This window comes from Pinus tabuliformis, chromosome 1_1, assembly GCF_031772625.1.
Source record: "Pinus tabuliformis cultivar Carrire ecotype Pingquan chromosome 1_1, CPIR1, whole genome shotgun sequence".
Taxonomy (NCBI): Eukaryota; Viridiplantae; Streptophyta; class Pinopsida; order Pinales; family Pinaceae; genus Pinus; species Pinus tabuliformis.
Window position 1 is genome coordinate 530,110,869 of NC_142297.1, and position 288,358 is coordinate 530,399,226.

A 288,358-nucleotide genomic window follows, 5' to 3' on the forward strand; every position below is an offset into this window, starting at 1 on the left:
TTCTTGAGGCATAGGAGGCTTCATGGAGATTGAAAAGTGGAGCCATATGTCTTGAAGCAGGGGACGAGAATACCAAATTCTTCCAAGCATAAGCAAAGGGAAGGAAGATGGATAATACAATTTGGAATTTAAAGGGAATGGATGTAAGGGAGCTGTCAAATTTTGAGGGCCTATCCTCCTTAGCAAGAGACCATTTTCATAATTTGTTTTAGGAGCCTGCAAGCGCCAATATCATTGAAGTCATTAGGGTGGCACAACTTTTTCCCATATTTGTAGAAGACGAAGGTAATAGAGAATTGGTCGAGGAGGTCTCTGAAGAGGAGTTGAAGCCTATGTTGTCCAACTTTCAAAAAGATGAAAATCGAGGTCCTAATGCGTGGGGAGTAGAGTTTTTTAGGGGTTTTTGGATATTATTGGTAAATATTTGTTGGAAGTGGTAAATGAATCTAAAAGAGAAGGGAGAGTCTTTGTGACTTTTAATACCACCCTCATAGCCCTTATCCCCAAAGTTCATAATTTGTCCTCCTCTGAATACGTTCATCATATCTCTTTATGTAATTGTGTTTAAAAGGTCATGTCCAAGATCCTTGCAAGAAGACTTAAGCCAATCTTGTCAAAAAGCTATATCAAAAGAACAATTTGGGTTCCTGGAAGGTAGACAGATCCATAAGGCAATTGGGGTGGCACAAGAAGGCCTCGACAATGTTGAAATTGGGGCAAATATGGGAGGAATTTCCCCATGGGAACCCAAGGAGAAATCATCTTGCCACTAAGAGAATTAATATTGGTTAAAAGTGTTATAGGCATTCCTCCTTGGTATGACAACTTTATTAGGGAAAAGCATCATCAAAGAATTTGGTAAATATATATTTAAGACATTTTTTACTAATACGTTATGAGCAAAATAAGGTTTATCATCAAGCCCAATTTACAAATTAAAGGGTCACATTAACTCTCATGGCACCCCTTCTCCATCGAACTGTATAAAAAGGTAACCTTGGAGCTCATTCAAAGACACATGATCACACACATCACATTCTCTTCTAATCTTTGTGGTTTTCTTACCTCATTGTCTTACAGATTCTCTAGGATCACACGTATCTCTATGGTTCGCTATTATACTCTATGGCTCACTCTATATTTCTTAGGCTTGCATTTGTTCTATGGTTCACACTTATCTCCGTGGTTCCATTTCTATTTGGCTCGCTACTTCAGTGGCATACATTTGTATATTTCAATGGCTCGCATACTCTACTTTACGGCTCACTATACTCTATGGCTCACTTTGTATTTCTGAGGCTAGCTCTATATTAATGTAGCTCACTTTATATTCTTATGTCTTGCATACATAAATTTTTGGTGCGCATTGTATCTATGGCTCATATCTATTCACAGTGGCTCCCATTATATTTTTGGGGCACGAATTATTATTTCTATGGCTTGCTACAATTATTTGTGTGGCTCACATAATTTATGTGGCTCATAATGTATCTTTTGTGGCTCGTACCAATTCTCTAAGGTTCACCCTATCTTTGTGGGTCGTATCTATTTCTCTATGGCTTGTATTCATTTCTGTATGTCTCGTAATGCATCTCTGTGACTAGCATTTATGATGAGGATTGTTCCTACAATGAGATGCTAGAGCAATGTTATATGTGGAGTGATGACTTGACAATACTACTCGTATGCCATATATATATATATATATATATATATATATATATATAGATATATATCGCAGCTAGATAATGATACTTATGGAAATTCTCATGACATTAGGGATGTGATAATAATATATGGCAGAGTGACCTTCAATGATAATATTATGACTACAGTACTCTTGATGACAGTTATGACACTTGATGTTTGGCAATAACAGTGTATAGAAGTGACCTTTGATATCGTATGGAAGTAACTTTTAATATGATAGAGAGCTTAGTAGTAACCTTGTATAGCAGTGACCTTTCATATGAAAATGAACTTGGTAGTAACCTTGTATGGATGTGACCTTGTTGCATAACAATGATGAATGATATTGACAATGACCTTGATATGGCAGTGACACTCTGATGTATGGCTTGTCCCTATGACAGTGACTTGACAAAAGAAATATGTTACTTGGAGATCTACCTCCCTAGGCTTGTTTGTTTCCAAGTATGGCTTAGGAGGGCGTAATGTATTGGATGTTGAAAGATGTGTCTCATATTTAATGTAGTTTGTATCTGAGCTTAACATTTGATGAATATCTAAAAGGAAGAATCTGGTTCAGTCTTCCCCCTTGTGGGGTTTTGCCCTGGTCTTTGACCTAAATCTTGGTGTCTCTATTGTGTATGTTTTTCTTCTATTGTTCTTTATTGTTCCACTACATTTTTTATGTTATTTTTCTCCCTAAACAATTGTTAATGATGATATGATGTTATGGGGTGAATGTTATATGAAAATGTTGAAAAACTTTTAAATTACAATTATCTACAGCAGAGAACAATCTAGCGAGACGCCTGAGGTAGGGATTCGCCCTTTCCCCTTTATTATTTTTATTAGTTGTTGAATGTCTCAATCAGTTGATCGAGGATGCTAAACATAAAATGGTTTTCTAGGGGGTTATTATCTCAAATTCTCTTTCTATTACACATTTATTATTTGTAGATGACATTTTAATTTTTTGTAATAGCTCTATTTGAGATGTGGCCATCTTAGTTGAGATTATTTCCCTGATTGAGAAAGCTACTCGGATGGTTGTAAATTTACAAGTCTTCTATTCTTGCTCAAAATCTGGAACATTTTGAACTTCAAAACCTCAAGGTGATTTTCCCATATCAGATGTCAGAGATGGAAGAGGCATTAAAATACTCGGGCTTTCATTTGAATCCAAATCGCCACAAGGAGGAAGATTGGATGTGGTTAATTGCTAAAATTGAGAAAAGATTAAAAGGATGGTGTTTCAGATGGTTGTCTCGAACAAGGTGGTTGGTTCTGGTGAAATCAGTGCTTGAAGCTATTCCTGTGTTCTAGATGTCCGCGACTTCGATTCCTTAAGGAATTTTGGAATACATTAGATGAATATGCATCAAAGTTTTGTGGGTTGGATCATAGGATCATTTTTTCCTCCCCTGTGTAAAGTGCAACCGTTTTTCTCTACCTAAATTACTTAGTGGGTGTGGTCAACAAAACATTTTTATGTTCTCCAAGGCTTTGGAAGCAAAGTGTGGGTGGAGGCTCTTATCCACCAACAATCTATGGACTTGATTGTTTATCAAAAGTATATCCACCCCCATTCGCTAGAAGACTGAATCAGGCTGAGTGTAAAGCAATGCTCCAACATTTCAGTCATCTGGTGTGCAATGTTAAATTGTTTTATCTTATTGCTTCAGGGTTGGCTTGGAACGCTGGAAATGGGTTGAAAATGCAGCTGGGCCAGGATCCTTGGCCAGGTTATGGTCTAAGCCATCATTTTCCTCATGAACTTATTGAATCGCTTATAGACAAGAGTATCCCCCGACTTACACATATTAACAATCCAACCCATACTATTATTTGGCGTTAGGAGTGGCTTTGCATATTCCTCAGGAACATCGTGAAACTTGGCGAGGTTTCTTGGAGGCCCTAGTTACAATACTTATTAGAATTTCTTAGGCTGAGTATGAGTTAGTCTTGGTTCACTCTCTAGTGGGTATATGTACTTCAAAGGTGGGGTATCTTCATCTGAATGTGGCAGAAGGAGATGGAGAGGGGCAATGGTGGTGGGAAGGAATATAGAAAATAAAGAGTCCAACAAAGTCTCGTCTTTTTATGTCGTATATTTTAGCTAAAGAAGTCCTACCTGGGCTATATTGCAGAAAATAAATAAAATTGAGCATGAATAGTGCAGATTATGTAAATATAATGGTGAGTCCATTGAGCATCATTTTGTTAAATTCCCTTTTTTTCACCATATCTAGTTTTATGTGTTGCTTGGCCATTGCTCAAGACTTTGTTTGGCAAGGGTCATCGTTTGGGGAGTGATGGTGCTCATGTGTACAAAACAAGTCTACAAAACTCTATAGGGCTCCACCTCTTTTCATTTGTTGGAGTGTTTAGCTAGCGTTAAATAAATAAATTTTCCCAAATAAGTCTTCCATTCCAAACCGAGTGGCAGCAAAAGTGTTGGCTATTTTGTCACATTTCCCTCAGCCCATGGCTCCTCCTCGGTCCAAAAATGTTATTCCGAAAGAGCCTGATAAATCTCACCCATGGGACTACTCTAATGGGGTTCAACAAAGGGAGGATCACTTATGTGGAGGCATCTTCATTTTACATCTATCTAATCAACACTGCTACAAACTATGTATGGGGTTAGGGAAGGGAACAAACAATTTGGCCGAGTTGTTATCTTGTCGTACTTTGTTGTCTTTTGCTATGGAAAAAGGATGTGATAAACTCCAAGTGTTTGGCGACTCTTTATTGCTCATCAACGGAGTTAAAGAGATTCAACAATGTCACAGTATTCATCTTATTCATGTTCTGGAGGATTTACAAAGAGTCAAGTTTACTTATTCATATTTTTCATGCACTCATATTTACAGGGACAAAAACAAGGAAGCATATAAGCTTTCTATGGAAGGTCTTCATCTGGAATGACGCTTATGGCACATTGAAGAAGTTTTAAATGATCAACATTTCAACTTTTAAAACCGACCTTATATGGATGATCAATATTCTCAACTTTAGATAGTTGGTTTTCTGCAGATAGCTTTTCATCATTGTCATTGTTGTTAGACTATTCATGGCATTTTTTGGAGCCTTCTTAGGCTGTTATTTCTTGTATTTTTTGTTAGACACTAGGTATCATTTATCCATAATTTTATGGACAACGGTTAACGTTTTTGGTCACGTATTTATGTATTTTTGTTGGACAGATATGTTTATTTTGCCATTGTTTGGGTCTTCGTGATTCCTGTTTGAATACTTGTGTATATGCAAAACATAATTTTGTTTATCAATATAAATAAAATAATGGTTTTTTACTCTAATAAAAAAAAAAAATGAACATATTTCATGTTAACATTATAAATATAACACATTTCACCCATGTAAGTTGTAAAAAACATTTTGAAATATACATTGATTTGTTAGATTTTTATTTACTTCATAGACAGAGATAAAAGTGATTGGAAAAACAATACATATCAACATATACACATAGAATGTCAAACTTTTCATTGACATTCCTAGTTGAAATCTTTAGTGTTGCATGTCAGTCTCTCATGTGTTAGAAATTGAACACATTACTAAGTGTCTTAATCATGTGTTTAACATTGTCCTAAAATAGGACACATGTCAAATGCACGTCCATGTGCCCTAGCAATGCCTTAGACCTATGGAGCACATATGGGAATTTGCACACTTTCAAGAAGAGTCTAATCGAAAGTCTAGAGCAAAGACAATGGTGTATGTGTGTTTCCAACCTCCTTGTTATTTATAGAATAAAAATGTTTTGTTGAAAGGGAAAATAAAAGTGAGGGATGTATTTTTGATGATACTAAGGGAAAAATAAAAATGTCATATGCATTCCTAATGATATAGGTTAAGACAATAACATCGAGTTAGCATTTTCAAGGTGTGATCTTAAAGAATTAGTGCTAGAGCTAGTCACTTATGAAAGTGATTCTCCAAAGAAACATCTCCACACCAACAAAACTAAACCTTAAAATGGATATAGAGGAAAAGAACAAAAAAGAATATAAAGGAAGCAAAATGTCAATAGTGATAAAACACCAGTAATAATCCTAACATGAAACACCATTAATGAGTTATGAGATTTTTCTATTTACAATTCTATCTTATTTTCTAATTTTCATTAACATATCCACTTATAAAATCAACAATTCAATCTCTTTGAAAAACATTTTAACTTTAATATCATCATATATTTTATGATTTTAATATCATTTATATTTTATGATTTTAATTTCTAAACTTTTCATATAATTTCATAATAAAATATATTTTATGATTTTAATATTAAAGTTCTAATTTCTTATATATTTAATCATAATTAACTGGCCAAGCCCAATATGAAAAAGATGTTGTAATATTCTCTTGTTAAATATTTTTCACTCAATCAAATTACAGAAAATTAAAATTAAATTAAAAATAAAATAAATAATTATAATTATTAATTATTAATAAAATATTTTGAGTCCAAATTAATAAAAACGAAATAAAATATAAATATAAAGTTGATAATTATATTTATAATTAATAATTAAACTACCTCATCTTATGGGTAGTTTAATTGGTGATCAAAGTAATGCTAGTCTTGAGAAAACTAAGAAATCCAGAGTGAAAATAGATCTAGATAATAATAATAATGGAATAAGAATATATATATATATATATATATATATATATATATATATATATATATAAGTTTTAATAGATTTTCTGCTCCATTATTATTATTATTAGTTATATGCATATTATATATATATATATGATATTTTGGGAGTTCACAGATGTTGTGTTGAATACCATATTTACATATAATGGATTTAGGTAATTATTATTACAGTCTATCCAGATACCAAGTTGATGTATGAGACCTTGTTTGTGGGATAAGAGACCTACTTTGATCTAGCAATTTGACTGTTAAATCTATAAAAATATACATACTCCACTCTTCTGGGAAACATATGCTCTTAACTAATTAATAGAGTATTTTCTTTTTTATAAATGCTCTTAACTAATTAATAGAGTATTTTTTTTTTATATATATAAAAATGATATTCTGAAAATTTATATTAAATACCATATCCGCATATTTCCAGTTTCTCAATGTTGTGACTTATAGCTATAATCCTTTAAGGATGTATGTGTTTAACATTTAATTTGAGGTATTTATATGAAGGGATGACTTAAAAAAAGACACTCTACCAGGAAAAAACACCTAGTTCTGCTGAAACTGAAAATGATGGTTCACGAAAGGGTTACAAGTGAGATACACTTTAATGTTCGCTAGACCAGTTACGACACATAGTTGATTAGTTATAGCCCAGTGGCTCACTGCACGTGAGAAGGAAGCTGCATACATTATGTGAATGTTATATGCTATAAAATTCATATTGTTATATTGTTGTGATGGGAAGTTTCAGTGAGACTTTTCTGTGAAGATTCACAGACATTTCCAGTGGTTGGTGGCTGCATGTCATGCATTTGAAACCATTCATTGATATTGTATGATATGTTTATGTCTAAACATTATACGCAATTTAAGTTGTTTGTGTAAAGGTCAAGCCGTGGACCTTGTCGATCAGAGGCTACCCCCAGTTCTACCTAATCTCCATTTATCATGAAGGATGGTGCAGTTTTCTCCTTCTCCTGTCTGCCAGAGATAGCTAACAGGATTTAAAGTGAGTAAGCTGTCAAAGGCCAAGCTTGGCGCATTTAACTTAAATCGTGATTTTTTTTTATCGAAAGGAGATGATCCATCACATTTGGATTATAAGCCTTTCAACGAGTTGTCTTAACCTTATCCCAATCTCCTATTGACTATTACTTGTGCCGGTTTCCATTTTACTATGGTCTAAAAACAACCAGAAAGTTCATGCAACTGAAAGAAATCATTATGCTTCAGGATCAAATAACACCCTGTACATATACTGCGAATGAAGAAAATTCCAACCTGTCAATGCGAGCTAAGCGATTCCTGACTGCTGAACAAAGCTTTGCACTGACCGTAACAAACATCTGGCGCACATTTCTTCCGTCCTCTACTTTTTGTCGTATACAGTTTTCCTCATTGCTTATTTCCATATTTTGAAATTCACTCTGGTGTTCACAAGAGAGACCATGCAAAGAAAGTTTAGATAGCTGTTCTTTCTGAAGCAGTCTCATTGTCAGTACAGTTGTCTTCCCAGTTCCAGACCGTCCAATAATAAACGAACTCCGTGGAAACTGAACTATCTGTGATTCTTCGTCGTTAACCTCAAACTGAAGGCCAATCTCTGATCCATCCGTGGCTGTAAGCAATTGTTTGGAGATGCCAGAAGACAGAGAATAGAATTTCATCAGTAATAAACTTTCTTCAACTCTTGCATGTTCCAGAGGAAGTTCCTCCCTTTCAGAAGGGTTGCATTCGGAAGTCTCGAGCATTTTTGTATGCTTTAAAGATCTATACCACACGAAGTCACGATCATCTTCCCAGCTTAATGGAAGTGTGCGGTTATGTTCTCTGCAAAAAAAGAGCTTTGAGAGATCCACACTTCATATATTTTGAAACAGAAAAATATGTAATCCATTTTTACTCTTCCTTTTTCACCCATAAGACCCAGAAAAATACAACACTAGTCATTCTTCCACCTTGTCTGGAGTGCTATGTTGAAAACTTATATGCACAGGCATTGCTATTTAACATTTCATAAAATAAATCTTAGAATCAAGAAATTTAACAACTTTCTCCATCGCTATCTACTTTCCAAAGTGAATAAAATTATAGCAACAATAACTACTGCGATAGTTTCCTCAATTCATCTGGCAAGCCAATACTAGCCAGTCAAACAGTAAAAGTGGGTAAAGAAAAATATGTGTTTTATTAATACTCACTTTATCAAAATCAATACATGACAAAAGGCATCATACCCGTTAAAAAGCTTTTCTCTGCAACGTTCAATATACATGGGTGTGTATGTTAAGAAAATGTTCTCCAAACGTTTTCTGAAACGAGCAAGATTTTCCAGCCTCAAAACATTCCATATTTTCAATACTTGCACAATTTGTCTCCTCCTCTGCACATCAGTGGTCCATACTAAATATAGATCCGAGGTTGGATATACATTTACGAGGTCCGCATCAGCACGAACACTATGCTTCCTGGGTAGGCGCCAACCATTAGCCATTTGCGATATTGTGTTTATTATTCGCTGCCGCACCTGCAGAATCTTTATTTTTGTGAAAGATTCCTTAAACTCCTCACTGAATAAAACCTGATCGTGCAGAACAAACGTAAATCAGTTTTGAGGACATTTTAAAACATTGTCATTAACCAAGAAGACACACAATCACCAAAATTACTTTTCGAAGAAAGGAATAGCAACAGTGCAAATCTGTTATTGAAATTAAGCAAATGATATCTAAGTAATATGTCGATATGCATAAGTAGTTCACCGATATGCGCTGCTGCTGTATTTAGCATCGTTGGCTATCCCACCTCACATGGGGAATAAATTTGTCCAGATACCAGTACTGGTAAATGGAATATATGACGTTTCATTTTCCAGTTCTATTACATCTTCTATTATTTGACCATTAATATAGAATTACACAGTAATAATCTTTAAGCCTCGTTATTTACCTATTAGTTACCAATAAATGCCAATTCTTTCATATTTAGTTTTCTTGCTTTTCGGCCAAAAATGAATAGATGAATTTAGTGTAGTGTAAATGTTTTATGGTTTGATTTTTCTCAGTTATAATTTTTTATTAATTTTATCTAAAGCTATTTAAAAATTATCAGAATTGCAGATTTAAATTGTTAAGACTATACAATCTGAGTGCTTTATGGATTTTTTTTAAGATACTGAATCAATTTATATATTCAAAATTGCACTATAAAAAATTATAACTTTGCTGGGAATTATAAACTTAAAATTTACTGGAAGTTGTATTACGAGATTCCAAAAAAAACCTAAACTTTTTTGTCTTAAAACTTGTCACCCATATTTATCTAAAAATTCAGTCATCTTCCACTGTGGCAAAAGACTATGCCAACGAAGCAGAGCTGTTGATTGCTTCTTTGCCAATCCTTTAACAAATATCTTGGCTGCCTGAATTGGTTGACAGTTTAGAACATCGTGCCTATGTTGCTATTGATAGTAAACAAATAATTTGGATGACAAAATTTATGATAGATTAAAACATGTTCGGGATTTTTCTGGTAAAATCCCAAAAACAAAATACACTGAACAGAGAACAATGCTCTGTTTTTCACACACGATCTTAACACAAAAATTTATTTGCAGAGAACAAAGTTTTTACGCACCAACAGATTTCTATTCATTAATAACACTGGTATTACAAAAGGAGTCTTCAGAGGGATTTCACCAAAAGAAAATGCGTAGTGCTACTCTATTCATTCCTTTCCCATTACATTGTATATGCTACGCTGTTGTGTATTACATTTTGTGTTCAACAGCTAATATTTCATTCACATGTGCTGCTGCGCTTCCACTTTCTCTCACTCAACAGGCTACTACACAAAAACAACCAAAATATATATATATACAAAATCTGAATGATTTAATGAACAAAAATGGAGTCCCATGCTGTGAACTGCTCGAGGCTGTCCTTCTCGTCCTTGGCTGAGCTGCACTTTAACTGCGGTAGCTGAGAATTCAATGTGCAAGAGTTGGATCGCAACCTGCTTCCTTCTCGGCCATACTGTGTATTGAATGCAGTCGCCTACTGCTGTACTGCTCCATGCTTTAACCAGCTCCGCGCCATTGAACAATATCGCCCACCTCACTATTTTGAATATCAAAGGTCCACACATATATATCTTCTCTATCGGGTCCGCCTCATCGGGTCGCATTGCATATCTTAAGCCGGCCAATCCTCTGTTTCTCCATATATTTGAAAATATATAAAAACGCTGCAAAACACAAAAATTTGCCTTTGGCGGACTTCAAATGCTAAATGATTCTGTTTCGGAAATCCATCGGGTCCGGGACTCATCGCTATCGGCACCCGCCAAGGCTTCCTTTGTATTTCCTTATATTTCGTTATATAACGAAAATGCGCCAAAAACCATTGAAAACGGCCTTAGCGCGGACCTGAAAATTTATCAGAAATTATTTATAATGCTATCGGGTCCGTCCCATCGGGTCGGATGCATGTCATATGTAAAGACCCCGTCCCCTTGGCTATCCCGATAGCGAAATGCCGATGCGATATATTTTGACTTATGCCTGGATAACATTAAAAACACGGGAAAAAGACCATTGGCGGAACTGAAACAACATGAAATAAAATGTTGAATACCCGTCGGGTCCTGCCCCCTTTTTGAAAGCGCCGATGCGACACGCCGATGCGATATCGATGCGATATCGGCGATCGCTCATCGCAAAATATAAAAGCCCAGACCTCTTTGTAAGTCCTCCATTGCGACTCGCCAATGCGATATCGGTGATCGCTCATCAGCGATATCTTGTGCCCCGATCCTTGGTGAAGCGCACGGTTATTGTCTTAATGCTGCTGCACGGCTCAACTGTTGCGCAGTTGAAATTACATTTTCAACACTCCCCTGTAATTTCAAATGCTGGGCATTTAGTCATACCCAAACATTTCCTCAAAAATTCAAAGCTTTTCTGATCCAATGGTTTTGTCAGAATGTCTGCTACTTGTTCCTGAGTCCTACAGTGTTGTAAAGTGATTTCTCCATTGCTTACCAATTCTCTAATGTAATGAAACCTTGTGTCAATGTATTTCGTTCTCTTATGAAACACTGAATTTTTTGATAATGCTATAGCTGAGCTATTGTCACAAAAAATCATCGTTGCTTTTGCCTGCTCCTGGCCTAAGCTCCTTAACATCCTTCTCATCCAAATTGCTTGACAAGCTGCTGCTGTAGCTGCCACATATTCAACCTCTGTTGTAGACAACGCTACAATAGGCTGCTTCTTAGAAGCCCATGAAATGGCTCCTGAACCCATGTGAAAAACATAACCGGATGTGCTTTTCCGATCATCTCCACTTCCAGCCCAATCACTATCAGTGTATCCAACTAAAAATGAACATTCTTAAGTAGAATATAAAATTCCAAACTTTTTAGTACCTTTGACATACCTCAGAATTCTTTTTGCTGCCTACCAATGTGCTTCTTTTGGCTTCTCCATAAATCTGGAAATCAAACTAACAGCAAACATTATATCAGGCCTAGTTGCAGTTAAATACATAAGGCTGCCAACTATGCTCTTATACAAGCTAAGGTCAAAATCCTTGCTGCTGTCCTCTTTGCTGAGTTTTAATCCCATTACCGTGGGAGTGATTGCTGCCTTGCACTCTTGCATATTAAATCTGCCCAACACTTCATTTACATATTTTGCTTGTGAGATAAAAATCTCATTTTCATTTTGATCTACTTCTATTTCTAAGAAGTATCTCAGCAAACCCATGTCAGTCATTTCAAATTTTTCTTTCATCACTGATTTGAAATTTTCAATGAGGTAGTTATCATTACCTGTAAAAATTACATCATCAACATACAACACTACAATTAAAATTTTACCATCCTTTTCTTTGATGTAGACGGTGTGTTCTCCCTCACATTTGTCAAATTCATTTTCCAGTAGATAAGAATCTATCCTACTGTACCATGCTCTTGGCGCTTGCTTCAGCCCGTAAAGAGCTTTCTTCAATCTGCACACTTTGTGCTCTTGTCCTTTCTTCTCATAGCCTAGAGGCTGTTCAATGTAAACCTCCTCCTTTAACACTCTAATTAGGAAGGCTGACTTCACGTCCATTTGGTAAACTTTCCACTTGTTTTGTGCTGCTATGGACAGCACTGCTCTCACGGTTTCCATTCTTGCAACCGGTGCAAAAGTCTCCTCATAATCTCTCCCATACTGTTGCTTGTATCCTTTGACAACCAGTCTTGCCTTGTGTCTTTCTATTTTGCCTTCAGCATTACTCTTGGTCTTGTAGACCCATTTAACTCCAATGACTTCTTTACCTTTTGGTAGCTCAACCAAATCCCATGTCTTGTTTCTTTCTATGGCATTCATCTCCTCATCCATAGCTTCTATCCATTTCTTATCTTTAATTGCATCTTCGAAATGAATAGGGTCATCAACATGACAATACAAAGCAAACAAGGAATTCATTCCTTCATCATAAATATCACTTAAATTTCTGAATTTCTTACCTCTTTCATTTGGTGTGCAAGTGCTTGAAGACGCACTTGAAGTTCCTCCTTGTGGTGTGCTTGGAGGAGCACTTTCATTTCTCCTCAAGGGTGTCCCTTGTGTTGGCACTGCTGTTTGGGATGCGTTTCAGCCAACTCTTCATCATCTTCATCATGAAACAAACAATTTTTAACATTCATTGTTTTCTCTATGCTTCCATCCCAAGCTTCCTCCTCAATAAACTGAACATCTCTGCTCACAAAAAACTTCTTGGTGGATGGGATATACAACCTGTAAGCTTTGGATTCCTCACTGTATCCAATGAAGATACATTTCTCCCATTTGCTGTCCAACTTCCTCCTTAGCTGATCTGGAATGTGTGCATAAACCACACATCCAAAAACTTTCATGTGGGTAACTCCTTGCTTTCTCCCACTCCATGCTTCTTCCGGCACTTTGTTCATCACTGCTTTTTTAGGACACATTCAAAATATATACTGCACATTTTACAGCTTCAGCCCAATAATCATTTGGCAAATGCTTTGTCTTCAACATGCTCCTCGCCATATCCATGATGGTCCTATTCTTCCTTTCAGCGACTCCATTTTGCTGCGGGGTGTACCTAGCTCTAAATTGCTTATGAATTCCATTTTCTCTACAGAACCGTAGGAATTCCTTGGAGATATACTCACCTCCTCTATAATTTCTTAAAACTTTGATATGCAGCCCACTTTGATTTTCCACAAGTGCTTTGAAATTTCGAAATTTTTCAAACACTTCACTTTTGTTCTTTAGAAAATAAACCCAAGTCTTTCTAGTAAAATCATCAATGAATGTTAGAAAATATTCGCTGCCTGCTAACGATGGGGTTTGCATCGGTCCACATAAGTCTGAGTGGACAATCTCTAAGGGTGTTTTCGCCCTTATGCTTCTCCCTGATGGAAAACTTTCTCTATGTTGTTTTCCTAATATACAACCTTCACGAAGGCTGTCCGGTTTCTCTATCAATGGTAATCCTCTTACCATTCCTTTTCTACTCAACAAGTTAAGGCCTCCAAAGTTGAGATGTCCAAATCTCAAGTGCCACAACCAGTTTTCATCCTTTAGTACGCTTTGGAAAGCCTCTTGGGTAACTGCTGCAATTACTTCTTTGTTTCTCAAATCTGCCCTTATTCTGAGAGAGAACATCCTGTTCCTTATCATCTTTACTTCAGCAATACATCGTTTGCTGGGTGCTCTATCCATGATGGTGCAAACATCATTCTCAAAGAAAACATTGTAACCATTTTGAACAAGATGTCCAATACTTAAGAGGTTACACTTCATTCCAAGAAAATAATAGACATCTGCTATGGTTTTCCTTTCACCTTTCTTTGTAAATATTTTTACCTCTCCTTTTCCCATAACAGAAATTTTGCTATCAGTTCCAAGTGTGACTTGTGACTTCACACTTTGATCTAAAGTAGAAAACAAAGCTATGTTTCCTGTCATATGGTTACTGCAACCGGAATCTAGAAACCATATGTCTTCACTGTTTGTTTCAGCCATATTACAAGCTAAAAGTATATTATCTTGGCTGATATCTTCTCTAGTGATATTTGCATTGGATCTATTACTCATATCATGCTGCTTCTTCCTACATTCACTGGCATAGTGCCCATATTTTTTACAGTAATAACATTGGACATTGGATTTTTCATACCTTTGTCCTTGAGCATGATGTTGTCCTCTTTGTTGGCTGCTGCCTTAACCTTGGTTCTGATTTGGATTGCTGCCTCTTCCTTGAGCATTTGCTGGACTGTTCCTTCCACCTCTGTTTTGACTTCTGCCTCTTCCTCTCTTGTTTCCTCTGCCTTGACCTCTTCCTCTTCCAAAGGACATCTGGGTCTTGAAGGATTGCTCTAGAGATGAGTTTTCATTTCTACACAACCTCTGCTCATGTGTTATCAGTGATGCATGAAGTTCATCAACTGAAAAGTTTGAGAGATCCTTTGTTTCTTCTATGGTGGTGACAATCACATGGAACCTTGAAGGTAAGACTCTCAATATTTTCTCCACCATCCTCCTTTCTTCAAGAGTCTCTCCATGAGTCCTTATCTGTGTGACCAGACCAATCACATGTGTGAAGAATGAGTCAATATTGTCTGACTCCTTCATGCACTGATTCTCAAAATCTTTCCTCAGCAACTGTAGTTTTGCAGTCTTCACTTTCTCCATGCCTTGATAGGCAGTCTTGAGAGTTTTCCATGCTTCTTTGGATGTCTTGGCTGCTGCTATCCTTGGAAACACACTCTGGTCCAGTGCTTGATACAAAAATACAAGGGCTTTTGAATCCTTCTTCTTGTAGCTCTTCAACAGATCTTTCTCTGCCTGAGTTAGATTATTAAACTCATTTTCATCTGCTAGTTCTTTAAAACCATCTTCAACTATTTCCCATAAGTCTTGTGAGGCAAACAGGGCTCTCATGGTTATTGCCCAATAGTCATAGTTTTTCCCATTAAACTGTGGGAGCTGAATATTAAAAATACCCATGCTAGTGCTGGTACTGGCGCTGTCTATTCTTGCACTCTAAACTATGCTTCAAATACCTCACTGTGTATTTAAAATAACTCACTGTTTCTTCAGCAGCAACACAAAAAAATTTGAGAAATACCTGGATCCTTTCTTGACTGAGTCTTCACTCTGCTGGAGAAGCTGCTGCAACAAAAGGAACCTTCCTTCAGCTTCTTTGACACCTTCAAAGCGCTTGGACTTCCTCCGATACCACTGTTGGGGATTTTTCTGGTAAAATCCCAAAAACAAAATAGACTGAACAGAGAACAATGCTCTGTTTTTCATACAGGATCTTAACACAGCGGAAGGCTAAAAATTTATTTGCAGAGAACAGAGTTTTTACGCACCAACATATTTCTATTCATTAATAAAACTGGTATTACAAAAGGATCCTTCCTCTCACACAGAGCGATTTCACCAAAAGAAAATGCGCAGTGGTACTCTATTCATTCCTTTCCCATTACATTGTATATGCTACGTTGTTGCGTATTACATTTCGTGTTCAACAGCTAATATTTCATTCACATGCGTTGTCGCGCTTCCACGTTCTCTCACTCAACGGACTACTACACAAAAACAACCAAATATATATATATATATATATACAAAATCTGAATGATTTAATGAACAAGAATGGAGTCCCATGCTGTGAACTGCTCGAGGCTGTCTTTCTCATCCTTGGTTCAGCAGCACTTTAACTGCGGTAGCTGAGAATTCAATGTGCAAGAGTTGGATCGCAACCTGCTTCCTTCTCGGCCATACTGTGTATTGAATGCAGTCGCCTACTGCTGTACTGCTCCATGCTTTAACTAGCTCCGCGCCATTGAACAATATCGCCCACCTCACTATTTGAATATCAAAGGTTCACACATATATATCTTCTCTATCGAGTCCGCCTCATCGGGTCGCATTGCATATCTTAAGCCGGCCAATCCTCTGTTTCTCCATATATTTGAAAATATATAAAAACGCTGCAAAACACAACAATTTGCCTTTGGCGGACTTCAAATGCTAAATGATTCTGTTTCGGAAATCCATCGGGTCTGGGACTCATCGGGTCGGCACCCGCCAAGGTTTCCTTTGTATTTCCTTATATTTCGTTATATAATGAAAATGCGGCAAAAACCATTGAAAACGGCCTTAGCGCGGACCTGAAAATTTATCAGAAATTATTTATAATGCTATTGGGTCCGTCCCATCGGGTCGGATGCATGTCATATGTAAAAACCCCGTCCCCTTGGCTATCCCGATAGCGAAATGTCGATGCGATATATTTTGACTTATGCCTAGATAACATTATAAACACGAGAAAAAGACCGCTGGCGGAACTGAAACAACATGAAATAAAATGTTGAATACCCGTCGGGTCCTGCCCCCTTTTTTAGAGCGCCAATGTGACACGCCAATGTGATATCGGCAATCGCTCATCGCAAAATATAAAAGCCCAGACCTCTTTGTAAGTCCTCCATTGCGACTCGCTGATGCGGTATCGGCGATCGCTCATCGGCGATATCTTGTGCCCCGATCCTTGGTGAAGTGCACGGTTATTGTCTTAATGTTGCTAAACGGCTCAACTGTTGCGCGGTTGAAATTACATTTTCAACAGAACATTTAGCCCAGACCATGTCGCATCAAAGTTGTTGGGCAGAGACATTATGTTAGGAATGTTAGTTTGTTTGTTTGTTTTTTTTTTTTTTTTTTTTTTTTTTTTTATGGATATGGTAGCTTCCGGCCGATGTTTTAGTATGAGATTATGTCAAGATCTCCAAAATCATAATAAGTTTGGGAAATATTTTAATTAAATTAATTTATTATAATTAAAATATTTTCGAAGTTTAATTTAAGAAAGGTGGGAAATTAAAATTAATTAATTAAGGATATTCCAGATTGTTTTAGAGATTTCTATTAATGAAGCCTATTTGATATTAGTCATTGATGGAGATTAAATCATTGACATTGAGATTCCAATTAGATATTATAATAGCAAGTCGAAGGGCTTGGGGATAACATTAGTGTGAACATTGTAAGCAAGGCAGATTGAGCTACCCAATTCACAGTTTTCAGTAAGGGCCCAATTCGAACTAGGGAAGGAGAGAATTTCCAGAGAAATTATCAAGAGGTTTTCCAGTTTCCAGAGGAGGAAATGAGAGATCGAATTATCCAGCAGGGAGGCTGAATTTTGCAGTGTGAGTTGCCCAATTTGTCAATGTGAGTTGCCAAGAAAGGGATCAATTTAGTTGCTTGTGCCCGGATCAAGTCTCTAGAGGCCTAGGAAATTGTTTCTAATAAGATAGTGTGTATTTCCAGCTAGCTGTGCAAATTAGTTAGGAAGTGTTAGTTTGCTGGAAAAGGGGCATGAGAGTTGTTGTGAGAGAAAATATTTTCCCATTATATTTTCCAATTGAGAAAAATTGTCAGAGCTAAGCGAGGAAGGCCAACAATTGTAATTCTTTATATTTACTACATCTACTACACCGGTTTTCCCTCCAAGGTCTTTTTCAGGGACATTTAGTCCAAAATAACAGTGTCATAATTTTATTGTGTGTGCGCATCTATTTCTTACTTCCTATTTTATTTTTCGCAGTGTATTTTATTTGGTGAAAAATTGCAATGTGGTTTATTCGATATTTGTCGTTAATAATTCAATAAAAGACAAATCACTGTTAAGTTAGGAGAATAATCCTCAATCACTACAGTTCAGGAAGTTTCATAAGGAAACATACTCAAAATTGTATTACAAGTTTTTTTTTAGTTCTTATTACTATTTTGATTGTACTTAACGATAAAAGCCCCAATCCACATGGTGCAACTCGGGTGTCAATTCTTAGGATGGTCACCATTATCATCTAAGTAACTCATCCCCTTAAATTTTAGTAGATTTAAGGGGGGTGTCCCTTTTGGAAATTAGATCACGACTGGGGGGTGAATTAGTGGTGAAGATATATACAAGTTTAAAAAGACCTCTCCAAAATGCTAAACAATCAGTAACGCAACATAATACCATAGATCTAAATATATACGTTCAACATAAAATTAACGTATAAACACCATAAGAAATATTAATAAAAGCATATAGATGGAGACACAAGAATATTTGATGGAAACCCTCAAGAGGAAGAAAACCACCCTGTTGTTGTTGTGCTGCTTAGATTTTTCTTATATTTGTCAAACAAATCTTTACATATATCAGTCGGCCACAACTAGCTAAGAGACATGAACCCAACTACAGTTTGTTGGCCACTACCAGCTAAAAAGCCCCAACTTCCTATCAACTATTTGCTAAACACTGCTAGCAAGAAATTGTACTCTTATCTTGGCAAGCCACCACTTGCCAAAGGCCCCAACCTCTTCAACCTCTATGCAGACCTTGTTTCAAATTTTTTAGATTGGGTCCAATATGATCTGCTCAACATGCACACAACAACACCATCTCAAGTTTACAACTCTTTGACACTGTATTGATCAATGCTACGGATATACAAGAGGCATCATTATGCACTGTAGCTCACCTCCTCCAATACTAGCATAATAAATTTATATTTTTCCTCTCATAATAATGGACCAAATCAAAACATTAATTACCTTCCATACCACATAATGACCATATCAAATAAAATAAAATTAATTAACTATTAAGCTCTCACACCAAAAACCATGGGCAAAATCCTTAGTAATTTTATGCAATCAGCTCAAAAAATTGAAGAAAAGATAGATCAACAACTTCAAAATAAGCCTTTTCAAAGGAGCAACTTCATTTACATTACACAAATGAACAATTCTTGGATGATTCAAGTAAAAAAACCTCATTTCTATATATAAGAGTCCAAAGAATCTCAATATAATAAAAGTCGACATAACAATAATAATATAAGGGCACAAAAATAACAATAGTGGGCTTCTATTGGGCATAATAATAACAATGTAGGGACAATTGGGGCAACAATAACAATAAGGGGCTACGATGACAATAGTAATGGGGGAATCACTAGTATTATACGAACCTAACATGCCCCTCTCCTTCAAAAATGTCTTGTCCTTAACGCTTGAGTAGTTTTGGATGCTTTTGTATAAAATTCTCATCCTCCTATGTGGAATCTTCAGCTGGTAAGTTTTTCCACTTGATGAGACACTCTGAAATTGATCGATTTCATAGCTTCCAAGTTCTTGTTTCTATGACTGCTTCAAATTCTAATATGATTTTTCCTTCCTCGTCACATTCTAGCAATATTGTTTGAACTAGGGGCTTGTCACCTATAACCTTCTTTAAGCATGAAACATGGAAAACTGGGTGCATTCAAGAAGATGCAGGAAACTCCAATTTGTATGTCATTGTACCAATCTTTTGCAACACCTTGTATGAACCATAATACTTTGGTGATAATTTATTATCCTTCTTAGCTTGCTTGAGGGACATTTGTTTGTATGGTTGTAGTCATAGAAATACCCAGTCACCTACATCAAAACTTCATTAGTTGTGATGTTGATATGCCTGTTGTTTCATTCTATTCTGTGCCAAAGTAAGGTTATCCTTTAAGAGTTGGAGAACCTATTGTTGATTCTCGATGTGATCTTACACAGCTTGAACCTTAGAATTTTCTATTAAAGATGTTGTAATGGACGGTGGATGGCATCCATAAAGTGCCATAAATGGGGTCATTTTTGCTGCAGTATGGAAGTGTTATACTATCATTTAGCCATAGGCAACCACTTGACCCATTGTGTTTGTTTATCAGATACAAAGCAACGAAGATATCCTTCCAAACATTTGTCCACTATCTCAGTTTTCCCATCAGATTGAAAATGATAAGATGAACTATGAGCTAACTGAGTACCCAGACAAGAGAATAACTCTGTCCAAAAATTTCCGGTGAAAATGGGATCTCTTTCGCTTATAACAATCTTTGGGTTTTCAGGTAGCTTTTGAATTGTTTCCATAAATGCAATAACAACTGTATGGAATTTAAATGGATGAGATAATGCACAAAAGTGTGCATACTTGGCAAGTCTATCAACTACCACCATGATGACACTCTTTCTTTCGGACTTGGGTAAACGTATGATAAAATCCATTGAGACCTCCTCTCAACGTTAACTTGGAATGGATAAAGGTTGTAATAGACCCGAGGTCTTAATTGTCTCAACATTATTTTGTTGGAAAACCAAACATTCTGCCACAAACCTTTGAATATCAGATTTAAGGCCATTCCAAAAAAATTCCTTCTTAAACCTATGGTAAGTTTTTAAAAATTCGGAGTGCACTCCTAAGGGAGAGGTGCAATTCCAAAAGAATATTTTGTTTGAGTTGGGAATTCTTACAGAGGTATAGGCGATCTTTGTACCATAATGAATCATATTTCCAACTATATGTATCATATGTACTCTAATCTTGCTGCAACTTTTGATTGAGTGCCCACACTTCTTCATCATTCTTCCATTCATCTCTTGCTTGGTTTATCCAGTCTGGTTGGATGATAGAGATGACATAAAGCATTGCTATCACGTCCTCATCCTTTCTTGAGAGTGCATCTGTAACAACATTTTGCTTTCCTTTTTTGTAGATGATTTCAAAGTCATAACCCAACATCTTTGTGACCCATTTTTGTTGCTCTTCTGAAGATAATCTTTGTTTTAAAAAATATTTAAGACTATCATGATCTGTTTTTACCTTGAAGTGTCTTTCCATTAGGTAAGGTCGTCATTTCTTAAGTGCATGTAGTATTGCCAACATTTCCTTCTCATAAATAGATTTTTGTGAATACTTTCTTTTGATTGGACGACTTTCAAAAGCAGTGGGTCTTCCTTCTTGCATTAAAACAGTGCCAATTCCATTTCCTGAGACATCACATTCTACAATAAAGGTTTTTGTCAAGTATGGTGTAGCTAAGACCGATGATTGGCACATTGCCTCTTTAATATATTCAAAGGTATTTGTTGCTTTTGGAGTCCAAGAAAATACATATTTCTTCAGTAATGTTGTTAGAGGTGCTACTATTTTCCCATAATTCTTAACAAACTTGCGATAATACCCTGTCAACTCGAGAAATCCTCACAAATGCTTTATGGATGTGGGGATTTTCCATACCTTAATGCCTTTAATTTTGCTAGGGTCTACCTTAACACCTTCATGAGTTACAATATGACCCAAATATTCCACCTCTTGTACTCCAAAGAAACATTTGGAGGTTTTGCCTATAATTGTTTCTCCTCCTATAGCTTGAGCACCCTGTCAACATGTTGAACATGATCTTTCCAAGACTTGTTGTAGATTAGTATAACATCAAAAAATACTAACACAAATTTTCTAAGGGTTTGAAAATGGAATTCATCTAACCTTGAAATGTAGAAGGTGCATTGGTAAGGCCAAAAGGTATGACCAAAAATTCATAATGACCCTCATGATTTCTAAATGTCGTTTTCGAAATGTCTTCATTCTTCATTCTGATTTGATCATACCCTCAACAAAGATCCAACTTGATGAAGTAAATTGCTCCATGCAATTCATCCAATAATTCATCAATGACAGGAATGGAAAACTTATTTTTAATAGTGAGCTTGTTGAGCTCCTTATAATCTGGACACATGCGTGATGAGCCATCCTTCTTGTGCACCAATAGTACTGGAGCAAAGAAAGAACTTTGACTAGATTGAATTATACCAGCCTCTAGCATTTCTGTAACCATACGTTCAATTTCACTGTTTTGAGCATAGGTATATCTGTAAAGGCCTGATGTTTAGAAGAACACTTCTTGGAATCAAATGAATAGCATGATCATGATCACTAATAGGTGGGAGGCCTTTGGGAGTTTCAAATACCTTGGAATGATTGTCCAAGACTTTTTGGAGATCTAGAGAAATAGATGATTTTGACATAGAAACCTTTAGTGAACATAATTGTGCAATTACGTCATGTTGTTCTTTCTTTAGAAGCTTTGTCATGCCATTAGAGCTGATTATATTTCCCTATTTCCCTGCGATCCCTCTGAATTCAATTTCTTTTTTTCTAAAAATATTCAATAAAAAATCTTGAAAATTAAAAGCTATCATATCCAAATATTGTAGCCATTAGAATCTTAATACAACATCAGCACCACCCATTGGAATGGAAAGCATTGGACTATTCAACACATATTCGCCCATGGATAGTTTGATATTATGCCAATTTCCAGAGCAATTTATGGTTCTTCCATTTGCAACTATCACTTGACACTTTGGTGCTGGATATAAGCAGCAATTCAATTCATTGGCTATCTTACAATGAATAAAATTATGGCTACTACCCAAATCAATCAACACTATTACCTTTTTCTTCTTGATATATGTCATTCTATCTTAAGAGGTTGAAGAGTAGTAATTCCTGCCAATGCATTACAAGATATGTTTGGATTCATTTCTTCTTTCTCTAGGGTTGATTCCTAATGTATATCCTCTTCTTTTGACATTTCTTGTTCATTTTCTTCCTCCTCTTCACAATCTATGTAAAATAATTTATTCTTAGCACACTTGTGACCTTTAGTGTATTTGTTATCACAACTGCAACAAAGAACTTTTGCTCTTTTTTCTTCCAATTGTTGTGGTGTCAACCGTGTAGGTTATGGAAGGCTAGGGGCAACAACGCTTACATCTTTATAGTTGGCAGTGGTAGGCTTTCTTCTTGCCATAATTTTCCTTTCAATTTTTCTTGCTAACTTGAATGCCTTCTCCAATGAATCAGGTTCCCAAAGGCGAATCTCATGTTGGAAGTCCTAAATGTGCTCCACCCTTGAACCCTTTTGTTTGAGATTTATCAATTAGCTAAAGACGGTGTTTCTCTTTGTATCATCATAATTTGCTATCATTTCGTCCGTAAAAATTGACCAATTGAAAATTTGTTTACGAGAGAAAATCCATCGATACCATACAAACTGATTGGGTTTCAAATATAAAGTTTCAATGTGTACATTTTTGTTTGTTTTGCCCATTATGAAGATTGAAATATTGTTCCATCTGTAGTATCCATATTACGGGATCCTTGCCATCAAACTTCCTCATATCAAACTTTGGAACGTGGTGGGTCTTTATTTCAACGTTAAAAGTCTATGAAATTATGATTAACATTTCTTTTGTTCTCATCATGAGTTTTCTCTACTACCTTTTCACCATTAGGAAGCCTTTCTTATAGCAAATTTGTCAAACCTTTCACGTCTTTCTTCAAATCTTCAATGTTTTCATTCTTCGAATCATGATTAACTTTTTTTTGTTCTCATTATGAGTTTTCTCTACTACCCTATCGCTATTAGGAAGCCTTTTTTATAGAAACTTTGTCAAAAATTCCTTCCAACCTTCCATGTCTTTCTTCCAATCTTCAATGTTGTCTTTCATACCATTGATGCCAATTTTCAAACCATCCATCTTAGCTTCTGTTACTTTTTTGTGAGAGAGAAATTTGTTGCACTTGGCCTTGTAATTTTGATATATCATGTTGCATTTCTTCCTCGTCTTCATGTGTCATAGTAGAGCTTTTGGGTTGCTTACTAGGTGTTTCCATTTTCCTTCTTCTGGGCATTAACTAATGATGAATTTCCTCACTATTCCCTTTTACTCACTTCAAACTAATTTTTCAAACAAAACTTATGCAAATTTTTAAAAAGACTACACACCTTTTTTTTTTATTTGTAGGAGCTTGATATTGAATCTGATTTATCTCTGAAATTTCAGATCTCCAATGTTTTAAATTGCGAACTGTGGTAGCCCTCTGAGTCCTCTTTCCAACGCTACCAGTTTGATCAAAATTGGATTTTCCAAGAAAAAGTTATGCCCAATCTCCCAACATGACCTGATTATACACTTTTTCAGTAGAGCAAACTTGTACGAAGTGCCACGTGTCACTGTTTCAACCTTTAGACCTGAAAATGACGCACAAAAAACTACAATCCGTCATCTTTCTGTAACTTCTTATGAAATTTCAATTTGATACTCAGAGAGAAAGTTATGAAAATTTTCCCAAGGTCACCTATTTGGAATGTAATTCGGGATCCTGCAAAACCCTAACTTCTTTGGATCATATCTCCGAAAATATAGAGCGACAAGCTCTTCAATTCAGATCCAAAGGTCATCAAAATTTCGACTCAAATGGGTTTTTTTAGCTTCTGAAACGTCGTATAAAAAAAGTTATAGCGAAAATGCCACGATGACCTGTTTGCAACAGTAAAACCCTAGAATCCAAAGCTTTCATACCAAATGTTATGCAACCAACTCACAAAATAGAAGAAAATATAGACTAACGACTTCAAAATAAGCCTCTTCAAGAAAGAAACCTCATTTACATTACACAAATGAACAATTCTTGAATGATTCAAATGACAAAACCTCCTTTTTATATATAGGAGTCTAAGGGGTCACAATATAATCAAAGCCGACATAACAATAATAATATAAGGGCACAACAATAACAAGAATGGGCTTCTATGGGGCACAATAATAACAATGTGGAGACAACTGGGGCACAACAATAACAATAATGGGCTTCTATGGGGCTCAATAATAACAATGTGGAAACAACTGGAGCACAACAATAACAATAAGGGACTACAATGGCAATAGTAATGGGGGAATCACTAGTATTATAGGGACTTAACAAGTAATTTCTTATGGTTTTTCCTTTCTGCTCTCAACACTCGACATTGCATAGTCAAACACCTACAACCAATCAAACACATGCTACAAGATTGACATTAATGCCAACGAAACACTATTGGTGCCAGCACAATCAATGAAACACATGCTACAAGATTGACATCAATTCCAACCAAACATTATCGGTGCCAACAAGCTCCCCCTTTGGCGTTGATGTCAACTCACAACCACACCACACTCAAGTGGCTATGGCACTCTCCCCCTTTAACATCAATGGCAAAGGGCTATGGCTGAAAAGATGACATCAATTTTAATAGTGAGAACAATCATCCACTAATTACATATTTGATAAAGATGTGTAGTATACTCCCCTGGACACAATTTGGGTCTGTTCAATACACACTAAAGTAGCAAGATACATTGTCCTGTCAGTAGCAACAATAAACCTCTAATAAAAAGTTAACGACAACACATCCATCACGAGCAAAAGTAACATCATTGACTCTACTAGGCATAAACGACCATATAATATCAGTCCTAACATAAAACAAATCTTCCTGTCATTGAAAATAGTTTTCTAGCAATACAACTTTGACAAGATGGAATGGCACCAATAATCTGACCGGTACTCTCTCATCATCAACTCCATACGCAAGGAGTCCTTTGTTCTGAAAATAATTATGCTTTCTGGTACAAGATAACAACTCAAGACAATAAGTTGAATAAATATATGACAGTGCTTGGCTCATTCTCAGTAATGCAAAGTCATCCTCTCTCTGCTCAAGTATTTAAGCTTTGATAATAATATATGTACATGATAATAATGTTGCCACCCCTACCAGCACTTCAAGGCAATACAATAAGAGTACTTTCAAAAGTACATAACAAAAAGGCACTCTTCCACACACAGCACAGCCACATACATCGAACTCTTCTTACAAGCTCAGCCATATATGGTTTGAATACAAGAAGAAACTCACTACAACTCAGCATTATCATGACATAAAATCTAATTAGAGGGGTCCTTGGAGGGGTTCCTATAGAGAAACTACTAGGTCCAGCAACAACAATGGAGCAATAGCCCACTGTCACCTCAGCTAAAGCGCCCTCCTCTTCACAGACTTTCACCTATGGGAGGACTCCCGGTATCAGGGAAATCACTAAAAATGATGTATCAATGGTGTAGAGATAGTGATTTCAATAGCCTGTTTAAAGGAGAGGCTCTAATGATGGGGTTTACTTGCTCAAGAAGCAAGATGAAGGTCCATTCAAAAAGGGCTAGAGCAAGACCTATACCTAGGATTGAGAAGTATTTCTTGATATGAAGTGTCCTACACTTGAGAGCCCCGGAAGAATAGGGTTCTCTAAACAATCTTTGTGAAATTGGAGTGGCAAGGTTGCGGGACCATAAAGAAACCCTTGTGGACCCAAACATGGTCAAGGGTTTGGGGTGAACCTTCAAACAAAAGGTCTTGACCAAGTAAGGGAAAAGAAAAGGATCGAATAGAATAGGTTTGACTCGAATTTTCAATGCAATGACCCTTAATGAAGCCACTTACCAATGAAAACTAGGGAGAATGGTTCTCGAGCTAGGGCTTCGAGAAACCTGAGATTCCACCATCGGAATGGCTTCAAAATTGGGGGACCTTTCAAGAACACACCATCGCAGTTCTAGACCCCACTTCATCAATTTTGGATGGATGCAATTGATTTCATGTGATGCCCTAGGAGACACTAGGGTTAAGGCTTAGAAATGGATGAAGGGAGGTGAAAAGGATTTTTGTTTTGGTGATCAACTTTACTAATTTTGAATAGATGCAATTGATTTCGTGTGATGCCATAGGAGATGTTATCACTCAGATTTTCCCGGAAGTTATAAGGGGGGGAAAGGGGTCCAAGACAACCACAAACCAACTTTTAGATACAAAATCTAGCCCATTTGTATCCAGAGAGGGCTCTCTTTAAGTTTTAACTTTGTTTTATAAGGATTTAGGCTAGTTATTAAAGCTTGGGATTTTGTTTGAATTTGTTGGTGTAATTCAATAGTAGAGGGGTAGAACTGAATAGTTTAGTCCATTGGGCTAATGGAGTTAGGGAAAATGGCTCAACTAGATTTGGTTTCTCAATAAAGGATGGTTTCACAGGGCAAGATAGCTGAACAAGGAGCAAATAGAGACTTTAAAAAGATGGGATGGACATAAAAGAGTTGAAGAGAAATTAAGAATCCTTCAACATGCTATAAAATAAGAGAATTTGACTAATCACCAACAAAAAGCAATTAAGAATTCTTTACTAAATGATTAACATGAATAAACTAAGAAACATGAGCAATTAAGAATTCACTGTTTATGCTAGTCTAGAAGAAAACATTGAGAATAAAAACCACTGAAGACAGATTGCACTTAAGCACTTTCTGAATTATTTTTTTCGTTTTAATATTCAGATATGAAACATAATTGATATAAGAAACCGGAAAACATTAACACATGAGATATAAGATACTTATTTGTTTGATGTTCAACACATGAACCTTGTGAAAAGTCCTTTACATCAATCCTTCATCAAGCCAATGATGAAAAATTTATCCAACAACACTTATTATTCCAAAATAATCAGTTTTACAGCAATGTCTAAGAATCCACCCTCAATACTCTAAACGAGGGAGTATTTATACACAAACTTTACAATAAAAATATCTCATAACAAAGTGAAATATAAACTGAGATGACTAACTAGAAGTTACATGAAAATAGGGCCAGATAGTCTTGTAAATAACAGATAGAGGCAAGCAGATGGTTTGCTGTCTCTATTCTTGAGAATGTGCTGGAATTAGGCCCTATGATTTGGCCTCTTGCTGTCTTTGATGTAACTCTGTGCTGGCTGCTCTATTTTTATCTTTTTACCAATACACTTTACCTACATCTAATACTCTTTACTTGTTGATCTCTGTTTATCCTCTTTCACCCCCATTGACTATAGCAAATAACCAAAATTTACTTTTTACCAAAGAGAAATTACAAAATTTCTAATATTTCTTCCCACCATTTTGGCTGTGGTATTCTGGTCTTTCGAAGTTTTCTGAGGGTTTCATCTGTTTCGATGTACCTGAAAAAGGTAGGCTGAATAGGAAACGAGTGCTTTATCTCATGCTCAACATAGAACAAATTCTCTATACTGTCATAGAGAACTCTGCCTGTAGGGAATGCTTTTGATGTTGAAACACTTGTTGATGAACTTGCCTAGTTATCTGCATATTGATTCAATTTGTCCACATAATCTATATGCCTCATTAATTTGTCATTAATAACTAAAGGACTAGGTAACCCTTTACTCTGTAAAATACCAAATCTCTCCATAAAAGCATTAATTTCCTCCTGCATGTCATGGCACCTTCTTTCTAAATTTTGCATCAGAGTCCTTTTAGTTAATACTCTTTTGACTTCTAGAATGGTGTCTATTCTGTCTTCAATGCCTAGTTCTTGAAGCTGGTACTTATTCTTGTTATTCAAAAAATGTATGAGCCTGGTGGCTTCCTTAGGCATTTTTCCTAATTCTGCTCTTGTCTTCTGAATCTCTTCTCGGGCTGCCTTTACCAACTCTATATGCACAAAAATTATTTGGATTGATGGTCAAACATCATTTATTGACTGAATGATGTTGGCCCAAAGAATTTTCTTAATTTCTGCCAGAGGCTTGTCAAAAGTAAGATCTTTTTCTAATGATTTCACTTTTTTTTCTAATCTTTTAATCTCTCTTGATTATTCTGCAACATTTATCTTTGAGAGATCATACCTTTGCTCTAAGTTGGCATACTTCTCTTTTACCCTATTTAGCTCTGAAACTTGTAGTTTCATGTCCTCCATTGATTTTATTAGTTCCTCTATGCTCAAATTGGCAGCACTGCCTTGTGCTGTTCCTGCCATTCCTGTTGTTGTTGTACCCGCTTTTGTAGTTGGACCTGTGACTGCCTCAACTGTGGCTGCTGGAATATTTGGTGCCAGAGTTGTACCAAGAGTTGAAGGGACTGCAGTTGAGATTATTGGTATCACATTGGAAGGCTGAGAGGTCGACTCTCCCAGCTTGTCCTTCAATGATTTTTCTAATGTTTACTCAGTCTCATTCAATCGTTCATTAAGTTTTAAAAGTAAATCCATCAGCGCTTCTTCAGATTTTTGCTTCATGATCTCATCAATCTGTGGATGCCTTGAAGAAGGCAGCTTTAGTTGCTTCCTCAAGGCCGCAATATGTTCATCTTTCTTTTTGATTAATGCTTCTACACCCTTCACATCTTTGGGATCATGTCCCAATCCAATAATCATTTCTTCTAAAGATTTTATTTTGTTATCTTTGGCCTGTGAGGAGGCTTTCTCCAGCTGTAATTGGGCAGTTGTATTATTTAGAAAATTCTCTAATCTTTGGGCCATCATAACCTTACCAGCCAATGTAGAATAAATCATTTCTCCCGTTTGTTTGTGCAACTCAATCTAGTCCAAAGGATGAATGTCTGATACCATGACTTCAAAATTAGTTCTGAGATAGTCTACTACTGATTGAGGCTATCGTACTTTAGGTTTAAAGTAACTCATTATCATTTTGCCCTATTTGATGTCATAGGCTAACATCAGTCTGTTTTGATTGGTGGGAGCCATTTTCAAATATTGGTTGTAAACCTGTAACCTCAGTGGATCATTTATAGCTTTTATTTCTGTAAATGTTTTCTTGATATCTAAGGCATTTTTCCCTGATGGCCTGAAAGATGATATCTCCGCACTTCGTTGTCTTTCTAGCTCCTGTCTCTGTGAGCTAGTGGATGTTCCTCCCACTAGAAAAGTTTGCAGACTATCTACTCCTCCTCTCCTCTGACTATCAGTAGTCTCTTCAACAAATTCTTCTTCTGAAAGAGGATTTAGCTTTTTCCTTTTGGCACCAGGCTATTCTGAGGGTCCACTAGCAAGGGTAGCTACTTCCCTGTCTCTCTTTTTGTTTCTTTCCTCATTCAAAGGAGTCTACAAGATTTTGGGTTCTTCAACATTGTCTTGAATTGGAGAAGTGTGCATTTGGGTTTGTTCTTTGGAAGTTTCAGGCTGCTTAGACATTGCAGACTGTTCTGTGGCTTGAATGTTGGTCTCTAGTTCCTTGCCTTTTAATGTTCCTGTGGCTGGTGTGCTAGTTTCCTGTGAAGGTTGCTGAGATGTTCCAGCAGTAGATGCACCAATTCCTGATCTTTGTACCTGCCCAAAAGAATCTAAGTCAAGTGTTTTCTCAAGATCTCTCATAACATTCTCAATATTGACCTCTTCACTATCATTTTCTACTAAGGTCCCTTCCCTCCATTCATCCATATTTGCAAATTGTTCAATTTCTGGAATCCTATGGTGAATGTATGGTGACAATACGTTCTTCATTCTTCTATTACAGATAAAACTGTTAGGGTCATATGGTATCCATCCAAAACTTTTGTGTAGCTTAATATGATTTTCTAAAATTCTTTCTGCTTCTATCCAGGCCTCCTTAGTGTTGCAGACAAAAGGGCCTAGCTGATTCTTTATTCTAAGCTGAGCTTTCTTCTTGGCATTATAAAAATGGACTAGGTCTGCATTTATCATTTGCCTAAAATATTCCAATGCAAATAGTTTCATTGGGACATACTTTGGTAGCTTAAAAGAGTAGAGCTCACACCCATATATCCTGATTTCTGTATGGTTCTTGTATAGATACCAATCACCTATTCTGTACTGCTTGGAGAGCTGAAGGATCTTCTTCATATCACCACTGATCCTAGGAGGGGAAACTCCTGTCAATAAGGTGGTTGCTGGATGAACAAACTGATCAATGAACTCATTATAGGAGTAAGGGGACTCAAAGGATGCATGGAATATGGGACTCCAAAAAATGACAGACCTTGGATTGCCTTTGGTGTCAAGTTTCATGACAGGGAAAGGAAAGTTTTCTGACTGATAATACAACATGAGATGATATATGAAGGTGGTATACTTGAAAACTCCTTCATTGTCCAATCTCAAGAATTGGTCATGAATCTTGTTAGCAATATAGGAGGCATAATCATACTTAACAGCAGGGGGCTGTCCAGGAGTAAAAATTGACAACAACACTAGGGTTACCTCATCAACATATTCACTAGTGTTGAAACCCATAACTAAAGATATCATATCAACAATAATTCTTCCCACATCTGTAAAGAAGGTTTGCAGATAAGGAGGCGAGCCCTTGGGAAAATGTTTCTGTAACATGAAAGTCTGACGGATGTGGTTCAGTTCTGATTGAGACAATTGAGTGGATTTCTCAAGTAAATATCCCATAGAAATGGGAGTGAGAGCTTGACTGGAGTGGAATTGCAACATTTCGTTGATGGATTGAACAGTTATTGGGAAGAGGACTGTTTGGCTTGGGGACATAACTGCTCTGCGGTTGGGGTCATAATTGGCCTGGCATTGATGAATTATATCAGGGAAAACATGGACTGAGGGGAGGAAATACATGGGAAGGTTAGATTCCCACAGTCCTAAGATGTCAGAGCCATTCAGATAGTTGTCTCTACTTTGGCAAAAGACTTTAAGGTGGTTTTTATCAGTGGATAAGTCTTTTATCTGGAAGTCTTTATCCGCAAGAGGCAGATAGTCTAAATCTTTATGAGGAGCATTCATGGGTGCAACATTCAAAGCCACAGGGGTTTCCATTTCTAGTTCTTGTGGATTTAGAAAGGGAATTTCAGGTTTTCTCTAAGAAATGGGAAAAACAGCAGGTGTGGGAACTTATATGGTGAAACAGAGACTGAATTTGTACTGAATTTAGGTCCTTTTATGTGGAATTGCAGTGTAAAACGTGAACTTGCAGGGTTTCGGCGGAAACTGGATAAATACCTGTGTTCGGGGAGTGAACAGTGCAATAACAGGTGCTGGTAGTGCTAACAGGTTCCGGGCTGCGTCGGCTGCAAGTTTCTTAGCAAGGTGGCGGTTGGAAACCTCAGACAGTTGACTTCGACGTTCTTTGTATGGGAGCATAGGTTTGCAGTACAGAACAATGAAAATGACGTTCATTTGTTTTATTAACAAAGTCAAGGTTGGTGGGGGTTTTTGGTTTTTGGGCAGATGACATGCGCGGGGAATGAAATGATATTTTGTCGTATGCGGAAGGGCGATAAGCGGTTTCGTATCGCACCACTTTTGGGGATGGGTGGTAATTAGCCTCGGACCAGCGATTCCGCAAGGGATGCTTGACGCATGGCGGAGGCACTGTGCGAAAACCGCTTGGTGATCGCGCGTTAACGTGCAGTCACCAAGGGTAACGCGATATCGTTAATAACCGTCGGATGTGGAGAGTGCGATCGAACGCCTGATGGGAGGCACGTTGCGGTGGAGTTTAACAGCGACGGGCCCAACACAATTAAGAATTAATTAATCATATCGGGGTTGCTGTGAATGGACGGGGAGGTTATTAATTAACCGCGAGGGTTAATTAATCTCTTTTCATGCAGCAGAAGGATTAGGATGTTAACTAGTTACGGGTTAACTAGTTAATCCTAGTTAACATATGTTTATGATTATAATTAACCAAAGGGGCGGGTTATATAGATTTTTTGGGGATTTTTAATATATTTAAATAATACGGGAAAATGGTGAATATGTGCAGGATTTATATAATATAAGTTAGAAATTAGTATGAAAAATGTAATGAAAAAGCGCTAAGTAAAAACATTAGAATTGTGCATTTAACTTAGGCTTATATAGAAAAAGGGGGTTTTATGTGATATTGTGTATTTTTCCTAAGTAAAATAGGATTTTACTTAGGAAAAGACTTATGAAGTTGAATAAATGATTTATGGATGGTTTTAAGCACTTAGGCTTTTTTAAATTATTGGGCCGAGGGTCCAGTCCCTCCAGAAGTCAGAGAAATGCTCTGAGCCCCTCCAATTTAGCAAATACCTTAGCACTTAGGGGAAATTAGTGAATAATTAAGGAAAATGAGAAGGGGAGTTAATTATTCTGACTTTGCTTTGCTTGAAATGCTTTCAATGTACTGCATGCCTTGGCCTTGTGATGAAAGTGATAAATAAACACATTTAGAGACATCATTCATCACATATGATTCTGCAACATCAACTACCTACCCTACCTACTTTATCCTAGCATTTTTACTTCTTTATTTGGTACACTTAGACTGACAAACCCTTATCAAATCTTCATTTTCTTTTACATGGCAAAACCTATCTAAATCTGCACTTATTACATCCAAGGGCTCAGATTAAACTGTTGAGCTCCTTTTTATTTACTCTACCTATCTACTTATCTGCCAAGATTACACTGTTTGGTCAGATATTTATTCTCTATTTCTATAGCATAAAATTGAAAAATGAATTAGCCAAGTTTAAATAGTTTGACTATTCATGAATTGTGGCATAAGTGACAAGCTGCACACAATTGTTTATTACACAAAGTGAAAAAGTAGTGGCATTTAGACTTGCACACTTTCCTGGTCTTTTTTTTTTATTGGGGTTCATTTTCTTTCATTTTTTCGACCATTTTTATTCTTTTTACCCTTTGATTTTTCTTTTTAGGGTATACCCTCTTTGCATTTTTTAAATTTTTTTATTTTTTGAAAACATGGAAAACCTTTGCAACAAGGAAAGGTATGAACATATTACAGAGCTCATCAAGTCAATCATGACATATGACACCTATTAGTGTAGGGGCCTAACAGGAGACATTAGGTTTAGGGCTTAGAAATGGATGAAGGAAGGTGAAAAAGATATTTGTTTTGGTGATCACCTAGGATTAGAACACTGCCTAGCCTATTGGGACAATGGAGTAAATGAGATTTTGATGTTTAGAGTTTCTTTTACCCAATCAAGGAGTTTCCCAGCAACTTAGCATGGCCCTAAAGGCAACAACAACTATGACCTATCAAGGTAATTATGAAGATCATATTCCCCTAGGACATTCATTCACTACACCAAACATGAAACATATGAAAAACCGTCACAAAATCAAGATTCAATAACTTTGCATTTCTATTATGGCAACAACTCCAACTTCATGACCAAAAATTTTCGTACATTATACATGTGAAATAAATAAAGAGATAGATCATGAAAACGAACTTACGAGTTCTAAAACTTAAGAGATAGATCATGAAAAGGAACTTAAGAGATAAATCATGACCGATTTTTGCTACTCTTTTGAAGATAATCTTTGTTCTAAAAAGTATTTAAGACGATTATGATCTGTTTTTACTTTGAAGTGTCTTCCAACATTTCTTAAGTGCATGTAGTATTGCCAACATTTCCTTCTCATAAATAAATGTGTAAATACTTTCCTTTGATTGGACGACTTTCAAAAGCAATGGGTCTTTCTTCTGGCATTTAAACAATACCAATTTCATTTCTTGATGCATCACATTCCACAATAAATGTTTTTGTGAAGTCTGACGTAGCTAAGAACGGTGCTTGGCACATTGCCTCTTTAAGATTTCCAAAGGCTTTCGTTTCTCTTGAAGTCCAGGAAAATACATTTTTCTTCAATAATGTTGTTAGAGGTGCTGCTCTTCTCCCATAATTCTTAACAAATTGCGATAATACCTTGTCAACCCGAGAAATCCTCGCAGATGCTTTATGGATGTGGGGATTTTCCATTCCTTAATGGCATAAATTTTGCTAACCCACCTTCATGAGATACGATATGACCCAAATATTCCACCTCTTGTACTCCAAAGAAACATTCAGAGATTGTGCATATAATTGTTTCTCCTCTAATAGTTTGAGCACTCTATCAACATGTTGAACATGATCTTTCCAAGACTTGTTGTAGATTAGTAATCATCAAAAAATACTAACACAAATTTTCTAAGGAAGGGTTTGATAATGGAATTCATCAAACCTTAAAATGTAGAAGGTGCATTGGTAAGACCAAAAAGCATGACCAAAAATTCATAATGACCCTCATGAGTTCTAAATGTTGTTTTTGGAATGTCTTCATTCTTCATTCTAATTTGATGATATCCTGAATGAAGGTCCAACTTGGTGAAGTAAATTGCTCCATGCAATTCATCCAATAATTCATCAATGACAGGAATGGGAAATTTATCTTTAATAGTAAGCTTGTTGGGCGAACTTTTTCAGTAGAGCAAACTTGAGCTCCCTATAATAGTGACAACTTACTGAACTCCAACCATAAATTGAAGTTTAATAAACTTGGCCTCTGTGAGAGCCTTTTTAAAGATGTCTGCAACTTGATCATCTGTTGAACAATATTGCACTTCAAGAACATGGTCATGAATGAGCTTTCTGATGAAGTGCATGTGTAGTTCAATGTGTTTGTTGCGCTGATGTTGGACTGGATCTTTGCATAGTTGAATGGCACTTTTATTATCACATCAAAGTGTAGTCAGATGTCGCTGCTGAAAACCAAACTCTGACAGGATCTGACGAAGCCACAGGGCTTTCTTACTAGCTTCTATGGCACTACGATACTCTACTTCTGCTCAAAGAAAGAGAAATGTCACTTTTTTTCTTGCAAGCCCATGTAATAGGTCCAAAACCAAAAGTAAAAACATAACCTGCAGTAGACTTCCGATCATCAAGGTCTCCAGCCCAATCGGAATTAGTGAAACCAACCAATAGAGGAGATGCTTCTGCACTGTAATGAATCCCAAATTGAACTATACCTCGTACATAATGAAGTATTCTTTTAGCTGCTTTCCAATGACTTTCATGTGGGTTTTGCATAAAACGGGAAATAAGGCCAACAACGAAGAAAAGGTCAAGATGGGTATGGGTCAAATACAAAAATTTTCCTACAAGCTGATGGTATAAGGTAGCATCAATTGCAGGGGAAGTACAAGTGACTGAAAGTTTGGGTCCAAACTGAAAGGGAGAAGGGGTTGGCTTGCATTCTTCCATGTAAAAGTGGCGTAGAAGATCACCGTCATACTTGTATTGGGAAAGGGAAATACCTTCCTTGGATCGCAAGACTTGATTACCAAGGAAATAATGCAAGTGTCCTAAGTCTATCATTTCAAACTGCTTTTTAAGGTTGGAATTCACATGGTTTATACGGTTAGGATCACTACCAGTAAGGATAAGATCATCAACATAAAGAACAAGAATGATAAGAGACTTACCCACTTTCTTGGTCTAGACAGTATTGTTAGAATGACACCTAGAAAAGCCAGTATCTAAAAGAAAGCTATCCATTTTGTCATACCAAGCCCGAGGGACTTGCTTGAGAACCATAAAGGGATTTCTTAAGCCAAAATACAAGGCTGGACTCTGTTTGTATAAAGCCAAGAGTTTGTTCCATATAAATTTCTTCATGCAAGTCCCCATGCAAGAAGGCAAACCTGACATCCATTTGATGGACTTCCCATTTGAAAGAGGAAGCAAGGGAAAGAACAAGGCGAATAGAGTTCATTTTGGCAACAGGGGAGAAAGTTTCAGTATAGTCAATGCCTTCAACTTGTGAAAAACCCTTAGCAACAAGACGAACTTTACGTTTATCAACTTTTCCATCTACCCCAAACTTGGTTCTGTAAACCCATTTGCATTTAATAAGTTTTCGTCCCTTTGAAAGAGGAACAATATCCCATATATCATTTCCCAATAATGAACGATATTCTTCATTCATAGTTGCGTCCCAATCTGGATAGCTTGAAGCTTCTGCAAAGGTGTCAGGATCATAATTCTCTGAAGTTTGAGCCAGTTAAGAAGAGGCTCTATCGAACTAAGAACATGTATGTCGCTGATCTGTAGGATCACCTACAAGAGTACTTGCTGCATCTCGAGTAGCGCAGACCCATTTTGGAAGATGAGGAGCTGAAGGAGGATCCTGAGAAGGTTGGAGAGGATTGTCATCCTTGCTGTCATCATCTGAAAAAGAAATATTTTCAAAGTAGAAGGGATAGAGAAGGTGGCACATCCGCCGAACTAGGCTCGTAGGCCGATATATTTTCAGCAAACTTTACATATCTTCTAATGATAACATTTTTGGACTTAAATGGAATAAGTCTATATCCTTTGACATCTCCAGAATATCCAACAAAAATACATCTTTCACTCTTAGGTTCTAAAGCTTTATGTTTCTCATCTAGAATATGGGCCCATGCTTCACTTCCAAAAATACGAAAGTGACTTACATCTGGTTTAATTGAGCTCCATGCTTCTTCTGGAGTGATATTCTTTAAAACCTTAGTAGGAGTGCGATTTACTATGTAATTTGACAGTTAATTGCTTCTGCCCAAAAATTAAGACTAAGTCCTTTAGATTGAAGCATACAATTAGCCATTTCTTTAAGGTGCGATTCTTCCTTTCAGCGACACCATTTTGTTGTGGAGTATATGGAACAGTATGTTGCATTTGAATTCCATGCTCAGTGCAAAAGTTGATGAATTTGTTGTTAACATATTCTCCGCCATTATCAGATCTTAGCTTAAGAATTTGATGTCCAATTTTTTTCTCAAAAAAGGCCTTAAAGGCCAAGAACATGTTAAATGATTCACTCTTGAGTTTTAAGAAGTATACCCAAGTGCATCTGGAGAAATCATCAATGGAAGTTTAGAAATACATGTAGCCAGAGAATGAAACAACTAGAAATGGACCACATAAATCACTATGCACAAATTAAGGGCCTGAGGCATGCCAAGAGGCACATTTTTCAAAACTATCCCGATGATGTTTTTCGGGTACACATCTGGAACAAACACCATCTCTGCAAGATACCATAGGAAGACCTGTCACCATATTTTCTTTACATAGATTTCGAAGGGAGCAATAGTTTAAGTGACCAAATCACTCATGCCAAAGTTTGTTCACTTCATCATTTTGAGCAACAAATACCGAGGGAAGTGTTGATGACCCAAAGTTGTTAAACTTATACAACCTTGTAGAATCATCAGTAATGTCAGTAGCTAAACTCTGTCTAGGATCTCTGAGGTCCTTAATTACAACATCGTGAGGTGAAAATTCAACGATTTTACCTTCCCCTGAATGAGTTATCTGATATACGAATAGAAGGTTGTAGGATAAAGTTGGAACACATAATACATCATTAAATTGACCATTGTCAAGATGAATAGTTCCAGTCCCTACAAAACTAAGAGATCTATCATCACCAACATATATACTTTTTGGTGTTACAATTATTTAAAGAATAAAACATGGCTTTGTTTTTGGCCATGTGATTAGAAGCTCCAGAATCAATGAGCCACTTATGAGAATGAGAAGAAGAAGATACATTAAGTGCATAACCAAACCGCGATGCTTGACAACCACATGTAGAAAATGTTATTCCTGAAGATGAAGATGAATTTGAATAATGATTCAAATGGATGTTATGCTTCTTCATCGTTGCTTCCAAGGCTTCCGTCTTCTTAAAGCATTTGGATTCTAAGTGGTCATCTTGATTACAAAAGTTTCAATGTCTATCAATCTTCTTCCCTTTGTTTTTATTTGCCTTATCATTTTGTTGAATTGATTTTTCATTTTGATATTGAAATTGCTTAGGACCCTTGTTTGGTTTAGGACCATTCTTTTTAGGACACTGCTTCTTAGGATTCTTTGAATTTGGTTGTTGTTGGGCGGCTAATGCTTTCTTAGAAGAGTTTCCAAGATTAACAAGACTAAGATGTAAGAGTTTTTCTTGTTCTCTTATTAAAGAATCACAGAAGGCATCAAAAGAGGGGGACATGTAGTCTTGTCCTTGAGAAATAAAGGCTTTTCTAGTAGAATGGAAGGTGAAAACAAGCACAAAGTAGGCTAGTCCCAACTTAGTAAGAATGGAATAGATAAGGCTACCATATTCTTTCTTAACCTTAACACCGTCCAAGAAAAGTCTAAGGGTCTTGAACTTGGACAAAATATCTTCAATGGAAGAGAAATTATTAGGGTCCAACGTAAACAACTCATTTTCGAGTTGATGGGTTCTAATTTCATTTTTTATTCCAAAAACTTTAGTGAGCTATTTCATTGCTTCATTAGGGGTATCAAGTTCTGCGATATGGAATCTAAGGTTTGGATAAATAAACATGCCTATGAACCCACATGCTTGATCTTGCCTATTTTCCCATTTGGCTGTCTTATCTTCATCTTTAAGTTTAGTTTCTTGGCCTAAGGCTATTCTGTAAAGACCTTTACTTCTAAGTAAATCAACAATGTAAGAGCACCATTAGAAGTAGTTGGTGCTGTCAAGAATAACTTGGCATGGACTTTCCATTTTAACAGAAACTGAAGCTATAGATGTTGAAACTAAGTATTCCAATGGAAAGATCTCGAAAAATTAGGCTGATTAAAAAAAACGGCTCTGAAAACGGCTTCTGGATGAAGAAGTTAAGACTTTTTGAAGAAAAGTTGTTGAAAATGCCGACGAAGAGCTTGAATGTGCGGAAATGAATGATAATGTTATATTTTAAACCCCCCCCCCCTCCCCTTCCAAACTTAATCTAATTAGCTCACTTTAAAAACAAGATTTTATGTGACCCACTTTTATAAATAAGTGAAAGTCACTTTTACAATGGTACTTTATGAGCTACCCACTAAATTGTAACTTAAATAAAAGATAAAGAGACTTTAGAATTATCAGTGACTCACTTTTTATAATGGCTGAGAACACTTTTACATAAAGTAACTTTAAAACATAAGTTACTTGTGCCTTTTGAAAAAGTAACCCAACAAAAAGAAATACTTGAACTCAAGACATCTATTCTCATAAAGTAACTTTGGACCAAGTGAGCTAGTTTAAAAAGTTAGTAATTTTTGGAAAAGAGGAAGGGGTTTTTTTTTTAGGTCACTGAAGCTTTGGGGTGCATTCTTACTTGAAAAAGCTATTTTTCCCTACAAAACAAAAAACTACACAACCCAACACAGACATACAAAAAAACCAAACCTTATAGCTTGAAGTTAGCTTTCACTGAAAACTAAATATTTTCCTCAATGTTTCTGATTTCCCGATATCAGACTAGGGCGCGGCGACAAACAGCACACGCATGAGAAAAATTCTTATTTTCTGTTTCTAATTTGGCCAGATCGCACAGAGTCGCGGGGCAAAGAGCATACACAGAAATGAAAGGTATAGATAGGGTTTGGTCTCCCTATGCAAGGTCCAAGTCGTCTAGAGGGTCATATTGGCATTTGTAGGGTGAGCATTGAGAACCATAGGTCAACAACATAGTGGAGAGAATATTGTCATGTCATTGGATCCTTCAATTCCACTCATTGCTTGCTCTTATTCCATTTATTTTCTAATGATTTTGCACCTAGACCACCTTGCCTAGCCGACTACACTCTTGCACCACACACTTAGCAGTTGATCGAGGGCCTAGATGACGATGTGTCTCACCATGGGAGACAAAAGGAGGGCTTGCATCATTCTTCTAGCCCTTACAGATGGGATACATGCATGTTCGATCCATTTGGAGACCCATGAGGATGTTTTGCAAACCCACATTCACTTCAGGACACCACAGATCATTTGCTTGGATATCAAGGGGCCACCCCCTTTATCACTATGTTTGGAGCACATTCATTCATGTTGGCCCATATTGGACTCCACTAGGCCTATTCAATGGACCCTCGACCTCTTATATCTATCATTTCGCCCTCTTGAGAGGCTTATTTTTGCATTATGGAGCTATCTTGGTGGGCTTGTCACCAAGTAATGTTATTTTCACACATTCTTTTATTAGTTGTGGCATCAGTAGACCTAATTAGGAAATTCAAACCCCTTAGAGGAGGATATATATTGATGTGATGATCATTTTATTTTTTCATCGCTTGGATTTGGATCTTTTATCTCTTTGGAGAATTTCGATAGCTGTTGGAGGACGAATTAGAGATTCTTGAATGCATTTTAATGTTTGGCTTGATGCTATCCTATTTTTGAGCTTCTCTCTTGCAAATGTAATGGATGGATATACTTTTTGTGCCATGTAAGTTTCTCTTTATTCGAAATTTTATTATATATCTATGTATGTAACACTGCATCATGACACTGCTTATGCACTAAATTATGTGAAAGTCTTAAATCGCTTTGTAGTCTTGATATATTGCATACATTATTCATTGGGCAAGGAAAAGTGAATGTTCCTATGGGTTGTGTTTGAAAACCTAACCCTAAAACTCCATTCCTTGACAAGTCAAAGTATAAATCCTTGTTGTAGTTGGGTGACTACTTCAATAGGGCATGCAAAGCTACAATTAGGCTCCTCGATAGAAAGAAAACCTTAAATCAATCTCATTCTTGACTCCATTCTCCGTATAGGCTAAGCACTAGTTTGTTCCTTGTGATCATCTCAACGAAGATTCTTTTACACCTCTTCCCCTCTCCTTTCTAAGCCCTAACCCTAGTAGGCTCTTAGGGCATACGAATCTCATTGTAGCCATCCAAAGTTGATGAAACTTGACCTAGAGCTGCGTTGGTGTGTGCTTGGGAGGACCTCCAATTTTGAAACCACTACGACAGTCGAATCTTAAGTTTTGCTAAGCCTTAGCGCAAAGACCATTTCTTCCTAGGTTTCCTTTGGTTAGTTGCTTCATCAAGGATCATTGTATTAAAAATTCAAGTCAAATATTGTCTCTTTGATCCTTTTCTTCTCCCTCGCTTGGTCAAGGCCTTTTTTTGGAAGTTTCACCCCAAACCCTTGACCTCGTCTGGGTCCACTTGGGTTTCTTTGTGGTCCTACAACCTTGTCACTCCAATTTCACAAGGGTTACTTCAAAAAAACGTATTCTTCTAGGATTCTTGGGTCTAGGGTGCATTATATCAAGAATTGCTCCTCAAACACAAGTCTAGGTCTCCCTCTAGCCCTTCTTGGAGAGTCATTCATGCTGCTTCTTGAGTAAGTAAAACCCATCATTAGAGTCTCTCCTTCAAATAGGCTCATGAAATCACTACCTCTCCATCATTGATATACCCTTCGTAGTGATTTCCCTAATGCCAAGACTCCTCCCATCAGTGAAAGTCTGTAAAGAGCAGGGGGATTTAGCCGAAGTGACAGTGGGCTATCACTCCATTGTTGCCACTTGACCTAGTAGTTGTTTTATAGGAACCCATCCTAGGACCCCTGCTAGATTGAGCGATAACGGGTCCTAGACAAGGTTCAGGATCATATCGTCCCACATATTGTAGAGAAGAATACAACAAAGGACATGTGGGATGTTGTTGTGAAGTTGTACCAAGATCAATTTGAGAATCAAAAAATGATTCTCAAGGAGAAGTTGAGGACAACAGAGATGCGAAAGCACGTGTTATGTCCTACCTCACCAGAATTTAGGGAGTCTAAGATGAACTTGCATTGATAGGAGAGAAACCAGTAGATAGTGAATTGGTGTGGACAACTCTAAATGGGTTTATCAAGGAATACCGAACTTTCGTTCAGGGAATCACTAGACGAGATAAACTACCAGATTGGGAACGTCTATGGAGTGACTTCACACAGAAGGAGCTAAGGCTTAGTATCGTTTAAGGTGCTACTAGCAGCAGTAGCAATGGACTGAAGGTGGAGAAGGAAGAATAGAAGATATCCCTTGCGAGAAAGGGAAAGGTGAAGAAGGGTCCCAATCAATGACAAGACTCAAAGGGAGAGAAAAAGAAGGACCTGTCGAAGGTCAAGTGCTTCAGATTTGGTGAGTTTGGTCGCTATGTCACCAAGTGTCCAACGAGGAAGAAGGACAAGGAGGGACAACATATAGAAACTTCGGCAGAGATCGATGAAATGACCAGTAGATTGGAGGAATTCGCATTGATAGCAACAATACCTCTAGACATAAAACTTGCTGCTTTATATTACCAGTATGGACAGCGTCCATGGGTGAGCAGTAGGAATTCTAGATCATATCCAGTTGTTGTTCACAATGATCAATACCTTTGCTACAAGGGCCCAAAATAGTAAAGTAGCATGAGGATCGAGGTGTTAGCAAGGTGCAATCATATCTTGAGGGACAGTGCAAAGCTAGTTGCAATCACATACTTGAGAGGCAGTTGTAGAGCATATTGGGCACATTCAAAAGCTTAGTAGGCAATGCAGAGCTAGTTGCAATCAAAGACTCGGGGATAGTTGCAATGTTAAAATTGGCAACTAGGGCCAAACTCCATGTGGGTTATCTTATTTATGGCAGCTGATATTTTTATTGTATCCCTCTCATTGAGAGGTGTAGGATTGATCTAAAGATCATCCGATTCCGTCAAGTATTCATGGAGTTATGAATTTATTTTGATTATGAAATTATTATCAAGTCGGCTAGCAACTTAAGTAGGCTCAAAAGCCCAATAGACGTGTCTATTCATCACCTACGTTTTTAGTATAAATAGGTGAGGACTTTAAGTCATTTAATAGAATACATACTCTTCATGTGTGGTCTCCTCCTCTCCACGTTTTGGGTTTTGGTAAAGGAGAGACACAATGAAGATACGCTGGCCTAAAGGTTATGCCCTAGCCGCAGTAAGCCGCAGGCTTATGAGTCTGTTCATACGTTGTTCATGATGACCTCTTATATGCAGTTCTTGGAGACTCTATACACAGTCTTAAGACTCATCTATATGCAGCCATGGAATCATCTATACGCAGTTACGCAGCCATGAAATCATCTATACACAGTCACAAAGACTCATCTATATGCAGCCATGGAAACATCGAAAAGCAATCATGAACCAACGTAGTCTTGAACACTGATCCAACAACAAATACTCTACATGCTGTTATGAATACGCAAGTCATACACGGCAATGGAGACCCTATACACAGTCACTCTATACGCAAGTCATACGTAGCAATGGAGACCCTATACGAAGTCACTCTAAACGCAAGTCATACGCTGCAATGGGGACCCTATACACAGTCACTCTACACACAGTCATACGTAGTTCATGGAGAATCGTATGCACAGGTCGTAGAGACGCTTATATGCTGGTAATAACACATTGTTGTAGGTGACAATGTAGCCTATTCAAGCACTGTTTGGGCATGATAGGATTGTGTGCAAGGAAGCTGATGACAACATGTTTGTGTAGAAGACACTGGAACTATAGCCTAGTTTCTTTGCTAGGATACAAGCCATAGCAAGTAGCTAAGGTTGATATGTATATGAACTAAATAATGAAGCAACAAAAGGATATCAAGGGTAGCATGATGTATGAGATCATGAGCAGCATGATGTATGGGTAGCATTATGAGCAGCGTAATGTATGGGCAGTATTATGAGCAGCATGATGATATGAGCATGGGAAATATAATGATGCATGATGATATGAGCATGGGCAACATGATGATGAATGAGATCATGAGCATGGGCAGCTTGATGATGAATAAGACCATGGAAGATGTAGCATGATGAGCAGCATGAAGATGAAAGCAGCTCAGTCATCAGGGTTCAACACATGTGACAGTACAGCGTGATGTCACACAGTTATGTGCAGCGAATGGATGAGACGCAACACTATGATAGGTGAAGGAGTCACCTTAGATAATCAGTTGAAGCAATATGTCTTCAACTAATCTCAGTAGATATCAAAAGTCAAAGTGTTGACTTCTATTGTAAATATACTATCTCTCTCACTTTCTCTGCTAAACTTTGAAGAACATAAAAGAAGAATTGATCGAGGGTTTCCCCACATTGTGGGGTTTGTCCCTGGCTAGCGCCACATCCTGTGTCCTCGTCTTGGCTTGTATTTTGCGAATAATACTTAAGTTCTATCTGTAATTTACTTTAATGCTGATGTGATTACTAATTTAGAAAAGATATTGGAAAATTAAAATAAGCTGCTCTAGCATAGAACATACCTAAAATTAACATGCAATGACACAGTAGATTAGAGATTGATTCAACTACAGTTAGTTGCAGGTGAAATCAAGGTATGTGCACTAGTTGATGGACAATGTTTACTAGACTGCCTTATCATAGTGATTTCCAGTGACAAGGAGTCCAATTAGTTGTGATGTGAAGAAAGGAGGTACAACAAAAGTCATACATCAACATCGTGTGTCGAACTATAGGATTTTCATCAGTTGTATAGTGGAGAGTATAATGGAGAACACCTTATGTGCTAGAAGTGCTAGTTTTTGATGGATATGGTAGCATCAAAAAGGTGTTTTAGTCCCAGATGACTCTAAGAGGATAAGGAAAACTAGATCTCCAAAACCAAGAAAAGGTTTCACAAGATAAGCTTGGGAAACACCTTAATTAAATTAATTTGTCATAATTAAAATATTCCCTAGGTCTAACTCAGGAAAAGTGGTAAATTAAAGTTAATTAATTAAGGATGTTTGAGATTGCTCTAGAAACTTCTATTGATGAAGTCTAATTGCAGTTAATCATCAATGGATATTTAATCATGGTCATTCAGACTCCAAGGAGAGATTATAAAAGTAGTTTGAAGGGATCGAGGATAACAATCAGTGTCATCATTGTGAGCAGGGAAATTGAGCTACCCAATTCGCAGTTTTTAGTCATGGCACAGTTCCAGCTAAGGAAATACCATCGGAGAGAGGGAGTAACAAATATTTGGGAGAGGAGATCCGAAGCATATCTTCCTTAGCTTTCCAGTGTCTAAGAGGCAAGAAGTAGGAGGCCTAATTATTTGCAAAAGAGGTTGATTTGGTCAATGCGAGGTAGCCAATATAATAGTGTGAGTTGTCAGAAGAGGGTTTGTTCACTTGTTGGAGGTTGGATCAGTGTCTGGAAGGCAAAGCGAATTCATTCCAGAGGAAGAGGGAGGCTAGATGACCCAGTTAGAGGCAGATTTAAGGTTGTACAAATTGCTCAGAGGCAACAGTGCACATTTCAGGCAGCAGTGTTAGTTGCTAGTGTGGGGTGCAAGCAGGTTAGAGGAGGCTGAGTTGATTTGCAAAGGAGATCTAGGATATCCAGTATATTTTTCCAGTGTATTGTCAAGAGGATAGCCAGTTGGGCATCCAGTTGTAATAATTTTCTCAAATTGCTGCATAATAAAATAAACCCTCATTTGCAGCACAGGTTTTCCCTTCAAGGTTTTTCCGAGGATGCTTGGTCCAAAATAACAGTGTCATTATTTTGTGTGTGTGTGTGTGCATCTATTTCTCAGTTCCTACTTTATTTCCTTAGTGTATTTTATTTGGTGAAGAATTATAGTGTGGTTTATTCACTATTTGTCGTTAATAATTTTACAGAAGAAAAATAAAATGTAAAGTTAGGAGAATAATACTCGATTGCTTCAATTCAAGGAATTTTCACAATTGTTGGACCTTACCATCTCACTCATTTATTCCATTTTAGCAGGCCAATATTATTTTGTATTGTGCTGCAAACTATTGAGCATTTTGTATTATACCACGGTCTTTTATATACGTGTTCTTGTAGCACTACCACTGGTTTCTCTCTCTATATATGTTATTTTTAGCATTTTTTTTGGAGATGCACTTGTTCTCCCACATTGTAGCCATAATGATTATACACTTCTTCAATCCTATTGACCTACTTTTATGGGCCATCAATTGGACATTAATAAGTTTACTTCACTTACTTCACAACCCTTGTCATTCTTTTGCATTTTAACATTTGGATCATGCCTTTTGATTCCTTACAAATACATCAACCTCAGGTATATGCATTCCCTTCTTCTCATAGGACAAGGTCAACAGTGAAAGAACATGAGTTACTGACAACAACCAATCCAAATATGGAACATCAAAACAGGGAAAAGATCACAAATGTTATGGATAACATGGAACATTTCCATCATCAGAGCCTCCTATTTTTTCCGTTACTAGACAGTGAAGGAAAGGCCTAAAAGACCATCACACTCAGCTAGGGGGCAAGTGATCACCAGCAAGGTGAAACAAGGAAACAAGTATACAACCAACAACGGTCTATCATCCAATTTAACATGTAATCCATATTATAGAATGCTCCTTAAAACACTAAATGAAAGCACTTGAATACACTAATGGTTAATGAATCTCAGAATATAACCCAACATTATCAAATGAGAAAGGTAAATGAAGGAATGCACTGACTAGAGAGTGGATGAAAGACTTCATCAAACTACCTTAAAGTTCGATTGTCCTTATTTTCAAACTTATGGTGTTGTTTAATCATCAATCTTCCATCCCTTCTACAGGGATATTTTTCCATTAAGGCATCATGAAAGGCATGCCAAGTTTAACATTGTTAATGGGGATGTACTATACCATGATCTAGCATTATCTTCCAGGAAACCTTCATAACATCTTAATGTTCATTTGGGAGCCCATGAATTCCAAGGACAATGTAAAAATGTGTTAGGCAATATTTAGCGATGATGACATTGTTTCTTGAAAACTTAGATAACCACTTATCAAATTTATTAGGTATTCCATGAGGGTACTCTTGAATCCTAGACATATCCAACGCCTTGTAGGAATTTGTAACCCTTAGTTGAGTGATCATTAAAGTTATACTTGATGTATCAATGAAAAGGGTTATTATATTGTCCTGGATTTCAAGGCTATCTATTGAATCATGAGAATTTCATCGCATTCTCCTTCTATATACATTTATAGGATTAGTGTATCTATGACAAGGTCTTTGCTTGGAACTTCTTTTGTTGTATCCACCACTCAAGTTTTATTCTTGCTAAGTTGGAATATGAGTAAACGTATGTAAGGCTTGTTACCCCTCATGTCAACAAGGGTACACATGAAAATTTTGCAGCATATTATCCCTACCATTCTAAGCCAAACGTCACAAGTAAAAATCATTGTAACAAACATGTGGGGCTTTGTATTAGTAAATCCTAGAGCTATGTCTCATTATTTTTATCATGTTGTGTTGGTCACACCACCATCATTCCCTTGATGTTCATCTCGGGTTCTTCTCATCCTAGATAGGATTGGAGGGCCTTAAGTGGGATTTCTTGAGGACTCATGGGTTTTTGGAGCTTGCATTTGTAGAGGTGATCACTGGTGTATAGGCAAATCCAATCCTTGTCAAGGTGCACCTATGTCTTACAACATAGTTAGAGTCTATAGAGTCTATAGGTAGTGTTTCCACACAATATAGCAGGGGTCCTAGGAGGGTAACCTACGGGACAACCATGAGACCGATTGACAACAATGGGACAAAGACCCACTGTCACCATAATGAATGTCCCTTGCTCTTTACAGACTTTCACCAATGGGAGGGGCCCCTATACGAAGGAAATCACTCGAAATAATGGAATCAGTGATACGATATCAAGTGATTGTCAAGGCCCATTCAAGGAGAGACTAATTTAGGGCTCATTGCTTCAAAAGAAGCTAGATGTTCTCCAAGAAAGGCCTATGAAGGAGACCTAGACCTAGGGCTAGAGATTCTCAATAATGATGAGTATGCCTAACATTAAGATCTCCAATATGATATAGGACCTCTCTAGAAGCATAAAAAGATGGTTTTTCACTTGCATTAGAGGAAATTTCAACCTAAAAGTGACCATGAAATTTTCTTGTAATTCCCATGTCATAATATGTAAACCAATGTTACTTGGGAGTGGGAGCAAAAGCGAGGAGCGAGAGCGAAAACAGGAGTAGGAGCGACATTTTCAGAAGCTCCCGGTTTGGTAGCGAATCCCAGAGCGATTTTATATATATATATATATATATATATATATATATATATATTATATTTTTTAATTTTTGATACATATATGTCAACAAAAACATGTAGAATGATGAATTAGATATAAAAAACATAAAAAAAAACACAGATTGATCATTAAACCATATCAAATCAATCATCTAGAAGTTATAATCTTCATCAACCATGTCCACAAGTTAGTAAAATACATATTACAACTGCAACATATTGAGTCTCGTGAATCATGATTCATCAAATTCAATCTTAAAGTTTCAACTTCAAGCTTTCAAAATTGAAAACTCAATATATAACATTTATCATCATTGATCACCAAAGTTGTACTTGTAAGCTAAGTTTAACTATTACAAGAAGTAATATCTTAGATATTTCTAAGTCCTAACTTCTAACTGTTAACATGAAATGAAACATGAATAATGAAATGAAATGAAACAACTTTAGTCTTTCACGAAGCATCATATCAATAATTCACAATCATTACCAATGAGTTATAATTGCCAATTTCAAACTTCAAATTTTCATTGTCACAGTCATACATTGTTTACAAAAAATATCATTATGATATGAAAGAGTCAAGAGTCAAGAGTCAAGGACTCAAAACTCAACAGTTATGAAAACTAATAGAAACTAGAAAAGACAAGTAAACTGTAAATATACATGTGGCCCTTGCCACAAGAGTCTCCAGGAGTATAAGCAGGTCGTGGTGGTCTTCTAGGAGTCTCCCGCACAGACCGACGACCAAAACTCGAAGGCACATGCCCTCCACGTGAGGGTGTAGATGGAGGTGGCGACAGCAAAGGAACAAGACTCTGAACTCGAGCACTACTACTGGATGGTGGAGGTGGAGGTGGCATGGCTGCTGCAGCTACTTCATCTTCATCCCTTATAAGTTCCTCTTCCAGTTCTTCAAGATGTACAGTGCCATCCTCCAAATTGTCATCCTCTGGGTGATTGTCCCAAATTTTATATGTGGGATCCTCATAAGACCGATCACAGTAATGACTCAACATAGAAACTAGAAAAGACAAGTAAACTGTAAATATACATGTGGCCCTTGCCACGAGAGTCTCCAGGAGTATAAGCAGGTCGTGGTGTTCTTCTAGGAGTCTCCCGCACAGACCGACGACCAAAACTAGAAGGCACATGCCTTCCACGTGATGGTGTAGATGGAGGTGGCGACAGCAAAGGAACAAGACTCTGAACTCGAGCACTACTACTGGATGGTGGAGGTGGAGGTGGCATGGCTGCTGCAGCTACTTCATCTTCATCCCTTATAAGTTCCTCTTCCAGTTCTTCAAGATGCACAGTGCCATCCTCCAAATTGTCATCCTCTGGGTGATTGTCCCAAATTTTATATGTGGGATCCTCATAAGACAGATCACAGTAATGACTCAACAACCTCAAGTTGTAGTGCACATAAACCAAGCTTTCTGCTCAGTTTTCATTGAGTCTGTTTCTTTTCACATTATGTATGTAGCTGTAGGTGCTCCAACACCTCTTTGCAGAAGAAGTATTTACAACCTGTGAAACTTTTTTTGCCAATTTTGGCAAAAGCCCCTAGTCGCCATATGTTTCTCACCATGTGAGAGAATCAAATCTATCTCTATCTTCCATTGCATGGAAGTTACCAAACAAACTAGTGCCACTGAAGTATTTTCCTATTTCAAGGTGCACAACTGCACATTCCTCCCAGTCAAGTATCAACTTTTCTAATGCTTACAAATATCCACTAGTTACCTCTGCATCAAAATGGGGTTTGGTCCTAATCCCACCCCCTGGTGCAGGTTGGCCCAACCAAGATGTAGAGTAGTATTTTGGCGTAAGGATATACGCCAAGCAATGTAGTGGAAGATTAAGTCTATTCCATCGTTCACACACACAATCTTGAATCAGTTTGTACAAGTCGGGATCTCTGTTATGAACAATATCTTTTATTTGCCCCAACATGGTATCCATCTGCTCATACACCTCGCCAATCACTGGTTTGTCTGTCTCTGCAAACCGAATCATGTGATAAATGGGCTTGGTGAAATCCAATACTTGCCTCACACTTGTCCAAAATTGACTACAAGAGTAGCCTCATCCACCAGTTCAAAACCTCGCCTGTCAACTGCATTTGTAGCCCTTTCCTTTAATACCTGCCAATGTGGACTTGATACTATGCTAGCCAATGACTCTCTTACCTTCAAAAGGCGCCTGAAGATGAGGTAATAGCTACCAAATCTGGTCTTCACAATCTTCAACAACTCCAATCTCGAGTGACTGTGAAAAAGGCCATGGGTATTGCTATGATTTGTAATAAATTTTATCATTTGTTTGCCTTTCTTGTACAAATCACCAATCCATTTGTATTGTGCATTTTTGTTCTTGACAACATCATGCATCAGAAGGTTCAATATGTGAACCAAACATCCAGACCAAAATATGTTGGGGTATTTATCCTCAATAATTGCTCCCGCTACCTTACAATTAGCAGCATTATCAGTGATGACTTGGATGACATTGTATGGCCCAATACGGTCAATTGTTTCAAGTAATGCTTCTGCAATGTTGATGGCGGTCCTGAACTTGTCTGAGTAATCATGAGTAGTTAGAAAGATGGAACCACTAACAGACACAACAAGAACACTTATCAATGGCTTGCCTTTTACATTTGTCCATCCATCAGATACAATGGACACCCCATGGTCATTCTAAGAACTTGTCATTCTATTCAAAGAATGTGATATTTTTGCTTTTTCACGATCAAGTCCAACGGTTCTTGCCTTGTCATACCCAGGGCTCTTGTATCCTTTAGGGGCTTCATTTATGGCAGAAACCATTTCGTGCCAATAAGGTGAGCGAAGAACATTGAATGGTATCCCACATGCATAGAGAAACCTGTAAACCTTTGAATCCACATCATTCCTACACCCATCATCAAGGAAACCTGATATGGTTCTACACCTTAAAGCTGATGACCCTGTGCCTCCATATCCACTGCCTTGGGAGGGGATGCTGAAGGAGTTCTTTGTGCTTGTGATTGTGAGCTTGGTTCAAAGAAACCCCTTGATTTTTTTTATTTGTATTGGGCTTCCTCCTCTTCCCTTATGTATTTGGCTCTATCCGCTGCTGACACCACTGGACAAGTTTTGATTGCTATTTTTTTGTCTCCATCCCATGGCCTTTTCCCGCAGAGGTGTTTTCTGGCACGGGTGTATGAACCCGTGTAATCATTGTTTCAATGGGGGCAATGAAATTTAGTGGTTCCACCCCCTCTCCCTGCTTCAGGCCTGTTAACATATTTCCACAATGGGGTTTGGTGTTGTTTAGTTTTTTGAGAGTCATGTTCACCCTCCTCCAGCTCCTCCTCACCGGGGTTTTCATCAAATCCACTTTCTCCAACTTCTTCATCCCCCTCTCCATTTTGGCCCCTCTATTTCCTACTCTCCAGCACCATAATAACCATAAAAGGGACCAAGAAGAGGAAAATACCAAGAAATATAGCCAAATCCATGATGTTTGATATTTATAAGCTTTTGAATCTGCAAATTAATTTAAATTATTTAGATTAATTAATTTAATTTAGATTCATGATTTTTTTACTAAATAAAGTTATAAACTAAATAAAATTACTACCTAACTAAATTAAACTAACTAAACTAACTAAATTACTAAGTTACTTACCTCTTTGCAGGCTTGCTCCTTGCTCCTCGGCACTTGCTCCTCGCTTCTTCTCGCTCCTTTGCTCTTGCTCTCCAGCTTCTACTCAACTCATTCAAGTGATAATGAAATTTTTTTTGCCCCATTGTGGTTTTAAAACATAATTCTTTTTTTTTTTAAATTTGATTTTTTTGGCGTCTGCAATTTTTTTTTGGCATCCACGATTTTTTTTTTCCACCGGATTGCTCCCATCGTCAGTCGAATCGCTCCCGGAGCGAAAATTTAACACTCGGGAGTGATCGCTCCCGAGCTGTAATTTTCGCTCTGAGAGCAACGGGAGCGACGCTCCCGATATCACTCCCGATTTTGGCAAGGAGCGGAATTTTTTTTATCGGGAGTGCACTCCCGAGCCGCTCTCGCCCAGAGCGCGGATTGGGAGCGGGTTCGAAAGGGGGGAGCGCTCCCCCGCAACTTTGATGTAAGCCAATCAAAATCCTTTAGATTTAAAAAGGAGGTACATGTCCTAAATAATTTTAAATTATTTAATTTGGGTATTCGTGAAATATTTTATTAATAATTTGAGTATCAGTGATGTGTTTTGTTAATATCATTTACCTACCTTACCCATATGAATTAGAATATCAAAAAAGTTATTAATGCAAAGTAAATCATGATATTAGTGAAAAAATAAAAATTAAAAATGTGGCCCATTTGTCATTAATAACCATACCCCAAAAAACACCACAAATAATAGTTAAATATAAAATATATATAGACAATTAAATATAAAATATAAATATAGACAATTATAGTTAAATGGTTAAATATAGTTATAGTTAACTATAACAAAATTAAATAATTAAAAATAGTTAAATAGTTGAAAGAACACCAAAAAGATAGTTACATATAAAATATATAGTTAAATATAAAATAGTTATATATTTAAATATAAAAAAGTTAAATAGTTAAAATATGTATCAGGAAAAATCGTCGCATTCAGACAAAAGATATAAAATATATAGTTAAATATAGTTATATAGCTAAAAATAGTTAAATAGTTAAAAAACATATTCCAGAAAGGTCAAATTACCAAATTCTAGACAAAAAATATATTCCAGGCGAAATTGTGGCCTCAATAGACAACAATGTTAAAAAACCACAAAAAATAGTTATATATATATATATATATATATATATAGACAATTAAATTTAAATATAAAATTTATATATGCAATTATTTTAATGAAACTGCAATGCATTGAGGAATTTCCATAAAAGTAAAAAATTAGAAATATCATATTAAATTTTTTTATTAAATCTCGTACCAATAAATATTTTGGAACATAGAAAAAAGTACAGTAATATTAAAAAATTGTCTACATGGGATTTTTTTTATTAATTTCTTAATTTTTCCTTGGCAGGCCACTTTCAAGCTGAAATTCCCTCTAATGAAAGAGAATTTTCGCTTTACTAGAGAGACCTATCAAGAACACTATGTGATACATAGGTTTTATGAGTAATCGTGGGAGGAGTTCCTAAAATGTGCTCTCTAGTTAGGATAGGATGGGGAAAGGGTTAAGAATAATCAATTTCTTTGAATTCTATGCGCAAATGACCCTCAATAAGACCACCAATCAGAGACTTTCAAGATGCAACTAGGGCTTGAGTTTTCTTGAAAGCCAACTCTGGAAATTGCTCCAAACTTGGAGGATCACTGGGGAGACACCGACACAAATTCTTGTCCAATTACTTTTACAAGGCACCTCCTCTAACACAATTTGCAGGCAACCTAGTTGGTTGTCTAGGAGAGGGGTCAAAATTTTTTGGAGAGAGAAAAAGAAGGGTAAGGAGAAGGTGACCACCAATTTTACTTGGATCAATGCCTAATCCTTGAGCTATGGAGTCTATGATGATCCGAAATTTGGCCAAAAGCATCTTCAAGGAGGCTAAAAAGTAATGCCCTAGCAACCACTCTTTAACATTTACCCACCCAAGATCTGTGGACTTTCATGGAAGAAGAACAAATTTTAATCCATTAGGAACATTCATCTACTTTTTATGCAATGAGTAACATGTGAAATCAGAAATATAACCTTCTTTACAATTATTTTCAATAAATTAGGGCACAAAAGAACTAGCTAGTTATAATAATTCTGCACATTACACATTATTTCAAGAAAGATCTTCAACAAATAACACTTACAAGATAACAAGAGATATATCCAATCATAGATAAAGAGGCATCTCCACGAAAGAACAAACATTTCAACTCTCGAAGATATCGAAATGCATCAAAAGATCTCCAATAGACATCCAAGAAGAAGTATGAAGTTCGTACAAGAGAAAAAATCCAAGAAGTGATGATGATGCTCTCACAAATGAGAATCTCACCAATTTATATGATCCTCTAATAGTTTGAAAGAGCCTAAACTTCCCCTAACATTATTTTGATGTGCAAAATAACATGTCCTTGGTGACAAGCTCACCAAGTAGCTTATAAAGTGAAGAATAAGTCATCCAAAATGAGCCGAAATGATGAAATCATGGTGCAAAAGGGTCATTGGAGGACATCGTTGGGTCCTCAAGGTGCCATAAGGAGAGTGAGGGCTCCAGAATGATAGACAAGAGGGTGGCCCCTTGATCTCCAGGTAAAACACTTGATCTCCAGGTAAAACATCTTGTGGTGCTCGAAAGTGGCTTTGGGGCACAATTAGTTGTTATTTTTCCACGACACTAGAGAATCTAGGTTAGGGTTTTAGAATCTCTTACATTACCAATTCTAATGCCACAACAAACTACTTTGCACAATGGAATATAAACAACAGTAAATCAACACATGCACAAATAGACAATTTTTTCAACAACCCAACTTCGTTATATTAACAAAGTGTATAACAACTATCTAAGGCTCTCGTACTAGGGATCATGGCCCTCATACAATAACTGATACAAGAATACAAACCAGGACTCAATGTCAACTACTATGACAACCAATCTACCCTGGACAAAGTAAAATTCGTTGTCTAGTTAATATAGTATACATCACAACTCTTCTTGGTTGTACCCTAAATACATATGCTTGTCCTTTTGTTCCTAATCTGCAACTCTGCCTCTATCAACAGATCTTGCTCCTTTACGTCATTGAACAAGGCTCACCAATCTACCTTCTACCTAATCATTTGTCCATCATTGTCTTAACACATAGGGACTCTTGTTGAGTTGTTCACAACTCTATTTGTGAACAAGTCCAAGACGGCCAACTTTTGCTCCTCAACTCTTAGGGAATTCTTCCCTCTATTTCCTTCCTATGTTGCTCCAATGAGGCAATCTTAGAGCATGAATGGCTACCCTTTATCACTGCAAGATGTACTTCTCTTCAATAAACTTGGGTTGATATAAGTACTCCCTTGACCTTCTTCTTTAATCCTTCAAAGATCAGTCTCTAAGCTCTCCAAATCCCTATCTCTCCTAGCAAACCTACGCTCATTCAAGCTATGTACTTAGGGCTCCCAAGATCACCTACTTGTTGCCCTCCAATAGCGTCAAGATGACCTTCAACAACTGTCCAAATCTGGACCTTTTCTTCACTTAGCAACACATCAACAAAAAGAGACAAACATACCTTGTTTTATGCTCCTCTTGTCCTTAGCTCTTGTGCACTTTCACTGAGTTCTCTCAGACCTGGTTAGGGAACATGTCAACCCTCATACACTACTGCAAACCCTACATTTTACCCTCCAAAAAACCCTTGCTTGCTGCTTCTTCTTGTTTTTGCAGCCTAGGTTAGGCCTCCTCCCAAGCCTCTCAACATCCTCCGAAAGAATATCTGACATATTCAATTTACATAGTAGGTATGCGGCTTGAATCAGAGATGATCCTTGATATGTTGCACTTAGCATGATGCCAAATGAGGTATATGACTTGTATTATTTATATGTCACTTTTGGTGTGATTAGTGGCCCTTATGGGAATCTCCTTACTCTAGGTTGTCTTATCTCTTTTAATTGCAATTCCACACTTTTGACACAAAAAATATTTTCTCAACTTGTAGACCTCCTCTCTTGGTGCTTGAGGTTGCCCATTGCTCAAAGATAAAATGCACATCAAATATGCACCAAACTGCCAAAATTCACCTCCAAAATATTTGTCTTGCACTCAAAGAAACTCGCACTAAAAACCAATCTCAAGAAGATACAAAACTCGTCCTCCCTGACTTTGGCTAGGGATGCTTCAAATTTGTGTCTATTTCATAGATGATCCTTGATGTATTGCACTTAGGATGATGTCAAATGAGGTATACAACTTGTATTATTTAGATGTCACTTTTGGTGTGACAAGTGGCCCTTATGGGCATCTACTTACTCTAGGCCAACTTGTCACTTTTAATTGCAACTCCACACTTTGACACATAAAAAATATTTTCTCAAGTTGTAGACCTCCTCTCTTGGTGCTTGAAGCTTCCTCTTGCTCCTTTAAGGGTGTACCATCTCCAAGTGTCCAATGTCCAAAATCCTCTTTGGTTTCACACTCACAAGCTTGGGTGCAAAGCCCACATGTTGGTTTCTTAGCCCACAAAGCACTTTTTTGGTGCCAGTTCCTGCACAACCCTGAACCCTAGGGGTTGGAGTACCTCCTATTGTTGCTTAGATTGTACAAGAACTGCGACAACGACTCAGGTCGGGGGCTATCACTCTAATCCCTAACCTTTCCGTTCTAGTTGTCTCAAACAACATGCTATGGGGGGTTAATCCCTAAGAGATGTGAAAGGATGCAAGACCCGTTGGCAACCAACAAGTTCGTTAGACATGATTGAATAGCCTAGCCACTTCGTAGATTTAGCAATTTTTAAGGATTAGATTGAATTACGATGAGATCAATGCCTTATGGAGTCAATTACTTGCTTTGAATCAATTAGATACCAAGTAACTGAATGAACAACCGCTTCTTGATGAATGCTTAACTAAGCCACATGACACATCCCTTGGGGTCTCGTGTCCCGTATTTCATGCATCGAACACCAAACGTGCCATAAAACGTGTCGAAAACATTTTTTTTCGTGTCCTCCAATCGAGAAACGTGTTTTGGACATGGCAAAAATGTGCCCGGAAATTTTTGTCTCTTAAGACACGTGTCCCCCGAAAAGTGACATTTAAAACCGCAACCTGATTTATTTTTTGGTTTTTTTTGTCATTGTTCACCGCCAAAATCAAATTTGTTGTTCGTTGTGAGGAATTTTGTCAAGATGAATAATGAGATCGACCACGTTTTGGCTTACTTCTTTTCAAGTCCATGTCATACACTTACTTTCCAACCTCACTGAGTTATTCGTTGTCATGTCTTGGATCATTATTTCATAATAGAATTTGTTACCATTTTGTATTTACTTTATTATTTTTGAAAGTTATTTTAATATAAAGGTTCAATGTACATGATTTTGTCGATGTCATCATTTGTCTTCGTTTTACTTGTATTGTAGCATACAAATAAATTTTGCGTTCATATTTGAATACATATGCATAAGCATATGTCTAAATGCGCATATACATGTGTTGTAGATGTAAAGCACTCGGTTTTTCAGAAATTTAAAAGTGGGATAAATTAGTGGTTTCTCCATAATGACTCTATGGAATATCCATCTGGATTCCACAAGATTGATAATTGTTTAGAATATTGTATGTCTGTGATTTGTATATCCTCACGAGAATTGCATCTCTAATTTCAAATCGCTTCATCAGAAGAATCCTCTGGAATAGAAAGAGATCAATTTCTAAAAAATCACCATACATCATGTGATGAATCTACTTGTACCTAACAAATTCACCATTCTACTATCTATCCATTATGTTATTTAGTATTTATGTACTTCTATCTTCTCATTTTCATGAAATTGTTTTCACTCTCTTACCTGAAATAGAGAGATGCTAGTAAATTTCTAGATTTTGCTACTTGTAAAACTAGGACCACTATTTAGTGTCCCATTATTATTGTTTTCAGTAAAAACAAGCAAAATGGTATATAAAAAGAAAAACAGAAAAGAATCTCAACCAACATGATGTCATCAGAATGCAACAAGTTCAAGAGAGTAGATTATTGACAATTATTTATAAGGCAACAGTTCAAGAGACTAGATTATTGATAGTTGTCTACGGGAAGAATAAGCTACTAATTGTTAGAGCTTGTCAAACAGAAGATATGTTTTGTTCTCAATGAATTCATATATTCATACTAAATAGTAAATAGATATCTTGATTCATATATGTAGATGTTCTAATTTCTAAAAAAATATGCATTAGGCACTATATATATATATATATATATATATATATGTCGTGTCCTATTTCTGGGGTCGCTATGTCTCATGTCCAATACTCATATTCACGTGTCCTCCATGTCTCGTGTCATGTGACTTAGATGCTTAACTATCCTAGATGAGAGTATCCCTCAAGCTATAATAAGACCTTATTATGCAGCCCTAGAGAGTATGACAGACATCAATGAATCACGAAACAAGTTAAGAAATCTTTACCCAACTCTTGCAACGCATAGTTAATGATCTTGGCTATTTTTCAATAATTTTTAGGGTTTTTAAGTGAGAATTTTGTCACTATTATGAATGTTTTAGATAGTTGTACCAAATAGTGAGGAAAATGGCGGTTTATAGATCAAACCCTCAAGCCTTGTGGCCTTGGAGACTATTGGAGAATTTGCCCAATTTTTCTCCAATGAAAAGGTTGGCGGCAACCTCAAAATGAGTCCCAAAACTTCTGCAAATCACCAACCAATTAGCTCAAAAATCAGAGATGACCCAAATCAGAGGTAAATGGGCTCAAGAGGGAGCAATATAGGGCTTTGTTGTCGTTCAAATTGTATAGGCACAGTGACAACCGCTCGGGGCGGGGGTTTTCACTCTGATCCTTGCCCACTTTGTTCTAGCTATCTCCCAACAAAAAACTATGGGGGGTAGTCCTATGGAATGAGGTGAAGGAAAACAAGTTGGAAACCAACTTGTTTGGGAGACACAAATGAGACCAACTTGTTTGGGAGACACAAATGAGTGGCCTAGTTACTTGGTTAAATTTAGCAGGATTAATGATCACATTAGATTTTAAGTATGAGACTAGTGCCTTAATGGAGTCACAAGTCTTCCTTATGGTAATTTGAAACCAAGTGACCAGATGGACACTCATTGCTTGAATTATTAACTATCTTATATGATGTGCAAATCCTAGGACCTATGTGAGATGTAGTGATGTTGGTTTATTTTATTTATATGCCTAGTGTAAGTATGGCTTTCCATTAACTATTTTGAAGCTCAGCTCCAAGGTAGGTTGTGGAAAGGAGGCCAACAGGAAGTAGGCTAGGGCTTCACTAACAATACCTTATGTTGTGCTCCTATCACCTGATCCCTCGGCACTACAAAGACTGTGGCTCTAACGATTGCAAGGTCACCGTGTTAACCATAGAAGAGTTCTCAAGCCCATCAAGTTAGGTGAGGAGGATTGCCCTAGACATCTATTTTTTATCAACCTAACTTATGCTAGGATGTAAGTTTTAATGCAAGCTAGATCTAGGATGCTTATGCAAGAGATTATGAGTGAGATTATCTTGATTTAAGATTGTTTGTGTTACTTAAGTACTTTGTGTGAATTAGCTTATAGTGAGAGTACTTAACAATGATAAGATGACTGTCTTAAACAAGATAAAATGTTTTAGAGACATAAGTGAAAAATTTCAACAAATTCTCACAACATATAAAATATCATTTTTTCGACCATGTTCGATGCAACTTTAAGATAAACAAATCACCATTCAAGATAGAAAAACAAAAACTTAGATGCCAAGACTTAGAGTGATTACCAAATACAACGATGCTAATTAGATTCCAATCATCACAAGATCATATCTAGAGCTTAAATGTAGGAGTGCTTTAAGTGCCAAAATCCAAAAATTTAACAAACTTAGAGTAAACCACACAAGTGCTAGATCTCAATAGTCAAATCAGCGATAGTACTTCGGAAAGTTTCAGCACTTGTTAATGTTATGACAGAAGCATAAAAATCACTCTAAATTATAAAATTTGTCCAAAAGTTTCCAATGATTAGCAAAAGTAAATTTATGTGTCTATCTTACTTTATGATAATGTATTTAGTAATATTTTAGACATGTAATAAGTTATTACAACAGTAAATTGACCCATAAATCAACAATCTAGAGATGTCAGAACCAATGCCCAATATACCCAAAAAATAGTAAAATTTACGTAACATGAAAAAAAAATTATTTTTTTAGGGTTTAGAGGGTGCGATCATAAAACTTCAGATCTAATCTATTTACTACAACAATGAATAATTGACAGATGAGTAAGCTAATAAAGTTACAATCAATGTCAAAATTGCCTAGAAGTAGGAAGATTTGTTGGAAACTGAAAATTTCAAGCTTTAGCCCCTTATTAAGTGTATGCTTTAGAAATTTCAGATTTGAAAACTTCAGTTATGCAATAAATTCCAAAAAACATAAAAGTTAGACCTAGGCTAGATCCAGGATGCCCGGGACGCCAAAATTTATGAAAATTCAGATTTTGCAATTTTAAACAATTTTGACCATGTAGCATGTGATTTTAGGGTTTAATTATTATTGTTTTGACTATTGTAATAAATCAGAGATAAAACTAGGGTTTATAGGTCAAACCCTTGGCACAAAACCTTGATGATTACTTGCCCAAATTTTCCAAGATTTCTCCAATGTACTTGGCACCTGAAAACACAAGATTTGAGCCAAAATTGTTGTAAAATAAATTGTTAGCGATAAAATACCAATCTTTTGAAAAAATTCTTGTTTGCAATGAGATCTAGCCCTTGTAGGGCTTATGGCCTTCTTAATGCTTGTAAACTAGATCCAAACACTAGCCTTTTAGCCTGGATAAGGTCTAGGGCCTTCAGAAAATGGGTTTTTTCCCCGATTTGAAAATAAACAACTTTGCAAAAATAACTTGAAAACCCTAGACATCTAGGGTTTCTGACGTCTCCAATGTCAATTTATTCCTCAATCCTAAACAAATTTAGTATATAAACCAAAATAACCAATATAAAAAAATTTAATTTCAAAACCTCAAATATATAGAAAAATACTAAAAATCCTCAAAACCAAAGTTAGAAAAAATAATTTACAAGTTAGATCTAAAAAATTATTCACAAGGTCTACAAATATACAAGGGTTTTAAAAAAAAATATTAATTTTTGAAAAAAATATTTTTATGGAGTTTTTTACTTTGAAGGATGGTTAAAAATTTAGAAACCCTAATGTATACTATAGCCTTAGCGAAGATTTAATCCACCATATCAATATTTGGAATCCAATCTACAGTGATTATTGCCCAAGTTTGTGAACTTGGAGGCCAATGACTGAAATACCTGCAAGCACTATAAATTTATCTCAAAATAATTTGTTAGATCACATGGGAAATCAAACCACCTAATATTAACCCAAAACTATCAATAGTATTGTTTTATCTCCATCTAATGAAAAAACAAATCTTACCAACATTCAGCACAACATAAAGATGTTCATAGCCAACACATACCACAAATCAATAAGCAAGAAAACCTTGGATTGCACCAGAAAGTCTCTATTATGATTGGAAAAAAAGTTCCCACTGGGCCAATATTTACAAAGTTGCTTCAACAGAAATTTTCTATCCGGAGATCATAATGTAGAGACTCAAATGAATCTCTAATGTATAGATTTATCCTCAAAGTGGAAACATAATGGCTAGTTTCTTTGATCCTTGTCAAAATAATCTTGGTCATTGATAAAAACTTCAAGATCTTTTAATCTTGGCCTTTGATTTTATTTTTTGAGGAATTTCAAATTTATCATTTAATTCCATTTTTATAAGCTCAAAATTAATTATTTTGAGCTAGTTTCCTCGAAATTTTGACTTTGACTTAACCACTAAAATCCAAGGGTCAAAATTTTCTTGAAATATACAATAATCCCTTGGTGGAGGACCTTTAAAAATTGATTCCTTTAGGACCCACAAATTTTTTCACTTAAAGATTTATTTTTCCTAAAACAATTTAATTTTAAATCTAATTAATTAATTTTTTGGCTTAGGATTTAATTATATTTTGCCAGAAAAATTAATTAATTTACACATCAAGGGATTTAATTATTTTTCCACCCTCCAATACATAAAATTTTACATTTACAACCCTCAAAGGAGGAATACACATTTGACTTATACCCTCAAGACACAAAACCCATCTGCGTCACAATATGATCCAATAAACCAAAAGATTTGTAATAAAATAATTAAGCCAACTAGCTTAAATTATTCTCAAATCACTTTTACCTCTGACTCGACTAAAAACACTAGGACTCACCTAAGCTTTCGACAATAAATTTCATCCTAGCTTTGGGGTTTAGGTTAGAGGAGAAAAACTCTTCTAATTAGTTATGTTTAGAAACACAGGTAATCAGTGAGGTTAAGAAACCTCCTAAGATGAAATTCATCATCAAAATCATAGGCTTACCTAGGTTGTTACATATATTCAAGGCAATGTTGCACAAAGCGGGGACATTTTTTGGAAGCAGGGACACAAAAGCATCATTTCCCAAAAATTTAGGAAGCGAAGCGTCTCGGAAGCATCTACTATATATATAATCCTTTTTTATATTTTTTTTCATTTATATTTAAAAATACATCCAAAATATCAAAGTAGTTGTAGAAGATATGTAAGCATGCATATTTTGTACATAAATAAATATAGATATGGCATCCATTGTACGTTAATGTTTAATTATTCGAGCATCAACCATTTAGATGCATCAACCATATAGAATCTAGATTCTTTTCTGCTTGTCTAGCCTTTGACTCTACCTTGATTGTCTAGGGACATTAGTCAACATTGCCCAATTCTGATTAGATTACCTAATCCAAGCCTTAAAATATGGTAGAAAGAGCTTAATATGATTGATCAATTATTTTGACTTGATTGAAAGGTAGTTTTTGCTAAGGGCATGACAAACGAGTTCAACAATTAACATCACCAACATTAGGGTACATATAGGGCTTGGTGATCGTGATTAAATGCTAATCACATACCCTCATACATGATATAATCTAATGAAATGCCACAATCCCATTGATCTTGAATTCCTGAAAACTATTAAGTCTGTTGAATTTTGAATAGGATATCAAATTCTATTTTCTCCATATGAAGTCCAATGAGGCTCGAACCACTCTCAAACATCCTGGGTCATTTCATGGTAATGTTAAAAAGTAAAATGATGAAAATGAAAAATAAAGGACAATGTCACTTTTACTTTAAGAATTTAACATTACCATGAGGGAGCATCTAGGAAGCATTTAAGGAGCACCAAGGGAGCACCAAGGGAGTGTTCGAGAAGTCCCAACCCAATTAAGTCGAAGAAAAATAAAAATAAAAAATATTTAGAACCCTATGAAACCACCTATCTCCCTTCGGATCCATTTGGGATCCGTGCCCGATTCGCCGTGAATCCTGGGAGGATACGTCGTCAAATTCGCAGTTTGGAAATCCAGAACCACAGATCGCGCTGGCACGATTCCGAATTTCCAGGAAACGTCTTCTTCGGCCCGATCCGCAGTTCTGAATTTATAGGAACCGTCTTCGTCGTTCAAATCCATGGTTCCGAAATTCCGAATCGTGGATCCGACGACAGATCACCCACAGATCCGTACAAGACCCAGTTCCTAATCTGGATCCTTGGGGGCGGGGGGCGTTTCTCGCAACACTGATTCAAGGTCTTACTAGGATCATTTAGATTAGATAACTTGCAAAATAGGTTTACAATGACATATAAGCGGCTAACAAATGATCCGATTTTGTTGAAAAATTTTGGTACTTTTGCTTCCTTGGAACTTTGATAAATTCGGTGCAATAGGCTCAAAAGGGTAAACGCGAGAAGGAAAAAAAATCCTAAACAGGCTTGCGTTGAGGTGGAGAAGGCCTTTGGAGGCCTACCGCAAGCCCTAGAGACGTTGTGTCCTAGGGAAGGGGTCCCTTTGGGATAGCGACAAGAGGGAAGACAGCAACAGCAAATGGAGGGCAATCGAGGGGATAGGAGGCTTAACGGAGGGCTAGGAGGGTAGTGAAGGGGAGAAAGAGGGGGTCGAGAAGGGAAGGAGGCCACAACAGGCATGCAACAGGGTAAATGAGGGAGGCTGAGGGCCTCTAAGGGCTAGACGACTTCCCTATAAGGGAATCGCAAGCCTTTGGAGGCTACACCCAACCTTGGAGAGGCTGCAGCCAAGGAAATAAGGGGGACGCAGGGCTAGAAAGGCTCACACTAAAGGCTAACGCAGGGTTTTGTAACGGAACAAAGGAAAGGAATGGTTGTCGAGGAGCGATAAGGAAAGACAAATGGATAAGAAGGCAGGTTGAGGGTGGGAGAAGAGTATAGAGGGCTAGGAGAAGGCCCTAAGGCCAAGCCCGAAAGACCTAAAAATTCCTGCAACAGGGCTAAGGCATCCTAGGATGGATGATGTCAAGGAGTGAGAGGCCGAAGGGCATTAGTGGCCTTTTCAGGCTTACGGCCAGCCAAGAAAAGGCAAATAAGGGTAGCGGTTAAGCTAGAGGGAGTACGTTGAGCCCGGAGTCCCTAAAAAGTTTTTAAAACCCTTGCTAAATATTTGATTTTCCTCAGATATTAAATATTTCTCAATTTCACTGTTAAATTTTATCATGTTGGCCCTGCAAAAATTTCTAGAGACTAGATCTTATCCTCAAGGGCCTAGATCTAGCTCAAACCCTGGAAAATCTTCTTGAAGCTTACGTGCACAAATGAAAAATGAAAATACCCAAAACCCCAATATATATAAAAATTTGAAAATAAACCCTAAACCCTAGTAGTTGCAAAACGAGGGTTATAAAAAAATTATTCTACAAAATATATACAAATATACAATGCTTGTGAAAATAAAATATTTTGACAAATAATTTTTTAAATGATGACAATGGCTCAATGTATTTTGAAAAATGGGACATTAACCACAACCTTAGCAAAGTAAGAAAATCATATAAATTTCCCAGAGTCCAAACAAGGTCAGTTTGTGCCCACAGTCTGTGAACTTGGGGCCCAAGAGTCGGGGAACTTGCAAACTCTATATATTTTCTTCAAGAAAACTTGTTAGACATATGGCGAATCAGATCACCTAAGATAGACCCAAAATCTACCAATATAATGTTCTTATCATGATGTAATGAATAAACAAGCTTATAAAATTTTAAGCACAATATAGGAAAGCACATACCCAGCACATGCCACAGATCAATGAGACAAAGACACCATGAACTGTACCCCAAAGTCTTTTATTATAAAATTCAAATGTTCCTAGCAGAACAGTGGCTTCACAACAACTTTACAAAATTTTACATCGACCAAAGATGAGGAATAGAAGCAAAATGCCTTTTATTTATATAGAAAGCCCTCCAAGTGGAAAATCACAGCTAGTTGGCTCGATCCCTGCCAAAATCATGTCGATTATTGATAAATACTTGATCAAATTTTAATCTCCACAGTCAAAAATATTTATTTTTGAGGAATTTTCGAATTTCTCATAAAACCATGTTTTATTAGTCCAAAAAATAACTATTTTGAACTAATTTCTTCAAAAGTTCGGCTTTAACATAAATTTTTCCTAAAAATCCATTTTCCTTGGTGGGGGACCTCCAGAAATTGACTGTTTTTTGAACCATGAGTATTTTCCACTTGGATAAATTAATTTATCTAAAATTAATTTTGACTTTAAATTAATTAATTTTCTAGCTTAGGATTTAATTATATTTTGGCTAGAAAAATTAATTAATTGACACACAAGGGGATAAATTATTTTTTCCACCCTCAAATACTTTAGCCATGGTGTTAGATTGCGAAGGGCCATGCACTAAAATATTTTTACATAATATATTACAATAATTCAACCCTCAAAGGGGGAATACCCATTTGTTATAGACCCTCAAATAATTACCCAATTCTGCGACACAATATGATCTAGTAGGCCAAGTGCTCTGTAATAAAATATTTTATCTAAATAGCTTAAATTATTCCCTAACCACTTTTACCAAGACTCGATATAACACTCGGACTCACCTAAGACCTTGTCAATAAACTTCACCCTAGCTTTGGGGTTTAAGCTGGAGGGAAAAAAACTCTTCTGATTAGCCGTGTTCAGAAACACGGATAATCGGTGAGGTTAAAAAACCTCCTAGGATGAAATTCGTCGCCAAATTGATAAGCTACCTAGGTTGTTACATAACTACACGATCGTACTAGCATCATTTACATTACAATTTATAGAATTTGGGTTTACATTGACATGACAGATAAATGGATGATGATTCTAATCTTTGAAAAATTTTGTACAACTACTTCCTTGGACTTGTGACAAAATAGGTGCAACACCTCCCAAGCTACAAATCTCAACAATAGTGCTCTCATGGGTCTTCCAATGAAAAATAATCTTGTAGAAGGCTCCAATTCCAAATGAGGGCAAGGGAGATGGTGATCGCCTTCCCATGTCTCAAGGATGAGACAAACCTCCTCTGGGTCCTAGATCAACTTCCAAACCCTATATATATTACTAAGCTGGAGAGGGTCACTGCTGGTCCAAGTGAATCATCTCGCATATAATGTGGGGCAATGAACAAGTTCATCCCCCACTAAGGGTTGAGACATGCATGGATTCCTTAATGATGCAAGGGACGCTCATAGGGGCCCTAAGAACCAGGTTGATGGGCATAATGATAAGAGGTAGAGCTCATGTTTAGCTTTCTCCCACATGCTCAATTTTATTGTCTCCGTCATCTTTTGCATTTTGTGGAATTATTTCCTTTTGTATGTGGCCATGATATGCTTTTATCATTTTCTTTGAACTGCAACAACCTCCAAGGCATCGTTCCAGGTTCGACCCAGACATGTGGACAAGGGGAAGGGGGACTAGAGCCTTGTGGACTCAACGAGGGAAGATGATGAAATAGGATGTGTAATGTGCAGAGGGGAGTGAAAAATGTGGAATGAGAAAACGGAACCGCCCTACCAGAATCTAGGTTTCGCAAGTGGTGCCCATCATAAAATTAAGCCAATAGGGGAGATCCCATGAGACTAGGGTTGAGGATTAACCCCCCATTTGAGGTGAGAAAAAAAGACAGTCAAAACCCTTCATTCTTATAAGTTACCCAATAATCCATACACAAGTGTACCAAATAAAAACAAGCATAAGAACCCGATTGCACAATGAAAGACACGCCTTTAGGATTGGATGGGCCACCTTCAAACATACGCTCTCGACAGATGGGTGACGGGGAATACGAATGGCTTAAGGAGCGGAGAAGAACTGGCACACATCAGCTATAATGGTAGTTGTCGAGGTTGCTAGCTATCGGCTGAAGACAAATCTAGGAGAAAAAATTCTCCTATGGGATCACCCACTGGTGGTGGGTAACAAGTAGCCTTAGACTTGGTGCAATATCGTTGAAGTAGCTCTCATGCATGGCAGTGTCACACTGACAATTTTTCACAATTCTCAAGGTAGTTCATAGCTCCCAATGCAAAGTGATCTAGGAGGTCGAAAAGAAGACTTGGTCTCAGTTTGTTCAACTTGATGGGAGGAGACCATGCCACATATAAATGTTTTGAACAATGAAGGAATTTGCTACTTACAACCTAGTCAAAGTTGGTGAAATAGGTTTCTAGGTGGCAAAACAATGTGAGCATTGGGAAATTTGGTACATGCATTATGTCAAAAATGACCCAAGTGTCAAAATTTCCAAATTCCTTAGGACATCAGAGAACTAGCACACTAGATTGATTACATGGTAGAGGCATTGATGATGTGGCAACACTTGGCAAGATATGAAGATTTGGAGGTATAACAAGTTTAGATCAGGGCAAGCTTTAGCATACCTAGGTGTCAAAATGGCCTAAACATCTAAGGTGTTAGAGAAACAAAGCATAGGTGGCCAAGTCGAGTTTACTAAAAGAAACGTCTGATAAAACTAGACATTATGGAAGTCAACTAGTTGTTGGAGAAGTCTAACTAGTTGTTGGAGTTACCTTCGACCAGAAAGTTGAGGAAAGGATTGATAAAGTAGTCATTTTGAAGTCATAATAATCTCAGGACCAAGATGACTTCTCTCCTAATTAAGTCAAATTCATATTGACCAAGTCGAGCTACTGTTGAGAAATCATGTTTCTTGCATATTAGCGTACATTTCTCTTACATGATAATTTCTTATGAATATTTGTTGGCTTCTTGTTTCTTTTATTATGTTCTGTTTATCAAACAATTATCAAAACATATAAAACATGAAGATCAAAAGAGACAAAAAACACAAAAATTTAGGCTCCAAGCTAAGGCAAAACCCCACAAAGAGGAAAAACCCAAGAAACTGATCTTCTTATAGAATCATATCAAAGTGAGATATCTAAGAATTAAGACCAAGACAAGACTCCAACCTTCAATATGCCTATTCAAGCCCTCCCTTCAAGATATTCTTCCATCAACAAATCCATCATCAAGCATAGTGACAAGTCCAGCAACAAGTTCAACACTAGCAACAACCTTCAACATACCAACAAGAGACATGCGAGCTTCAAGAAACATCAGAATTCACCCTTTTCTTTTTCTCTCCTTAACTTTGCTCTTTTTCTTGTTCTACCACAGAGGAATAGAGATCAGATGCCACGAATTGGTCTTCAAATTACCTCAACTTGACTTTTATTGATACTTGCCCAAAGGTGATAGAATAGGTGTCTTTTCCTGGGCAGGTTTGATTGGCTTCTTGAGGTGAATTTGACCAAAATTACATCTTTTGAAGATTCTTTTTCTAGGATATGAATAAGTCTTTGACTTTGACCAATACAAATAATAATAAGCATGAAGAACATGTTTGAATAAAATAATAATTCGACTTGAGATGCTTGAAAAATAAATATATCTTAGCATGAAAAAGATCATGCTGGTAAAAATAATTAATTTATTAAATATGAAAATTTACATTATGAAGACCAACACTAGTTACATTTTCAACACTCCCTCTTAACTAGGAAGGTATTCATAATGGCACTATTGGATACTCTCAAATTGAAATATTCTCATAAGGGTTCAGATTGATAGGCATCATCATCATCATAACCATCATTGTCAAACATAGCAAGTCCTTGAATTACAAGCTCTATCTTTCCACTAGATCAAAGCACAATGTAGGGAGGCATAAATTTCAACACCACCGTCGCCTCTCTCTAGACACATACCCCATCCGGATGTTCACCCGATATGTCCTCATAGGACTATGCTTATCTTGGATTCCCAATCCTCAAAGAATATTTGTCCTCAGGACTACTCTTGTCTCGGATACTCAATTCTCAAAGAATATCGGTCCCAGATGCTTATCCAATCTTCCATTCTCCCTATCAATGCCTTCACTAGGCTTGCGACTGTTAGCCCTGGCGATAGTGCATGACACATGGAGAATACAGTGTCCACTCTAACTCTCAACGAGGGAGAAAATCTTCACTCCCTCTCAAATAGGGAGGAACAACAACAATCCTAAGCTTGTCTCAAAAAAATACTCATCAAAGCATCGGCTACATGTTCTTCCATGGATATCTTGTTGTAGTTCCCGGCTCCTATTTGCATCACACCATAATGAGCTTTGACCTTCTTTGGTCTTTGTTAACCTTCATGTAGCTTCAACATGTCATCAAGTGGTTCATTAGTCATCTTATGGAGCCAAACTTACAGATGATTGCACACGCATTCACATCTTCTTTCTTCATAACAAAGTTTTTCTTTCATGCTTTTCCAAGAAATTATATCAACTTCCAATCATCAGTGATATTTATATCATCATTAGTACTATCAATCCTAGATAGAACAAATCAACTACATGTACAACGATATTTTTAACTTCTTTCTAACGAGTATTGCCCTAGAACTGTCATCTTCTCTTGATCACAAGCTTCTTAGTGTTTTTCTTGCCAAACTTCAAGTAGCATTGTATCCATTCAAGATCTAATTTCTCCTTTTTGGCTGAGGTAAGTGAACTTATGCCATCTAATCGACTTCTTCCGCCTTAATCTTCATGCTTTGTCATGTTCTTCCAAATCTTCTAACTATTAGTCAATTTTAGATAATTCTTCTTTCGACCTACAAATTTTGTTAGAAGACTATGAAAGAACAAAAAAGACAAGGTACAAAGGCAGTAGCATTAGTAGTATTTAAGAAGATGTAGAACACTTATCTTTTGAGGAAGGTCAGTTCTCTCTTCATCTTGGACCTGTTCACACAATGCCATGATCATCAAGGATTAGATCTTTATAACAGAAATGATTAGATAGGGTTTTGTTCCTAGGGTTCCTTTTAGTCCAAACTATGCTAGGGTTTACAAACCCTAGATACCAAAATCTTCAAGGCCTGCCACTTTTAAAATTACAAAGTTCTACAAACGCACTAGAGAGTTAGTTACAAAACCATAGATCCTTCAAAGTCTTCAAGATTTGCAACCTTGGGAATTGCAATCTTAGTTGCTTAGAAATTGCAAATTCTACAAGCACGCAAATGGATTAGCTTCCAAACCCTAGTGACACTATTGACAAGCATTTTATTCATTTCATTTCTTGATCACAAGACCTAGACTTCATATGCAATTTGGTGTGCTAACATATCAATCTCTTATATGTCAATGTCTCTAATCTATACTTATACAAACCATTTTACTAAGATGATTATCACCAAATCCTAGTGAACTTAATTTAATCAACTTATAAAATGCACACAAGAATTATACATACCTTATCTCTTATTTGCAAATGTTCCGTCCTTTTCAATTTTCAAGTGCCAACATTCTTCCCCAAATGTGCCCCAACTCCTTCAACCTCAGAATTTTCGTTGAGCTGCATGGTTTGTCTTGGTTCCGTTCAAGTGGTTCCTTTCAATCAGGTTCGCTTTATTGATATGGTTAGTCCTTATACTACATATAGGAAGGAAGTTATGGGTAGTATGACTGGCTTAATACAATTGTGCCTCAACGATGTGCTCCAAATATTTCAGATTCTAGTTTCAATTCATTCCACCATAACATTGACAATGTGATATTTAAAATATAGTTCTGTACTCCATGAAGATGTGTATCGAGGTCAACTTCAACATCAATTGTGAATCTTACAATCTTGATGGTAGACTTCTATTCTCCAGATCAAACCTCAGGACTTTGCATAAATGGATTACAAAACGATGAACTTATACTCTCCCTTGTATCAAGTTCCTCCTAATTCACATTATTTTAGTAATCTTCGAGTGCTTCAAAAGAGTGTTGCCATCGAGAATAATGTAGACTATATTGTTGTGCAAAAGTTCGGATGTTATGTAGATTGATATCATTATGAATACTTATTCTTGTAGCTCGTATTTGTTTCTTAGTAACGTCCCTTCTGTGGCTTACTAATAGGCTTTCTTGTTCGGTTTCCTTTTTTCTGATATCGTTTATATTGTTTGTTCACTTCAGAAGTTCCACAGAGTACAACTTACATGATGAGCACTCATGACATAATTTTGTCCTTTACAGAAATTTCGTCCTTCATTCGTGTCATAGGGATGATCCTTAATATATGTCTTCAATGCAATCTCTATGTGTGAGAGACGTTGCACTCTGATTTTCTTCATACTGATCCTAAAGATGAATCCTGAAGGGATTTAGTTTTCATTATCATGTTCACTCGAATATTCCAGAGGTAAGTTTGACCTATCAAGATCGAATGTTGTAGGAAGACGTTACTGTAGTGAATGAGCTTGTTCATAGAGATGGTTAGCTACATCACAGAGGAATAGGTGCCAAGAGAAGAATTCGCATCACTTCCCTTCTTTATGTAAAGCAGTATGGTTGCTTCACATCTTATATCTTCATATACTCGCATATTGTCATGGAGTAGTGTCCCTCTGAACTTAGATTATATTAGTTGCTAGACAGTCTAGAATCTTCTTTAGGGCAAAAATGAACTAGTATAGAAGCCTCAAACTTACGTCATAGTTTCTTTTCCTCAAAGAATGTTGTCATTGTCATAAAATATTTGAATTTCTTACATAGGGTCCAGATACTTCTTCTTCACCCGTCTCAACCTATTAGGCTAATGCAGACCTCTTGATTATTATGTACCATAACCTTAGACCTTTGCGGATCTCTTGTTGATCACATTCAATTCGGATCACCAAGTGCTATCACAGCTTCGGATCTTTAAATCTATCTAGGGTTACCGCAGTATCTTCCCTTGTCATAATATTAGGGAGACTTTTGCATTGTTTCAGAGATCATATCTTCCAAAAAAATTATAGAAGCAGATCTTCGCACTTTGTTCATAGAGTGATGACCTTAAAATGATACATGTCTCAGGTGTTTCGAAGCATTTCGCTTTAGGATGCTTCAATAATAACTTTGATTTTCAATACAAATGGATCTCATAGGTTAATATAAGACTAATCATACCTTTTCTTGAGTTTGGATTCCAAACAGAGAGTATATGTTGGACTGATCTGTCAATATAAGTTTCGGACCTTCTTGGATGTTTCAGGCTTCGAATCTTAGACATGATAATGATCTTCTCTAAAGGGAGTGAAGACTGCTTCTTCGAATCTTAGACATGATAATGATCTTCTCTAAAGGGAGTGAAGACTGCTTCGAAAATATTCTCAAGCAAAATGCCAATAGAACGTAATTTTCTGGCTTTTTTCCTACCTTTAGCTCTGATTCCATGCTGAGAAATCGTGTTGCTTGCATATTTAGGTTGATTTCTCTTACACAATAATTGCTTGTGAATATTTGTTGGCTTCTTATTTATTTTATTATTTTTTTTCATCAAAAAATTATAAAATCATATAAAATATGAAGATCACAAGAGACAAAGAACACCAAAGATTAGACTCTAAGCCAGGGAAAAAGACCACAAGGAGGAAAACCCAAGAAACTCCTCTACTTATAGAATCAGATCAAAGTGAGATATCCAAGACTCAAGACCAAGACAAGACTCCAACCTTCAAGATGCCTAGTCAAGCCCTCGTTCCAGATATTCTTCCACCAACAAATCCATCATCAAGTGTAGTAACAGGTCCAGCAACAAGTTTAGCCCTAGCAACAACCTTCAACATACCAACAAGTGACATGCGAGCTTCAAGAAAGATCAGACTTCCCGCCTTTCTTTTTCTCTCCCTAACTTTGCATCTTTTCATGTACTACCACAAAAGAATAGAGATCAGATGCTACAAATTGGTCTCCAAATGTGCTCAACTTGACTTTTATGTATACTTGTCCAGAGGGGATCGAATAGGTGTCTCTTCTTGGGCGAGGCCAACTGGCTTCTTGAAGTGAATTTGACCCAAATTATGTCTTTTGAAAAATATTTTTCTAGGCTGTGAATAAGCTTTTGACTTTGACCAATACAAATAATAATGAGCATGAAAAACATGCTTGAACAAAATAATAACTTGACTTAAGCAATTTCAACTTCTACTACATGGACAAAGAGAGAGACCTTAGGTAACTAATTGTCACTACTCTGTCTTTGACCATTTCAGACCATTACCAAAGGGAATATTGGACCATCTTGAGCATTGTGAACTAATTCAACCCCTTAGTGGGCAAACTAATTCTTGTAATGTAATATTTTATGAAAAATATTAAGTCTCAAACATAAGGATGACTAGTAAAAAATATTTCCTAGAGTTGGAATCCAGCTAGTCATTAGCTAGCCATTATCTAGTCATTGAAAAGATTTTATAGAAGGTTAGCCTCCCCTCTAGCAAACCTTGTTCTTGTCTGATGAGATAAGTGCCTTCAACAAAGAGTTCATTTTGCGAATCACTATCCAATTTATTTTGTTCATTGTGTGGCATGGATTTTATTAGTTTTTCTTTCTTGATTTATTGTTTTGTCTAGAGAGAAAATGAAAAATGAAAAAGAGGTATAGGACATATATTTAACATGTGGATAAAAGCCTAGCATGAGCTCTACCACCCTCAATAGCCATCTCCTTATTCTTCAACATTTAGTGATCCATATAAATAAAGGAGCTTATTAATGTTCCAACTCCAATAAGCAATAACATACTACATCATTAAGGGTATTGGAAAATAAAAAAGCAAGCTGGTCATACAAGCCTTGCGAGAAAGAAAGGAAAATCATTAAAGTAAAAGGCACATAGGAGGCTTGGAAAAAGTAGGCTGAGGAAAGGGGTAACTCATGCCTCCACCATTTCTCCCTCTACTCATTATTACACTCAATATGTTGGACCTCCATTAGTTGGTACCATGGTTGTGGCATCATCATTGAAGGCTTTCCCACTCCATAACCATGTTACCATATGCACCTACAAATTGATGGATCTATCTAGGAAATGTCTCTCCCTTTAGGGGCTGCAATGAGACAGTTTATCCCTCAATAGGGTTAAAACATGCAAGGGTATTTGTGATGTGAATGAGCATCATGTGCTCAAGAACCACGTGATGGCTAATGAGGAGTGTAGAGATCATGCTAAGTTTTTGTCCACGTTCTAAATTGTGTCCCAACCATCTTTTGCATTTTGATTTTCTTCTTTTTGTTTTATTGTGGCCATGATATGTTTTTTTCATTCTTTTAGTTGCATTAACCTCCAACATCCAAGGCAATGTTTCCTACTCAATGAGTGTGGACATGAGGGTGCCAAATCCCAATGGACCAATGACAAGTTAGACCAGAAGAATGGAGATTATATATAGGGCTTGTAATGTGGCATGGAAAATGTCAAGTATGGTGTAGGGGATAATGAACATACTATCTCAATCTTGGTTTTCCAAGTAATGCCCCTCTTATAAACCTAAAACCTCAAGAGAAGGTCACATTCAATGTAAGAGAAAAGTTTTATCCTATAAGATTACTCATTAAAACACCTCCCATGTTTATAATGATTCTATGACCAACTATCTTTATGTATTCACAAATATCCTTCATTAAAATACCACCTAAAAGAATAACATCACCCAGATAAATTCACATCATGAATAGGCCAACCCCAAAATGGAATCACTTTGCCGCATGGAGGAGTCAACCTCTCAAAAACAAAGACAACAATACTCAACATGCCGCATTTACATTTTGTGTAGGAGGTAGAAATAATGTTTTATATGAGGTAGGTCATGGATAGTACCACATGCATTCTCTTGTAATGACCGGTGGAAAGAGGAAAGATTATTACTAATACAAGTTTATGTGTAAAAATAGAAAGTGCTAAGAAAGTGACCTGAATCGAATCGCTGATAAGAGTGATAAGCAGTGATCAAATTTGAAGGGCAGGTCTTAATTTCATTTAGAAGGGCACACATCTAGGTCACACTTCTATAATGAAAAGCATAAAAAAAAAAGCAATTCAATTGACAATAGTAAATTATTTTCAAATTTCTTTTTATTTTTTCACAAACAAAAAGATACCACTACGTCAAAGGCTGCATTAGTAAATGAATTACTCTTATTGATATATTGTGAAAATTTTATATAATATTTCTGAGTGAAAGGAGATGAATAAACTAATGGGCATATATCAAACTATGAATTGAACTAAATTCCATCTCATTATATTGTTACAATCTCAATTTATTGGAACAGATTGAAATCACCCCTATTCAGAGATTATGTGAGATGCATGATATAGTCATTGTAAATGGCCAGTTACCAGGACCAACTATTTTTTAAGCAACGGGGACCCACTATTCACTAGTTTGTCTCTGCTCTCATTTTTTGGACATCCCTTAATTGGAATATGGTGATTCAATCTTTGGTGAAGTTAATTTAATTCAAATTCACAATTCAAATTCACCGGGTAGATTTTTGGAGATTCAATTTCTTATAGTAATTGCACATTTCTGAAATATTTTATTTAATTCAAATTTACTATTTACCACTATTACAGATTCCTGGAATATCCACTTCAATTAAAATCTACCATCTATTAACTTATATGCATTACAGATTCATGGAATATGAGATTCAATTCAAATCTACCATCTCTTAAAATCACAGATATTTATAGTAAAAATGAATCTAGCCATTTGGGAAGTCCCTATTGCCTTTGATATGTGCAATCTTAGATTATGCATAAATAAGTCTTGCGTATAATTTCAATGAACAAAAATAATTTCAGCAAACAAGAATACTTTATGCTATATATCCCTTGAAATCGACTTCTTAACCTCTCAGTATTTTAAACTTGTGGAAAAGGGTAATTTGTTGGGATGTTAACCTACCTCTTTGACTATATGAAATAAATAATGTAAAGCTGAGAGTGATAGATGTTTCAATCATGGCAGGCATGGAATACACCAATTACATACAGGTTGGGCCGATGGACGCGAGTATATTACACAGTGCCCAATTCAACCGGGTGGAAGTTACACATACAGATTCATCAATGTTGATCAGGAAGGAACCTTGTGGTGGCACACTCATGTCTCATGGCTCCGAGCTAGGGTCCTTGGAGCAATCATGATCTATCTGAAGAAGGGCAGTTCATATCCTTTTCCTAAACCCAAAGACAAAGCTACAATCGTTTTAGGTGAGTGCAATAGGTTTATATAGTTCACAAAATCATTTTTGATGCACATAATTTTTTTTTATGGACATAGTATAAAGTATACCGGTCGGTTTGTGGGGATACTCCTCATTAGTCTCCCTTCTACATGCAGCAAAAGGAGACCTGTCTACATAGCAAGAAGAGGATCATTATATGGTGGGAAGAGGAGGCCTTAACCAGCCATAGACAGAGTCAAAGAGGAGTCTATATAAGTTTCCCTAGCCGCAGTCCTCAAGGTTGATGTAATCTACAATTAAGGGTGACACTTACACGCTATCAAAGGAGCCCTAACGAAGCCTACTAATCTATTGTTCGATGATGCCCTAATCCGTAGTTATGATGAAGCCCTATTCGCAACGAAGGAGAGTTGATCAGTAGTGAACCTATACACTGTAATAAGGACCCTAAATATGCAGTTTAGAAGGGCTTCTATTTGTTGTCATCTAGCCGCAGCAAAGTAGCCATCATACAGAATGAAACTGGAATAAGTTAAGGGATGGTTTGAGCCTCCCTCTTGCAACTACGTGAGGATGGTTCCTTCTTGTAAGGACGCCGAGTTAAAAGAAGCAGTGGATCAACCTGTTGGGATATCATTGGAAGATCAAGAGTAATGTTTATGCTGCTATAAGAAAACTATGTGTTAGGCTATAGGCCATAACACCACACTCAAATATTTCTTATGGGTATTTGAGGGTTCAGATCATTAGCTTAATCTAACAAGGTGTTGTGTATAATGCTGTTGAGATCTAAGGCTAAGTTTGATGACTATATGATGTTGCCTAGAGAAAATGGACTAATTGCTAGATGCGGGGTAATAAAAACCACTGGTATTTCACATCTCATGTTTGTGGATGACTTGTTATTTTCTAGAAAAATAAGTTAAGCAAACTACAAGCATTCTATAACATACTTTCCAGATTTGGGTGGCATATAGAATTACTATGAACAAAGATAAATATATTCTCTAATTACTAGTATCTTGCCTCCAAGTCACTATCACATTTACTAACACTGATACAAGTAACTCATTCAGAAATTGGGAATATGAAAACATACCAGGAATTGGGAATCCGCAAACAAATAAAATCCAGTACGTTAGGAAGGCTGTGGAATGTGCTCCTCTCGAAGCATAAATTGTGCTTAAACCTTGCTTGACAGGTGTTTGCTGAATCATGAATCTATGCTCCTCTCCAGCTTAAATCGTTGTCAAACCTTGCTTTGGGCAGCCTTTAGGCACAACCCAATAAAACTACATACCTAATACATGACCCATATTGACATCTAGTGGCTCTTAATTGAAACTACCAAGTGAAATGGTATCAAAGGTTAATTGTGAAATAATAATTAATAAGAACTTGGATCATATGCACAATTAGAAAAACAACTCAAAAAGAAACTGTTGTTTTTTAAATGAGAGCAACTTAGAAACTGCCAAATGTAATGGTATGAAAAGGTAATTTTGACATAATAAGTAATAAGAACTTGATCATATGCACAATTAGAAAAAACAACCCAAAAAGAAATTGTTGTTTTTGAAATGGGAGTTTCTCAAATGGAATTTAAGTTTTAACATGAAAGGAAATTCACAAATTCAACATTCTTAAAATTTTAATTTCAGGAAAACTAAAATTTAAAAAAATGTTGAAAATTTAACAGCCCTTCTTAAAAAATTTTAAGATATTATTCCAATTTTTTTTTAAATAACAAAAATCATATTTTAAATTTCTTTTGATGTGTAAAAATTTCTCCTTACTTCTCTGACGTGTGAGAGGCCCTTTGAAGGGCTCTGACGTGTTCAATTTTGAACGCTGGCTGATAAGTAGAAAAGTGTAAGGATAGAATCCCTAATAAGAGTGATAAGTAGAAAAGTGTAAGGTATTAATAACAAAGTAACCTAACAAGAAGAAAACAAGTACGCATTATAATACACGTGTTCTAGTCACGTACATTATTAGAAGATAATAAGTAGAATGGGTTAATGTGCAATTTTTGAGAACATAAAAATAAACTTTATTCCTCATCAGATTTTTAACCATCAACGATATAAAAGAATTTATGAAAGCCATAAAAATTTCCCATCAAATCTCACTTTGATTATATAGTTAATCAACATCCCATACACTCGTGATCTCAATAAATTACAATACACATGTTAACTACTTCCAAAGAAAATTTTACATAGGCGTAAATAAAAAATAAATGCAATTCGCAAGATCCTAGTGAAAGAAAAATAAAACAGAAATAGTGAAAGGAAAATAAAACAGAAATAATAATATGCAGCGTAATCATGTTAAGGAACTGACAAAAGTAATAAACTTTATCTACTTGGGAAGAGTGGTTGTGGCTTCTCAGGTACCTTCCAAACAGCATTGTTAAAGAGGACGGAATCCTTGTTTAGCAGATCTTCCAGTTGGTCCAATTCGGCTTTTGCCTTTCTTATCACTGTTACTATTCCTCGATCCATGCTAGAATCTAGAAAACACTTCCTTAACTTGGCATCTTTTACAATCTTCGTCCATACAGAGTTGCTTTGAAGTAGAGATGGCCCATGCCCAATGATCCAAAGACAAAATCTGATAACAAACAAAAAAGCAAACTGGTTAGATTCCAAAAGCAACGTGAAAGAATAACATGCATCATGATTCATGAATGATTACGAAACCTTCAACAATATTTCTAACAGAATCAAGACATAACATTCACAAGAGAGAACTGGAGATGGCATGATGCTGACCAGCAGATCGGGAAAAAAGAAAAAGGTACCTTGCACGTGTTAAAGCCACATTAGTGCGCCGATCATCAGAAAGGAAGCCAATTTTTTTTCCAGTACGGACAGTGGAAATAATTATAATATCTTTTTCTCCACCTTGAAACCCGTCAACTGATTGGACCTCTACATCAAGAATGTTCTTCCATTCATCTTTTATAGTACTTAACTTCCTGTCCAAGTAAAGAACTTGTCCCCTGTAAGGTGATACCACACCAACGCTAATTGAGTTGCCCCTACAAGAACAAACTAATCACCAATTGAAATTACAGTTAGTTTCAATGGTTAAAAAAAAATAGATGGAACAAATATCTTACACAGATTACGAATTTAAATTTATATTTTAAACGACTACTTGCAAACAAGTTTAAGAAAACAACACGTCTAATATGATTTAGAGAAATTATTTTTTTGAGCAAATAAATTGTAGAATAACATTAATATTAAAAGAACATAGGGCTATGGAATTTATGATGATAATTAACCGATTATGCACTAACAAATTACAATCACTTAATAGTATGGAAATCTAGGTATGTATGTACCGTGTATTTTCCCAGTTATGAAAGACACACAGAAAACTAGAAAACTAAACAAATTAAATATTTTAAGTAACCATGAATATGATGTTATTTTTTATACAACAAAATAAGTTTCTTTAATTAATTGTCAATTTGGTAGATATGCCAGAAAAAATTATATTGTTGCTTTCTTTTAAAAAATTTGATAATAACTAGCCTAAATTCATCTTATTTATCTAGAATGTACTAAGAGGGATCAGATCTTTCCAAATATAACTTTTCTCAAATTTTGCCATCTTAAAAAAGTTTGCACCTCAAGATTTGATCTCTCTTGGCACTTGATAGACCCAGAATTAAAATAGATTTAGACTAGGTTTTTATGTAGAGTAAAGACATAATTTGACCTTCAAAATGTTGTCGTTAGTTATTTTGGCTATCAAATAAAATTAAAGATTACAAAAAAAAATTATAAAAAATTGGATAACCATGATGGGGAAGGAAGACAACTGAAATGTGGAGAGGAGAACAATGGCCATTCTGATGGCTGTGAAGACAAAAAATCAACTTCAGTGTAGGGGAAGGATGTACAGGCCCCGGTGGTACTATAATGTGTATGGATTTGGTTGTTGGGCTGTGTAAGGATGGACTGGGTACTGGATTTGCGTCTGAAATTGCAAGTATAGGGCTATCTTTCAAGGTAGAAGGGTGTTTCTCTTTTTCTCCTTGTACAAGAGTAGATTTGACAAGCAAGGGTGGTTCAGATCTGGCAAGTATTATTGCTTCAGTGGTTATGAAAATGGTGAAATCAACACCAGTGTTTTCTTCAGCTGATGGTCAGGGTTTTCAATTTACCTGAAACTTTGGGGTTTAGGGTTTTAAAGTTTCACTCTAGAGTGAAACAATTTTTAAAAGGCATGACATGAAGTTATATGAAGGATAGTGACAATGTTGACCAGCCACGTGGTAAATGCAGTGAAAGTTCTTTGCAAAAATACACTGCATTGAACAACTCTATTGGCAATGGTTCAATAAAATGGTGGTGTAATCTTTGAATGCTAATATCCCTAGGATCTTGAACCCTAACACCTTAATAGCTCTAAAAGAGTAGCCTCCTCTTCCATCTCAAGGAAAAACAATCACCTGCGAGGATAAGCTAGGAGTGAATCTCAATGAAGATTTGGAGTAGCTGCTGATTATTGAGCTATGGGAGCCTTGCTTTGAAGTTCAGCTTGTCTCATCAACTAGTGCAGCCATTTTGGCCATCGATGGTACAAGAGAAGTGAAAGATTCCATTCATGATAATACCATGAAACTTAGAGTGGCCCTGGAAAGAGAGGGAGTTGAGGATCACCCAAGGTTACTTGGGAGCGGGGAGCGACATTTTCAAAAGCTCTAGGTTTCGAAGCGAATTGGTAGCAAATTTTTATATAATATATATTTTTATATATTTTCATGCATATATTTTAACAAAAGCATGTAGAATGATGGCATGTAGAATGATGAATTAGATATAAAAAGCATAAAAGCATGGATTGAACCATATAACATCAATCATCTAGAAATTATGATCTTCATCAACCATGTCCACAAGTTAGTAACATACAACATATCGAGTCTCATGATTCATCAATCTTAAACTTTCAAAATTTAATATATAAAATTTATCATCATTGATCACAAAAAGTTGTAACTTATACTTATAACCAGTGTTGAAAATATCGGTATCCGCAAAATATTGGCGAGGGTCCAAAAAACATCTTATCGGCAATATCGGTGAAAATATCGGCAAAATATCAACAAGCATAAAAAAAGCATAATATATTAATTCTTTTTCAGATTTCTAAACATATAAAGCAATAGCAACATGAACTAAACACATTGACACATAAATATGAAGAAAGCACTGATATATATGATGTCAAATAGAAATGATACATCAAACTTCAAAGGCGATACCAAATCCTGCTGATCCTTGATAATTGTCCAATGAAAGACTCAAACAAAATAACATCACATATCCTGTCGATCCTTGATAATTGTCCAATCAAGGACTCAAACAAAATAACATCACATATCCTACTGATCCCTGATAATTGTCCAATCAAGGACTCAAACAAAATAACATAACATATATAAGACTTTAAAAGTATTTCATCATCATGAGCTACAAATTTCTATGTAGCAAAAGTTGCAAAACAAATAAAACTAGCAGCTATCTTTTTGAGACCATTGGCCTCTCCCTAGCAGCTTTCTTTCTGTCTTGTTCAACGATTGCTTCAAAAGCTTTTTGTATAACCTCTGCACTAGAAACCATACAAGGCATTACATCTGTATCATGTGCAGAAAGTCTAGCCAGATGGTATTTCAATCATGTAACCCCTCCTGACATCTTGGTCCCACACAATTTTCATGATATATATGCCCAATTTGCCCCACCAACAGCCTCCCCATACTCCCAAAATGGGTCCAAGGCTTTTGGCATACTTGACATTTGTAGTAAACTAATTCAAACCTAGGGCACAAAAAAAAAAAAAAAAAAACAAAAAATTGGCATTAAACCCCCCAACACAAAAAATAATAAGTAATAACCACCTCATTTAAAAAAAATTATTACCTTATTTGCATTTTGCAATGTGAATAAAAAATGGCAATAAGAGGGTGCATGAGAAAGTTGAAAAAAAAAAATGAAGCTTGCTATCCAAATATGGAGAAAACCCTTGCATTGGCTCATGGGCATGAAAATCATAGCAAATGGAAAAAAAACAAAGAAACAAAATGTTGGTAGGCAAAGAGGCAAGCAAGCGTAACCCTAAATCTATGAAAAAATCATTAACATAGGGATTTTAAGAACATACCTGTTGATCGTTGTTTGATCCTCAAACCCTCCTTGACAACCACCACGAAACTCTTCCCCTTTCTTCTCCAACACTCAGAAACAAAAATGAAAAAAAAAATGGTTTTCCCTTTTTCTAGCTGCGGCAAAACACGCCAGGCGATATTTTACGTCGTCTAGCGATATTTTCGGGAGCCAAAAATATCGCGATATTTGCTCAGCGATATTTCGGCTCACTGAAAATATCGCGATATTTTTTATATTCGGCAATATATTGCCGATATTATCATCACTACTTATAACCATTATCATTACCAAGTAATGATACAACATATCGAGTCTCATGATTCATCAATCTTAAACTTTCAAGATTCAATATATAACATTTATCATCATTGATCACAAAAGTTGTAACTTATACTTGTAACCATTACCATTACGAAGTAACCAAACGATAACAACGAATATCTAACATGAAATGAAATGTTTCAACTTTCACGAAGCATCATATTCATAATTCATTAGCAATTAGTTATAAATGCCAACTTCAAACTTAAATTGTCATATATTGTTTACAAAAAATACCATAATAAATATGAAAGTGTCAATAGATATAAAAAGTACTAGAAACTAGAAAAGACAAGTAAATCTATTATCTATTGCTTGACCCTCTTGCCACAAGAAATTTTTAATTTCTTGTCGCGTGCTTTGTTGAGAGTCTCCTCCTACATAGTCAAACGACCTTGGTGCTTCTGATTAAATACAAGTTCCATGCCCTAATACTCTAGGTGCTCTTGATTATTGGGAGTCTCCCCTGCATAGAAGGTTTGGTGCTCTTGATTAAATACAAGTTCCATACCCTAGTACATGACAAAATCCAATGGAAACATTGCAATCCTCCCATTCCTAAAAAATATGATAAGTCTGCTCAAATTTGAGCGAGATCTAAAATTATAATTTTTGCATATGAAATCCAATGAGGTCGAAACAACTCTCAAACATCCTAAGTCATTTCATGGTAATGTTAAAATTTAAGTCAAAGGCTAAAAATGAAAGATAAAGGAGAACGTCACTTTTACTTTAATTCTTAAGCATTACCATGAATTGCATATCAACACTAGCGCCAAATATTGCACTCCTAAATTGGAAATGAGTGAAAACAAATTAGAGAACAGGTTCAAGGGGTGGAAGGGGGTACGGGGACGCACTCCCTCACAACCCTAGTTCCACCTCTTTCTTTAGATTCTATGATTCCTAAGCCATGATAGACTCAAATCACTTTAATTTTTTCCAGCAAATAATTAAAAATATTTTGAAGGACAATACATCTAGAAACTAGGGGGTGGTTTTGTTTTTCCTTTGTAAGATGTGTGATGAAACAAATTTCAATGGGAGGTGTTCACTATATTGGAAGGCTTAGAGGATTTACTTGAATTCCTATTGCGATTGGGATGAAAGCAATGCTATTGGGAGCAATGAGTGGGAGCAAGAGTGAAAAGCACAATTTCCAACAAATTCTGGAGGCAGAGTGTTTTAGGGGTATCTTTATATAATACATATTTTAATACTTATATGCTCAAAAGACATGTAGAATGTAAACTACAACAAACATGAAAACATAGATTTAAGTGATGATCATTAAAGTATCAACCATTTAGTAAACATATAACATCAATCATCTAGTAATTATAACATTACCATCAAATGATCAATCATCAACCTTCAACTTTTAGCATACAAAATTTCTTATCAACAAATTGTGATATATAACATAAACCACCAAATGAAATAGAGAATCACATTCATTACTAAAGCGCCGAAAGATTTAGTCCACAGTTCAAAGGTAGGTTCAAATTTCAAACTGAAACTATCAATAATGTTTACCAAATAAGTTATACTAGAAACAAACTAATAAGTATAAAGAAAAGGAGATACTGTATCTGCTGAATTTTCCTCTTGCCATGAGAAACATCTAGTTTCTTTTCTTGTGATCCATAAACAAGAAAAGTAGGAGTAGGTGGAAATGTTCATGGAACATGGCCCCCATGTAATGTTGGATGCTCTAAAGATAACGCAAAATTGTTGCATATGGAAACCCTACCAGTGGATGTGGGTGGCATGTCCACTCCATGAATATGACCACCCAAAAGTTTAGTTTCCAAGAACTCTAAAACCATGGCTCCATCCTCCAAATTAATATTCTTTCGACAGTTGTCCCAAGACATATCACAATATCAAGACAACAATCTTAAGTTGTAGTGCACATAAAATAAGCTTTATACTTGTTACTGACCCAATTAGCAAGGTTGTTGAGGTCCTGACAACCTACTAAATGGACAAACACAGAGCATAAACAGGTGAAATAAAGAGTTTCGACAATAGAATTTCGGGTTAGAAATTTTCACGTGGTATCAGAGCTGAGATTCGGCCACAAGAGAGAAGAATCGGCTATGGGTCAAGAGCATGATGCAGAGGCATAAACTCAAAGTTACTCACACAAATTTCTAGAAGAAAGCACAAGGGACATGGATCACAATTATTCTATGTTAGCTTCTAGATTGGAAGAAGAAATCGCTTGCTTAGCAAGCGATTTCTCCTCTGAGGTTTGGTATATAGATAGTGGAGCTTCCTGGCATATGACAGGAATTCAAGAATGTTTTTCAAATTATCAAGAAGAAAGGATGAATTTTCAGATCACCATGGGAAATAAGGCAAAGTGTACCCCCATAGGAAGAGGTATTGTAGTCTTTCAAACCGAAGCAGGAGAGCGGCTTCAAGCAACCAATGTGCTGCATGTGCCAGGATTGGAGGATGAACTTACTCTCTGTATCTCAACTTCAAAACAAGGGCCATTATGTTTTCTTCATTAAGGAGAAAGTATATGTCAAACACCCGAGTTGGAAAAGGAAGGCCCAGATTGGAATCAGAAGTAACAGGTTGTATAGATTACAGCTAGAATCTCCAATGGCACTGATAGGCAACAATGGAGATAATGATTTGAATGAACTATGCTCAGGAGGATGGTACACTTACACCATGGGGCTCTGAGAATTCTCAGGAAAACAGTATCAAGAGTTCCAGAACTAAGTACCGACCGAGATGATGTATGCAGAGGGTGCGCTCTAGGAAAGTATGCCAAAGCAGCATTGTCAAGAAGTAACAATAGAGTTAAGAGCGTTCTATGAGTGATAGACTCAGAGATTTGCGGACCGATGTCCACAAAATATCTTAGTGGTGTCAAATACTTCGTCACCTTCATTGATGACCATTCTAGAAAGACTTGGATCTACTTTTTGAAAACCAAGGATGAGGTTTTTGGTCAATTCAAAATGTTCAAGGCTCTAGTGGAGGATCTAACAGGAGAGTATGTTGACAAGGACTTCACCAATTTTTGCGTTAGGGAAGGCCGAAGGCATCAGAAGGGAGTGGACAACTCCCTACAATCCAAAGCAAAATGGAGTGGCAGAAAGGAAAAACAAGACTATTGTGGAAGCATCTACCGCAATGCTATATGATGAGGATATGCCTAAATTCTTGTGAGCAGAAGCATGTAACACGATAGTTTATGTCCAGAACAAGACTCCATACAGGGCATTGGGCAAAACCAATCCCAAAATGGTCTTCACCGGGAAGACATCTGAGGTCAATCATTTCAGGATATTTGTGAGTTTGGCATATTACCGTATACCCGAAGAAAAGAGAATGAAATTAGATCAAACTGCTGAGAAACGATATCTTGTGAGGTATAGCGAGAATGCTAAGGCATATAGAGTCTATCTTCCAGGGAGTAGGAAGGTAGTAGTTCGATGGGATGTAAAGTTCATGGAGGATAGAGCTTTCAGGAAATCCCGATTAATGCCTTGCGAGGAGCAGTCAAAAGACGATCCATTGGTCCAACCACTTCGACCAGCAATTCTCTTAAAGGCAAAGCTTCAGAGCAGGACGAATCTCAGGAAGAGGAAGAGTTGATAGATGTACCCACTACCTGTGGAAGAATGAGCTAGGAACTCCGACAGATTTTGTGGGATGCAGAGAACTTCATTGGTGCACCCAAGAATGATAAAAGGGAGCGAAGACAACAAGACAAATACAAGGCCCTAGTAGCTCAGGTTGGGGAACCTTCTAATTTTCAAGACGTTGTTCAACATCAGGCATGGGTAGATGCTATGGTGGAGGAATACAGATCTATAATGGTCAATAATGTATGGGAAGTGGTATCTAGGACTCGGGACAAGTCAATGGTAGGTTTGAGATGGATCTACAAAGTCAAATATGTTGCAGACGGCAGTGTGGAGAAATACAAAGCCAAGTTTGTGGCTAAGGCATATGCTCAGAAGGAAGGGATAGACTACGAAGAAACCTTTGCCCCAATAGCTAGGTATGCTTCTATTAGAACCGTGATATCCCCTGCACAAATGGGGCGGGAGATTCACTAGATGGATGTCAAGACAACATTCTTGAATGGGGTGATAGAAAAGGAAGTATACATTGAATAGCCAGAGGGTTTTGAGACACGTGAAAAGAAATCTCATGTATGCAGATTAAAGAAATCCTTGTATGGGCTTAAACAGACACCTAGAGCATGGCACTGTGGAATTGATGGCTACTTGCAGAAGATGGCGTTCGTCAAGAGTGACGCAGATCCTAATCTCTACTATCTTGTCATAGAGAATGAGCCTCTAATCCTAGTATTATATGTGCATGATCTTTTCCTGACAGGATCATCCAGGCTCATCAAAGACTGCGAAGCATCTAGCCACAGAATTCGACATGAAGGATCTAGGACAGATGCATTATTTCCTGGGGTTGGAAGTTTGGCAGCAGAAGGGTGAGATCTTCCTTGGACAAGGGAGATATGCAACAAAGATCTTGAAGAGGTTCAGGATGCAGAACTGTAGACCTATGGCTACTCCAATGATCACCAACTGGAAGAAGATTGATGCACCAGAAGACAAAGACGTTGATCCCACCTTGTACAGGCAACTTATAGGGTCCTTGATGTATCTGGTCAATACCAGGCCAGACATTTGTTACGTTGTCAACACCCTGAGTGAGTTCATGGTGGAACCCAAGAGGGCACACTGGGCAGCAACCAAACATGTTCTCAAGTATATAGAAGGAACAGTTGAGCATGGACTATTGTACACCCAAGGCAATGACATCAAGCTGAGTGGGTTCACTAACGCAGATTGGGATGGAAGTTCAGTAGATCGGAAAAGTACAATTGGGTACTGTTTTAACATTGGATCAGGAATGACCTCCTGGTGTAGTAGAAAACATAAATTCGTGGCTCTAAGCTCAGCTGAAGCAGAATATATGGAAGCTAGCACAACTTCGTGTGCAGCCATACAGCTTAGGAAATTGCTTGTGAATCTGTTGACACCTAATCATCAGGATTGGGTGAATAACTGAAATTGATGTAAATAAATAATAGAGAATATGAATAGTCACCAGGAGATGAAATGAACAGTCTCTCCCTTATGTATATAATAAACACCAACCTAAATGAAATCAACGAATTGTTTTTGAGGAGTTACTGCCTGGTCTGACATGGTATCAAAGCCAGTGCCATTTTTGGCTTCCCTCTGCTTTGTAACTCCCTATTCTGGCTATGTTCTACCTTGCATACAAAGCGCTGCTCCTCTACTCTTCTCTGACCGTTTTTTATTCATAATCACCTACATATAATACGCTTCTCTGCTCTATAATCTTCCTTGCATGCGCTGAGTTTTCTGTCAACCGTAATACTGACTAACAAATCCTCCAATGCCTCTGGCAACATCTAAATATTCCAGATGTTGGGAGTCATAGGATTGTAGACACATATCGTAGGATTGTATTTTCTCCGGCAACCATAGAAACAAAGGATCCGTCGTTGGAAGCCACCAGTCGCAGCATCCTCTGCTGCTCAAGGTGCGAGATGGCGTGTCGATCGCGGGTGGAAGCGAGGAGAACGTTCCGGCAACCGAAAAACCAAGAAGAAGAGAACTCGAAGAGTGGTTAGCGAAGGGTTGTCTTCGTTGTCCCTGGAGAGCGCCGAAGTGTAATAGTGGTAAGCCTGGATCTCATTTTGTTTTTAATTGATAGAATGGGTCAAGCATGGAGGTGACTATGCTAGTGATACGCTAGAATGATATGTTGGTGTGGCTGGAATGATATGTTGGTGTCGCTGCTGGTGTGTTACTGTTTTGAATGGGCTTGTATTACCTCTCTACTACGTTGACTATGGTCGTATCATTTATCCCATACTCCACACAATATACAATTAGTATTGTTTATCCCACCTTCACCATACTCCTGATATCGTTTAGCCCATACTCCGCACTGATATACATTTGGTATACACTGATATACATCTGTATCGTTTATACCATACTCTGCATTGATATAAATCTGGTACACATACTCCGCACTGATATACATCTGTATCGTTTACCCCATATCGTTTAAACTTCCACCGATTATAAATGTTGGTTATACGTTGAATCTCGCTGGATCATGCGCCGTATCACACACCTCCGCTCCCATTTTTTAATACCAGCTCCATTTATTACATTGAGATACCGCCCATATTAAGATATATACCATTTATTACATTGAGATACCACCCATTTATATATTGAGATATATCCCATTTATTACATTGAGATATCGCCCATATTGAGATATATCCTATTTATTACAATGAGATACAGCGCATATTGAGATATATCCCATTTATTACATTGAGATACCACCCATATATATATCACTTGATATCATTGTAGTGCCACTGCGTTTTTTAATATAATTGTGGTATAATCCAGCATACCACAATCCTCTACCATTGGTTCGTATAATATAACAACGCCATCTCCTCCCCTTGTCATAGTATTAAACATTTAGCACGCTTTGCCAGCAGAAGTTTTTTTTTGTTACAGTATGCATTCAATCATATCTATTGTGGGAATAGTTCTCACTGGCAAGGAGAACTATCCTGAATGGTTCCAAATGATAAAACACACCCTCATTTTCAATGAGTTGTGGAAAGGAGTGTGTATTAGAGATAGAGACAAAGAGCCAGAACAGCGTACCTCAGACAAAGAGCTCGCCATTTGGGAGAATAAGAACAACAAAGCCTATGCATTAATTGCAGCATCTATAACTGAAGAGGTGAGTCGCCATATTTCGCCATTTTCAACTACTTTCGAAGCCTTACAAAAGCTGAAAGAACTCTATGACTCGCATTCTGCACTTGAAGTTGTTCAACTCATGATTAAACTCTTCACTCTTGAGTTGCAAAATAATGATCATCTTGCTCTTGCAGCCGAAGTAACATCTATAATGCATGATGTCAAAGCCACTAACGTTGAATTGGATATTCCTCTTATCGCTTTTCTCAAGGCACTTTATCCTATTTACTCCAATTATCTTGAGTCATTGCAAACAAATGGAAATCTCAAAGATATTACCTTTGACTCTTGTGAAAAAATTTGTTGAAAAAGAGAGCTTTTAGAAGGAAGACAGCCCCTGAATCTTCTGAAGAGGTTGTGTGCCTTTCTCATAAAGAAAATAATTTTGCTCAAAATTCTTCCAGAGAAAGAGGTGGTCGGAGAGGAAGAGGAAGATATTTCAGAGGCAAGGGGGGCAGACACTCTCAAGGAGAAAAGTCAGATTTTCACTACATACGCTACAAAAGAAATGGATCACATGATGCCTCTACATGCAAGTTACCATGGGACAAAATTGAGCAGCAAAGAAACCAATAGAAATGAAAAATAATGACACAGACAAAGGTAAAGCACCTGAATCCGCTCATTATGTTGTGGCACAATGTAATATTGGAGTAAATGAAGATTTATTTAATGTTTCACTTGCTTCTTGGAAAAATGATTGGTTGCTTGATTCAGGAGCAACTTGCCACATGACTCATAGAAAAGATTTTTTTTGAAAATTTACTGACAATGTTGATGGAGCAGTATACTTTGCAGACTAATAAAAAATCCAGCCATCAGGGCTTGGCACAATCAAGCTTAAATTGCCTGGTCTTCCAGACTTCCTTCTGCATCATGTTCTATATCTCCCACAGCTGAAGAGAAACTTGTTGTCCTTGGTCCACATCCGCCAACAAAGTCACTCCATTCATATCTTTGATGGTAAGCTTGAGGTGAGAAAAGCATCTGACCACTCACTTGTCATGAGGGGAATAGAAGAAGAAAGGCTTCTCACGCTGTAAGGTACCTCTACTCGTGCACAACATTTCTCATACAATTCTCATTATGAAGAAGGTACACTTCCATCAAGTTTATTATGGCATTTTAGATTTGGACATTTGAACTATGACAGCCTCCGCTTGTTGAAGAAAAATGGTGTTGCTGGTTTGCCTACAATCCCTAGAAAATTTAAGCAATGTGATGCTTGCATTCGAGGAAAGCATAGAAAACAGTCTTTTCATGATTCGCATTCAAGAGCACATAGAAAACTTGAACTCATTCATTCAAATTTATGTGGTCCAATGCATGTTCCTTCTGCAAATGGAAATAAATATATGATGACATTTATTGATGACTACACCAGAATGTGTTGGGTTTATTTATTGAAGAAAAAATCTAATGCTTTTCAAACATTCAAGAACTTTCATAAAAAGATTGAAAATGATGCACAATCTCATATTGGATCTATTCGAACTGATAATGGAAAAGAATACACATCAAATGAATTTGAAAACTATCTTCACCAACATGGGATCAAACATCAAACAACTGTGCCTTATAATCCCCAACAGAATGGTGTAGCTGAAAGAATGAATAGGACAATCTTAAATATGGTACGCTCCATGCTCTTCTTCAAAAATGTAAAAATAATGTTTTGGGCTGATGTTGTTCTATGTGTTGCATATATAAAGAATAGATGTCCATCTAATGCTATTAGAAACAAGACTCCATATGAAATGTGGTATGGGCACGTTCCTTCGGTAAAGCATCTCAGGGTCTTTGGTTCCACCTGTTATGCCTTGATACCAAAGGTACATAGAAACAAACTTGGTGCAAGAAGTCGTAAGTGTATCTTCCGTGGGTATTCAAACACCTCCAAAGCATGTTGTCTCTATGATGAAGTCAATAAAAAGTTTGTTGCATCTAGCGATGTAATTTTTCTTGAATCATCCAAAACTGACAATGTTGTTGAGCGGCAAATTGATCGCTTGGATAGATTCGCAAATGCAAAATCATTTCAAGAATTTGATAATCAGATTCCACATCTTGAAGGGGGCATTCCTATACTAGATCAACATGTGGAATCTTCTTCTGAAGAACTCGCTCCCCCGCATGAAACTCCAACGACGGATGATGCTTTAAGTGATGTGATTGATAGAATTGGGAGACTCAATCTTGATTCAATCCCAACTCAAACAATGGAGCAGCCTAGACCATCTAAGAAAGGTCCTCCAAAGTGGCTGATAAAGACACTTGAAAGTGTTCATCCTGATGAGGTTGGAAAGACAGGAACTAGAAATTCAAACCGGAAAAATGGAGGTCATGTAGATGACTCTAATTCACCTGTTGATATGGATGTTTCTTATGATTGTGAATTGAATTTGTCTACAGATTTCGAACCAACTTTCTTTAAAGAAGCTTCTTCTCATGATAAATGGAAAAAGGTGATGCAAAAGGAGTATGATGCCCTGATAAAGAATGGCACTTGGAAGCTGGTTGATCCTCCATTAGGAACCAAACCAATTGGCTACAAGTGGGTCTACAAGAACAAGTATAAGGTTGATGGCTCATTTGACAAGCACAAAGCCAAGCTTGTGGCAAAAGGTTTTGCACAAAAGCAAGGGGTCGATTATGAGGAGACTTTCCCCCCACAGCAAAATGGACTACCGTCCGGACACTCTTTTCCCTAGTAGCTCAGAACAGTTGGAAAGTCCATCAAATGGATGTAAAAACTGTTTTATTGAATGGAGATCTAAAAGAGAATGTTTTTATGTCCCGGCCTGAAGGATTTGTTGTGAAAGGACATGAACATAAAGTATGCAAACTTGTGAAAATCCTTGTATGGCCTCAAACAAGCACCGCAAGCCTGGTATGAAAAACTCACTGAGCATCTTCTGAAACTCAATTTCAAACATTATGATCTTGATGATGCAACTTTATTTGTCAAGAAAGTTGGCAAAACAATTGTATATCTTGTGGTATATGTAGAGGATCTTTTGATGACAGGGAACAATGAAAGCTACATTGCATCCATAAAGAAGGAATTGGGGAAAAGTTTTGAAATGACTGATTTGGGCTATGTTCATTACTATCTTGGTATTGAAATAACTCAACATTCGAAGTCCATATTTCTTTCTCAAAAGAAGTACATTGGAGATCTGTTTAATAGGTTTGGCATGACAGAATGCAATCCTCTTACTACTCCAATGGAACAAAACTTAAAACTCACATCTATTGAAGGAAAAGAATTTGACGATGCAACAAAGTATAGACAGCTTGTAGGAAGTCTCAACTAACTAACTACTACCAGACCAAACATTTCGTTTGTTGTTGGAATCCTCTCCAGGTTTATGCAAAAGCCTTGTGAAGGACATTGGTCCACTGCAAAAAGTGTTCTAAGGTACTTGAAGGGAACTCAAGACCTTCAAATCAAGTATACACAAGTGGACTACTTCAACTTGATTGGATACTCTGATTCAGACTTCGATGGAGACAAAGAAACTGGGGTATCTACTTCAAGATATGCTATGAGTCTTGGATCATGAGCTGTCTCCTGGAGATCACGCAAACAATCAATTCCAGCAGATTCCGCAACAAAAGCAGAATACGTGGCAGCAGCTGAGGCAACAAAAGAAATTGTGTGGCTCAGGAAAATTCTTGAAAATTTGCAAGTAAAACAGGTACAATCAACTCCACTCATGATTGACAATACCTCTGCAATAAAGTTGGCCAAGAACCCAAAGTTCCATGATTGAACGAACCACATAAATACCAAATATCATCTGATTCGACATCATGTTGAGGCCAAAACAATCCATCTCCGCCGTTGTTCCGCAAACGAGCAAATTGCAGACATCTTCACCAAAGCGCTTGGAAGAGAAAAGCTTGAAAGATTCAGAACAATGCTTGGACTCATGAACATCCCTTCAGATTAAGGAGGGGAATGTTGACACCTAATGATCAAAATTGGGTGAATAACTGAAATTGATGTAAATAAATAATAGAGAATATGAATAGTCATCGGGAGATGAAATGAACAGTCTCTCCCTCGTGTATACAATAAACACCAACCTAAATGAAATCAACGAATTGTTTTTGAAGAGTTACTGCCTGGTCTAACAGAATCTAATCAAGAGAAGGATGGAAGTGACCAAAATTTTGTGTGATAATCAGAGTTGCATCAAGCTCTATGAAAATCCAGTATTTCATGATCAGTCGAAGCACATTGATATCAAGTGTCACTTTGTCAGAGACTATTTCCAAGGAGGGGAAGTACAGTTGAGGTACACTCCTACAGGAAAAAAGGTGACAGACATCCTCACCAAGGCTCTAGGAAGAACAATTTTTTTTTTAAATTTCAGGGAGAAGATGGGGATGGTGAATAATCCAATTTAGTAGCAGAAATGGATAGGTATCGGGAGTTTTATTGCAGCAGTTAGCAGTGGCAGTGCTATGTGCAGCACGTTGAGAGGGAGTTGAAGTACAGATATAACAGTGGCAGTAGCAGTGTCATAGGCAACATTACAGGAAGCAGCAGCGCAGTGGATGAGAGGCAACAGGCCTAGCATCAACACAGAGGACCGATGTGGAGGATCAGTGTGATGCTTCTATGGTGAAGCACTGCCAGAGCACATTCCTCACTAAAAAGGAGTGTTGATTTTGGGTAGCATCAGATGTGCTCTAGCCTTGAAATTTGGTGGACAGGCTAAGGCACACGAGATTTCCAAGACCCAGAAATCCTTTGGAGAAATTTCACTCGAATGAGTTATTAAAATAATCAATATTTTTAAAGGGTTCCTAAGTCTAAACATAGGAAAATTAAAATATTAATGGGTATTAATAAAGATAAGGGTGAGAAGCTTCTAAGAGACAAGGATCAAGTCTGTTTTAATCTTAACCGTTGATTAGAGAATTAATCTCGGTTGTTGATTCATCAGTAGGAAAAGTATAATAGAAGACTTGAGGATCATTTGGAGACACACCGGCAGATACTCAGTATCTAAAGGAAAATCGATTCTCAAAGAGAAGGAGATCGATTTTAGAGGGAGAGTTGCAGGGTGGAGGAAGAGGAGGGCATCAATAGTAGTCAGTGACTAAGGAGGAGTTAACGCATGGACATTAAGACACAGAGCAGAGGGAGGCACAGTCCAGGGGAGACGCAGCCCTCACGCAAGCTGACGCATAGGGACACACAGCCACGCTAAGCCACACAGAAGTGATGCGGATGTGGGAGAAGGGTCTCCAAGGTGTCAAAAAGTATCCAAAGGAAAGTCTTAGGTGTTTTCTCTTAGTTTCTCTATAAAATCATTCCTTGTAAAAGCAATTGTTGTTGAAGATTAATAAAACCCTCATATGTTGCACAGTTTTTCCCACATTGGGTTTTTCTGGGGACAATTGTCCAAAAACAACTGTGTTGATGTGATTGGTTCTTGTGTATGTATTTTCTCTATGTAATTATGTGATAACTGTAGTAGAATTTATTTTAATATTTCCTAAAGGGATTTCGTAAATAACTTATTGTGAAGAATAAGTAGGTGAAATAAATTAGTTGTTACAATAGAGTTTCGGGTTAGAAATTTTCATAGAAGGACAGTTGAAAACAATTGATTCTCCTTTTGATGAAAACTCAATCGTTGATGCTTATAATGAGGAAATCAATGAGGCTCTTACCTACCCACCTCATGATTATATATTCAAATCGCTTAAGCCTTTAGATTATGGGGAAGGAAAAATCGTCAAATATTGCAGTTCACCCTCCCCTTTGCCTTTCCCTCTTGTTCGTCATCTTGAGTCTTCCTCAAGCATGTCCCTCATCCCTTTTGCTACGACCTTGAGTGACCATGCCCCTTTCCCCCTTTCTAAATATGGAGCCAAGGAAGAACCCTTCATTAAATGTACCTTATCCCCTTTGACTCACTGGCAGGGTTTTGATCACTTCATGACCTCCCCTTTCTGATGTGACCATCACATTGAGCAACCCATTTGTTGCACCCCTTTCTCTCACCCTTCGTTCCCCTCTCATCACAACCGTGTGACATATTCAAAGCATGATATTACAAACATTGATTGTGATGAGGCCTTATTGAGAGTGATCTTTCATTCTGCCATTGTGTACTTAGAAAGAAAGTTCGGGACCTCTAGATAGACCTATTTTCTTTCTCTTAGGACTCCCCTTCACCTCGGATGAATATCATGTTTTCCCACCTCCCACCCGCTTCATCTACCATGTGACTATGCCCACATATGATTTGGCAGTTATTACATGAGTAATCATACTAGTAGGCACATGTATATTGATGTGATGATATGTTGGTTGCTGTCTTTTCTATCACACTTAGTATTAGCCTTGCTATATGCACATTAGGATAGGGTGCATTGCATGCTCATTTTCTCATTAGAACTAACATCATATATTATTTCTCATGGTAGATTAGATGCATCTAAATTAGAATTTACATATTTTTTTTTGTTGATTTTATGGCCTAACATTAAGCATGTGCGATCATGAGACGCCGTGAAAGCATGTTACCCCGTGTTCTTCATCTCTTATATGTGCAGTTAACAGCGCTATGGTAACATAAAGATTGCTGGATTTTTCATGACCTCCCGTTCAAGTAGCTTCATCTACTTCTTTGAGAGATCACATCCGAGTTAGAGCCAGATGTTACCCACCATGTTGTGGGTGATATCCCTAGGAGAATTTTTTTTTTCTCCAAGATGGTCCTCAGTCGGCAGCCATTAGCCCCTTGTAGCCACTAACTAGTTCATTGTGCCATTTCTCTACCACCTGAACCAGCCATGTGGTCCCTCACCCATCTGCCATGATCGTATGTTTGAAGGTGGGCCTATTGAACCTAAAGGTATGCCTTGTCATTTGGTAATTGAGTATTGTAGTTTGCTTATCATGGACACTTCTAGGCATGGATTAATGGGAGGATTCGGTGAAAAGAACGGGATAGGTTTGTTCTTTAGTCCCCTAGACCCCTTTTGGATATTAACCTTTGATTCTAGTCCCATGGGATCTATTTTACTCACCATTTGGCTTTAGGGATGGTATTTCATGGGAAATATTGATTTTGTTTGTCTGGCCCCACTCCCTCATCCACATATATCACCCCCTTTCCACTCATTATTACCCCATTCATCATTTCTCCCGCCTGGGTCCACATTCCTCCACTGGGACCACATAGGGATTGTTCTCCCCTTCCCCTTGCCCACACCTTGGGTCAGACCTGGAAAGATGCCTCGGAGGTTGATGGATCTAAAAATAAAAGTAAAAGCATAATTTGTCACAATCAACATGAAAATGTACCACAAAAGGCAAAAGATGGTTAGGACAAACACATTTAGCACGTGGGCAAAACCCAATACATGGGCTCTACCCCATCATCATGGTCATCACCCTAGTTCCTACACGTTCTATGAGCCTCCTTCATCATATAAGAACGTATGATATTCCCAACCCCTGGTGGGCAATAAACCGCCCTACCTTAAAAGGGGGTATCTACTGCTACATCTCACACATCATGCTCTTACCCCTTGAGCCCCAAGCAGTTAATTAAAGAAAAATCATGAAAAGGCAAAAGGCATATAAAGAAAGGTGGAAAAATCAAGGTCAGGGTACCTCATGTACCACGATTTCTCCCTCCTATACATTATATACCCAAGTATGGGCTTCCCTTTTATTAGATACCCTTGTACCCCATCATGTGGTCCAAGGCTGCCCCTTCTCATCTCCTACTTCATTCACCTCTCTATCACATACAAACACCTTTAAAGGATGTAACTTGAACCTATTGTCCCCTTTAGAAGTAGAAACCACCTAATAGGATTATTGTTTAACCCCATTTGGAGCTTGGATACATTAGCACATGCCAAAGCCCATTATCGAAGGGCAGGACATTATGAAGTCCCCACTTGTGGTACATGGTTGGTAAGCTCTTTTACTCTATTTCTCAAATGACTTGTTGTAATGGAAGGCTACAGGACACATTGGATATTATGCAGGATTGCAAATGGTCTCCATCTTGGGTTTGGTCTCGCTATACAGAGTCCTAACTTCCAGAGGGCTACATTGGCACATGTAGGGTGTGCGTTGAGAGCCATGGGCCTCCATAGCAGTAGACATCACTCCAAGGATCCCTCAGGATGTTCAGAATCCAAATATTGCTTGAGATTCACCTATTGGATGAGAAAGATGCACCTGGTTCACCTTTGCCCAACCAACCACACATAAATGTACCATGCACTTGGTAGCTGACCCAAGACTTGTAAGATGATGTAGCATCACCTAGACTATCATCAGAGCCCATACAAGTGATTCACAAGCATATTCGACTCATTTGGAGATCCATGAAGTTATTATTGTGTCCCCACACCCACTGGGAGCACCACAAGTCTATTGTTTGGAGAAAAAGGGGCCAACCCCTTGTCCATCACCTTTGAGGATCCTATTCTTCATTATGGCACCTATGGAGCTCATCCGGCCCCTTGGAGGTCCCTACGACATGTATTATTTATCATTTGACCTCTTAAGAGGCTTATTATTTCATTTGTGAGTTAGTTTGGTGGGCTTGTCACCAAAAGTTAGGTTATTACCACATTATTTTATTTTTGGGGCTTATGTAGGCCTAGACAACTAATTCAAACTCCTCATTATCATATAAATACAAGTGAGATGAGTTCATTTGCTCATCATCATTTTGGATTGGATATCTTTTCTCTCTTGGCAATTTCACACTTTTTCTTGGAGGATGAATTGGAGCTTTATGGATGAATTTTGATGTTTGGATTTGGTTTATCTTATCTCGAAGCTTCTCTATCGTCAAATTGTCGTAGTTGGATATGTTCTAATACGTGTAAGTACATGCTTTTAATGTTATTCTTGTTTACTTTTTCATATACATTAGATTGAGAATTTTGTTATTTTTAGGGCTAATTGTTTCATTCATTTACTGCTTAAATTGTGGAATTTTGTCTATATATAACATCTCTCAATGTATGGGCCACGTAATTTTGAATGAACTTTCCTAGAGATAATTCTATTAACAAATTCATCTTGATAAGCCATCACCTTTTGCAGTTCGAAGTATAAAAGTTGTAAGGTTGCTTCCCTTTGCCCTAAAAGGCTAGCGAGGTAGTCTTAAGTCCTCCTTGACTAAAAAAAGGTTCCTCATTCATATTTATCATAGGCACAATTCTCCCAAGACAAAGGCATTGATCTAACTATAGGTGGTCACTCAAAATTCAACTCCTCTTCACCTTTTTCTAGGTCTAGCCAGGTTGGGTCACGTAGGGCATCATTTTCTCGACAAAGTAGCCCTCCAAAAAGTTCGATCTCCTAGCCCCTCCTACGTTGATGTGTCCTCAAGGCCTCCTCCAATTTTGAAGCCATTCCGATAGTAAAGTTGTGAGAAAATCCCAGCCGTAGCTCCGAGATCAAACTTTCCCTAGTATCCCCAAGGCTAGTGCCTCATAGGATCAAATCAACACCTTTAAGTGAAAATTCTTACTTTGATCCTTCCCCCTCCTCTTCTGGGTTAAGAACATCATTGGTTGCTAAATCCTTGTCCGTTGACCTAGGCTGGGTCCACTTGGTCCCGTGTGGTCCCACTCCTTTAAAAAGACAATTCTTCAAGAACCATCTCAGATACCGATTTCAAAAAGGATTTTAGGGATTTGGAAACTCTTTCACAAGTCATATTCTATAAACCTAACCTTCGAATCCCCACATCATTCGCCTAGCAGAGATTGTACTTTGCTTAGAGAGCAAGCAAGCTCCATTCTTAATCCTCTCTTCTGGAAAAGGATTGTTTGGGTAAAACTTTATATCCATAGGGCTAAGTTTCCATTTGTTGCCCATGGTCTAGCATTTGACCCTTTAGGAATCCCCTTTATGTCCCCTGTTAGTTTGAGCAGTAACAAGTAGCATACATAGAAAAAAATTATCCTAAATGGTCGTCAGCCCATAGCTAGCAATCACCAGATAGCTCAATGTGCCACTATCTCTGCCACCTGAGCTAGCCATGTGGTTCATCACCCATTTGTTATGATTGTATATTTGAAGGTGGGCCTCCCCACCCCAAAGGTATGACTTTTCATTGGTTTAGTTAAGTAATTTTGTTTACTTGTCATGGACACTTTTGGGCATGGATTGGTGGAGGGATTTAGGGGAAAGAATGGGCTAGGTTTGAACTCTTGCCTCCTATACCCAATTTGGTAGTTAGCCTTGTATCCTTGTTTCATGGGATCTCCTTTACTGGCCATTAGCTTTACGGATGGCACTACATGAGAAATCCCAATTTTGGTTGTGTGGTCTCGCTTCTCGACACCATACACATCACTCCTTTCCCCTCATTTTAACCCCATTCATGGCTTTTCCCATCTCGGTCCACATAGGGTTATCCTCCCCTTTCTCTTGTCCACACTTCGGGTCGAGCCTGCAATGATGCCCAGAGGTTGATGCAGCTAAAAAGAAAATAATTTTGCCACTCACAACAAGAAATGTGCCACAAAATGAAAAAAAATGGTTGAGACATACAGTTTAACAAGTGGGCAAAAGCCAAACATGAGCTCTACCCTTTATTCATGGCCATCGCACTGGTTCCTATGGGCCTTAAATGAGGCCCCTTCACAAAAAGGAACCCATGACTATCCCAAACCCTAGTGGGAAATGATTTTCCCCACCCTTAAAGGGGGTATCTACTACTATACACAACACTTCATGCTCTCATCCCATGGAGCCCCGAGCAGTTATAAAGGAAAATCAATCAAATAAAAAAGGCATATGGAGAAGGGTGGAAAAACAAAGGTTGGGGCAACTCATGTACCACAATTTGCTCCCTCCTACACACATATACCCAAGTGTGGGATTCCCTCATCATAACTACCCTTGTGCCATGACATGTGGCTTGGAGCCTTCCACTGATCCCAGTCTATTCCATCACTATATCACATGCCACCTAGCCATTTATGGATGTACCATAGATATGTCACCCCCTTTAAATGTTGAAACGACCTAATAGGGCCCTTGTTTAACCCTCTCATTGAGCTTGGAGACACTTGTACATGTCAAAGACCACTATGGAAAGGCATGCCACCATGAAATGCCCAATTGATTCCATGATTTGTAAGCTATTTTGCTTGATTATTGTTAAATTTGGACAACTAGGTCCAAACTCCATGTTCTGATGCTCAGATTAAGAGGCTAATATTTTTGTTGGATTCCTCTTTCTGAGAGGTGTAAAATCCATATAAAAATAGTCTTAATCCGATGAGCAGAACTTATATTTTGAATTTATTATTCTTAATAAATTATATGTGCAAGGTCAGCCAGTTTTGTAATGTAGGCTCACATGCCCAACAGATGTGTCACACGCCCTCATTGATGGATATATATACAGGAAACGCTGGAGAGAATTTGATCATAACACAACTCACAACTTCCTCTCTCATCCTAAAAAGTACGAGCTACCTGGAGGACGAATTTCAGCCACACGTGGGAAGGACAAAGAGGATTTTTCTGCTGCTAGGGTTTCTGTTGCTAGGGTTTCGCAGAAGTTTGACCAGTGTTGACTTTGGTCAACACTTGGTCCAAACAAGCTGAAAACTTGTGGGAGGTTCGATTTTTGAAGGCCGTACTACTTGGCACAAAAATCGAGGTCAAAGGGTTGACTGTTTTGTTGTTGCATTGACTTTTAGCTTGCTGCCCCTGCAGGACAGCATTGACTTTTGTAGAACTGACTTGGGTTGACTCATCTACTAGTTGGAGGGTTGTTGTGACACATGCTGGGCTGGCTGACCAAAGGAGACTTTGCTGGTTGAAGCATCCTGTTGACCGCCGAAACGAAATCATACATTTTTCTTGTTTCTGATTTGTCTTCTGTAAGATCTGCTTATATGTTCTATCTGCATTTTGCTTATCTACTTGTATGATTGCCGTGAGAAAAGTGAAATTGCTCTTAGCATAGAACATCTACAAAACTTTACATGGTATCAGAGCTGAGGTGAAGACAAACTCTATCTATAGCAATCATCATTGGCTATAAATATAAGAACGTTGAATTCATTTGGATTATAATTGGCTTGGATCAATTATCTCTATTTTCTTTTTAACCCGAGGCTCTGAGGACGCCTTTTTCCAATCAATTTTCTTCTCTCTTACCTCTGTTCTGGCATAGCAAGAAGCAAACTTTTGAGGAAAAAAAAACGAGTCCCTGGATTGGAAACTAAAGGCATTAGAAGGAAGGTGATTTCTCCTGTGGAATACCCGAATTTCTGGACAGACGTATCTTCTGTGATTTGGAAATACAGCGTTTGTGGCAGATACTCGAGCTCTGAAGCTAGAAGGGACCCCGAACTGACCTAGGGTAATTTCTGGGCAATCCGCTCACGTCTGTGGAATAATTACTTTAACATAGCCCTGCAAATCGTTCTGGAGCATAGACGGGCTACACTGAAGCAGACGCATCAAGTAAGAGATAAATCGGGTACACATCTGGCCACGCAAGGGTCTAGGAATTCACTAGTGATTAATTCTGGGCCAATTCGGACCATTGAAATTGAGTAGAGACCAATTCAGAACTCCGGTGGTAGAATGAAAGCATTGACAAGTTCCTGTAGTGACCTCACTAGAAAAGCGAGATTTCCCGTAATTGAACTGAGTCTCGACAATGGACTGGCATGCGATCATCTGTAACGTTTTCAATAGTAGGCGATCCTAGCGCAAGGGTTTCGGGGACTAGCTGTTGACTGCGGATGAATTGCGGGCCCATACGACAAATCAAGCATAGTCAGATTCCTGTTTTAGCGACTGTGACAAGCACCGAGCACGTAGCGGAAGGCGACTCAATAATATTCTGTTAGCAGAATTGGCAATTGAACTATTTTGTGGGAACGTGGACGAGATCGAACCTTGAAACTGCAACACAGCCGCCTTACTAAGGTGATACGCATTCACGTTGAAGATTATATCGATCTTTCTCAACCGACAGTGAAGATAATAAATTCTTCGATGCCGTTGTGGAGCAGGTGATACGCATTCACGTTGAAGATTATATCGAGCCCTTGAAGGTTTACTTGCTCATGTACAGAGAGGCGTAGGTGATACGCAGTCATATATGTCCCCCACTGTTTGGAACGCAATCATAGAACCCGCAGTCAATGATGAATGCAGTCATGATATATATATCACGCACAGTCATACGCAGTCCACTCTGGGTACGCACAGGTCCAGACAAAGTACGCACAGTCATACATTGCAGTTGTGGTTATATACATTCGCTGGACAGTCATATACGCTAGGCTGTATACATGTGAACGCAGTCACATACATATATGGAATGCAATCATATGAACGCAGTCAAGGTATTGAAGACTATACGCAGTGAAGGTAATATGAATGCAGTCAAGGCACTCAGTAATGAAGACTGTACATATGATCATAGGGCAGCAATATATATACGCAGGCCCTAGATCTGGCAGTGTACAATATATACGTTGGGGTGATACAAGTGATACGCTCTATGCTCATATCTTCTAAACTATGCTCATATATACATGACTAGGTATATGCAGGTTATGGCCATAAATATCTATGCAGGCAGAAGGACGTATTATCATAAGGATGCAGCTATAGTTATTATGATGCATGGAGCATGGACAACATCATGGTAAATGTAATCATGAGAATGGTACAATTGTGATGAATGATGCAACGGGCAGCAGCATGATAAGATCATGAACATGGGCAGCATGATGATAATCACATCTATTGCAACATGACATCATATGCAGTGATGCAGCAAGTGGACTTCTGTTGTAGATCTAGACAAGTCAAAGTGTTGACTTCTGTTGTAATTTTTATCGTAATGCTGATGTGATTGCTAACCACAGTGAGACTTCTAAGGCATATAGAGTCTATGTACCTGGTCAAAGGGAAGTAGAGATAAGCCATGATGTCACTTTTGACGAAGATGCTTCCCTGAAGAAAGTAGTAGATCTTCCTAGATCTGAAGAAAACCATGAAGAAAGACCTGGAAATCTGGAAGAACCCCAGGATGAGACTATGCCTGATGTTGAAGGGTCAATGGACCCTATTGATCCTTCCCCTTCTCTAGGAAAGAGGCCATCATGGCTCAGGGACACCCTCGAAGATGCTGAGGGTCATGCTGCCCCAAAGGGAACATTCCGAGAAAGCAAGAAGCCGTGTAGATACCAAGGGTATCTAGCTGCCATGAGTACTATTATACAATCCGAACCTGGATCTTTTGAGGAAGCCATCAAGCATCAAGTCTGGAAGGATGCTATGCATGAAGAATATAAGGCTATTGTGAAGAATGATGTCTGGGATGTGGTCCCGAGACCGAAGGACAAATCTGTTGTCACCGCTAAATGGCTCTACAAGATTAAACATGGATCTGATGGGAGTGCTGAAAATTTTAAGGCAAGATTTGTTGCCCGTGGCTTCTCTCAAAAGGAAGGAATTGACTATGACGATATATTTGCACCTATGGCTCGATATACCACCATCCGATCCATCATAGCCCTTGCTGCTAAGCAAGGATGGAGTCTTCATCAGATGGATGTCAAGACCGCTTTTCTGCATGGTGCAATAAAGGAAGAGGTGTATTTAGAACAACCTCTGGGATTTGAAGTTCAAGATCGAGACACTTATGTCTGCAGGTTGAAGAAAGCCCTCTATGGGTTAAAGCAAGCACCCAGAGCTTGGTATGAGAGGATGGATAGTTACTTGATGAAGTTGGGCTTCACTCGAAGCAATGCTGATCCAAACCTTTACTTTAAGGTTGTGGAAGGAAAGCCTCTCATTCTAGTGCTGTATGTGGACGACCTCTTCCTGACAGGTGATGACCCTCTCATTCATCAATGTAAGAGGGAGCTTGCTGCTGAGTTCGAGATGAAAGACCTAGGACTGATGCACTATTTCCTAGGCCTGGAGGTCTGGCAGAGACCTGGAGAGATTTTCCTTTCTCAAGGAAAGTATATTGTGAAGCTTCTGGAAAGATTTGGGATGGTGGACTGTAAGTCCGTGTCGACACCAATGGAACTCAACTTTAAGAAGTTGAGTGGCAGCGCTGCAGGGCCTATCTTGGCAAATCCTACTGAGTATCGTCAACTCATAGGAGCTTTGATGTTCTTAGTGAACACCCGGACATATGTTTTGCAGTGAATACTTTGAATCAACAGATGGTTGAGCCTCATCATTTTCACTGGGTTGGTGCCAAGAATCTTTTGAGATATCTTCGGGGCACGATAAACCATGGGCTGAGATACACTGCCGGGAGTGTCATACTCCGGGGATATACTGATGCCGATTGGGCTGGCAGTGTGGTGGATCGTAAGAGCACATCTGGATGCTATCTCTATCTTGGTTCTGCTTCGATCTCATGGATGAGCAGGAAGCAGAAGTCGGTGGCTTTGAGCACCGCGGAGGCCGAATACATTGCTGCTAGTATGGCCTGTTGTGAAGCAGTTTGGTTGAGGAAGCTCTTTAGTGAGCTGTTCCAACATGTGCTAGATACCACTGTAATACTCTGTGATAATCAGAGTGGGATTCGTATGACTGAGAATCCTGTGTTCCACGACCGATCCAAGCATATTGATATCAGGTACCACTTTATCCGGGATATGGTACAGCGAGGCGCCGTAAGGCTCGATCATATAGGAACTGATGAGCAGGTCGCGGATATTCTCACTAAGCCCCTGGGGAAGGTCAAGTTCCTAACCTTCCGTGAGAGTCTTGGTGTCGTGGAAAGACCCTATGATGTGGGTCCTGTTGCACGATGAGCTCTGGGAGCTCTGGGGGGCTTTGGGGATAGCTTCTCGTAGCTATAAGCACTCATAATGCTTCTACCCCACCCTTGTGATTATTGAGCTGGTTCGCCACTCATTTAATCTGTGCCCCATATGCATCCTACCCATTGAGTTCAGGGCTCATGGGAAGTACCTCTCATTTGGCCAATGAGGTGTGTAAAAGCTAGAGACTATTAGCAAAGACTGATGGACGCATCAGAGTTTGCCGTACTCTCTATCTAGGATGGCATGGTCCAACCACTTGATCTGGGATCAAGATTTGTGAGGTCTGGGACCTCTGGACTGATTATGTCAGTCGGGGAATGATGTCTTTGTGACTGACCCACTTCTGTTCTGAAATAAAGAAGCCAGCAAAGCAAGTTTCGGCGGGGTGACTCACGATGTTAATTGCACTAATAGATGGAGTTCTCCCTAGTTGAGAGGGAGTGTTAAATTTGGACAACTAGGTCCAAACTCCATGTTCTGATGCTCAGATTAAGAGGCTAATATTTTTGTTGGATTCCTCTTTCTGAGAGGTGTAAAATCCATATAAAAATAGTCTTAATCCGATGAGCAGAACTTATATTTTGAATTTATTATTCTTAATAAATTATATGTGCAAGGTCAGCCAGTTTTGTAATGTAGGCTCACATGCCCAACAGATGTGTCACACACCCTCATTGATGGATATATATACAGGAAAAGTTGGAGAGAATTTGATCATAACACAACTCACAACTTCCTCTCTCATCCTAAAAAGTACGAGCTACTTGGAGGACGAATTTCAGCCACACGTGGGAAGGATGAAGAGGATTTTTCTGCTGCTAGGGTTTCGCAGAAGTTTGACCAGCGTTGACTTTGGTCAACACTTGGTCCAAACAAGCTGAAAACTTGTGGGAGGTTCGATTTTTGAAGGCCGTACTACCTGGCACAAAAATCGAGGTCAAAGGGTTGACCGTTTTGCTGCTGCATTGACTTTTAGCTTGCTGCCCCTGCAGGACAGCATTGACTTTTGTAGAACTGACTTGGGTTGACTCATCTACTAGTTGGAGGGTTGTTGTGACACATGCTGGGCTGGCTGACCAAAGGAGACTTTGCTGGTTGAAGCATCCTGTTGACCGCCGAAACGAAATCATACATTTTTCTTGTTTCTGATTTGTCTTCTGTAAGATCTGCTTATATGTTCTATCTGCATTTTGCTTATCTACTTGTATGATTGCTGTGAGAAAAGTGAAATTGCTCTTAGCATAGAACATCTACAAAACTTTACAATTATTCTAATGATTTGTTGTATTGGAGGGAAAGAGGATGCATTGAATCTTATGTAGGATTGTAGGTGGGTCTCCATTTAGGGTTTGGTCTCCCTATATGGGGTCCAAGCGTTCCATAGGGCCACATTGGCACTTGTAGGGTGAGCATTGAGAGCCATGGGCCTCCACCATAGCAAAGAGTACTTCATGGATCCCCAACACCTTGGAGTGATTGCTCGTGTTTCACCTTTTTGGATGAGGATGATCCACCTAGATCACCATTCCGAGTCGGCTTCACACTTGTACCACACACATGGAAGAGGTTCCAGGGTCCAGATGAGGATGTGTCTCACTGCAGGAGACAAGGGGAGGACTTATGTCATCATCCTAGCCCTTTCAGAGGGTTTACAGAAATTATTGATCCACTTGGGGACCCATGAGGATGTCATAGTGCCCCCACACCCACTTCGGGACACCACATATGACTTGCTTGGATATCAAGGGGACTGTTGTCGCTCAGATTGTATATGCACGGTGCGACAAGGACTCAGGTCAAGGGTTCTCACTCTGATCCCCGACCTCTCCATTCTAGTTGTCTCCCAACAGCAGACTGCAGGGAGTAGTCCCAATGGAATATGGAAATTTAATACTTATTGACAATCAACAAGTCTGGGAGACACGATTGAATGGCCTAGCCACTTGGTTGAATTTAGCAAGTTTTAAATATTTAATTAGATTTATATATGAGACTAGTGCCTTATGGAGCTACTTGCTTTAGATCAATTATGAACCAGTTGACCAGATGAGCAACCGTTGCTTAAATGCTTAGCTATCATATATGAAATGCAAGATCTAAAAACTAAGTGAAATGCAAGATCTTAGTTTGTTTTAGTTAAATGCCTAGCTAAGTTTATCCCTTGGTCTTTATCTATTTTGAGCCTAGTCTCTAAAATGAGTGGAAGAAAGAAGTCAAGGTGAAGCAAGTGAAGGCTTGGTTAACGATATCTCTACTTGAAATCTAACGTACCCGATGCCTCCGGCGCTGCAAAGACTGTGACTCTGACGACTGCAAGGTCACCATTTTAACCACTAGAGAGAGCTAGACTTCTCTTGCAAAGATGAAAGGGTGTTTCTATCTCTCTATCAACCAAGCTTATGCTTGGAGGTAAATTATTAATGCAAAACTAGCTCTAGGATGAAATGCAAGATGGGTGAGTGCTCTCGAGTTAAGATTGTTTGTGATCTTAAGTACTTAGTTGTGATTAATCTTATGACAAGGAGTACTTAATTAATCAATGAAAATACAATCTTATACACAAGACAAAGTGCTCAATGTCACAAGTGCCAACAAGATACAAGAGAACCGAGATACAATTGACCAAGTATTAAATAACCACAAGATATATGCTCTTAAAGAAACAATCACCAATATGTCAAAGATCCATAATAGATGTCAACCATAAAATAATAATGATAGTAATGACAAGAAGGAGATATGAGAGCACTTATCCACAATGTTATTTAAAACTATTATCTAATGACAATTACTCAAGAAAGAGACATTAAGATTATCAATGCTCTTTAGACAATTAGAATCCTTCCAAGTTATGTCAACAAGATGATGCCAATATTGTAATTAGATGCTTCAACAAGAGATACCAATATCCAATGAATTCTTAGATTTATCCACTTAAACAACCATTCAAGAAGATTATTGGATTGTGTTAAGTGCTTTAGAGAGTTAGTTTATTTGTGCAAATTTGGAACTTATTAAGGTCACACAAGCCAACATTATGTTAGTGTTCTTCTTATAAAAACAACTTGAATAATCACTAATCTCTTTAGCAACTTAGGTTTCAAATGTCATTAGAATGAGCGATAGAAAACATTTATTACAATAGCAAGCTAACAAACAGTAATTTTGATGCCAAATGTGTCAAACAGTTCCAATTACTTATTTCTTCCTCTTTATTTAAATGCAAACAACAAGGAAATGTTTATGTCACTATTAGGACCAGACCTTAGGATGCAGTCACAAAAGAGTATGACAGTCATCAATAAATCATGAAACAAGTCAAATAGATTGTTATCCAATTATTGTTGATGACTTGTCAATGTGTTAGACAACTTATAGATGATTTTAGGGCACTTAAATGAATCTGATACCACTATTAATGCAATGTTCAAATAGTTGTAAGTGAAACAGTGAGAAGAAGGGTTTTGAGAGGCAACCCAATTGTTGTTTTGACTAGCTTGATGACTAATAGCCTTGTCCAGAATTTCTCCAATGGAGAAACTACCTGCAACCACAAAAATATGACCAAAATCTCAGCAAACAACAAGTATTATCTTAGAAATTTCAATGACACCCAAATCAAAAATAAAAGGAGGGAAAATGAGACGAGAAGGCAAGGGTGAGGGCATCAAGGCCTATCAGGCTTGCGGCTAGGGAAATGAGGCCACTAGGGCCTGCCACAAGCCTTAAAAGCACTGCGGCTAAGGGAGAACAGTCCTTTAGGGACTACGGCCTAGAGAGATGGGGCTACCACAAAGGTAAGGAGAGGCCTAGGGCCTACGGAAAAGGGAGAAGAGGCAGCGGAGGAACGATAAGGGCTAGCGGATGAGGAAGGAGACCCTTAAGGATCTATGGCAGCGCTGAAATGGGAGGCTGGAATAAGGCTCCTAGGCTTCTGGCTTAAGGAAAAAGTCCCTAAAAGGGAAATCGAGAACCAAAAGAGGGTTGACGACAAGGAAGAAGGCCCTAAGGGCTCGCAACCTTAAGAATCAAGGCCAAAATGTCCCACAGCTAAGCATAATCGGACCCTAAGGTTTGACGGCAAGGCAAAAGAGGGCCACGACTAGACTGGAGAGAGGTTACACTAGGTCTAGGAGGCCCTAAAATTTTTACAAACCCCTACAAAAATTGATTGCTACTTCAAATATTCAAATTAGTCCAAATTACTGCAAAATTGTTGAATGTTAACCCTACAAAAATTTTCAAGACTAGATCTTATCCTCAAGAGCCTAGATCTAGCTCAAAACCCCAACAAATCTTCTTGAAGCTTATCTGCACAAATGAAAAATAAAATTTCCCAAAACCCTAATATATACAAAATTTAAAATAAAACTCCAAACCCCAATTAGCTGCAAAATAAGGGTTAGAAAAATATTTTACAAAATTATATACAAAATTTACAAATATACAAGGCTTGTAAAATGGAATTTTTTGAAAAATAATTTTTTAAATAATGACAATGGCTCAATGTATTTTGAAAGATAGAGTATTAACCACAGCCTTAGCGAAGTAGAAAATCATATAAATTTCCCGGAGCCCAAACAAAGTCAGCTTGTGTCTACAGCCTGTGAATTTGGATCCCAAGGGTTGGTGTATCTGCAAATCTCTATATATTTCTTCAAGCAAACTTGTTAGACATATGGTGAATCAGATCACCTAAGATAGACCGAAAATCTACCAATAGAATTCTCTTATCACCGATAAATGAAATAACAAGCTTATATAATAGTTAACACAATATATGAAAGCACATAGCAAGCATGTACCACAGATCAATGAGATAAAGGCACCATGAACAAAACCTCAAAGTCTTTTATTATAATATTCAAACATTCCCAGCAGAACAATGGCTCAACACTAATGTTAAAAAATTATATTTGTCTAGAACCAGAGTCATCATCATTGTGTCCTGAGAAGCAAAATGACTTATAATTTATAGATAAATCCTCCAAGTGGAAAATAACTATTAGTTCGCATGATCCCCTTGAAAATAATTTTGACCGTTCACAAATCTTTGTCGTCGAAAATATTTATTTTTAAGAAAATTTCGAATTTCTCATAAAACTCATTTTTTATTAATCAAAAAATTATTTTTTTGGATTAATTTCCTCAAATTTTTGACTTTGACTTAACCACCAGGGTACAAGCGTTTAATGTTTCTCAAAAATTCCATTTTTGTCTTGGTAGTGGACCTCTGAAAATTGACTTCTTCTTGACCCACAATTGTTTGGTCATTTTCCACTTCGAGAAATTAATTTCTCAGAATTTTTTTTAACTCTAAATGAATTAATTTTCTAGCGTATGATTTTATTTTATTTTGCTAAAAAAAATAATTAATTGACAAAAGGGGGGATTAATCATTTTTCCACCCTCAAATACTTTAGCCATGGTGTTTGATTGTGAGGAACCATGCACTAAAATATGTTTTACATAAGATATTACAAATTCAACCCTCAAATGGGGAATACTCATTCATATAGACCCTCAAAATAATTACCCAATTCTGCGACACTATATGATCTAGTAGACCAAGTGATTTGTAATAAAATAATTTAGCCAAATAGCTTAAATTATTCCCAAACCACTTTTACAAAGACTTGGTATAACACTAAGACTCACCAAAGACTTCTTCAATAAATTCCACACTAACGCCGAGGTTTAAGCTGGAGGAAAAGCTATGCCGATTATCCGTGTTAGAAACACACATAATGCGGTGAGGTTGAAAAACCTCCTAGCATTAAATTCGTCACCAAAATTATAGGCTTACTTAGGTTGTTACCTAATTAAACAATCGTACTAGCATCATTTACATTACAATTTGCAGAAATTGGGTTTCCAATGATATGACAGGTAGTTGGCTAATGATTTTTAACTTCGAAAAAATTTGTCCAACTGCTTCCTTGGAATTGTGACAAAATAAGTGCAGCAGTGCCAAACCCTTGTCCATTATGTTTGAGGTGCATTCTCTCACGATGGCACACTCTGGACTTCATTAGGCCTTCTCAATGGCTTTGTTATAAAATAAGAAAGGCAGAAAGATTTTCTTATTCTTGATAATTACTTTTGATGTTCTTGTTGTTACGATTATTTATATCTTCTTTCTTTTAGTTCATCAAGCAATTACCAAAGCAATTGCACATAAAACAATGGGCACCAGACGTAGTCAGTATGCCAAGGAAAAACCCCCCTCGAGGGGAAAATCTAGTCAAGAAAATTCTTCCTTTCAATAGTATTCTTTGAGACTCTTTACCCTAGACAAATACTCGACCTGCCCTCCACACCAAGTCAGTGTCCCAAATCTTCGACCTCTTTTCCAGCAACTTCGACTAGGTAGCAGCTTTTGGCATCAAGCATCTTTCGGCATTAGTGAAACTTGGAAGACTTCAATCTCCCAATCTAGGGCACAAAACAGAGAGAAAGAGGCACCAAAATTTCATTTTTCTTCTTCTCCTTAGACTCCACTCAACTCTGTTATAGACATTTTTGTGCCTTACAGCATGAAGCATGAAATGTCCATAATCTAAGGGATCCAAAGTCCCTAAACATGTTGTTCCTACCCCTAGAGGAACAAGGTCAGCAAACCACAGCAATTCAAATCAGTTCTCCACTGAAAAACACTCAAAAACAAGTCAATTCTGGATCATGTCAACTGCTCCACTGAGCATCTGCGCTGAATGTCAACTGCTCCATGGTCTACCTGCGCTGAATGTCAACTTCAACAAAGGCTACCTGCGCTGAGCGAGTTTTGACATGTGGAGGTCTCATTCCTCAATGTGTCAGTGCCCAGGAAGCTTCCAAAATGACACTTGGATCAAGGAATTCGCCTAGTGATGAGTAAGAGGTTCTAAAACTCCAAGTGGAAGCTAGGATCTCCAAGTGGACTCAAGAACTGAAGAAGAACTGGAGTTGAAGAGGACACTAGTCACACATCAGGCTGACTCATCTTCTCTTCAAAACTCTATATAAGGATCTCATCCCATGAGATCTGGAGGCTGGAATTTTGTGCAAAGAATTGCTGTTGGTTTACAGTTGGAACTATTGGGTGATTGCTTGAAGGAGGTGAAGAGGAGATTTCTTTCCGTCGGGAAGGTAATGCTGGATTGGGCCTTTTATGGTTGTATCACCACCTGAACCTTACTTTCTTCCATTAATAAAGCATTTGAGGTTCTTCTATACGCATGTGTTTCAATGATGTATTGTTGTACTTGTGTATTTGATTTATTCTAATCCTTGAATCAATTATGAATGTATGCTTCTTGTACTTTCCCTCTCTTCTTATTTTGCAGGATCTTGGTGTAGCTGGGCCCGTGAAAGAGCAAGGAGCTGGGAGCAAGCAGCAAGGAGAGAAGACTGGATCAACCATTAGCGGAAGACATCGGTTAGTGGATCTCTTTCTCCTCTCTCTTACATCTCATAAAGAAGTAATCTTAGATAGCTTTGCTTTGATTGTTGCTAAGGATCTATCACCCTTAGAGTGGGATAGGGTCATTCCGTATTGGATACTTTTCCCAAAAACAAACTGGCGACTCCACTGGGGATCGTATCTTGTTGGATGCTTGTGTTTCTTGCTATTCATTTCCTAAACAAGGGGAGTACCGAATCGAACTGCATTTGAATCTTTCAGATGCAAAGTAGAGGGCAGCTACTCTAGCTTAGTTTCTGGGCATGTTTATGATTTGAAGAGCTGATCCACAAGGACTCTGAATAGCTCTTAGTGATAGTCTTCATCTCCTTTAATCATCCTCTAGTGTGTACTTGATTGATAGCCTTTGATTTGGCCTAAAACAGTTGATTTTTGAGCAATCTGTGACCCGGAACCTGAGAGAAACGAAAGTTTTCTCTTCAGCGCAACTGCAGTGAAGGCAGTCTGCATTTCAACGCAGGTCCCGAAGGGGCTACCTGCGCTGAATGTCAAACTGACAGTGCAGAGGTTGCGCTGAACCAGTTTTGCCTTGTGCAACTGGGGTTCTCTGCTTTCTGTTGCCCAGTTTTCAGTATTGTTTTTGCAGCCTGTTATCAACCAGTGTACCTATCTGAAACTACCTTTCTTTGCCACTATTCCGCCTCGGTTGTATAAAGAAACTGTGATTGTTCTTTTTGTATTTCTTACTTCATTTACAGTTTCCCATAACGAAAGTGAACTAGTCTTGCTGTGGCCTCTTAGATCTAGACCTGTGATAAAGTGTCGTTTTGATCCTAAGAGTTAGTTTGTTTGCTGTTCATAGCTGATTGAGCTTTTGCTTTCGTCATATGGTTCGAATTTAAGTATTTCTAGTGTTGAAACAAGTAAATCTTAAGGTGTCTTTTGATTTTGGACAAAAGCTTGTTTGCTTTCACTTGAAATTGGATTCGAAATTATACAACAGCTTTCTTTTTGTAATACATCAACATTAAGAAAGAGGAAAAGAAATACCTGCATTGTGCATGTGCATTTTGACAGCTTGCATGTTGATTTAGGAAAAAGTGCATCAGTGTGTGCTCTATGATCTGTGTGAAAAGATGATGTCTTTCTTTTCCCTCAGTAGTTAAGATTTTCATAAGTTGAAAGAATTGAAAAAGCTTGCTTATCATTCTTAGACTGCATTTAGGAGTTGTACCATACATCACGTGGTGATCCATAAAGGCAAACTGCTAAACAAGATCAACCTAAAATGAATTGAATTTACATAAAAACGCTTTGAAACATAACGAAAACAAATAGAGGTCTAAGCTAGAGGCGTGTTCCGACGTCGTTAAACGTGATATCTTAGCGTCGAGTGGTTGGGTGATTCCTCCACGGTGAAGCGATAAGTATCAATACGGACTTGTGCTCCCACGTACCGTCGCGTATATATTGGGAGACCCCTATAGGAATAAAGCCTTTATCCATAGGAAACCGTGTCGGCCGCCCTACTGATCGCAATGCAGTGAACACAGCATTCACGAAGATCGACCACCCGTACCGTAAAACGTATTCTGTGGTTTTGCGAAAGGTTTGGCACACCCTCTGCCTAGAACTCCAGAGCAGTTTCTTTTGGCCTTTTTCAAACTCTATAACTGAAAAAGTCCATCCGAGCATTTGTCACTTCGGGCTTGTTAAAACATCGAAGGAGACTAGAGTCATCTTTAGCTTTTTCTCGACTCTTAAAAAGTGAAAAAGCAAGTTGTGTCTAAAGCGTCGTTATAAAAATTTATTTTAAACGGAACATAATCACCTCCTATTCCTGCGTTGATCTTTAGGTTGAGAACATGGAACACACCAATCAAGGAATCCCCCATGATGGGAATCCTAGTCCCTTCTCCTCTTGGGGAGAAGTTGGTGCGCCCCACATGGCCACATTGTCGCTTCCAGGGCTGACAATTGGCCTGCCAATTTGGCTATTCTCAACCAGTGTAGTTCAGAACACCACGGTTCCTGAACAGTCGAGTCAACAGTTAGATCAGTCTAGAGCTACCCTCCAGCCTTCTACTTCTTATAGATCTTCCTCCAATCCTTCCTCTTCGCAAGGTAGAGCCGGCAAAAGCCAAGCTCCCATGGAGAAGAAGGAGAAGAAGAAGAAAGAAAAGAAGAAGAAGGAGCCTAAGGCGACTGGGGGCAAGCAAAAGACATCTGACAAAAATCCACACACAGCACAGACCGGGCCTAAATCGCCATGTGTCATATGTAGAGGAGACCACTTCCACCGAGATTGTCCCTGTATTCCCCGGATACTAAGGGACTGGTCCCCTCGTTTGCACAGTTCGGAAGCATCAACCTCTGATAGCCATGTTGAATGCTTACCGTCAACCAGCGAAAGTGAAGGTTCTAGACAAAGAGGGGGAGCAAGATCCCCCTGCAGACTGTGTGAAGGCAATCATGCCATCCACCGTTGTCCCTTCTTAGACGAAGCGAAGAGAGTTTTGGAAGAGCGTCCGGTTTCACCGTTACGACTTCCTCCTGGATACAAAAAACTCGTGCCAAGTCCTTCGTTGGTTGAAAATACAGCTGGCCCGCTCAAGTGGTCAGCTGAAACGTCAGTCACTGAAAATGAATCTACTGAATCCAGACCAGACGAAAATCCAAAGGTTGAAACGGCAGTTGACCCGGTTCTCCCTTCAGAAGTTTCATCTTCAAATGACACCGTCACTGAAGATTCATCTTCAGCTGACACCCTCACTGAAGAGAATAAGGATGACACCATCTAGATTCTTTTCATCAACACCGACTCTGATGAGCATCAGGGCAATGCGCCCATTCCTTTATCGCAGGAAGGAACATCGTCAGGGTCATATCCGGCCGTGTATTCGGTCCCACCACCAAGCAACCTGGTTGTGTCCTTTGATTGGAACCAACTAGGCAGACCCCGGTTACCAGCCAGTATACCATTCAGAATTATAGTCCAAATATACAGAATGGTAATGGCTGGAACTATCATTGATGAAGGGGCATCTGTGAGTATCCTTTCCTCTATTGCTTGGAAAGCACTGGGTTCCCCGGCGCTTTTGCCTGAGATAAGAAATCTCTCGGGTTTCAATAAAGGAACCAGTCGACCATTAGTGATCCTCCCCAATGTGCCCATTACATTGAAAGGGAAGGTCGTTCAAATGAACGTGATGGTCGTCCAAGGACCCTTGGATTATAACCTACTCCTTGGACGAGACTATATATATTGCATGGGAGCAATAGTCTCCTCACTCTTTAGAGTAATGTGTTTTCCACACGAAGGAAGAATGGTCAAGCTCGTAGACCAACTTTCATTTCCGGGATCACGCATCGCAAATAGTCACATACCAACCCTGAATGGTCTATTCAATCAAGAAAGGTCTCCACCCCCGGTTCTTCTTCCTGATGAGTGCGAGTGATTCGGGAAAATAGGACTGGAACCCAGGGGGCATGCATCCTGGTCTGCTTTGGGCAGAGAAAACCCTGGGTATAAGGTAGAATTTCCGCGAGAGAATATGACTAGTCCGTACCCCGTCCAATCCTTCCTCTTCGCAAGGTTGAGCCGGCAAATGCCAAGCTCCCATGGAGAGGAAGGAGAAGAAGAAGGAAGTGGGGTTGTTCTGGAATAAGATTCTTTTGTCAAAGTTATGTGTTTAAGGCAGCGCCACTCACCTTTGTCTATTTTTGTAGACAATGCCGAAGAAATGTTTTGTTTGAAAGATTAACGAGACAATCTTCGGGTAACCTGAAAGAGGTATGCTTTTGGTAAAACAAATGTTTTGTCTTTGAGGAGTGTTCTTCTCTTGTCGCAAGTAGCTGTTCTCTTGCGACCTTGCAAAGATCCTTTAAAGTTAGACTAACGAGAAAAACCAAGTAGCTGCTCTCTTGTGATCTCGTATAGTCCCAGTAAAACTAGACTAGCAAGGAGACAAGTAGCTGTGAACACCCAAAGAAAAGCAGATGTGGAAACTGGAGGGGTAACCTTGAAATTGTACTTTATACCTGGGGGCATGCAAACCTTTTGGAATGCAAGCGAGGAGCGATTATTTATCTGCTTTTTGGATTAGTCGTAACCCAAACTTGCATAAAGAAAGGAGATGGAGCAAAGCGTAGAGAGATGAAGCTCCTTAAAAAATAGCGATCTCCAGGAGACATTTCTTATCTTATGACTGGTATAAACGAGCAGTTTTGGCAAAGTTCATGCTCGTTAAAAAATAAACGCAAAATCGAGCAGTTTTAGCAAGAGTTCATGCTCGTTAAAAAATAAATGCACCTGTGAGCAAGCTTTCCCCCAGAGTTCAAGCTCATCCAGAAAAAATGAACCGGTAAATAACCATTTGAGACCGTAAATCCATCAGCCATAAAAGCCTTGGTCGTGTTTGCACCGTCACCTCCACTTTTCATTTCGCCGATCATTCACCTCCACTTGATTGTTTACTTATTTTGAGGAACAGCTGCGAAGAGTGATTTCGCCTAGCCATCCTTGTGACACTGCCGTGATTGGGAAATTCCAAACTGTACCTGGAATCTGCTGTTATCCCTGTTTATCACTCGTTCCTCAAAATACAAGTCTTCTTTGAGCTCTTTTCATCTGACTCGTAAAATATGAAAAGTTTGCCGAGTTTTGGCCTTCCAGCTCGTTAAAAAGACCGGAAGAGCTATCCCTCCTCTAGATTTTAATCTTTTTGGACCTAAGGGATTATTGCACAAAAAGATCGAGCGCTTGTCTGGTTCGGCTCGATAAAACTATCGAACATTCATCCCTTCTGTATTGTTTTATACTTTTTCGGACTTAAGGGATTAGATGACGAAAAAGGACCTTTGGAGTTGACTTTACATACCTTTTTAGACTCTCTAAAAATGAAAAGGACCGAGTTGTCTTTGTCGCTAGACTCGTTAAATACATTAAATAGCGACAAACTTGTCTTTAGACGAGAACGAGTTTCCCTATCGCTAGGCTCGTTAAAACATAGCGATGGGCTTGCCCGAAGGGCAGGTTATAGAACAAGCATATGTTATCCTCCTCAAGCTTGACAAAAATAAAGAGGTACTGGTCAGAAATGACTGGGGAAAAATTGGGAGAATCTCAAAGCTGTAATGGTAGCAAGTCGCTCTTGAACATGACACTTTTGCCTCCGTACCACATCGGGTTGGGTTGTTTCATTCACCGGTCTCATCACCATGGTCTCGCCATACCATCCACATTTGGGGTAATGCTACCGATCCATCACATCAGTGTCGTTATATGTTCAAGAGATGTCGTTCAGAAAGAGTCAACCGTGTCCCATCCACTGCCATACATCATCTTTCATCCTTTCATGACCGCCACCCTGAATCATATTTCACAGATCGTTTTCACCTTCATCACAATCATTAGCTCCGTTCCGTGTCACTGATGTGGGATTCATTAAGGCCCTCCTTTGATGGATCGCTTCTTGTCGACATCAGCTCATTATCCAAGAAGTTGATCTAGGAACACCCCCCTCAGTACTTTGAAGCTTGCATGCCTCAATGGCAAGTTTCTCACTTCCGGCGACAGGTATACATCAATGACCTTCGACCGAAAGATTTTGCGTGGTGTTCGACGCCAAGTCCTCTATTCACACCACGTGAATTGTACTGCAGTACCTTGAGGGTCATCATCATTATCGGTGATTCCTCTCGCGCTTGTTAACATTATTGACTGGTAATCAAGCGATGTCTATCCATGTTCGACTCCAAGAAATTCTCACATGGATCGACTTGTACTTAGAGTGAAGATCGGATGAGTTTGAAGAACCCGGATCTAGTTTCATCCATCCGGGCTGCAATATATATTCAGGAAATAAAGACATTGACATGTGCAGCAGATGATCATCCTACTCAAAGGATGATAATTTTAGCAGAGAATTATCAGTCTACCATCAGATGATTGTCTGTTCTATGTACAGAAAATGTGTTTATAAAGCTGAGCATGGGAAATGCCCGCCTCAGCTAGATCATGAAAGCAGTATGAAAAATAATGTGTTGTATTGTATCTTATTACAGGTCACCTCCCGGCGATTGAATGAACTTCGGATCCTCCTGATAAAGCATTTCACCCGATAAACGACCTCATACTTTAGGGGACAACTGTTATAGACGTTTTTGTGCCTTACAGCATGAAGCATGAAATGTCCATAATCTAAGGGATCCAAAGTCCCTAAACATGTTGTTCCTACCCCTAGAGGAACAAGGTCAGCAAACCACAGCAATTCAAATCAGTTCTCCACTGAAAAACACTCAAAAACAAGTCAATTCTGGATCATGTCAACTGCTCCACTGAGCATCTGCGCTGAATGTCAACTGCTCCATGGTCTACTTGCGTTGAATGTCAACCTCAACAAAGGCTACCTGCGCTGAGCGAGTTTTGACATGTGGAGATCTCATTCCTCAATGTGTCAGTGCCCAGGAAGCTTCCAAAATGACACTTGGATCAAGGAATTCGCCTAGTGATGAGTAAGAGGTTCTAAAACTCCAAGTGGAAGCTAGGATCTCCAAGTGGACTCAAGAACTGAAGAAGAACTGGAGTTGAAGAGGACACTAGTCACACATCAGGCTGACTCATCTTCTCTTCAAAACTCTATATAAGGATCTCATCCCATGAGATCTGGAGGCTGGAATTTTGTGCAAAGAATTGCTGTTGGTTTACAGTTGGAACTATTGGGTGATTGCTTGAAGGAGGTGAAGAGGAGATTTCTTTCCGTCGGGAAGGTGATGCTGGATTGGGCCTCTTATGGTTGTATCACCACCTAAACCTTACTTTCTTCCATTAATAAAGCATTTGAGGTTCTTCTATATGCATGTGTTTCAATGATGTATTGTTGTACTTGTGTATTTGATTTATTCTAATCCTTGAATCAATTATGAATGTATGCTTCTTGTAGTTTCCCTCTCTTCTTATTTTGCAGGATCTTGGTGTAGCTGGGCCCGTGAAAGAGCAAGGAGCTGGGAGCAAGCAGCAAGGAGAGAAGACTGGATCAACCATTAGCGGAAGACATCGGTTAGTGGATCTCTTTCTCCTCTCTCTTACATCTCATAAAGAAGTAATCTTAGATAGCTTTGCTTTGATTGTTGCTAAAGATCTATCACCCTTAGAGTGGGATAGGGTCATTCCGTATTGGATACTTTTCCCAACAACAAACTCGCACTTCATTTGACTTCCTGGCTCTGTACTTTGCACTTCCCAGCTTCCTTAGAGATATCGAACCTGCTTGAGATGAAGTGCTCCAAATGAATTCGACTTGATTCTATTTATAGGCTTCAAGGTTGGTCGAATTGACGTCCTTAGGCCGACTTGATGTGGAGGATACATAAATTACAATTGACTCAATACTTAACCTTTTTACATTATTCAAAAGCCCAAGAAGTGTCTCTTTAAAAATACAATGACTTTATTAACTCAAAATAAATCCTAGAAGTCCTCAATGGGGACTTTGACCTAAAACATGGTGATCCAAGCATGCAACTCATGCTTTAATAAGTTACAATAATAATAATAATAATAATTCTTTTCTTTATTCTTTTGACAAGAACATTACAAGATGACTCAAATACATTAAATGAAAACTGAACCTAGTTACATTTTCCAACACTCCCTCTTAACTGGGGAGGTATTCATCATATACAGGTACAAGGAAGATCTCAACTATATGAACCATGAAAAACTTTAGGCACAATAATGCCATGGACTAGCTTCCTAACCAAGGCAATCTATCCATTGTTCTCTCAACAATTTAGGCACCGCAATGCCACAAACTAGATTCTTGACCAGGGAAATCTATCCGGGTGGGAGTAAGATGGACTCGAGCTTTCAACCTCTATAGGTACCATTAATATTACTTGCTAATCCCCAACCCAAAGATCCAGGTGTGTATCCAAAACCAGAGCTCTATAAACGACACCACCTTTTCCAACTTCGGGACATAGACATCAACACAAAGTGTCGGCCAGATGTCCTCCCAAAGAATGCTTCACTCACAAAGCCTCAACACTCTGTTGTGCTCTACAACAACCCCCCATTTCATTTTATTTTTCCATAACATTAACCTATGAAATGGGTCCCTTGAAAATTAAATTGGTATCAATGCTCTTATGGTCCAAAAGAAATTCATCAATTGAATAATTCCATTTTATAAAGCTTTTTGGATAAACCCATTTGAAAAATCAAGTGAGGCTTTGTCATTGCGATAAAGCAATCGCAAGATCGCATATCGCAATGACATATGAATCACAACTTACCGCCCCTAAGCTTTCCCCCGATGCGCATTCGGCGCATTCGGCGAATCGGCGATACTCCGTGCTCAGGTTATAATGCCCTATGCCAAAAGTCCCGATGCGATGCGCATACGGCGCATTCGGCGAATCGGCGATATGCGACAAACAGTGGTAATGTTTTCAAAAACTTGTCCCGATGCAATGCGCAATCGCAATCGGATATCGGCGATCATCTCACCCAACTCTTATTGCGCCCAAAAGCTTTTCGCCGATGCAATATCGCATTCGGCGATCGGCGGTAACCAATGCACGTCATTTAAACACAATAATCATATCCCCGATGCGATCCAATAAAGCGCAGTATTCAAGATAAGGCCGTTAAAGCGATGGGATGGCACGAGTCATTTGTATTTAAAGCTTGATCATTCACGCAATCCTTCATCTATGCCCAACCGCCAAAACGTCCATTGCATGCTTGAGTGACTCGTTCACCCAAATAACGATATAATGGGCATTTATGGAATGACGGATTGAAAACGGCTAATTAATGAGACCATGTCCTAAAATCTTTTACAGATTGCATCCGCGCCCATTTTAAAAGCTAAAGCCATTTCTTACGCCTCTATTCATATGTGCTGTATCGCTTAAGAGTTTTTATCATTTTCTCTGTGTATTACGCTCAGTTGCCTCTTTGCGCAGAATTCATTCAAAGAAGCTAAGCCTGAGAAGATGGGAAAGAAGTCCAAGAAGACTGCGGGTGCTTCCGCAACACCAGTTGCAGGACAAGCAGCTGCAAACAAGAAAAAGGGTCTAATATCCGATACTACATGCACGGGGCTCACCAGAGTTACTTGGCAAGGAACTTACGACCTAATTGAAGCTGAGCAACCACAAAAAACAGTGACAGAGGCTACCGTGGATTTAACCCGAAAGTCTGATTGTACTCTCAAAGATTTGGCCGATTCGTTCCTTCACAGAATCGCAGCCAGGGAACAAATCCTCCCCTATACAGACGTTGTGCGGTGGGCAATTGAAGCAATCCCCATCATGGACAGAACTTTCAATACCAGAGATGGTAGGATTTTCGGGTCATTCAAGCCAGATGACCTAAGGCAAATGTATCATTTGCCTGAACCAGAGCAAATATATAATAAGGCGTTCGTGGAGAAGTTCGCGAGTGAGAATGAGATTGAATCTGAACCTATGAAGGAGTGGAGGCAAAATCCAAACAAGCACAAGCACGAATCCTCCGGTAAGTACTCGGTCGATTCTTTGGCTTCTCCTTATTGTTATGCGGGAATAATGATGTGTAGGCTGTGGGGTTTGCATGATTCTACTGTTTTTACCATTGAAATGGTTCCCCTAATGGAGGCGGCAGTAAACGGTTTAATTATGGATTGGGCAACAATTCTGTCCGATAAATTAGCAGTAGCGGTTCGGGATTTTAGATCTCAGACTGTTGTTTCAGAGAGGAAAATGCCCCCATTCTACTATAGCGCATACATTCTAGATACCCTTTGTTTTAATTCTGAGTTTCCTATTCTCGGGTGGAGGTGGACTGTACAGGACCCTTCACCCATTCATATATATCACCAAAAGTTGTGGAAATATTCCTATAAACACCACCTGTATCAAATCTGTAATGGATTCATGGTGCCCATTTACTATTCCATTTTTGATAAACCCATCCCAAGAATTTCCTACCAGGCTTCCTTTGATTTACCAGCAGTAGCAAGTTGGTTTGGGGAAGAAAATTTCACCTATATCAGAGTTTACGGCAGTGAAGCCGACCCACATGTTCTCCCTCTATATGTCCCAGATAAGCTGCTAGCTAGGGAGATTGCATATCAAATCATGGCTAAGAGTACTACACAGACTCTTAAGCAAGAAAAGAAGAAAGGATGGCCACCTTTTCCCTTCAGATGTGGTGTCTATACTCTCAATGACCTCAAACATGCTAAAAAGGAAGCCATGAAGCTTCAGTCTTTAACTCTGGCCACAATTCCGAATAGACCATTTGATCCATATAAAAATGCTTACACTGCATTGGAACAGGCAAAATTAACCAGGTTTGAGCATAAGGAAGATTTGTTTGATGACATGTTCGTTGCCGCCGAAACAATTGGTCATGCCAAAGAACTCGCTAGGATGCGATATGATGATGAAGGATTAACTGAGTTCAATAAACTCAGAGAACAGAGGTTGCAAACTCTGCCTCTGGATTTATTGGCAACAACCCCAGCGACATCATCAAGCGGGCCTGTTCGGGAGCAGTTAAAGGAACAGGAGGAAAGACAAAAGAAGGAAAAGGAGGAAAGATTAAAGAAGCAACAGGCAGAGAGACAGAAGAAGGAACAGGCAGAGAGGCTAAAGAAAGAACAAGCCGAAAAACAGCAGAAAGCCCAAATGGAGCAAGAAGAGAAAAAGAAGAAAGAGATAGAGGAACGACAGAAGAGGGAACAAGAGGAGAAACGAAAAAAAGAACTAGCAGATAGGCAGAAAAAGGAATATGAAGAAAAACAAAGGAAAGAAAGAGAGGAGCAGCAGAGAAAAGAGCAGGAAAAAGAACAGAGTGAGTCCCATGCCGAAAAGGAGAAACAAACCACCTCCGATCCCGAATTGCTTCAACAGTGGAAGCAATTTGACTTTATTATCAGTGGAGGGGGAGGTTCAAAGGAAGCAGACACCTCTAAAACAACTGATACACAAGATGTTTCCTCTCCTCAGGTTCTAAGTGGAACCAGCGGCCCACCAATTTCAAGGGAAGTTGAAGTCATTCCAAAAGACCCCTCCGACCAGATTATCCTACAGATAGAAGACATTCCACCATTGGATGTTTTCTACAGCCCAAGACACAGAGCAGTTGTGAAGCGATCAAGGAAGAGACGAAAGATTGATCAACCTTCTATCTTCCCTGAACAAACTGTCACGGGTAATGTGGTATGGAAGGAGGAGTTAGATCCCACCGATGACTTAACAAAGCTATCACAGTATGCAGGCGCCTATTCGGCGGCGACAATTGACAAAGCATCGGAGGTAAGCCTTCTATTAAAGAATAAAGACCAAGAAATCTTTGCGCTACAGGCGGAATTGGCTGATACAAAACAAAGGGCAGCGCAAGCGGAAGAACAGTTGCTAGCGCAACAGGAAGAGAACAATCAACTGACCCAGCAGTTGCAAGAGGAGAGGCAAAGGATCGATCTGAATGCGATCCAAAAGCAAAAGGAATTGTCGGAGGCATTGGAAAATTTGAGAGCAGCAAATGAACAGATGATTAAGACTAAAGATGAGCAAATTGCTCAAATATCATTGCAGCTAGAAAAGATGAAGGGTGCATCGCAGGTAACAGAGTTCAAATCAGAGGCAGTATTGATAAACAATGCATTGATATCACAGGTTAGACTCTTATGTCAACAGATCGCTCAAGCTGAGCCGCTCTGTGAGTTAACTACAGCAATAAATAAGCAGGTGGACAATGCCAGGACTGAACTAAATCAAGCAGACGAGGCCATTACAGCATATCTTGACTGGCAAGATACTGATGTGGGAAAAGCGGCAAACTTGCCCAGGATTATGGAAACACATAAAGATATACTTTTCACAGAATGGCACACTCAAGTGATGAAAGCAGAAAGGGCAGCTGCAAGATGTAAATCAACCGCCAGCAATCTAGTGGATCTAGTCAATAACACTCTTTACCTAGCCAATTTAATTTCTCAATGTACACCGGGAAAAATGACGCCTACAAATACATTGGAGCAAACGTGCTACCCGGAATTGGAGGAAAGAGGAAGATTAATCGTTGGAGTTAAAAGCTTAACCGCAGAAGCATATTGGTTCTTCCTGATCAAGCCACATACGCAGAGATCTGTCTTAAAGTGCCTCACAGATGCAATCGGGTGTATAATTCCCGACATTCAAGATGCCACCTATGCTGCACAGCTCAGTTCGCGCCTCAACAAACCCCCTGAAGTGGAGCCAATGCTTGCCATAAATGAGCTCAGATTCAAAGGAAAACAATCGGCTTAATGAGTCACCCTCCCGCTTGCCAGATCGCCAGCCAAAACAGGATCAAGAGTTATTGATACCAGCTTAGTAGGATTTCTGTTTAATAGATATTTAATTTAGATTAGTATTTATAGACCCTTTCATTGTTTTGGAAAGGGTCGTAAAATTTTGTAATAGACTTAAAGACTGAAGTTTGCACTATTGTGCTTCAGCCTATATTCTTTTATGAAACTCGGCCAATGGTTCTTAATTTTACAAGAAAGCTTCTTTATATGATTGCGCACTATTGTCTGTTGTTGGGGATGTTTTCTGAGTTGAATGAAGAACTGCGACATAGCGATTGATATATAGGAGTGTGAAGCAGCTTATATGGTACTTCTATCTGCATCTGTATTCATTCCTTTTATGTATGAATTGTTATGCAATTTTCCTTGCTATCATTGAATATATGTATGCGTTGTAACAGCAATTTCCATCTCACTCCACTATTGGATGTTTTGCGATTTGCCTTTTCTTTTAATCATGCATGTAACGATGATATAAATGATGAAGTGTAGTATTTCGCTGTTATCGCTTTGTGTAACTATTTATGCACAGCAGTCTTGAATGATTTAATATCTATGTTTTAGAGATGGAGTCATCTATATGCCTGTCTAAAAACACAGATCATCAAACGCTACACTTTAGAGATCAATAGGTCCCCGGGGTAGATTATAGTTATTATATTCTTGCCGATAGTTTTAGTTATTCACTTATCATTAGCATATCCTATAAGTCATTCATCCATCCCGTTCACCTATAGTTTTTTGGGAAATTGGTCCCATTATCCCCAGTCGGAGCCACTATTCCAAACGGAAAAGGAGCTGTATTAAGGTCCAGACCGGGTGGTTTCCCCAATGTTGTTGCAGCGATTTTCGAGGCATCAACATTTTTGGCGCTAGAAGGAGGGCCTTGACTGTGAATGGCAAGCAAACCCAAACCGGCAAGTCATTCTAAGAGTAATTCTCCCTCCAAATCTCCTCGTGCTTCTCAATTGCATGCTGGCTCTCCAGCACATAATCAAGAAGAAGAGGAATCAATTACCACTGCTCAAACCCATCAAACCCCAGAACAATTAAGTCTTGAATCTCCTGAAGTTCAGTCTCTCATCCATCAACTTCAGAGCTTCTCGATTTCACCCCAGAAATCTGAGGTATCACAAAGCAGTGTGACTTCGCAGTTCGATTTATCCCATCCACTTACCAGACTTCAAAGCAAAAAGCTTGGTATTGAACCCATCAAATTTCCTTTACCCAAAAGGAAAAAGGCAAAGAAAAACACTGAAGGATCTGATAGTGGAGAACTTTCTTCCACATCCTCCATTTCATCTCCCCATCTGCAAAGTCAACCATCCACTCCTCCATTACATATTGTTTTTCATCAGGGATCAGAAGCCTCAACATCCCAACCTGCTCACCCCTCAACTTTATTGCCTCCTCAAACATCTGGAATCCCAACAGTAGTATCATCTCCTGTTGTTATTATAATGACAGATCCATGGACCAGGCCTGGTGCAGTCAATATGCCTGCACCATTGCATCCTTTACCAGATGCTCCTGAAAAATGGCTGCCCAAGTTTAATCCAGATAATGGGACCCAAGCTGAGGAACATATCAATAATTTCATGTTAGCAGTCAACTTGAAAGGAGTATCAGAAGAAGATGTTGTTGTTAGACTCTTCCCTTATACATTGCAAGGATCAGCAGGATCCTGGTATTTTTCTCTACCCTCTGGTTCCATTACCAGTTGGAACACATGCCAAGAGCAGTTTCTTACCAAATATGGAGATGATAGGTCTTTGGCTACTTTAATAAATGACCTCTCCAATCTGAGAATAGAGCATAGGGAACCAATAAAGGAATTTAATGCCAGATTCAATAAACTCCTGAACAAAATCCCTACAGCTTCCAAACCAAGCGAACAGATTCGAAGCGAATGGTATATCACCGCTCTACCTGCCAATATAGCCATTTTTGTAGATAGAGCTGGGAAACCTACCTTAGCCAAAAACATGAAAGAAGCACTTGCTGTGGAAAAACGCATAAATGCTCTAGAGAAGAAAGCTGCTCTAGAAGACAGAAAAGCCAAAAAAGTCTCTTTCAAAGAGGATTCTAAGAAGAAAACCCCAAAAGACCCCTATGACATGGAGGGTTTGCAAAAAGTCCTGAAGACTTTGTCTAATGAAATGGTTGACATAAAGAAACAGGTGGCCGAAACTTCAAACAAAAGACCATTTAGGACTTATAGGAAAACTGAATCAAAGCCACCCAATGTCATATCTAACGCAGATTCAGAGCAAGAAGAGGAGGAAGAAGAGACAACCACTCCCTCAGATGATGAAGAATAAGTAGCTGAATGCCATGGAATGTGGGATTTTATACTCCCCAATTCTGATACCGATAATGAAGAAGAAGCCTTCCCAGTTACTACTAGAAGTAAAAGTACTTCTGAACCGGTCCAGGCAACTTCAAAGAAAAGGAGTGCAGGTGCTACCACAACCAAAGAAAAGGTGCCTCCAAAGAAATCACCTGTGGTAGTCCCTCAAAACCAGCCTTCAAATTCTAATTCTCCTTCAACATCTAAAACCTTAGTGGTGTCCGATTCAATGGAATATAACATTGTTGATGACATGAAGAAAACTAAAGCAAACATAACCATGTTTGAACTTAGCAAATTAAAACATCAACAAAAGTTACTTCTCAAAGAATTGAATGTTGTTCCTTCTACACCTCTTCCTAGTGCTAAAGCTGCTAATGATTCAGGCCAACCCCCTCCAGGTATGGTTGAAGCTACTGATTCAGTTCTGATAGGGGACAGATCAAATTCCCATACTCCTCCCTTCCTTTTGACCTATGAGATATATAACAGAAACCTACACAACTGTTTAATTGACTCTGGGGCATCATCTAACATAATGCCAGCTTCAGTTTGTTCTAAACTGAACATTGAACCCCAGAAGTCTGCCATCCATATTGTACAGTTGGACAGAACCAAAGTACAGGTTGTAGGAGAGATCAACTCCGTAACCATCAGATTGTCAGCAGATCCTAGGGTAGTGCAAAGGATTGACATTCTAATAGCTGATATACCAGAATTTTACGGTTTGATTTTGAGTAGGGATTGGTCCGAAAAATTACATGGGTATATTTCTACTGATTGGTCACACATGTGGCTTCCTTATAAGGGTAAGCCAAATCAAATAAGGATCGATCGAGAAAAACATATGACCCACACAGTCACCGAATTTGAACAAGAAAACCAACCTGTGGCATTCAACAATAATATTTTGGGAAACTATTCAGCTGAGTCATTCTTTGGCAACTTTGTTGCCCAACCTTCCCCTTTTTCAATCAATCATTTTTCATCTCAGATTGAGAATTTTTCACAAACTGATAAGTCTAGATGTTTTAATGATGATGAGAAAACTGTAAATATGATTGTTAATATTCCTTCGTTTTGGTCCTTGTATTTTGATGGCTCAAAGTCTACTGAAGGCTCAGGAGCAGGATGTGTCTTGGTTAGTCCACATGGAGAAAAGACAATGCTGTCTTGTAGATTAGAGTTTGAATGTACCAACAATACAGCTGAATATGAAGCTTTGATCCAGGGGTTATATAAAGCAATTGACCTCAAAGTGCAATATCTTAAAGTATTCGGCGATTCTGAGATTATTGTCAAACAGGTTAGGAATGCAATTCATTGCCTTTCAAATCACCTTAAGCATTACCAATCGCTGGTACAAGACCTTACTTCACACTTTTTGGCATTCAACATTTCCTCCATTCCTCGGTCCCAAAATTCAGCAGCAGATTTACTAGCCAATGTAGCTTCCAAACTTTTACCTTCTGAAGACTACAACCCTGATAGATTTTCTGTAGAATTAATTTTTAGGCCTTCAATTCCTGATAATGTTACTAGTTGGAGAGTATTCAATCATGACGATGATATTTTGCAATTCTTAACTTCAGAAAAGTCTTATGACAATCAAATCATTGAAGAAGATGAGCATGACTCCCAAATAAAAGAAACACCCCAAGAAAATGCGATTCCTAAACCTGTGGTAAAGCTAGAAGATCTTTATGATATTAAAGACAGATTTAAACCTGTAACCAATGCAAAGATCCAAAGCTCTACCTTAAGGTTCGAATTGATTAAATTGGGAACTAAACAATCTCCTCAAAATGTGAACTTAGGATTAGGACTTTCTTTAGAAGAAAAAGAAGCATTCATTAAACTGTTAAGAAAAAATAAACAACTGTTTGCTTGGAAATATGATGATTTGAAGAATTATGATACATCTATTATCCAACATACCATTCCAATGCTTCCCGATCAAAAACCAATTCAACAGAAGTTAAGAAAGATACACCCAAACTTAGAAACCCAGATTAAGTCGGAACTTAACAAGCTTCTGAAAGCCAAGATTATCTTTCCAGTCCGACATTCAAACTGGGTCTCTAACATGGTACCAGTCAGGAAGAAAAATGGCGATATTCGCATTTGCATTGATTTCCGAAATTTGAATAAAGCAAGCTTAAAAGACAATTTCCCATTGCCTACTATGGAACAAATACTGCAATCAGTGGCAGGTTCTGAATTGATGTCCTTTTTGGATGGTTTTTCAGGATACAACCAAGTATTGGTTCATCCTGATGACCAACTCAAGACTACATTTAGAACAAAATGGGGAACATATGCATATCAGAAAATGCCTTTTGGACTAATAAATGCAGGAGCGACATTCCAAAGAGCTATGGATACAGCTTTTAGAGGGTTGATTAACAGAACAGTCGTAGTCTATTTAGATGACATAACTGTATTCTCTAAAGAGAGGTCTAATCATTTGCACGACTTAAATCAGATTTTTCAACGTTGCAAAAGATATGGTATTTCTCTGAACCCGAAAAAGTCATTCTTTGCTCTTGATCAAGGGAAGCTCTTAGGTTTTATTGTGTCTAAAGATGGCATTTATATCGATCCCGATCGGATCAAAGAAATTTCTGAAATCCCTTTTCCACACAATAAAAAATCAATGCAATCGTTTCTAGGTCAGATCAATTTTGTTAAAAGGTTTGTTCCAGACTTTTCTCAAATTATTTTGCCACTCCAAACAATGATTAGGAAGAATTCAGTCTTTAAGTGGGGATCGGTAGAAAAAGAAGCTTTCGATTTGATTAAGCAATCGATAATCAACGCCCCTTCTTTAAATACTCCAAATTTCTCTAATCATTTTACATTGTATACTATCGCATCCGACTCTTCATATGCTGCAGTACTCACACAACTGAATGACAACAACTTAGAAGCACCCATATCATTTTTTAGCTCAAATCTTCAGGGTGCCGAATTGAATTATTCCGACGTGGAAAAACAAGCCTTTGCTGTATTCAAAGCAGTTAAACATTACAGGCCCTTCCTTTTGAAAATTCACACAAAAGTAATAGTTCCTTTCCCAGTGGTAAGGCAGTTATTAATCCAAAAAGAACTGGGTGAAAAAAGGGCAAATTGGGTCACAGCGCTTCAAGAATATGACTTAGAAATAAAACCAGCAAAGATTGTTAGAGGCCAAGGTTTTTGCAGGATATTGGCAGGAGCATCCAACATTCCCGAATCAAGCGATACAGATCAGAATGAAGCAATCAATCAGATAAGTGTCACTGATTCTGAATCTCAATATGCAGATTTAATATTCTATTTGAAGAATGGTTATGCTCCTCCGAATTTGTCTTACAAAAACAAAAGGGCCATCAGGTTAAAAGCAAAGAGTTTTACTATTATTGATGATGTGCTCTTTAAGAAGAATTATGATTCTATTCTACTAAGATGCCTTGAAAAATCTGAAGCCCAAAAGGTTTTGCAGGAGTTACATGATGGACCAGCTGGAGGACATTTCGGAGCTGACACAACAGCTCACAAGATTATTCATGCTGGCTATTATTGGCCCACTCTATTTAGAGATTGCCACGAGTATGTAAGGAAATGCCTTAATTGCCAAACATCTAGTGGAAGACAAAGGAAATCAGCTTTCCCCTTGCAACCAGTCAACATTGAACAACCATTTGAGCAATGGGGATTGGATATCATTGGGGAAATTAATCCACCTTCTTCCAAACAACATAAGTATATTCTTACTGCTACAGATTATTTCACTAAATGGGTGGAGGCAATCCCTCTGAAGACAGCAAATTCTGAAGCAATCATTGAATTCATAGATCAATTCATCATTACCAGGTTTGGTGTCCCAAATGCTCTTGTTTTTGATAATGCTTCTTATTTCTCAGGTAATGCTATGTTTGATTTTGCTATCAAGAGAGGATTTAAGTTAAAATATTCCGCTAATTATTATCCTCAGGGTAATGGCCTAGCAGAATCCACTAATAAAAATCTGATCAAAATCATCAAGCGAACTATTGAACAGAATCATAGAAATTGGCACAAATCCTTAGTATTCGCATTATGGGCTGATAGGATAACACAGAAAGCTTCTATAGGAACATCTCCATTCAACCTTGTGTATGGGAAAGAAGCAATAATACCTACAAATCTTGTTCTTCCTTCTTTAGCCCTAGTACAGTTCATTGAAGAAGTCCCTTCCTCTTCTATTCAGTTCAGGTTTGACCAAATTTTAAAACTAGAAGAAGAAAGAGAAAAAGCCAAGGATACCCATGCCAAACATCAGCAAATCATCAAAGCATCTTTTGACTCGGTCTCATCTGGTTCGAAACAGTTTCAAGTCGGTGATCTAGTTCTAAAATGGGACAAAGCCCATGAGGATAAAGGAAAACATACAAAGTTCCAGAAGATGTGGCTTGGACCATTTCAGATCTGTGAAAAGATAGACCATTCGACCTTTCTACTGCAAGACTTATCAGGGTTGAGAGATTCTCTCCCTGTTAATGGCCTGATCTTGAAGAAATTCTTTAATTGAGGAGGTAACCCCTTCTCCTTTTTAGATTGGTAGATTTTTGCAGTTTGTAGGATTTGTAGAAAATAAAATTGTAGGATATCTTCCATTGACCTTTTGCTGTATTTGGAAAAAGTTGTCCCATAGAAATAATATGAATATTTGTTTTTAAAATATAGAACTTTTAACCAAAAGGGATAATTTTAGGAAATTAGGTATTATTGTATTCCTAAATGTCACTGACTCCTACCAAAATATGGAAGTATTGTAAATCATTTTTGTTTTAAAGTTGGTCTGACAAGGTTATCAATATTAAAATAGCGGCCAATCCAATTTAAGCATCTCCAACTCTTAACCTGTCATCCATTAACTCTTAAGGAGAAAATTGTTCATCCCATTCATGAAAGATTATGATTACTCAGAGTGTAATTCTAAAATATAAGATATTAAAGATAAGAGGTCTTATTACAAGCCTGCTTACCATGTTCATAGGGAAATGATTTGACTGACATTACCAATACTGCATACCAAAACAGGGTAATGGCTTGAAATTGCAAGACAAGGAGTCTCATCACGAGCTAGCTTGTTCAGTTAGATTACTACCAGTGAATGGCATTGTCAACAGCTGGCCACCAAACCAGGACAATGGCTTTTTATCCTGTCAATGACAGAAAAAAGAAAGATGAACAAAATATGAAACATGTTTTGAATTCATTTTGTTAATCACACTCTTAATTGGATGGGACAATGAACAATTATATGGTTAAAAGGTATCCCTGTCGAAACTATAGATGTTTGCTGGCAGCAGAGGCTCTACCTGTGATAGACGAGTTTATTATAAAAGCTGATTTGGAAAGGTTTTCTATTTTTATCATTATAAACCAATAAAGGCCTATTTAAGACTAGAATGTATTTATTTTCTGAAAAGGATAGGAAGTTAGCAGAAATGATGTCATTATATGGAATGCATAAATATCTAGTTATATTAGAATTTTCCCCTTCTGATTGAAGCTCTATTTTGAAAAATTCAAAAATTTTATCATTTCTAGAGATAACTGATTCTTCCAGCGAATCGCCAATTGTTGTGCTCTACAACAACCCCCCATTTCATTTTATTTTTCCATAACATTAACCTATGAAATGGGTCCCTTGAAAATTAAATTGGTATCAATGCTTTTATGGTCCGAAAGAAATTCATCAATTGAATAATTCCATTTTATAAAGCTTTTTGGATAAACCCATTTGAAAAATCAAGTGAGGCTTTGTCATTGCGATAAAGCGATCACAAGATCGCAATGACATATGAATCACAACTTACCGCCCCTAAGCTTTCCCCCGATGCGCATTCGGCGCATTCGGCGATACTCCGTGCTCAAGTTATAATGCCCTATGCCAAAAGTCCCGATGCGATGCGCATACAGCGCATTCGGCGAATCGGCGATATGCGACAAACAGTGGTAATGTTTCCAAAGACTTGTCCCGATGCGATGCGCAATCGCAATCGGATATCGGCGATCATCTCACCCAACTCTTATTGCGCCCAAAAGCTTTTCGCCGATGCGATATCGCATTCGGCGATCGGCGGTAACCAATGCACGTCATTTAAACACAATAATCATATCCCCGATGCGATCCAATAAAGCACAGTATTCAAGATAAAGCCGTTAAAGTGATGGGATGGCACGAGTCATTTGTATTTAAAGCTTGATCATTCACGCAATCCTTCATCTATGCCCAACCGCCAAAACGTCCATTGCATGCTTGAATGACTCGTTCACCCAAATAACGATATAATGGGCATTTATGGAATGACGGATTGAAAACGGCTAATTAATGAGACCATGTCCTAAAATCTTTTACAGATTGCATCCGCGCCCATTTTAAAAGCTAAAGCCATTTCTTACGCCTCTATTCATATGTGCTTTATCGCTTAAGAGTTTTTATCATTTTCTCTGTGTGTTACGCTCAGTTGCCTCTTTACGCAGAATTCATTCAAAGAAGCTAAGCCTGAGAAGATGGGAAAGAAGTCCAAGAAGACTGCGGGTGCTTCCGCAACACCAGTTGCAGGACAAGCAGCTGAAAACAAGAAAAAGGGTTTAATATCCGATACTACATGCACGAGTCTCACCAGAGTTACTTGGCAAGGAACTTACGACCTAATTGAAGCTGAGCAACCACAAAAAACAGTGACAGAGGCTACCGTGGACTTAACCCGAAAGTCCGATTGTGCTCTCAAAGATTTGGCCGATTCGTTCCTTCACAGAATCGCAGCCAGGGAACAAATCCTCCCCTATACAGACGTTGTGCGGTGGGCAATTGAAGCAATCCCCATCATGGAAAGAACTTTCAATACCAGAGATGGCCGGATTTTCGGGTCATTCAAGCCAGATGACCTAAGGCAAATGTATCATTTGCCTGAACCAGAGCAAATATATAATAAGGCGTTCGTGGAGAAGTTCGCGAGTGAGAATGAGATTGAATCTGAACCTATTAAGGAGTGGAGGCAAAATCCAAACAAGCACAAGCACGAATCCTCCGGTAAGTACTCGGTCGATTCTTTGGCTTCTCCTTATTGTTATGCGGGAATAATGATGTGTAGGCTGTGGGGTTTGCATGATTCTGCTGTTTTTACCATTGAAATGGTTCCCCTAATGGAGGCGGCAGTAAACGATTTAATTATGGATTGGGCAACAATTCTGTCCGATAAATTAGCAGTAGCAGTTCGGGATTTTAGATCTCAGACTGTTGTTTCAGAGAGGAAAATGCCCCCATTCTACTATAGCGCATACATTCTAGATACCCTTTGTTTTAATTCTGAGTTTCCTATTCTCGGGTGGAGGTGGATTGTACAGGACCCTTCACCCATTCATATATATCACCAAAAGTTGTGGAAATCTTCCTATAAACACCACCTGTATCAAATCTGTAATGGATTCATGGTGCCCATTTACTATTCCATTTTTGATAAACCAATCCCAAGAATTTCCTACCAGGCTTCCTTTGATTTACCAGCAGTAGCAAGTAGGTTTGGGGAAGAAAATTTCACCTATATCAGAGTTTACGGCAGTGAAGCCGACCCACATGTTCTCCCTCTATATGTCCCAGATAAGCTGCTAGCTAGGGAGATTGCATATCAAATCATGGCTAAGAGTACTACACAGACTCTTAAGCAAGAAAAGAAGAAGGGATGGCCACCTTTTCCCTTCAGATGTGGTGTTTATACTCTCAATGACCTCAAACATGCTGAAAAGGAAGCCATGAAGCTTCAGTCTTTAACTCTGGCCACAATTCCGAATAGACCATTTGATCCATATAAAAATGCTTACACTGCATTGGAACAGGCAAAATTAACAAGGTTTGAGCATAAGGAAGATTTGTTTGATGACCTGTTCGTTGCCTCCGAAACAATTGGTCATGCCAAAGAACTCGCTAGGATGCGATATAATGATGAAGGATTAACTGAGTTCAATAAACTCAGAGAACAGAGGTTGCAAACTCTGCCTCTGGATTTATTGGCAACAACCCCAGCGACATCATCAAGCGGGCCTGTTCGGGAGCAGTTAAAGGAACAGGAGGAAAGACAAAAGAAGGAAAAGGAGGAAAGACTGAAGAAGCAACAGGCAGAAAGACAGAGGAAGGAACAGGCAGAGAGGCTAAAGAAAGAACAAGCCGAAAAACAGCAGAAAGCCCAAATGGAACAAGAAGAGAAAAAGAAGAAAGAGGTAGAGGAACGACAGAAGAGGGAACAAGAGGAGAAACAGAAAAAAGAACTGGCAGATAGGCAGAAAAAGGAATATGAAGAAAAACAAAGGAAAGAAAGAGAGGAGCAGCAAAGAAAAGAGCAGGAAAAAGAACAGAGTGAGTCCCATGCCGAAAAGCAGAAACAAACCACCTCCGATCCCGAATTGCTTCAACAGTGGAAGCAATTTGACTTTATTATCAGTGGAGGGGGAGGTTCAAAGGAAGCGGACACCTCTAAAACAACTGATACACAAGATGTTTCCTCTCCTCAGGTTCTAAGTGGAACCAGCGGCCCACCAATTTCAAGGGAAGTTGAAGTCATTCCAAAAGACCCCTCCGACCAGATTATCCTACAGATAGAAGACATTCCACCATTGGATGTTTTCTACAGCCCAAGACACAGAGCAGTTGTGAAGCGATCAAGGAAGAGACGAAAGATTGATCAACCTTCTATCTTCCCTGAACAAACTGTCACGGGTAATGTGGTATGGAAGGAGGAGTTAGATCCCACCGATGACTTAACAAAGCTATCACAGTATGCGGGCGCCTATTCGGCGGCGACAATTGACAAAGCATCGGAGGTAAGCCTTCTATTAAAGAATAAAGACCAAGAAATCTTTGCGCTACAGGCGGAATTGGCTGATACAAAACAAAGGGCAGCGCAAGCGGAAGAACAGTTGCTAGCGCAACAGGAAGAGAACAATCAACTGACCCAGCAGTTGCAAGAGGAAAGGCAAAGGATCGATCAGAATGCGATCCAAAAGCAAAAGGAATTGTCGGAGGCATTGGAAAATTTGAGAGCAGCAAATGAACAGATGATTAAGACTAAAGATGAGCAAATTGCTCAAATATCATTGCAGCTGGAAAAGATGAAGGGTGCATCGCAGGTAACAGAGTTCAAATCAGAGGCAGTATTGATAAACAATGCATTGATATCACAGGTTAGACTCTTATGTCAACAGATCGCTCAAGCTGAGCCGCTCTGTGAGTTAACTACAGCAATAAATAAGCAGGTGGACAATGCCAGGACTGAACTAGATCAAGCAGACGAGGCCATTACAGCATATCTTGACTGGCAAGATACTGATGTGGGAAAAGCGGCAAACTTGCCCAGGATTATGGAAACACATAAAGATATACTTTTCACAGAATGGCACACTCAAGTGATGAAAGCAGAAAGGGCGGCTGCAAGATGTAAATCAACCGCCAGCAATCTAGTGGATCTAGTCAATAACACTCTTTACCTAGCCAATTTGATTTCTCAATGTACACCGGGAAAAATGACGCCTACAAATACATTGGAGCAAACGTGCTACCCGGAATTGGAGGAAAGAGGAAGATTAATCGCTGGAGTTAAAAGCTTAACCACAGATGCATATTGGTTCTTCCTGATCAAGCCACATACGCAGAGATCTGCCTTAAAGTGCCTCACAGATGCAATCGGGTGTATAATTCCCGACATTCAAGATGCCACCTATGCTGCACAGCTCAGTTCGCGCCTCAACAAACCCCCTGAAGTGGAGCCAATGCTTGCCATAAATGAGCTCAGATTCAAAGGAAAACAGCCGGCTTAATGAGTCACCCTCCCGCTTGCCAGATCGCCAGCCAAAACAGGATCAAGAGTTATTGATACCAGCTTAGTAGGATTTCTGTTTAATAGATATTTAATTTAGATTAGTATTTATAGACCCTTTCATTGTTTTGGAAAGGGTCGTAAAATTTTGTAATAGACTTTAAGACTGAAGTTTGCACTATTGTGCTTCAGCCTATATTCTTTTATAAAACTCAGCCAATGGTTCTAAATTTTACAAGAAAGCTTCTTTATATGATTGCGCACTATTGTCTGTTGTTGGGGATGTTTTCTGAGTTGAACGAAGAACTGCGACATAGCGATTGATATATAGGAATGCGAAGCAGCTTACATGGTACTTCTATCTGCATCTGTATTCGTTCCTTTTATGTATGAATTGTTATGCAATTTTCCTTGCTATCATTGAATATATGTATGCGTTGTAACAGCAATTTCCATCTCACTCCACTATTGGATGTTTTGCGATTTGCCTTTTCTTTTAATCATGCATGTAACGATGATATAAATGATGAAGTGTAGTATTTCGCTGTTATCGCTTTGTGTAACTATTTATGCACAGCAGTCTTGAATGATTTAATATCTATGTTTTAGAGATGGAGTCATCTATATGCTTGTCTAAAAACACAGATCATCAAACGCTACACTATAGAGATCAATAGGTCCCCGGGGTAGATTATAATTATTATATTCTTGCCGATAGTTTTAGTTATTCACTTATCATTAGCATATCCTATAAGTCATTCATCCATCCCGTTCACTTATAGTTTTTTGGGAAACTGGTCTCATTATCCCCAGTCGGAGCCACTATTCCAAACGGAAAAGGAGCTGTATTAAGGTCCGGACCGGGTGGTTTCCCCAATGTTGTTGCAGCGATTTTCGAGGCATCAACACACTCCTAGATCCAGCAGATTAAGGATAACCAATCTCTCCCAATCAAACTGATTGGTAACCAGCATGCTATCAATACCTTCGAGAGATTCACCTGTACAAACACAACCCCAATCAATAATATACTTTCATATGTATATAATCAAATACAAACCTCCGGGGTCTTGATGTTGCTTCTTAACTTTTCATAGGAGGACTATCCGAATCTCTAATAGAAGATTCCACAATATACACTTTCCTTTCCTACTTCCCATGCAGCAATACATCCTCCGAAATTCATTATTCAATCAAAACCAAGTTGTGCCCTCCCTCTTAACCAGGGAGCATCTCTTTATCCAGGCTCCCTCTTAAACTTAGGGAGATCTCTTCTATTCAAGCTTCCTCAGGGAGAGCGATTTCTTCTTTTCGTCGTCGGAGAATCTTTCGTGGCTTCCAATCATTTCATCAGATTTATCATCATCCTCGTCATGCTTATCACATCAACAAGCATCTTCACCATATTGAAGATTGTGTACCTGTACAACTTAGATAGAAAGTACAACCAAATCTATAAAAGCATGAAGTTAGCCATATTAAGATCACAAAAGCATTTCAGCGTTATACATATCAAATGCCCAAACTTAATTACAAACAAGAGACATATACTCTTCAGCTTCTTGTTAGGGACTTTGTCAAAAACCCTAGACTACTTCATAACAACTTTCGTTCCATCTAGGGTTTCAATGTGTCTTTCAAAGGTGTGACATACCCTACTACAACATATAGCAACCCTAGAAATAATTCAAACAAATATAGATCTACAAGGTATCTAACAACTTTCAAAATTCACATGTCAGATTTTCCACTAGGGTTTCATACAAATACTAGATTTCATACAAGATAATCAATCAAAACCAATCACATCTTAGTCATTAACATGACCAACTTCCACTAGGGTTATTTGCAAACCCCAGATTTTCAGTCAATCATTAATCACAACTAAAACTCAGATTTCAATGATTTTATACAAATCTCAAATTATCACATATATCAAAGATTTTCATTTCTACTAAGGTTTAACTCCAAAACCCTAGAATTTCATTTTCACAAACTCAACAATCATTATATAGGTCTCAGATTGTTATATCACACATACTAGAGAATTTCAACTACTACTAGGGTTTAGCTACAATACCCTAGATTTCCAAATATCAACATCCTAGAATCTTAGACAAGGACTTATATTAAATCCTAAGACTTATGACCATCAATAACTAGGTCAACGCACATATCTAGGAATTCATTATCATGCGTAAGCATATCATATGTCAAACAAAATTAATGCATTAGACATATTCTAGCCTAGACCAAGCTAGCGTTTCGACCAAACACACACACACATATATATATACCTAGGGTTTCATTCCTAGGATCTTGCTTTTAAATACATAACAAAGTTTTTTCTTATAGGCCCAACCAAACTCTAAAGATCTAGGGTTTCATAACATAGCAAAACAAACCTTACTATTCTAAAAATTTCAGAGGTTCCAGATCTCAAACAAACATCATTCAACCCTAACAAGTTAAGATTTCATGATCATACTGAAATCCCAATAATGACATCATCAACAAGAACTTCAACCAACATTTCACAATATCCCCAAGTAGTTTATGGTTTCAAACATTCACATTAGCGTACCCTTAGGTTAGGGTTTTTTCATAGAACCTGTCTAGGGTTCTATAAAAACCAGTAAAGAATAGGAATGTGGTAGATTTATCAAGTGATGAATCACCCAAAATAAGAATCAATATGATTCAATATATCTAGACACAACAATGTTAGTAACAAATTGTCAAATGAATAAATATTTACTAAAGAAGTCAATGCTTTCGTAGTTTAACGCATACCTTTGTTTCTTGACAAATCTTATCTTGGGTGGCTTTCTTCCATACAACTTGAGGATATAGCAGATGTCTTCCTAATCAAGATAATAGAGGGAGAATGGTGATTAATATTTAATATAATCAAGACTAAATGAGTACATTAAACTAAAAACTAAAAGGAAATGAGATACTTATCTTTGGGAGTTGTTGCGGGCTCCCTCCAAAGCTTGAGGGATACCTATAAACTTATAAGACAAAGGAAAAAGTCTTTTCCAAAAACAAGTTAAAACATATAAATTGTAAAACATCAAAAAATATAAAATAGAATATCTAAGACTAAAAGAAAATGGCTTAGTAGTGTAAGTCCCTTATTTCAGATTCTCCGGTTTTGACTTTCTTTGAGTCTCCTTCTTCAGTAATGTTGGATTGATCCCTTTCTCTCTTCTTGTTTCTTGGATTGTCGAGACAATCACTCTTGTAGTGACCCTTCTTATGACATTCATAGCATTCTACCTTGGACATGTCAACTTTCTTCCATGGTCCTTTCAATTTCTTTCATTTATGTTGAGCAATGCAAGCATTTGATACTCCTATAGAATTGGCAACTAAAGAGATCCTCAATTCTTCTTGATCGCAGGCAATCCATAGTTCTTCAAAAGTGGGAGCTTCCTTCCAACTGTTAAGTCCTGCAACAAATGCACCCCAAGTAGGTGGCAATCCTAATAGAGCAGTGACCACGAGTTCTTTGTTTGGAACAATTTCATCAATGGCCAAAATATCATCCCTGATTCTTTCTATCTTCACAAAGGAGGTCATTGTATCTTCTTTAGTCATCTTTGTGGTCCTTAGCTCATTTTTCAAACTTGCTACTTGACCAATGTTCTTAATAGTGAATAACTTTGACAAGGCTTCATACATGAATGTTGGCTATGGATGGAACAAGGTTGTCCTTTATTACTTCTACCATTAAAGTCATGGCCACCAATTCTAGTTCCCTGAATTCCACTTTGTCAACATCACTGGAGTCATTTGTATGCTTCTTTACTTTTCCTTTGACCAAGTCTAGTACCTTGTTCTTTTCAAGGATGAGGTCAATCCCCTTCTTCCTATACCTGTAATTTGAGGCTCCTTCAAGTTTGTTCTCTCCCTTGATTGTGTTAGACATCTTCCTTGAATATAGTAGACTTCTTCCTTGACATAATCATTTTGAATGGTTCCTTGATCAAGTGCTTGAGACTTCCTTTTTCTTCTTTCTTCACCAAAGCTTTGATACCATGTTAGATAATCAGAAAGGTAGAAAGATTTTCTTATTCTTGATAATTACTTGTGATGTTATTCTTATTACGATTCTTTATATCTTCTTTCTTTTAGTTGATCAAGCAATTACCAAAGCAATAGCGCATAAAACAATGGACACCAGATGTAAGAACTATGCCAAGGAAAAACCCCTTTGAGGGAAAAACCCAATCAAGAAGATTCTTCCTTTCAATCGTATTCTTTGAGACTCTTCACCCTAGACAAAGACCAGACATTCCACCAAGTAAGCCTCCCAGATCTTAAACCTCCTTTCCAGCAAATTCAACTAGGAAGCATCTTCTAGCATCAGTGGAACTTGGAAGACTTCGATCTCCCAATCTAGGGAACAAAACAGAGAGAGAGAGACACCAAAATTTTTCTTTTCTTCTTCTCCTTAAACTCCACCCAACTCGCACTTCCTTTGGCTTCCCAACTTCATAATTCGCACTTCCCAACTTACTTAGAGATATTGAACTTGCTTGAGATGAAATGCTCCAAATGAATTTGACTTACTTCTATTTATAGGCTTCAAGGGAGGTTGAATTGATGTGCTTAGACCGACTTGATCTCTTCTAGGCCGACTTGATGTGGAGAATACATAAATTACATTTGACTCAATACTTAACCTTTTTACATGATTCAAAAGCCCAATAAGGGTCTCTTTAAAAGTACAATGACTCTATTGACTCAGAATAAATTCTAGAAGTCCTCAGTGGGGACTTTGACCTAAACATGGTGACCCAAGCATGAAACATGTGCTTTGATAAGTCACAATAATAATAATAATTATTATTATTTTCTTTATTCTTTTGACAAGTACATTACAAGATGATTCAAACACATTAAATGAAGATCAAACCTAGTTACATTTTCTAACAAGGCCAATGACTCATTATGTTGAATATTTTTCCCTCTTGAAAGGCTTGTTTTTATGTTATTGAGTTATCTTGATGGGCTTGTCACCAAGGGATGTTATTATTACTCATTATTTTATTATTTGGGGCTTAATTAGGCCTTATTAGGCAAATTGAACTCTTTAGAGAGGATATAAAAATATGAGGGGCTCATTTATTCCGCTCATCATCACTTCAATCAGAATAGTATCTCTTGAGACATTTTCACACTTTTTGTTGTGATGAACTTCTTGGAGCTTTCTTGATGCACTATGATGTTTGGATTTTCACTATTATCTTTGGAGCTTCTTTCTAATGCGAAGTTGATGAATGGATATAGTTTCTCTCTCATGTAAGTCGAATTTTGATGCTATTGTTGTTATCTTACTTTTCAAATCCATGTATATTGTTATCATTGTTCTTGTATGGGTTAATCTAATGCGAAATTATTCCAGGACCTTGAATAAGTGATTAAGTGTATGCGTTGATCTTTGAGGGATTGGGTGAATATTCCTAGAGGCACCTCCTAGGTTGAAGACCTCAAAACTTTGTCTCCATTGCAAATTTGAAGTATAAATCCCTATTGACCTAGTTGTTTCCCTTGGAGAGGCTAGAGAATATCAATTAGGGCTCCTTAGCTCACAAAAATTCTCGATCTATGTGTATCTTGACTCCATTAAGCCCAAGCAATAAGGCACTAATCCTTGTATCCCTTTGGTGGTCAAATTTACCTCTCCTTTCTTCACTTTTCCAAATTCTAGACCTAACCCTAGAGGATCACCTGGGCCATCAAGCAAAATTCATTCTAACCATCCAAACCCCTTGATTTTTGGTCCACTACTGTGCTAGAGTTTTCTCAACGGGTCCTCCAACTTTGAGCTCAATCTGATGGTGGAATCTAGAGATATCACAAGGCCTATCTCGAAGATCATTTCTCTCCCTAGGTTGATTTGGGTTAGTGTCTTCATTTGGATAATTGCATTCAAATGAAAATGAAAATCTGTCTTTTGATCATATTCTCCTACCTAACTAGGTCAAGCCCCTCTTTTGTTAATCAACCCCACACCCTTGACCTAGTTTGGGTCCACCTGGGTTCTTTGTGGTCTCATAACCTCGTAACTCAAATTCTAAAAGGATTACATAGAATCCACTTCTCCATAAGGATCCTTAAGCCTAGGAAGCCCCTTGTCAAGGCATATCCTCAAAACCTAGGGTCAGGCATCATCTTAGCCCTTCTTATAGAACCTATCACCTTTCTTATCAAGAAGGTAAGCTATTCAATTGAGTCTCTCTTGTGAATAGGCTTGAGGAATTACCCCCATATCTTATCATTGATCCATCTATTTTTGTGATTCCTCTCATGTCAGGACTCCTCCCATCGATGAAAGTCCATAAAGAGCAGGGAGCTTTAGCTGAGGTGACAATGGGCTATTGCTCCATGATTGCCCCTTGATCACGTAGTTGCTCTATAAGATCGACCTCCTAGGACCCTTGTTGGTTTGACCAACAACATTTTGGCATCGTTTCCGGGGACATGAGACATGTGTCTTGTTTCCTCTAGGACATCATTGATATATCATTCTTGGTGATTCCTTTGGAAGAACGAAGCCGTAGTTTTTCATTGAAATTTAAGGTCAATGCTTGTAGGGTAGAGCAAGCACTTTTCTACGCATATTTAAATTCACCCTGGCGACTCCTACATAATTTTCATGTATATCCCAATAGGAGGTCTTTATTTGATGATTTTCCTGCTTTGGACATAACTAGCACCCTTGGGCACCTTGATCATGTCACGAGAAAGATCGTACGAGAAAGATCGTACGTGGGATGCATGTGTTTGATGGTGATCCACTCTCCACAATTGATCATGTGGAAAGATTTGAGGCACCTACTTCAAAGGAGGGGGTGGTCCACCAGGATGTCCTTATGTTGCTGTTCATGAGATCTCTCTATGGTCATAACTCTTGGTTGCATAATCACGAACCTAAGAGCATTTCATGTATTAAGGAATTCTTTCATGGCTTTCTTAGACATTTTCAAGTAAGCCCCACATTAGGCATTCAAGAGGAAGCCTACATTGAGCATCATCATGACCTTGTAAATCAAGATGATGACCAAGAAGGGGTGGTCCTCCCCAGTTCCGCATGACAAAAAGAAGGTTGATGTTAATTCTGAAAACAGTGTGATAGGGAGGGTGAATTCAGTGAAGTTAGGGTTATCCCTTTTTCTAAGGATGCCATCTATGATGATCAACCCTTTGAAAACCTTGGAGAAGGTGATCTCATGGCCCCTTGAAACATTGATATCAATGATTAGTTACGTATTAAAGAAGGAAAATCGGAAGTATGTGGAAGTTGTTTCGACAAGGACCCTATCTATTACACTGATGATGATACCAATACGAGCCTTTCCTTTCCTCACAATTTTAGGGTTGTAGTTGAGTCCCATGTGGACCCTTTCCTCAACCCTTCTTAAATTATCACTAATAATGAGGAATCCTCCATCCCTCCTAAGTTTAATCATCGTGGGAAACTTGCTTTTTGTGTCTCTCCATCTCATCAATCTCCCTTTCCTACCAATCATAACCCTATGATGGCCATGAAGCATGACATAAATGATAATGACCATGATGGAGATGATACGCCTAAAGTTGCCATCCATCAAAAGTTTATGATCCTAATTGTTGACATCTCTATCTTTTGGTTAGAATAGAGGATCTCGTGGAGTAGATCACATCCCTTTGTCCCCTCTTCTCCCGTGCCCCCCCATGCATGGGCATTCTATTTTCCCACCTCCCACCCTAGTGACCCTCCATATGATTGTGCTTATCCATGCTTTTGGACTTGTTGCATAAGCAATCATTGGGCAAAGTATTTTTATATTGATCTGATGATGTCCTAGTTACATTGGCTCTATGATTAAACTTCGTACTTGTACAATGTAATATGCATGTTAGAATAGGATGCATTGCATGTTGATTTTTCGCATTAGAACTAACATCATAGGATATTGTCATGGTAGAGTAGTTGCATTTAAAGTAAATTTTATTTGCTTGCTGGTTTTATGGCCTAATTCTAAGCATGGTGATCATAAAACACCACAAAAACATGTTTCCCCGTGTGCTTGGTCTTTGAGATGTGCAGGTAACAGGTCTGTGTTACCAAATGATTGTTGGAGTTCTCACGAACTCCCATTTGACTACCTTCGTGCACCCTTCCGAGAGCTCATGTCCCAATTAGAGCCAGATGTTACCCACTACCTGTGGTAGCATACATAGGAGAAAAAATTTCTACTACATGGTCCTCAGCCGAAAACCAGCAGCCCCTTTGCAACCACCAGATAGCTCGATGTGCCAATATCTCTGCCACCTAAGCCATCCACGTGGTTCCTCACCCATCTGTTATGATCATATGTTTGAAGGTGGTCTTCCCGACCCCAAAGATATGACTTTCAATTGGTTTAATTGAGTAATTTTGTTTAATTGTCATGGACACTTTTGAGCATGGATTGGTGGGGGTATTCGGTGGTTAGCATTGTATCCTAGTTTCATGGGATCTCCTTTACTGGCCATTAGCTTTAGGGATGGCACTACATGAGAAATCTCAATTTTAGTTGTGTGGTCTCACTTCTCGACACCATACACATCACTCCCTTCCACTCATTTTAACCCCATTCATCCCTTTTCCCATCTAGGTCCACATAGGGTTATCCTCCCCTTTCCCTTGTCCACACTTCAAGTCGAGCTTGGAATGATGCCCAGAGGTTGATGCAGATAAAAAGAAAAGAAATACATAATTTGGCCACTCACAACAAGAAATGTGCCACAAAAATGAAAAAGATGATTGGGACGTACAAATTTAATAAGTGGGCAAAAGCCAAACATGAGCTCTACCCCTCATTCATGGCCATCACCCTGGTTCCTATGGGCCTTAGATGAGGCCCCTTCACACAAAGGAACCCATGACTGTCCCAATCCCTAGTGGGAAATGAGTTCCCCACCCTTAAAGGGGGGGTATCTACTACTATATCTTACACGTCATGCTCTCATCCCCTAGAGCCCTGAGTAGTTATAAAGGAAAATTAATCAAATGAAAAAGGCATATGAAGAAGGGTGGAAAAACAAAGGTCTAGGTAACTCATGTACCACGATTTTCTCCCTCCTACACGTATATACCCAAGTGTGGCCTAGAGCCTTATACCATGACATGTGACCTATAGCATTCCCCTAATCCTCACTCTATTCCATCACTATATCACATGCCACCTACCCATTTATGGATGTACCATGGACATGTCACCCCCTTTAAAGGCAGAAACTACCTAATAGGGTCATTGGTTAACCCTCTTATTGAGCTTGGAGACACTTGTACATGTCAAAGCCCACTATGGAAGGACATGCCACCATGAAGTGCCCAATTGATTGCATGATTTGTAAGCTCTTTTACTTGATTATTCTAATGATTTGTTGTATTGGAGGGCAAAGGGGCACATTGAATCTTATGTAGGATTGCGGGTGGGTCTCCATTTGGGGTTTGGTCTCCCTATACGAGTTCCAAGCATTCCAAAGGGCCACATTGGCACTTGTAAGGTGAGTGTCGAGAGCCATGGACCTCCACCATAGCATAGATTACTTCATGGATCCCCAACACCATGCAGTGATTGCTCGTGTTCCACCTTTTTGGATGAGGATGACACACCTGGATCACCATGCCTAGTCGGCTTCACACTTGTACCACACACTTGGCAGAGGTTCCAAGTTCCAAATGAGGATGTGTCTCATTGAAGGAGACAAAGGGAGGGCTTATGTCATCAACCTAGCCCGTACAGATAGTTTATAAGCATTATCGATCCACTTGGAGACCCATGAGGGTGTCATAGTGCCCCCACACCCACTTGAGGACACCACATATGACTTGCTTAGATATCAAGGGGCCAAACCTTTGTCCACTGTGTTTGGAGTCCAGTCTCTCACCATGGCACACTTTGGACTTAATTAGGCCTTCTCAATGGCCCAACAACTCATTATGTTGATTATTCTGCCCTCTTGAGAGGCTTGTTTTTATGTTATTGAGCTATCTTGGTGGGCTTGTCACCAAGGGATGACATTATTACACATTATTTTATTAATTTTTACTTAATTATACCTAATTAGGCAAGTTGAACCCTTTAGAGAGGATTAAATTGATGAGACGCTCATTTATTCCTCTCATCATCACTTGGATTGGATTAGTATCTTTTGAGAGATTTTCGCACTTTTTTATGGGATGATATTTTTGGAGCTTTCTTAATGCACTATGATGTTTGTATTTTCACTAATTTCTTTGGAGCTTCTTTCTAATGCGAAGTTTATGAATGGACATACTTTCTCTCTCATGTAAGTCGAATTTTGATGCTATTATTGTTATCTTACTTGTCAAATGCATGTATATTATTATCATTGTTCTTGTATGGGTTAATGTAATGCAAAATTCTATTGGGACCTTGAATAAATGATTAAGTGCATGCTTGATCTTTGAGGGATTGGGTGAATGTTTCGAGAGGAACCTCTTAGGTTGAAGACCTCGAAACTTTGTCTCCTTAACAAATTTGAAGTATAAATCCCTATTGACCTAGTTGTTTCCCTTGGAGAGGCCAACGAAGATCAATTAGGGCTCCTTAACTCACGAAATTTCTCAATCTATGTGTATCTTGACTCCAATAATCCCAAGCAATAAGGCATTGATCCTTGTATCCCTTTGGTGGTCAAGTTTACCTCTCCTTTCTTCACTTTTCCAAATTCTAGGCCTAACCCTAAAGGGTCACCTAGGGCATCAAGAGAGATTCATTCTAACCATCCAAACCCCTTGATTTTTGGTCCACTACTGCATTGGAGTTTTCTCAAGGGTCCTCCAATTTTGAGCTCAATCTGACAGTTGAATCCCAAGCTATCGCAAGCCCTAGCTCAAGGATCATTTCTCTCCCTAGGTTGATTTGGGTTAATGTCCTCATTTGGATCATTGCATTCAAATTTCAAAAGCAAATTAGTCCTTTGATCCTATTCACCTCCCTAACTAGGTCAAGCCCATCTTTTGTTGATTAAACCCACAACCTTGGCCTGGTTTGGGTCCACTTTGGTTTTTTGTGGTCTCGCATCCTCATAACTCAAATTCTATGAGGATTACATAAAATCCATTTCTCCATAAGGATCCTTAGGTCTAGGATGCCCCTAGTCGAGGCATATCCTCAAAATCTAGGCCCAAGCATCCTCTTAGCCCTTCTTAGAGAGCCTATCACCTTGCTTATCAAGCAAGTAATCTATTCAATTGAGTCTCTCTTGTGAATAGGCTTTAGGAATCACCCCCATATCTTATCATTGATCCATCTATTCTTGTGATTCCTCTCATACCAGGACTCCTCCCATCAATGAAAATCCATAAAAAGTAGGCATCTTTAGCTGGGTTGACAGTGGGCTATCATTGCATTGTTGCCCCTTGACCTAGTAGTTTCTCTATAGGATCCCCTTTTAGGACCCCTTCTAGTTTGAGTAGTAACAAGCCTCAGATCTAGGTTTATAATCTTGCAAATATAATCACTCTTAAAGCATTTAAATCGGTAATCACAATTGTGATAAGAGTAATCTTGAAGTAATCTAAATATTTTCTAATTGTTGTAATGTTCCAAACGAGATATTTTGCATAAATCTAACTTAACCAAAATTTCTCCATGAAATTACCATTCATTTAGTAGAAAATTGCCATGTAAAAAAAAATCAATAGAATACAGCGAAATAACAGTGAGGTGAACAGGAAGAATCTAAGATTTTTATTATAATAGATGAGTTGGGGTTACATTCATATACAACCAAAATAGTGGAAATGAAAAGTTGGCCTCCAAGGTAATCTGTTTCACTGCATCGACCATCCAAACTTACATGAACTACACTACTGAGCTCTCCTGTGAATTCTAGATGAATTCACCAAGGGGAGATGGGTACTCGCCCAATCTCATTGAATCACCCGAGGGTTTTCGTCGTCGGGCTACAAATGAAGTAGAGAACCGGGTTCTCAAACCTCTCATACAAGAAGAAGGATCAAATCCAAGATGTCCTCTAATGGCCTCCTCCTATTTTATTATTATTTTAATTATTGAGCACATTTCCCTCCTTTTATTTTAAATAAAATATATTTTTAATGAGGAAAAATGGTAAATTGGCCACAGTATCTCCTCAGGCCAATAAAAATCACTTCTAACCATCCCATCTTATCGATCTTGTCGTCCGAGTTCCAACGAGCTATTACACTAAGGTGTTCTATCAAAATTCTTCTCAGAATGCCGCCTTAAGTATACTTAAGTGAGTTAGCCACAATAATAACCACGTTTTACAGGACATCACAATTGTCTTCATCTAATTGGGATATTGGCATTCCATTGTTATAATTTTGAGAATTTTCTAATTTCTATTTAAAGATCATCATCTAATTGGAATTTTTGAAAAAAAAAATTGGATTTATGTTTTTGAGCAATTGCCTATTGAGATCTTAGCAACATTTTGGCACCTTCTATTTGTTCCATTGAGCACTTTCTTGTGGTGAAGATTGTCATTGTTAAGTACTTCATTATTCTATAGAATATCATTGTAATTTATCTCTAAGTACTTAAGATCCCTTTAAAAACTTCACCTAAGGATACCCACTCATATTTTGCACTTGCATTCTAGGATTAGCCTTGCACTAATTAATTTACCTCCAAGCATAAGTTTGGTTGATAGAAAGATAGGAACACCTTTCTCACCCAGCTTGAGAAGCTTGGACCCTCTTTTGTGGTTAACATGTTAGTTTTTGGTAGCATCGAATGTGCTCTAGCCATGAAAATTGGTGGAGAGGCTAAGGCAGAGTTCTAAAGAATCCAGAAACTGTTTGGTCAAATTAAACCCAGATTGTATTTTATTAAAATAATTATTATTTTTAATGGGGTTAGTAAGTCTAAACTTAGAAAAATTAAAGTATTAATGAGTATTAATCAAAATATGGGTAAAAATGTTCTAGAAAGGGGATCAAGTCAAGTTTTAATCTTAGTCGTTGATTAGAGACATAATCTCGGTCGTTGAAGTCTCAACAAGAAAAGTATAAGAAGGTTTGGGTCTCATTTTCAAACATACTCGAAGAGAACGAATTCATATAGAGTTCGATTGTTAGGGCTAGGAAGTTGAGAAATTTGAAATAGGTGATCATTCTGCAGCAGAGGAACAGGGATAGTTCAAGAATACTGGGCAGAGAGGCGAAGAGCCACTAGTAGACGCAGCGCAGCATCTAGAGGGACTAACATTGGGCCAATCTGGGCCCACGCAATCTTGACACAGAGCCAGAAGGGCCAACGCAGAAGTGAGTCTGCCCTCACACAAAAAGCCAGAAACTGTCAAGGAGTTACCGGAACGGCCGACAGAGATTACCACAGAAGTTTCAGGAGGCAGAAGAGACAGCACAGAGCTAATGTAGAGCTTGAAAGGCTGATGTAGGGCCTACGCATGGCCAACGCAGAGCTTCAAAGGCTGATGCAAGGCCTACGCACGGCCAACGCAATGCTAGCCGAGGTTGGCCAGTTCTGCTACCAGATCAGCCAGAAATTGCTGGGGGAAGTGAGGTTTCCCGCATTGGGTTTTTTCGAGGACTATTTTGTCCAAAAATAACAGTGTCCTATGTATCTTGTTCTTTGCTTAGTTTCTTGTTTCATGTAATCAAATCAAATTGGTGTAGGCTGCAGAAGTAATTTACTTCAGTATTTTTCAGAAAATAAATTGATAATGTATATTAAAATCAAGTAGGAGAAGTAAATTCAGTTTTGCTGCAGTAGGGGTTCCTTGAGGGTAGGAATTTTCACATGGTATCAGAGCATTGATTTTGAAACAGGAACCGCAGATCCAGTGCTGAGCAGAGAAGCCAATGGTTGCATTTGGCAGCAATTCGAATCCCCTTGAATGGATTGCGCAGTCCTTGCTGGGAAGTCGAGATTCCAAGGAAATCTCTCTCTGAGAGAGTCGACAAAGGTACGATTTCTGGTTCATGAATTTGCAGATCCAGAGGGAGTGACGCAGAGCCTCAACGCAGTGCTTGAAGGGTGTAGTTTCTCCCGAGGCAGAAATCCGTTAGAAAAGAGAAAAGACACATAGATGGGAAATTTTCTCCTCACAGGACTTTTCTCGCCAAAGTTTGAATTTTTACTTTCTGAGCAACAAACCAGTGCTAAGAAATGACTAGAGGAGTCAATTCGACAGTTTATGTGCGATGGCATATCATGGGCTCGGAGATTAGGACAAGTTTGAAGGAGCTTCCAATTATGTCATATGTAAGACCAGAATCTTAGTTGTTTTGGAGGAGTACGATCTCGAAGCTTACGTCAAGAGTGTTGTGGTTGTTCCCGCGGACAATGATCAAAAGAAGAAGCTCAAGGATGAGCAGGGTAAGGCAAAGAGGTTCAGACTCGATGGAGTTTGAGATCATGTAGTCTCACACTTGCAGGGCAAAGATACAGCGCGAAAAATGTGGTAAGCTTTGTCTTCATTGTATGAAGGTTCTTCCAAACAATGGAAGATGTACTTGGAACAAAAGTTGCAACGGACATTGATGCAAAAGGGAGAAGGGGTTAACTCCTATCTTCAATGTCTTTAGGACACAAGAGACAAGCTTGCTACAGTGCGGTCTACTCCTCAGTCTACCGAAATGGTAAGGACAACCCTGAATGATGTCTTGGATGAATGGTAAGTCTTCGTCCAAACTATATGGGGCAAGGAAAGACTACCTTCATGGGAGATGTGGGAAGCCATTCAACAGGAAGAATTAACGAGGGGTCTGGTTAAGGTCAACCTCAATGGAAGCAGTGGGAGTGCCACGAAGACTAAGGAGGAGGAGAATGTAGCTCTAGCATCAAAGGGACAGCAGAAGGAGGACATTTCGAAGGTGAAATGTTTCAGATGTGGCAATATGGGCCACTTTGCATCCCAGTGTCCTTTGAAGCAAAAGGATAAGGATGAGAAACATGATCCTAAGGCTGCTCCAGCAAAAATTGATGAATATGAGCTTGCCATGAGTGCCCACGCATCTTCAAGAGGGAAATGGGGCGATATTGAACTGTAGTCGGGAGGGATATATGTGGGCATGGTCCTTAAGGAGTCCACCTCTTGGATCAAATCCTTGCTACGGGAGCCCGAGATTCAGCAGTAGCGAGATGAACTTTGTGTTAGATGATGCAGTGGGTTGTTTAAAGAGACATATGCTATAGCCTAGGACCAAAGACTAATCAACGCAGAGCTAGGTTGGCAGCAGTGCAGATGGCATAGTGTAGAAGTCAGCAACACCGCAGAAGATTCAGAGGGGCAGAGACTAGTAGCAATCAAATTCCAACATTCACATGGTATTATGCTGAACACAATTAGTTCAAAAATTTTGGATGCTTTTCCGTCGCTGAGCAGAAGCAATTGGAAAATGATGCAGTGCAGAGCTAGCAGTGGAAGTGTTAGCAGCAGATGCAGAGGGAGCTGTAGTACAGATGAAGCAGTGTCAGTGGCAGTGTCATGGGCCGCAGCACAGTGTTGGTGGCAGCGATAGCGCGGAAAGGAGATGTTTAAGAGATAGAGCAGCATGCAATTGAACATTGTTGCTAGAGCATTTTCCTCGCTAAGAGGGCATGTTGGTTTTTGGTAGCATCGAATGTGCTCTAGCCATGAAAATGGGCGGAGAGGCTAAGGAACATGAGTTCTAAAGAACCCAAAAAGCGTTTGGTGAAATTCCAACCAAATTGTATTTTATTAAAATAATTAGTATTTCAATGGGGTTCCTAAGTCTAAACTTAGGAAAACTAAAGTATTAATGGGTATTAATCAAAATATGGGTGAAAATGTTCTACAAAGCGGATCAAGTCAAGTTTTAATCTTAGTCATTGATTAGAGACTTAATCTCGACCGTTGAAGTCCCAACGAGAAAAATATAAGGAGGCATGGGGTTCATTCAAAAACACACACGGAGAGAATGAATTGATCTAGAGTATGATTTCTAGGGCTAGGAAGCTGAGAAATTCGAACTAGGTGATCATTCTCCAGCAGAGGGGCAGGGATAGTTTGGGAATACTGGGCAGAGAGGCAGAGAGCCACTAGTGGAGGCAGTGTAGCATCTAGAGGGACTAACATTGGGTTAGTCTGGGCCCACGTAGTCTTGACGTAGAGCCATAAGGGCCAACGTAGAGGTGAGGTTGCCCTCACCCAGAAAGCTGAAAACTGTCAGGGAGCTGCTAGAACAGCCTGGAGAGGTTGATGCAGAAGTTTCAGGAGGCAGAAGAGACAGTGTAGAACTGATGCAGAGCTTGAAAGGTTGACGCAGGGCCAATGCAGAGATAGTCAAGGTTATCCAATTCTATTGTCGAATCATCCAGAAATTGTCGGGGTGGATTGAGGTAATCTCACTTAGTTTTCCGCCATTATATTTTTCTTTGTCACTGGATTTTCGAGAGGGAAACCATCATTGTATTAAGAACCACTGCTTAATAATATAAAACCCTCAGAGCGGCTACACCAATTTTCCTGCATTGGGTTTTTTCGGGGACTATTTTGTCCAAAAATAACGGTGTCCTATGTATCTTTTTATTTCCTCAGTTTCTTATGTAATCAAATCAAATTGGAGTAGGCTATAGAAATAATTTACTTCAATATTTTTTAGAAAATAACTTGATAATGTATTAAAATCAAGTAGGAGAAGTAAATCCAATTTTGTTGTAGTAGGGGTTCCTTAAGGGTAGTAATTTTCACATAACATAGTGACCTTGTAAACGTTAAAGCCACAGTGTCTGCAGTGTCGAAGGCATCAGGTGGTTAGAACTACAGGGGAGGTAACATTAATATAACCTTGGCTATTTTCCCATGGGTTTCTCTCTTACAACCTACACTAGAAACTACCTTCAAAATAGTTGAAAAGAAGGATTCACCTAGTTAGGCATCTAATTTAAAATACACCAAGATCTTACATTTCACTTAGTTTTAGGTGTTTCATTTCATATAGGGTAGTCAAGCATCCTAAAGCAATGACTATTCATTTGCTGGCTTGGTAAATAATTGATCTAAATGTGAAAAAGGTCTTACAGAGACATTAAAAATTCCATCTATGTTAATGTGTGCAACAAATCGATAAGATTACGAATTAACATAAATAAAAGAACATAAAGCCAAATCTGAGCAAACACAAATAAATAACACAGTATTTGATTATGGAGTTCACCAGAACCTCCCTGGCTACCTCTCCGGTCCGCTTCTCAATCAGCAAACCACTCTTATTAGGCTTCAAATGTGCACTTATAGCAATGACCTCAAAATCAAAGGTTCAAATGCAGAAAAGGACTGCAGAATCGAAATCAGCACGAAAAATCGTAAAATTTGAGTATAAACTCGACTATATTTGGACCAGGTGACCTCTGGACCCCAAAAGGCATTCTCCCCCTACAACACTGCCAAATTTGGAGAAAATCTGCCAATCTGGAGAAATGCTGCTAACTGTAGCAGAGGTTCACTAACTATGGCTGCTGCTCCTACTTCCGGCAACTTCAAAATAATTTAAGTTCCCTTCTCTCTACATGAAGGCGATCTGGCACATTGGTTAAATAGCACAGTGGGGGAGGGGATGTCGGAGGTTCGACTCCCCCTTGACCCTGATCCACTGCGCGTTTGGAGATTTGTTGCGATTTCGATATATAATGTTTTATATTATAAGGTTTGAAACCATATCTGCTCCATTTGTGTGCCATATTTAGAGGTGGTGGTGGCGGAGTTTCCAGTTATGACGGGCTCCGCCCCCATTTAACTCTGCTCAAATATATGGCCAATATATACAACCAAATCCGCTATCTTGTCACGAACTGCCCGTGGGATATGTTGGTTAGCCGAATTTGTTGAGGTCCTTGCCGGAGTCGGAGTTTCCAGTTATGGCAGGCTTCGCCCCCTTTTAACTCTACTCAAATATATATCCAATAAATAAAACCAAATCCGCTATCCTGTCACGAACTGCCCGTCGGATATGTTGGTTAGCCGAATTTGTTGAGGTCCTTGCCGGAGTTTTGTTGCGATTTGGATATATAATGTTTTATATCATAAGGTTTGAAACCTTATCCACTCCATTTGTGTGCCATATTTAGAGGTAGGGGTGGCCAAGTCGCCAGTTATGGCAGGCTCCGCCCCCATTTAACTCCGCTCAAATATACAGCCAATAAATAAAACTAAATCCGTTATATTGTCATGAAATGCACTCTAGGTATGTTGGTTAGCTGGATTTTTTGAGGTCCTTGTCCGATTTAAGGTTACGGGTTCGATTCTCATGGAGTCTTCCAACCTTTTTTCGAATTCCTTGGGCCACTTGGCCTCAATCTAAACTGCCACGTGGTGGCTCCGGATTGGGTCGCACTATTTACTTTTTTTCGAATTCCTTGGGCCACTTGGCCTCAATCTAAACTGCCACGTGGCGGCTCTGGATTGGGTCGTGCTATCTACTATGCACCCAGTCAATGCTGAATCATGGGGTCATGTGGCGCCATGTAATCCTTTTTGCAAAAACTGGACAAATTTCAACTGAGCATAGAATTCACATAAGATGTCCATTTGACGTGTCGTTTGCAGCATTGGGTGCGTATCGTCGAGCACTTCAACATGGTACTATGTGCCAATGCATTTGAAGCCTTTTGAAAATAGCATTTGCATTGATCCACCTGGATCACTCCTTCCCACTCAGAAGCTTTTGGACCACCAAAAGTTGGTTTTATTTTGAAAACAAGTGAGGATATAATTCCTTCACCCTCCCTATTTCTATCCATTGAGCCTTGCTGGGATTGGTGCCTTTGAGTCCGATATGCAGGTATTCCACATCTCCGCATTTTTGAAGTTTTGACCCTTTTGTCCAAAATTACATCCTCCTGAAGTTCATTCATGTATTCTGGAGCGAAATATTCTATGGACGGTACTTGACTTCGTTCTTCTTGATCATCGATCATAGAAGGCTCATAAAGGCGCAAATTTTCCACATTTACGACGGAATAAATTTGCATGTAAGGTGGCAACTCTAAACGAAAAGTCTTATTACCAATCTTGTCCTTTTGAAAGGACCATATCTGATTGGTTTTAACTTTTTACCTTCACCTTGAAGTCTTTCCTTGTTGATGTGTAACCAAACTTGATCACCCACCTTGAATTTATGATCCACCCTGTGTTGGTCGTGTCTTGCTTTGTACTGTGCCTGACTCTTCTTGAGTTGTTCTTGAACTGCTTGTTGTATCAACTGAATCTGTTCGATGAAGCGACTAGCTTTGTCCTTCTCACTTCGTCCATTTGTTACAACATCTTTGCCAAAAATAAATTCCAAAGGAGACTTAGGTAAATACCCAAAACAAGTCTCGAAAGGAGATCGCTAAGTAGAAGAGTGCTTTGCTTGATTGTATGTATGTCGTATGTAAGGTAGATGTTCATCCCAAAGTTTTGGATGCTTGTTGTTGTATCCTTGAAGCAAATGAACCATTGTCATGTTGACTACCTCTATCTATCCATCTGTCTATGGATGAAATGTTGTGCTCTTCTTCAATTTGTGTCCATGAATTCCCACAAACTTGACCAAAACTGACCAACAAATCTGGTTTCTCGATCAGATACAATTGATGTGGGCAATCCAAAATGAATCCATACATTTTCAAAGAACAACTTAGATGTTTGTTCAGTTGTGCCCTGTTTAGTACATTGTATTAAAATACACATTTTACTGAACCTACCCACTACTACATACAAATAGTCATGATTTTTCCTAGACAAAGGTAATCCTCCTACAAAGTCCATTGAAATGCTTTCCCATGGACGAGATGGAATAGGTAATGGAGTATACAATCCAAACTTTCTGTTACTAAGTTTTCTAACAACACACATAAAACACCCCTTTACATATTTTGATATAGTATAAATCATTCTTAGCCAGTAACAAAAACTTTGAAGATGTGCAACTATTTCGTTGATGCCAAAATGTCTTGCAATTATGACATGTACTCTTTCATTCATTGGAGTGCATAACTTTCCAAGATGATATAAAAGTTTGTCATGGAGATGATAATCAAATGCTACACTTTTCTTGCCATTTGTTAAAGTTGCATAAATTTCCTTAAATTCATCATCCTTAGCATATTTTTCAATAAATACTTCATGTGATACTACATTATGCTTAAGAACTGTTGATGCATTAGTGATTGGCCTTGATAATAAATCAACAACTTTATTATGTACGCCTTTCTTATATCTAACTACTAAGTGAAATTGTTGTAGAAAACCCATCCAACGATAATGCCTTGATTGTTGCAACTTAGTTTCTGAATGCAAATATTGAAGTGGTTGATGACCTGTGTGAATTATTGTTTCTTTACCAAGTAGATAATGTTTCCACTTCTTTACACTTTGAACTAGTGCATATAATTCTTTATTGTATGTAGCATACTTAGCTATCGCTGAAGTAAAAGTTTCGGAATGAAAGCATATAGATCTTTTGTGTTGGAGCAACATAGCTCCCATGGCATAGTTACTTGCATCTGTCTCTTTCTCAAACGGCTGTTGCAAATCTGGCAATGCCAACACTGGTGCAGTACTTATCTTTTCTTTCAGCGTATCAAAGGATTCCTATCGTTTGCCTCCCCACGGAAACTCTTGTTTAATACCTGTTAAAGCATGCAACAGGACTGCAATAAGGTAGAAGTTTGAAACGAATTTTCTCCAATATTTGTTGCACCTAAAAAGCTCCTAACTTTCGTAGCAGTTCTTGGGCGTGGCCAATTTACAATAGGCTCAACCTTTGAAGGGTTGATCTTTAACTCACCGTTCCCTACAACATATCCTAAGTAACCTTTGAAGGGTTGACAGATTTATATATAATTTTTATTTTCTTAGGACATCTAATACCTACTTTACATGCTTTACATGATCATTTAAAGTCCTACTAAACACAAGAATATCATCTAAGTAAACTATTACAAAAATATCTATGAATGGTCTAAATACATCATTCATGACGCGCATAAATGTAGCTGGTACATTTGTCAAGCCAAAGGGCATGACCATCCACTCGAAGAGTCCCTGCTTGGTCTTGAACGTTGTCTTCCAAATATCTTGTTCAGCAGCTCTGATCTGATGATATCCACTACGCAAATCCAGCTTAGTAAAATACACAACACCCTTCAATTGATCTAACAAGTCATCAATACGTGGAAGCGGATAATGGTTCTTTATTGTGATCTTGTTCAAGGCCCTAAAGTCAACACACATCCTCCATGAACTGTCCTTCTTTCGAACCAAAACGATAGGTGAACCACACGGAGAAGTGCTTGGATGAATTATATTGTTAGGACCCTATACCATTAGTGTAACCCCTTATTATTATTAGTACAACCCCCTTATTATATTTATGTATCCATGTAGTGCCCATATTGTTACTATTGTGCCCCATAGAAGCCCACTATTGTTATTATTATGCCCTTAAATTATTATTGTTATGTCGACTCTGATTATATTATGACCCCTTAGACTCTTAAATATAAAAAGGAGGTATTTTCATTTGTATCATCAAATAATCATTCATTTGTGTAATGTAAAGGAGGTTGCCCCCTCGAAGAGGCTGAATTCTAAGGCGTTGACCTATCTTTTTTATCTTTTTGTGAGCTGGTTTCATAACATTTGGTATCAGAGCTCTGGATTCTAGGGTTTCGCTGCTCCTAATAGGTCATCGTGGCATTTTCACTATAACTTTTTTGTTGCGACGTTTCAGAAGCGAAAGAAAAAACCCATTTGAGATGAAATCGCATTGAACCTCAGGTCCAAATTTCAGAATTTTTTACGCTATATTTGCGGAGATATGATCTGAAGAATTTGGTATTTTTGCAGACTCCTGAATTACATTCCAAACAGGTGACCTGGGGAAAATCGTCATAACTTTCTCTTTGAGCATCAAATTGAAATTTCGTAAGAAGGTACAAAAAGAGGATGGACTGTAGTTTCTTGTGTATATTTTTCAGAGCCAAAGGTTGAAATAGTGACACGTGGCAAGTTGTATAAGTTCGCTTTACTGAACTAGTCTATAATCAGGTCACTGTGGGAAATTTTGCATAACTCTTGGAGAATCAAATTTGGATCAGACTGGTGGCATTGGAAAGAGGACGCAGAGGGCTACTGCAAGTCGCAATTTTAGAACTTAAAGATCCGAAAGTACAGAGTTACAGTCATTTCAAAATCGAGCTCCTAAAATCAAGAAAAAGCAAGATGAGGAAGTTTGATGGCAAGGATCCGGTAAAGTGGATACTTTAGATGGAGCAATATTTTAATCTACATGGTGTACCACTGTTACAGAAAGTATGTATTGCATCCTCATATTTAGAACCGGATAAATTTTTATGGTATAAAGGGCTTTGTTCTCATAAACAACTTGTTACGTGGTCAATTTTCACAGAGAAAATGATAGCACATTATGAGGATACAAAGAGAAACACCTTATTTAGAGCAACACCACAACAATTGGAAAGAGTAGAAGGGCTTTGTTACATAGTGGAAAGTAAAATTATGGCAACAAGGAAATCTACTCCTCACAACTATAAAGATGGAAGTGTTGTTTCTTCTAGCCTTCCACGGCCTACAAGGGTTACACCACAACAATTGGAAGAAAAAAGAGAAAAAGGGCTTTGCTACAATTGCGATAACAAATGCACTAAAGGTCATAAGTGTGTTGAGAAGAAATTATTTTACATAGAGTATGAAGAGGGGGAAGAAAAGGATCAAGAAACATGAAAAGAAGAGGATATATGCCAAGACCCAACCCCAGAGAAAGAAGAAATGAATCAAACCATATCTTGTAAAGCATTGGCAAGAATTACCACTCCTCAAAATCTCAAGATAGAAGGACATATCAAGAAGAAAAAGGTGCAAGAAGTGAAAGATCACATTGAGAAAGAAGAAATGAATCCAACCATATCTTGTAATTCATTGGTCAGAATTACCATTCCTCAAACTATCAAGATAGAAGGACATATCAAGAAGAAAAATGTTCAAGAAGTGAAAGATCACATCGAGCATCAAGAAATGAATCCGACCATATCTTGTAAAGGATTGGAAGAAATTACCACTCCTAAAACTCTAAAGATAGAAGGACATATCAAGAAGAAAAAGGTTCAAGCAGTGAAAGATCACATCGAGCATCAACAACAAGTTCTCCAACTTTTAAAGGATAATGCCACTTTGGTGTAAAATCGAATGAAACAACAGGTAGATCAACATCGTAGAGAAAAATGTTTTGATGCAGGTGATTGGGTATTTTCACTGCTACATATCAAGCAAGATATTTATGAGAAGGAAATGTTGGCAATACTACATGCACTTAAGAAATGGCGACCTTACCGAATGGGAAGACAATTCAAGGTAAAAATGGATCATGATAGTCTTAAATACTTTTTAGAACAACTATTTTCTTTAGAAGAACATAAAAAATGTGTCACAAATATGTTGGGTTATGACTTTGACATCATCTATAGAAAATGGGAGCAAAATTTTGTTGCAGATGCTCTCAAGGAAGGATGAGGATGTGGAAGCATTGTTTTGTGCTATTTCTATTATCCAACCAGATTGGATAAACGAAGCAAGGGATGAATGGAAGGAGGACGAAGAAGTATGGCCACTTATTCAAAAGTTGCAAAATATCCCAATTCAAACAATATTGCCAGAAATTGAAGAGGAAGGAAAAATCATATTGGAACCTAAAGCAGTCACAGAAACAAGAACCCGACAGCTACAAAATCGATCAATTTCAGATTACCTCATCAAGTGGAAGAAATTACCCGCTGAAGATTCCACATGGGAGGACAAAAAATTTATACAGAAGCATCAAGAACTACTCAAGCGTTGAGGACAACAGTTTTTGAAGGAAAGGGGCATGTTAGGCCCCTATACTACTAGTGTAACCCCTTATTGTTATTAGTACAACCCCCTTATTATATTTATGTACCCATGTAGTGCCCATATTGTTATATTGTGCCCCATAGAAGCCCACTATTGTTATTATTATTCCCTTAAATTATTATTGTTATGTCGGCTCTGATTATATTATGACCCCTTAGACTCCTATATATAGAAAGGAGGTATTTTCATTTGTCTCATCAAAGAATCATTCATTTGTGTAATGTAAAGGAGGTTGCCCCCTTAAAGAGGCTGAATTCTTAAGGCGTTGATCTATCATTTCTATCTTTTTGTGAGCTGGTTTCATAACACATAACTTGATCAAGCAGTTCTTGAACGTGCTTCTTTATTTATTCATTCTCTAATGCTGATAACCTATACATTCCAATGTTAGGTAGAGAAACATCATGTTACAACTGAATTTCATGTTCAATTTGTTGCTTAGGGGGAAGACCTTTAGGTTCTTGAAACAAATCATTGTAATCAGAAATAACTTTCACAAGATCTTCTTTCAATTCAGGCTGACATCCTTCGAAGGCATTGGAATCTCTAATGTCTTTGTTTTTACAACCGTAAGCATAAACTATTTGCTAGAATTTATTATTCTCTTCATTTGTCCTAAGTTGATGAGTGAAAAATCATTCTCGAACTTATGTGCTCTGATGGTATAATTTACTCTGCCTTTAGTTAACTGATATTTGTTTTCTTCTCGATAGAAAATAGCCTTTCTATCATACAAAAATGGAATACCAAGTAGAATTCCACATATATCAAGTGGGACTATATCTAGTTCTACCTCATTCATGTATTGTGAGCCTATGGCAAAACGAAGTTTACATTGTTTAGATACTTGAAGTCTCGTCTTATCACAAACCCATCCTAATGGATATGGTTTTGGATAAGAAGTAGCTACAATGCCAAACTTTTTAACAATAGTTTCGGAAATCAAATAGACTTGTGACCCACTATCAAACAAAGTATCAATTTTGTTATGTTCAGCAATTACTCTGATATGAAAGAGCTCACTTTTTTTCCTTTCATCATTTGCCGCATTATGAACTTTAGAAGAAATAGTACTAGCAATGGAATTTTTACCTTTAATGTCTGTGCTTATCACCTTCATTTCATCTCCCGAATTTGATCCCAAGTCTTTGAATTTCGATGCAACATTATTTTGTTCCTTATTGAATTTCTTTGGTTTCAGCGCTGGATGAAGCTTCCAACAGTGACTTTCATCGTGACCCTCTTTCTGGCAATGTGTGCAAGTCACTTTTTCCTTTTTAACTACCGTTGTCTTTTTCGCTTCCCACTTTTGCTTTCCTTTCCCTTTATCTTTACTTTCTGCAGATTTAGATGAAGGTACAAATTCCCTATTCTTTCCTCTAGCTTCTATGTGAGTGGCTTGTACTGAAACATCATCTAAGCTAGTAGGATTTAACATCAAAATAGTATGTCGTGAATAACTATGTAGACCTCCAATGTATTTCAACAAAGTTTCTGGAGAGTCTAATGCTATCCCTAACATTAATGCATGCTTTCTAAATTCTTGTGTATAGCTTTGAACATTTTGACCTTTAAGTTGGCGTAAAGTTTGCTAACTCATCATAGCTTGTTGAACATAGGCCAAAGGATAAAATTGCTTCCTTAAAGCAGAAACAAATTCACTCCATGATGAAATGATCTTACCATGTCTTTGAAGGTCAGTTTGAGTTTTTCCTTCCCACCACATGAGTGTAGTTCCTCCAAGTCTTAAACTTGCCAATTGAATCTCCCGTCGGCCCTTCACTATCTTCTATATCCTTCAGTAGATTTCAACTTGTCTGATCCAATTGTCTAATTTTTCAACATTTAATTCACCATCATAAATTGGCAAATCAAATTTTACATCAAGCTTAATTAAAGAAGAAACTTTCTTTTTTTCTTTTTAGATGAAGATTTTTTAGCAAAGGATGAAGAAGATTTATTAGAGGAAGAAGAAGATGATGGAGGAGAAGGTGGAGACGTAGGCTTTGTTACTGCTCCCACATCTATATTTCCTGATGTTTCCCCACCTTTTCGTTTTTTTAAATCGTTGTACATCTCCTCAACCATAAGATTTGATTGCCATGAACGAGTCCACGAATTGAGCTTCTGATCCCAACGATCCTTCTTCAGTCATATTTTTCTTGCGAAATAATCTTCCAATTTATGACTTTGGCGAAACCTCCTTGCTTCAATTTCAGCCTTGTAATCATTCAACACTGTCAAGCCTTATCAAACCATTACCTCTGATACCAAAACTTGATCCAAATGTCAAAAAGGTCTTATAAACATGTTAAAAATTCCATTTATGTTAATGTGTGCAACGGATCGATAAGATTGTGAATTAACATAAATAAAAGAACATAAAGCCAAATATGAGCAAACACAAACAAATAACACAGAGTTTGATTACAAAGTTCACTAGAACCTCCCTGGCTACCTCTCTGGGCTGCTTCTCAATCAGCAAACTACTCTTATAAGGCTTCAAATGTGCACTTACAGAAATGACCTCAAAATCGAAGGTTCAGATGTAGAAAAGGACCGCAGAATCGAAATCAACACGAAAAATCATGAAATTTGAGTATAAACTTGACTATATTTGGACCAAGTGACCTCTGGACCCCCTAAAAGTCATTCTCCACCTGCAACACCGCCAAACTCGAAGAAAATCCACCAATCTGGAGCAATTCTGCTAACTGTAGCGGAGGTTTGCTAACTTTGGCTAGTGTTCTTGGTTCCTGCAACTTCAAAATAATTTAAGTTCCTTTCTTTCTACATGAACACGCTCTCGCGCAATTGGTTAAATAACACAGTGGAGGAGGGGAGGTCGGAGGTTCGACTCCCCTTGACCCCAATCTACAGCACGTTTGGAGATTTGTTGCAATTTTGATATATAACCTTTTATATTATAAGGTTTGAAACCTTATCCGCTCCATTTGTGTGCCATATTTAGTGGTGGGGGTGGCGGAGTCGCCAGTTATGGCGGGCTCCGCCCCCATTTAACTCCGCTCAAATATATAGCTAATAAATACAACCAAATCCACCATCCTGTCACGAACTGCCCGCTGGATATGTTGGTTAGCCGGATTTGTTGAGATCCTTGCTGGATTTGAGGATACAGGTTCGATTCTCATGGAGTTTGTTGTAACCTTTTTTCGAATTCCTTGGGCCACTTGGCCTCAATTCGAACTGCCACGTGCCGACTGCAGATTGGGTCGTGCTGTCTACTGTGTGCCCAATCAGTGTTGAATCATGGGGTCATGTGGCGCTCCCAAGTAGCTCCATGTGGCCCTTCTTTTTGCAAGAACTAAACAAACTTCCACCGACCATAGAATTCTCATACGATGTCCATTTGACGTGTCGTTCACAGCGTTGGGTGCGTATCGTCGAGCACTTCAACATGGTACTATGTGCCGACACATTTGAAGCCTTTTGAAAATAAGCATTTGCATTGATCCACCTAAATCAATAATTCACACAAAGCAAGTATTTAACTCCATTTAATGCATTGGTCTTTCAAAGTAATCTAATCAAATCATTAAGTTTGCTAAACTAACCAAGTTTCTATGTCATTCAGTTGTGTCTCCTGGACTTATTAGTTTTCAACATGTATTTCATCTTCACATCTCATAGGGATAACCCCCCATATCCTATTCTTGGGAGACAACTAGAATGGAAAGGACAGGAACCAGAGTGATAGCCCCTGCCCTGATCGTGGTCACATCTTGCTTGTACAGTTTGAGCAACAACATTTTTGGCGTTGTTTTTGGGGATAGATTTTGTTATGTTTTCATTTTCATGACATCCTTTTTCATCTTTCATCTTTTCATTTATGTCAGCAATGCCACATTTTGGTGTCATTGACCTCTTTCTTCTCAACCATCATCTTCTCATCTTCATCATAACAACGTCCTTTGGTTTCTATCCACACTCGGACATTTTGGGTTAATTTCCTGTTTGGGTGGCGACTCCACTTATTCATCCATTAACAAGGGCCTATACTAGAGGGTATCCTGGTACCCTAATTAAACCTTCTCTTGATCCTGAAAAGGCTTTCAAAGTTCTTCTAAGGTGGGTTACTTCTAGTAGAAATCTCATCTTTCTCGGGCAAGAAGCCCTCCCTAATATCCACTTACTCTTCCTTGATCCCGTTAATTAACCCATCATGGATCTTTTCGCTCCTTGCATTTTTGCAAGTGTGCAGGGATATCCTCATGATCTTCCAGATTTTGGCCTGGCAAAGATACCTATGTTTCATGGGAACAATGCGATCAATGTAGAAACCTTCTCCCATAACATCTTCCCTCACGCTACTGATGTCTGACATCTATAACTGTTCATCAAGCTAATGCGCATACTCTGATTCATCTACCAACAATGTAGCTGAACCATCTAGCATCTGTGTTGTTGTTGACATCTGCACCATGCCTCCTTGCACTGCTGCCAATTGTGCTCTGCACTGCAACTAATCTCATGTTGTTGTTGTTGCAACTACTGCAACTAAAAACGAAATCCCAACAACTGACTTTCTTATTATCCACTGAGTCTCTGATTGCAACTAGCTTTGCTTTGTCTACTAAGTAATTGTTTGTGCCCCTCAATAAATGACTGCTACTAGCTCTGAAACCGTCTCTATAACTGACTGTTTCTGCTGCATAATACGATCCAATTGCAACAGAAAAACTGTGGGCCCCTATAGCAAGGGTACTGATCCATGAGAAAACACATGTCTGATGTTATCCTCCTTGGATCCTGCCTAAATATCTGCAACTCAAGGGACTATAGTTCAAGGTCTCCCCACCTCTCTTGTGGAGGTATAGATACATACAAGGTGAATTCGTTCTCCAATCTAGTGGACAAATCATCTATGTATGCTAAAGTTGTTGTATGTTTCTCCCCCTTCTTATCCTCCTCCTTGGGACAGTGGGTATCGTAGTGAGCAAACTCACCACACCTAAAGAATTTGATCTTCGACAAATATTTCTTCTTCTTTTCTCCTCCCTATGAGCCTTGTCCTTGACTAGGACCTTTTCTCGCTTTCCCTTTAGATGCAAGGGCTAAATTCTCCTCAACTTTAACACTCTTCAGTCCTTTACTACTATTGTTGTTGCTATTACTCTCGACAAGAGAAAGCCTCATCTTTTCCTGAGAGAAATCACTCCACAATCAATCCCATCCACGTAGTTGATCTCGTCTAGTTATATCCTGAACAAATGTTGCCCACTGCTTGGTGAAACCATTGAGAATTGTATGCACTAGCTCATCGTCAAGAGGTGTCTCTCCAACTATTGAAAGCTCATCTCGGAAATTCTGAATTCTGGCAAGATAAGGAGTCACTCCCTCACCTTTTTTCATTCTGGTAGTCCTCAACTTCCTTAAAAACATCTTTCGATTCTCACAAGGATCTTGGAAAATCTTTGCAATGACATCCCACATCTCTTTGGCAGTATTCTTTCCAGAGAAATGTGGAACTATATGATCCTGAACTCCATCGAGGATCATCCTCTTCATCTTGGCCATCTCCATGTTGTAGTTTCCTAGTCGTTGATGATCTATAGGTATGGCTACAACATTCTTTGTATACGTCTTTAGACCATACTCACCTAGAAGGAAAGTCATTTTGGCTTTCCAGACACCATAATTAGAGGCTCCTTCAAGACTATCCTAATCTCGAAGGCATGCTACGAGCATTTCTGTGAAAAATCAAACTCGGAAATAAACAGGAATATCCTCCCTTTCCTGCTCGGCCTCTCTCTGTTACTAGCACTCCCTCCAAGAATGCTCACAGATCTGTTACTAATTTCCTCTGGATATCCCTTCTCCCATGTTCTCTCTGCCTGCTACCTCAACTGGGTAACTCGCTCAACCTTCCAGATGTCCTTCTTCGGAATCTAGCTGACTGGTAAAACTATTACGACCTACGCAACTGCAAATCATGATATCCTCCTCAAAACTGGATCTGGAAACCCTCTAATAAATTCTGGAAATTCCTTTGTGTGTGGTTTTCTCTTCCACCCGACATTGATCTGCTACTACGAAATTTGCTACAAAATCACTACACCTGGATCTGCTCACTAGAACTGCTTCCCGGTAAATCTACTATCCACAAATATCTGCTTCTAAGGATGACCAAATTTTTTTTTTGTAGAAATTTTGAATAATATGACACATATTCAATGGAGATTATCCTGATCATGTACTATTGCGGAATAAATACACAATACAAAAGCTCCTCTACGTTGATCATCAATTTACAGAAGCAGAAACATTCACAGGCGCACACACACGCTTTCGCTGGAGCACACACAGGTTAATAATGAGAAGATGTAAGTTTATAAAGATTTGAAAATTTCTATGGATAAGTATGTATTACATTCTGTTGGGTCCTTATAATACTAGTGATTACCGCATTACTATTCTAGTTGCATCCCTTATTAATATTGTTGTGCCCCTATTGTCCCCATATTGTTATTATTGTGCCCCATAGAATCCCTCTATTGTTATTTTTGTGGCCTTATATTATTATTGTTAGGTCGGCTGGGTTATATGTGACTCCTTAGACTCCTATATATAGAAAGGAGGTTTTGTCATTTGTATCATCCACGAATTGTTCATTTATGTAATGTAAAGGAGGTTTCCCCCTCGAAGAGGCTGAATTCTAAGGCGTTGATCTATCTTTTCTATCTTTCTTGAAGCTGGTTTCATAACATTTGGTATCAGAGCTTTGGATTCTAGAATTCACTACTCCAAACAGGTCATTGTGGAATTTTTGCTATAACTTTTTTTATGCGATGTTTCAGAAGCTAAAAAAAAACTCAATTGAGAAGACATTGCGCTGAAGCTCGAGTCCGAATTTCAGAGCTTTTCGCGCTATATTTGCGGAGATATGATCTGAGGAAGTTGGTCTTTTTGCAAACCCCTGAATTACATTCCAAACAAGTGACCTGGGAAAAATCGTCATAACTTTTTCTCTGAGCATCGGATTGAAATTTCGTAAGCAGGTATAGAAAGAGGACGAACTGTAGTTTCTTGTATATATTTTTTAGAGCCAAAGGTCGAAACAGTGACTCGTGGCACGTCGTACAAGTTCGCTCTCCTGAACTAGTCTATAATCAGGGCACTGTGAGAGATTTCGCATAACTCTTCCTTGGAGAATCCAATTTCGATTAGAATGGTGGCATTGGAAAGAGGACACAGAGGGCTACTGTAGGTCACAATTTCATAACTGGATGATTTGAATGTACAGAGATACATCAGAGGCAATATCGAGCTCCTACAAAGTGAAAAAAAATGTGTAGATTCTTTTAAATTCTTGCTTAAACTTGGTTTGAAAAATTATTTTGAAGGAATTCAAAGGGCATAGTAGAGCATTATTATCGGTAACTGGTGCCCCGAGGAAAGAAAATGCAAACACCCAGTAAGGAACCTGAAAGCTCTAGCATGACTCATGAAGAAGAAGAAGAAATGTTACATGTTATATCAAAATTACAAGAACAAGTGCAACAAATGTCACTCTCACAAAAGTTAACAGAAGCTAAGATAAATGGCGTGGAAGCTAAGATGAATGGCATGGAAGCTAAGATGGACAATTTGAAGATATATTTGAACACAAATTTGAAGACAGGAATGGCATATTTGAAGACAGATTTGACAAATTTTCTACAAGAAATACTTACTAATGGTGAAAAGGTAGTAAAGGAAACTCATGATGCGAACAAAAGAAATGTTAATCATGATATCATAGACTCTAATGTGGGATCGAACACCCACCATATTCCAAAAATCGATATGAGGAAGTTTGATGGCAAGGATCCCGCAACATGGATATTACAAATGGAGCAATTTTTCGATCTCAATAATGTGCAAAACACACAAAAGGTACATATTGCAACTTTATATTTGAAACCAAATCAATTTGTATGGTATTAATGACTTTTCTCTTGTAAACAATTTATCACTTGGGAAATTTTTGCAGAAGAATTGATAGCACATTATGAGGATACAAAAAGCAACACTTTTTTTAGCCAATTGATAAGTCTCAAACAAAAGGGTTCAATAATGGAGCACATTGAGGAGTTCCAAAAATTGAACATAAGGGTAAAAGATATTCCAGAGGAGCATAAGATTGATGTGTTCATAGGGTATTTAAAGGATAATATCCAACATGATGTTCGCCTTTGGGAACATGATTCATTAGAGAAGGCATTCAAGTTAGCAAGAAAAATGGAAAGCAAAATTATGGTAACCAGGAAGCATACCACTCACAACTATAAAGACGGAAGTGTTGTTGCCCCTAGTCTTCCACAACCTATAAGGTTGACACCACAACAATTGGAAGAAAAAAGAGCAAAATGGCTTTGCTACAGTTGTGACAGAAAATACACTAAAGGTCATAAGTGTGCTGAGAAGAAATTATTCTACATAGATTGTGAAGAGGAAGAAGAAAAGGAGCAAGAAAGATCAAAAGAAGAGGATATACTCCAAAAACAAAGCCTAGATAAAGAAGAAATGAATCCGACCATATCTTGTAATGCATTGGCAGGAATTACCACTCCTCAAACCATCAAGATAGAAGGACAAATCAAGAAGGAAAAGGTAATAGTGTTGATTGATTCAGGAAGTACCCACAATTTTATTCATTGTAAGGTAGCAAAAGAATTGAATTGCTTCTTATATCCAGCACCAGAGTGTCAAGTGATGGTTGCAAATGGAGGAACAATAAATTGCTCTGGAAAGTGCCATAATATCAAGCTATCCATGGGAGAATATGTATTGACTAGCCCAATGCTTTCCATTCCAATGGGAGGTGCTAATGTTGTACTAGGAGTCCAATGGCTACAATCCTGGGTACAATAGCTTTTAATTTTCAAGAACTTTTCATGAAATTTTCTGTGGAAGGAAAGGAAGTTGAATTAAGGGGTATTGTAGGAAAACCGGGAAAGATAATCAGCTCTAATGGTATGACAAAGCTTCTAAAAAAGGAACAAAGAGGTGTAATTGCACAATTATGTTCGCTAGATGTTTCCACATTGGAATCATCTATTTCTCCAGATCTCCAAAAAGTCTTGGACAATCATTCCAAGGTATTTGAGACTCCCAAAGGTCTCCCACCTATGCGTGATCATGATCATGCTATTCATCTGATTCCAGGAAGTGTTCCTCCAAACATTAGGCCATACAGATATCCCTATGCCCAAAAGAGTGAAATTGAACATATAGTTGCAGAAATGCTAGAGGCTGGTATAATTCAACCGAGTCAAAGTTCTTTCTCTGCTCCAGTAGTATTGGTGCACAAGAAGGATGGATCATGGCGCATGTGTCCGGATTATAGGGAGCTCAACAAGCTCACTATTAAAGATAAGTTTCCCATTCCTGTCATTGATGAATTACTGGATGAATTTCATGGATCAATTTACTTCACCAAGTTGGATCTTCGTTCAGGATATCATCAAATCAGAATGAAGACTAAAGACATTCAGAAAACAACATTTAGAACTCATGAGGGTCATTATGAATTTTTGGTCATGCCTTTTGGCCTTACCAATGCACCTTCAACATTTCAAGGTTTGATGAATTCCATTTTCAAACCATTCCTTAGAAAATTTGTGTTAGTATTTTTTGATGATATACTAATCTACAGCAAGTCTTGGAAGGATCATGTTGAACATGTTGATAGGTTGTTACAACTATTGGAGGAGAAACAATTATATGCAAAAAGATCCAAATGTTTCTTTGGAGTACAAGAGGTGGAATATTTGGGTCATATTGTATCTCATGAAGGAGTTAAGGTAGACCCTAGCAAAATTAAAGCCATTAAGGAATGGAAAATCCCCACATCCATAAAGCATCTGCGAGGATTTCTCGGGTTGACAGGGTATTATCGCAAGTTTGTTAAGAATTATGGGAGAATAGCAGTACCTCTAACAACATTATTGAAGAAAGATTCATTTTCATGGACTCCAGAAGCAACAAAGGCCTTCGAACATCTTAAAGAGGCAATGTGCCAAGCACCGGTCTTAGCTACACCGGACTTCACAAAAACCTTTATTGTGGAATGTGATGCTTCAGGAAATGGAATTGGTGCTGTTTTAATGCAAGATGAAAGACCCATTGCTTTTAAAAGTCGTCCAATCAAGGGAAAGTTTTTACACAAAGCTATTTATGAGAAGGAAATGTTGGCAATACTCCATGCACTTAAGAAATGGCGGCCCTACCTAATGGGAAGAAACTTCAAGGTAAAAACGAATCATGATAGCCTTAAATAATTTTTAGAACAAAGATTATCCTCTGAAGAGCAACAAAAGTGGGTCACAAAGATGTTGGGTTATGACTTTGAAATCATCTACAAAAAAGGGAAGCAAAATGTGGTGGCAGATGCACTCTCAAGAAAGGATGAGGATGTGGAAGCATTGTTGTGCGTCATTTCTATTATCCAACCAGATTGGATAAACGAAGCAAGGGAGGAATGGAAGAATGACGAAGAAGTTTGGGCACTTATTCGAAAGTTACAACAGGATTCCAATACATCGGATACATTTAGCTGGCAAAATGATTCGTTATGGTACAAAGTTCGCTTATACCTCTGTAAGAATTCCCAGCTAAAACAAAAGATTCTTATGGAATTGCACACTTCTCCCTTAGGAGGGCACTCAGGATTTTTAAAAACTTACCACAGGGTTAAGAAGGATTTTTTTTGGATGGACTTAAATCAGATATTCAAAAGTTTGTGGCGGAATGTTTGGTTTGCCAACAAAATAAAGTTGAAACAATTAAGACATCGAGTCTATTACAACCTTTATCCATTCCAAGCCAACGTTGGGAGGAGGTTTCAATGGATTTTATCACAGGTTTACCCAGGTCTGAGGGAAAGAGTGTCATCATGGTGGTAGTTGACAGACTTACCAAGTATGCACACTTTTGTGCATTATCACATCCATTTAAAGCCAGTACAGTTTCTACTGCATTTATGGAAACAGTTCAAAAGCTACATGGAAACCCAAAGATTATTGTAAGTGACAGAGATCCCATTTTCACTGGAAATTTTTGGACAGAATTATTTTCTTGTCTTGGTACTCAATTAGCTCATAGCTCATCTTATCATCCTCAATCTGATGGGCAAACTGAGATAGTAAACAAATGTTTGGAAAGATATCTTCACTGCTTTGTATCTGATAAACAGACACAATGGGTCAAATGGTTGCCTCTGGCTGAATGGTGGTATAACACTTCCTTCCATACAGCAACAAAAATGACCCCATTTATGGCACTTTATGGATATCAGCCACCATCCATCACATCATATTTAAAAAAAAATTCTAAGGTTCAAGCAGTAGAACATCACATCGAACATCAACAACAAGTCCTCCAAATCTTAAAGGATAACCTCGTGTTGGCAAAGAATAGAATGAAACAACAGGCAAATCAACATCACAGCGAAAGAAGTTTTGATGTAGGTGATTGGGTATTCCTACGGCTACAACCATATAAGCAAATGTCTCTCAAGCAAGCTAAGAAGGATAATAAATTATCACCAAAGTATTATGGTCCGTACAAGGTGTTGCAAAATATTGGTACGATGGCATACAAATTGAAGCTTCCTGCAGCTTCTCGATTGCACCCAGTTTTCCATGTTTCATGTTTAAAGAAGGTTATAGGCAACAAGCTTCCAATTCAAACAATATTGCCAAAACTTGACGAGGAAGGAAAAATTATATTGGAACTAGAAGCAGTCACAGAAACAAGAACTCGACAACTACGAAATCGATCAATTTCGGAGTATCTTATCAAGTGGAAGAACTTATACGCTGAAGATTCCACGTGGGAGGATGAAAATTTTATACAAAAGCATCCAAAACTACTCAATCGTTGAGGACAACACTTTTTTGAAGGAGAGGGGCATGTTGGGTCCCTATAATACTAGTGATTACCCCATTACTATTGTAGTTGCATCCCTTATTAATATTGTTGTGCCCCTAGTGTCCCCATATTGTTATTACTGTGCCCCATAGAATCCCTCTATTTTTATTTTTGTGGCTTTATATTATTATTGTTAGGTCGACTGGGTTATATTGTGACTCCTTAGACTCCTATATATAGAAATGAGGTTTTGCCATTTGTATCATCCAAGAATTGTTCATTTATGTAATGTAAAGGAGGTTGCCCCCTCAAAGAGGCTGAATTCTAAGGTGTTGATCTATCTTTTCTATCTTTCTTGAAGCTGGTTCCGTAATACATTCTGATTTTTATGCTTCAGATATAACTAATGTGGATGTTTTTGGGATACGCTTAGATGGAATCTATTGGTACTATCAATATTAATGTGCAGAATAAATTTCTGAAGCTCTAGTATAAAAAGAATAAAATCACATTACAGGATATTTCCAACAATAAATAGGTAGAGTCCAAGGACGCTGAAGCAGAAAATGTTGAAGGTACCGATACATCAGATGAGGAGTCTGTGGTTGAAGTAATACTGGAAGATGAGCAACAATTATCGGTGCCAGAACATGTACCATATACCAATCAGGCTTCATTAGGCGGTGATTTAAATAAAGATACACCATTGGTTAAAACTTCAGCATAACACCACCCACATCACCCAAAAAGAAAACAACCAACAAGATGGCAACGAACTAGCAACTAGAGGACAACAACCCCCGCACGACAAATAGAGAGGTGCAAGATCCACCCACAGCACATCAACACAGAGGAACCGCCAGGATCAACTCCCATCTCTAGCGAGCAAGGCACGGCTAGATCGAGTAATCACCTATCTCTGGGATGGCTAGATGCATGTGCGTGGTACCAGTGGACTACTCTGTTGAGTAGATCTTATTCTTTGTGTTCTTATTATGGTTCAGGGACGAAACATATTTAAGAGGGGTGGAATGTAGTATACCTAGGGGGGATATTATGGGGTACAGAGGGAGGTACCCAAGGTAATAATGAGATGTAAGGAATAATAAATAAATGGGCCATAGTTAATAAATAAAGTGGTTAACCCGCATCATGTAAGGGACCACAAGTAGTTAGGAATAATGTGATAAGCCCATTATATTAGATATATGGTATTGAGAGAACCATGGTAATGACCCATGGTTTTGTATGTAATAGCCTTATATAGAGGCTGGAGACTCCACATTGAGAGAGGTCAAGGATTATTGTATTGGAAAGCATATCGCTTGTGGAGAGTTCTCCTTCCTTAAGGAGTGATTGTATGGTGTTACCCTACCTTAAAGGTTTTGATTAATAAAGAGAAACATTTCTATATTCAGATATTGTTATTTTTGGGCATATTTCAATTTTCATATATTTGCAGGTTAGATCTGTTACATTTTTCCACAACACTTCAGCTACAGGTGTATGTCTAAAATCACGATCATAAACACACTGAAATACCTCAACACTACTACTTTGCACAGCGAAATAACATACATCATGGTTCAACTAGTGCACATGACAATTTTTAACTTTTAAACCACTACTTATTATATTACAAAATTTAATACAACAACCTTGGGACTCTCTTACCAAGGATCATTGCCCTTACATAACACCTTGATTCAAGGACACAACTAGGGCTTGGTGTCAATAACTTTGACCACCAATCTGCCATGAACAAAGTACACTTGACTTACTTGTTGATGTAGCACTCCACAACCCTTTTAGTCAACGTACATTAAACACATTTAGCAAGTCCCTTGCCTCCCCATTTGTTGATCACTGCAACTGCATCTCCATCTATCCAATCTACCACTATCAACCACACTTGGCTTCTCCAAGATCACTGAACTTTGACTCATAAATTTTCCCACTAGCTGCTCTCCTGCTCCACTAGGATCATCAACTCTAAGGGTCTTCACCAAACTAACCCCTTTTCAATGAAATGCCTCCTTGCATTCACTGAACTAAGGCACAAATCACCACCTCCTACCAACCCATCAACTCCTTCAATGATCACTATACATGGGTGCTTCTACAAAGTTGGCTTCTCACAATAGATAAGTCCATCTACCCACTGCATACTCACCCACAAGAAACACTATTCACAACTTCATTTGTGAATAGAACTCAGTTTCCTTCACATAGTGTCTTAGCTACTCCAAGATCACTATCATAAGGCCTTTCAGATATGCCCACTTATCCACCTTCTAGCTACTTCAGAATGCTAATCCTAGGGCATCATCAAATCTATCCTCTAATTGACTTCTACTCCTCCATAAGGTAAGTTCTTAGGGCAGCCGCACATCCATCTTATCAATGATAAGTCTGCTACTTATGCACTAAGATAGGGCTATGGTCATTTTTGTTCAAACCCTTAAACATACCTTAAACAATACTTCCATCTCATACACAGTCAGCCCTACACTCTGTCCTTTTCCCACTGTTGTTGTGGCCTCTTAAACGACCTATAGACATGTGCAAATTTCCCAAGTAATGTGAAGTTAACTCAAAGATACACGTCCACTTATTTTAGAGTTTCATCCCTCTCTTTTGTGCACAAGAATAGGCTGCAATAACAAACTTATGGAATATATCTTTAAGGCGATTCTATGCACAAGAAGAAGCCCTAACTAGGGCATCAAACTTTTGTCCTAAACCCTAGGACAAACCTCCATCTACTAACATTCGATCAACATGAGAAGCAATCAACTTGCCTCCTCCAAGACGTCTACTACAGCCTTGAAGGCACATGGTTTTGAGCATACTTCTCTTAGGTTTCAGCCCTCCTTTTAGGGCTCTTGAACAGCTATAGGAGTGCCCTAATTTTGGCCTCCAAAACAGTCCTCAAAACCTACACTAAACTCTTCTTTCTAGCCCTTATCTTTTGCATTCTTCCTCGAAGTACCTCAGCCTCAAAGTATGACAGCCCTTGCTTGCAGCCTTCCTACTCAGAAGACTAAGGGTGTCAACCCTTCTTAGATGCACAGAACTCCCTAAACGAGCCTCTAATGCATGTCCAGAATACTCCTCTTCAACCCGACCTGCCTTCACCCTAACTTGGCTTACCAGATCACGAGAGATGAGACCTAAACTTGTCCTCCTCTTCACGTTGAATCAGTGCCTTACGTCTATGGCCATTTCAGATATGCCTCTTAATACATGACAGAATACACTTGGATTGTAGCTCAAATTGCTTAAGTCCGTTCTTCTTATAGTTTTCTATGAGGGTGAACGTTAGCCCTCAAGGGATCTCTTCAAGCCTAGGCCAACTTGACTTTTTGGTCAACACCCCAACTAACCAAGAATTAATTTCCTCCTCCATTTGATCAAGACATCCATTGGTTACCTTAGGTCCCCTTGGTCCATTGAGGTTGCCCACATGGAAACAATGAGTAAACAATTATTTCTTTGCTTGGTTTTGCCCCCACACATTGGGTACTTCACCCACAAAACCCTCTTATGGCCAAAATTCTCACAAACCCAACACCTAGGATTGTGGAGTACCTCCCAAGCTACAAAAATCAACAGAGTGAACATGGACCATCTACACCAACTATTAACCATTTTTGGGGCATCTTCAAGCAAGCATTGACTCGTTGCACCATGTGAAAAATCCTTGAATTGCAACAGCTCGATAATAATCTCCTAGCTTTAACAATTTATTTTTCTTCTGTAATTATTATTAAGGAAAATAGTGAATAATTCACAATGCAATTCTTCACAAATAAATCTATGTTCCAGAAATAAAAATGTGGAACTGAGAAATAGATGCACACACACACACAATAAAATGACACCATTTTTTTTGGACAGTTGTCCTCGGAAAAACCCTGATTGGAAAACCAATGCAACAGATAAGGGGGTTTACTTATTATGTAACAATTTGAGAATTATTACAATTAGTTGCCCAATTGTCAAACCTCTGGAAATACACTGGCACCATATACGAGAGACACACTTGTCTCCTCTATAACTAATCTGACCTCTCTCTAGGCAACTGGCACCCCTGTCTAGAATTTGCACTTCCTCCAGAAATGTGCACTGTTGTTCAGAATCATTTCGCATAGCCCTGGAATTGACTCCAACTAGGACGTCTAACCTCCCTCTACCTCTAGAATGAATTCGCCATACCTCTGCAACACTAATCTGACACTATGCAACAAAATCAACTTCCTTCCGATAACCCGCACTAGGGTTTCTAGCTAATGCGCGCTGCACAAATCAACCTCATCTTTTCCTGCCTTGCAGTCACTGGAAAACTAAGGAAAATCACCTCTAGATCACTATTCCAAATCTTTGTTACTCCCTCTCTTCGATGCTCTTTCCCTAGCTTGAACTGCACCATCACTGAATATTGTGAACTAGCAAATTCGAACTTCCTTGCTCTCTTGCTATTTGATGTGACTTCTCCAAGCCCCTTCAACTTGCTCTTATAATCCCTCACTGGAGCATCAACAGGCAAGATCTAATCATGATCAATGGCTCGGATCATCTTCGACTCCGTCAAATTATTTTTTCTAAAACTCTATAGAGAAAAATCGATTTCCTCAATTAATACCCATTAATTAATCAATTTTCCTAAGTTAGACTTGAGAACTTTTTAATTATTGATCAATTAATTTAACTAAGAGGTTTCTAAGTGTTTTCTCTCGAAACCTTTTATGGGTTTTGAAGTCCTTGTGTTCCTTAGCCTCTTTGACACTTAAAGACTAGAACACATGCTTGATGCTATCATATCCATTAAAAACTAACACCATTCAAGGAACCTTTGGAGGCTAAGCATTGGCATCCTAGACCCTTTGTTCCCTCTTGGGTGGATTTCCCCCTCTTTTGGGACATTTTGTCATCAAATAATTGTACATGTGGATTGAACACTTTATTTTTAATATGTGTTAGTTTACTTGATTTTATGGGTTAGTTTGATTTATTTTTCTTAGGCTAGATATAAGGAATTAAATCTACTATTATCATTTTATTGTAAAGGGAGCAGATCTCACTCTATAAATAGAGGACAACTTCCTCATCTGTACTCAAATAGTTGGATTGTCACAAACTACTACCCTTGAAGTTTAATGGAAATATCTTTATTGGAGAAATTTTGGTGTCAAGGGCTTATCTATGTTGATTTAACACCAATTCTTTCTTGGTTACTTTTCTTCTGCGATTGTTCATAACTACCATAAGTCTAAAAAAAATTGATCCATTTGAAGGGCAACTTTCTCACTTGGAGGGAGCCATCTAGAGGCTCTTCTCACATGTTATTCTTTATTGGTTTGGGGCAAGTTTTAAATCTCCTTGCTAGGCCATACTGCCAAGTTCCTTAATAATGGTTTTCATACCACTTCATGCCATACTCAATTTTGTGGATGGACACTTTCCCCATGGAGGGATCCTAGTGGAGCCATGACTTCATAATTTTCCTTAATTAGCCAAGGGGTTAATTTCTATCGAGTCCTAACCACTTGCCTTGTTCCATACAAATTGAGTACTTATGCGGGTTTTCTTCTTAATCTCATTTTTTCCACTTGATCCCTCTTGATTGCATTCCCAACAGGATATTGGCATTAATATTATTATCCTTTCATCACACATTTTTTCCTTTTTTACAAAAAACACTAAAAACTTCCACACAAGTATGTTTTACTAAGGCTACTGTTTGACATCAACTTGTTCCTAATTGACTATGCCTTAGTGATCCTAGTAGAGAAACCCTCCCTAAGTAAGAGTAGAGTCCCCTAAAGCAAGAGAACAGGTTGTTGAGGGGACAGTGGGTGAAATTCTTGAAGGTTCTCATCAAATTGTTCATTGCACATTAGGACTTTTGTCACACACGTACAATTTGAGCGATAACAAGACATATGCTAGGGCATGGAGTGGAACATTCATATAATGCCACAGTTTGACAATATGTTTATGGATATGATCGTACAAGATCACATCCCTCAACTAAACAATGCCTTTCATTTGTCCTAGCATATTGTGCATCTACTCATACAACTCTACAATCATTGGTTAATATATATCTGCTAACAAATTCATACTATAAATGGGTTTGGTAAACTACAAAATATACCTAACCTGTTGCTAAAAATCACCATCAAGCAGTGACCTCTACCTCCTGAAATTCATTTATATCGAATGAAAACATAACCCTATCCTTTAGAACATGCCATTAATCACTTGATACCACACTAGCTAATGCCTCTCTTACCTTCAAAAGGCGCTTGAAGGTGAGATAATGACTAACAAATTTGGCCTTTACAATCTTTAATAACTCCAACTTAGAGTGATTACACAAGATGAAGTGAGCCATGGTATGATTGATAATAAATTTTACAATTTTCTTCCCTCTCTTGTACAAAGCAGCAAACCATCTATAATCTGTGAAATTTCCTTAATTACGGATACTAGAATTTGTTCTTCTATCTTATGCAAATTATTTGTCTTTAGAAATTAATCACAACAAATAACTAATAAATCACTATTGCAATTTTCACAAATAATAATAGGAACTAAGAAATAATGCACACACATAAAATAATCAACACCAATATTTTTGGAAAAATTGCCCCTGGAAAAAACCCAGCGTGGGGGAAACCAGTTCTGCAGATGATGGTTTTATTATTAATCTTTATAGAAAATTGAGATATACAACAATTGCTTACCTCTCACTTGGAAGTCTCCAACAAATACTTTTCTCCACTCTTACTAGCAAAATCGAATTGGAAATGCAAGTTTCCTTCTACAAAAGCAATTCAGCCTCCCTCTAGATATTCACACCTCCTCTTGTTGCTTGCACTGGTAATTGAAAATGCGCACAACATGCTCTGGAAATTCTCTCAAGCTCCCAAGTAGTGCCCTTCCTAAATCCATAGGCCAATAGGGGAGATCCCACAGGACTAAGGTTGAAGATTAACCCTCGATTTAAGATGAAGGAACAAAACCACGATCAAAGCCCTTCCTTCTTCCAAGTTACCCAATAATCCATGCCAAAATGCCCAAGTGAAAAGCATGCATAAGCACGCGATTGCACAATGAAAAACATAGCTTTTGATTTAGATTGGCCACCTTCTAACATGTTCTCTTGACAAATGGGCGAGGAAACATAAAACTGATGCAGGTGGTAGCATAGTTATCAGAACTGGACCGTTCATTGAACCAGTAGACCCCCCAGACTGGGAACCGGTCAAAACCATACAAAAACTGGTAAAAAAACCGGACCAAAATACTGGTCAACCAAAAACACACAAAATATTCAAATTTTAAAGAAAAACATATATATTCATGTGCATCCATATGAATCCAAGCCATTTATACGCAAATAATCAAAATTTATCATTTATATAGCATGTTGTGAAAAAACAATTACCCAATTCCTACTGCAGCAAGTGATGTTAATTCTTCTAATTGTTAATTCGTTTAACCAATTTACTTGTTGTATGCTATGGAAAATATCAAATTAAATACACTGCAACCTACACAAATAAAAATTGCAGGAACTAAATACAACACGGGAGAGAAATAAACATCACACACATCTACACAATTATTTTTGGACAAATGTCCCCGGAAAAACCCAGTGTGGGAAAACTGGTGCACAGCTGAGGGTTTGAATTATTAATCAGTAGTTTTCTGAATACAATCTTTGGATGCCTTGCTAGCTATACAATACAGAGAATCTGACTAACAAAAAGTTGAGTGAGATATACCTCACACTATCACTAGTGATCCTGTCTAATCCAGCCACATAATGTCTAGTCCCTTGTTGCCTCTGCACAATCACTACATAGGCCCCGCATCACATCACAGCTTCTAGGAACTGCATCACTCCTTCTGTTGATCAATTTTCCTCTAAGACTCGATTTTTGTCCTCCCAGTCTCTCACCCCGACTTCCAGCTTCAGAACACGACCTCTCCAACAAAATACAGATCTCCTCTCAAGCTCTGCGCTGCTTCTACGTCAACCTACGCTACCAAACATAGCCTCTGCACTACCTCTTCCGAATCTCTCTCGGATCAGGAAATTCTCCAACCAGAACTATCCTTGCCCCTCACTGCAAGAAATCACCTCGAAATCTCTCTCTGGAAACTGTTGCATTGCTCCCTTCAAAAATTCGATCTTTGGTCTCCCTCTCGATATATTTTCCAAATGCCCATCGATGTCCTTCTTATAATCCTCCAATTGAGTAATCAACGACCCAGATTAGATTCTAATGAATGGCCCAGATCATTTGGACTCAATCTCTGTCTTCTTCTAGAAGTTTCACCCATAGTTAGATTAATACCCTTTAATTATTTTAATTTCCTAAGTTTAGACATAGGCACCCATTAAAAATAATTGATTATTTTAATAAATATGCCTCTAGGTGGAATTTCCCAAAACGATTTCTAAGTATTGTGGAATACATGTGTCCTGGCCTCCCTGCAAATTTTGAGGCTAAGAGCACATCTAATGCTACCAAAAATCAACAATCCCTCTCAAAGAGGAATGTGCTCTAGTAATGCAATCTGCTGAAGCATCACCTTGACTCTAAAACATCTCCCTCTGCACTATTGATGTATGACATGACTTCCCATCAACTACTGTGCAAATGTTACATATGTACTATTGTTGACCCTGCCACTACCAACACTGCCTCTGTACTGCAACTCTTCTTAAATTTTGCATCTGAGCTGTTGTTGGCACTGCCACTGCCAACACTGCATCTGCACTACAACCTTCTCCAACTGCTACTACTACTGTATCAACAACAGAAAAGCATCCAAAATTACTGAACAGGTGTTCAACATGATGCATTTCTTGTTGGATTTCTGACTGCTGCTAGTCTTTGCGTTGACCCTCTGAGTCCTCCGCGCTGCTGTTGAAATCTGCTTTGTGCCAACTGCACTACTACCAACTCTATTCTGCGTTGCTCAGTCTTTAGCACTCCTAGCCACTACAACTATCACTCCAGCACTCCTCTGCACCAACTGACAGTGGTCCATCCTGCTAATACTGATCTGCACTCCCATAGCAAGGTATTCATCTAAGAGGTGGACTCCTTAAGGATCCTGCCCATTTGCAGTCCTTTAGAACTACAGCTCTAGCTCACCCCCACCTCCTCCCTGGAGGTATCTGGGCAACCATGGAAAACTCCTCCTCCTCAATCTTTGCGAATGTAGCCTTCAAATCATGCTTCTCTTCCTTGTCCTTCTTCTTGAGAGGACATTGTGTAGCGTAGTGACTAAATTCACCACACCAGAAGCACTTGATCTTTGAGATGTCTTTCTTCCGCCTCCACTACTCTTGCTACCCCTTGGATGAAAGGGTTGCATTTTCTTCCTCCTCCTTGGGCTTCGTCCCATTGCTGCCATGTTTGTACTTGACAAAGTTTCTCCTCGTCTCTTCCTACTAAAGAGTGGCCCACATTCCTTCCCAATCCGGCAATCTCTCTCTACCCAAGATACTCTTGACAAATACTTGCTCTTCTTCTAAGACTGAATTCAAGGCTAGCCTCACCATCTCAGTAGCCTGAGGTGTTGACCCTACAGCTACCAACGACTCTTGAATTTCCTGAAGCTTCGTTAGGAACAAATCAATGTGTTCCCCCTTCTGCATCTATGTGGATCTCACCTTTTGCTCCAAGTACGCCTTCCATTGCTCGAAAGATCCTTTGTATAGCGTAGCAAATTCTTCCCACATCTGTCGGGCAGTATCCTTGCCAGCAATATGACACACGACATGATCTCTCACTCCGTCGAGGATCAATCGCTTGGCCTTTTACATCTCAGCCTTGTACTTCTTGAGCGGATCCAAATCCAAGGATACAGCTACCACACTGTCGACGTATGTCTTGAGATCGTGTTCATCCAGAAGGCATGAGATCCTTGCCTTCCAGATCATATAGTTGGATGCACCATCCAACCGATCTTGATCTCGTAACCCACCAACTGCCATCTTTGCCAACAAGAATGTTGAACTGCCTCCTATCTCCTCTACGCAGCACTGGGTTGGCCTATGTACTCCCTACTGGAGTTAGTAGATCAACGTCTCTCCACTACTGCTCAGTAATAAAGAAATCAAATTCCCTGGCTAGGAATTCTCTGAGGAAGAAATTTCCTCAAGTGTGTCTCCTTCTCTCCCACTAACATTATTTTGCCAACAACTGCTGCAAAATATCTGCGTCCGAGCTAAAGATCTACTCTAGAAGAAAAAATATGCTACTCTCTTCTGGCTCTGGAAAGTTTCGAACTAGAGATTGAATTTTTCTGTCGACTCACTCAGGGAAATCGAATTCTCCTCAAAACTTCATCCTCCTTGGCCCATGAACTACGTTACCTCATGGGTTTCGAATTGCTACCTCTGCAATAATTTCAAACTCCTCTTCCTTCCTGCTTCTGAGCTCTTCTGCTCACGATTTGTGCTCTGATACCATGTGAAAAATCGGTTTCCTGATTCCTACTGCAGCAATTGATAATTCTTCTAATTGTTAATTCGTTCAACCAATTTACTTGAGGTGTACTACAACAAATATCGAATTAAATACACTGTAGCCGACACAAATAAAAACTGCGGAAACTAAATACAACACAGGAGAGAAATAAACATCACACATATCTACATGGTTATTTTTGGACAAATGTCCCCGGAAAAACCCAGTGTGGGAAAACAGGTGCAGCAACCGAGGATTTGTATTATTAAATAATAGTTTTTTTAATACAATCTTTGGATGCCTTGTTGGCTATCCAATACAGAAAATTTGACTAACAGAGAACTGAGTGAGATATACCTCACACTATCACTGGTGATCCTAATTGATCCACCCACAGAATGGTTATTCCCTTGATGCCTTTGGGCAGCCGCTATGCAGTCACTGCATAGGACCTGCGTCACAGCTTGCGGGGATTGCGTCACTCCTTCTGTTGATCGATTTGGCTTTGAGACTTCAATTTCTATACTCCCAGTCTCACACCCTGGCTTCCAACTCCGGAACTTGACCTCTCCAGCAAAATACAGATCTAATCTCAGACTCTGTGTTGCTTCTGTGGAAGCTTGCACTGCTTTTGCGGAAGCTTACACTGCCCAGTGTAGCCTCTGTGCTACCTCTTCTGGATCTCTCTCTGCCTCCTCTGTAATGTATTCCCGGATCAGGAAATTCTCTAACCGGAACTCTCCCTACCTCTCACTACAAGAAATCACCTTGAATCTCTCTTTAGCAACTGCTGCGCTGCTCTCTTCAGAAATTCGATCTTTGATCTCCCTCTCGATGTATTTACCAAATGCTCATCGATGTCCTCCTTATAATCCTCCAGTTGAGTAATCAACGGCCCAAGTTAGATTCTAATCAATGGCTCAAGATCATTTGGACTCAATCTTCGTCTTCTTCTAGAAGTTTCACCCATAGTTAGATTAATACCCACCCATTAGAAAATAATTAATTATTTTAATAAAACTGTCTCCGAGTGGAATTTCCCAAAACGATTTCTAGGTATTGTAGAATACATGTGTCCTAGCCTCCCTGCAAATTTTGAGGCTAAGAGAACACATCTGATGCTACAAGAAATCAACACATGTAAGGGTGCACATAACCAAAATAGCACCGAGTGCAATCCATCTCTAAACCAAAAATACATCAGCAAACAAGCTCCACATGGCCTCTAGCATCCAAAAAAAATCATGCTACAAAAAATACCTGCATATCATCAAAATCATTACCTATATTGGGATCTTTGTCATCAATATCACCCTGTAAGGATTAAAATAAGATAGAAAAATCATAACATGTCAAGACAAGATTTTGTTTGAGTGATGGGTATTTTTTTTAGTAGGCTCATGATAAAGGAGTTAAACAACAAATGCCACTAAGATCAAGGAAAATAGAGGGCTTGGTGCTCTTGATTAAGTACGAGTTCCATACTCTCGTACATGAGATAATCCAATGTAGCATTGCAATCCCCCAAATCCTAAAATCCTGTAAAACTGTTAAGTACGTTGGATTTTGAGTGAGATCTAAAATTCTACTTTCTCCATATGAAATCCAATGAGGTCAAAGCCACTCTCAAATATCTTAAGTCATTTTGTCTTGAGGTCAAAAGGATGGAAATGAAAAGATAAACGAGAATGTCATTTTTACTTTAAGAATTTAACATTACCATGAAATGCATAGCGATAGTAGGACCATATGCATGAATATTAGACACCTATTAGGGTCTAGTGCCCAACTAAGACAAACATTAAAAGAAGAAAACAAAACAGGCCCCACTTGATGTATTCTACATGCCTTTACCGTATTGAACCGAACAAAAATGGTTCAGTTCACCAGTTCGAACCGGTTTTTGCCTCAAAACAGCCTGACCGGTCTAAACCAATGGCTCCAATTCGATCCTTATAACATTGGGTGGTAGAGTTAAAGTGGCACATCACATCGACTAAAAGGTGGTTTTTAAGGACTACTAGCTATTGACTGGGAGAATATGAATAGGAGAAAAGTTGTCTTTGGGGTACCCACTTTTGTTGGGTAATAGGCCACCCCTCATATTGTTGTGTCTGGGTCTAGTTCTCGTCTTGTGAGCTCCCCTCACAAGACCTGCTAGGTTTCGAGGCAACAATTCCTATTGCAGTGGCACTACTTATATCCCAAGAGGCCCTTTAGAAAAGCTACAAGATAACACATCTAACTTGGTGGCAGGGTTGCCTTAGGTACCACAGAATCCTAGCTTAGTGATCATGGATGGGTTCACTTATTTTACACCACTTGGAATGGATATTGAGTGGACATAATATGTTAAAATGAACAATGAGAAGGTGTTCTTCTCTCATGGTAGGGTGAATTGACTTGTTGGGGATTTTAGCCCCCAGCTATGTGATGGCCCTTTTGTATAGTTTGCATGAATTTGAGAAAAAAAAATGATTCAATAGTTTATGCCTTCATCTCCCTTGAAATGAATATCCCCTTACTGTTGAGGAATGTTAGTGGGATGACACTTCCCATTTGTAAGATTTTTGTGTAGTTCAGTGTTATGTTTCAACCAAATGTGGCCTTTCTTTAAGCAGTTAAGACTACTGGTTTTGTGTTTTGTAACAAAATGAACTATTGTTGGAATAGTCTTTTTTGGACATCAAAGCATTATCAAGGGAGTGGAGGTGTGTTAAATGTTGTCGCTTCCTCTTTTTAGAGTTTTGTAGTTGTGTTTGGTTTGTACCTGGATATATGATGTCTATGGGTCACCCTTTTAATTTAGGACTAGATGGTCATTTTTGTGCAATTTATGCTCCTAATCTTAGCTCAAAGCGATGCAAGCTTTCAAATGGGATGGTTTCATCTCTTCTAGTAATAGAAGAGATTATTAGAGGGGATAAAAATATGGTTGACTAGAAAGGGGATAGATGTGGGGGTGCAGGGTTGGTGATCAATGATTCAAAGAAGTATGCTTGGCATCATTGTAAACATACTCTTTAGAAATTTTACCCTAGAAACATAAAGGGTTGGACTATGTCAGTTGGTATACTTGGTCTAACTATTGACAAGGAAAGGATAAGGTGCAAGACTAGATCAATTCTATGGGCAATGAGAGGGTTTAACTTTCTCTGGTTGGTTTTGTCCTGTTAATGTGCTTTCAAATGTAACTGATTCAGATCATTTGTTGATCTAGACTATGTTGGAATTTCTAAGTCTAACTGTTAGAAACCCTTCATGTACTTTTTTTATTTATTTCTGCCTACTTGTTCTGATTAATTAAAAAGTTATTTACCATGTAAATACTGAAAATAAATACAAGTACATGCTCAACGCATTACAAATCATCAACTGAAGGAAACAAAACAAACACACAAGTGACACCATTGTTTTTGGACCAATGTCCTCAGAAAAACCAAATGCAGGAAAACCGATGCAGCGATCTGAGAGTTTTAATTATTAAGAAGTTTCAAAATACAATCTGGGTGCCAAAACCGGCTCACCCAACAGAGAATAATCTCGGCAGTAGTACCTCTGAGTCGAAGAAAGATGTTTCGGTTGAAACCCCGGATAAACACTCCGACAGCTCCCAGCTCCAATTTGCCCCACGAAAACCCTAGCATCAGCCTCTAGGGACTGCGTCAGCCCTTTCTGGCCCAGCATCACCCTAGCTCACCCTGCGTCAGCCCTTAGAGCCTCTGCGTCACCCACAATAGCTCTCTTAAGCACTGCGCAACTCCTGGCTAGCTCTGCGTGAACCTCTGGCTGGCTCTGCGTCCCTCTCCCGTCTTCTACATTGATCCTCCCGGTACTATCTCTGCCTCTCTGCTTCTGTATTCACTGCCCCTCAACTGCAACTCTGATCACTCTTTCGACTTCCTTAGCAAACCCTGCCCCAGAAAATCGAAATCTTGATCAATTCGGTGTTCTCCAAGTGACCCTCAAGCCTCCTCTTATACTTTTCTCATTGAGAATTCAACCACTGAAATTAAGTCCCTAATCAACAGCTAAGATTAGATCTGGCTTGATCCATGACTTTTGGACCATTCTAACTCAGTTTTATATTAATTCACGTTAATATTTTATTTTCCCTAAGTTTAGACTTAGGGACTCCATTAAAAATATTAATTATTTTAATATCTCCCAAATTGGTTAGATTCTACACAAACCATTTCTGGGTCTTGGAGACCTCATGTGCTTTAGCCTCTCCACCAATTTTCATTGCTAAAGCACATTCAATGCTATCCCAAATCAACAGACTATAATTTCCTTGTGACAATTTGTCAATTCACCCCCTTGTTCACTATTCAAGCTTAATGTCTCTAATTTTGAATTGAAGGAATTTTGGGATTGTTGCCCCATCAAGCTAACTACCTTGGAGGCACACAAGGTTTTTGTCCCAATTCCTCAAATCCAGTCTCGCTTCTCTCTTATACTCTATCATACACCTGTACTTGATATTAATTCTACATTGATATATCAATTATCTGAGGATCCCTACTCCCCAAATACTTCATTTCATAGCTAGCAAAGATTACTCCATTATGATTCCTTCCTACCTTGGAGACACACAAGGTTTTTGTCCCAATTCCTCAGATCCAGTCTCGCTTCTCTCTTATACTCTATCATACACTTGTGCTTGATATTAATTCTGCATTGGTATATCAATTATCTGAGGATGCTTGCTCCCCAAATACTTCATTTCATAGCTAGCAGACATTGCTCCATTATGATTCTTTCTAGTTATTATGAATCCATTTATTGTTCCTAGCTTAGAATGGTGTTGATGATTCTGACCTGTTTGTGAAGTGTGCTTTGACACAGATACAAACCTTCATTCCCTATAACTAGGTAAAAGTCTTACCTTTTTATCTTGTCTCACCATGGAGGGGGAGGGGAACATAATTGTTCTCAGATTGATGTGTCTTGTCTTGGGCTACCAGGTATTACAAGGGATCAAAGTATGTGGCATAATCACATCACCTCCATAATTAACAATTTCCGCGGTTCCCCTTACATGTCCATCTCATCTATATACATTTCAGTTCCCCGACTTATGAATAGTTTGTCAAATGTCATCATAAAAAGTCTGAATAAAGAAAAGGAAAAATCATGCATACCAGTCAAATCAAGCCAAAATAATAAGCTGACAGGTAAAGAGAAAGGAAAAATAAAAAAAAAAGAAATATGTACTACTTCAATAAAAAGCCCACCTCTAAAGTCCTAGAATTGAATATTTATCTAAAAGAAAAAAAACGATGAAAAAATTAATAAAAAATAACAGAAAAGGAAAGAAAATGATGCCAAAGTAGCAAAATGTTGAATAACAAAGACTCCCTCTCAAAAGTTTGCAATAAATTATATGAAGATTCCTAGTCATTGACTAGTTGGACCAGAAACAGACTTGCTACTTTACTTCATGACTGTGTTTTAGTCCACTGAATTGTGGGCTAGTGGTGGAAATGTAGTGTCACCGTGTTAGTAACACGAGTTCACACCCCGGTAGTATTAAGCCCTCAATCATAAGTTGGCAGACTTTTGCAGGATTCATATGAAGCATTCATTCAATTAAAAAAAGAGGAAGAATATGAAAGTCAACTCATACAGCATTTTGCATTTCTTTGCTTTTTCTCCTTTAATTTAACAATGAGAATGCGCAGTTTGAGAATGTCATTTCTTCTTTTTTCACTTTCCCTTGGCCAACATGCAGAGAAACTATTACTTATCAAGGACCAAATTAACTAACTAATAAACATATTAGTACATAAATCACGGCATACTCTTCAAAACATGTCCATTCCGGGGGGGATTTCAGTACAGATATGTAACTTGAAATTGGAAAACACATTTCTCAACAATAATTTACAAATTTGGACATTATCTAATTAGGACTTCGAAAAATAAATAAAAGTTGCATCTTCATATATAAGTCAAACAGAAAAAAGAAATCACCTTTGTACAATTTAGAGAGTATGTACTTGACAACAACAGCCTCTATGATGTTCCTTTTAGTCATCCCAAATTCATCTTCCTCTTCTCTTCCGTCTGCAACATTAATAAATTTATATGCTCCATACATTTCAGACGTGAGATAGGTATAGCCATATGGCTCCACTTCAACGTTGGGACCATTCTTGATACTGTTACCATAAAACTCTCTATTTGGGAAAAGACTTATCCATGGATGCATGCGATATTGTATATCTAAAATATGGACCGAGTGTCCAAGTTTCTCCAATCTTTCAAAGAGGCTTCTTCCATAGTTCATTTTTTCTGCAAGCTGATGAACCAACCGAAACATAGACTTAGAAACTTTACAAGAACTAGTGGCAAAGTTAAATAAAGAAAAGTCCTTCAGAAAAGCCATTGAAAACAAACCTTACTGATTACTGTTGCAGGCAGCTGTTTCGGATCTCCTATCATAAATGCATGTGTTATACCTGCAATTTGTAGTGCAATTGTAGATTCAGCCTCTTTGAGCTGGGCGGCCTCGTCAATAATCAAACAGTCAAATGGTGCTGCCAAGTTCATGTACTTTTTCCCAGAAGATGATACGGTTGAAAATACCACCTTAGCACGCGACAAACAAAGTTTCAAAATATCTTGGTTGGGGAGTGTTCTTTCACAACATAACTCTCTTTTTAGGAAATGCATACATTCACTTCTACTCGAGCAGAGGGATTCTTTAAAGAGATTCTTATTGTTAATCACACTCTCTCTAAAATTCGCTGTGCACCTTGATGCTTCTTTACAGAATTCTCCATTACCAGAAAAACATTCTCGAAGGCTTTTTTCCTCGAGTGCATTTTCCTGAATTAGATTTACAAAATGCTCAACTACTTTAAATAGGCAATCCAGGTTCTGTTTCTCTGAGATTGATCCTGGATAATCATTTAATAAAATTTTTGCACTGTTAAAAAAGTCTGAGGCTAATTTTTCCAAGCTCTCTCTGATGAACTGTAGAAAATTAATTGCATCCTTCTGCTGTGCTTCATATTGTGAGATTGCCGATTCAAGAAAATCAAGAAGATATGTCACAATCTTCCTCCATCCTTTCAGTGGCTGACAACAATTTTTCAGACGATTCATTCGACATTCAAGAAATATATTCCCCAGATGACCTTCAACATTCAACCGCTCCTCATTTCCAACTAGTACAAGGTCACTTGAAGTCACAATACAAGAAAAATTATCTGTATTAGGGCACTGGTCTGAAGGACTTCTAACTACGTTCAGGAACCTCATTGCAATTTCTGATATTGCAGCATTTGTATGTGCACACACAAGTACTCTGTACCTCCGATGGAGTAAAACGGAAAGAAGTGAAACCAGCATCGAGGTCTTCCCTGCTCCAGGGGGCCCTTGGATCAGCTTTATACATGGATGCTCTTTGTTTTTAACAGCATTCACTGCACTAACTAAAGCAGATATCTGAGAAAAATTCAACTTGTGGGACTCAAAATGCTTGCTTCTGAATCTTTCTATGTCATTTTCATTTTCTTCAACTAAGGCTTCATTAGAGTCCTGCAAAACCTAGTCAGGTTAGACCTCATTCACTGGTTTGTCCACTACATTAGAGTTCACTCAAGAGTCAAAACCAATTGACAAAAAAGAAATATTGAAAGTCCTATAAAGGCCTCAAACATTTAAAGTACATACTTCTCTATTGCAGTGTACTGCCTTGTCAAGCATAATAGTCCAATTTGTTTGATCGTCCAAGTCAGTAAACAAAGCTCTCCAGATTCGCAAATTTGCAGACAGGTGACCAACATAAATACCAAAAATTTTATCCTCTGTGTTGCTATTTTGGGAGCAAAATGGATGCATATCTGGAACATATGCTCTCACCTCCAACATATTGCTATCCTGATTCTTACCATCTGTATCTTCACATTGAAACTCAGTTCTACTTACGACAGCTAGCATGTAGTCCCGAAGGTCTTCCACATACTGAGGTACTCTTGACGAGAGTATAAGAATATCCTTTGGTTTGAGAATTAAGCTTTGTTTTCCCTCCCTCTCTCCCATATCATATTCTCTGTCAATCAGCATTTTGTATTCCACCACTGCACCTTTTGATGGCCGTATTTTTTCTGTAAAGTTTACAGCTGCATTTGGAGCTTCAGAGATAGATTTAAGAGTATTGTGGAGTTCAGCCCTCGTTTCTTCTATGAGAGGTGTAATAAAAGAGCCAAGGTACTCCTTTACGGACTCAAACCTCTCTGGGATATATTTAACCTGAAAGAGCCATCAAGGAGCTTTATATAAAAAATTCAGTTTTGTATATAAAATTTTTCAAAATGAAAGTACGTCAAGCACTAGGATTGAATCTATGCAACAAACGTTAGAATTCTTGTGGAATATCATGTCAACTATTCTGCAAAATTGAAGTAGCTCAAGCCCACTCTATGAAACATAATTTAGAAAGTTTATGTAATATCATGGCAACTATCTTGCAAAATTAAAGCATCTAGAGCTCACCAACAACAGCAGAAGGTAATTAATGCAGTGAAGAAAGAGCATTATCACCGACCATATCATCAAAAGACTTTGGAAAAGTATTAAAACATGGATAGCAGGCCATGGTAATCTTAAGCCCAACAACCTACACCATTAGATTTTCGCAGTAAAACTATTCTTCAATACCTTCTATTTTACTCAAGGTTCAACCTGGTAATTTTTTTTGAAATCTTGAAGGGAAACAAGCGTATATAGGAAGCATTACGTCACTAGATTAACATAGCAAACAATTAGTCATTGTGCTTAGGAAGATGTTTTTAAGGTAATAAATAGGAAATATTGGCATTATGCTATGACCCCAAACAACAAAATTTCCATAAAGAGAGAAAGAGCGTCAGCACCGACCATATCATAAAAAGACTTTGGAAAAGTGTTAAAACATGTATAGCAGGTCATGGTAATCTTAAGCCCAACAATCTACATCATTAGATTTTAGCAGTAAAAATATTTTTCGATACCTTTATTTTACACAAGGTTCATCCTGGTATTTATTATTTCAACGCGAAGGGAAGCAGGTGTATAGAGGAAGCATTACATCACTAGATTAACATAGCAAACAATTAATCATTGTTCACAGGAAGATTTTGTTAAGGTAATAAATAAGAAACATTGGCATTATGCTATGACCCAAAATAACAGGATTTTTATAAACAGAGTTAGCTTTGTGCAACTGGAATGTATTCCAACACAGAGGACATATTTTTTTATACCCATATTGAGGTCAGTTATTTGACTATCATATAACGGGTAAAATGTGCATCATTTTCTGATAAAGGACAGCTGACAGTTTCTCAGGAAGGGCAAAGAACAGCTACCGTAAATCCTAGAAAAAGAGAAAACTGGATCGAATTTTGATGAAACAGCAACAGGTAATCCAGGCCCTGTGGATATTGGACGAGTTATTCCAAATCATAATGAAGAAATTGTTTCAAACTATATGCAGACTCTTGGCTAAAATATGAACAATGAAGCTTAATTTTTATGCTTTAATATATGGCATAAAAGCTTGAATGAAATTGGGATATAAATCCACTATAGAAGGGGATTCAGAACTGGTAATCAGTTTAACGTGAAAGTCCGATAAGGGGATTCATAACTGGTAATCAGTTTAACGTGAAAGGCCGATAACCAATCCAATTGGAAGCTAGAGAGTCATTACGATATTAAGTTACAAAATGAGGGATGGGCACTGAATTTTTGCATGTTCGAAGACTGTAAATAAAATGGCTAATGCTAACAGACAAAGCAAATAAATTGCTAGATTCCAATCTTTATATGCCAGTATACTAGATATCAACGAGCCAAATAGGAAAATGATTTGGGAAATGCAATCCAAGATATCAGTTGGGCCGTGGTCCAGCAGATAGGTGGGAGTTAACCACAACTACCTAATGTTGGATTTTCAGGCCCCCACCCCATAATGATTCTTACCTCAAAATCCCTAAAGCAAGATGTCCAATGAGTTTCAATCCCACTACGACAAAAAATTGTGTAGTTTCTTTTGCGCGCACAAGAGAAAGAAGAAAAAAAAAAAAAAAAAAGGCAATCCAAGGGAAAGTTATCAGAAACAGAACCTGATGGGAACTGGAATTTCCATAATCATGAACCAAACTGAAACTAGACAGGACTGGCTTAAAAACTGGGTTTGAAAAAGCAGTGGACTACATATAGCATCAAATATTCAAATTATGACTGAGAAATCGTATATTCAGGTACATCAATGTAAATCCAAACCATTAACAACAAAATATGTAGAAGTTTACTCATGTATATAGAATGTAACGATGAATATAGCTTAAGGATAAATAGCCAATTGGCATCTAGAAATAATTTTTGAAATATCTAATATTTATCAGTTGAGTAAATGGCTCATCTCATCACACTAACTCAGCTGAATCCAAGAATCGTAAGTTTAATCAGTGAGGCTTGAACCATTGTTATCAGTTGATGTTTTCAATCATTTAGCACCACTAGGAATCATATAGGTGTCAACTAGCTGGCAGCGTGATTTAACCTGTTGCTGAAAAATCTAGCATACCTTGTGACAGGACTCACAAGGCAAGGGCCAGATGTTATGGCAACAATGAGGAAGGATTCCCACTGTCACCTCAGCCATCGTCCTCCTGCTGTCTAGTGGAATTTCACAAGAAGGGAAGCTTCTGTGTATTCACCTATGAGGGTTTTATAATGAGAGAGCTCAATGTGATATGAAAGCCTAGGGAAAGATACTTCAAAACAAAATAGGCTTAAGTCTTGTGTATAAAGGAACAAATACTTTAACCTTAAACTAGTCAAGGACTAATACTACAGGCTAAGGTTTATAAATATACAGTGATCGAGGAGCATCCTAACATGTAGAAGTCAAAGGAAGGATTTAGGACTAATACTACAGGTTAGGGTTTATAAATATACAGTGATAGAGGAGCATCCTAACATGCAGAATTTAGGCCAACAAAGGAAACAAGGAAACCCTTAAATAGGCTTCAAGTTGAAGCTTAGCAAGGGACTAGGGTTTTAATGACATAAAGGAGCTTGAAAAGGTGACATCGATTCTAATTCGAGAGATTTTGAATCAATAAATGCTAGATTTTTCATTTATAAGTAAAACAAAGGCAAAAATGGAGTTTCATCCATTAATGTCCACCCCCAACTCAACCTATACCAATTCTGCCCTAGAAAAAGCACTAGCGACTTGCCTTGAGAAGCCTAGGAGATGAAGAAAAAGGGAACTTTTGGTGTTTTGATAATTTTTTATTAACACAAACCCTAACCAGTGCCTAATCCTCCTTGGGCTAATGCAGTTTTGGAGCGAATTTCAAAGAAGAATGCAAAATACTTGAAGGGGGAGAAATAATTTTCCTCTTGCAAAACAATAGCTATCTTCTTTGTGAGGGGAGAAATTAAATATAGAAGATGCAACCTAAGAGTTCTTCTATAGGTTTCATGGAGGAATAATTTAAGCATGCAAAATTTCAACAAGATTTCTAATAAACCATAAGCATTTAATCATGAAACATTTAGAAACCCTAGCATATATTCATTCACATTCAAAAATATAGAAAGATATGCAACAAACTTACAATTTCCAACAAGAAAGCCTTCTTTCAATACAAAAAAGACATCTCCAATGTAAAATTTTATCTCCAATACAAAGATGCTCCATAAAAATCACATTTTTACAAGTAGCAAAATAGACAAGGGTAATTCGCACTCACTAAAGGAGGTTGAATCTCAAGTGTGATGATGATCCAATGGGAAGTGATTGTATCCTCTATTTATAAGAGGTATATATCTCACTTTTACAAATAAAATATTAGCCTACAAACCCTAATTACAAGTTCTTCAATGAGTGTGACAAAACAAAGAGATTACAAGGCAACCTAGTATAGCTTAAACAAGATAAAATAGCCATAAAATGCTACAAATGTGGGAATAAATGCTACACCAATGTGACAACATGCTCCAAAAGAGCTCAATAAAAGCCCTCAAAAGGAGGGTAAGGGCTAAAATGCTCCCTACTACATGAATTGATCGAGGGTCGTGTGCTAACCATCCATAATTGGGTTACATGGCACTAAATAACCAAAGCATTGGGGCTCCATGGTAGTGTATAAGCTCTCCCAAGTCATCTCAAGGATGGCCATTCTCATCAAAACTCTATATCCAATGATACCCATCGTTTCGTGGGGCAGACTTTTAAAATATCTGCTTCCAAAGAGAGGTATTACTACCAGATTTTTCTATCTCTATCGGGTGAGCCATTTTGGCACCCAAAGTACTCAAGAAAAGCTGCTTAATAATAAAACCCTCAGAATTGTTGCACCGGTTTTCCCAAGTTGGGTTTTTTCGGGGACAATTGTCCAAAAATAACGGTGTCCCTTGTGTGTTTGTTCATTTCTTTCAGTTGCTAATCTGTAGATGGTTGACACTGTATTGTGTTTATTTTAGTATTTATATGGTTAAATAACTTGTTAGTAATTAAACAAGTAGGTGAAATAAACCAAAGAATACAGATAAAATTTCTAACAGGTAATACTTAGAAAATTTCAACAATTTATTCAAAAGAACCCATTGCTTGGTATAAGAAAGACAAACAAAGCAATTTAAATAATGATTCAGGAATTGAAATTCATGTTGTAAACCAAACGTGGAGTGATAATCAATCAAATGAAGACATACTTCTCCAACTTAGAGATCTCACAATCGTGCCCCCTGCTGCAATTATTATTTGTCGAAGAAAGCGAAGATAGAAATCTGGACATTCAAGAGTCACGACCCAGAACAACTCGACTCAATGAATATATAGATAAAGTTTGTCAAACCGACAAGTCATCTTTAATAAAAGTTAAAGTCGACAACCAAGAATATAGTTCAAGCTTGATGCATCAATGAGAATTCGAAGTTGATAAGGCCGACCAAAAAGAAACACCTCCACTAATAAAAATGGGGCTTAATCATATTCCTTTTCATGAAGGAGATGAATACCCAAAGAAGCATTGGTTTGTTTGTGAGAAGTTTTGGACAGTGAATGATAATCATATTACAAATGAGGATAAACAAATGGCCCGATTTGCATCCACTCTTCGGAAGCGCGCGCTAACTTGGTTCATGAATATCACAAAAAACCAAGCGAAGAGCAAAAATGATATTAAACAAGTTTTTCTCCTTCTTCAAAGTGCAATATGTTAAACATCTTGTGGTTCAAAATCTTAAGGAGATTAAATAACGACCGCATGATATAGTAAGGGAATATGATAAGTGATTCAAAGATCTATTAAGCCAGATTCCATATGTTATTGATGAAGCATTATTAGTTCAATGGTATGTTGTTCGCCTATTGCAGAAAATCTGAGTGCCACTGAGAATGCATGAGGTGCAAACATGCGAAGAAGCCCTTAAACTTGCTTAACGCTTTGAAACAGATGATGAAAGGCAATCAAACAACTCAACAACTAACAAAAAATTGGTAGAAAAGATTGAACAATTATAGAGTTCATTGTTGGCATTATCTCTCCAGAAGAACAATCTTTGGTGTATAAATTGTAGAGGTGAAGGGCATACAAAGGACAAATGCAAATTTGTTGACTATTTTGACCAAGATGTTCGATGAGTTTAGTGGAATGTATATTGTGACATATGCCAAATTTCTTCGAATCACAGTACTAAGGAGTGTCGATATAGTTTGTGTAACTCTAAGCCAAAGTAGTGCGCCATATGTGAAGATAATAGCCACTTGACTCAAGAATTTCAGTTGAACACGAAAAATAAGCCCAATTACCATGTCGTTTATCATACTCAAGCTTCGAAACAATTTAGAGAACCACCTATCCAAGGAGGAAGGGGAAATGGAAGAGGAGAATACAGAGGTTGACGTAGAGGATATAATGGTCGAGGACGTGGTCATAGTCAAAGGCAAGGAATATTCTATTATTTTACATGCTAGTAAGAGTGCCACACAACACCTAGTTGTCCACTCAAAGATAAGATCGGCTTAGTTTTTAAATTTTTTTATAATATGTGCGGTCTGGGTGATCACTCATTAGAGGATTTCCCTAAAATTCTTGAAAAAATATTAAATAAAAGAGTTGTCAATTTGTTACAGACTGTTCCAAAGTAGGATATTCTAAATCCAAAAAATCTCCATGTCATTACAAAGTCTAGCACGGGTCAAGAAAATACTTCTTAGAATTAATGAATTCTCGATCGAATAAAGCACCTCTAATTACCCAAATATGCGGGCTTAGAATGAAACTAGGGAAAAAGAAATAGAATTTTTCAGAAATGAAGTCGATATGCAAAGATTGAAAAAGGACACTTTACTCTAGGAATTTCTAGAATTATTAAAAGAAGAACAATCAATTGGTCGTCTTGTTGAACTTTTAAATTTATTAAAAGACTATAGTGAAGGAAGAAATCAATACAAGAATTTGCAACAACTCTTACAAGGAATTCACTTAGATGATCACGACGCCCAAGTCGACTTAGAAATAAATGGATATATGGTCAAATAAGTTGTGGTTGACTTTGGATCGCAAGTAAATATACTTCCAAGAGAAACATGGATTAATCTAGGAAAACCAACCCTTTACAGGATGTAGAAATTTTGAATAATTTAACACATATTCAATGGAGATTATCCTGATCATTTACTAATGCGGAAAACATACACAATACATAAGCTCCTCTACGTTGATCAAGAATATAGCAGCATCAATAACAATAAAACATCAAGAGCATTCACACATTAACACAGTATGTATCACGGGGAAAGCATCTCGCTAAAAACCCCACACTATCTGTATATTAATGATTGAGTCATGTAACATTACACAGCATAATACTTCTCACAAGTATCTCCACCTCTGTTACACACAATACAGCTCAGATCTGATCTCCAAATCTCTTCCACTGCTTGCCTGCCTCCACTGCTCAATACCTGCTCAAGAACTAATGAGAATTGCTTCCCAAACTCGATTTTCACCTGCAAAATAGTCACTCACTCTTTGTGGACGTGAGCAAAGGCTAAAATGCGGGCCAAATACGTGAGCAAACTCATTGGCATACTCAATCCTTTGATTGTGCAAGATCTGGTGCACAACTATAGTCACAACTGATAGCAATCTGATTCTCTACCACCTGTCCCTGTTGAACTGAACATGCACTGACATGCAACTGAGTTAACTGATGTATTCTTTAGTTGTATTATGAGTTAATAATTAGTTTAACAACTCATCATTAGTCTATCTGCAGTTAGACTAACTACAACCAGTTTAACTAAGTTAAACTGAACACAACTCCATCAACTGTACCTCCAGTCCACTAAACTCAACTCACTTGAGTTCTAACTGAAGTCATGCATGCAACAACTCAACTGACTCATAAGAAAAACGAATTTCCTTCTGACAGCTGCATGTGCCACTTCCGTAGCTCAAACTGAAGTGCTCCAAGAGAATAAGATTAAGTTTATAGTCCAAATATTATTGTGAGATAATAATATTTGACTTTTCTATTTTTGACAGCCAGTCTAAAAATAGACTTGATCACTCACACTGTGATCACTCACACTTTCATCAAAAATAGAAGTCCATCTATTTTTTCCCAACTTGATCAATCATCCATAAACATAGACATGATCCATATGTCTAAAAATAGACATAGTCTAAAAATAGACTTGCGCCAAAAATAGCCTGCGGGCCCACTTAGTGAAGGCGACTCTTTTCACTAAGCTCCATCATCTTGTTGCAATCTCAACACTCCCTCTCGACAAGATATGGATTATCAGCAACCCCTATCCTGCCTCGGTGGTACTCGAATTTGCTCCTGGTGAGAGCCTTCGTCAGAATATCAGCATCCTGATCCTCCGTTGGAATGTACGAAAGTAACATGATCCTCCGCTGCACACAATCTCTGATATGATGGTACCTGATGTCAATATGTTTAGATCTATCATGAAATACAGGATTAGCCGAGAGTTTAATGCAACTCTGGTTATCACAGTAAATCACAGTAGGATCCAAATGAGAACCGAACAAACCAACCAGGATCTTCCTCATCCATATAGCCTCGCATGCAGCCAAACTTGCTGCCATATACTCGGCCTCCGCTGAACTGAGTGCCACGGATCTCTGCTTCCTGCTGTACCAAGAAACTGCTGTCGATCCGATACTGAAGACCCCTCCTGATGTGCTCTTTCTGTCTGTTGGGCTCCCTGCCCAATCTGCATCCGTGAAGCCACATAGCTTCACCTCATCCTCCTGTCTGTACCACAAACCATATCCCGATGTGCCTCTCAAGTAGCGCAATACATGCTTGCCCGCCTTCCAAAAGAGCTTGGTAGGCTTAACCATAGCTTGTGAAAGTTGGTTAACTGCATAGCATATATCAGGTCGTGTATTGACCAAATACATCAGCGACCCCACCAACTGTCGATAAACAGTGGCATCCACTTCTTCTCCCGAAGTGGCATCCTCCTTCCTCCAACCTCCAGGAAGAGGAGTATCAACAGGCTTGCAGCCATGCATGTTGAACTTCTCCAGTATCTCCCGAGCATACTTGCCCTGAGAAACAAACAGTCCACCACTGCGCTGCCATATTTCCAATCCTAGGAAATAGTGAAGGAGGCCCAAGTCCTTCATCTCAAACTCTGTAGCAAGATCCTTCTTGCATGACAGTATCAACAGCTCATCACCCGTTAGAATCAAATCATCAACATACAGTACAATGATAAGCAACTTACCCTCCACCACAATCTGGTATAGGTTCGGATCCGCCTTGCTCTTGGAGAATCCAAGTCCTGTGAAATAGTTGTCTATCCGTGTGTACCAAGCACGTGGTGCTTGCTTCAACCCATACAACGCTCTCTTGAGCCTGCACACATGCGACTCGCTGCTGAAGACTTCAAAGCCTTCGGGTTGCTCAATGTACACCTCCTCCTCAATGACTCCGTTGAGGAACGCAGTCTTCACATCCATCTGATGAATGTGCCATCCTATCTGCGCTGAGAGAGCAAGAATCGTCCGTATGGAAGAATACCTTGCGACAGGTGCAAAGGTCTCCTCATAATCGATCCCCTCAATCTGTGAAAAGCCTCGGGCAACAAATCTTGCCTTGTACTTCTCCACACTCCCGTCAGCTGCCTGCTTAACTTTGTAGATCCATCTCGAACCCACCGCTGATTTCCCTTCCGGTCTAGGAACAATCTCCCATGCACTGTTTCTGACAATAGAATCATACTCTTCCACCATGGCGTCTACCCATGCGGGATCCTCCACAGCTTCCTCGAAAGAGGATGGCTCAGTCACAACACACTTGCTCATAATAGCCATGTATCCAGTGTACCGATCAGGTGACTGTCTCTGCCTGCGTTGGGCTGTAGGTGGTCCTACAACTTTCTCTGCATCTTGAGCCAGTCGCTCAGCTTCTGTCAAGCGCTTTCGCCCTCTGATGGTTGGCGCTGCATGAGTGGTCTCTTCCACTCCATGAACCTCGTCCTGTGGCTGATCCACGTCCTGAAGCTCATCCTTAGGAACTAATAGCTCCTCATCTGCATGCAAGTGTAGCTCCCTCTCAAGCGAACACTTCATGGCTTTCTCCTCCTGAAATTTAATATCCCGTCGCACAACAGTTTTACCACTGTCTGGCAAATACACACGATAGTTGTGGGGCGTATCAGTGTACCCCACAAATATCCCAACCTCTGCAGTCGGCTCCAACTTCTTTCTGGCATCCTTCGTCACATGCATGTAAACGTTAGCACCAAAAATTCTCAAATGAGAAAGATCAGGCTTCTTACCAGAATAAGCCTCCTCGGGTGTACTCATGCCAAGTATCCTATGAGGACAACGGTTCTGCACATAAACTGCTGTATTGCATGCTTCCGCCCACAAGTGAAGGGGTAGGCCCTGATCATGCAACATTGCCCGTGCAGCACCCACAATCGTTCTGTTCTTCCGCTCAGCTACCCCGTTCTGCTGTGGGTTATGGGGAGCTATGAGCTCTCTACGAATCCCTTCTGCCTTGCAGAAATCCTTGAACTCGTCCGAGATGTATTCACCACCATTATCGCTCCTAAGAGCCTTCACCTTCTTCCCCGACTCCTTCTCGACCAGTGCTTTGAATTCACAGAACTTTGAATATGTCTCGCTCTTCTTCTGCATGAAGAAGATCCAGCACTTACGAGAGAAATCATCAACAAAAATCACATAATACCTGTGTTTTGCTGTCGAAGCAACTGAGAAAGGTCCACACACGTCTGTGTGAATTCTCTCAAGGATCGTCGTGGCGCGACTATCCTTCTCGTGAAAGGTGGCTTCACAAACTTCCCCAAAGTACACCCCTTGCACTGATCTGACTGCGCAAGTGTGCCTTTAGGAAGCCCTGTAGTGATCTGCTGCAGTATCTTCAAGGCTCCATGGTGAAGGTGACCCAATCTCCTGTGCCACAACTCGCCATCATCCCGGCTCACCAATCCTTCTGCCTTGCCTGCCATTGCTGCGCATCCATCTACATGCAACTGATAAAGATTCCTCACTCGAACCCCTATCTTCCGGGTCTCACCAGTTGTCTTGCTGCGCAGGAAGGCCTTTCCCTCGCTGAAAACAACATCATACCCCTTGTCTTCTAACATCGCCACTGAGATGAGATTCTTCTTCAATCCTGGAACATGCATGACTTCCTTCAATACAAAGGGTTTACCAGACTCCCTCTCAAAGGAAATGGTACCGATACCGGTCGCACTGTATCTACCATCATCGCCCATCTCGATGTGCACTCCAAGATCTTTGTCCTCCAGATCAGAGAACAAATCTCTATCTCCCGTCATGTGAAAAGACGCACCACTGTCCAGGAACCACACTGATCCCATCACACTTGAAACCAAGCATGCGATCAATGAAAAATCAAGCTCAAACTGAGAAGCTAAGGCCTCTCCCCCTGCAGATCCAGCAGCTTGCTTGTTCTTCTTCTTCTGCGGACAATTTGTGGCATAGTGTCCATGCTGGTGACAGTGAAAACACTTCACCTTGGACATATCCTGCTTCTTGCCTTTCGCACCAGACTGAGAAGCTTTCTTGCTCTTCCCTTTCTTTGCTTTGGCAGCCAAAGCACAATTCTCTTCATCAGATACCTTTGATGAAGATCCATTCTCACCTTTATTGTTACTGAGTTTATCCTTGAGCGCCAGGTCGCTCTTGCTTTGGAATAACATTTGCAATCCGTTGAAAGACATTTTCAACAACACTGCTGCAAATTCGAATTTCCACCAGCTCCAACTCAACTGCTTCCAATCTAGAATTCGTGAGAACACAATATTTCTCGTACAGAGATTGACTGTATGGGCATTCACCGGATATCTCACCTTCCAAAGGAAGGATGAATCCAGAGGCTACCTGGCCCGATTACAGACTCTGCCTGAAGAAATAGAATGTAAACACTTCCTGAATAGTAGATCTGATGATCAACAGCTCCGATACCATGTAGAAATTTTTTCTACAATTATCTAGCTCTGATACCATGTAGAAACTTTTTCGACAATTATCTAGCTCTGATACCATGTAGAAATTTTGAATAATTTAACACATATTCACAGAGATTATCCTGATCATACAATTATAAGCGGAACATGTATAATACATAATCTCCTCTACATTGATCATCAATTTACAGAAGCAGAAACATTCACAGGCGCACATAGAAGCATCAATCAAACTCATAAACATCAAGAGCATTCACACATTAACACAGTATGTATCACGGGGAAAGCATCTCGCTAAAAACCCCACATTATCTGTATATTAATGATTGAGTCATGTAACATTACACAGCATAATACTTCTCACAAGTATCTCCACCTCTGTTACACAAAATACAGCTCAGATCTGATCTCCAAATCTCTTCCACTGCTTGCCTGCCTCCACTGCTCAATACCTGGTCAAGAACTGATGAGAATTGCTTCCCAAACTCGATTTTCACCTGCAAAATAGTCACTCACTCTTTGTGGACGTGAGCAAAGGCTAAAATGTGGGCCAAATACGTGAGCAAACTCATTGGCATACTCAATCCTTTGATTGTGCAAGATCTGGTGCACAACTATAGTCACAACTGATAGCAATCTGATTCTCTACCACCTGTCCCTGTTGAACTGAACATGCACTGACATGCAACTGAGTTAACTGATGTATTCTTTAGTTGTATTATGAGTTAATAATTAGTTTAACAACTCATCATTAGTCTATCTGCAGTTAGACTAACTACAACCAGTTTAACTAAGTTAAACTGAACACAACTCCATCAACTGTACCTCCAGTCCACTAAACTCAACTCACTTGAGTTCTAACTGAAGTCATGCATGCAACAACTCAACTGACTCATAAGAAAAACGAATTTCCTTCTAACAGCTGCATGTGCCACTTCCGTAGCTCAAACTGAAGTGCTCCAAGAGAATAAGATTAAGTTTATAGTCCAAATATTATTGTGAGATAATAATATTTGACTTTTCTATTTTTGACAACCAGTCTAAAAATAGACTTGATCACTCACACTGTGATCACTCACACTTTCATCAAAAATAGAAGTCCATCTATTTTTTCCCAACTTGATCAATCATCCATAAACATAGACATGATCCATATGTCTAAAAATAGACATAGTCTAAAAATAGACTTGCGCCAAAAATAGCCTGCGGGCCCACTTAGTGAAGGCGACTCTTTTCACTAAGCTCCATCATCTTGTTGCAATCTCAACACAGGATGACTAACTACCTAAAATTAGTTGTCCAAAGGTTCATTGAACCCATCGAAACAATGCGAAAAGTTAAAAACATCGATTACGGGAATTCCAACATTTGTCAATTTTGAGGTCATTGACATAGTCGATGGTATTTCATCTTACCCAACATTAGTCGAGAGACCATGCAGCCGAAAGAATGAAAGCTACTATATCCCTTGAGAAAGAGAGAATTAAATTAAAAGGTAATAACAAGAAAATAATTATTCCTCTTGACCTCCAAGAAGGGACGGCATGGGAAGAAGACTAAAAAACAAGGAGAATATCTCAAGTGTTGCACAAAGACAAAGACAATGTGGAGCCTAATGCATTGGGAGAAATATTAACTGGTTCCCCACTTTCCATCGGACAACTCTATCACCGAGCTCTATGAATGGTAAATTGAGAATTATGACTAAAGAAAAGGAACATTGGACAATCGAAGCTATACCAAGGAAGAATGTCCGACCGAGTTTTTCCATACAAGCTATACCTATAGTCGAGGAAAAGAAAAGTAAACAAACGCCATCACTATTACCATCTGATCTAAATGAGGACTCCAGCAGTCTAATTAGATTCAAGGAATGGGCATATCCTATAAATCATGTGGAACAAGTAACTAAATAGACTACTGGAGAGCAAAGGAGAATGAAAAGTTTGGTTTAAACTTTCACTGGCCAAGCAGCCTATTGGCAGAATACTTATGTGAACCGACTTCAAACATGGACAACAACAACAATATCATTTATTGAAAGGTTTGGAGGTCGAAAGTTATCGATTCAAGGTAATATCCCAACACTTAAGCCTAGACAAGAACCTGTTCTCCATATACAAACTTGTGAGTTAGAATGGCTAAGAATCAGATTTAGGGATGAAAGGGTTTGGCCTCACATGTTTCCTAATACGCTAGACGTTTTTCCTAATAAATGGTATAAATTAAAGGAATCTTGCGTTCAATAATTACACTGGAAAGAAATTACACTAGAAAGAATTAAAGGACAATTTTATTAAAGACTTTGAATTTCAACCAAAAGAGTTGGAACTAGTTGAGACGACCGAGTATATTAAAGAATTTTTGAAGGGAAAATTCCCCACGAAGTGTTAATAAGAATCACTAGTCAACATCACGTCGACCATTGTATGTAATAATGTGTCATGCTCATCTAATCAAAAATTTGCCAATAGGTTACAAATGGAAGGAACTTAAAATACTGGTCAAAGCTTTTGCTGGAAGAAGGAACACCGTGAGAATCCTTGTAAAATTAAATTAGTGTTCAAAGTGGACAAGAAGGAAAATAAGAAATCCGATCAACTGGAATTTCCATCCGCGTATAAAGAAATAAAAGTCGAAGACCGGACACTCGATGAGTCAAAGGCCCTGACTAGATGGATGCAAAAATTAAGAGATAAAGGAATTCGATATATCAAATGACAACAAACTGAATATGGCTTGAATAGGAGATCACTGGTTGGACAAACAAACGACAGAATTTATCGACCATTTAAAAGGGTATCAATATTTTTTTTGCCCATGATTATAAAGATCTCAAGGACTCGTGAAAGAAATGGGAGAAATGAAAATTGACCTCATTCCAAGAGCCAAAACCATAAAGAAAAGACCATATAAGCTTGCACATAAATATAAGCCCATTTTACAGAAAGAGATAGAGGGGATGTTAGCAGTTGGCATCATCTACCCTATCGACAATTCAAAATGGGCAAGTCCCATGGTTGTGCAACCTAAAAAGCATGACCCCAATAGATTGAGAATATGCGTTAATTTCCGCGGATTTAATAAACTAACGATAATTGATCCATTTCCTACCCCTTTTGTGAATGAAATAATAAATGAAGTAGCGGGCCATGAATGTTACTCTTTAACAGACAACTTCTCAGGGTACATGAAGCAAGGAAAACTAGCACCAAGAGATGGTTGACCAAAGATTCAAAGAAATTGTAGACAACTCATACTAGCTAGACCCCAAGGATTTAAAAGTGCAGTGGAGCATCTTTGCAACCACAACCAAGTTTAAGAAAAAACTATCTGGTCCCTCAGGAGGATTGTGAGAGATTAATTGAGGTAGAGCACAAGCAAATCAAAGTGGAGAAGGCAAATAGATAACTTCTTAAGTGCATAGTTAAGCATAAGAACAACCACAGAATCTAGAATCCAAGGAGATTCCACTTACTAAGATATACAATGAGACAAAAACATGGGAAAACTCTTTTCAAGAATAAACAAACATGTACACCCCACCACATACTACTAGCGATGACAAGTATTTGTTGAACACACAACCAGAAGACTGACAAGTACTATTATCATGCCAAATTTCAATTGTTATACCTCATCTTGTATGAGGCTCCACATGGTGATTTCCATCTCATTTAATGGAGTTTGATGGTGGTTCCTTGGAGCTTTTGATGGACTTATAAGAGATACACTTTCATTGAGTTTCTTCTCTTCTTGGTATTGGAGATATTCTGTTGAGGAGCTCCACTTCTCTTTTTTATTGATGGTCATATTTTGGTACTACTTACATGCCCTTTTTGCTTGATGGACCACTCTCTCAACATGTAGATGTGTGAAATTTCATGTGGTGTCTTATTGAACCATCCTAGTGACTAGGTATCTTGATGTGGAGAGGGTGTTCTACATGGTCCGTGTTACCCTTTGACATGTAGGGGTAACTAGAGATTTCTCACTTCTAAACAACATTTCCACAAATGAGATCTATAGTTTTCCACAAACACATGGCCAGTAATGCTTCCCACTTTTGATCAATTCACTCACATTTCACAATTATGATGCCTAATATACATGAGGTACAATATTTCATTGTTTCATACTAGATGTTAATCTCTCGGGTACTTGTCATGAAAGTAGTGATCATATATTGAGTCAGACAATGGATTATGATGCTATAAATTTTTGCTACTTACCTTGTTTTTCTTTGGTGGATCATCATCCTTATTTTAATAATCATTTTCATTCTTGGGTTGATTTGTACTACTAGAAGGCTTTGGAAGGTGTAGCATGTCCATACACCAATCCATACTTAACACTCTCAATCTTACCTGATTTCCTTTATCTTGTTCATGTGTTTGTTGTCATGTGTCACGGAAAAAGGGTTCCTGTTTCATAGTATTATCAAAAGAACCTCACACTAAAAGAGCTATAAGCTCAAGGTAAAGATAATAAATAAATAAAATCAAAAGCCAAAATAAACCTTGAGTAATGCTCCCTTTCTATGAGGCCATTAACTCAAATCCTATTTGTAAAAGCCATCTCTAATAAAGGGGGGACTAAGTGGAACTAAAAAAAAAAGAGAAGCCAAGCGGTAGTAAGAAACAATGCTAAGGAAAGGGTAACTTAATGCATAATTGCTCCCTCATATTTCGAATGCACTCATGTGGATGAATATCTTAAACAACCTCATCATGACAATGTAATTCAACTCTTGAATTTACCCACCAAACCATACCATCTATCACTACACATGATCCTTGATTGGTTTTCCTAGGAACTACTCTTCTTGGGAGTTGCCACATTCAACAAGGGTCACTGGTACCCCTAACCACACCTAAACTTGGTAAATTGTATGAATTCTATGACTTATTGTGAAGTTAGAAAATAAAACTCAGTGTCCTCTACCTAATGGAATTTACATTTGACATGTTTCATTGTTTATGTTGCATTTGATTTGTGCACACAAATTAGGATTGATGACTACTTTGTGTCACTTAGGCCTTTCTTTGGAAAATGTACCTTTGGAGAACATTCAGGTCAATTTTTTGCTTGATAAAGGTTGTCCCACCTATGGAGGAGGCCGTTGGGGCTTCTAGAGAGAATGTTGCACCCTTTGAAGGCAATGTTTCACTTTTGAGACCTTTTTCATGCCTTTTCACATGACTTTTGAGGGAGTTGTCCAGTTTTGGGAGCCCAAATATGTCACATGTGGGACTTTTTCATTCTTATGAAGAGGACGACTTGGAAATGGATGAGAGTTTACTTCATTATCTTTAAGGCCTTTTGACTCATTCACTCATGTATCATAGATATTGTATGTATTATTGACCATATTTATAGGGTTTGTAAAGAGATAACGGTATTTTATATTTTTTTAAGATAAAAGCTAGGAGAATATTATTCTTATATTGAGAGGGTTGCTACCTCTCTTCATAAAAATAAGAGAAGCACCTCTTAATTCTAACTCATTGCTAGAACTTGTGAAGATCACTAATTGTCTAATATTATGATTTTCATTTTGCTATGGATGTAGAATTAAAGCACTCTCTTTGAGAAAGATGTCTTGTGGATGTTTTACAATTTCATGGATGTTTTTGGATCTAGAGTTTCGTGTATGAAATCAATTTATTGAGCAAGTGATATTTCTTAATCTTTGTACATTTTATTTATGAATGGTTGCAAGTGTAGTTGTGCTTTTCTATTATTTGTGATGAACTCTCTTTCTATATTTTTGAACAAGTCCCTTCTTCAAAGTTTTTTTATGATTATTAGTGGCGTATCTTCCCCTTGAATTATCTTGAAGCTTGTAAGGAACTAGGTGGATTTGTTAGGGTTTGTAGTGGACAAGTATAACTATCACCCTAGTTTCACATACACATGAGAGCGGAGCTAGTGGGCTCCAGTGTTGCAGCAATGATGCTGCAACTCCTGGGACTCCCTTCTTTACTTTTATCAACCCGGTAGTTCGTAACAAATTGGAAGCGACGGTGCTATATGCACAAGTACTAGCTCTTACTGCACGTTGTCACTTGATCAGCTAGCACAAGTTCGCTAGGAGCTTAAGCCAACTTCTATGAGTTCTTAGACGAAGCTTTTAACTGTGATGGATGAAAGCTAACTCAACAGAAGCTAGTCTACTTGCAGAAAGAAGCGGAAAGCTGAAAGGAAATGCAAACCCTAGCAAACCCTAGTTTACTGACTAACCCTACTGGCACAAGAAAAGAGATAAAGTTGCTAAAATGGATGTCATTGACTCTTGGAAGGTAAAATGCATGTGTCTAAGCTACTTCTGAAGGAAAATATGGAAAAAGCATCTTTTGTATTTTTGAGTAATTTGGCAGAATTATTATGCATGTGCTTTAACTATTTTTGATTGTGCAAGGGTTTATTGGCAAAAGGAAATGCAGTGGGCACTTGCAGGAGGTTAGGAAGGTGAGAAGAGGACCTACGGGGTCCCTAGCACCCTTCTAGAGAATTCCACAACGATCAGATCTTGAAAAACTGCTCGCCTGAACTTCTACAAGAAGTCTGTAGGGGTTCTACAGGAACGGCAGAAAGAGGATTTTAGAGGGTTGATGGTGGAAAAACAGTGGGAAAGTGGAAATGAAGGATGGATAAGGATGTTAAGGGCTCTAGGACCTGGTAAATGAAGCTAAGGAGTGATGAAGGTGGTTGGATTTGTTCTGTTGCATAAAAATGTAGAAATTAGGGCAAATTGGGAAAGTGTGGCAAATGAAGGGAAGGAATCTGAACTTAGGGGCTAGACCAGGTTGTATGATGGAGGAAGGGTAGGTAGGGATGTATTACAGGTGCTCTGCACACGATTTTCTAAAACTGATCGAACAAAGACTAGAAAAACAGAGATCTATCTATCTTGACCTAGTCTGACCTAAAAACCAGAAACATGATGAAAATAAGTTCATAGATAGGAAATCATGCAAGATAGCTATGGAAACTAAGCAAGAACAGATCTAAACATGCAAACACAACTGATATCAACTTTTCCAACTTAAAATCTAACACTAGCAATTGCATTGGAAGGCAAAAACAGTGTTTTTGTGGCAGCAAGTATGCCTTGGCCTCAGCTTATGGTCCCAAGGAGGGAGAGATGAGATCAAGGACTGCTTGACGACTTTTTTGCAGATCTTTTCTGTTACCAAACAGTCAAATCAACCTGAAGCATGAAAAACTATCTTAATCATCAAAATCAACCTAAGTAACAAAGCAAGATCTTAACCTAAATAACATAAATTATTTTATGAATGCAAGAAAAACATATAAAATTACACAAAGGAGGTACTGACACTTGGGTTGGGCCCAACCCCGAGAGCTACAGCCTCCTAAGAAAACTCAGAGCTGGTGCAAAGTGAAATTCATCTCCATTACTCAAAAAATAATAGTCATGTCACAAAACTGTTTACAACAAGAGCTCGAAAATGAGCTGAAATGCAAAGCTGCACTAAAGTGCGAAAAACAACTATTCAATAGCTAAACTACCAAGGCTTGAAGCCTTCCTACTTATGCAACACGAGGACTCCCAACAGTCCTCCTTAACTTTAGGAGCTTGGCTGCTCAAAACTGCAGTTAATCAGCCACTTCAAAAAACCTGCTCGGTTGCCCCTTGAAATCATCTTTGGTGGGCTATTGAACTCCGAGTTGATGGTGGAGAACTCGAGGAAAGGGGTCATTTAGTGCAGGAGACACCCCTCTACAAATCCTCAGCCTTGTTCCTTCGTATTTGGCTTCCAACTTGCTCATAAATGCTTGACCTTGGTCCAAAAGATGTCCAAAAATCTGCAATAAGCACATATTAGACTTTGTGGTCAAGTGACTATTCTCATTCATCCAATTAACATAAATATATTCAAAATCATGCATAAAACTATGAAGAATGGTGGATTAATCGAGAATAATAGGCAAAATGAGCCCATAAAGTTATCCATTTTTGGGGCTCATCATCACCCCCTGTTGAATGTGTTACTCATCCTCTGAGCAACTAATCCAGTTCATCATCTTTGATTGCTTTGACTGCCTCTCTAACATCCCAGGCTTCCGAGGTGATGTCCTCTTCTCGGTCATGAAACCCTGCCTTTCTCTCTAATTCCTCCCATTTCCTGTGTTCTTCTTCTTCTCTGACCCCTTCCAGCAGTCCTAAAAGTAATGGAGGACTGAACTTTAAGCCAATCCAGTTGGCCTTCAGATTTTGCATTGACTGTTTATAAAGTGGCACTCTTGCCAAAGCCTCCCTCATTCTGGTTGGGGAGTGGTATTCTCTTATTTTTAGGCTGTGGGACAATGTGTTCCATCTCCTTGTGCAAACATGAATGCAGTTATCACCAAACAGTCTTTCCATGTCTTCAAAGTGAGCAATGCCCTGAGCTTTCCTTTCAACGTAGTCTAGGAGAACCCGAGGGTTGTTGGCAAGGTGTTGATGAGCATATACCAAAGCTGAGGGATCTTCTGGTTCTGCCCTGATCATGAGTGGTTCACTTAGCTCCCTGTCCATAACTTCCCGAATTTCTACTGCCCTCTTTTCCTCATGGTTTAACCAAGAAGCCATAGCCATGAGTTGCACATCTCCCAATGCAGCATTGGGGTCCCATAGATTCATGTTTGGAAGTGCCAAGTTGTGTAAATAGAATTCTGCTAACTTGGCCTTGTCTTCAACTGAGCTATTATCACACAAATACATAAACTGATTGTAATTCTGGAATGAAATGGTGTCCCTTTGGGCCAATGTGTTAATTTGAAATTGCAACCACTGATCTTTAAGATATAATGCATAGGACTTAGCAGGTTGCCTACATTGTAAGGCTTCTACTGCCCAGCTGGCCATGCAGGCCATTTGGGCTTCTTTTTCTTGCAATTGTTGTTTTAAAACCTGTATTTCTTCTACTGCCTAAGACTCCTTTTCTTGCAACAGTTTTGTAAGCATCTCAACATCAACTTGTAGCTTTTCCTCTCTCTGCTATTTCTCTGTTGTTTCCTTGTCTGATGGAGGTCCTTCTTGCTGCTGCTACCCTCCCAAAATGGGAGGCCTGTCTTCCTTATGACCTTCTTGTAGCTGCAACTGCTTTTTCAGCAGCTCATTCTCCTCCTGTAATTTGGCTCTTTTACTGATTTCTATATGCCTCACCATGGCCAACTCTTTTCTTGATTCTTTTCGCTGTTCTTCCAGGTGGCCTATGTCTGCAACACCCTTGGATTTGGCAATAATCATCCAAATGTGAGTCCTAACCCGTTCTTGTTCTAATGCAAAGAAAAGTGGTACAGCAAACTTCTGTGGGATGATCTTCCCACTTTCTAACAAGTTGTAATATGAGCCCAGGCTAGGCTGAGGACTTGGTTCCAGTATCTTCTCGGTCTTTTCTTCTCCCTGTGATTGTTTGGCTGCCCTCTCCTCCAATTTCTCAGTCTCTTTTAACTTGGCTAGAGTTTCCTGTAGAGACGTTTCAGCTTCTTGTAGGGCTGCCTTTGAGTCCATCATCCTAATTCTCTTTTTTCATGTGGAGGTTTTTGAGCTTCCTCTTTCATAGGTGATAGATATCTTGGAAGGAGACCCTTCCTTCTGTTTAATGGTTGTGTCCTCAATGACAATTGGTTCCTTTGATTGTGGCTAGGGTTTGCCCACTTTGATCCTTGTGCTTCTCCTGGCTTTAAAGTACATGGAGGTTTGCCTCTTTCTTTTTGTTTTTTGTTTTGCAGGTGTGCTTAATGTATAGCAAGCATCGCTGCTGCCTCCCTTGCCAATGTCTCAAGGGATTTCTCTTCCTACTGTTCTTTTCCTTCGCTTCCTGTAGAAATCTCTGTGTCCCTGTTTCTGTCTGTGTTACTGATATCTCAAGGTGTCTTTCCCTTTTCTTGCTGGATGTCTGCTTTGGTTGTGGCAGCCTTCTTTTGGGCTTTCTCGGCCTTTTCCTTTCCAATCTGTGTCCTCTTTTCCTTCGTTGTTTTTGATGTTGTTTCTTTCTCTGTTTAGGCTCAGTAGTCTTGTCAAATTCTTATTTTTCTTTCTGTTCTTCCTCTATTTTGCCCTCCTCTTGAATGTCTTGTGCTCTCTCATCATTGTTCTTCTCAATTTCTTCAGTTTGCTCCCCCTCCTCACTGCTGGATTAGGTGTTGTTCTCAGCCAAAGTTCTAATGTTATCATCACTGGACATATTTTTGAAGGTTTCCCAAGCTATAGGGACAGTATAGGTGTGTAAAGCATCTTTTGCCAACAGTTTGATGAGCCCATGGTGGGCCAACTGATCTGGGATCCCTTCATTTAGCTTTGTACCACATTCAATTAAGGACTGAAGGAGGAAATATGGGATGCTCAGTTTCTTGGCTGGAGGCAAGTCCATCCCATACCTTAATTCATGTAGCAACCTGAAATGGTATCCATAAATGATGCTAAACCTCCCTTCACATGTGATATACTTCATTATTTGATAACTAACTTCACTCCAGAGAGGAGGCAAGCTTGTCCTTCTAACCCCGTTTTTGTCTTCTACAGGATGATCCTTAAGCAGAAAAATGTTTTCTTAACAAATTGTCCCAATGATCTCTCCTCTTTGCTCCAAGGGAGCCCCAATGGTATACCAGTGATTCTACTGATGAGCTCAGGTGTAAGTTCTAGGGTCAAACCCCTAAAACTAACTATGGCATGTGTCTTCGAATGTGGTCTCAGGGGCATAAAAAACTCTTCAATTATCTCCTCATCATAACACTGAATTCTGTCAAAGAAGGATATCCAATTTTCCCGGGTGAAAAGGTCCACCATCTCAAGGTGCTCGTGCAACTTGCTAGAGTCTGAGGGTTCTTTCCTTATGAAGCCTCCTAGCATGGTGTTGAGTGCTCTTTTTATGTTTCAACCAGAAAAAAATGCTCAGGTGGAAAAAACAGTCAATCACTGGAACAGAGGATAAGAGGATAGATGAATTCAGTTTCTTCTGAACCCAAGAAGGAATGTCCCGAGTGCTTCTTTGCAATATCAAATGGCAATAATTCTCCTGTTTTAAAACTGCTGTCACCCAGAATTTGACTGTCTGCTTATGAAAAAAATTATAGAACTGAGCATAAGGACAGAGGTTCTTTTCTCAGCGCATAGATAGATATGTAAATCCGGGTTTTTTCACACACAGAGGCTGGCCTCTACTGCTGCATGTATCTTCCTTACAGGAGAATTTAAAAATGACGAGGAGATTTCGAATGCAGAGAAAAAAAGCAACTGGGTAGACTCAGGGAAATATGCACGCAGACTTTCACTTTTTCAATGCACAGGCAGACTTCCACTTTCTTTTTAAATCTACTGTCGTGTTCAATTTACCATCTTACTCAAACAAATCATGCACAAAGGAGTTTTCCCGAGCCTACCTCGTTTTGAGCTTGAATTCCGACGAAAATCCTGAATTTCTTCTCCGTAGAGCTGTTCTCTGCCTTTCCTGTAGAAATCTCCCGACTCCTGTAGAATAGAAATGTGCTTCTGGTAGAGCCCGATAGGCGGGAGATTTTCAAAAACAGGCAGAAAACTGGTGGAGAACGACTGGTTAACTGCTCTGGAAGTGGTGGATGCGTACTCTTGTCGAGAACGTCGTGAGTGCAGAATGAACAGAGGGTGGTGAAGTTTCAACTGAGCTGTCTTTTAACTGCGTCGTGATTCGTGGTGAGGGGATGAGGTGGCCAAACCGGACCGTTGATCCGACGTCACAGCCATAATGTTTCTGCATGCCATCTGACCACCATCACCTCCCTTTCTCCCGTTAACCACTGCCACCACTACCAGTCCCGACGATTTATTCCTGAATGGACACTCCACACGTGCTGGCTACACATCTAATCGACAGTTTTGAATTTAACGGAGCTCGTTTGGGTTCCACGAGGATGTGTAACTAGCCGAGGGTGGCCAATTGACTGCCACCAATTCCACTCAATCTGAACCATTCCCATAGTCATGCAGCCTTAAAAAATGATTTATGCAATTTAAGAACGAGTTTAGGCACTTACCTGCGTAATCGCGGCCGTGTTATGCAGATTTAGGATTTTGGAACCCATTTCTTCATTTGTTGTTGCTACATGCGCACTACATGCTTGGCCTCGGGCTGTTGTTGATGTTCACACGTTCAAGTAGAGCTCCATGCATGTTTCTTATGCCATACTTTGTTGTCCCTGTCTCTGGAGTATGTCTTTCAGAGGGATCAACTGCTACAGGAATCCTGTAGGATGTCCTGTAGCTGCTTCTCCTCCTGGAATGCAAGATAGAATGAGTAGGGCTACACTGCTGATGAGGGTCTCGGCTAATGAGTAGTCTAGATGGAGAGTATCAGATACGGTGAGTGAAAAACTGCTGCTTTGATTTGTCATTAAAAAGTTTTTGCTGGCAGCATGAAGGAAACAAGATTTTTGTGTGACTGTGAAGGGACATAAAAAATTAGTGCAAGGGAGGTGTACAAAGATGGAAAAAGGGCGACATATGGCGATAGATGGAAGCAGGAATGTTTACAGGCCTCATAGACAGATTCCCAACAATCGGGTCCTCTTCTGAGATCAATTTTGGCTTGTCTGTAGGTTCTACAGGATCTTCCTGTAAAAGATACAAAACTTCTTGTAGAAGGTGAAATCTTAGCCCAAATGAGACCAAATCTTAGGAAAGGGTAATGGTCATGGAGGAATGGATTGTGAGGGATGCTTGCAGCCTGGTGCTGACCTCTGTCTTTGTCTTGTGCAATCCTCTTACAACCTATAATGACCTCCCTGTAACCTGCAATTTGTTCAACAGAAATTAGGTTTATTTTTCTTTTCCTTGCGCGTCCAAGAGGTTTTCACCCTCATTGTCTGCATTGAGCACCTCCAAGAGGTTTTCACCCAAGGATCTTTTAGTCCTTTTTTCTTTTTCTTTTTTCTTTTTTTTTGTGTTCAAGGTGTGGGTGGAGTGGAGACAGGGGCCTACTCCACTACCAGCACTGATTTACCCAGAGTTTCAATGAACTCCTACTTAGAAAGGGGCTTCCTGTAGATTTTCAACCGATGCCCATTGACGAGCATGGGGATGGCTTCTTCATCGATGGTCCTGATAAGGACTGAACCATTGACATTGCATTTCTCCACTGTATACAGTCCCAACCATCTTGTCCTCAACTTTCCTTTGAAATCCTTGTATCTTGAATCATACAACAACGCCCAATCTTTTTTGTTGCTGCTCACCACTTTAGTCAAAATCTCTTCCAAAGCTCTGTTAGTGACTTCCCCCTGTCCATTTGCTTGCGGATGATGATAAGCGGTGGAAGTTTTGTGCTTAATCTTGTGATGAGTGAGTAGGTCTTCAATCAAGTTGGAGGTAAAATGACTTCCTTGATCTGTGACTAGTTCTCGTGGGTAGCCAAACTTGTAGAAAATATTTTCCCTCAAGAACTCAGCTACTTTTTTTTCTATTGCTGCCTTGATTGCCTTTGTTTTTGCCCACTTTGTCAAGTAGTCTGTGCACACAATGATGTAAGACTTTTGTTTTGAAGGAGGGTTGATAGGACCCACAAAGTCCATACCCCATTTCTCAAATGGCTCGAAAGTCACTTGAGGTTAGAGGGGCATCTCATCCCTTGGAGTCGGTTTCCCCATCCTTCGACATCAGTCACATTGGTTGATGTATCTTCTGACATCTTGATGAAGAGTGGGCCAATAGTAGCCTGCCTGTAGAATTTTGAAGGCAGTTCTTTTTGCTGCAAAGTGGCCTCCACAGGGCCCATCATGACAGGTTAGGAGGATGTCAAAAACTTCCTCCTCCCTGACACAACGCCTCAGGGCCAAGTTTAAACACGTTGCCCCCAATCCAATTGAATGGGGCACTTTTCCTCACGAACTGGCTCTTCTCTTTTGAGGATAGGTGTGGCGGGAACTGTGATGAAACCAAGTAATTTGCTATATCAGCAAACCATGGAGAGAGTACTGAAATAGCAAACAAGTGTTCATCTGGCATTTGATCATCCACCATCCCTTCTTCACCTGTAGGCAAATCTAGTCTAGACAGAAAATCAGCAACAACATTTTCCTTACCTGGCTTATCAACAATGGTCAAATCAAATTGTTGCAATAAAAGTAACCATCTAATGATACGAGCATTTACATTAGGTTTATTCATCAAATACCTAATTGCAGCATGATTAGTGTGTACAAATGTTTGATAACTAGTGATGTAGTGTCTGAACTTGTTTAGGAAATGGACTACAGCTAGGAGCTCTTTTTCGGTTACAGTATAGTTTAACTCTACCTTGGACAAGTTTTTACTGACAAAATATATGGCGTACGGTAGCTTCTCTTCAACTTGTCCTAAGGCTGCTCCTATGGCTTTGTTCGAGGCATCTATGTGAATGTGGAAAGGTAGGGCCCAGTTTGGACCTCTCAAGATTGGGGCAGTTACCAGCTTACCTTTCCGCATCCAGAGCCTCTTAACAGTTGTCAATCCATATAAACTAAACATCTTTCCCCACAAGACCAAACAATGGAGAGGCTAGCTTACTGAAATCTTTAATGAATCTTCTATAATATCCTGCTAAGCCTAGAAAACTTCAAACATTTCTTACCTTTTGAGGAGGTGGGACCCTTTGGATGATAGCAATCTTGTTGGGATCCACCCATAATCCTTGTTGAGAAATTGTATGACCTAGCACGATCCCTTCAGTCATCAGGAATTCACATTTTTCAGAACTAGGGGACAGATTCATTTCAATACACTTGGCTAAAACTTTTCCCAGGTTAGTCAATGCTTCTTGGAAGTTGGACCCATAAGGAGTAAATTCATCCATATAGATTTCCACCGAATCATGAACCAACTCAGCGAATATGCTCAGTACTACTCTCTGGAAAGTGGCAGGAGCGTTGCATAACCCAAAGGGAAGGACCCGGTAGGCAAAAGTACCCCATGGACAAGTGAAAGTGGTCTTATCTTGGTATTCTGGGCTAATTTGGATCTGATTGTACCCGCTAAACCCATCTAGGAAGGAAAAGAACTTCTTCCTTGCTAGGCCATCTAACACTTAATCTATGAAAGGCAAAGGGAAATGGTCCTTCTTGATAGCTTTGTTAAGTTCTCGATAATCTACACAGATTCTCCACTTCTTGTCTTTCTTGGGCACAAGCACCAGAGGAGAAACCCACTCGCTATCAGAAATGGGGTAGATGAACCCTGCATCCAGCAAATTTTGCAGTTCTTCTTTGACAATGTCCTTAAGGGCTGGATTCATTCTCCTCTGAAGCTGCCTGACTGGTTTACAATCCTCTTTAATGTAGATGTGATGGGTACAGACTGAAGGTGGCCTCCTTTCATCTCCTTATAACTCCAAGAAAAAGCATCCAAATGGCTATTCAATAAGTTATACAGCTCTTTCTCCTAAGATAGGGATAGGGATGAGTAGATCTTCAAGGTTCTTTCACGGCCAAACTCCACATTCTTAACTCAGGAAGAGGGCGAATCAGCCACACAGAGATCCGCTAAGGCACTAGCTTGGGTGACTTCTACCAACTCCTCTAATGGCAGCGCACTGGGAGGTGGATTTTGAATCAAATTCTCAATAAGGTCATCCTCGGTTTGAATACCTCCCCTGGTGGCTTCCACTATGCACAATGTTGCAGAATAGACTTCATCCTCATCTTCCTCCTCCAACCAGAGAGGTAAGTAATGTTCTAGCAGAGGTTGGGCGGGAGGATATAGGACTAGTTGTTTGGACATAGGCCCATTCTTAATGGTCATGCTCTCAGCTCGACAACTGATGTAAGCATCTGCAGTAGCTAACCAAGGCCTTCCCAAAATGAAGGGGTATAGAGCGAGTTTTGCTTTTGGCTGAAGGACCAGGAAGTCCGCAGGGTACTCCCAAGAATCAACGAACACCATGACGTCTTCCACAATCCCTTCGGGGGTCACGGTGGAGCGGTCTGCTAACTGCAGTACTGTCGAGGTCTTTCTTATGGAACTCTTATGGTTGAGTTTGAGCATAGTGTCCCTAGTCATCACATTAATGGCAACCCCTAGATCAATCAGGATGTGGGGGATTATGGTGCCATTGATGTGGACATCAACTATAGGACTCCCAAGGTCCAAATATTTTGGACAGATTACTTGTCCCAACATCAAGTTGGACAGTTGTCCTATAACATTGATAGTTGGGGCATCTCTCTTGTGCCTACCTGGGTGCCTAAAACACTTCTCTTTGATCAATTTATTGTAGATTGGTACATCTTTTATGGCCTGGAGAAGTGGTATTTTTATACATAACTGTTTAAGTTCTCCCAAAAGTTCAGTCTCTTCTGGGTTTGGTTGCGTGGTTCCAGTTAGCCTCTCAGGAAAGGGTGGAATGGCTTTGGGTTCACTTTCCTATTTCTCTTCTTCATCGTCCTTAGGAGGAGGTTGGCTATCTGGGAGGATCTTCCCAAATCGTAGGTTGATCTCCTGAATCTCCATAGCATAAGTAGTTCATGTTGTCTACCCAGTATATACCTGTTGGCCCGTCTGTTATTGGGGTTCGGGTTCGGTTGAGAAGGCATCTGGGGTTGTCTTGGAGGAGCAAGAGGTAATGGTTGTGGTTGAACAGGTGGTGGAGGAAAAATAGAGGGAGGAGAGTTGTACTGGGGCCTCCACCCCTGTTGAGGTGCATTCCACTGAGGTTGTGGCTGAACATGAGAATTAAACGAATGAACAGCAGGTTGAGTATGGTATTGAGATGGGTATGACCAAGGAGGGGGTGCGGACTAGGAAGGATGAGCAGGGGGGCCCCAATAAGGTATGTGAGTGGATTGGTTGGGGTTGTAATATGTCTGAGATGTCCCTTGCATCCCCTGTTGGTAAGGTCTAGGTCCATGTGGCCTCCTTTGGTTTAGGAAGTAGAGTGGTTCAGTGGCTCCTTCAGCCCCTTAGTACATAGCTTTAAGTCTGGGTAAGGTTGGGCACTAGTTTGTAGGGTGGTCTGCCTTACAACCGAAAGATACCTCTAGGGAGTGCAATGGGCACTTGTTCCTAGATGCTTCCTTATACATCTGGGACAAAAGATGGCCAAAGCCCTCTAAGCTTCCTCTTGCTTCTGTTGGATTCAATAGGTATCCATTTGCATGGCAATGATCTATCTCACCTCACTTTTAAGGTCTTCCATCTGATTTGCAAACTCATGTTTGGAGAAGGTGGCACTGGCTGAAAGTTAACTCGCCCTACCTCTTTTCTAGGCTACCCTAGAATGGCTTCTAAACACAGTCTTTATGTCATCATAAGGTAGTTGATAGATGTCTCCCCCAGCCAGCAAATGGAGGGTATCTAGAAGGTCTTCAGGGACTCCTCGAAGCAAAACCAGCTTCAGAGATTCGGGGTCAAATGTGCACCTGGCCCTTTTATAACTGAGTTGGAACCTTTCTTCATAGTTTTCTAAAGATTCATCACTTCCCATGGTCATCCGAAAGATTTCTCCCTTTGTTTCCTTTGACCTACAGTAATCTCGGTATTTGTTGTTAAAAGCTTGCTGCATCTGAGCCCAAGTTGTGATACTGTTTCCAGGTAACCCCATGACCAACGTAGTGCTGCATCCTTGAGGATAGAGGGAAAGAGTTTCAACTTTTGCTCGTCTTCTATAATAGTCATAAGTTCGACAAAAGATAGCAAATTCAAACAAGAAGGTATCAGGGTCTTCAATGGTCAATCCATGGAAGTGAGGTAAGGCTGAGGGACTTATGTTTTTCATTTTTGTGTCCCCATTGGTCTCTCGAATGGGAAAGGCGCCTTCTATTCTCTCCTCATCTCCTATACCGTTTTTGTGTTCAGCCATGGTCTCAGGAGGAACGTTTTCTTGTTCTTCTTTTGTTATAGGATCTTCATATATCTCTAGAGGTTCACCTATAATTTCTTCTGGATCACTACCACCGAAGAAGAGAGAAGGATGACTTAGTAATGTGGTGGGGGTGTTGGATAAGAATTTTCCTAAATTGTATCTATTTCTACGAGGCATGAAATGAAATATTTTTGGTTGATTTTTGTGTTTTTCTCTGCTTGTACCTGCAAAACTGAAATTGATTGAACAACAAATTGCAGCTAACTAAAATAAACCTTGCTAGAATGAAAATTACAGAATTGAAATAAAAACAGGAAATGACTAATCTATGTTGCAGAATTGAAATTGCCAAAATGAAATGCTAAGTTACGCTTGCAAAATTGAAATTGCAGAATTGAAGCGGAATTGAAATGCTAATCTATGAAAGCGGGAAATATCTTATCTATGCTTGCTGAAATGAAATGAAAGCAGGAAATGTCTAATCTACTTTTGCCGAAATAAAATTGCAGAATGGAAATGAAACAACTATTCTACTATTGCTGAAATAAACTACTTAGCATAAGATTGCAGTAGAAAATAAAAATAAAAAGCTGCAATCACAAATACTCTAACGCTTCCCGGGAAACGGCACCAAAAAGATGGTGGGCTCCTATATTGCAGCAATGATGCTGCAACTCCTGGGACTCCCTTCTTTACTTTTATCAACCCAGTAGTTCGTAACAAATTGGAAGCGACGGTGCTATATGCACAAGTTCGCTAGGAGCTTAAGCCAACTTCTATGAGTTCTTAGACGAAATTTTTAACTGTGATGGATGAAAGCTAACTCAACAGAGGCTAGTCTACTTGCAGAAAGAAGCGGAAAGCTGAAAGGAAATGCAAACCCTAGCAAACCCTAGTTTTACTGACTAATCCTACCTGGCACAAGAAAAGAGATAAAAGTTGCTAAAATGGATGCCATTGACTCTTGGAAGGTAAAATGCATGTGTCTAAGCTACTTCTGAAGGAAAATATGGAAAAAGCATCTTTTGTATTTTTGAGTAATTTTGCAGAATTATTATGCATGTGCTTTAACTATTTTTGACTATGTAGGGGTTTATTGGCAAAAGGAAATGGAGTGGGTGCTTGCAGAAGGTTGGGAAGGGTGCTAGGGACCCTATAGGTCCTCTTCTCACCTTCTCAGTAAGTTCTACAGGAAGTTCTACAAGAACCGCCGAAAGAAGATTTTAAAGGGTTGATGGTGGAAAAATGGTGGGAAAATGGAAATGAAGGATGGATAAGGATGTTAAGGGGTCTAGGACCTAGTAAATGAAGCTAAGGAGTGATGAAGGTGGTTGGATTTGTTCAAGGATGAAGGGAGCAATGTTGCACAAAAATGTAGAAATTAGGCAAATTGGGAAAGTGTGGATCTAGGTGCATATCCAAGGTCAAAGCTCTAAGACCAATGCCACCCTCCCTACTTTGGGATCTCAGCATCATCACAAGCCAGCCAGAGGTCCTCCCAAGCGTCTTGTCGCCACAAGATGCTTCATCTATCATTAACAACTAAATCAGATATATCCACCAGTCCAAGCATGCTTCAAAACGTTTAACCATCTTACGGAGAGATCCTGCACAATCACATCCCCCATTAATAAAAAAACTCTATACATAAGTTAAATCAAACCTCCGGGGTTTTTTAAATATACATATGTTGCTTAGATCTTCATCATACTATCCAAACACATCTTCATTGGAGGCTTTCTTCTTTAACTTCTTACAGCAACACCAAACTTAGCCTTAGTACTTTCAACACAACCAGGTCTTTGTTTGCAACTTCATGAATATACCCTTTCTTCATATCCAAGCTCCCTCTCAACTAAGGGAGATCGATAGCTTCATAACATCGAAGAAACTTCAACCTTTCAAAGCTTAAGGGACATCATTCCTTTTACAACAAGAGCATCCAACTCCTCTTTTTCCATCATGCTCATTACTATTATGATCAAGTCATCTTCAATTATGAGATAGATGAACTTCAACATCTTGAAGATTATGTACCTACAAATCTTCAACAAGTACACCCAAGTACAAATATACAGAAACATGAAGTCAACAATATCAAAATTATGTCATTACAAGCAAAAAATACACACCCGTTCTTCCCAATCTTCTTTAGGTCTTTTCCACCGACATGTCTTGCACCGTAGTTGATGTTAGGATATTCCGACACATAGGATATAGTTAAGTTCAACTTGGTCTAGTATAGAGTTAGGTTAGAGTTAGGTAAAGTGTGTTTCTTTACCGTTGTACATTTTGTAACTTACAATCCGACGGTCACGATATGTAGTGATCCGACGGTTCACTCTCACCTCGGTATTACCGACACTTGATCCGTGGCTTGACACCCGATTGGTCCATGAGTTCTATTTAAAGCGCATGGAGGGTCATTGTTCGGGTAATCCGTGCATGAGAGAAGCTTATGTAAATTTTCATTCTTTGATTAATAAATTGCCTGTAGTACCCACGTTGGGACAGGCTGTGGACTGTTTCCCTCCTTGCACTCTGAGGGTTTTAACCACGTCAAAAATACTGGTGTATTGATTTGAGATCTGGTTGTGAGCGGTGTCCTTTTGGTATTATTTCTGTGGAACTTACCTTGTAAATTCCTACATGGTATCAGAGCTATTTGAGGGCCGCGTCCGTTGGTGATCCAAATCTGAAGCCGGTAGAACTGCATGCGGCTGTCGTTTCCTAGATCTGCTGTTTCTGACTGCTTTCGGGCCGAGAGGACTGCTCTGTTGCATTCGGAGCATCTGTTCCAGTGAGGAACCCCTTTCGTTTCACGCGAAAAGGTTTCCGGTAGCCCTAGCTGCGTCATTTTTCAGATCGGGAGGTATACAGTGTTTCTTTTGCAGTTTACTGTTATTTTCTCTCTGCTTATTTCGGTCTCAGCTTATTTAGCCTTTTTTTTTAACCGGATCTATACCTTTCATTTCTGCGTATGCTCTTTTCCCTGCGACTCTGTGCGATCTGGGCAAATCAGAAACAGAAAGGAAGGATTTTTCTCATGCGTATGCTCTTTTCCCTGCACCTTAGTGTGATCTCGGAAAATCAGAAACATTGAGAAAAATATTTAGTTTTTCGACTAAAGCTAACTTTGAGATTTTTTTAAAAAATTTCTAGTTTTTTGGCTAAAGCTAACTTCGAGCCGCAAGGTTCGTTTTTCTTTGCATATTCGTGTTGGGTTTTGTGTTGTGTGTTTTGTAGGGAAAAAGAGCTTTCTCAAGGCAAGCACGCAAACCAAGGCCCCCCCCCCTCTCTCTCTCTCTCAAATTTTTTGTATAGATCAATTGGTTCAAAGCTATTTTAAGAGAGTAGAGGTCTTGGGTTCAAGTCTCCATTTTGTGGGGGCGGATTTTTTCATTCCCGCACATTCGCGCACTTTGCCGGCAACGTCAACAATTTTTTTTCAAAAAGCCATAACTTCTTCATCCGGAAGCCTTTTTCAGAGCAGTTTTTTTTAAAACCGCCTATTTTTTCGAGATCTATCCGTTGGAACACTTACTTTTAGCATCTTCAGCTTCAGTTTTTTTTTAAATGGAAAGTCCATGCCAAGTCATTCTTGACAGCACTAACTACTTCCAATGGGTAGAATACATGGAAGATTTACTTAGAAGTAAAGGTCTCTTCAGAATAGCCACAAACCAAGAGAAGAAACCAAAAGATGAAAACAAGGCGGCAAAATGGGAAAATAGACAAGATCAAGCACGTGGTTTGATAGGGATGTCTATTTCTCCTGATCTTAGATTCCACATTGCAGGACTTGAGACTCCTCATGAAGCATTAGAAAAACTTGCTAAAGTTTTTGGGATTAAAAATGAAATTAGAGCCCATCAACTTGAAAATGAGCTGCTTACTTTGGATCCTAATAATTTTTCTTGCATTGAAGATTTCTTGTCCAAATTCAAGACCCTTAGATATCTCTTGGAAGGTGTTAAAGTTAAGAAAGAAGATGGTAACCTTATTTATTCCATCCTTACTAAGTTGGGACCAACCTACTCTGTATTTGTTTCCACTTTCCATTCTACAAGGGAAGCTTTCATTTGTCAAGGACAAGACTACAAGGCCCCTTCCTTTGACTCCTTTTGTGATTCCTTAATAAGAGAACAAGAAAAACTCTTACACCTTGGTCTTCTTAATCTTGGAAACTCTTCCACGAAAGCGTTAGCCGCCCAACAGCAACCAAATTCAAAGAATCCTAAGAAGTCATATCCTCAAAAGAATGGTCCTAAACCATCTCAGCCTCAAAATGAAAGATCATTTCAGCAAAATGATAAGACCAATAAAAACAAATGGAAGAAGACTGATAGACATTGTAACTTTTGTAATCGAGATGGCCACTTAGAATCTAAATGCTTTAAGAAGATGGAAGCCTTGGAAGCCGCAATGAAGAAACATAACATCCATGTGGAGCCTACTTCAACTTCAACTTCCGGAATGGCACTTTCTGCATCTCATTGTCAATCATCTCAGTCTGGTTATGCATTAAATGTATCTTCTTCTTCTTCTCATTCTCATGAGTGGCTCATTGATTCTGGAGCCTCTTGTCACATGGCCAAAAACCAAGCCATGTTTTCTTCTTTAAATGATTGTAACACCAAAAATATATATATTGGTGATGATAGATCTCTTAATGTTGTAGGGACTGGAACTGTTCATCTAGACAATGGTCAGTTTAATGATGTATTATGTGTTCCAACCTTATCCTGCAACCTTCTATCTGTCTATCAGATAACTCATTCAGGTGAAGGTAAAATTGTTGAATTTTCACCTCATGATGTTGTAATCAAGGATCTAAAAGATCCTAAACAGATTCTAGCTACTGGTCTTGCTGATGATTCCAAAAGGTTGTATAAGTTTCACAACTTTGGGTCATCCAATCTTCCCTCAGTATTTGTTGCTCATAATGATGAAGTGAGCAAACTTTGGCATGAGCGATTTGGTCACTTAAACTATCGCTCCCTTCAGCATCTATGTAAAGAAAATATGGTGACAGGTCTTCCTATGGTATCTTGCAGAGATGGTGTTTGTTCCGGATGTGTACTCGGAAAACATCATCGGGACAGTTTTGACAAACGTGCCTCTTGGCACGCCTCAGCCCCTTTACAGCTTGTGCACAGTGATTTATGTGGTCCTCTTCCTGTTGCTTCATTCTCTGGCTGCAAGTACTTCTTAACTTTCATTGATGATTTCTCCAGACGCACTTGGGTATACTTCTTAAAACTCAAGAGCGAAGTATTTAACACTTTTTTGGCCTTCAAAGCCTTTGTTGAAAAACAATCTGGACATCAAATTCTTAAGCTAAGAACTGATAATGGTGGAGAATATGTTAAAAACACATTCATCAACTTTTGCACCGAAAATGGAATTCAAATGCAACATACTGTTCCATACACTCCACAACAAAATGGTGTAGCTGAAAGGAAAAATCGCACCTTAAAGGAAATGGCTAATTGTATGCTGCAATCTAAAGGACTCAGTCTTAGTTTTTGGGCCGAAGCAATTAATTGTGCAAATTATATAATCAATCGCACTCCTACTAAGGTTCTAGAGAATATCACTCCAGAAGAAGCTTGGAGTTCCATTAAACCAGATGTAAGTCACTTTCGTGTGTTTGGAAGTGAAGCATGGGCCCATATTCCAGATGAAAAGCATAAAGCTTTAGAACCTAAGAGTGAGAAATGTACTTTTGTTGGATATTCTGAAGATGTAAAAGGTTATAGACTTATTCCATTTAAGTCCAAAAATGTTATCATTAGAAGAGATGTAAAATTTGATGAAAATAAATCGGCCTGCGAGCCTAGTCCGGCGGATGTGCCACCTCTTCCTATCTCTTCTACTTTTTCTTCTTCAGATGATGAAAGCGAGGATGATAATCCTCCCCCACCTTCTCAGGATCCTCAACTTCCAAGATGGGTCCGTGCTACTCGGGATGCAGCAGGTGATCTTGCCGGTGATCCTACAGATCAGCGACGTACACGTTCTCAGTTTGAAAGAGCCTCTTCTTTACTGGCTCAAGCTCCAGTAAATCATGATCCTGACACTTTTGCAGAAGCTTCAGGCCATCCACATTGGGAAGCAGCTATGAATGAAGAATATCATTCATTAATGACAAATGATACATGGGATCTTGTTCCTCTACCAAAGGGACGCAAACTTGTTAGATGTAAATGGGTTTACAGAACCAAGTATGGACCAGATGGGAAAGTTGATAAACATAAAGCTCGTCTCATTGCTAAGGGCTTTTCACAGGTTGAAGGCATTGACTACACTGAAACCTTCTCCCCTGTTGCCAAAATGAACTCTATCCGCCTTGTTCTTTCCCTTGCTGCCTCTTTAAAATGGGAAGTCCATCAGATGGATGTTAAATCTGCCTTCTTGCATGGGGACTTGCAGGAAGAAATCTATATGGAACAACCCATTGGCTTCATACAAACAGACTCCAGCCTTGTTTGTCGACTTAAGAAATCCCTTTATGGCCTCAAGCAAGCTCCTCGGGCTTGGTATGCCAAAATGGATAGCTTTCTTTTAGAATCTGGCTTTTCTAGGTGTCATTCTGACAATACTGTCTACACCAAGAAAGTGGGCAACTCTCTTATCATCCTTGTTCTTTATGTTGATGATCTTATTCTTACTGGTAGTGATCCCAACCTTATAAACCATGTGAAGTCCAGCCTTAAAAAGAAATTTGAAATGACAGACTTAGGACATTTACACTATTTTCTCGGTCTTCAAGTCTTGCAATCCCAAGAGGGTATTTTCCTTTCCCAGTCCAAGTATGCTTGTGATATTCTTCGTCATTTTCACATGGAAGACTGTAAGCCAGCCCCTTCTCCCTTTCAGTCTGGAGTCAAACTTTCAGTCTCTTGTACTTCTCCTGAAGTTGATGCTACCTTATACCGTCAACTTGTCGGAAACTCTTGTATTTAACCCATACTCGTCCTGATCTTTCCTTTGTTGTTGGCCTTGTTGCTCGTTTTATGCAAAACCCCCGTGAAAGTCATTGGAAAGCAGCTAAAAGAATACTTCGTTATGTTCGAGGTACAGTACAGTTTGGGATTCATTACAGTGCCAAAGCAGCTCCTCTGTTAGTTGGTTTCACTGATTCTGATTGGGCTGGTGACCCTGATGATCGGAAGTCTACTGCCGGTTATGTCTTCACTCTTGGTTCAGGACCTATTACATGGGCTTGTAAGAAACAGGCTGCCATTTCTCTTTCGTCAGCAGAAGCAGAGTATCGTGGTGCCGTGGAAGCTAGTAAGGAAGCCTTGTGGCTTCGTCAGATCCTATCAGAGTTTGGCTTTGAGCAGCAGCATCCAACCACACTTTGGTGTGATAATCAAAGTGCCATTCAGCTATGCAAAGATCCAGTCCAGCATCAGCGCAGCAAACACATTGAACTACACATGCACTTCATCAGAAAGCTCATTCATGACCATGTTCTTGAAGTGCAATATTGTCCAACAGATGATCAGGTTGCAGACATCTTCACAAAGGCTCTCACAGAGGCGAAGTTCACTAAACTTCGATATATGCTTGGAGTTCAGGAAGTTGTCACTAAGGGGGGATAGGCTCTAGTGCCTCCTTCCTTCTCCTATTGTGTCATATTTGTAAATCCTTCAATCCTATCCCAAGTTGTTCTTAAGGGGGGATGTTAGGATATTCCGACACATAGGATATAGTTAAGTTCAACTTGGTCTAGTATAGAGTTAGGTTAGAGTTAGGTAAAGTGTGTTTCTTTACCGTTGTACATTTTGTAACTTACAATCCGACGGTCACGATATGTAGTGATCCGACGGTTCACTCTCACCTCGGTATTACCGACACTTGATCCGTGGCTTGACACCCGATTGGTCCATGAGTTCTATTTAAAGCGCATGGAGGGTCATTGTTCGGGTAATCCGTGCATGAGAGAAGCTTATGTAAATTTTCATTCTTTGATTAATAAATTGCCTGTAGTACCCACGTTGGGACAGGCCGTGGACTGTTTCCCTCCTTGCACTCTGAGGGTTTTAACCACGTCAAAAATACTGGTGTATTGATTTGAGATCTGGTTGTGAGCGGTGTCCTTTTGGTATTCTTTCTGTGGAACTTACCCTGTAAATTCCTACAGTTGAGGGGAGTTAGTTCTTAATTGAGCAATAAGAATCTTTGCTCTCCATGGAATGCTAGCTCCAATGTACTCTTTTTGTTGGAGATCACAAGTGGGGTTGAATTCTTGAACATAGTACTTTTTCTTTCTACCCAACCCTTTCCTCATATATGCTTACGAAACTTCTTCATAACAAAACTCTTTCAATCCTTGCTATTTGTGGGACATGCATTGAGGTAAATATTCCATTTTTGCATCCATTTGTTGTTTTGTCTCATCCATGATTTTTTTCTTTCACTCATTCCTTCATTGAAGATAACTTTGGGCCATCTACCTTCTCCCATTTTTCCAATTTTTTGTAGATACCTTATGAGACGCACCATAGCAATTGCTTTGATGGAAGTTGCTCCTGTTTCACTCAGCATTATCTCATAAGAAACTGAACTTTTTATTTTAAACTTTTGCTCATGATCAAGCATTTTTGGACTTTATCAATTTGATTCCATTTTGAGATAGGATTGTTGTTAGCCCAAAATTCACACCCATATAATATCACTGGACAAACTAGGAGACTAAAAATCACTTTAATTGTTTTCCAATCCCATAACTCTTCCTCTCTACATTTGTTTTGAAAAGCATATAATGCTTTCCACCCTTCTAAAATTCTCTTCTTCCCGCAGTGCTCCCAATTAAGCTTGTTGTTGAAATCAATCCCGATGTACTTGTATTCATTTACTTCTTCAAGAATGTTGTCTTCAAAGAAGAACCTATGTCTTTTTATTTGAGAAAATCATACAATCCTTTTGTATTTAAAAAAAAAAAGAGAAATGTGTGCTTTGCCTTTAAACACGTAATGTATTCATAATTAAAATGGATTCAACTAGTTACATTTAATTAAGGAAAAATGAGTGCATTTTTAATTGGCACCAAGTCATCTATTCCACCCTGTTTTGCCTTTAAGAGGATGATGAAGCTCAACTTCTTATTTCACATTGTATTGCATGAGTAGTTTGTCAAGTGTGTAGTTAGATTTTTTTTTTAACTAAAAGCTACTAAATCAAGTGTGTAGTTAGATTTTTTTTTTTAACTAAAAGCTATTAAGCTAGCCTAACTTAGTAACTTTTAGTCAAAAAAATCTAACTACACACTTGACTTAGTAGCTTTTAGTCAAAAAAAAAAAATCTAACTACACACTTGACTTGACAAACTACTCGAGCAATACAATGTGAAATAAGTACTTTATACCAAGTCATCTATTCCACCCTGTTTTGCCTTTCGAGGGATGATAAAGTTCAACTTCTTATTTCACATTGTATTGCACTAGCAGCTTGTCAAGTCAAGTGTTAAGTTAGATTTTTTTTGACAAGCTACTAAATCAAGTGTGTAGTTAGATTATTTTGTCCAAAAGTTACTAAGTCAAGTGTGTAGTTAGATTATTTTGACTAAAAGCTATCTAGCTTAGTAGTTTTTAGTCAAAATAATCTAACTACACACTTGATTTAGTAACTTTTAGTAAAAAAAAAAACCTAACTACACACTTGACTTGACAAACTACTCGTGCAATACAACAACGTGAAATAAGAAGTTGAACTTTATCATCCTCGAAAAGCAAAACAAGGTGGAATAGATGACTTGGTACGAGTTAAAAATGAACTCATTTTTCCTTAATTAAATGTAACCAGTTAAATCTATCTTAATTATGAATATATCAAGTGTTTAAAGGCAAAGCAAACATTTCTCAATTTTTTAAATGCAAAAGGTTTTTATGATTTTCTCAAATAAAAAGAAGTAGAGTCAGCATAAGTTCTTGTTTGAAGACAACATTCTTAATTGGGAGCACTTCAAAAGAATAGAAATTTACTAGGGTGGAAAGCATTATATGCTCTTCAAAACAGATGTAGAGAGGCACAATTATGTGATTGGAAAACAATTAAAGTGTTTTTTTGGGCTTTGTCTGGTAATATTACATGGGTGTGAATTGTGGGTTAACAAATTGAGAAAATGCAAAAACAGATGTAGAGAGGCAGAGTTATGGGATTGGAAAACGATTAAAGTGCTTTTTGGGCTCCTAGTTTGTCCAGTAATATTATATTGGTGTGAATTGTGGATTAACAAATTGAAAGGAAAACAATTAAAGTGCTTTTTGGGTGTGAATTGTGGATTAACAAATTGAAAGGAAAACAATTAAAGTGCTTTTTGGGCTCCTAATTTATCCAGTAATATTATATGGGTGTGAATTGTGGGTAAACAAATTGAGAAAATCCAAAAACACTTGGTATTAAAGTAATAAATCAAAATAACAAGAACCAACTAAACAACAAAATGCAAGAATACCAAATCTATTGAATTTATTTGGACCACCGATATTAAATTGGCTAATAGAGAATACTACACATAAATATCTCTAACATAATAGGAAAAGGTAATACTACACATAAATATCTCTAACATTATAGGAAAGGGTGGCCACCGACAATATTAAGTACCTGGAAAAGACCATTTGGCAGGAGAATATTGAAAATTTTATAAAAATAAAAGAAAACAAAAGATAAAAATTACAGCTAAAAGTTTACAAGATAATGCCCTGTTTTATATACATGGAAGTAAGGCTTGGATTTACTTGAAAGCATATGACTCTATAGCCATAACCTCAACAATGAGTGTACTGGACACTATTTTTTAGATACTATCTAAGGTGAAACTGTTTTTCTTTCTGACTTTAGAGAAAGAACTAAAACTGTTTTAGCCAATTGGCTGAGAGTTCATATTTCTTAACTGCCAAAAAAATATTAATAAACCCAAAAATATCTAGCAAGAATAAAAATATACAGTTTTACTAATCAAATTTTACTTGATAAATCAATTTACATCACAAATACCACCATTAATATAATAATAATAATATAATTAAATAATAAATCAAATAAATAAATAATGTAATACGTTTCACATAGTTATGCCAAATATGAACTTCCACATATTCAAGCAACTGCAGCTACTTATATTAAGCAATCGTAGCTAGTTCTGAAATATTAAACATAAAAGATCTTGACCTCGTCCTTGAAGAGATTTTCGTTCATTATATCCTCCAAGGACCATCCAAGCACCATATTCTCGAAAAGTTCAGTTGCCAATTTATATTTGGCTCTCTTTACGCTGCTGTCTCCCCTTTCTGGGGCTGTTCCCCCATACAGAAGCGATCTCAGACCCGAAAGCATTTCTCAAACGCCCAACCACTTATAACTACAAGCAACAGCAGGCACAGGTATTTCAAGCTATAAAACCAGCTGGTTAACAACTCAATTTGCAAAATATTACATGTTCAAATGAACTTTGAACTGAGCTCTCCTTGGGATTAATCATTAGAGTGAAAAACAGAATGAGAATAATGCTATTGTTGAAGGGTTAAAAAGATCCACAGTGCATTTAGACACAACTAGAATTAAAGTAGAACAGCGACGGCGGCCAGTTGGAATTCCAGCTAAGATGGACGACACACTTGCAGATTTTGGGATTTTCAATAAAGATTGATGATGGTGTTACTAAATTTAACACTAAATGTGATTGGAGTGGTTTTGAAGTGTGATTTTTTAAAAGAAATTTATTTATTTTTTATTTAATTGGTTTAAAATTTAGCAGAAATTTGTTGAAATCACAAATTTTATAAGTAAATTCTCAACCATTAAATTAAAAAAATAAATATTAAATCTATATATATAATTAAAAAATAATTTAAATATGAAGAATCCTTTCCCAAAATCCACCAAAAAAACTCCCAAATATCACTTAAAAGAACACCACTGCAAAACGACTAGGCAATTTGCCTCTCAAATTCCAATCGCTAAACTGGCTGATTCCATCAGCGAAGCAAGAGTAAATGCGAAAGAAGTACGAGTTGACGGTCGTATGTACGAGGTGATTGAAAATATTGAAGTATAAGCAAAGGAAAGTAGAACCGCCAGCTTCAATTTCAACGGGAACTTGGGAAGCTATTTGAGAGTAGCACCGCCCCCACTCCAAGGAAAGCAGAGAATAAATCGAGAAAAACAGTATGAGTTGATTGTCGGAAGTACGATGTAATTGAAAATATTAAATTATAATAATAATAAATGCAAAAGAAAGCACTGTTGAAGGATAATGCGACTAAAAAGTTATTCGCACAATAATAAATGCAAAAGAAAGCAACGTTCGAAGGATGATGCGACTGAAAATTTATTCGCACGCACAATGGATATAGCTAAACACCATTACCGATAAAATATTATCATTCACTGTTTTTATTCTAAATTCGCTTTGTTTGTATTATCATTCACTTTTTTATTCTAAATTCGTTTGGTTTATATTATCATTTTTATTATTATTTATTTTAAATATGTTTTTGATTTTTTATATATAGATTTAGCATGAAAAAATGATGGGAGTTTTTAAAGGGTGGAAAGTTCAAATTTGCTACTTTAAACAATTAATCTCCAAGGGAGTAAATTGGATCAAAATAATATATTTAAAAAATTCCAAAATTTACAATAGGGAGACTATGTTTGTATATTTGATAAATAAGTATTAGTATTTTATTTATTTAAGTGTTAACTAGTACAACCACATTAAAAATATTAATGTGATTGATATAGTCTAATTTTCACAAATATAACAAAAAAATCTATCGCAATAGGAAAAATAGCTTACCAATGCACACATTTATCTGATTAAACCATATATAAAAAGGTTATGGGTCAACTTTAACATGAAAAAATAAAATAAAATAAAATTACACAATAACAAAAAAACCTATTGCAACGCCAAAAATACCTTACCAATGCACACATTTCCCTGATTAACCATGTATAAAAAGATTATGGTCAACTTTAACTTGAGAAGAAAAAAAAAAGGAATTACCCAACTTATTATAAAATGAACCATTTTGTTAAATACAATTTTCTTATATATTAATTTCTCCATCTGATTAGAATATGAACTTGTTAGAATTGGAATAATCTCAAATCCCTATGAAATTGGTGGGTGGGAGAACATGGCAAAATTTTTATTTTTTTTTGTTAAGCTTGGCACGACCTCCTTTTTCTATTTATTAAAAGCAAGTTTACACCACGTATATGAGATAGGTGGCCTCAACTTGCCCAGTGGGAAACCAAGTCTGTTGGCCACCTATCATCATTATAAGCCATCCAAAAACAATATAGTATCAGTCATTCTAACCAAACTATGTACATATTAGTATCATGATAAGAGTCTATATGTCTATCTATCATAAACAAGCATCTTTGAAAGTAAATGTTACTCGCAAGAAACAAAAAAAAAAAGCACCCAAGAAATTAACTAATCCTACTGTCCTTCTGAGGCAGGCTCAACCGAAGCTGGTTCATTGGTTGAGTTGCTAGGCATATCAGCTAGCTCAATAATGCAAGGGATGTGCCTTTGGATTCTGTCTAGGTGGATGTCCTGCTTGTGCAACTGGAATTAGATCGTTTGCAAGTCTTTTTTGTAATTGGGCATGTCCTAGAGAGTCATAGCCATCCCCACTGAGATTTGCTCCATTGTGTTCCCCATAAGGCTCTTCATGAGCCAATACATATAGAGGGTTTGTTTAAACTGGGTGAGTTTGCCCCTGGTATTCCCGGGATCTGGGATTATTGCCCGCCAATTCTCCATCTTCTCTTCAAATTCATCCTCTTGTTTTATTTTCCCCTCCCATTCGTCCAGAAGCTTACGGATGCCTGCATCCATTCCTTCCCTGTAGGTTATCGCTGCTTCACTAATGAGGCGTTCTACAGGTTTCCTCCCATGTCTAGGTTCCGAAGTGCTCTAGTCAGCAGCTCGAGTCGACTCCCTCCCCCTTCTGTCACATTCTCTTCCACATGCAGGTCAAGCTATCTCTCCTTTATTCTTTGCATGTTCACAAGCGAAATGAATCAGCTCTCACTACGTTGTCTCATGCCTCTCTGGCTTGATACAGGTTCCCCTCCCCTTGTGTATCTAGGTGCAATTGCCTTTGCCCGGGTACCCCTCTGCCCCGAAATGTTGTGCCACTTCTCTTCCTGGTGTAGCTGTGCCACTCACCTTGCTCTCGCTCCTGCCTTTCGTTTGCCTCACCACCCACATGGTAGTAACAATTCTCTTGACTACACACAGGAGTGGTTTCATGGTGCCAGACCCAGTTAACACTCATGGCTCTCACAGCCAACCCATCAAGTCAGGTTACCGTCACTCCCAGACACGGTGCCTTCCCCCGCCCCTCTGCCCAGTGCTATTGCATCACTCCTCTACCCAAAAGAGCCACCTCACTTCTCTGCCCCTCCCTTGGCCATCGCTCATGCTTAGCCTCAGCCTCACCACCCGCATTGGGATACCGATTGTCTCGCTCGCTCACAAGAGGGGTCTCTCGTTCCCAACCCCGAGTATATCTCATGGCTCTCACCTTCGGCGCAAGCCCAATCACCATCACCCCCAACTTATTCTTGTCTCCTCGACCATCCCCCAATTTCCCTCCCCTGTCATCTCCTGAACCCCCCAGCCATAAATCAACAAAGTTGCCATAGTAAGGGGCTTGAAAGACCAAGATACATACCTGGGAACGCTTCGTTGAAACTGTTGTTGGCAACTCCACTCACTTATGCCCTCGCTCCTCCGTCCACTCGCAAGCTCAACAATACTCTTCTCTCTGTCCTAAATTCCTTCATATTCCCATTCAACCTTGCTCTATCGCGTCACCCACCCTACCTTAGCCGCCTCACCTCCTTCTCCGTCCTGGCCATGCCTACCACTTCTCCCATCTTCTTTGTCAGATTGCATGCGGGAGCCCACCGCACCCATCGCCATGAGCGTGTGGGGGGCGGTGGGTGGTACCCTGCCTTTAAACATCATAGCTACCATATTTTTCCGTTGTCCTCCCCTACCTCGAGCACGCACCCCGATCGGAGGGAGCACGTGGCAAGAATTTTAACTTGAGAAAAAAAAAAGAAATTAAACATCTTATTGTAAAATGAACCATTTTGCTAAATAAAATTTGTTTATATGTAAATTTCCCCGTCTAATTAGAATATGAACTTATTAGAATTGGAATAATCTCAAATCCCTAAGAAATTGGTGAGCAGGGGAGTCACTTGGCACGAATCTATTTTTTAAAATTTATTAAAAGCCAATGCAACCTAACAAACTTTGTAACACACTACAACGATTGATAAGCATTAAAAGGAAGCATATGATGAGCATATTCCCTTGAGAATCAATCCAGGCCTTCAATTAAAAAATAAAATAAAAAGTCAACAAATCCTCATCCACCTTAAGTTAAAATAGAAGGTATTCTACAAATATTGATCATTTTAAAATCTTCTTTAATTTTTAAAGTCGTTGTTATGATAGATGAGTTAAACATTTACACATATAAAACTCTAACCTATGAACAATTTCAAATACCATTTTGGAAAATAAAAATATCCAAAGAAGTTGTTGGTTAAAACTTCAAAATAATCATCAAACTATGCACTTCCCACCATACTAAGACCCCAGTATGAGACTTCCCTTTAACACAGAGACTCCAAAACAAGCACAAACTTGGCAATAGTGGGTTTTTGGCCATGTAACAAAACTCTTGTATTCATCTCCATTCACATCATGCAACATTGCATTGTGCATCCTTAAAGACAAAACCCTGAATAGTGAACCCTTAAGCTTAAAGGTTGAGCCTCATGTGGCATGCCACACCCACGGTCATTGATATGTAATATAAAACACTAACTATGAGGATAGAGTAATCAGATTAAAGGGATTTTTAATTGTTCAATAGAAATAATAGAATTGACTTTTCTTATTTGTCTTAAGTGCATAATAGTGTTTAATTTGATTTTGAGAGTTTTTAGGTAATTTTTTTAGTGTTGGTATATTTGTGATAGATCTTAATTTTTATAAAAAAGGGTCTATTTAGTATTCTAATTAGAAAATGGATATATTTTATTCAATATAGAAATCTCAAATGTGTGATTACCATGCCTCTAATAAATTTGATATGTTAAAATGTGAATGCAATTGGGTTTGGGTCTTTCAAAATGTATGCTCATAAATTATTATTAGTTGAAATGTTAGAATCCTCCTAAATTCCTATTTAAAAGTGAGTTCAAACTTTTTAAATTATTTATAAAGTTCTTTTCATTTCAATTCATTGTATTAAAATTCTCTTCATTCCAATTTATTACATTAAAAGTTGAAATTAATTATTCATCTTCAAAGTACATGTTAATAAGTTTAACCAAACCATTTTCTAAAACATGATTTGTAAAATCTTTAAAATTACATAAATAATATCTATTAAAATTGTATTAAAATATAAATAAATATAATTAAATTTTTTTTATTTTTTTTAAAACATAAAAACTATGATATTATGTTAGTAAACCATATTTTATAATACCCCTAAAACTAAAAAGTTTCATATTTTCATATTCATAACCTAATTAAAATATAAATATATATATATATAAAAGAAAAACTTGTATAATATAATATATGGCATTTAAATTATGAAGAAAAAAAAAATAGGAAGAGCAGTTAAAAAAAGGAATAAATCACCATATGAATGCGGTAAAATGTATACCAATTTTTCAGACATATTCCAACTAGTTTTCAAATTTTGATAACTACTGATGTAGATAGAAACTGGACATCATCGAGAAGGATGATGTGACTCAAAATATATTCGCACGCGTAAGCACCACTAGCGATAAATGTTATTATGATTGTCCCAAACTTTATGAATATGTTTTTTTTATTTTTATTTTTAATTTGCTTTGAATGTTTTTTTGGGAAATTTTGGGACGGATTTTTGTAAATCTAAGTTAAAGTTATTAAATTTCAAAATTTTGGGTGTCTCATAAGTTTTTGTCGGTGTTGAATCTATTGTCACCCTCAAAAACATAATTTAAACATTGCTTTTACAAAATTTATTGAAATTTTTTTACCCAAATTCTAGCAAATTTTGTTCAATTCTTCTACCTTTTAAAATTTGCCTTTTTGCCATGCTCACGATACATATACCAATTAATGGGAAGAATATTATAAGGAAATAAAAAATATTTTAAAAAATTACCAGTTTCCACACATATTTAGCCAAAAGTTTTTTATTTGAATTTAAAGTGGATGTTGATGACCTAGATTGATTCTCAAGTATGTTCACCTTATGCTTTGTCTGAATGATTATCAATGGTTGTACTGTGTTAGAGAGTTTGTTAGGTTGCATTGACTTTTTATAAATTTTAAAAAATTGATGTTTGAATGTTCACCAATTTCCTAAGGATTTTCAAAGCATATATATAATTTTAGAAAAATTGTCTTATATCTCGGTTGTAAAGTATAGAAACTCTTCAATAGTTTTGTTTTTTTATCAAGGCCTGAGATTCTTTAAAATCAAAGTTAATAATAAAAAATTTGTTGCAATAATTTTTTTATTTTTTTTTCCAAGGAAAAAATCGTAATTTCCATTATATTAATATTGAAAATTACATGTAGCGGAGATGGACCCAAACCAAGCCATCTATCCTAGTGAATTCATAGTTCATAAATATTTAACAAAAATGACAAAAGTATATACCAAGGTGGCGCAATTCCATCACCATAAATTCAGGGAGGCGATCGAAATTGAAAAAAGGCCTAACAATCTCAATAGAGATGACGGCTGGAAGATTAGTAGTTGTTGGATCCCTGCCCTTTCTTCTTAGTCCTTCCTTTTTTTCCCCTCCCCCCCCCCTTTTTATTTCCGTGGTTTCCGTTTTTTCCTTGTGCTGCCCTTTCCATCCTCCCAAGGTTTCTCCTTTGTTTAGTTTTCTCTTATTGTCCTGTTCTGGTCCTTCTAAAATTTGTCGCTTGTTCTATTTTGATTTCTTTTTCCTTTTCTTAGTTTTCTTGATATTATTTGTTATTAAGCTTTTTCCTTGACCATATGAATAAAATTTAAATAAATTAAAAATTAGAAATTAATTTTAACCAATACTCAATAATAATTTATTCCCTAGTAGTTTAAATGATTAAGTTTATCAATAAAGAATAGAATGTCTTTCTGATTTATAAAACCTTTTTTTTAAGTGATTCAATATGAAATTAATATTATAACATAAAAATACAAACAATTTTTTTTTTAAATGAAATTAATATTACTACATAATAATATAAATAGAACTTTAATATTTATTATTATTATTATTATTATTATTTTCTAATTATAAATTATATATTAGAATGTTAATTAAGTATTGAATTACTTAATAATAAGCTTAGTATTAAGTAATTTAATACTTAATTAACATTCTAATATATAGTTTATAATTAGAAAAAAAAAAAAAAAAAAAACATTCACGCATCTACATGATAAAGTAAATTAAAAAGGAATTAAATAATTTAATATCCTAATGGAAATAGTTTAATAAATATAACATTCTAATATATAATATATTATAATTAGTTATTATTCTCTAAAATTAGGATATTATTCTATTATTAGAAGTAATTACTTTTGACTTTTTAACATTATATAATCTAGCCGTTATATAGCCGTTGATGGTTAACCTAGCCGTTTGAAGATCTGCTCTCCCTATTTATTGTGCAGCCTTGATCTGACTCCTCAACTTGTCCTGATGATGAACCACACTGGTTGGTTCGAAACGCGTCGACAAAGGTTTTCTTCATGTGATTTTCGCCGAAACTCTTCTTATAATTGATATGGATCACAGAAGCCTCAATTCAATAATAGTATATACATGTAGTATGAGCAGTGTAAAGTAACTGTCTGATGCAAAAATAACAACAAAAAGTGTCTAGCAAGATCTGTCAAGGATCATGGAGATTGATCAGTCGACTCTGCTTCCCTTGTATGCTCGATGAAAGGCCTGTGGTAATACTGGTAGCTTTCCTGTTCCATTTGTTCCAGTATTAACCATTGGCCGCTGGGTTGTTGCGCGGCTTCCTTGGAAAGACTGTCAGAAATCTGGTTCCTTTCCCTGTAAATGTGGGTGCAAACAATAAAATCAAATTGTGACTTTAATGTTGTAATTTCTTCCAATAAACCTCTGAGTGTGTGCACGTGACAATGAGTAAGTGAGTTGAACCAATCGATGACAATTTTTGAGTCTCCAAAGATCTAAATCTGGTTACAATTCTTCTCAAGTGCAAAAATGAGGAGTAATTTGAGGTTGTTTAGTTCTACATAATTGTTTGTTCCACGACCAAACCCCATATTTAGTTTGTAATAATGATTGTCAATGAGATATAATATAGCTCCTCCCCCACAACCAATTTCTTGAGCAGATCCATCAAAGTATGCCCATGGGAAGGATTTGTCTATGACTTCAGGTGCAATGTTCCGGGTCTAGTTCTTGGGTTCCTCTTCAAGGATCAGATGGAAAAGGGCCTCTATATTGGTGCATATGTTGTTCCAAAGGATGAGGGAATCCTGAAAAATAATTTTGTTCCTTGCTAGCCATATGCCCCAGCAAACTAAGAGAGGGAGGTTACGGATTTTTTGTGACTATGTGGAGCGCCACCATGATTGCCATGCAAATAGGAAATTTCCCCCCTACCATCTACTAGTAATGTCAAGGGAACGGTAAAGTTGTTTCCATACCCGCTGGGTCACTAGACACGACAAGAATAGGTGATCTATGAATTCTAATTGCTCCTTACAAAGATAACAACGAGAAGGGCCATCGATAGATCTGTTGTGTAGGTTGGCATCAGTAGGTGCTTTGTTGGTTAATAGGCACCACATGAAAAATCTTGATTCAGGAAGTGCCTTTAATTTCCAGAGGGGTCGCCACCACCACTCGGCTACCTCAAGTTCACGCTTAGATACTATGAAAGAGTATCCTTCCTTGGGGGTGTATTGTCCACGGGGAGAAACAACCCATATTAATTCATCCTCACGTTCTGTAATTCTGACATGGGATTCTTCAAGAGCACCAATATATCTCTTCCAATCATTTCTCTAGTTGTCAGGGATCATGAGGTCGTGTGCCGATTTCCAAGCCTGTGAAAGCCAAGTTGTATTTCCTTCATTTGCAATCTGGGATAGATATTTTATGCCAATTGGATCGAGGAACTGCCTGAGGTCAAGCGGAAGGAGGTGGGCATTCCCACAACCCAACCAAGCATCTTTGCCAATACATACTTGTTCACCTGATCTGATTCGCCAAACCAAACCTTTTTTTATAATTGGTATGGAGTGTGTGATTGCTCTCCATATGGTGGAGACTCTAGGTCTGTTCCTGATCAAGCTACGAATCCATTCAAGTATCGATTGGGGATAAATGTATTTGTGATATACCACCTCTTGCCATAAACTAGTGGATGAGAGTATTTGCCAGCCCATTTTTGCCACAAGTACTTTTGCAAAACAGTTTAGATCCTTTAATCCCCAACCACCCCATTTTTTTGGTTTTGCTATACGCTCCCATTTGACCCAAGTGAAAGTCCTGCCATCATGATTTCCTCTCCATAAGAATCTGCAACATATTTGTTGTATTATGTAGGTGATACCTTTAGGGATCCAAGCCAGTGCCATCCAGTATACTAGTATGGCTTCTAACACTGATTTAATGAGCACTAATCTGCCTGCTCATGATAGCCATCGTTGCTGCCATATGTTGATACGACACTCAATTTTTTCTATCAGCCAAGTCCAATCCGCAATACGATAATTGTTTGGCTTTAGTCTGTAACCTAGATACTTGATTCCCTCCTCAAGGTCCAGATGTCTATATTGAAATTGATGCAGTGAATATCTTCGTTCATTGAGAGAGCATTTTACTATCATAGTGGTATAATTTCTATGATTCAGAGTCATTCTAGTAGATTTGCAAAAAAGGGATAGTATTTGCATGAAATATGTGGACTCTCTAATGGATCCATCAAGGACTATGAGGACATCGTCAACAAATAATATATGCGTAAGATAAATACCATCATTCAATTTAACCCCATGTAAATCCCCGGAGAATCTAGCAATGGAAATGAGCCTACTTAATCCTTCCATGGTCAAAAGGAAGAGTAGGAGAAATAATGGGAAACCTTGTCTGAGACCCCTCTCAGCATGAAAGAAATTGGAAGCAGCCCCATTGATAAGAATGCTATAGGAAGCATATGTGATACAACACATGATCCAGTTAATGAATGAGTGAGGAAAGCCGATGTGGGTTAGGATAAGGTGGAGGTAGGTCCATCTAGCACAATCAAAAGCTTTGGACAGGTCAATTTCGAGAATAATGCTTTTGAGGCTCTTGAGTTTGATGGAGTGGAGTCCTTCTAGTGCAGTGCCTATGGCTTCATGTATATGTCTGTGGTTAAGGAAAGCAAATTGTTCTTTAGATATATGATGGGATAAGATAGGTTTGATACGATTGGCAATGATTTTGGAGACGATTTTGAAGATGCAATTGCATAAGGAGATAGATTGATAGACATCACAAGTCAGGGGATTGTTCGATTTGGGAATGAGAGCAATAAAAGTGGAATTGAAACCCTTGTACATATTTCCAGACATTTTGCAGTCTTCGATTGCTAGGATAAGGTCCTTGCCAATTAATTCAAAGAAGGTAAGATAGAATTCAATGGGCCAACCATCCGGTCCCAAACTTTTGCCTTTTTTGAACCATTTCAGGACTTCTTCTATTTCCCCCATAGTGACAGGTTTGTTCAAGTTCTCCAAGTCATCATCATCCATAAACCGAGGCATTGTTCTGGCAATGCGGAGTACCTATGATATGGTTGATTCTTGAGGGGCTCTAAATAAATGACTAAAGTGTCTGATACCCATGTCTGCTAGTTGACTGAAAGTAGTGGCCTCCCTTCCAACTTGATCTCTTAATGTCCATATGGTATTGGTTATCTTCCTCCCCCTCGCACATTGCTGAAAAACTTTGTATTGTCATCCCCTGCTTGGAGCCATATGGCTCTGCTTTTTAATCTCCATGCTTCCTCTTTTTGTCTTAATAGTCTAATATTTTCTGCTTCCAGTTTTGTTAGATGATTTTTTTGTTCCAAGGATCGAAATCTAGAGTTGTCCAAGTCCATCAGCGCAGTGAGTTCAGCTTCAATCTTCAATAATGTAGCTTCATCCCTTTTCTTCTTTTCCTTGGCCCACTCTATCGTTTTGTGTTTAAGGCAAGACAGATTATTTGCAATGGCAATGGCAGGTGGGTAGTTTCTTTCCTGACAACAGTGTATCCATGACTCCTTAACAATTTTGTGGAAGTCATCCTCCTTAAGCCAGGCAGAGTTGAATTTAAATGGGGATTTTGGCTTACAGGAGGAGTTCAGAATTTCTAAGAAGATGGGGGAGTGGTCTGATATACCCCCAGAACCTACCCATTGTCTAATTATGTCCAAGAGATCCACCAGTTGTGCCTTTATGAGAAATCGATCCAGTCTTCTGGCTAGTGAATCTTCCCCAATCCTACGATTACGCCAAGTAGGCTGTATTCTGGACATGTCAATATTCAACGCCAAGTAGGTTGTATTCTGGACATGTCAATATTCAAGAAGTTGTGATGATCCAATAGATGCTCAAAGTATTCCGTGAGAGGGTCAGTCTGAGCATGATTTCCCCAAGATTCTGCATGACCTAGGGAGAAATTCAGGTCTCCACCAATGATAATATTATCATTATTCATAATGGAAGTTGACATCAGGTCATCCCAAAATGCTTCGTGGTTATGGAAGGGCCCATATATATTGATCAAACGAAGAGGGATACCTAGATCTACAGATATGACATCTGCTCCCAGGACTCCTTCCCTCCCCTAGAAATTTTCGAGCTTCATAGATCTGTTGTTGAATCCAATAGCACAGCCTCCAGACCGCCCTCTCACATCCAAGGAATGGTCCAACCTGGTTGGATATATTTCAGGAAATTGTTGATAGTTTCTCCATCTCTCAGGGTCTCTTGAAGATATATAACATCCAACCTCTCCACTTCAAATAGCCGCCCAAGGGCCAATCTTTTATCAGGGCTGGATAGACCCCTGTAACTAAAAGATAGTCACTTCATGAGGTAACCATATTTGGGTTGCCCTTTTCTCTAAGAACCCGGTCAATGGAGATTTTTTTTCTAGATACCACCTCAATTCCAGCATTATGGATAGCTTTTGATATGTTGGACTGTCTTCCTATGGATGTTCTCGGAGGATTCGGGGGAGAGTGTTCACCAATGCCATAGGGAGGGAAATGCTTTGGGTGAGCATGGGATCAGAGATTATACCTATGGCTGGAGCTATTGTCCAATGAATCTCGCCTACAAGAGGATGCAGTATGGAGACCCCTTCTAGGGTAGTCGGGTTGGGGGCAGAGTTGCAAGGGGGAGTTGTGGCCATAAGACAAGGGATCGGGTTCAAATTGCATGTAGACAAAACAAAACTGGATAAAGATAATGATATATTGACACATTATGAAATAAATTCACGAGATGTAATAGGGGGAGAGGAAGAGAGTACAGTACCCGGAAGCGGACCAGAAGAGTGTGATCGAGTAACCCTTGTTGCAGGTGGCCGAGTTGCCAGATGTTGTGGGGTCTTTCCAGTGTCCTTCTGTGGCCTTGGTGGATTTGTGACCACTTTTGTTTGAGTAGTCGCTTCTTCATCAACTTGCATTTCTATTCCAGTCGATTCTTGCCTTTTTGATGACTCCTTGTTCACAGAATTGATCAGCGGACAATCCTTATAGAGAGGTCCAACTTCATGGCATCTTCTGTAGTGGAAAGGGACCCCTTCATAGTCCAGAATCTGCCATCTGATGTGACCACCGTACTGGAGATGAAGACTCTCCATGAGACCTTCCCCGATGTCCAAGTGAACCAGAATTCTAGCTATAACTACATTCCCCATTTCAATGAAGGACTTGTCATGGTCTAAGTAGACCTCCAGATTGTCCCCGATGCATATGAACACATCCTCGGACCATAATTGGAGTGGTAAGCCTTGCATTCTAGCCCATATAGGACCTGCCCCCAATTTTTCTTTGTCTAGGTCAAAAAGAGGCATCTAGCGCTTTAGAAGAACACAAATGACTCAATTCCCATGGTCAGGGTGAGCGAAAATGAGGGCAAACCACCCTCTTATCATAGTGAGGACCGTCGATAACTGGTCTAGGGTATGGCCCCAGATTTCCATCACCCATCTCTTGAGTCTTGCCATGGAGTAGTTATGTCCTCTAATCCTGCCGACCAACACTGAGCTATCTATTTTTGCAACATGTTCCATGCTAATGCCTTAACCAAAAACTAGTAATCGTCCACGTTCCCTGACCTTTGTGCACTTAGATTTTTTTGCCCTCGATTTTTTGGATTGTTCTTCACATGTTTTCCATATCTTCATTGGGTGAGATTCATCAAAGTCAGAAACCATACCTTCTTCGTGATCCGAGATCTGTTGAGCGATGCCTTCAAAGCAACTCGAGGTTTTTATTATATGTGGCGCCCAAGTGATCCGGGTTTCAAGATTTGCATCCCTTGAAATATTAAGCCCCAATCACTAAAAACTAATGGTTCCCGCTTCGGATCTAGGAAATCCTACTGTCGTCGCAGATGTCTCACCTGGTCCAGATGACAACTTGGAGAGTTGCTCAAGCTCCCATATTTGTAGCTCTGACAGAGACGGGATCGTAAGTGTCGGCTAGGGTTGATAGTCTGTTAGAATGAGGTCGATACCCGCACCAACTGCAGAGGTAGGTTGAGAAAACCCTAAGGTATTGAGAGGTGTCACGCTATCTTCCATATCAGTAATATAGTGTTCGACCTAGTCAGTTGGTACCCGGGAGATTGCCGGTGAGTGAAAAGAGAGATGTTGAGGTGGATCCTCAGTCCAGATCGACACGTGATCCATTGAGTCTGTGGAGTAGACAACGAGTTCCTCTTCTATATCAACGAAGTTGCCAAAAACGATTGCAATAGAGTTTCGTTGAGTGCGTAGCTGCCACCTTCCATCAATATCACTCAATAATATATTTTTTTATTAATGGTAGCTACAAAAAAAGTTTTTGATTATCAATCATATTAATATTTTTAATATGATTTTACTAATAATAATTTATTAATATATGAATTTAGTTGAATAATAAATAACTTCATGTATAGCTAGTTTATGCATAGTTTAGTTAAATAATAAATAACTCTTATAATTATTGAATAATATTTGAGAACTCTCACCTAACTATGTATATGAAAATATGAAAATCTTAATGAACTATAGCTTTCTTGCATAATCATTTGCAAGGAGATTAAGCCAAGTCATTTGATCATGCATACATTTTTATATGTTCATTGGTTCCTTGGAATTTATTAGAAAATTTGAAATATTTTGTATGATAGTTTATGTTTAACGCTTTTCAAAAATTTTGACTAAAAATTATTTAATAAGTTGTTTGTCAATAATTTTTTTAATGTTTTTAAACCTTGTAATTTCGTGAGGATGTATGAAATGGTCAGCTCAAGTTTGCACAATAATTGTGTCTTTATTAAGGACTTACCATGTATTCGTCACCTAAAAATGAAAACATAATATTCTTGGTTGCATTGTAGTAACATTGCCTCTGTGTAATTCTTATTTGGTTGTAAACATTTGAAAATTAATTATCATGTCTAATATGCTTGATTTGATTCTCGAGGGCTGGGTGAACATAAAAATATATATAATGACTCTCATTAGTTGTAAACTTGAGCTATAACAATGTCAACATACCTAGAAGCACCATGTTTATGACTTAAACTCCTACTCATGCAAGCATATGTTTGTGTATCTTTGTGATCACCATCAAAACACGTGTTTCATAACTATACACTCATTAAGACATGTCACTCTCTAAAAATATTTGTTCCATTATGGTTGATCTCAAGGTGTCCCTTTTTAATGGTTGGCTTTACATGTTTTCTCCTTATTTTTTTATGGATTAAATCTACATCACTGGGTTAATCAAGATAAAGAATAAGTTAATTCTAGTACATTTTAGTTTGTGTTCGTTAGATATAATCAACACAACGTAATAACACAACATGAAATACATTAAAAAGCACATAATTCCACACTACTCTTATCTCTCGCAAAGCATCTCACTCATAATTAGTATCCCAATGTTAACCCTCCTCACATAATCGAGGCCCTCTATATTGTGAATTCTCAATGCCAAGATATAAATCACACAAACTAAGCTAAAGAAAAGAGTGGTTTGATGTTTGTTAGTTAGTGAGTTAGGGAATTAAACGGTTTGTCAATGCATATATTGATTTGGTACGTGTATATTTTCAATATTCATATCAATTTATGAATATATGTTATCTATGGATTTTATGCACTAAAGTTAGTAGTGTTTCATCGTAATAGATTTACAAATTATATTATTTCTAATGGAGATTCCATAGATGATGATGCTAGATGTAAGGAAAGAGAGGAACATCATATAATAAAAGGGTAAAAGTATTGTAATAGATTCCATAGATGATGATGCTGGATGTAAAGAAAGAGAGGAATCTCATATAATAAAAAGGTAAAAGTATTGTAATTAATGAAGGCATCAACAACAATAAGAACCCAATGGCCCTAATGAGTTGTCATTACAAATTCTTCTTTTATTGTTATATAATATTGGAAAAAATGTATTTATTTAACGAAAACTTATATTTACATAATTACGCCGTAAGGCGTTCCCTCTGAGAAAGACATCCCTAAAATGTGACGTGTGCGATCCTGAGCCATTGATTCTGTGTTAGACGATTGGGGTGTTTTCCGCCGTTGGATCTGGCTATGGGCTATGAAAGGCTAGGCCTCCTGGCGATGAGACTCTTGGCAATGACTGAAACGACGAGGGCCGCACGAAACGTGTCTTTCTTCCCTGCATGAGGGTCGCATAGCCTTGTGCTTCCTACCAGAAGTTTATATAGGCATACAATATGGCGTAAATACGCACAGATTTTCATCCGGGGTTCAACAGAGAATTTTGGCGTCTACAACAGAAATAAAAAACAGTCTGCGGTATGAACTCAGTGTTCTTGCTTGCTTCTAATATTCCGTTCTGTCAGCTCACGGCAGGGTTAGGGTTTATTTGTAGTTTAGAACTCACGTGTTTTCCCAGCCTCTGGACAAGAGGTCTGTCTCTCCAATTCCAGGCATCAGGGTCCCCCTTTGTCCTTAGCGGGAATCTCAGCATCCACAGTGAGGGTTTTTTTTCTTAAATTTCGTTCGTATGGGCTTTTAAGTCTTGTAAGCCACGTAAAGTAGAATGATTAGCCTGGGATCATTAATTGAGTTCCTGTTGGCCGAGTTGTGGTTTATATTGATGATGCCTGCATTAGTTTGCTCTGCAAGTGGTTCTAGATGAAGAGCTTCCAAGCACACATTTAAAAGCACACATGCTTGTGTTTCAAATCTTTAGATTCTCTATTACTGTGACATTATAGCTTTAATTTTTGCAATTATGATTTTATTGTCTATATGAGTAATCGTTTTCCTGGCTTCATTTTTATTGACATCACATGGCATCCAATGCTACAGATTTAGTATTGATCTTGTGAGGTGTGTTTGCACTGAATGCTCGCTGATGTACTGCTTTCCATCATTTTTTATGTGTCTTGGGTTGAACCTCCAGTAACAATTCTGGTTATATTTCTCTCTAGTACAATTTCTAAATTTAATGATATCATGTTTATGACTAAAGAACATCAGCAAGGTTGCTAGTACTTAGAAACAGGCTTTGCTTTTATCTTTGATGAGTCAAAATTTTCTTGGGCAGAATTTGGCAAAAGAAATTGTAAGATCGAGGCAAGCTGTTCAGCGCCTTTATGAGAACAAGGCACAGCTGAATTCGATATCTATGCACCTTGGAGAAAGTGTTGGTAATTTTTTCTTTACTACTCGTTCTCGGATCATCTTGCATGCAGTTTAATCTCTGTTCTGTTATTGAATTTGCAGTTGTTTCTCACCACCTTTATCTGACAATAGCCATTTTTTACTATATAGCAAGCAGTTGCAAGCTAAATATGATATTATGAAAACCCTGTTCAGAAAACAAAAATTCCTGATGGCCTGGGTTCCACATCATATACAAGTGTGTTCCATTTGGGTTTTGGTCCTGATGGCCTGTCTATATTTGTGGTATCCGCTTCACTTTCCACTACCACATTACTTTTATCTAGTGGGATTTTACATTTCTTTGATTGTTTTTGAAAATGAATTCTTCCTTATCGAAACATCTGGTTCTTCTCGTTGATAGGGGTAATGACATATACAGTATACAAATATATGTAAAAAAATGTTACGCAAAACAAATGCCATGGAGATTAGAAAATACTAACTCAATAGTTTGGATTCTGTTACTATAAAGATGCCAGTACAAAATGAGTGGCTTATCAGCGTTACAAATTATCAGTCACTCCACAAACTGATATATTATCAAACAGATGTTCACCTTCAGAACAGCGTAATTTAACAGCAGTTTACATTTTCCAATTAGAAATTTCTTCACCGTGGTCAGCCCACCCTCCAGCAAAGTGTAAAAAAATCCAGCTAAAGATGAAAATTATGAAAACCCTATTCAGAAAACAAAAATTCCTGATGGCCTGGGTTCCACATCATATACAAGTGTGTTCCATTTGGGTTTTGGTCCTGATGGCCTATCTATATTTGTGGTATCCGTTTCACTTTCCACTACCACATTACTTTTATCTGGTGGGATTTTACATTTCTTTGGCTGTTTTTGAAAATGAATTCTTCCTTATCGAAACATCTGGTTCTTCTCATTGCATATATTCAAGATCTTCCAAGCAATGCCCAATAAGCTTTTCTGGGTAATCTAAGGACTTCAAATGTTTTATGAGGAGTGATCTCATAACACTGTGTTCTTACTGCCATCAATTTACCTATGGTCTTGCAAATAATGTGATTGGCCATCCTTATAGGGATCTTATCACCTTTCTTGGTTTTAGAGGTGGTTTTCTGACTACCTCTTCCCAACAGAGATTAGAGATGATGCTCATCTCTGCTTGTGTCTACTACTGCATCAAAATTTCTCTTGCCCATTGTTAATGTAGGTACCTGTAAGCCTTTATGAAAGAATGTATTGTTTTTGCATATATTTGTTCTATTGTGAATTTATGATCACCATGTTCATCTTCATTGGCATTTAGTAGGGGTTCAAGGAATCCATATACCATTTTCATGGAATGCTTGTCTTGAGCAAGACTTGGCCCCTTTACTTTTAACTTTTCTATCCCTTGAGTTTCTATCACTTAGGTCAAGGCTTGCATCTTTTTGAGGCCTCTTCCTTGCCAGTGAATTGGAACCCCACATAGGTATATGCTGTAGCGATCTCGATTCTCTACTTCATCCCCTGTAGATATGAAATGGAAGTATGATTGTTCTTAGAAGTACTGAAGATCATAACCTTAGTCTTGTTAATGTTTACAATGATAAGTCTATGTTTGGTATTGAAGATCATAACCTTAGTCTTGTTAGGGTTCACTGTCATAATCTATTTTTGGTATTGAAGATTGTAACCTTAGTCTTGTTAAGGTTCAATGTGATAAGTCTATGTTTGAGATCGAGGATCATAACCCTCGTCTTTTTCAGGTTCACTGCCATTAGTCTATGTTTGCAAAAAGTTACAGACAACATCCAAGGTCCAACTGCCTCTGAAGGCCTTGAGAAGATATTTGGTTCTTTATGTGGGAATTGTGCCTTCAATACTATCACCTTATTTCTATCCACCAAAGTTAGAAATTTATGCAGTGATCTGTGCTATATTAGATGTATTCAGACATGGAAACTCCTTTTCTTTTTTAAATAAAATACTTCCTTTGATTATTAGCATACAAATATGTACAAGGAAATATATACAAAAGCAATGGGCTGCATTAAACAACCATGACAACCTAAAGGCCTAAAAGACATGTGACATCTTTGTCTCTCCCTCTCTATTTTAGTATTTTGTGTTTCTTCTAAAATCAAACAAAATCTCACCATTGAAAGGATGGGTGTTAATACATGTAAGTTTATGAAAGAACAATTTGATAGGCTGAATCATGCTTGAATAGGAGAAGTGGGAAGACTGTAAGATTACGCAAATATGGAGAACATCATTAAGAAAGCCTCCTCCATGGGAAATAAGTTTAGTAAAAAGAAAAGTAAGGATTTGTAATTTTCACAAGTCAGAATGATGATTAAATGCAAATGGGCATGCAACAAAATTTAATAGGTAAAGTTTTTCTTTCATGTTTTACAAACAATTGGGATAATGGATGGGGGTATCATCTAATTAGATATTAACAATAAGGAGTTAATCTTAAAGAGAGCCACACATCTTTTAAGTAAGAATTAACATTTGTTTGCCTCTCTAAATGAAGTGAGGTTTTGTAGTGAGCTAGGGTAATTTGTCCTAGGTTTTCCCACACAGTCACGTTTTATACAACAATTTTCTCGTAACACTTCACGAGGTAACAGCTTTAATATCAAACATCCACAGTCCACACATTATAAAATTTAATGAACAATATTGTCCAAACCAAACAGTTACAACCAGATAACTCAATATATATATATATATATATATATATATATATATATATATATATATATATTCCTGGCTTCATTTTTATTGACATCACATGGCATCCAATGCTACAGATTTAGTATTGATCTTATGAGGTGTGCTTGCACTGAATGCTGGCTGATGTATTGCTTTCCATCATTTTTTATGTATCTTGGGTTGAACCTCCAATAACAATTCTTGTTATATTTCTCTCTAGTACAATTTCTAAATTTAATGATATCATGTTTGTGACTAAAGAACATTAGCAAGGTTGCTAGCACTCAGAAACAGGCTTTGCTTTTATCTTTGATGTGTCAAAATTTTCTTGGGCAGAATTTGGCAAAAGAAATTGTAAGATCGAGGCAAGTTGTTCAGCGCCTTTATGAGAACAGGGCACAACTAAATTCGATATCTATGCACCTTGGAGAAAGTGTTGGTAATTTTTTCTTTAGTACTCGTTCTCGGATCATCTTGCATGCAGTTTAATCTCTGTTCTGTTATTGAATTTGCAGTTGTTTCTCACTACCTTTATCTAACAATAGCCATTTTTTACTATATAGCAAGCAATTGCAAGCTAAATATGATATTAACTAATTTGCAGTTGTTGTTTTTATTTCCCTTTTTACAATAGTTGGATACTAAGTTAACACTATCAGGATACATCTATGGGTTGTCCCAGAAACAAGGGGGTCTCGTAAATCTCAGATTTGATGTCTGGTTAGGTCATGACCTAAAATTAGATTATATATATATATATATATATATATATATATATATATATATATATATATATATATATATATATATATATATATATATAATATGTCAATTTTAGAAGGTCCAGAGAGTATACAAATTGATAGGGGTAATGACATTTACAGTATACTAAATATATGTAAAAAAAAAGCTATGCAAAACAAATGCCATGGAGATTAGAAAATACTAACTCAATAGTTTGGATTCTTTACTATAAAGATGCCATTACAAAATGAGTGGCTTATCAGCGTTACAAATTATCAGTCACTCCACAAACTGATATATTATTAAAAGGATGTTCACCTTCAGAACAGCATAATTTAATTGCAGTTTACATTTTCCAATTAGAAATTTCTTCATCGTGGTCAGCCCACCCTCCAGCAAAGTGTAAAATAATCCAGCTAAAGATGAAAATTATGAAAACCCTGTTCAAAAAACAAAAATTCTTGATGGCCTGGGTTCCACAACATATACAAGTGTGTTCCATTTTGGTTTTGGTCCTGATGGCCTGTCTATATTTGTGGTATCCGTTTCACTTTCCACTACCACATTACTTTTATCTGGTGGGATTTTACATTTCTTTGGCTGTTTTTTAAAATGAATTCTTCCTTATCGAAACATCTGGTTCTTCTCGTTGCAGATATTCAAGATCTTCCAAGCAACGCCCAATAAGCTTTTCTAGGTAATCTAAGGACTTCAAATGTTTTATGAGGAGTGATCTCATAACACTGTGTTCTTACTGCCATCAATTTACCTATGGTCTTGCAAATAATGTGATTGGCCACCCTTATAGGGATCTTATCATCTTTCTTGGTTTTAGAGGTGGTTTTATGAATACCTCTTCCCAACAGAGATTAGAGATGATGCTCATCTCTGCTTGTGTCTACTACTGCATCAAAATTTCTCTTGCCCATTGTTAATGTAGGTACCTGTAAGCCTTTATGAAAGAATGTATTGTTTTTTCATATATTTGTTCTATTGTGAATTTATGATCACCATGTTCATCTTCATTGGCATTTAGTAGGGGTTCAAGGAATCCATATACCATTTTCACGGAATGCTTTCCTTGAGCAAGACTTGGCCTCTTTACTTTTAACTTTTCTGTCCCTTGAGTTTCTATCACTTAGGTTAAGGCTTGTATCTTTTTGAGGCCTCTTCCTTGCCAGTGAATTGGAACCCCACATAGGTATATGATGTAGCGATCTCGATTCTCTACTTCATCCCCTGTAGATATGAAATGGAAGTATGATTGTTCTTAGAAGTACTGAAGATAATAACCTTAGTCTTGTTAATGTTTACAATGATAAGTCTATGTTTGGTATTGAAGATCATAACCTTAGTCTTGTTAGGGTTCACTGTCATAATCTATTTTTGGTATTGAAGATTGTAACCTTAGTCTTGTTAAGGTTCAATGTGATAAGTCTATGTTTGAGATCGAGGATCATAACCCTCGTCTTTTTTAGGTTCACTGCCATTAGTCTATGTTTGCAAAAAGTTACAGACAACATCCAAGGTCCAACTGCCTATGAAGGCCTTGAGAAGATATTTGGTTCTTTATGTGGGAATTGTGCCTTCAATACTATCACCTTATTTCTATCCACCATAGTTAGAAATTTATGCAGTGATCTGTGCTATATTAGATGTATTCAGACATGGAAACTCCTTTTCTTTTTTAAATAAAATATTTCCTTTGATTATTAGCATGCAAACATGTACAAGGAAAGCTATACAAAAACAATGGGCTACATTAAACAACCACCACGACCTAAAGGCCTAAAAGACATGTCACATCTCTGTCTCTCCCTCTCTATTTTAGTATTTTGTGTGTCTTCTAAAATCAAACAAAATTTCACCATTGAAAGGATGGGTGTTAATACATGTAAGTTTATGAAAGAACAATTTGATAGGCTTAATCATGCTTGAATAGGAGAAGTTGGAAGACTGTAAGATTACGCAAATATGGAGAACATCATTAAGAAAGCCTCCTCCATGGGAAATAAGTTTAGTAAAAAGAAAAGTAAGGATTTGTAATTTTCACAAGTTGGAATGATGATTAAATGCAAATTGGCATGCAACAAAATTTAATAGGTAAAGTTTTTCTTTCATGTTTTACAAACAATTGGGATAATGGATGGGGGTATCATCTAATTAGATATTAACAATAAGGAGTTAATCTTAAAGAGAGCCACACATTTTTTAAGTAAGAATTAACATTTGTTTGCCTCTCTAAATGAAGTGAGGTTTTGTAGTGAGCTAGGGTAATTTGTCCTAGGTTTTCCCACACAGTCACGTTTTATACAGCAATTTTCTCGTAACACTTCACGAGGTAATAGCTTTAATATCAAACATCCACAGTCCACACATTATAAAATTTAATGAACAATACTGTCCAAACCAAACAGTTACAACCAGATAACTCTATATATATATATATATATATATATATATATATAACAGTTAAACAGTATACCACTGTCCTGCCAAGCAATTATAGACTAATTGCAATTACTGTCAAATAATTTAATCCAGTATGGCACAGAATTACTAATTAAAGTCCCAAGTCTGGAGTTCAACAAAGAATTTTAGCGTCTACAACGGAAATAAAAAAACAGTCTGCAGTATGAACTCAGTGTTCTGCCTTGCTTCTAATATGACATTCTGTCAGCTCAGGGCAGGGTTAGGGTTTATTTGTAGTTTAGAACTCACGTTTTCCCAGCCTCTGGACAAGAGGTATGTCTCTCCAATTCCAGGCATCGGGGTCCCCCTATTCTGCATTTATTATTATATAGCTCAGGAATCTTGCTTTTCATTTATCCAAGCTATTAAAAGTCTTGATTGGCCCTAGATTGTATGCCTGTGGGCCAGAAAGCTGCATGAATTTGTACTATGTTTGTAATGTCAGTTGATGGTTGATTGAAATGCATAAATTAGAAGTATATTCACTTAGCCTGATAAGGATTTTTAGAAGAATAAAGTAGAATTGTGTTCTCATTAATCTTTTTCATAGCTACTTCAGATTTTTTTAAAGCATAATCCTTCGTTTAGTATCATGATAAGAAGCTGAAGTTAGAGACTGATAAGCTCTGGATTTTTTTCACCTTTGCTCAAGTATTTCTACAACAACTTAGATTTGTACATTGATTTATCATGATTCGGTGGCTTGCTTCTATCCCAAACGTTACATTGGAATGTCATGATGTCATCCTTGATTGGCTGGAGAATTGGCATTGCCAAAGCACATTCAGTGGACACCACATCGAGCTGGGATATGTCCGAGGGTAATGTCGGTTGATGGTTGATTGAAATGCATAAATTAGAAGTATATTTTCTTAGCCTGATAAGGATTTGTAGAAGAATAAAGTAGAACTTTGTTCTCATTAATCTTTTTCATAGCTACTTCAGATTTTTTAAAAGCATAATCCTTCATTTAGTATCATGATAAGAAGTTGAAGTTAGAGACTGATAAGCTCTAGATTTTTTTCACCTTTGCTAAAGTATGCAGAGGTCTGCTAATGAGTTTTTGATGCTCTTTTAGTTGTATTGACATTGCTATTTCCTGGAATCTTGTACATAGTCATCACACCTCATATCCACATGGATATGTTGAATTTAGGGTCTTCTTAGGGATTTTGGACTCAAACTTGGGTTTGTTTCCCTACAGAGGCTCTATTGCCATTATCCCATACTCCCTTTTTTTTCTTTTTATTGTATAGTATATTTATTCTTATCTTTTCTTTGATTACTGTTTAGATTGTATGCTTAATAGTAAGTGGGTATTATGGTATACATTTTTATTTGCTAGGACACCCACATTAGCTTAGGATTTTATAACATAAGAAAACCTTTAAATTCCTACAAAACCTTTCTCATGAGGATTAGATTGTGTGGATTATATTGGGTTTTTTTTCCCGCAGAGACTATTAATTTCCATAACACTGTACAGATTATGTTGGTTACTCACACAACAATGTTATATACAGATACTTTGCCTTGGCCTACTCTGTTTTGTCTCTGGGCGATTCAAATTTCAGCTTTCAAGGACATTTCTGTATTACTTCATCTCCGGTAACAGCCTTAATCTCCTTTCTGAGTTTTTGTTTAATTTCTATTTCATCCATGGACCATGATAGAAAATCCTCTGCCATCAATTGTACATTAGCCACAGAGCAGATACAGAGTCTTATAAATTTGATTCAAAATTATTTCCCAATTGAATTGATTCAGTTATAAATATGCTTTCTTGATAATTTAAACTTTATTCCTTTGTGTTAAACTAATGCAAAGTGGTGCCATCGTGACTGTATTGTTTCTGGTGAACAGACTCTAGAAATATTAGATACCAACTTTAATAGCTTTGCTCATGTCTATCAGAATTCTAGAATAGTCATATCCCTGTATTGATATTATATTCCACTTGGCATTTTTTTTGTCATCCACACATTAAGAAAGCGGAAAACAAATACATGCATGTGCATTTGCATTTAGAATGCATGCGGAAATTGATTTAGGACTTAGTGTGTGCTCTCTGCTCTATGTTGAAACAATTTCACTTCTCTTTCCTTAGTAGCTAGGATTTTCATTGCAAAAAGAAAGTAAACAACTGTTTATCATCTTAGATTGCATATTTAGGAATTGTATATGTACATCACGCGATCAACCTTAAAGGCAAACTTCTTAAGAAAGATCAACTGTAAAATAGATTTCAATAAACATAAAAATGCTTTGGAACCTAACACACAACATTTAGAAGTCTAGGCTAGAGACGTATTCCGGCGTTGTAAAGCCTGGTAACTATCGCTTTCATCGTAGGTTGGGTGATTCCTCCTCTTTGAAACGACAAGTGCCAGTACGGACTTGTGCTCCCATGTATCGTCGAGTATATATTGGGTGACCACAGTAGGCTATACCCTTTATCCTTAGGAAGCCGTGTCTGCCGCCCTATCGATCGCAATGCACTGAACACAGCATTCGGGAAGATTGACTGCCGTACCATAAAAAGTATTCTGCAGTTTTGCGATTGGTTTGGTAATCCCCCTGTCTAGATATCCAGAGTAGTCACTTTCGTTCCTTTTCAGACTCCTTAAAAGAAAAGGTCCATCTGAGCACTTGTCACTTCAGGCTCATTAAAAATCGAAGGCGACTAGAGTCATCTTTAGCTTTTTCTCGACTCTTAAAAATTGAAAAAGCAAATTGTGTCAAAGCGTCATAAAATTTATTTAAATCGGAATAACATCATTGTTCCCTCGTTGGTCTTAGGGTGAGAAAATGGAGTCCACCAATCAAGGATTTCCCCTTGGGGGAATCCTACTCCCTTTTCCTCTAGGGGAGATGTTGGTGCACCTCATATGGCTACATTATCCCTTCCAGGGCTTGCAATTGGCCCGCCAGTATGGCTTTTCTCGACCTCTGTCGTTCAAAACACCATGATTCTTGAGCAATCAAATCAGCAACCAGATGATACTAGAGTTACCCAAATCGAAGGTGACTAGAGTCATCTTTAGCTTTTTCTCGACCCTTAAAAATTGAAAAAGCAAGTTGTGTCAAAGCGTCATAAAATTTATTTAAATTGGAATAACATCATTGTTCCCTCATTGGTCTCAGGTTGAAAAAATGGAGTCCACCAATCAAGGATTTCCCCTTGGGGGAATCCTACTCCCTTTTCCTCTAGGGGAGATGTTGGTGCACCTCATATGGCTACATTGTCCCTTCCAGGGCTTGCAATTGGCCCACCGGTATGGCTTTTCTCGACCTCTGTCGTTCAAAACACCATGATACTTGAGCAATCAAATCAACAACCAGATGATACTAGAGTTACCCCCCAACCTTCTACTTCGTTTGTTTCTCCCTCTCCTTCTTCCTCTTCGCTTGGTGAAACTATGTTTCAAAAAAATGTTCGTATAAAAGTTGTTGTAATAAATATCTTTCTTCATTATGTTTCCAAGCTTAGATACCCACTCATTTAGAAAAAAATTGAACATGCTTCTTGCCCTTTGCCCTTTAATTCATATATTTTCAAGTAATGTTGTAGGAATGTAATGAATATTAAACATCTTACGCGAAGAAAACAACATATTTGTGTTTTGTTTTGTACCAGAAAATGACAACAAACCTTACTCAGAATGCAATTTCCTCAATGTTATCTGGATCAACTCATATTCAACCGTACCTACAAATTGTTGAACTTGAACCAATATAATCAATGCAAAATTCAACTCCACGATATCGTACTGCAATTTCATACGGAACACATAAGAAATACATCATGCTTCCAAAAGATTTCAATGATCTCGTAGCAACAGGCTTGCTACAAAAGGGATCTGTTATAAATGTTAAAAGTTGGACTACCTTAGCTATCGGTCCATCAACGTAAGTTTGTTCTAAATTTCTTATTTCAAATTTAACATTTTTTATTTATAACACAACCGCTTCTAACAGTTATTCCTATGACTCTCATTTATTGTGTAGGTCTATAAAGCTAATAGACTTTGAAAATCTACTTCATTTGCACCCTTAATTGGCAATCCAAAAACTATGAGTATCCTGATCACATCTAATGAAAACACTCCATCCTCATCGGACCCAAATCCTTTATCAAAAAGACACTGCCCTCTTCCAACTACTCCAACTCCATCCGTTCTGCCAGTTCAAATTCCCATCAAATCGTTAAACCCTTACCACTCAAATTGGTGCATAAAAGGATACGTCCAAAGGAAAACAACTCTTCAACAGTTTCAAAATCAATACGGACCCAGTAAAGTGTTTGGTTTTGACCTGTTTGATACAGAGGGTGGAGAAATACATATTACATGTTTCAACAATGTCGAAGATTATTTTTTCGACAAAATCCAAAATGAAAATGTTTACATTGTCTCTAAAGGGAATGTAAAAATGGCTAATAAGCAATACAACCACTTGAACAATGACTGGGAAATTTTGTTGAATGCAACATCTACCATAGAACATGTTGCCAACGAAAGAAAACATAATCCAACAGTGCGATTCAATATAAAATCAATTAATGATATTAGAACAACAAACATCAACTCCATTGTTGATATTCTTGGTGTTGTCACAGACATTTCCAGTGTATGCACTATACGTAGAAAAGACGCCTCTGAAGTTAATAAACAAACAGTACAACTTCAAGACATGTCAAGGTATAACATAGATGCAATCTTTTGGGGAGATAATTTTAATGCCGTGTCACAGGAAATCTCCTCCCTATGTGCTACAGGAAATAACCCCATCATTGCAATCAAATCTGCGCGTGTTGGAGAATTCAATGGAAAAAAATCGGCACTGCAACGAGATCCATTGTTCTTGTAGATCCTGACATTGAAGAGGCCCATATGCTAAAGTCGTGGTTTAAAAAAGAAGGTTTGACTGCAGCTTCTACATCTTTGACAACAAGATCTCCTTTTGGCCATCAACAAAAAAAATAACAATTGTTGGCATTTACAGTATGGATTCCTTAGAGAAACCAACATTTTTTCAATTAAAGGGCACAATAACAAAAATTTGGATGGATAGTTTTTACTACATTTCTTGCCCATCGATCGTTGGTGGGAAAAAATGCATGAAAAAACTTATTCCACAAAATACAGGGATGTGGTTCTGTCCAAAATGCAACACTGAAGTAAGTGACTGTGATTACAGATACTTATTGAAAATCAACATACAAGATCACACTGGTGAATTAGCTTCAACTGTTGCTTTCGAAGACGCGGGATCTACAATTCTTGGAAATAATGCCAAAGACTTCTATTTATTGTCTTCAGATCCAGAACTGATCAAGGAAATTGTCTCTAAAGCTCTATGGACAGATCATATCTTCACACTATCAGTGAAGACAGAAACTTTTAAAGAAGTGCCACGATTGAAATGTGTTATCATAAAAGAAGAAAAGTTGCATTTCACGACAGAATGCAACAACATCCTTCGAGAAATTCAGAACATCTCGACATTGTAGATAAATATTGCAAAATGTATTCCTTGCTTTTTGACAATTCCTATTGTCCAATTTTATAAATACAACTTTACAAGATATACTGTTGCATGCCTTCTTATGAAATTTTCTTATATACCATTGAAATAAGTATTCGTCCTCCATTGTATCTAGCATTATGTGAGTAGACAAATTCACATTCTTTTTTTCTTTTATCATCTTCTTCCTTTTAAAAAATGACGTAACTTGCTACGTTACACATGAAACTATCTACATGTATAAAGAAAAAATACTAATATGTTCTTTCAAACAGATTATTCAAATAAAAAAATTCACATAAAACTATTCAAAACTTAGATTTTTTTCCCTTCTTTCGCTTTCGCTTGAATTTTTTACCCTTCTTTCGCTTTCATACAATAACATGGTTGTTGTCTCCAAATAGCATTCTTCTTTTCCCCTCTCTTGCTTATAGGTACCATAAATTTTGTGAATGGCTTCTTCTTCTAATAATGAACGTGCTCGAAGATACTATGCAACAAATAAAGAACGAATAAATGCACGTTGTCGTGAGCTTTATCAAGCAAAAAAAGACATCAGAGAATGTCAAAAACACAAAAAACAGAAGGAAAACCAACATTCCTCGTCTGAAATGGCCCACCCGGAAAACAATCCTCCCTTGCAATTATCAAACTCTTTATCTTCTCAGCAAACCTCTCAAACAAATACATCCATGCCTCATTGCCCTAACCCCTCCTTCACACATGCTTTCAAAAATGTTTATACTAATCAAGCACATCGAGATTTCCATGCAAATATTGATAAACTTCCACCTAAATGCCCATGCTCCATTTGTCTTGAATCATATCCTGGAATACATATCCGCAATTCCAATCACATGTATTGCTGCTCCAGATGCGTCTCTGAAACAAAGGGTCATCGCTTCTCATTATCAAACAACATGGACCCTGGTCCTCAACCAGCTATCCTTACATCTATTTCACAAATAGAAGAAATGCTCATTGCTAAGGTTAACCCTATACTGCAAGTAACACATGCACGTGGTGGCAAATATAAATACAGTGGCCACACAATTTGTTTTCCTCAAGACATTACAAAAATCGCAAACATGTTGCCACGACGTGCTGAACACTTGGACATCCTAATTGTCACGCGTCATAGTAATGACCATAGGGCTTATGATTTCATTGTCAGTAGACATCGCGTTCTTGCTACATTAGAATACAAATTGGCAAATGACCCATACTATAAGAATGTTCGTATTGATACCAACGCACTGGCATCCTTACCAGCAATCCCCACCGATGTCTCCTCCTCCCTTCACCATTCCAATACTACAGAAACCATTGTCCACCTTTCACTTGAACCACCACATGAGCTCACCGAAGATTCCGCAGACCCATCCGTAAACCAAACATCATCATTCGTACCCATCATACCTAATACAAATACAGAAATCCAAGAAATCTGCCATTATTTACATGCTTACAACCACCAATCTGATACTACAATTGAGTGGCCAACAATTGGTTTATTGCCAGTCAATGAATACAACACAGAAGGTCTACTCTCTATGGCTTTCCCCACCCTTTTCCCGACAGGAGCTGCAATGCCAAATCAGCCAAGAATGAAAGCAGTGCAGTTACATGAATATGCACTTCATCTCATACGTTACTACGATAACAGATTTGGAAAGCACCCACGCTTTCATTATTACATATATAATCTCATGATGCGACATCGCAGTTAAGCAACAACATCGATTTTTGTGAAAAATAACATCACAGATAACTTCCCAATATCTATTGAAGATCTGAACATCCGATTAAAACAATTTCCAGATGAGCAATTGGCAGAGCAAGTCATGCGATTCGGTAGCTCTTTACGTGGAACAAGATCATTTTGGCACAAAGCTAAAAATGAACAAACGAACATGATATCTCAACTCGGTTGCCCGACGTTCTTCTTCACATTAAGTGCAGCTGATACAAAATGGTATGATCTTCATGCAATCATGCCCAGATGTCTTCCTTCTGATATTGCAAAACAACAAAAGTGGAGAAATGATAACATTATCTCTAACCCACATTTAACATCACTATATATGCACCATAGATTCACAGCATTTCGTGAGATTATCTTAGAGAAACACTTGAATACAAAAGATTACTCGTACAGGTACGCATTCTATTGCATTTTTTTTTTCCAAAAACTCGAAACAACATTCCTCACCTATTGCAAAATTATCTTACAAAAACGCATACTTGATAGGTATGAATGGCAACATAGGGGATCTGCGCACATCCATGGTTTCCTTTGGATAGAAAATGCACCTGATATGGAAAACCTCAACTGGGAAGACACAGAAGTAGTTGATATTACAAGGCAGTTCTTCGACAAATATATTTCCACTTGGAACCCTCGTACTCCTTCGACTTCAAACCAACCAATTGCTTGGACAAATCCCGAAGACCCTTTTCTATTGTCCACATCGCAAATCTTCAGAACCAATCCTTTCAGTGACTATGAACAACTCGTCAATTGTGTTGAACGTCACACAAAATGCTCAGAAAGCACATGCCTAAGAAAAAATGGATCCTCACTCCAATGTCGTTATAAAGCACCATGGGAATTACATCCAAAATCGGCCTTATTCATTGATTCCAATGGCCAAAAAACATACACCCCTGCTCGCAATGACGATCGACTCAATAGCCATAACCCTACCATCCTATCTATTTGGTGTGCAAATGTTGACTGCCAACCAGTACTCTCCATACACGTTGTACAAAAATATATTTGCCAAATATGCATCCAAAGCAGAAAAAAAATAAAAATCTGAAAGCTTCCACCACATGCTACGTAGAATTGTCCTGGCTTCACCCATTGCTGACCCAGCAACATCCGCATTTCGAAAATTTCTTGCAGAAACCTTTGTTAATCGTGACATTGGAGCACAAGAAACCTGCCATATGCTGCAAAAATTACCATTAACATTATGTAGTCAACCATTCATTTCTTTAAATGTAAACCAAAAAATTCTTATGCGCCTTCCACAAACGAACACCACCTCCACTACATCCCCACACATCATAGATACATATATCCAGCGCCTTTCTACCCTAGAATCCACATCACTAATAGAATTAGCAAGATCTTGGTCATATGATCCTCGTCACAAAACAAACAAATGGAAACAAAGACCTACAAAAGCAATTGTTCGGGTCATACCACGTTACTCCTCCATACCATCCACAACAGTCCCTTGCTACGCTGACTTTTGCAGGGTTGAACTTATGCTATACAAACCTTTTCTCCACATCGTACAAGATATAGGAGATTCTGCTGCAGAATTCATCGCAAATTGGCAAACATTTCGTCCATTCTACAAACCTTGGCATCAACACCGCACACTATCTTATATTGAATCTGTCACAAATGATACCTCAACTATTCATGAAACCAATCCTCTAGACAACATGGAAATAAATGAATGGGAATTACTTTCCCAATTACACCCTACAAATGAGCTTTCATAAATGACCTTGACATGCTTGGTCTTCGTGGCTTTGATGACACCCATAACTGGAATCATACCACTATCCCATTGGCTCTACAAAATAATGCCATACAATTCATTGAGAATAGCCGCTCCATCCACCGCATTCTTCAAACACATCAACATATCTTGGCGACCCTTACTACATTATCTCCAATGCAAAGAAAAGCTCTAAATATTATTTCTAATCATTTTGCTAAGAAGGATTATTTACTTGCTCTCAGAATGATAATACAAGGCACTGTCGGTACAGGAAAATCCTTCCTTATTAATTGCATCAAAGATATGCTCATAAGCCTTGCAAGCCCAGAACCTTCACCGATCATGCTCCTCGCCCCTATAGGGGTTGTTGCCTTCAACATAAAAGCATCGACAATCCATTCTGCTCTGCACCTTCCTATAAAGGATCTTATGCCCTTACAAGGTAATGCTCTTGCAAAATTCCAAGAAGAACTCAAGCATATAAGATACATACTAATCGATGAAATGAGCTTCATTGGGCCAAAGCTTCTCAGCCATATTGATGAACGTCTTCGAGAGGCATTTCCCCGCCAAAGAAACACTCCTTTCGGTGGTTGTTCCATTATATTGGTTGGTGATCTCGGTCAGCTACCACCCGTCAAAGACATACCTCTATATGCAGGGACGATGTTATGAAACCAGCTCAAAAAAAGATAGAAAAGATAGATCAACGCCTTAGAATTCAACCTCTTCGAGGGGGAAACCTCCTTTACATTACATAAATGAACAATTCTTGGATGATACAAATGAATAGACCTCCTTTCTATATATAGGAGTCTAAGGGGTCATAACATAATCAGAGTCGACATAACAATAATAAAGAAAGGGCACAATAATAACAATAGTGGGCTTCTATGGGGCACAATAGTAACAATATGGGCGCTACATGGGTACATCAATATAATAAGTGGGTTGTACTAATAACAATAAGGGGTTACACTAGTAGTATAGGGGCCTAACATGCCCCTCTCCTTCAAAAAGCATTGTCCTCAACGCTTGAGTAGTTCTTGATTCTTCTGTATAAAATTCTTGTCCTCCCCATGTGGAATCTTCAGCGGGTAAGTTCTTCTGCTTGATGAGATACTCTGAAATTGATTGATTTCGTAGCTGTCGGGTTCTTGTTTCCGTGACTGCTCCAGGTTCCAATATGATTTTTCCTTCCTCTTCAATTTCTGGCAATATTGTTTGAATTGGGATCTTTTGCAACTTTTGAATAAGTGGCCATACTTCTTCGTCCTTCTTCCATTCATCCCTTGCTTTGTTTATCCAATCCGGTTGGATAATAGAAATAGCACAAAACAATGCTTCCACATCCTCATCCTTTAAGAGTCTTCCCATTCGGTAAGGTCGCCATTTTTTAAGTGCATGTAGTATTGCCAACATTTCCTTCTCATAATTAGCTTGCTTGAGATGTAGCAATAAAAATATCTAATCACCTACATCAAAACATTTTTCACTACAATGTTGATCTACCTGTTGTTTCGTTTGATTTTGCACCGAAGTGGTGTTATCCTTTAAAAGTTGGATAACTTGTTGTTGATGCTCGATGTGATCTTTCATTGCTTGAACCTTTTTCTTCTTGATATGTCCTTCTATCTCTAGAGTTTGAGGAGTGGTAATTTCTTCCAATCCTTTACAATATATGGTCGGATTCATTTCTTGATGCTCGATGTGATCTTTCACTTCTTGAACATTTTTCTTCTTGATATGTCCTTCTATCTTGATAGTTTGAGGAGTGGTAATTTCGACCAATGAATTACAAGATATGGTTGGATTCATTTCTTCTTTCTCGATGTGATCTTTCACTTCTTGCACCTTTTTCTTCTTGATATGTCCTTCTATCTTGAGAGTTTGAGGAGTGGTAATTCTTGCCAATGCTTTACAAGATATCATCTGATTCGTTTCTTCTTTCTCTAGGGTGGGATCCTGGCGTATATCTTCTTCCTTTGATGTTTCATGATCCTTTTCTTCCTCCTCTTCATATTCTATGTAAAATAATTTCTTCTCAGCACACTTATGACCTTTAGTGCATTTTCTATCACAATTGTAACAAAGCCCTTTTTCTCTTTTTTCTTCCAATTGTTGTGGTGTAACCCTTGTAGGTTGTGGAAGGCTAGGAGAAACAAAACTTTCATATTTATAGATGTGAGGGGTATGCTTCCTGGTTTCCATAATTTTTCTTTCCAACATGTCACAAAGTGATTTAACTCTTTCCAATTGTTGTGGTGTTGCTCTAAAGAAGGTGTTGCTCTTTGTATCCCCATAATGTGCTATCATTTCCTCAGTGAAAATTGACCACGTAACAAGTTGTTTATGAGAACAAAGCCCTTCATACCATAAAAATTGATCCGGTTCTAAATATGAAGATGTAATACATACCTTTTGTAATAGTTGTACACCATGTAGATCAAAATATTGCTCCATTTGAAGTATCCAGTTTACCGGATCCTTGCCATCAAACTTCCTCATCTTGCTTTTTCTTGATTTTAGGAGCTTGATCTTGAAACAATTGTAACTCTGTACTTTTAGATCTTTAAGTTCTGAAATTGTGACCTATAGTAGCCCTCTGTGTCCTCTTTCCAATGCCACCAGTCTGATCCAATTTGGATTCTCCAAGGAAGAGTTATGCACAATCTCCCAAGATGACCTGATTATAGACTAGTTCAATAGAGCGAACTTGTATGACGTGCCATGAGTCACTGTTTCAACCTTTGGATTTGAAAAATATGTACAAGAAACTACAGTCCATCCTCTTTCTGTACCTTCTTATGAAATTTCAATCCAATTCTCAGAGAGAAAGTTATGACGATTTTCCCCAGGTCACCTGTTTGGAATGTAATTCAGGAGTCTGCAAAAAGACCAACTTCCTCAGATCATATCTCTGCAAATATATCGCAAAAAGCTCTGAAATTCGGACCCAAGGTTCAGCGCAATTTCTTCTCAAATGGTTTTTTTTTAAACTTATGAAACGTCGCAGAAAAAAAGTTATAGCGAAAATGCCACGATGACCTGTTTGGAGCAGCGAAACCCTAGAATCCAAAGCTCTGATACCAAATGTTATGAAACCGGCTCAAGAAAAGATAGAAAAGATAGATCAACGCCTTAGAATTCAGCCTCTCCGAGGGGGAAACCTCCTTTACGTTACATAAATGAACAATTCTTGGATGATACAAATGAACAGACCTCCTTTCTATATATAGGAGTCTAAGGGGTCATAACATAATCAGAGCCGACATAACAATAATAAAGAAAGGGCACAATAATAACAATAGTGGGCTTCTATGGGGCACAATAGTAACAATATGGGCACTACATGGGTACATCAATATAATAAGTGGGTTGTACTAATAACAATAAGGGGTTACACTAGTAGTATAGGGGCCTAACAGACGAGCCACGGAAGCGCACTGTGGAACACCTTCAATACAGTCATCACATTAGACACAATATTTCGTCAACAAGGCGACAACATCGCACAGGTTACTTTCAGGAACATTCTCCAGAACATTAGAGATGCAAATCCAACAATTGACGACTACAACGTACTCATGTCGCGCACAGATTCCTTTTTATCATAAGAAGAAATATGTTCATTCCATGATTCCATGCATCTATTTCCAACAAATGCTCAAACAATGGTCCATAATAAGCAAATGATGAAATCTCTAAACACTCCTATCGCAAGATCCATTGTTGAATATGACAACACATATTCCAGCATTTCCTCAGAAGACGAGCAACTTGAGCGAATTGTATTACTATGCAATGGCGAAAAAGTTTTGTTGACTAACAACCTTTGGGTTTCAGCCGGACTTGTTAATGGTTCCCTCGGAGAAATTGTAACCATCTTTTACAAAGAATCAACTGCACCACCACAAATTCCAACATTTGTTGTCGTAGATTTTCCCAAATACATTGGGCTTCCTTGGGATGAGAGAAACCCCACTCACTTGCCTATTCCAGTAGTAAAAAGAAATGGATGTGCACAAATTCCACTGAAGATGGCTTGGGCTTTAACCATACATAAATCTCAAGGTATGACACTTCCAAAAGCAACAATTGACATTGGAAAAACAGAACGTCAAGGTCTCACATTCACAGCTATTTCAAGAGTATATTCTCTACAAAATCTCCGGATTAGCCCCGCATTCAGTTTCGATTGTTACAGTAAAATGAAGGACAACAAAAACATTGCTCGTAGAAAACAAGCAGAAGAAATTCTCCGTTCAATGTCGCCTCTAGATAATCTGCTCCAACCCATACTTTAACATCACCAAAAGGTTTCCTCCATTTATTTACCTCATTCTATTTCATAACATACTTTTCATATCTTTCAACAACAACCAACTTTAATCAATATTAATAATTAAGCAAATATTATAATGTCTTTATATTATCTATACATCGCATTCTAACATTTTCTTTCTTTTGCAACAGGACACATGGACTCAAAAATAGCATACCTAAGCAACTACAAGTAGAATGGCAAGCAAAAAATATGCATCTCCAACTACGCATTAACCTCCAATGGTGTTCAATATGCTGTTATTCACCATGCATCTTCCACTAACAATATATAAATCCCCATAGCAAAGGTAACTTCATTTCCATTCATTCCATATTCATTTTAACACAACTCACCTGCAAAGGATTGCTAATAAATTTCCGCAGTTGATTTACATATTACTAATTCTAACAAAATATACATTTTGCAGGTCCATTAATTCTTCTTCAGGTCTTCGATGCCTCCAACATGTTTTCATACAACTTCAAATATGGAATGACAAGCACAATGTTCTTTAGAATATTATATTCCTGCTCGAACCTCTTCTGTTACAATTCATTGTTTGTATTTTCCATTTCAAACTTGAAAAAGGATGTTTCAAGATCAAATACCGTTTTGATGGTTTGTGTCCTCACAACTATTTGTGTTTTCCATTTCAAACTTAAAAAAGGATGTTGCAATACACTATTTGTATTTTCGATTTCACACTTAAAAAAGGATGTTTCAAGATCAAATACCATCTTGATGGTTTATGTCCTCACAACTATTTGTGTTTTCCATTTCAAACTTAAAAAGGGATGTTTCAAGATCAATACCATTTTGATAGTTTATGTCCTCACAACCAATTCATTGTCAATGGGTTTTAACATATTTTGTTGACAAAATCAATTGATTTTAATGAATATAATACATGTTTTCAATATATCTTCATATTAGTTTAATTTCCCATTTGAATAATGATTTCTTAAATAACCCTATCCAAATCAATATGGATAACCGGTTGTTGTTTGCATGGATTCATTCATTTATCTTCACCTTTAACTCCACAATTTTTACCAACTACAAACAAATGTCTCTAAACAAGTTCAATGCATATTTATGGCTACTTGCATTCCATTTCAACGGTTTTCGGCATGGCTTCCTCAAATTAAAACTCGAAATCATCGACCCTTGCTTTCAAAAAAGCCCACAAAAGCCTATTCACATTTCAATATTCTTCCACACACTATGCCTTACGGCGTTTCCTTTGCAACATTAAGTGCAAATGCTAGTGTAATGTTATGTTGACTCGATCAAATTACTTAATTTTAAAATAAAATTAAGTTTGTAACAAAAGTAAATCAAAATTATTTAAAGTAAAATATGCAATGTTATGATATATTAACTTGATCAGATTGTTTAAATTAAATGTGTAGGAAGTTTCCTTTAAAATTTCGCATCCAATCCCATAATACCATTATGTAGAGATATTATAAATGGATTTAAAGGCCACCTCCTCATTGCGTCAAAGTAACTGGTAACATTTAAAAAAAATTGTCATTTCAAAGGAATTGTGAATTTGAAAGAGAAATTATTCAATTAATAGTGGGTGGGTAACGGAAACCCTACCTTTCCTAGACGATACTGATGGTTTTCACATAATAGTAAATGATTTCCTATTTGGTCATCCATTACAACGAGCTAGTGCTCATAGTAGGTGGCCTGTCACTCCAGTTAGGGGGCTTGTTCCCCAGTGGTGAGAGATTCAAACCAGCGTTTAAGTTTGAGACCCTCCACTGAGCCAACATGTGATACAAATCATGCGAAAGAATAGTGTATACATCGAGCCAACATGTGATTCAAATCATGTGAAAGACTAGTGTATACACTGAGCCAACATGTGATTCAAATCATGAGAAAGAATAATGTATAATGTGGACGCCATAGCTCACAATTGCAGTTCGATCAAAAACAGAAGAAGAGATTGGTAGACGTTTTGCGGATTGAGTGGACATATTTTGAAGGGAACTCATTCGCTAATTTTCTATGATAATATGTTGTTCCTTCGTAAGTTGGTGACATCCTTTCGGTTGATAATCATGATCTTGTAGAACAGAAGCTGATTTCTTTTTTGCAACTAAGAATAGGTAGAATACAATAGAAATCTTACAGACAAGATAGGAAACCTATGAGTATTAAGGATTATGTATGGAAAATCTAAGTGAATGTACTTCTTTTATTTTGCTATGTTACGCAGGGATGCGTCCCCTAAAAAATGATCATGTACCTTGTGTTCCCACATTCTAGGGACTTTTGGACCCTTAGGAAACATACCCAAACTGTTGGGGGATTGCTAGCCATCCCCAAGACGCTCCAGGCAGATTGCAGGGATGTTTTTGACACATTTCAGGGGTTTTCTGGGCATATTTTAAGGATGTTTTTTGAAGGTTTTAGGGATAATCCAAGCACAGAGCTTCAATTTTAACAATCATGGACATTGATGATTGAACAATATGATCATTTTTCCCGTTCATGTTTTTTTGGAATGCATTGAATCTAATTTTTTTGTACGAGTTGCAATTCAAAACATAACATGGGTTTTGTATGATGGGTTTCATTTGGGATTTCTAGTGATTTAGATATTGGATTTTCAATGGTAAAATTACAAAAATCACCCTCCATGTCAAGAAAACAGAAAATACAACGGTTCAAAAGGATGATCCTTGTGGTTATTTTTCATGTTGTTTCTTAGGATCATCTCAGCTTTACATATTGTGTGTGGGTTTCAAGGACTCGTTCAAGTTCAGGGCTTCCATCATCCCAACCCCAAGAATTGTGAAAACAATCAAATAGTTGTGAATTGGATTGAGTACTAAATGTTTAAATAAATTCCTTTTTAATCCCCTTCTTAATCTGAAATATGAATTTAATATCATTAGAAAACCAAATTATTTTATAGTGGTTTTCAACACAACTATAAAATTTTGCAAAACCTATTGAAAAGGGAATGTCTTTTGTGTTTAACATAGTCATCATTACCAAGAAATATGAGGAAAAAAAACTAATATAAAGATAGTTCTCTTTGATAGATTGTTCATGGACTTTATTACAAATTTAAAGTAGTTACACTTAAGTTTCCTAAAGCTAAAGCTAATGTCTAATGGCCAATAATGGAATGCCACTCAGCCCCTTTTCAAATTGTTTGAGATTTTAATTGGTGAGCGTAAGGGTTGTGCATAATATTAGGTTGAAACAACTACACACACACACACGCGCACACACACACACGCGCGCGCACACACACACACACACACACACACACACACACACACACACACACACACACACATATATATCCCCAACCCCACGTTCCCTGAAAATTAGGGGGTGTGCTCTAGCCATTCTAGGGACTCGTCCCCCCATCCCTATTGTTCCCTCGTCCTCAAAACCAGTGCAACATAGCTATTTTGTCTCTGAAGTATGGTAGGGATACTTACTGTTACAGACATGAAAATCCAAGAGAAAATATATGGAAATCATAGTGAATGTACTCTCTTTTTATTAATGAAAAGAAAGCGGTTTTTTCAATTGGAAGAAAAAAATATTTTGAAGGGAACGCAAAGCATGACTATGCAATGTTGTCATTGTAGAGTTCAGCCTTTAAAACCATGCGAGGTGTTTCAAAATTATACACAACTTTGGATTGTTGGCTTTAACAATGAATTAGTTTGGAGAGAGTGGGGCGGGGTTGGTGCAACGGTAATTTCAGTTCGAGTTTCCTCATATAGGTTTATTTTAGATTTTTTCATAAGGTGTTCATTGTAAAAGAAAAATCATCTTCTTTAAATGTTATAATTGAGGAGTTAAATACAGTATAATACAATTAAGTATAGTTATGCTAATTTAGATTTATCTTAACTCCAGATCTATCAAGCTCTACACTGAGAAATATTAAATCTCTCAAGCTACAAACCTATCTTCAAGTTTTGCACTCAAAAAAGAGGTTTGTACCTGGAGAGATTTGATCCCTTTCAGCACTTGATAAATCGAGAGTTAAAATGGATCTAAGATGGTTATAATTCTAAGTATTCTAATCAATACTTATTGTAGTTTGTTTTATATTTGAAAAAATATTACACATTTCTAAAAAATGTAACTATAAAAGAGATATGACATTTAAATATGGATTACTTTCATCCCATGTAGTGGAGAAAAGTTCCAAGGATCGGTAGATATGAGCATTAGTTTTGATACAATTTATACTACAATTTTCAAAGAAATTTAGAGTAATTGAATCCAATAGACTACATTTTTCATGGCACTTGTTAGCCCCATGACATGCATGTTAATCTTTAAGCCCAAAGTGTAGAAATGAAGATGAACAAAGACAAAGCTCTTTTTCAATAAACGATAGAGAGAATTCATTCAATTATGATGATATGCAAGTTACTTATAAATGAGAGGTTTTAAAATTTGGAAGTGGAAATTTTTTCCATAATGAAATTTTTGACATAGTCAAAAGGATTAGTCCAAAGAATACCACAAGTATTAAGTAAAATTTAGTACTGGTAGACATAGAGCATTACAACATCTATATAGAAGGTATCCAAAATTACAATTTAGTGACAAATAGGTCTTCCATAGATTATTTGAAACTATAAAGAGGAGGAGATACCATATTAAGTAATATATATTTGAAATAGTGTTTTGTACTTACTAATGTTTCTAGTCCTTCACCTTTATATTTCATTATTTATATCATTATTATTAAATTTAATTGATGACTTTATTTTTTTGGTTTTGAGTAAATTTAATGAGAACATTACAAAGCCTGCTAGGAAGGTAAAGACAATAAAAAAGGACCATTTGATATTAACAAATTTGCATTTTTTAAAATCATGAATTATTTCAAAAAGATTAAGGGGATCATTGATGAGACTCTCAAATTCAACTTACAATACCCAAAAGATATTGATTATTCAAAGTTTCTTTAAATTTATTTTTTTTCCCTCGCCAAATATTTTATACTTTCAAGAATTTTAATAAAGAGTTTATTTACATTATTAAAAAATAATTGTAAAAGTAATCCTATCTTTTGTTTGGATTTTTATTGGCCTAAAAATTTATAATTATTGTTTGAATTAGGTATATGTATTTTTTTTTAATTTATTCTCATCATATTAATGTATGGGTTGAATATTCTATTGAAATATGAAACAATGTCAAATAATTCTAATTTATATGATGGTACATGTGATCAGTGGTTTGGTTTTATATGGATGAACTAATAAAAAAATGTCTTTGGATCTCAACATAGATATTGATCTTGATGAATTCAATTTATTAAAAACACAACACGGATGTTGATTTTGATGAATTCAATTTATTTGTGCATATAAGAGATTGTAAAAAACAATCTTTGAATGATTCTAAACTTAATAATATTACTGAGAAATCTTATTGACTTTACATAAAGTGTAAATTAATAAAAGAAAGAAGAATTAATATATGAATAACTAGAAAACGATGCTTAGAATATTAGTACATAAAAGGATAATGAGAAATCTTATTGACTTTACATAAAGTGTAAATTAATAAAAGAAAGAAGAATTAATATATGAACAACTAGAAAACGATGCATAGAATATGAGTACATAAAAGGAGGAATGGAAAGTTACACCTGGGTAAGATTAAAAAAAATAAAGCATGCTTTTTTTACGATTTTTTTATAAAGTTTTGAATACTTTAATATTTTGATACTAATTCTATTTTTTTGTGTGTGTAAGTATACAAGGAAAAGTGTATATGCTACACTATTAAATTTTTTTTTGGTCTGTAAGTATACAGGAAAAGTGTATATGCTACGAATTCCTCATTTTAGGATTTATAAGAGATATGTTGAAGATAATTGAATAGAAGTTGGTTTTATAGATATGTTGAAGGTAATTGAATAGAAGTTGGTTTCATAGAAGAAAATGATATTGATATTATTGATAATGAAGGAATAAATAATTTTATTTATGGCATTTTTATTGATATTGGATGATATGTACTTATGGATGGGATCTATGATGTTATTTATGATGTAGATTTTACTGATAAGGCACAAAAACTCTTATATAAAGATTCAAAGACAAGTCTTCTTTCATATATTTTATTGTTGGTCAGTTCGGATGTATTGAACATTAATTCAAGAATATGTATGTCATTGATCTTAAGGTATGTAAGATAAATTTTAATATAAATATATATTTTTTTCCTATTTTTTTTATTGCAATATACAAAATGTAATATTCACTATTCAATGCATTAATTTATTTTTTCTTGTAAATTGTTAGGCGATATTTACCTACCACCATCAAATACTATACTTTGAATAGAATGAAAATTGTGCCCCCTTTATGAAATATATAGAAGTGGAGCATCAAACAATGAAGACATGTCCTAATAATCATATTATATATTATGAACATCATGCAACAAAGTTGGAATTCCCTTAATGTGGAAGTAGTAATATTTAACTGATCAAGTAACAAAAAAGGTGTCTCTCGAGGTTCTTTGTTAAATGCCCATAATTCCTCGTTTCCAACAATTTTTTAGATAGAAAAACATGGCACAACTTATGGATTATAATGCAAGGAAGAGAAGTGAAGATGGTGTTATGCAAATTCTTGGAAATGGTTCTATATTTAGGGACATCAAGGAAATATTTTCATATTTTAAATAAGAATAGACTTGACGGTCACTAATATTGTCAACCCATTTGCAAAGTTCAAATCCATTTATTTATTTTGGCCAATTTTTTAATTATAAATAGTAACCTTCCTTCTTGGATGTCATTAAAAATAGAGCATGTAGTATTGGCATCAATTATTCTAAGTATTTATTTTCATGAATGTTTACAACGTACAAATTGTTTTTTATTTATGTTACATATTTTCTATGTACAAGAAATTAACTATTTATATTTTCAAATTAATTAGGGTGTGCCAAATTAGAGATATAGATGCAAATTTTTTTAAAGTTATGGGTTCACATTACTATCTACAACATCTTCAACCAATATATCAAAAATAATTATTATTTGATGGGTTGCTTACATGAACAATTCATTTGCCCCTACCATACATTTTTTTTGGGCATGTAAACAATTTAAAACTCTATATATCCTCTATTACGTCACATATTTCTTTGAATACTTTAGTATTCTATCGGCATTATTCTATATATTGCAATTATTCAAATAAAAGATAAATATGCATGTCCAATATGTCATCCTCTAACAATATTTATGTGTTCAAAAAGTTTAGGAAATGAGGCTTGTAATAGTATTGGAATTTCCTCCCTGGGAACCATGAGTATTGAACTACCAAAAAAATCTCTAAATTGGGTATGAAGAGACTAGCAAAAAAACCATGAAAAATTATGTCTCAATTATGAAAAAAGCAAAAAACAAAACAAAAAACAAAACAAAACATATACAAACAATAACCATAAGGAATTAGTTTTGGGTACATCCATGGTTTTTTACTAGTTCTAGTATTTGTTTGTTTGTTTGTTTTTTTTTTTTTTAATAAAAAAGTATTTTCATATATGTTTCCCAACGGGGAAAAGGTGGACTTCCATGAGGTATGAAATAACAGTTTATTCAATTAAGTCAATTACCTTACTATGAGCACCTAAAAGTAGTTTATTTGTTTGATACAACACATATTAGAAAGAATGTCATAGGATGTTTATAACAATTTTTAGATTGGAGGTATACTTCAAAAAATTGGTAACCTAAAAGTAGTTCATTTGTTTGATACAATGCATATTGGAATGAAAGTCATACACCACTTATAAATTTTTTAGATTGGAGGTATTCTAAAAAAATTACTAAAGTTATTAGGGGCATTGATGAAGTCAACGTAATGCAACATTTTGTTCATTCTTATAGTGATAGATATTAACCAATCTTCCATGGTTATTTACAAAGAAAAAAGTGTAATGTTGTAAAAGAGGTTATATGGAAGATTAAATTTCTCACTTGTTTTGCTTCAAACATAAATAACATATTAATGAAGAAAGGTGATTTGGTGAGGCAAAAACTGATGATTGACATACATTTATTGAGAGTTGTCACTTTTTAATATTTATTATCTTATGATATATACATTATCTTTTACTAGATATTTGTTTCTAATCAAAATTAATCGACATTTGGTTCATTCTTATAGTGATAGATATTAACCAATCTTCCATGGTTATTTACAAAGAAAAAGTGTAACGTTGTAAAAGAGGTTATATGGAAGATTAAATTTCTCACTTGTTTTTCTTCAAACATAAATAACATATTAATGAAGAAAGGTGATTTGGTGAGGCAAAAACTGATGATTGACATACATTTATTGGGAGTTGTCACTTTTTAATATTTATTATCTTATGATATATACATATTATTTTTTAGTAGATATTTGTTTCTAATCAAGATTAATCGACATTTGGTTCATTCTTATAGTGATAGATATTAACCAATCTTCCATGGTTATTTATAAAGAAAAAGTGTAATGTTGTAAAAGAGGTTATATGGAAGATTAAATTTATCACTTGTTTTGCTTCAAACATAAATAACATATTAATGAAGAAAGGTGATTTGGTGAGGCAAAAACTGATGATTGACATACATTTATTGAGAGTTGTCACTTTTTAATATTTATTATCTTATGATATATACATTATTTTTTAGTAGATATTTGTTTCTAATCAAAATTAATCAACATTTGGTTCATTCTTATAGTGATAGATATTAACCAATCTTCCATGGTTATTTATAAAGAAAAAGTGTAATGTTGTAAAAGAGGTTATATGGAAGATTAAATTTCTCACTTGTTTTGCTTCAAACATAAATAATATATTAATGAAGAAAGGTGATTTGGTGAGGCAAAAACTGATGATTGACATACATTTATTGAGAGTTGTCACTTTTTAATATCTATTATCTTATGATATATACATTAATTTTTAGTAGATATTCGTTTCTAATCAAAATTAATTGACAATGATTCCTTCCTTGTTACAATATGTTCTATCTCTAGCTCTCACAAACAACGTGGAAGATCACATAAAGCAAGCTATATATGATCTTAGCAAGTACATGAGGTAAGTAAAATGTTATTGTTGAAATGTTACTTTCATAACTTGTTGACATTTGATTTACTTGTATTGTATAATTTTATGTTGACACATGATTTTTTTGCACTTTTAGGTGGTCATAATTTATAGAAATCTATAAAGAAGGCATCAGATATTAGAATAGAGATATTCATCACCTACTGTGTAAAATACAAAGGTATATACCTACAAATGTTTTCAAAGCACAAGAACATTACTTCATACATTAGTCAAGGAGATTGAAATATGTGAACACTTACACACAAGGTCAATGTGGTTGGTAGAAATGCATTTGAAGGCATTGGAGACTTTTGTTAGACAAAGATCATGTCTAGAGGGATCGACATATGAAGGTTATATGGTATACAAATCCCTAGTGTATATTAGTGAGCATCTACCCCAGGTATAAAGTGATATTAATGTGCCTTTCCTTTGGGATGTTAATATCGCCAATAAATTTAAAGGGGTGGTGTTGTTTAGGAAAAGTGAGAGGTATTAGCTTTTATTGTAATTACTATATTCATACATATATTTTAAATCTTAAATGGTACCAAATTCTATTTTTATTTTTTCATCCAAGTAGTGAAGAGTGGGATGTGCCGCATTTATAGATTGCAAATATCAACTAGAAGAAGGCATGGAAAAACTATTGTAACAAAGTTTACCATAATTTATCATGGAGTGAGATGGCAAAGTTGATTCAAGAGCTTATGTAGATAATAATACAAATCTAATGTAGAAAGAATTGGCATAGCATATGATGAAAAAGGTAGAAAGACAAGCATTTCCCATTGATTTTGAGCTTTTTATTCCCATTTTTATGTTGTATTTTTCCATCAAATTATCGTGCACATATATATATTTAACAATCCATGGCAATGCATTTATGACATATATATCATGCAAGTGAGACAACATGGTGCAGGTGTTAGAAAATTATATATTACAGAGCAATGGAACACATAAAATATTGCGGAAACACAAATACATAAAACAAGAGAGACACAGATATATGTGGTTCACCCAATTTGGGCTACATCCATGGAGAAATAGCTAGTCCTTCCTTTTATATTGTCCAGCAAAATGAACAAATACAACCTACAACAAATCCATTGTAATTTTTCTTCACTCTCACACAGTCTCCTCTCTCTTTCTCACTCAGAATAATACACAGCCACAATACAATTCCCTCATATAAACCAAGGGTTGCCTTCTAGGGAAAAAAACCTAAATTAGCATATCTTCTATTGTCATATCATCTGCCTAATGAACGACCTAGATTGACCACATAATTACAATATTTACAAGAAAATTTTTCATTTATTTTTAGCTTCGGGGGTTCTATAGGGGGGTTGTAGGGGGGCTTCCAAACATGCAGAAGCCCCCCCCCCCCCCCCCCCCCCCCTGGACCCTAGAGGGGGAAATAGTGGGGGGGAAAGCCCCCCCACACCCCCCCGTCAGGGATTGGGATCCAAACACGACTGAAACAAGACCTTTGAATTATGAATATAATCAGGCTCCACACCCAACAACGAGAGCATCAACACTAGGCAATGTCTAGCTCAAAGGGGGTAATGAAATTCTCTGAAGGAGAAGAAATTCTTTCATTGTAATTTGTATAAAATTAGGACTTTTGATGTAAATACAAGTTGCTAGATTCTAGAAGAATCTGAGTGGTTAGTTTTTTTTGGCAAGCTAGTGTTTTGGCCAAATGGGTCTTTAACAAAATAACAAGAGTTAGGGTGATGTGCCTATAGTGTTGGGACATAAGTTTGAACAATTTTGAGTTTGTTAGGATGTTTCCTAGCAGTAGGCGCTATATATGTATGTATAATTATAATTCGATGGGTCGGAGCAAAAAGAGTTCGAGGAGTAGAGCTTGTCTAGATTAGAGAGCTCGGGTAGAGAGCCCATGTTAAATCCTTATAAACATCTCTTGTTTGAGTAATGAATGTGTTTTTGAATTTGCATCGTATATATGTGTGCATGGTTTCCCTGTGTGGTTAGATTGTAATTATGATGTGTAACTTTGGTGTTGGTATAGCGAACACACTATGGTAACTATGAAATCTTTTGGCCTCTAAAATTTGTTATCTCATGATGGATTGAGTATGGAGTCTATCTAGGAAATATGTTGATAGAACCAAAGTGAATACCCTAAGTGCATGTAAGAAATAAGACAAGAAGAGTTTGAAGCAACCTTGCCTCCAAATTGGTTGGATAAAAATCATTCAGGCTCAGAATCAAGGGCGCTCTAAGTTCATGTTCAGTTCCTAGCATTGGGGGTGTAGCAATGGCATTCTCCTGGAACAAGAGATGCTTGCATTGGGCGTAAGTGAGTTGAGGTTCAATTTTCAACATTGATTTTTTTATTGGAATAACAAGGAGAGTAGAAGCTCATCCATAGGTGAGTGAAATTTTGATTCAAACCCCCCTCCTTGCTTACATCATAGAACCCCCCCCCCCCTTGCACTTAATTGCACCCATGGGATCCCACCAAGACTTATACGATGTTCTATTAAGTGAACAAAACCTCAAGGAGAGTGTGTACCACCCTCTCCTCGGTTAACATCATAGGGGGAGGCCCCCCACAATGCACCTTTGTCACGGATTGCCATTGTTTGATCGTGGTTGTCGAAGTGAATGCCCATGCGACAGGGACTTACACCTCTGCCATGGATATGTATCATTCAATCATGATTTTTTAATATTTTTGCCCCTTGTTGATAAGACTTCGTAGCTATGGAAAAGTCATCCTGATAGTGGGCCAAAATATATGGGGCTTAAGCCTTGTCAAGTACATTATGGAAAAGGCCCTATTGATTGTGATTGAGGGTGGAGAAGTCTCAGTCATAGGAGTGTTGAAACCTACAGGTGGAACTAGGGGGACAAAATAGGAGGAACTGTGGGAGACCAGTTGGGTTGTGATAAGGGATGAGGACCATTATTAGTGGTATCAATAGAAAAGCATCAAGAATAGCCAAGTTCCATACTGAGAAACCTATATCGCCATGTCAAATTGGTATGAAAGTGCAACAACACTCTTTGGGATCGAGATGCAAAGAAAATGATGAAAAGAGGTAATAGGAGAGAAATTGGAACCAACCAAGATATTTGAATAAGACTACCCTTGGAGGAGAGAGAAAACTAAGGAGCAACTATTTAAGGGATTACTCTTGGGGGATAAATTTTGCATAGGTGTTGAAATTTTCAAAAGGAGAATTGTAGACAGTGAATAACACCATAGTAAAGATGACAATGAGGTAAATTCAAACATTGAATACCTATGTGTTTTGATTGACATTGTTAATTTTCATATAGAAATAGCATAACAAATGGTGGAAATTATTATAGTCAAGAGGGAACTAGTGATGTTCTTGGATTATAGAATATCTCAGTGTTGAGGAGACCTGGTAGGTAAACCTGGTCTTATGCTTTAATTTTAACCAAGTAAAGAGACTGATAATTGTATGTAGAAGGAGGAGGAAAATAATTGTGAAAGAGAACTCTTGCAATAGAGAGGCTACATTAGAGGTGTTCTAGCTAAGGTTGTAAAGGAGAAGAGGATAGAGGAAGTCGTCAAAGAGAAGTTAAGAGAACAAGAGAAGTTGTAAAGAGAGTTGAGCAGTAGGTGAAAAAGCCCAAAAGAGCAAGGAGTGCTCATGAGGTTTTAGAGGAGAGAACCATAGGAATACCAAAAGACTAAGCTATAGAGAAGGCATGGTGAGGTATTGGGGTAGCAGGTTAATGGATAATATTATTAGAAACTGAGATAATACTAAGAGTGGGGTGGGGTGAATCAGTATTTTGAGAATTCAAAAAAAATCTTTCACAAAGTAAAGAATACTTGAACACCAACAAACACTTCAGAGACCATACATATAAACATCAAAAGGATCAACACATGAAACACATAGATTCTTCAATATTCTCTTCAATTAATTTCATATAGGCAAGCTTCAACTTGCATTTATAAAGTTCTTTGGCTCCCACTAGAAGGAAGCTACTACTCCCTAATTTATCATCTACCACTGAAAGGAGCTATTTCCCTTGATTTATCAGCTACTACTGAAAGTATATTCTACCCATGATTTATGAGTTGTTACTAAAGGGAGATACTACCCCTGATTTATTAGCTACTACTGAAAGGAGCTCTAACTAATGATTTTTTCACCACCCACTACTAGAAGGAGCTACAACCCCTAGAATGTAAGTTTCCACTTGCTTGACCTCCTTGATTCATATTTCATACCATTTTCAAAATCAAATCATGAAGGTCGCTCATTTTCTTAAAAACAAAACAATCTCACCTCATGAAATGATGAAAAAATCACATTTGACACCTTCAACACCTTGTTTGATATCTAATCAATTCACCATTACAACAACATCAACTTCAACAATAACCTTCTTTCTAATTCAATTATGCTTATAAAGAATTAGAGTTGATAATTTGAGATTTATATCTTTAGTTAATTTTGGCTCTTCAACTTGCATGAATTCATATTTTCTACTTATGTTCCACTTTTTTTAAATACTATTAATGTGCTCAAGTGTCCTTCAATCATTGCTCTACTATCCTGCCATGAAAAACTGAGTTAAAGTGCCAATTTCTTTAATTTTGGAATTTTACAAGGTTTAGTAGAACTTCTATTTGTAGTTCTAACTTTGGTTGACTGTTGAAATTGGACAAACTGCCAAATATGTCACTAAATCTATCCATACCGCCAAAACAACTACCTACTCATTTATGCACTTTATCCAAGCGTTTGGCACACTGTTAGTTTCGGTGCCAAAGCACCAAATTTGACATAAAATTGCTAAATTTATCGACCCATTCATAACAGATGCCCATAGGCACCCTTTGTGTTAATCCCTAATAGCCTAAGCCCTTTGATAAATCTTGTATTCCCAAGTGATTTACACCAAACTTTTTGAGACGTTTCAACTTTAAACACATGCGTCCTCAATCACGACCACGCATAGAATCAAGTCATAGAGTAATGCTTATCCCCCAAATTTATTTTCCTAGAAAAACACAATGGAGCACCTTCAAATATTTTTGGGATCTATCAACTGGGATTATGTATCCTGGTGGGACCATGAATGTACACATAGACTAATCACTAAATCGTTGGGATGATGTGTCCTTTCGACCATGTCCCACTTCCTTTGTCACCTCACCTAAACTGATGGAAATTTTTTTGGGGTTATGTTTCCTAGGTGGAACATACACTTTCCCTTCCTAATATTTCATTGGTCAACCTACACACCCACGTGGAAGTGCTTTCCACATCTGCATGTTGAATCAACTGCGAGGCCCTTAGGCCTGGACACCAAAATTTTGACTTTTACCTTTAGAAATTTGACTGTATGTATGTTTCAATCTAGGAGGCCTTTTTTAAACTTCAATATACCGTTAGAAAGCTCTTTTATTTATCGATATAAGTAGTTTCCAATGAATTACAATGTGATCATCTGTGCTAAAAATGGCTCCAAAGTCTATGTTATTTTACCAATCTACTTGAAACTACCCGAGTTGTGCCACTCCTTTGACATTCATTGACATAAACACCATTTTCTTTTCCATCAATGACAACTTATGTCTAACAAAGATTTTTTACTAGAGCTTGATTGCAACTCACAATGAGCCATAAAGGAGGAAGGAAGATGACCACTTATGTTCATTATAAAAGTTCACATGCAAGCCACAACATCGGAAAATATGATGCCAAACAAATGGCATAAGGGAAAGGATGAGTCAAGAGGAATTTGACAGAGAGTTCGCTGAGCGAAAGGAAAGACTCAACATAGTGATGCAACTACTACATAAAATTGAAGAAGATTAGAGACATGGTTGGGTTTTAAGGAGGAAAAAGGTGAAATGGCCTATGCTACAAGAGAGGTTGAAGCGCAATTTGAGTGCCTTGGTAGAGAAAAAATAGCTCAAAAAAATTGAATATGAGGGAGAGGATAGTTAATTTTGTGAACCAGAACAAGGACCACTCCTTGGTTAAGAGGATGATGAATATGAGGAGAGGAGAGTGACGGAATGTCTCATGGACTATGTGAAAAGTACAGAACAACATATAATGTTAGGAGCATCATCAAAGACTCAAGATTCTCACGTTTTAAAAACTAATCAACTATGGTCATGTGCAGCCATGTCGGTCATAAAGGTGGACAATCATTACAAACTATCATGTGAGAAGAGGAAAATGCATAATTTTCCTTAGGGGACAAATGCAACAATAGAATTCTAAAAAAAGCATCTATGCAAGTGAATGATGTGGATGCAAAACAATGTCCAAATGTAATGCTCATAGAGCATAATGAATAAATCGAGTGGCTAAGAGAATTGCAGCTAGAACTTGAGAGAGATAACAAAATTATACTTGGTGATGAGGAATGTTCACGTGTACCTAATGAAGGGGAAGTTCCCATGCATCGAAGGGTATAAAAATAGTATTTGATTGTCAAGTTAATCATGTTATTTAAACTACAAAGGGAGATGGTGAACAAGAAGTTATGATTAATAAGATAGAATATATGCCATTTACTAGAAATGGAGGTGAACCTCAAGGACAACATTAAGAGGAAATGATCATAGATGTTGAAAAAGAGACGTGGTTCTTAGAGAAATGGATGGATAGGGATTAACCTTTCATGGAGTCTACAAATCTAGTTTGAGTTAATCTTATTTATTTGGATGAAGAATTAAATTTGCTACAAGAAATGATAATAGATTTAAAGGTGCACATTCAACATGCAAAACTAGAATTGGAAGAAGATGTAGTTGTGAAATGCGACCAATAGGTTGAAAGGGAAGTATCAAGACTATCATTGAATAAGGGTTTTGTAACTCTTAGGAAAGAGGAATACAATGAGAAGAGGCTGAATGAGAGTATCATGGACCACAAGGAGAGTTAATATCAGCTTGGGGACCTGAGAGCAGAGATCTCAAATAAGGATGGAGAGGCTTGTATTTTTAAATATGATAAGTTGTGTATGGATATAAGTCCCAAGAATGATGAAGGAGGATAGTCACCTACAACTATCATAATTATAGAGGAGGATGAAGGAGTACCTTCCCAAGTCATTGGAGGAGGAAAGAATCAGAATCTGTCATGAAAGAAGATGAGAAAATACCATATCATGAAGGGAATCAAGGAGAAATCCATACACTTACAACCATTGTAATCGCTAGAGTACAATTGCAAGGACTAGTGAGCGAGACACAATTGGATTGTACTCGCAGCCAAAAGGAGGATCAAATAAATGATCAACAACAACATTTAGATACAATGCTCATGAAATTTGAAGAGATTAAATTGTTGGAAAATTGGATCAGAGCAGAGAGATTATTTGATTTCAAAATTGATTATGTGTTTGCAGATGACAAGGGATCTAATAAAAGGATGATAATGTCTCATAAAAAACAAAATTTTATTCCATTTAGGGAAAGAGGATGATGACAGGAATAAGAATTTTCCACCATATGGCATGAGAGATGGTGGCATTAAATTTTAGCTGAGGACGTGGCTAGATGGAAAGATTGAAAAAATGTGGATGTTGATGAAAAGGATGTCCAAGAGGAGATACAACAAGAAAATAAGAGAAACTAGCATAAAAAAACATGATTGATTGCGTGAGATTACCTTAGCAAGGTGCATGGGGTATTACAGAATCAAGTTCGAGATCCTAGAAGACTAAGGTTAACAATGAAGAAACAATATAGCCAAACATGTGGACAATAATAACACAAAGTCTGGGATCCAGGAGGAGTGAACAAATTGAAGACCTGTGACCAAGAGGTCATAAAATTTCTACCTAAGGAGTCTGATGCAGGAGCATCAATCCTAGGCACTCCATTTTTTTGTAGACCTAAGAGGGTCATGAAATTCTCTAAAGGGGAAGAAATTCCCTCAATTATAATTTTTATAAAATAAAGATTTTTAATGTAAATACAAGTACCCATATTCTAAAATATTCTTGTTGGTTAGTCTCTTTTGGTGAGTTGGTTTTTTGGCCAAATGGGCCTTTAACAAGATAACAAGTGTTAGGGTGATGTGTATATAATGTATTTAATAACTTTAATTATTACGGTGATGGAAATTGTTAAGTTTGAATTAGAGTTTTTTTTAATGAAAGTCGGTTTAAAATGTTGGATTGAGATGTATATCTACAAATAGTTTGCATATTGGCCCTAATTGTATAACCCTACTAACCTTAATTGTATGACCTTGCATGTAACCTTATTCACCTTAGATGACAAAACAATATGCCACCATGATATTGGAAGTTAGTTCTAAGAAACTATTGGATCTCTTATTCTTTTGATCATGACCATCTTGCCTAGCCAACACAAGTTCATCAATAGTTATGGCACAAAAGGGAAATTGTTCCTTTGGGAGAATCTTTATCTTCACACCAATAACATTTTTCATTTTTTTTCTCAATACTTTCCTACCTCTACCATGTAGAAAACCTACTTGATTATTCAAAACAAATATACAAACAAGTACTTGATTACCAACATACTCATCTTCATCATCATATCCATGCCTTCCCTCAATAATTCTTGCAAGCACCCTTAACAAAGCATCTTAAGCAACACAAAATGGATTATTTCCAAACATTGATACTCCATCATCATATTCATTGCAATGGCCCATTTCCCTTCTTTTAGTGAACTAAAAAGTTGTAACTCCCTTGTCCATGCTAGGATTTCCATACGTGGCCTTAATACTAGCACTGATTTCATGCCACAATGACTTAATAATATTAGCACCCTTTTTTATGACACTTAATATTACTAGACTTTACAATACTAGCACCTTGATTTAACTCCAAATTGACCCTACTTACCCTCAATAACCCATAATTACTCCTAGTTTACCCCTAATTACTGTAAATTATCTCCTAATTAACCTAACTAATTAGATGAGGCATATAAATGGACAATACATATCCTTTGTTAGATGAGGAAAGCAATAGTCTTGAATCTTGGGTGATATCTCCTTAATAGAGAAAGATTATACCTACTTTGGCAAACCCAAGGACAACATGTAACCATGGTTCTTACAACTGCAACTTGACATTATATCCCTAGCAAAACAAGATGCTATATAAAGGTACTAAATTTTGGGTGGTAAAGAAAACCTTTGACTACTTTTAGACAATGTTGATCAAACAAAATAAATCCTTTACTTTTTATTCTGTAGTGCACCAAGGTGTTCCAACCAACTCAATGCATGAAATGATATTGAAACATGTCTTTTATGGGCCACCTTTTTAAATCAAAACTCCCCATCAGATACAAATGGAAACATTAAATAAAAGTATATATAACAACTTAAGATCTATAGCATATTAGGCTATGATGAACAATGACTTGACCTTGATATTTTGCCTTGCTAGTGGAAGCAAATAAGCAAATATTATTTCTATCTAAGTAAACACTTTGTAAATATGTATTCATAAAAGCAACATCTCAAATTTATCATCTTGATTGGTCATACCAGAGATACTAGAGGACACAAAGCTTCTCTCAAAGAAGTAGCAAAAAACTTCTAGCACAAATACTCTCATTGAATACTCTGTAATCCTCTTGTGAGATAAACAATCAAAAGATTAAATTTATCGATAGTTGCTATGGTTAGGTATAAAATGCTTTCGTATTGTTGATTTTACTTTGGAATGGTGGTCGTTAGGCCTTGTTAATATGCCAAATAAGCCATAGCATAATCTAGATTTTGATACATATTTGATGATTTCATAGCTACTTCTATATAAAAGAGAGAATTTAACACCTCAACTCCCATAGATATGGCATGTGTACATAAATAGTGTGACACCAAGTTTGTGGATAAATTTCTAATTTTCTAAGTACTTTTGCAATCAATAGAACTAAATGTAAAAAAATGAAGAACATGTACCTATTATTTAAAATAGGAGTGCAAATTTTCACATTTATCATCCATCTAAATAAATCATACATTGGAACAACTTCACACACCTTTTGACCTACTTTACTCCTTGAAATATTATCCTTAATTTATTTTTCCATCCGAGCTACATGCCCAAGAGACAAAGGAAAAATAAACCTTTCACCTTCCAATAATGCTACAAAAAAAATATATTTGACTCTCCTCTGTCTCTTGCTATGTAGTACCTAGTGTTGCTCGACTATGTTATTCAGAGAGAAAAATGATTCATTCTATTAAAACAAAAATTATTGAGAAAACAAAAAAAGAACAAAATATCAATTTCTCATTTTAAGTATTGGATTTTCCTACGACAATGGTAACCCATTTATCTTAAAAGGAAGCATGTC

At 37.8% G+C, this 288,358-nt stretch overlaps 1 protein-coding gene across 1 annotated transcript; it reads right to left on the minus strand.

Annotated features, from left to right (window-relative positions):
• Positions 1-7,614: 7,614 nt before the first annotated feature.
• Positions 7,615-233,098, minus strand: LOC149214115 (uncharacterized). The gene is made up of 8 exons (XM_089389300.1): positions 232,800-233,098; positions 191,961-192,539; positions 190,680-191,825; positions 190,254-190,581; positions 79,666-79,918; positions 79,259-79,475; positions 8,617-8,960; positions 7,615-8,209 (listed from the first exon to the last, which is right to left on the minus strand). The coding sequence occupies exons 1-8, from the start codon at positions 232,962-232,964 to the stop codon at positions 7,615-7,617; spliced, it is 3,627 nt and encodes a 1,208-aa protein (XP_089245426.1). The 5' UTR covers positions 232,965-233,098.
• Positions 233,099-288,358: the final 55,260 nt, after the last annotated feature.

Excerpts from the sequence above, each read along its gene's own strand:
- LOC149214115 (XM_089389300.1), bottom strand. The coding sequence starts at position 232,964 with ATGCTTTCGGGTCTGAGATCGCTTCTGTATGGGGGAACAGCCCCAGAA. Across the intron at positions 192,540-232,799 it reads AAAATCTCTTCAAGGACGAG|GTTAAATATATCCCAGAGAG; the intron begins GTCAAGATCTTT and ends TGGCTCTTTCAG. Across the intron at positions 191,826-191,960 it reads CAGTACACTGCAATAGAGAA|GACTCTAATGAAGCCTTAGT; the intron begins GTATGTACTTTA and ends TAGGTTTTGCAG.